Source organism: Myotis nattereri (genome assembly GCF_964212035.1).
Source record: "Myotis nattereri genome assembly, chromosome: 5".
Taxonomy (NCBI): domain Eukaryota; kingdom Metazoa; phylum Chordata; class Mammalia; order Chiroptera; family Vespertilionidae; genus Myotis; species Myotis nattereri.
The window spans coordinates 37,944,700-38,233,057 of NC_138080.1; the positions used below are offsets into that span (position 1 = coordinate 37,944,700).

General features: G+C 37.7%; 2 protein-coding genes across 3 annotated transcripts; one reads left to right on the forward strand and one right to left on the reverse strand.

The window, feature by feature from the left end:
- Positions 1–15,544: 15,544 nt before the first annotated feature.
- Positions 15,545–50,225, reverse strand: LOC308520226 (uncharacterized protein; the record flags this gene model as incomplete). The annotated part of the gene is made up of 3 exons (XM_081092751.1): positions 15,545–17,782; positions 40,505–42,692; positions 50,146–50,225. 3 exons carry the CDS (start codon positions 50,223–50,225, stop codon positions 15,545–15,547), a joined length of 4,506 nt encoding a protein of 1,501 aa, XP_080948877.1.
- A 36,242-nt stretch (positions 50,226–86,467) lies between these two features.
- Positions 86,468–219,081, forward strand: GLRA3 (glycine receptor alpha 3; the record flags this gene model as incomplete). 2 transcript variants are annotated; one of them, XM_081093221.1, is made up of 10 exons in its annotated part: positions 86,468–86,544; positions 113,396–113,523; positions 123,570–123,637; positions 145,618–145,841; positions 152,904–152,986; positions 178,401–178,538; positions 182,028–182,242; positions 198,912–199,055; positions 201,432–201,476; positions 218,809–219,081. In XM_081093221.1, 10 exons carry the CDS (start codon positions 86,474–86,476, stop codon positions 219,079–219,081), a joined length of 1,389 nt encoding a protein of 462 aa, XP_080949347.1. The 2 variants fall into 2 exon arrangements, with proteins under 2 accessions (XP_080949347.1, XP_080949346.1); XM_081093220.1 differs by lacking the exon at positions 201,432–201,476 and having other exon boundaries at positions 86,474–86,544.
- Positions 219,082–288,358: the final 69,277 nt, after the last annotated feature.

The following is a 288,358-nucleotide window of genomic DNA, read 5'->3' on the forward strand; positions in this document are numbered from 1 at the left end:
TTAAGTATCACATGATCTCACTCATATGTGGAACCTAATGAACCAAATAAATGGTGATCAAATATAGACCCAGAGTCATAGAAACATGAACAGACTGTTGAACCTCAGAGGGAAAGCAGGGGGAGGGTTGGTGGAAAGAGATCAACCAATGAACTTGTATACATATACGAATGACCCATGAACACAGACAGTGGGGTGTTGAGGGCCGGGAGGGAAGGCAGGAGCAGGCTGGAAGAGGTTAATGGGGGAAAAAAGGAGGACCTATGTTATACTTTCAGCAACAAAGTTTTTAAAAAATAAAATAAAAATAAAATGCAAAGGTGTTGGTAAAAGAAAATATATTAAGACTTATACACAAGTGTCTGGACACAAAGTCAAAAAAAATGTCTGTTTCATCAAGAATATCTTTGGCTGCTGCTGACCACTGAGCAGACTGAACAAATAAAGTATGTTTTCAAACACACACACACACACACACACACACACACACACACACACACACGTCAGCAAGAAAAGACAACTATAAAATTCAGGAAAAAGAGAGAGGATAATAAATCAAAGGATGTGGGAATAAATTTAATTAGTAAATTGACTAGCAAGGAGATAAAAATGCTAATCTGGGCAGTCTACATTTAGCAGGTAGGCTGGGATAAACCATAGAAACAAGTTTAGTTATTTAGTATCCTTGAGAGTTTAGCTGTGGGACAGAGAGGAGATTTTCTCTGGCATTTTCTGCCAGTGTCTTTACAGTAACCTTCCATTTTAGTAAATTCAGAGCTGCACTTTGTCCCTCCTTGGACTTTCTTGATTCCCCTCATTGGATTTTCCCATTTTCCCACAGCTTTGTGTTAGGTCTGATCAAATAATTGAATCAATACCCTCTCCCCTGGGAACTGACCTTAGGCCACTTCACAATTGACATTTCACTTGCTTAAGACCACATTCCACTTGCTAAAACTATTATCTTTCCCCTCTGGAGTTTCCTAGACTCTGGACCTGCAAAGAGAGTCTACGCCCAGAAAAAGCCCACCTACAGTCCTTTAAAAACCTCTGACTCCTCATCTTCGGGGGGCTGGTGCCATTTTGGGGCTCAGCCCATCTGGTCTCCAAATAACCTAATCAATTTATAATCTCTTACCACTTTGCCCTCGTGCATTTCTCCTTTGGCGACCCGAACATTTGGTGCCAAAACCCGAGGGGGTTCCACAAGGATGGGGAGCCATTGCTCCGGCTTTAGTCACTCTGAGTTTGCTACTCAGAAAGCAGGAGAGCAGTAGGCAGCGGCAGCTGGACCTGGGCTGACCTCCAAACCCTACTTGTTTGCTAGCCTCGAATAGGCTTCCCTCCCTTATGAACCCTCCTGAACCAGGGAAGGAGGACGCTGGATCGGGCATCTCTTCTCCATTCCTGATCCTCCATCCCACACTGGCCAATCTTCTCTAGATGAGTGACATTCCACAATTTCCCTTCTCTTGAGTTTTCTGACCTCTCTCTCTTACTGACTTCGTGAAAGTCTCTCATCTCAAAAGTCCTAGTGCGAGGCCAGAAAACTCCTCAGCCATCTGGATTTGGGTCCTTCTGGATTGGGGACGCCCAGTCCAGAGGGTCACCTCTCATTTCTCATGGTGATTTGTTTAGCAGCAAGGATGCCTGCCCTAAACAGTCACCTTTGGATTTGTGGTCTGTCACTCACTGTTCCTCTCTTATGGGCCATGCTATACTACCTCTGCACACTCAAGGGGGAGATCATGCCCAACCACCTCATTTTATTTTGTAACACTGTTGGGCTACAATATAAACTAGATAGTAAGTCTCAATGGTCTGAAAATGGCACTTTTAATTTTAACACATTGCACAATTTAGATAATTGCTGTCACTGCAATGGAAAATGGTCAGAGATTCTCTATATCCAGGCCGTTTTCACCCTTCAGTCCCAATCCTCTCTCTCAATCCTGCTCTACCCAACAGATCTTTCTCCTTCACACAAAACATCATATACATCATATACCTAACACTTTGGATTCTGAATCTATTTTTTGACCCACTAGACCACTGACCTCCAACTCTTATACATCCCCTCCCTCACCTGCAATAAATTCCCCAAACCCAGACCCTCCTAACCACCAGCTACCTTATCTCCCAGCCCCTGAGAGCCCAAATCCCAAGAATGCCAGCTCTAAAACAGCCTTTTGCCACCTACACTTGCTCTCAGGCCACCCAAAGACCACCCTCCTCAACAGCCTTTTATATTCCCTCACCAATTCTCCCCCTGAGGGAGGTAGCAGGAACTGAGGGTATTGTGGTCAATGATGACAAACTTAATGAAATCATGCAAGGCCCTGATGAAAAACCAGCTCTCTTTCTCTTCCTCCTCACGGAGGCCTTACAGAAATTTACCACCTTAGACTCCATCTCCCCAGAGGGAGTCTTCTTCTAAACACCCATTTTATATTCCTATCAGCCCCAGACATGTGCCACAAACTTCAAAGAGTGGACCCAGATCCACAAACCCCTCAAAAGACCTCATTAACCTGGCCTTTAAGGTCTGTAACAATAGAGAGGAGGATTCCCAAATCCAAAAACAAAGGCGCGATCAGGCCAAGGCTGAGGCCCAGAAGGAGGTCTTTCAATTTCTAGCCACCTCTCTCATGAACCACAAATGAAGTGCCGGTCCTCCAACTGAGGGTAAGTAAGGGGCTAAGCCTTCTCTGGGCCCATGCTTCAAATGCAACAAGGAAAGACACTGAACCAAGTCCTGCTCAAACCTGAGACTCCTACCCAAGGTGTGGGAGGGAAGGCCACTGGAAATCAGATTGCAGTCTGGCCCCTCCAAGTCAAACCTCAGCACTACCCTCTGGATCTGCTTTAAAGTTCCCAGACCTCTTGGGACTGACCACTGAAGACTGAAGCTTCCCAGACCCTGACAGTGCCCCACAGATTTACATCACCAGGACAGAACCTTGGGTAATGATTGCGGTGGCAGGTAAGCCAATCTCCTTTTTAATTGACACTGGGGCCACTCATTTTGCCCTCTTCAAATTTGCTAGGACCCTTGTCCTCTCCTCAGTCTTTATTATGGGGGGTTGATAGATTAGTCTCACAGCCATGGGCCACCTCACCTCTACACTGCATCTTACTAATATCCCCTTTTTGTTCTACCTCAGTGCCCAACTGGAGCTACTGTACATCCCCTCATAAAGCCCAGTCACCTATCTCAGTTTCACTCTCTCACCCCACAAGTCCAAGCCATTCTTTGGACTGTAAACACCTTGTCCCCTCCTCTAAACAAGAAATACTCTCCTTTCTCAGGCTCGCTGGGTACTCTCGCCTCTGAGTTCCCAACTTCAGTCTTCTTGCAAAACTCCTCTATGACATGACATGGCAAAGGGACCCCCTCACTGAACCTTCAGATCCCAAGGTCAGCATTCTCACCCCTTTAATGCTCTGAAAACTGCTCTCACCTCAGTGCCTTCTCAAACCCCCACCCATCTCCCTTTCCCAAAAACAACTTTGTTTACTGCAAAACTACGAAGCTTACTTAACAGTCAGGCTACCATCAGAAGCTGAACTCATTATCACCCAAACCTTAGCATGTTATCTCTAAGGAAAAATGTGGCAGTTTTATCATTGTATTTATTTATTTATTTATTTATTTATTTTAATTCTTTATTAGTTAAGGTATTACAAATGTATCCTTATTCCCCCCCCATTAACCCCCCCCCCCCACTCATGTACTCATCCCCCTGTTGTCCATGTCCATTGGTTTGGCTTATATGAATGCAGACAAGTCCTTTGGTTGATCTCTTCCCCTTACCCCCTCCCTCCCCTACTTTCCCTCTGGGGAGTGATAGTCTGATCGCTGTTTCTCTGTCTTTGGATCTGTCCCTGTTTATCAGTCTATGTTGTTCTCTATAATCCACAAATGAGTGAGATCATGTAGGATTTATCTTTCTCTAACTGGCTTATTTCACTTAGCATAATGCTCTCCAGCTCCATCCATGCTGTTGCAAAAGGCAAGAGTTCCTTCTTTTTTGCTGAAGCACAGTATTCCATTGTGTAGATAGATGTACCACAATTTTCTAATCCATTCATCTATTCATCTGATGGGCACTTAGGCTGTTTCCAGATCTTAGCTATGGTGAATTGTGCTGCTATGAACATAGGGGTGCATATATCCTTTCTGATTGGTGTTTCTGGTTTCTTGGGATATATTCCTAGAAGTGGGATCACTGGGTCAAATGGAAGTTCCATTTTTAGTTTTTTGAGGAAACTCCATGCTGTTCTCCACAGTGGCTGCACCAGTCTGCATTCCCACCAGCAGTGAAAAATGTGGCAGTTTTAAATCCAAGTAGCTAGAGGCTGAGAACAGGCTGCTGGCCTGCTCCCTCCTCCCTTGCCTTTTCTCCAGCCTTAAATGCCTATACATAAATTTCCAGAGTCTTTGGTAACCTAAGGGCCTTGCTGGGTTAAATAATAAACATCTAAATATTTTAAAATAGCATAAAATACTGAAACATTGATTGCTAGACATGTTTCAATTAGCCTGCTCTTAGTTTTTATTACAGAACTTCTCTTATGCTTTGTTGAATGTATATTTTCTTGAAAGTGAGAGTGTGTTTAAAGTTTGTTCATAAATGTTAATCTAAGAAACGCTGACCACTTTTTGGTAATCATTGGAAAATTAAAGTTTCTAAGAGTTAAGAATTCTAATTAAATTGGAAAGAAATTGTATGATTTTGATCATAGAAGGTATGAGGCATGGACATGCATTTTGAAGGAGAAAGAAAGTGAGTTAAAGTTATAAGAATATTTGTGAACATTGTAAGAAGGTTTGCGAAAAGTTGAAAGAAGGTTTGTGTATGTTATAGAAAGCTTGTAGGGAGAAATGTTAAAAGGAAGTTACATAAGTGACACAGGCCAGTAAGCCAGGACAAGCAGAATAGGGAAACTGAGATAGTAAAACGGCAGTTTTCAGCCATTTAGAAAATCCAGCAAGCAGTTTGCAGAGTAAATGAATGGAGGATAAACCTCATTTTGGTATAGTGGAGTACAGCCCTCCAAACTAACATTTCTTTCCTTCTACCAGACCATTTATGTTAATTCTTGTTCGTCTAGCTTTTGCCCCAGTAATATTAAAATTTATAAAACAATTTGTCTCCACCAGGTTACAAGCCATATTTGTGCTCAGGAAATAACACCCCTAGACCCCATCATAACCTCTTTTTGTGTCCAGGCCTCATGGTCCCTTTGATCTCCCCAGAACAAGGATGATGGGCCAGGTACAGGTATAGAAACTCACTGGGCCAGAAAGCCCTGGATGCCAGCCAGGGGCAAAACTGGGAAAACAAGAACCTCATGCCCAGGGTAACCTATCCTACCCTAGCAAATAACTAGTCAGGCAACTAAGGCCCCTGATATTATCCTCCCTAAAAATAACATCCAGGCCTCAGTTGTATTTCAGCTCCAGGCCCAGAAAAGCACAAAACCGGACAAGTGAGGCTGTGGCAGCTTCAGGACCAGCTTTTACCAACCAAGTCACTCAACAGGACCCTTTTCTTAGCCTTTGCCATCCAACCTCGTGGGGTAGTCATGCTGCTGCGGCCCCTCATCCAGCCCCCTACTATCAAAGTCCATTTCCCTGTGATCTCGATCTCACCTCTCACAGCAGGAAGTGCCTATGGAAGGTATGATCTTTGTCCCTATTCTATAAAACAAAAAGGCTGGAATGTTAGGTCTGATTGAATAACTGAATCAATACCCCCTCCCCTGGGAACTGACCTTTAGGTCACTTCACAATGGACATTCCACTTGCTTAGACCACATTCCACTTGCTAAGACTATTATCTCTGCCCTATGGAGTTTCTCAGAATCCAGATCTGCACAGAGAATTCTCCGACCAGAAAAAGCTCACCTAGAGTCCTTTATAAACCTCTGACTCCCTGTCTTTAGGGGCCGGTGCCATTTTGGGGCTCAGCTCATCTGGTCTCTAGATGACCTAATTAATTTATAATCCATTACCACTTTGGCCTCATGTATTCCTCCTTCGGTGACCGTAACACTTTGGATATACAACTAGATGCTACAAAACAAAATTCGATCAGGACGTTCTTCATTTCTTTCACCTAATTTAATGGTTCTGTAGGAACATTCATTTTATCCACATATTAGATGAGTTGGAGGGGAAAATATATGAGACTATCATAGGCATTATGAGAAAAATTTGGCCCTATCCAGTTTTCTATATGCTCTACTCTTAATTAGAAGAGTATACTAAAGATTAATTTAGATAACTTTATTTTGCTACATGGTTTTCTTTTCATAATTGATTGTTAATTCCATCTTGCTTACAAGTCTTTACCCAGATATAAAAGATGTACTAGTTATTGCTATGGATTTTGTCTTGTTGACCAATAAATACTTGAAAACTATTTATTTATTTAAGACTCAAACCTCAGAGGGAAGGCAGGGGAGTGTGGGGCAAAAGGGGGAGTTTCTAAAGTTTGTTGTTTCATTTATTTGGGACAATCACAGAAATTGTGATTTACATATTTTAGTTTATTAACTTTGGGTCAGAGTGAAACCTGGATGCACAAAGAGATAAAATCTGGTGTCTTAGATTCTTGCTAATAAATAACTACATTTGGCTATGAATAAAATGTGAGCAACTAAGAGGGTTACTTAAGTACTTAAAAAACCACCTGTCTGGCCGAAACCGGTTTGGCTCGGTGGATAGACCATCGGCCTGCGTACGGAGGGGTCCCAGGTTCGATTCCAGTCAAGGGCATGTACCTGGATTGCGGGCATATCCCCAGTGGGAGATGTGCAGGAGGCAGCTGGTCGATGTTTCTCTTTCATCGATGTTTCTAGCTCTCTATCTCTCCCTTCCTCTCAGTAGAAAATCAATAAAATATATTTTTTTAAAAACCAAAAAACCACCTGTCTGTATTTAAAAACAGGAAGTCTATTTGATGAGTTGAGAAGTGTATTGACAAAGGTTTACATAAGGAGATACAAATTGTTACTAATGGTTACAGTAAGAATCCATTATCTATATTCAATTGGTCCAATATGTAGGAAAAAGGTAATCTGGGAGAAGTTAAAAAATCATGTAATGGTTTGTATGGTTTCCTGAGAAAATAGTTGAACTCTGATTTTTATAATTAGCTTTTGTCTCTTTATTTTCTGATATTTGGGGGGTTTATCTGGGGATCCAGAAAATATTAGCCATTTCCAGGGAGTACTCAAAGCATGTAGATGTTTCCTCCTAATATTTTAGGAGGTTTGGGGCCAGGTAAATCTAACAGATGGAATAAAATAGCAAGCATTTTAAATACTAGAGAAAAGTAAATTAGGAAATTGAGAGTTAACAAAAAAGAGAAAAAGGAACCATAGTACACTGATGGTGGGAATGCAGACTGGTACATCCCCTGTAGAAAACATTATGGAATTCTCTAAAAAAAATTTTAAAAAATTGAACTGCCATTTTACTCAGGGATCCCACTTATAGGAATATATCTTAAGAATCCTGAAACATTCATCAGAATAAATATATGTAGCCTCATGTTCACAGCAGAGCTTTTTACACTAGCTAAAATCTGGAAAGAGCCCAAGTAAGTACCCATCAGTAGATGAGTGGTAAAAAAAATCTGTGGTACATTTACACCATGGAATACTATGCAGTTTAAGGGAGATGGATCTCTTACTCTTTGAGACTGCCTGGAGGGACCATGAGAGTATTATGCTAAGTGAAATAACGCAGAGAGAGAAAGTTGTAAGTTTTTTTTTCCTTTATTGATTAAAGTATTACAAATGTGTCCTTATCCTCCCATTGTCCTCCCATTCCCCCACTCATGCCTTCACCCCCCGGTGTCTGCATCCATTGATTATGCTTATATGCATGCATACATGTCCTTTGGTTGATCTCTCCCCCTTTTGCCCCACATTCCCCTGCCTTCCCTCTGAGGTTTGAGCATCTGATTGATGCTTCTCTGTACTTAGATCTATTTTTGTTCATCGGTTTATGTTGTTTATTATAATCCAAATGAATGAGAACACATGATATTTATCTTTCTCCGACTAACTTACCTCACTTAGCATAATGCTCTCCAGTTCCATCCATGCTGTGGCAAATGGTAGGAGTTCCTTCCTTTTTACCACAGCATAGTATTCCATTGTGTAGATGTGTCAAAGTTTTTTGATCCACTCATCTGCTGATGGGCACTTAGACTGATTCCAAATCTTAGCTATTGTAAGCTATTGTGCTGCTATGAACATAGGGGTGCATATATCCTTTCTAATTGGTGTTTCTGGTTTCTTGGGATATATTCCAAGAAGTGGGATCACTGGGTCAAATGGAAGTTCCAGTTTTAGTTTTTTGAGGAAACTCCATACTGTTCTCCACAGTGGCTGCACCTGTCTGCATTCCCACCAGCAGTGCATGAGGGTTCTTTTTTCTCCGCATCTTCTCCAGCATTTGTCATGTATTGATTTATTGATGATAGCCATTCTGACAGGAGTGAGATGGTACCTCATTGTCATTGTGATTGGCATCTCCTGGATGATTAGTGATTTTGAGCATGTTTTCATATGTCTCTTGGCCTTCCTTATGTCTTCTTTCAAAAAGTATCTATTGAGGTCCTTTGCCATTTTTTTTATTGGGTTGTTTGTCTTCCTTTTGTTAAATTGTATGAGTTTCCTGTAAATGTTAGAGATTAAACCCTTATCAGAGATAACATTGGCAAATATGTTCTCCCATGCAGTGGGCTTTCTTGTTGTTTTATTGATGGTTTCCTTTACTGTGCAGAAGCTTTTTATTTTGATGTAGTCCCATTTATTTAATTTCCCTTTAGTTTCCATTGCTCTAGGAGTGGTATTGATGAAGAAATTGCTTCGGCATATGTCTGAGATTTTGCTGCCTTTGGATTCCTCTAATATTTTTATGGTTTCCCATCTTACATTTAAGTCCCATATCCATTTTGAGTTTATTGTTGTGTATGGTGTAACTTGGTATCTAGTTTAATTTTTTTGCATGTGTCTGACCAAATTTCCCAGCACCACTTATTGAAGAGACTGTCTTGACTCCATTGTATGTTCTTGACTCGTTTGTCAAATATTAATTGAGCATAGTGGTTTGGGGTTTTCTATTCTATTCCATTGATCTATATGTCTGTTCTTGTGCCAGTATCAGGCAGTTTTGAGAACCGTGGCTTTGTAATACATTTTGATATCTGGTATTGAGATCACCCCTACTTTGTTCTTCTTTTTCAGGATCACTGCAGCTATTCGTTTTTGTTTTTGTTTTTTGTTTTTTGTTTTTTTTTTATTCCAGATGAATTTTTGGAGAGTTCTTTCTAGATCTGTAAAATATGCTGTTGGTATTTTAATTGGAAGTGCATTGAATCTATAGATTGCTTTGGGTAGTGTAGACATTTTAATGATGTCGATTCTACCAATCCAAGAACACGGTGTGTTCTTCCATCTGTTTATGCCTTCCTCTATCTCTTTTTTCAACGTCCTGTAGTTTTCTGCATACATGTCTTTTACCTCTTTAGTTAAGTTTATTCCTAGGTATCTTAATTTTTTTTGGTGTGATAGTAAATGGGATTGCTTTTTTAGTCTCGCTTCCTGTAAGTTCACTATTGGTGTATAGAAATGTCATAAATTTCTTGGCATTAATTTTATATCCTGCTATATTTCCAAATTCATTTATTAAGTCTAATTTTTTTTATGGAGTCTTCAGGACTTTCTATGTACAGTATCATGTCATCTGCACATAATGACAGTTTTACTTCTTCTTTCCCAATTTGTATGCCTTTTATTTCTTCTTCTTGTCTGATCACAATGGCTGATACCTCCAGTACTATATCGAACAGGAGTGAGAGTGGGCATCCCTGTCTTGTTCCTGCTTTAGGGGAAATGGTTTTAGTTTTTGCCCATTGAGTACAATGTTGGCTGTGGGTTTGGCATATATGGCTTTTATTATGTTCAGGTTTGATTCTTCTATTTCCACCTTGCTGAGAGTTTTTATCAAGAAAGGATATTGGATTTTGTCAAATGCTTTTTCTGCGTCAATTGATATGACTATGTGATTTTTATCTCTCAATTTGTTAATGTGATGTATCACGTTTATTGATTTGCGGATATCGTACCATCCTTGCATCCCTGTGATAAAACTTACTTGGTCATGGCATATGATCTTTCTAATGTACCGCTGGATCTGATTTGCTAAAATTTTGTTGAGGATTTTGGCATCTATTTTCAAGAGGGGTATTAGCCTGTAATTCTCTTTCATTGTTTTGTCTATCTGGTTTTGGTCTTAGGGTGATGCTGGCTTCATAGAATGAGCTTGGAAGTGTTCCTTCCTTTTGAATTTTTTGGAATAGTCTGAGGAGGATAGGTTTTAGTTCTTCCTTGAATGTTTTGGTAAAACTCCCCTGTGAAGCCGTCTGGCTCTGGGCTTTTGTTTTCTGGAAGCTTTTTGATGACTGCTTCAATTTCTTCCATAGTTATCAGCCTATTCAGGTTTTTAGATTCTTCCTGATTGAGTTTTGGAAGATTCTATTTTTCTAGGAATATGTCCATTTCCTCCAGGTTGTCTAGTTTGTTGGAGTATAGTTTTTCATAGTATTTTTTTTTACTGATTTTTTTACAGAGAGGAAGGGAGAAGGAGAGGGATAGAGAGTTCCAAACATAGATGAGAGAGAAACATCGATTCAGCTGCCACCTGCACACCCTCCACTGGGGATGTGCCCGCAACCAAGGTACATTCCCTTGACCGGAACTGAACCCAGGACCCTTCAGTCCACAGGCCAATGCTCTATCCTCTGAGCCAAACTGGTCAGGGCGTTCATAGTATTTTTTAACAATACTTTGTATTTCTATAGGGTCTGTTGTTATTTCACCTCTTTCATTTCTGATTTTGTTTATTTGGGTCTTCTCTCTCTCTGTTTCTATGTGAGCCTGGCTAGAGGTTCATCAATCTCTTTTATCCTTTCAAAGAACCAGCTCTTGGTTACACTGATCTTTTGTATCGTCTTTTTGGTTTCTATGTCATTTATTTCTGCTCTGACCTTTATTATTTCTTTCCTTCTGGATACTGTGGGCTTTTCTTATTGCTCTCTTTCTAATTTTTAAGTTGCAAGGTTAAATAATTTATTACAAGTTTTTCTTGTTTTTTTTGAGGTAGGCCTGTAGAGCTATAAACTTCCGTCTCAGTACTGCTTTCATTGAGTCGCATAGGTTTTGGATTGTTGTGTTTTCATTGTCATTAGTTTCCAGAATGTTTTTTACTTCTTCTTTGATCTCTTTGGTAACCCAATCATTGTTTAATAGCATACTATTTAGCTTCCAAGTGTTTGATTTTTTTCATTGTTTTTATTGTAGTTTATTTCTAGTTTTATGCCATTGTGATCTCAGAAGATGCTTGTTATGATTTCTATCCTCTTGAATTTGAAGAAACTTTGCCTGTGTCCTCATATGTGGTCTATCTTTGAAAATGTCCTGTGTGCACTGGAGAAGAATGTATATTCTTTAGCTTTGTGGTGAAATGTTCTGAAGATGTCAATTAAGTCCATCTGATCTATTGAGTCATTTAGGATTGCTGTTTCTTTGCTGAATTTTTTGTCTAGAGGATTTATCCAGTGATGTCAGTGGTGTGTTGAATTCCCCTACTATGATTGAATTATTGTCGATCTCTCACTTGATATCTTCCAGGAGTTTTTTTTTTTTTATGTATTTGGGTGCTCCTGTATTGGGTGCAAATATGTTTAGCAAAGTTATATCTTCTTGTTGAATTGCTCCCTTTAGTATTATGTAGTGGCCTTCCTTATTTCTTGTTATGGCCTTTACTTTGAGGTCTCCTTTACTTTGAGGTCTATTTTGTCAGATATAAATATTGCTACCCCAGCTTTTTTCTCATTTCCATTTGCCTGAAAATTTTTTTTCCATCCTTACACTCTCAGACTGTGTGAATCCTTTGTTCTGAGGTGGGTCTCTTGCAGACAGCAAATATATGGTTCATATTTTCTTATTCATTCAGCTACCTTATGTCTTGATTGAAGCATTTAATCCATTTACATTTAATGTTATTATTATTGACAAGTACTTGTTTGTCGTCATTTTTATTCTTAATGATTGTGTTTCTTCTTGCTACTCTGTTTCTTCTTTTTACAGCAGTCTCTTTAGCATTTCTTGCGCTGCTGGCTTGGTGGTAATAAACTCTCTTAGCCCTGTTTTGTATGTGGAGCTTCTGATTCCACCTTCAATTTTGAATGATAGCCTTCCTGGGTATAGTATTCTTGGGTTCAGTCCCTTGCTTTGCATCATTTTGTATATTTCATTCCATTTCCATCTGGTCTGGTGTGTTTCTGTTGAGAAATAAGTTGATATTGTAATAGGAGATCCCTTGTAGGTAACTTTCTGTCTTTCTCTGGCAGTCTTTAAGATTCTTACTTTGTCTTTGGTGTTTGCCAATTTAATTATGATGTGTCTTGGTGTCAGTCTTTTGGTGTTCATCTTGTTTGGGACTCTATGTGCTTCTTGGACTTGCATAGCTTTTTTCTTGCCAATATTAGGGAAGTTTTCTGTCATTATTTCATTCATACAGATTTTCTATTTCTTGCTTCTCTTCCTCTCCTTCTGGTATCCCTATTATGCAAATGATGTTTCTTTTTGTGTTGTCCCAAAGCTCCCTTAGGATCTTCTCTTGCTTTTTAAATTTTCTTTCCAGTTGTTGCTATGGTTATGTGTTTTTTCCTACCTTGTCTTCTAATTCACTGATGTGTTCCTCAGCCCCTTCTAGTCTTCCTTTTAAGCCTTCCATTGTGTTCTTTAGTGCAGCTATGTCATTCTTCATTTCCTCTTGGTTCCTTTTAATGTTGGTGACATTGTCATTCAGCTCCTTATAATTCTTATTGAGTTTTGTGTATTTGTCATTGAGTTGTGTGTATTTGTCATCCAGCCATTTCAGCATCCTTATAACCATTACTCTGAATTCTTTCTCTAATATGTTACTAGCCTCAATTTCATTTAACTCCCCTTCTGGTGATTCCTCTTTTTCTTTCCTTTGGGGATTGCTTTTTTGTCTTCCCATGTTTTGCTGTAATGTTTTAATTGTAGATCCATTTGCTTTGCTACCCAGGTTCTTTTGAGGATGGTGTTACTGGTGTCATATCTCAAGTCTCCTGGGCTTAATAATCTAGCGTAGCTCCCTACTTGAGCTATTTGGGTTCTCTTGATGTAGGTTTGCGAGCTGGAAAGGTGAAACTGTGGTGTCTAGAAGTCAGCAGCCATGGAGGGGGTGTCCCAATTTTGTTGTCTTGTGCCCTTGGTTGAAATCATGCATGCCCAGCAGGGATTCACAGTAGCACCCAGGAACCATTTGTTGGGTGGTGGGGATCAGGAGGCCTGCACTCTGAAAAGGCATGCCTGTGATGTCCAGAGTTCTGTAGTTTTGGGGTGGGCAGCCTCCAGTGGCAACTCACAGGGACACCCATAGTGCGTTTTCCAGCAGAGTGTACTGACACACTCTGAAGGGCCCTGACACTGAAGCCACGGGATTGCAGTGTCTGTGGGCAGGTATCCCAGAAGAGGGAATTCAGCATTTCTTCAGCCCAGCAGTGTTCTCCTGTTTATATAAGTTTGTGCCCAGCAGGGGCTCACAGCAGCACCCAAGAGCTGCTGAGGGCTTGGGAGGCCTGCATGCCAGAAAAGCGTGTGCCTGTAGTATTCAGAGTTCTGCAGCTGTGTGGTGGGAAGTCTCAGGTTTTTGCTGCTGCACCTGTGGTGGATAGGTGTGCGCTCCCAGTGACAGCTCACAGGGGCACCCGTGGTGCCTTTGCCAGCACGGCGGTGCACTGAAGCATTCTGAAGGGCCCTGGCACTGAAGCCGCATAATCAAGGCATCTGTGGGCAGGAGTTCAGGATGAGTTAATTCAGAATTTCTACTGCCGGGGGAGTACGTCCTTGTTTGTCCAAGATCACACCCAGCCAGGGCTCACAGCAGCTCCCCAGAGTGCCCTGTGAGTAGATGGGCTCAGGGTGCCTGCTTGTTGGAAATGTGCGACTGTGGCAGTGCCTTTTCCTGTGCAGAGCTCAGACTACTCTGAGGGGCCCAGGCGCTGAAGTTGCGCAGCTGGGTTGTCTGTGGGCAGTTATTCAAGAAGAGGGAATTCAGAATTTCTATTGTGGGCAGTGCGCCCATGTCTGTACAAAATCACACCCAGCGGGGGCTCACAGTAGCTCCCAAAAGCTGCCTATGGAGTGGTGTTCCCTGGAAGGCTGTGTGCTAGAAACACACAAATGTTGGAAACGTGGGTATGTGGCTTCTGGAGGTCTGTGGCTGGGGCGGGGGAAGTTGCACTTACTACTGTGGGAGTGGTACACCTTTGGAGGTGAAGGTCCCAGAGTCCACAGGTCTGCAGGTGGGGCAGCAGGAGTTTGGCTGAAGTGGCTGATGGGCCATGGGCAGTGTCCAAGGCCTGTCTGGGGGGTGGTGATGATGAGTTCCTAGAAGAGGCCTCTCCCCCTTCAAGATGGTGTGGGATCCACTCCCTGAGTCTCGCAGTCTGGGGAGTGGCCGCAGCGGTGGTAGTCTCTCCCTGTCCCAGAGAGCCTGGTCTGCCACCCCCTGCTACTCCTGCCAGATTTAACTGTCCCTCACTCACTTACACACACACCACATACATCCACACACTCTCCTTTTATCCCCTCACTCACTCACTTCCTATCCCTCACCTCTTTCCTGCCAGTCGCCATCTTTTTTCTACTCCCAAAAGTTGTAAGTTCTTATCAGAGGTGGCCAAATGTAGGCTGACAGTCATTTGTATGGAAAATAACACAATAATTAATAAATTAAACTCTGTTTTGCATACTCACAACTGTAAACCCACTTTTGCACAATGCTATAGTATATATAATAATAATGTGCAGACTGGAAGTTACTATCCTTGTAAAGACTAGAGCTGTTAATGAGGCATGACTGGCATGAATAGTAATCAGAAAATTTCCCAGGTTTCCAGTCTGCTTCCCAATTGCCAACTATTGAAGAAACTAAAAATGAGAGGACTGGCAAAGAAGAAATTTAATTTCTATGTTTGCATTCTCTGTGTGACAAAGCAGAGTACAAATGGGAAGGGTGGTTAGAACTGAGACAGCAAATTAAAAACACACATTAGTTGTACTTTTGCTCAGGAAATACAAAGACACTAGTTCCATGAAAGTTAAACACTATTTAAAATCATGAAAGATAGTGATATTCTAGGAATTAGGATATTTTGATAGTTGTTTAATGGCCAATATTTTAGGATCCCAAATAATAAAAATTCACAGGCATTATGTCAATGATCTGTGACACATTCTGTAACATTTCTCCTGTAACAGCCAGGAGACTAAAATTTAGTACATGGGAAATTGGACTTCTTTTAAGAAATTGTAAATTGTTGCTTTTCTTTCTAAAATGCAGTGGAACATTTTGCTGTTCTTCCTTAGATGAAATTGGAACATCTTGCTCTTCTTCCTTAGGTAAGGTCTTGACATTTTGCTCTTTTTACTCATGTGAAGGTTCCTCATTCTGCTCTTCACTCTTATCTGTCCTTCTGCGTGTCAGAAAACCCAAAATTAACAAGCATAATAAAAGAATAAAATGAATCAACCAAAGTGGTCCCAGGTTATTGGCCTTTTGACTCACTGTTCTACCAGGAGGTGGGCCACTATCTATACTACCTCCATGGCCTCTTTCCAGGCAGAAAGGAGGCTCCCACTGCGAGTTGCAATGGCAGTGCTGCCTGTTGTTGCAGACTCCTTTCAGATTGCAGCTCTTAGGTGAACAACTAGTTACCAGAAGTGAACTATGGACACACTTCCTTTGGATGCAGACATGTTCTGACCCACACTCTGTCCCATCTTTCACATCACCAATGTCAGGTTCTGTCATCCCGAAGTGGTAGTCGGTACCCCAGCAGGTGGCGCCATTGAAGTGAGTCCAGTGCACAGTAGAATGATCTCTCAGAAGGGGAAGTTTTGTCACGTTTTCACACTGAATCCTCCCGCACAAGGTATCTGAGATGTCACATTTTACATATGTAGCGTTCATCAAACCACAGTTCCCAAAACGGTCACCTCGGGTGTTCATTTCCGTGTAACAATTCCGATTTGCACTCTTGGACTCTTTGCCAAATATGTTCCTACACTGCTGCTCACGGTTATTGCATCTGTTTTCATAGCAGTAGCCACCGTCCTTGCATGGCATCCCATTCTGCAAGTACACATCCTCTGGACAATGGTGGGATGTCCCATTGCACCACTCTGGGAGATCACATTCATTTTCCTCTTGTCTACAAACTCTGCCTGTGGGCAGGATCTGACAGTCTTTGCAACAAAGCCCAAAAGCACAAGCAGCCCCAGGGCTGAGAGTGCAGTCTGACTCACAGCACGGATCTTCCATACACAAATGTAAAGCGCCACAGTCACACTCTTCTCCTTCTTCAACCACACTGTTCCCACACCGTGCAAGTGTGAAGATGTTCCCTGCATTTGATGAAATGTAGATGCAGTTTTGCCTTGCATTAGTTTTCATGAAGCTGGCATAGCTGCAGTTGCTGAATCTAATTCCATTTGATCTTACTGGATACATTATGCATTGTTTATGTCCACATGTACAAGTTTTGTCATCATGATTCATCCCAAAATTATGACCAATCTCATGGGCAACAGTGTGTGCAACAGCACTCAATTTATTGTCCATTAAACTTTCCACTCCACAATTATGAATAGAATTACATACTGTTCCAACAAAGGCTAGGCCAATAATAATACCAAAGCCATGCTTTACCAAAAGATGTGCAACATCATGGGGAATGCGCTTATTAAAGCTAGTTTGCTTCCAATTGCAAAATGTGCCCAGGACATAACCTATCGAACCTATTTTAATAGGGTTTTTTTCAGTCCAGACCTCAATTCCCATTAAAACCACATCAACATCTAGAGAATATAAAAAATATTCAACTTCATTGACAATAAAGCATACTTCATACTGCACAGCTGTGGTGTTGCTTTCGTGATGAAGATAGCGATTGTGGTCCACCACCACTGCCAGTTCAAGAAGCCGCCTGTGAGTCCACCAGCCTTCATACCCACTCTGCATCAAAGTGAAATTAGCACTCTCCTGAAATTTCAATTGTCGTGCTATTTCTTCATCTGTTACTCCACACTTCATGGGTGGCAATTGTGTCTCCTCACTGTCCACTTTATATATGAAATGTTCAAATGTGGTAGAAAGTCTCTTGGGCTCTATTTCGTAAACAATGTCATTTGTCTGTAATATTCCTTGCAAGCCCCCCAAACAGGTACTGAAGGTAACCAGGGATTCTGGGTCCCCCTCCACATAACCCTGGTAGTAGCAGTCATTCTTTACAAAAGGCTGGTCCTCAAGGAGAGCACCCTGGTCTGAGTAGGTAACCACTTGGAAGTGTCTGGACAGAAAATGCTTGTTGACCTTCATGTGGATTATCTGATTCTGGCCCCCAAAATGCATTCTGTAAGAGAGCCAGTCTTTAGTCTTCATGCCAAAGCCTGCTACCTTCAAGGGAATCACCACTTCTGGGGCACCATGGGGTCGGGAGTGCACAACCTGGGACCATCCATATGGGAACAGAACTACCGCCAGCCAGAGTGACAGGAGAATGTTCCTGACACACACCAGGGCCTCACTCACAGCCATTATGGAGCCACCATACACAGCCATTGGTGAACACACAGTAGGACAGGCAGGAAGCATCACTGTTCCCTCTGAGCTGGGCATTCAGCATTGACTTTGAGTCTGTTCTCTGGCAGGCTCGTACCAGCATAGTAGCACACTGGAAGAGAAAATAAAAAGCAGAGTAGAGACAGTGTTTGGGGTTATGAGCAGGCCAAGGTGGAGGAGGAAGAAAAAGACAAGTGTTAAAATGAAATTAGTGTTTGACTCAACACATGTCTCAGAATACTTCACGCATTTGTCCTTAAGAAATTTTAAGGCATCACGGTGCATGTGGCTGAGTTGGTTGACTCTTGTCCTTTGCACCAAGCTGTCACTGGTTTGATTCCTGGTCAGGAATCATACCCAGGTTGTGGGTTCGTTCCCAGTAGGGGGCATGAAAGAGGCAGCTAATCACTGTTTTTCTCTCATAGATGTTTCTATCTCTTTTTCCCTCTTCATTCCTATCTCTCTTAAAGTAAATAAAAATTTATTTTAATAAAAAGAAATTGTAAGGCAGTGTGAGATTGTGTGTGTACAAGAAAATGGTCATTGGTCATAGACTAACACCTTTTGAACCTGGTTGAATGACACTTAATGATTAATGATACTATTGTTTAACTGCATGAACATGTGTGAATATTTTCACAATAAATGTATAAAACAAAGGAAAGGTAAACTTATATCAAATGCTTGTGCTGTATTTTACATCTCCATGACTATTCTGTTACTACCAATTAGTACTTCTTAATCACTTCAAACTTTTTTACTAAACTCCCCAACCCTCCTCTGGTCTGATAACCACCAAAATGTTCTTTATACCTCTGAGTTAGTTTCTGTTCTGCTTGTTTCTCTATTTTGTGGGTGTGGGGTTTTTTTTTCTGAGGAGAGGTGGATGCAATTGTCGATAGATATGTATTTATTGACATTTTATTGTTCATATTTTTAATCCTCTTGTTCTTGTTGTTCTTGTTGTTCTTGTTGCTGTTGTTGTTGTTGTTGTTGTTGTTGTTCTTCTTCTTCTTCTTCTTCTTCTTCTTCTTCTTCTTCTTCTTCTTCTTCTTCTCCCTCTTCTTCTCCTCCTCCTCTTCCTCCTCCTCCTCCTCCTCCTCCTCCTCCTCCTCCTCCTCCTCCTCCTCCTCCTCTTCCTCCTCCTCCTCCTCTTCCTCCTCCTCCTTTTTCTTCTTCTTCTTCCTTCTTCCCCTTTAACATGTCATGTAATACTGCTTTGGTGGTGATGATGAACTCTTTTAACTCTTTCTTTTCCTGGAAGTTGTTTATATGTCCTTCAATTCTAAATGATATCATTGCTGGGCAGAGTAATCTTGATTGCAAGTCTTTGCTTTTCATCACTCTAAATATTTCTTGTCATTCCTTTTGGCATGAAGTTTCTGTTGAGAAATCAGCTGACAGTCTTATGGGAGCTCTCTTATAGGTAGGTAACTGCTTTTCTCTTGCTGTTTTAAGATCCATATGTCTTTAACCTTTTGAATTGTAATTATGATGTGTCTTGGTGTGAGATTCTTAGGGTTCATCTTAGTTGGAACTCTCTGCACTTCCTGGATTTGTATTCTATTTCCCTCACCCAGTTAGGGAAGTTTTATCTGCCACACATGCATGTGGGGCCAGCCTGTGCAGTGTCTCTGCCCCTCTTATCAATGTTTGTGGCTTCCTTATATTCTTAGTAGTAGGATTTCTGTTAAGCTATATTTCATGTGGATCAGAATGATTATTTTTCTTTTATACAGTTGTATTTCTGATGTGGTTGTAGAGAATGAGAGTAAAGTAAAACATTTATATAACTTTATAAGAATAAGCTCTGAGTTTTACACTCACATCTGTAAACCTATTTTTGCCCACCCCTGTATATTAGAGACAATTAGAAAAATAATAATATATGGAAGTAGTTTAAAATATTTTTCTTGTGCAATGTGACCAAATAATTTATTATTTAAGATTGAAAGGAAATACAATTCTACAAATAAGGAATTGAAGCCAAGAATTTACATCAAGATGGCAGCATCAGTAAATGCAGTACAGTAAACCTTTGATTTTGCAGACCTTGATTTAAAGGATTTTGAATTTAACAGACAAAATTTCTGGCCCATGTGTCATATGTGAAAATTAACATCTTGTTAATTTTAACTATTTTAAACCAAGATTTGCTTATAATTAAACCAATAGGTTAAAACTTCATTATTAATTCACTGTTATTTTTAACAAATTTTAGTGAATAGGCCATATGCTGGGAAAAAACACTGTAGTAATTTCATCAATAGAAATGAATATTACATATCGACAGCTATAGTCTATATATTTAAATTTGAGAGTCATTGCTTGTAAACAGTGTTTGGCTAATGATTAGCACATGATCACACCATATTACATGTAGTAATTGGTTCTATTGGCACTTGGAGTGACTTTCTGCAGTAGTTTTAACACTTGCCAGCCGATATTCCAATGTGAACTAAGCCATGCCTCAGCTGTATGCATTTGCTAACTCATGGTGACTGGTGAATGCATGCATTTATTAGACCCATTCAGTATAAATTTACAATTACAGTAATACATAAAGAAAAATTTATTGTGAAATTAAACTTTTCATACATACTTTATTTTAATTACACAAACATGTCTACATAAGTAAAAAGAGGTAAACTAACTAATTTGTCAATTTTTTTATAATTGTTGACACACAGGTTTAGTAGAAATAGGTAGGAAAAAAGAATTTTCTATGCAAAAGTGTGAACAAAGAAATGAAGACTTTATAAGTAACAGAAAAAATGATTCCAGAGAAAATATGTCAAGGTGTGATAAATGAAGATTTTTTAAAAATCATGCAGAAATGAGTACATCATCCAGGATATGAAAGGACCTCAATTAGGCATTTTTCATTTTTATATTACCTGCTATGGGAAGTGGATTTGATCAATGTGTTTTAGGTCCCTTGTAGCATATTTCACTTTCCTGTGTTTTATCCTATTTGTACAGGGGCTGCTGATGTTCTTTCTTTTTCCTCTTAGTATTTAATGATCTTATGTTGACTGTGGATATTCATGCTATAAATAAAAGTTGGCATGGATATGCAAATTATTGAATGCAATTTGACAAATTTCTAATGTGTATTTCTGCCCCAACCACTCTGCCTAAATTTGTGCTCAAGACCATTCATTTATTTAGGCCTCCATCATTCATTTAGGTTTCCCAAGTGTGTAGCACAGTGTCTTAACATTATGTGGTTTTATTAATATTTTGTTCACAGAAGTAACAAATCAGTACTGTCAAAAGGCATTGTGCTTGTACCAGATTTCTCATTTGCATAAAGATGTGCTAATATGTTTGTATTATTGAGGCAAATATTTTTGTATTTCTATTTTTCATACAAGCTTATGACATAAATACATCTACATGAAGACTGAAACTGAAAATTATCTTGCAGTTTCAAAATGTGGGGATTCAGATGTTTGTGCCTTATGAGAAAATAGTATCCCATCCCCCAAAGACTGCCTCCATCCCTTTGGGATTATTTCCTTTGCATTCTGAAGGTATTTTATTTTGTCTTTCATATAATCCCATCTGCAATTGATACCCTTCTAGTTTCATTTTATTCCATTTTACATGGTGCTAAATGTGGGGAGCACAGGAGACTTGGTTGGAAAGTCTGTAAGAAGGAATCTCTAAAGGGTCCAGGGCCTCTAGGAGGACCTCGCCAAAGGCAGCAGACCCTGCCTTGACTTTTCCAAACAAGTCTGAGCTCCCAGGTGTTTACCAGAATCTTTATGCTTAATATTTAAGTGTCCTTGCTTAAAAGACACTGCAGATACATGTGTCCTCCCAAGATTACTTACCCTACTGATTGTATCTAATAGATAAACTTTATCTCAAACTGCTGTTACAATAAAAGCCTGAAGCGGCAGGCTATCAAGGCTGTCTGGTTCCTTTAGCCAGGCAGTCTCTTAGCCCTCTTTTTCACAGCAATCCTGTGTCAGAGTAATCATTCATCTGTCACTCAGGGTCTGCTGGTCAGCCACAGCAGCTAAAAATTGTTATTCTTCCTAAGATTATAATAAAATATAAACACATTTAAGTAACATCCATCTAACCCATGGTACTTCTTCCTTCCAGTAATACCATTGTCTATTGTTGACTGAACATTATGATACATACTAATATATGTATAATACAATTGATAAATTCCTTTTTATATCCTCACAGTTTTGTCAAATTGGCCATTCTTTGCACCTTAATTACTACCTCCCTTCTCACTATTATTCATAGCCTAATCATACTTTTCCAAAATATGAATAACAATCTATTGGAGCACAATTTTGTTCCTTTCATCCAAGTAAAAGATATTAATAGGAAATAATAGGTCTCAGAGATCCTTCTCAAGATGTGAGTAATTGGTAAAGACTCTTGTCTGTGCATGTGTGTGTGTGTGTGCGCGCGCGTGTGTGTGTTCATGCACACACAAATCCTACTGCTTCTTTCTTTTACACAAAATTCTTGAGTGACTTACCAGCAGAAGAATTAATGATTCCCGGGGTCCTTTCTAGCTAAAGACATACTCATTGATGGTTTGTATTTTCCTGTGAGACCTCACATGACAAGGAGAAATATAAATGCCACCCCCTTTTAGTTTCTGGATTGATTAAATTCTAGATGTAGTTACCTAGCAGCAAAACTCTCTCAGTGCTACATACCATGGCAACTGGTTAGAGTTCCTCCTCATTGTGACTCTATCATCTCCATCAAACTTTACTTCTAACTACTCTTCAATGGGAATAAATGTAACTAATCTCCATCCTGTGTGCTTCCTACAGTATAAACACTTTAGCTTCAGTAATGTTGGTTAAACTGTTGCCTTGATCCCAGATTATTTCCTCAACAATGAACCATACTGTAGTTCAAGTATGTCCAGTTCCAGAAGAGGTTGAACCTGTAGAATATTTTACAAAGAATCCAGACATCGTTAATCATCAGTAATTTTCTCTCTAAGGTCAATGAAATAACACAGAGACATTTTATATCTGCACAGAAATATATTTCATTTCTTAAGAAAACCATTGCCAGTAGGAAAAGGAAAAGGAAATTTAGCAGAAGAGGGAGGTGAGTAAAAACTAGAGTGAAAATAAACTTAATAGGTAAATTGACTGGCTGACAGTGTAAAATATAGGCAGAATTATATTCAGCAAGTTGGCTGAGCTAAACCAAGGAAGCAAGGTTAGTAATTCATTATCCTTGAGAGTTTACCTGTGGGTCAGAGACAGGTAATGTCTGCCAGCTGCATACCTGCCAGTGTCTTTCTGTTTTCCCTCCAGTTTAGTAAGTCCATTCCAAATCTGCATTTTTTTCCCTCATGGAATTTTTCACTTTCTGGCTTTCATCACAACTAGTTTCTAAAGAATCTACTTAGAACTATGACTGTGTTATTCTCTCTATTGGTTTTTAGTACTGCTATAATAAAGCACCACAGAGACTTATTGCCTGACAATTCTAGAGGATAGAATTCCAAAATCAGCATCCACAACGCCTTACTCTCTCTAAGGATACCAGGGAAAGATTTATTCTAGACTTTTCTTCTGGCTTCCGATAGATCCTTGCCTTATGCAGCATGATTCAATTTTGACCTGATTCTCTTCCCCTGTCCAAATTTTCCACTTTAAATAGAACATCAGTCATATTGAATTCAGGCCCACCCAATTCCATGTCTGCAATGACCTTATTCCCAAATAAGAACATTTTCTGAGGTACTTGGTGTTTGACTTCAACATATGAATTTTAGGTGATGCAGTTCAAACCTGGCAATGTCTTCGGCTTAATTTAATGGCTGGATAGCAAATTTTAATTATCTTGTTATTGAATAGAGGAGGAGAGATACATTTAAGAAAATATTGACATTTAACGTAAAAAATTTCAGATCCTAGAATATTTTTAGGAACTATTCCTAAACTAAAAAATAATTTGTTTGGTCAACATTAGTGAACTAAGTAGCTTTCTTTTCCTCATAATAATTGATTACTTATTTCATCCTTTTTCATGTTTTACCTTGGCTTAAAAGGTGTTATCTATGATATTATATTTATGCATTGTAATTTCATTTCTAAGGTACTAGTGTAAATGGTATTTTTTTTTAAATTTCAAATTCCAGTTGTTGAAAGTGGCTGACTTTTGTACATTAATCTTATATTCTTCAAAGTTGGCATAACCACTGATTTGTTTCAGGAGTTATTGTTGATTCTTTCAGATTTTCTTCATAGAGCATCAAGTCATCTGTAAATAGAAACAGCCTTATTTCATAATTTCTAACATGTATAACTTTTTATTTACTTTTTATTATGTTAACAAGCTCTTGCAATATCTTACAATAATATGTTACTAAACAGTGGTAAGCCTCTCAGGCATGGCTCAGTGGGTGCGTGTTGACCTATGAACCAGTTCATAGTTCTATTCCCAGTCAGGGCACATGACTGGATTGCAGGGTGGGGCATAAAGGAAGCAGCCAATCAATAATTTTTTCTCATAATTGATGCTTCGAACTCTCTTCTCCTCTCCCTTTCTCTCTGAAACCAATAAAAATATATTTAAAAACAGTATGGAAAAAAGAGATAGATGAAGACATAAACAAATGGAAGAGTATATCATGTTCATAGATTGGTAGAATCAATATCATTAACATGTCCATACTACCCAAAGCAGTCTATAGATTCAGTGCAATCCCCATTAAAATACCATACTGGTATATTTCACAGACCTAGAACAAACTCTCCAAAAATTCATATGGAATAAAAAAAGACCCCGAATAGCTGCAGCAATCCTGAGAAAGAAGAACAAAGTTGGAAGGATCACAATACTAGATATAAAATTATATTACAAAGCCACTGTTCTTAAAACTGCCTGGTACTGGCACAAGAACAGACATATAGGCCAATGGAACAGAATAGAGAATGCAGAAATCGACCCAAGCCACATGGTTAATTGATATTAGACAAAGGAGGCAAGAGCATACAATGGAGTCAAGACAGTCTCTTCAATAAATGGTGTTGGGAAAATTGGACAGATACAAGCAAAAATATGAAACTAGACCACTAATTTGCACCTTACACAAAAATAAACTCAAAATGGATAAAGGGCTTAAACATAAGACAGGAAACCATCAAAATCTTAGAAGAATCCATAGGCAACAAAATATCAGACTTATGTTGTAACAATATGTTTACTGATACAGCTCCTAGGACGATGGAAACTAAGAAGAAAATAAACAAATGGGACTACATCAAAATAAAAAGCTTCTGCAGAGCAAAAGAAACCATCAACAGAACAAAAAGAAAGCCCACTGCATGGGAGAACATATTTGCCAATGTTATCTCTGATAAGGGTTCAATCTCAAAAATTTACAGGGAACACATGCAACTTAACAAAAAGAAGATAAATAATCCATTAAAAAAATGGGCAAAGGACCTAAATAGACACTTTTCAAAAGCAGACATACAGAAGGCCAAGAGACATATGATAACATGCTCAAAATCACTAATCATCTGAGAGATGCAAATCAAAATGACAATGAGGTACCATCTCACACCTGTCATAATGGTTATCATCAACAAATCAACAAATGACAAGTGCTGGAGAGGATGCAGAGAAAAAGAAACCCTTGTGCACTGCTGGTGGGAATGCAGACTGGTGCAGCCACTGTGGAGATCAGTATGGCGTTTCCTCAAAAAATTAAAACTGGAACTTCCATTTGACCCAGTGATCCCACTTCTAGGAATATATCCCAAGAAACTAGAAACACCAATGAGAAAGAATATATGAAACCCTATGTTAATAGCAGCTCAATTTACAATAGCTAAGATTTGTAAATAGCCTAAGTGCCCATCAGCAGATGAGTGGATTAAAAAACTGTAGTACATCTACACAATGGAATACTATGCTGTGGTAAAAAAGAAAGAACTTTTACCATTTGCAACAGCATGGATGGACCTGGAGAGTATTATGCTAAGCGAAATAAGCCAGTCGGGGAAAGATAAATATCACAGGATCTCACTCATTTGTGGAAACATAATGAACAACATAAACAGGTGAACAAGAATAGATCCAGAGACATAGAAGCATCAAACAGAACATCCAACCTCAGAGGGAAGGCAGGGGAAGAGGGGGTAAGAGATCAACAAAAGGACCTGTATGCATACATATAAGCATAACCCATGGACACAGAAAGTAGGGGGGTGAGGGCATGTGCTGGGAAACAGCAGTGGGCGGGGAGAGGTCAATGGGGGAAAAAGGAGACATATGTAATACTTTCAACAATATAGAATTTAAAATTTAAAACGTTTCTATCTGGCTTCCTTTATAGGAATAAAGACACTTTTGTCTGTAATGGCTAATTATTATTATGAGGGATATAAGCAGGGGCCCTCCTATTCACCATCTTTATGGACGTATAATAACTTTGAGATATTTGGAAGGATTTCAAAAGATAAGGAAAGTCATTCTAAGTGAAAAAATAATGTATCAAAAGTTAGCATTTTAGTAAACGTACTGCTCACGTGGTACTGAATTGAAGGGCTGTTCAAGTATATTATAGTCTTTCCAAATAGGAGAGTTGAATGGTATGTATGAAACTAGGCAGAGGATTATTGAGAGTATTATTGTGTCATATTAACAAGATTTTATTCTTTTGGCCATGGGCCCCATAGCCACAAGCTAGATAATGTTCACAGCATAGATAGTAGGGCGAAGATTTCTCCTCATGGAGGCAAGATGAATAAGTTATAGATCTCTTCCTGAAAGGAAAATAATATAAGACTTAGTGAAGTTTGCATTTCCCTCATTACAAATACTTTGAATATCCTTTTATAAGTTTACTGGCCATTGGATAGCCTCTTTTCAGTAATGACTGTGGAAGCTCCTTGCCAGTCTTCTATTGAGCTCTAGTCTTTTTCACATTGATTCCAAGATCTATCTATCTTATCATAAAGTTGTACTTCTATGTTATGTTTCCCTTCAACAGCTTTATCCATCAAACTTTGACACTTAGATATGAAGTCAAGCAGTGTGATGTAGAGAGATATCGATGGGTCTTTTACAAATTGATATCCTATCTACCCAGCACAAGTTATTGACAAGATCATTTGGCTTCTTGTGGAGGAGAGACTGTTCCGTGCGGTCTGTCGCACAAGCTGGGCCCAGGACAGAAAGGAGATTGCTTTTGGTAACACCACCCCTCCCCACCCCCTTAGAGACTGCCTGATAGTAATTGATGTGATTTTGACATAAATCAGCAACCTTCCCTCGCTTACTGCTATATGATGGTTTCTGGAACAGGTTGTTGTCCTGACTTGGTCAAATGTGTAATTTCCCATACCTGGTAGCATTAATGTACTAGTACCTGTGTACTACTTAGTCTGTGTACATATGACTATTGCCCTGCCCCACCATTTACCCTATATAATTCTTTGACACCTTCCAGGTGGCACAAGGATCCATTTCATCTTGCAGTTGCCCCAGACATGCCTGGTATGTAAATTTCCCTTAAAAAACTCTACTAATTATCAGATTGGAGTGGCTGGCCCTCTTTCTTCCATCTTTTCCTGACCTACGCTTATGGAGGTAAATTTTCAGTCTCAGACATTTTCCCTGGGTCCATGTGCACAAACATCTATTTTATCTGCCAGTATCACCTTATATTAATTTCTATAGTTTCATAATAGGTCTGGAAAACTAGTAGGGCAAACACCCTTGCTATGCATTTTTCTTCAAGATACCATGGTTGTTGTTTTTCCATACTCAGATTTTTTACAATAGTCTTAGCTTCTCACATTTACAAAATAATAAAATAACCTCTTATGGTTAACATATTATTGGAATTATATTTAATTTATACAATAATCTAGATATAATTGACATTTTAACAAAATATATTCTTTTATTCAATGAATATGATAATACTTTATCTAGTAGTGTCTTATTTAATTTCCTTTAGCAATATTTTTTACTGGTCAGTACAGTGATCTTGCACATATTTTATTCCTAGATATTTGATATGTGTTTTTTCCCCTAAGTAGAGGCATGATGAAACCCACTGAAGAGCTTTTATCAGAGGAATAACATGATCAAAATTGTAAATGAAGGCAATCATTCTGCTTTGCACAAGATAATGAGAGTGACATGTGGCTAGGTAGGCAAACCTGGAAAAGTTACACATTTACTCCATTCTTCATTACTTCTAAAAATCTGTCAAGTACCATGTCTTCTAGCTCCCACACAGCTTTTATATATTTATCAGTAACTCCCCATCTTACTGCCTCATCTCAAGTTCTGTCCAACATTCTCTTATGCTTGATTACTGCAATAGCCTCTTCATGACTCCATATCTCTCTCTTCAATCTATTCTATATATTGCAGCCATAGTGACTTTTTACAAAGATAAATCTGATTATGTTATACAAAATATGATTTTATTTCCTATTTCCCTCTGCTTACTATGCTCAAAAGGGTCTCTCGATGGCTCTTGCTCTAACCTCCCTCTCTCACTTTTCTAACTTTCCATTTAACCCCAAAGAATTTTTTGAAATTCCTATAACCCTTTGCTGTGGGCCTTTAAACATGTACACTCTTCATGGAACAATCTTTCCTGATCCCTGATCACTTCTGCCTGACTAATTCCTATTAATTCTTCTCATCTCCTTTACTTTTATTTTTTAACAGTTTGAATATAATGTACATGATTATGATTTTCTTTGCATTTATCCTCTCAAAGTTTGCTGAGCTTGTTAGGTTGTTGACTTAATGTTTTAAATATGTTGGACCACTGATTCTTAAATTTTTTGCCACATCTTCTCTCTTCTCTTTTTCTGAGCCTTCAAAACTATATATATCTTAGATTGCTTAATGTTCACAGGTCAGGTTTGAGAATTAGGGTAACCCAAAATTTGTAGAGTATTGAGATTTTTTTTTCTTATCAGTTAAAGTTCTTGTAAAAATTAATGAATATATATATATTATATTTTTGAAAGATTTAACTGAAAAAGTAATCTGAGATTGGCCAATTCTTTGGAATACTGATTCAATCTCTCTAATATTTATTTTAAATGCTGCCGTGATAATTTGCATTGTTTAATATATTTGTTTATCCAAACAGTCAAATTTATTGGTAACAAAACTATTCATATTTTTTATTATAAATGCTTTTTTGGTGATGTTCCCTTTCTATTTCTGCTCATGGTAACCTATGTTTTCTTTCATTTATTTTCTTCATGTGGCATGTTAGGGTTTTATGATATTTTAAACCTTTGTGTGTTGTTTTTTTTAATTCTCACCTGAAAATGTCCATTGATGTTTTAGACTGAAAAAGAGAAACATTGATGTGAGAGAAAAACATTGATCCCCTTATCCCCTACACGTGCCCTGACTGAGGACTGAGCCCACAACCCAGAATGTGCCAACAGGGAACCGAACCCTCAACCCTCCGGTGAATGGGACCATGCTCCAACCAACTGAGCCACTTAGCCAACGTTTATGATATTTTAAAAATTCATTCAATGAACCTTGGCCAGTATTGCTCAGTTGGTTGGGCCTCATCCTGTGCACTGAAAGGTTGCTGGTTTGATTCCTGGTCAAGGGCACAAGCCTGGGTTTGGGGCTCCATTCCTGGTCAAGGGCACAAGTAGGGGGCGTGCAGAAGGCAGCCAATCAGTATTTGGCTGCCTCCTGCTCTCACAGCGATATTTCTCTCACTTTCCATTACTCTCTTTCTAAAAATCAATGAACTATTTTTTTAATAAGTAAAAGTTCATTCAATAAACTAAATTTTCTCTTTGCTGACTTTCTCCATTGTGCATTTGTATTCATTTCATTGACTCCCTTTCCTTTTTTTATTATGACTCTCCGACTTAGATGTAATATGTTATTTTTCTAATTTTTTGACATGAAAAGTTAAATCAATGCATTTTCAGTCTTTCCTTTTTTAAAAACATAAGTATATATGACTATACATTTCCCTCAATACACTTTAGTTGAATTTTATGTAATTTATATGCATCGTCATTATTTGCATTTCAGTTCAAAAAACTTCCTAATTTCCATTTTGATTGCTCCTTGACATATAGAATATTTAGAAATGTATTATTTTATTTTCAAGTTTAATATTGTGATATTATGATTTACAATAAGATATATATTTTTGGTCTTCATAACAGTTTCTGGCACAGACCTTCTAAAACCCTTAGAATTTTCTGATGAGAACAGTAAGGGTGTCTTTTGTTAATTTGGTGACTGAAAAACAACCTAAGGATGAGGGCTGGCTGCCAGTGGCAGCAGTTCTCAACCTTCTGGCCCTTTAAATACAGTTCCTCATGTTGTGACCCAAACATAAAATTATTTTCGTTGCTACTTCATAGCTGTAATGTTGCTACTGTTATGAATCATAATGTAAATATCTGATATGCAGGATGGTCTTAGGCGACCCCCGTGAAAGGGTCGTTCGACCGCCAAAGGGGTCGCGACCCACAGGTTGAGAACCGCTGGATTAGAGGGTTGGAACTTTCAGTCTCACCCCACCTCCACCTCCATGGAGGAGAAAGGGGCTACAGATTAAGTTCAATCACCAAAGGGAAATGATTTAATGTCATGCCTAGATAATGAAGTCTTCATAATACTCCAAATGAATGTGTTTGCAGAGTTTCTGGGTTGGTGAACATGTGGAGAATCAGGGGAGACTGATATGCCTGTAGAGGGCATGGAAACGCCACAAACCTTGCCCTGTGCACATGCGGGCTCAATCCCCAGTAGGAGGCGTGCAGGAGGCAGCTGATCAATGGTTCTCTCTCATCAATGATGTTTGTATCTCTTTCTCCCTCTCTCTTCTTCTCCTGAAATCAACAAAAATATTTTTTTAAAAAAAAATTTCTTGGTCATATGGGGAAATCTCCTCCCCCCGCCCCCCCCCCCCACACACACACTGGAATTGGGTGTAGAATCTTAATTGATGATCAGAAGTGATATCAGAATCAGAATCATATCAGGCCATTGGTAGTTTTTTCTAGTTAACTTTAATGTCTTTGACTTCTAGCTTAATTATATAGGATTTTGAGAATATATTCTTCTTTACTAAAATTGACTAAATTTTTCTGGGACTTTCTTCTGGCCCACTGTAAGGTGGACTCTGGTAATAGTCCATAAGAAGATGAATCAAAGTGAATTTCATCACTTTTGGGTTTAATAGTCCCTCTCCTTATATACTATTAAATCAAGTTTCTTAGTTATACACTAAAAATATCATCCTGTAGGATTTATTACCTACTCTTTCTATTACTATTAAGATAAGTGGGATAAATTCTCCCTCTTAGTGATTGTGGAGTTGTCTATTTTTTATTTTCTCCTATATATTTGAAGTTACCTCAGTGAATACATACATATTTAGGATTGTCCTACCTGCCTTATATTTGCCTTTTATCATTACAAAATATTTCACATTATTTCTAGCAAATGTTTCCTGCCTTAAAGTTCATTATTAAAAAATTACTTCATTATTCTTTTATTAAAAGAATTATACCAAATTAATTTGATTAATATGTGCATGGAAAAATTCTTTTTCAAGTTTTTACACTCTCTATGCCTTTATTTTTAAATGATGTTTACAAAGGAAGACAAAAAAATGCAAAAACAAATAAAAAATTATGTCTCCAATAAATAGAATAATGCTGGGTTTTATACTTATTCTGAAATATGACAGTCTTTTACTGGATTAACGTAATCTGTTTTACATAGGTGTTCTATCTACCATTGTCCTTTTTCTTTTTCATTAACAAAATTTTATTGAGCCCTACAGAGAAGAAGCATGTTGACAATGAATGATAGGTTCTAAAAACAGAAAAATGACATATTTAAGTTTATTTAGTAAGTAATTTGCAAAGAAAAGCACATTATAAGTTCGTTCTCTAGGCCAGTTAATAAGACTTTATGTGATCTGATATCTCCATCCAGCTTTTACACATACCTATTTTATGAGTTGGGATGTGGAAAACTCTAGAAACTGGTCTCTAGGACTATACACAAAGGACCTTCTCAGACAAGGCTAACCTTAAAACATGCCCTGATAACTTGAGGCTAAATAATATCCTCTGTCACATACGGTTCCTCAAAGAAACGACATCCTCATTCCACAGGCCTCCTGCTGACAGAGGTGCTGAAGGAACAGAATATGCAATCCATTAGGCTCCTTTGCTGTATGAGCAGCATGTGTCCAGAGGAGCTGTGAAGCCTTCCACTCCTCTAGCAGAATCATATTTACTTTCTTTACCTAAATAATGTGGCTTGTTTGTCTTCTGTATGGGACTGTCTTGCACTCATTTCATTTATTGCTTTTTATGAGTTAGCATCATTTTCTGTGCATCCATATGGCACTCTGCTAAGAAAAGAATGGCTTCTTATTAAGTAGTTGTATTATATCATTGTATAGTTTTGGAGTCATTGGTTTTTTTTTTTCAAAATGTCTAGCTCTTTATCTACATGTTTTTTAATGCCCAACCATGCCCCCAAAAAGCTAAAAAGAAAATAATGATGAAAGTAAGCAGAAGTAATAATTAAAATAAAATTTTCAAAAAGCCACATAATCTATATTCCATTCCCAACATGTTGCTCCACATGGGTAGTTATAGCAAATGGCATCCACTGAAATAGGCTACTGGTATATATATTTTTTAAAACTATTTTTGAAGCAGTTTTTAAGTTTATAACAAAATTGAGAGTAAATTAAGATTTCTCATATATCCCTGCCCCCACACCTGCATATCCTTCCCCATTATTAACAATATTCACCAGAATGGTACATTTTTTACTAAGGATGAGCACATTATAATCACCCAAAATTTGTAGTTTACCTTAGGGTTCACTCTTTGTGTTGCAAATTCTCTGGGAATGGACAAACATATAATGAAATATATCCACCATCCTATATAATAAAAGCTTAATATGCTAAATGTCTGGTTGACCGGTCAGCCATTCAACCAATCAAAGCCTAATATTTTAATGATATGCTAAGGCCACTCAGCCACTTGCTATGAAATGTACTGACCAACAGGGGCAGACAGTCAACTGGTTGACTAGTTGCTATTATGTGCACTGACCACCAGGGGGCAGACGTTCCAACTAGTAGATTAGTTTTCTGCTGGGGCCTGGCTGATTGGGACTGAGCGAGATGGGCAGGACACATCCTGGAGCCTTCCTGTGTACCCTTCTGGGCTGGCCAACCTGCCGCATCTCTTCCCGGCCCCATTGTGCACCGGTATGGTCCCTCAGCCTGGCCTGTGCCCTTGCACAATCCAGGACCCCTTGGGGGATGCCGGAGAGCTGTTGCAGTGGCAGGAGCCTCTCCTGCCACCCAGCAGTGCTAAGCATGTCCAACTGCTGGCTTAGGCCTAGGTGGGGGGGAGGGCTGAGCAGTTCTAAGCTGGCAGTTGGACATCTTCCAAGGGCTCCCAGACTGTAAGAGGGTGCAGGCTGATTTGTCCATTCCCTGTGCACAAATTTTGTGCACCAGGCCTCTAGTTATAATATAATACAAAGTATTTTTACTGCTCCTCATTTTCATGTCTGCATTATGTTTGTTTTCCTCCTTCCTTGTCTATATTTGTAATAATAAAAAATAATTTATTATGCCTTTTCCCCTTCAAATTCTTATATTATATCAATCTTTTTATTTTAATGGCTATTCTAGAGATAGTAACATGCATCTTCGACATCATGTACAAAAATACAAGTGTAATATGCTAATTAGACTGGATGTCCTCTCAGACATCCTTCCAGATGACCTTCCAGACGAAGCTGGGGCTGTGAGGTAAACCCAGGTCCTGGGTACCAGAGGGAAGCTGATGGCAGCAGCCAGGAGAAGGAAGGCCTACTCTTGCATGAATTTCATGCATTGGGCCTCTAGTATAATATAATCCATGTCCTAATTTACCTCTTTCTAGTGCTGCTAGGAGCTTAGACATTTTAACTCTATTTGCATGCTTCCCAGCTTTTGTAATAAATGCTTGCATTTTGTTCTGCATCCTATATAATAAAAGAGTAATATGCAAATTGACCGAATGACAGAATGACCAGTTGCTATGATGCACACTGACCACCAGGGGGCAGATGCTCAATGCAGAAGCTGCCCTCTGGTGGTCAGTGCACTCCCACAGGGGGAGTGCTGCTCAGCCAGAAGCCAGGCTCACAGTTGTAGAGCACAGTGGCGGTGGCAGGAAACTCTCCTGCCTCTGCAGCAGCGCTAAGGATGTCCGACTGTGGGGAGCAGGCCTAAGCAGGCCTAAGACATCCCCTGAGAGCTCCTGGACTGCAAAAGGGTGCAAGTTGGACTGAGGGATCCCCCCAACTGTGAATTTCATGCATCGGGTCTCTAGCATACCTACTAGCATATCCTCAGCCGGCCTGCACCCTTTCCAATCTTGGACCCCTGCGAGATTGGGCCTAAACCAGCAGTCAGACATTCCTCTTGCAATTCAGGACCGCTGGCTCCTAACCACTTTGCCTGCCTGCCTGCTTGATCGCTGCTAACTGCTCCCCTACCAGCTTGATTTCCCCTAACTGTTCTGCCTGCCTGATTACCCCTAACCGCCTCTGCCTCAGCCTCTGCCACCACAGCTTTGTCCAGAAGGATGTCCAGAATGACGTCCAGGAGGTCATTTGGATGTCTGGTCTAATTACCATATTACACTTTTATTAGTATAGATTACTGACTATATTCCCTATGCTGTACTTTACTTACCCATGACTATTTTGTAAATAACAATCTCTACTTCTCTTCACCTTTTTTAAAATCCTCACCCAAGGATATGCTTTTATTGATTTGAAAGAGAGAGAGAGAGAGAGAGAGAGAGAGAGAGAGAGAGAGAGAGAGAGAGGAAAGAGAGATTCATCGATGTGATAGAGAAACATATTGCCTCCTGTACACACTTCAGCTGGACATAAAACCCACAACCTATGTGTGTGCCCTAACTGGGATCAAATCCACAACTTTTCTGGTGTAAAGGAGAATGCTCTAACCCAGCGGTTGCCAAGCTTTCAGACTTCACAGACCACCAGTGGTCCGTAAACTATTCTAACCAACTGAGCAACCCAGCCAGGACTCAGTGGTTAGCTGGGCTCGCTGCTTCTTAGTGCTGGCCCCACACCCCACTCACTGGTGGGTGGGGGTCGATCTGGGGCCAGGTAGGCCAGGGGAGGGGCTGTGAAAGGTTGAGGCACCACAGGTCACACCCCGTCCAGCCTCTGCAGAGGCTCCAGGACCGTGCCACCTCCTGTCCCCTTGCCTCTGTGGCTGCCTCTGCAGAAGAGGCAGTGACATTGGACCAGGCCTCTCCAGCGCCACCGCCTCTCCCACACCGCCATCTCTACTGTGCCACCTCTGTGGAAGGGGAGTCATTGGGACCACCATGGCTGGCCTGGTGGCACAGGCTCACTGGCCCAGCCCCCAACCCACTGGTCGTTCTGGAAGATTGTCCAGAATACATCCGATCTATCCAGTCTAATTAGCATATTACCCTTTTATTAGTATAGACTAGAGGCCCAGTGCATGAAATTTGTGCATGGGGGGGGGGCAGGGGAGAGACCCTCAGCCCGGCCTGCACCCTCTCCAATCTGGGACCCCTTGGGGGAAGTCCAAGTGCCTCTTGTAATCTGGGATCACTGGCTCCTAACTGCTCGCTTGCCTGCCTGCCTGATCACCCCTAACTACCTCTGCCTGCTTGCCTGATTGCCCATAACTCCTCCCCTATCAGCCAGATGACCCCTAACTGCTCCCCTGCTTGCCTGATTGCTCCCAACGGCCTCTGCCTTGTCCTGCACCCGCGACCCAGGATTCCCTCTCTCTGGCTGGCCACAGGCACCCAGGACCCAGGCTGGCTTTGCCCAGGCTGGCCCCAGCCACAGGGGTCCATGAGTGGGCAGCTTCACCTCGGACGCAGCCACAGGCACGCAGGACCATGGGGTGGGCGGCTTGTTCCTCTCCCGGGCCACAGGCTCAGACTCAGCCACTGGTTCCTAGGACCATGGGGTGGGCGGCTTGTCCCTCTCCTGGTCTGCAGCCTGGCTGGTTCCCATTCCTCTCTCCTCAGTGTTAAGTGTCTGAACTGTTACAGCATGATAGTGTGAGGATGTGATGACTATTTGCATATTAGCTCTTTATTATATAGGATAATATACTATTAGTATTATTTTAAAGAGTTAATTTTAATTATTTTACCCACATGTTTACTCCTTCTTGTATGCACACCCACCTGCACATGCATTTTTCTTTCTGATAAAGGTTTCTCCTGATTGAGAAAGAAACATTAGTATTTCTTAGAGTGCTGATCTCTTGGCAATGATCAAGTAAGTATGTTATGCCATTGTTTTCTGCATTCACTTATTTTATGGAGGCCAATCATTTACCTTATGTCATTCTTTTTAAGATATGAATATTTTATCTCAGACTGCTCTTAAGATTTCTCAGTGTCTTTGCCTCCCTCCCCCCCCCTAATTAAAGTACTTGAGGCCTGGTGCATGAAATTCATGCATGAGGAGGGGGTGTCCCTCCGCCTGACCTGCACCCTCTCTAATCTGGGACCCCCTGTGGGATCAAGCCTAACCTGCAGTCAGCAATCCGGGACTGCTGGTCCCTAACTGCCTCTGCCTGCCTGCCTGATTGCCCCCTAACCATTTCCCTGAAGGCCTGATCACCTCCAACTGCCCTCCCCTGCTGGCCTGATCACCCACAACTGCCCTCCTCTGCCAGCCTGTTTGCCTCCTAACTCCTTTCCCCTGCCGGCTTGATTGCCCCTAACTGCTTGCTCCCCTGCTGGCCTGATTGGCCCTAACCGCATCTGCCTCGGTCCCTGCCCACTGTAGCTTTGTCTGGAAGGAAGTCAGACATTCGGAAGATGTCCGGTCAACCCAGTCTAATTAGCATATTACCCTTTTTTTTAGTATAGATTACATATTCCAACAGTTTTACTATATATATATTATTAGGTGTGTGTGTGCGTGTTTATCCTGCTAGAAATTCTTTTCATTTTTTTTCTTTTTAATATATATTTTTATTGATTTCAGAAAGGAAGGGAGGGGCAGAGATAGATAGAAACATCAATGATGGGAGAGAATCATTAATTGGCTGCCTCCTGCACACCCCCTACTGGGGATCGATCTTGCAACCCAGGCATATGCCCTTGACTGGAATCAAATCTGCGACCCTTCAGTTCTCAGGCCAATGGTCTATCCACTGAGCCAAGCTGGCTAGGGATATAAATTCTTTTCTTGAAGTAGTGGGATAATATGTTTATATACTTTTGGAAAATATCAGCCATTATATAAACCGGTGACAGGGAGTGAACCCACAACTCAGAGTGGTGCCCTTGATTGGGAATCAAACCCTAGACCCTTCGGTGTGTGGACTGACACTCTAACCAATAATCAGAACTATTACTTCTTTTTAATTCTTTTTCTTCTCTGCTGGGACTCCAATGATTTTAGGTTTAGCGATATGCTCCATATGTAATATCCTATGTTTAACGTTTTTCTAATGTGTGTCAGTAATTAATATTTGTCACTAACTTTTCTTCACACAATGCAGCCTATAATTCAAATTGTTTATTTATTTCCTGAATTTAGATATTTTATTTTTAAGCTCTAGATTATGTATTTGATAACTACATAAATGTTAATTTTCTGGTAAAAAGACTCTACCTTCTTTCACATAGTTCGTTCATTTTTCTTTCAGTTTTTCTGAGAGTAATCATAGGGATTTTTTGTTCATTATCTTCTTTTACCCTCTTGGATGATCTTTTAGATGGCTTCTACCTCCTCTTTTACTATCTTTGTTGTTGGTTTCTTATTTTGGCCAAAAAATTTCTGGGTAGAATTACTTTTGACTTAAGGAATTTCCATATTTCCTCTAAAAGATATACTTAGTGACAACTTCAGTACAATTAGGAATTGATTTTGGTCATAAAATAGCGTAATTTTAGTAACACACATATACCTAAATATACTTTCTATTAAGAGCCCATGTACCTCTATTTTCTCAGCTTTGAGAAATAATGGTGACTACATATGGATACTCAAATCTTGAAAAACTCAATTCTCTAGCATCTATTCCAAGCTCCTTCAAAATCAGGCAAATGTTTTAAATGGAAAACAATACATATCTTTAAGGCAAGTCCCTTTCCACTGGGTACAACAGATTCTAGATATTTCTGTCTTTAAAACTTTTCACCTTTCTTACCAGCTTCGCACAGAGGACCTAAACTCAACAAATGTGTAGGGAAAACTAACTTTGAATTTGATGCCCTTATGTGTCTAACATCAATCTAGTACTCTTCTATAAACTAAAATGTTTTCTGATTTCTTTTTCTTTAACAGAGACACACTGTATGGGACACGCTTGATCCTTAATTTACTAGTATATTCAGCATTAACACATCCTAGGGAACAGTCATTTTTGTTCCAAGAAGAAAAAGTACTAATAATTCAGCTTGTTTCCCCTTCTCTGTAATTTTTAAGTCTTCAAATCTTCATGTCTTCCACAACTCTCTGATACTTTTAAAGTATACATTTTAAAAATTTGACATTGTATAGTTGTTTTCAGAAAAGTCACTTATCTACCAAGGCCTACCTAGAATTGGAAGTGTTTTCTTTTTTATCTAATTTTAAAACCAAAGAGACTCAGAAATTGGGAGATAACTATTGTCATCTTGTCTTTTATTATTTTGTTGGAAACTTGCTGTAAATTCAAGTAACTTTCCTAAGATGGTAAAGTGGTAAGGAAAAACTCAAACAAAAACTTTTGATGCTTTCTCATTCTTGCTTTTTTTTTTTTATTATTCTAAGATCAGTATTGTAACAATCACAATTCAGACAGAAAAGAGAAAACACTTTAGTGATAGAAAACACATTTTTTTTAAATATATTTTATTGATTTTTTACAGAGAGGAAGGGAGAGAGATAGAGAGTTAGAAACATCGATGAGAGAGAAACATCGATCAGCTGCCTCCTGCACATCTCCCACTGGGGATATGCCTGCAACCCAGGTACATGCCCTTGACCAGAATCGAACCTGGGACCCTTCAGTCCGCAGGCCGACGCTCTATCCACTGAGCCAAACCGGTTTTGGCTAGAAAACACATTTTAGAGGGAATTAAATATAAGGAATTGGGAAAACAGGTATTGAAGAACAAAACAAGTTAAGGAAGACAATGTGCTATTAGCTGGTTAGTAACCATGAAATACTAAGTGTAAGAGAGTAATTTCATTCATGGAATTGAGGAACAAAGGAAAAAAGTTAGGGTTATATGAATCTACTAGAGGCCTGGTGCACAGATTCATGTACCGGTGTGGTCCCTTGGCCTGGCCTGTGCCCTCTTGCAATCCGGGACCTGTCAGGGGATGTCAGAGAGCTGGTTGTGGCCTGATCCCCACAGACCAGGCCGAAGGAACCCACCAGTGCATGAATCTGTGCACCCGGCCTCAAGTTTGCATATAAGATCTTTGGTTAATCTCTTCCCGCCCTTCCCCCTACCCCCTTCCCTCTGAGATTCATCAGTCTGTTCCATGTTTCCATGCCTGTGGTTTCTGTTCCTGCATTGAGCATCTGCCTCCTGGTGGTCAGTGCATGTCATAGCTACGGGCTGGTTGGCCACTCGGCCAGTTGCTTAGGCTTTTATATATATAGACTAGAGACCTGATGCACAAAATTCATGCAAGGATAGGCCCTTGCAGCCTCGGCTGCCTCACAGCCCCAGCTGCCTCGTAGACCCTCCCCCCACCCGCACCTACCTTGGCCTGGCGCTGCCCACTCCACCACCACACACCCCTGCTCCCTGGTTCTGCAGAGGCCCCTGATCAATCACCCTGAAGAGGGTGGCCTGGGCCTCCCTCTTTGAGGTGATCATGGAGCCCCGATTGATAGCTCCACTGGCCCAGTGGCCTGGGCCTCCCTCTGCAGGGTGATCATGGGATGATGGTACCCCCCCCCCCCAATCGCATCGCACCCATCTTGACTGGCCTGGCACCAGTGCATGTTATAGCGTGGTCATCCAGATGGTCAGTCACTCTGCTGTTTGGCCATTTGGTCGATTTGCATATTACACTTTTATTATTATAGATAGGACTATAGGGCTGGCCTATAGATCTGAGACTCAAAACTCTGACAGTAGGTATTGCTAAGCTGATGCAGAAGATTTGGGATATTGCTAGAGAGCTCAAAGAGGACTCAGAACTCTGAAAGTAACATTAAACAGCTATGCTGATATCTCTCAGGCTGACAATGGGGTTGGTATGAAGTGAATTTTTTTAAAAAAGGATATTGAACCTAAGTATAACTACAAGTGTAAAATCTGTTATTCGGGTAACATTAACATACAGGAAGCAAACAGATCTCCCAGATTTCCAAACGCCCATTCATTCTCCCTATTGCAGGGGACAAAATGGGAAGGGGCTTTGGAGCTGAGAAGCAGTAACTGAAAAACTGGTACACCATCCATGTGCCATGCCATTTCCAGAAAATATCAAGAAACAAATTGTAGGTTAAAAAAATCTTCTAATTGTTTAAAATAAAAAAGAGTCATTAGAAACATTCTAGGAATTACCATTTTTAATGAATACCTGTTTGGATACATTTTTGGGTACTGATTGCTTTTGTTTCCCATGTTGACTCTGAGAAAATAACATTTAGGTTGACTATGGTTATGGACCTGGTCTTGAGGGTGTCCGTTATGGAGGTGGACTATTTGGCTTTGCTTGTGGCTTCATTTGAGGTTGAGGCTGAGCAATTTGCTCTTTTTTCTTAGCTGTTCTCTTCATACAAAGACAAAAAAGACAACATAATAAAACTAACAACCAAAAAAGTGAAAACATTAAGACATAAATCTTCTGTATCTTCTTTCTCCTAGGGGGTGGACCACTGTCAATACTACCTCCATGGCCTTGTGTTAGGCAGTTGGGAGGGTCCCATAGATAGTTGCAATGGCAGTGATGTTTATTGTTGCAGATTCCCCTTCGATTACAGAATGTAGGTGAACAATTACTGTCCAAGTAAGATATATGGACACACTTCCTATGGATGCAGAGGTGCTCTTCACCACACTCTGTGCCATCTTCCACTGCGCCTATATCAGGTGTGGTCATCCCAATGTGGGAGTCAGTACCCCAGCAGTTGACACCATCGTAATAAGTCCAATGCACAGTAGAATGATCTGCTAGAAGGGGAATTTCAGTTATGTTCTCACACTGAATCCTCCCACACAAGACATCCGACACATTACATTTTATATATGAAAAGTTTTGGGTGCCACAGTGACCAAACCGGTCACCTAGAGTGTTTATTTTTTTGTAGCAACTGTAACTTGCATTCTTTGCCTTTTGGCCAAAAATCTGCTTACACTGTAAATTGCGATCATTACATCTCTTTTCGTAGCAGTAAGCACTTTCATTACAGGGGATTCCATCCTCCACATATACATCATCTGGGCACATATGGGATGTTCCATTGCACCATTCTGGAAGATCACATTCATTGATCTCCTTCCTACACACATCCCCTGATGGTAAAAACTGGCAGTCCTTGCAACAAAGCCCATAAGCACAATTAGACCCCGAACTGAGAGTGCAGTTTGACAGACAGCAGGCATCTTTTGAGCATTGCTGCAAAGGTCCACAGTCACACTCTTCTTCATCTTCAACAACACCATTCCCACAGCGTTTTTGGTTAAATATGTCACTTGTGTATATGGTGTAGAGCAAGCATTTTGTCTGACGTAAGGAATAATCCCATAAAAAAGCATAACTACAATTGCTAAATTTAGTTATTGGTGGGTTATCATTATGCATTATACATTTATATTTTCCACAAGTACACAAAATACGATCATGAAACATACCCAAATTATGACCAATATGATGAGCCATTGCAATTCCCATAAGGCCCACAGGCTTTCTTGTAAAAGTAATAATTGCACAACTATGGCTTGTTCTACAGAGTCCTGCAACATAGCCTAAACCACTCATTCCTCTTAATGTCTTATGTATTAGAAGATGTGCAGTATCATGTGGCAGGCGGGAAAAAAGGTTTGCAGCTTTCCAACGACAAAATATTCTCAGAGATCTCTTTACATCATCTACTTCAATGGGATTTTCTTTAGTCCACACCTCCATGCCAAACAATAAAACCTTAAGACCTATTTCCTCATAAATAGAATCTGCTATATTCACCATAACATATAGGTCTTCCTGCACTATTGAGACATTTTTGTTACTTTGAAGATAGAGAGTATTGTCAACTACCACTACTATTTCAATAAAGTAACTGTGGGGCCACCAGCCCTCATATGAACTTTGCTTCAGAGTAGAATTACCAATCTCTTGAAACTCAAATTGCTGTACAATTTCCTCTTGCATAAAGCCAGATTTCATGGTTTGGTATTCAGTGTCCTCTCTGTCCATTTTATATATCAGATGTTCAAATTTGGAAGAAAAAATCATGGGCTTAATTTCATAAGCAATGTCATTAATCTGTAATAAGCCTCGAAAGCCACCAAAACAGGTACTCAGGGCAACCAGGGATTCTGGGTCCCCCTCCACATAACCATGATAATAGCAGTCATTCTGAACAAAAGGCTGGTCCTCAAGGAGAGCACCTTGATCGCTGTAGGTGAACACTGGAAAGTGTCTGGACAGCAAATGCTTCTTGACCTTCATGTAGATAATGTGTCTTTCACCCCCAAAATGCATACCATAACAGAGCCAGCCTGGAAACTTCATGCTAAGGCCAGTGCTTGTTATTCTCAAGGGAATCACCACTTCTGGAGGACTATGATGTTGAGGGTGCTCAGCCCAAGTGTGCCCAGAAAAGGACAGAAACACCCCAAGCCAGTGTAGAAGGAGCATGATTCTCACGTACAACAGGGTTTCAATTGCAGTAATTATGAAGCTACCATTATGGAAACAGAGACCAAGGCGGGCAGGGCTGAGTCATGGATGGTCTCCATCCTTATTCTCAGCTGGTCAATGTGCAGGGCTAATTAGGAAGGATTAGTCTTCTGGCAAAGTTGAATCATTAGAAGAACATCAGGACTATAAGTAAAACAAAAAGCAACATGTGAATGGGTGGTTATAACACGGCTTGGTGAAGAAAAAGGAAAAGGCATGCAATAAAAGAGATTAATGTTTTGATCAAGGAATGACTCAAGAAACTGCCTAGAATTTGCTCTTAAATATTGATAGGGCAGAAGGGTATTGAAAGTGTATAGAAGAATAAAAACTGGCCAGAGATTTATAGTTATTAAACCTGAATTATGGGTAAATAAGGATTCATTATATAATTCTCCAAGGATATGCATATGTGAATGTTTTTGCAATAGTTAGAACAAGAGTCTTATGGGTAAGGTAATCATATATCTCATATTGCTGAAATTGTCCCAATTTACACATGTTAAATTGGCATAAATAATAGCACCTCTTTTTCATCCTCAAGTGATAAATTATTTGATATCATTATCTAAGATATATAGATATAGTATAGATATATATAATAGACATATATAAAATATTTTGATAACATTTCCTAAGATACATGTAATATGTGCATATATATATGTATATATATATGTATACATATATATATGTATATATATGTATATATATATATATCTTATTTTAAAATCTCTTTTATGGTACTTATACCTCCTAGAGAAAAATGTTTACTTTTCTTTTTCTACATTACTTTCTCACTAGACTTGTCAGACTGGAAGTACACAAGCACATTATTTGCATCCTTCACAAATGTTAGTATCTCTTATAATGAGTAGCTTAATTATTTATATAATAAATAATGGTAAATATATCTATACATAGTAAATAATGAATTTTTATTGTTCCATGGAGTATTACTCTAAAAGTGGTTATATTTGTTACATTTTTAATGTAGAAGATTATTCAACACCTGTGGCTAATTTAGTTTCTGAAACAAGGTGATATCGATTCAGTTTTTTCTGCATATACGCTCTAAATACAACTAATTACCCTGGAAATACATGAATAATTAAATGGAAATAAAAACTCTGAAAATAAATAGAACAAAGATAGACTGGCGGCTTACCAAGAAACAAAGAGACAGAACCCAAATAAACAAAATCAGAAATTAAAGAGGTGAAGTAACAACTGATCCACAGAATTAAAAAAGGATTATAAAAAAAAATACTATGAACAACTCTATTCCAATAAACTGGACAACCTAGACAAAATGGATACATTACTAGAAAAATACAATCTTCCAAAACTCAATCAGGAAGAATCAGAAAACATGAATAAGTCTCTAACTACCGATGAAATTGAAGCAGTAGTCAGAAAAATTCCAGCAAACAAAAGCCCTGGTCTGGATTTCTTCATAGCGGAGTTTTACCAAATATTCAAAGAAATAACACTGATCATACACAGACTTTTCCAAAAGATTCAAGAGGAAGAAACACTTCCAAGCTCTTTCTATGAAACCAGCATTACCCTAATCCCAAAATCAGATAAAGACACTACAAAGAAAGAGAATTAGAGGCCAACATCCCTGATGAACATAGATGCTAAAATCCTCAACAAAATATTAGCATATCACATCTAGCAATACATTAAAAAGATCATACACCATGACCAAATGGGATTTATTCTGGAGATACAAGGCAGATACAATATCCACAAATCAATAAATGTAATACATCACATAAACAAATTGTAAGACAAAAATCACATGATTATATCAATTGATTCAGAAAAAGCATTTGACAAAATCCAACACCCCTTCCTGATAAAAACTCTCAGCAAAGTGGGAATAGAGGGATCATACCTCAACATAATAAAAGCCTTATATGACAAACCCGCAGCCAATATCATACTCAATAAACAAATACTAAAACCATTTCCCCTAAGAATAAGAAAAAGACGGGGATGTCCATTTTCACCACTCTTGTTTGTCATAGTATTGGAAGTGCTAGCCATAGCAATCAGACAAGAAGAAGAAATATAAGGTATCCAAATTGGAAAATAAAAAGTAAAACTGTCATTATTCACAAATGACATGATATTGTACATAGGAAACTCTAAAGACTCCATCAAAAAACTACTAGATTTAATAATGAATTCAGAAAAGTAGCAGGATACAAAATTAACACCCAGAAATCAATGGCATTTTTATACACCAATAATGAACTTACAGAAAAAGAAACTAAAAAACCAAACCCATTTCCCATTGCAACTAAAAAATGAATATATCTAGGAATGAACTTAACTAAGGAGGTAAAAGACCTGTACTCTGAAAACTGCAGGGCATTGAAAAAAGAGGTAGAAGAGGACAAAATAAGTAGAATAATATACCATGTTCACAGATTGGTAGAATCAACATCATTAAAATATCCATACTACCCAAAGCAATCTACAGATTCAATGCAATTCTTATTAAATACCAAAGTCATATTTCACAGAACAAACTCTCCAAAAATTTATATGGAACACAAAAAGACTCCAAATAGCTTCAGTAATCCTGAGAAAGAAGAACAAAGTTGGAAGGATCACAATACCAGATATCAAATTATATTACAATGCCAGTGTTCTCAAAACTGCCTGGTAATGGCACAAGAACAGACATATAGACCAATGAAACAGAACAGAGAACCCAGAAATAAACCCAAGCCATTATGCTCAATTAATATTTGACAAAGGGGGCATGAACATACAATGGAGTAAGACAGTCTCTTCAATAAAAGGTATTGGGAAAATTGGACAGATACATGCAAAAGAAAGAAAGAAAGAAAGAAAGAAAGAAAGAAAGAAAGAAAGAAAGAAAGAAAGAAAGAAAGAAAGAAAGAAAGAAAGGAAGGAAGAAAGAAAGAAAGAAAGAAAGAAAGAAAGAAAGAAAGAAAGAAAGAAAGAAAGAAAGAAATTAGACCACCAACTTACACCATACACAAAAATAGACTCAAAATGGATAAAAGACTTAAGTGTAAGATGGAAAACCATAAAAATCTTAGAAGAATCCATAAGCAGCAAAATATCAGACATATCTTTTAGCAATATGTTTATCAATACAGCTCCTAGAACAATGAAAACTAAGGAGAAAAGAAACAAATGGAACTATATCAATTTTTCACTATATCATTTGAGGCCACAAGCAGCCACTCTAAGTTGGAAGCTATTATTTCCATGTAATAAATGGCTTTTTCTGATTGTGGAACCAAAAGCTGGCATTGTATAATATTCCGTAATATTCTCTTTGAACTTCTTCAGAGACTGATGATACTGGTGTCTATCACTATTGAGAGGATTGGGATCTTGGTGAAGGCAACCTGCTTGGAACAAAGATCACCCGTAACTTTTCCTTTTTGCTTTGATATCTTTGAATGGGCTTCTATAGTGAAAACAGCCAACTTCTTAGAAACCATTAGAGTTATTCAAAGCCTGTAATTTGAGGACGATTTTAAAGTAGGAGTCCTACTTAGGTAAGTAACTAGATTTTCTCTAAAGCTTTCAGAAGTGAAAAATATTCCACTATTGTTGCATATGTAATCCCTCTTTTTATTTAGACAGGAAACTATTAGAATCAGATCCAATTCTATAACCTGGGTAGATGTTTGCCTCTGGAAAGGAGTCATATTATAATGGTGAGTTGAGATCCATTGTAATGTATTCTGTATGATTTTTTTCTGGTTTCGTTTTTAAAATATGACCTATAAGTAGACAAGATTAAATCTAGATTTCTAGGCATGTTTTAATAAACTTATTAGGGGTGTTTTAATGAATCTATTCGATTTTTAAAATGACAGGGAGCCAAGAACTTCTCTTCTAAGGAAGAAGAGAAGTAGGATTTAAAGTATCACAACAATGAACAGAAATGCAGGAGGGAGAAAGAAAGAAGACTTCATAGGAAGTAAGCCTGATTACTGGGAAATATTGCATGTTTTCAGTGGACAGCAAAAATTGACAACATAAACAACCATTGAGTTTAAGATAGACCCTAAAAGACAACATGTTAGTAGAAGCCTCCAAGAAGGTGGCAACTGCTGCTACCAGCTTTCGAACTGTGTACGGATCATTAGAAAAACAATTGAATTACATTGACCTGTGAGGAATCCGTTCAGTTGAGTCTGAACACCAAGGGCTTGTACAAATCTCTTATGTATGAATGGATCAGGAGCTTTATAAGGTAGGGCCATAGTGAGGGGTTGCTAAGGAGCTGATTTTTAAAACACAAAATTCCTGTTCATGTTTAAATTCTCAGGTAAGAGATTCGGTTAACAAAGACCCAGTTAAGGTATATAGTTTTGGGCCAGTTTTGGGCCAGTTTCTGAAAATCAGTGTGATAAGCAAAATGCTAAAATCACCCCCTAGACCGGCTGGCATGACTCAGTGGTTGAGCATTGACCTATGAACCAAAAGGTCATGGTTCAAATTTCGGTCAGGCTTGATCTCCAGTGTGGAGTGGCAGGAGGCAACCGATCAATGATTCTCTCTCATCATTGATGTTATTATCTCTCTCTCCTCCCTGAAACCAATAAAAATATAAAAATAATAAATAAATAAATAAATAAATAAATAAATAAATAAATAAATAAAATTACCCCCTAAATTGCCTTGAATAATGTTCATACCTTTGTATAATCCCCTCCCCTTGTATGTAGGGTCTATAAACATGGTAAATGTCACTTGTGTGATCAGATTTTTGTTACACTACAAAGGTAAAAATATTTTACAGATGTAATTGAGGTCTTTAATTAGTTGACTTTAAAGGATTCAAAAGGGACATTATTCTGGGTGAGACTGGCCCAATAAGGTGCAAGCCATAAAAGCAAGAGACTCTTCTGCTGACTTCACCGAGAAACAGCTATAATGAAGGCTGACAGCTGAGAAAGGCTCACTGCTGTAACCACAAGGAACTAAATTCTATCAATAACATAATGAACTTGGAAGAGGACCTCGGGCTCTGGAAAAGACCTTCAGTGTGGCTAATACCTTGATATCAGTTTGTAAGACCCTGAGCAGAGGGTTTATCTGAGCTGCGCCTGAAATCCTGACCCAGGAGTGTTGTGACATAATAAATGGATGTTGTTTTAAGCACCTAAATTTGTGCTGATCTGTTGTGTAGCAAATGGAAAGAAATACATTTGGGGACCCATTTTCTGCTACAGCCAATGAGGCCCAGAAATCATCTGTGTGATCTCTTAGTTACTAACCTGGGAAAATTCTGAATTGTTATAATTTTTCAGGAGTGTGAAATTTACCTCCATGGGATAAAGTATGCCTTAAGTAATCACTTTACTTGACAAAATTTTTACTTCTATTCGGAAAGTATTGGAGATAGAACAATAAGTAGATAGATGGAATCAGTTATAGAGCTCAGATGAAATTTACAGTAGAACAAAAGGTGGTCAAGAAGATAAAAATAAAACATAGGGAAATGTAAGGGTCTGGAAAGTTCTAATTAAGGACTTCATTGATTTTCCCAGGAGGAAGCAAAGAAATGACTCTTTGAATATAAAAGATGCAGAAAGAACAGAAAACAAATTTATAGCTTTAAAACATTTAGCTTCATGGTATACCAAAGTTAAAAGAATATTTGGATTTGGTACCACAGGGAAGTAGGGAATAATTATTAGATTTCTACTTCTGAGATTCTGAAAAAATTTCTATCACTGCCTTTGGATATTTTTTCTTTTTTTAACTTGCACAATAAAAATATTACACAGAATAGTACATTTCTCTATTATTTTTTCATCTTATTGATTTTAGTACTTGTTTTGGTTTTGGTTTTAGTGGGTATGATGCAAATCTGGGTAGATATTTGGAGAATTCAGTATTAAACTGATAGGTTAAGGCCCTGACTGGGTAGCTCAGTTAGTTAGAGCTTCGTCCTGACATGCCAAGGTTGTGGACACAATTCCCAGTCAGAGCACATACAAGAGTCAACCAATGAATGCATATATAAGTAAAACAACAAATTGATGTTTCTCTTTCTCTTTTCCCCTTTCTCTCTCTAAAACCAATAAATAAAAATTTCAAACTGATAGGTTCAGCCCAAATAATATTCCAAAATCAGCATAATTTATGTCCAGAAGTATGATTACTTCTTAGACCTCCAACTTCTATTAAGAGTACAGGTAAATCAATGTTTAAATTATCTATGACCTGATTATGATCAAGGCATCCTCAGGACAGTTCAGGAATAGGCCATCAGGAGAGCATATTTTAAAGGAAATCCCCTGCACCACCCCATTTAGTTGATGGATGTGATGTCACAAAGAGGAAAGAATTTTTCTCAGTTAAAAGTCTGAGGGTGACAGTGGGCTGGGACATGCAAAGCATGTGAAGGTCATTGAAGGCTCAGGACAGTTGTTGGCTCCCAGGGAGAGGTTAGATAGGAGTGTCAGGATATGTGACAGTTGTCACAGGGTCTGTTAATAAAAAAAAAAATACGAGACTTTCATTTAATATTTAGAGAAATTGGCCCTTTATTGATTTTTACAGAAAATCATAAGGGAAATTTGTCACTTGGTTTCCCTCAAACCCCCAGTGAAACTTCATTAGCTCCCTACTTTATTGTTTTCCCTTCTGTTTCTCAGCTAAAACAGTGCAACTATTTTTCCAATACTCTTCTGTTCCATGTATAAAATTGAGGAATTAAGGAAGAGTCTGTAAGAAAGATTTTGCAAGGACAGCCTCCTTTTTTGGCTAAAAAGGGTTTAATGTAGCTTTACTATCACAGTCAAGTTTATCTTTACTCTTTTTCTGTATGAAATTTCATATTTGATCCTTCACTTCTTGCTACTCAGCAGAAGGGATCTCCCTCATATCTCTCTCAGCTACATGTCACTTTTATTTTTACTCGAATCAGGTGAGTCTGGTGGTTGGCAGCTAGAGAGGAGGGACCATTCTCTGGCGCTCTGGTGAAGCTGGGGTCCTAAGCAGGTGCTGTAAACACGGGTCTCGGATGTGAGACCTCCAATAACGTCCCTGCTCTTCCTCCACCTGTGATGCTGGGCTTCACAGGCGCCTGCTCTTTCCAAGGCCTGGGTTTTTGTTTTTGTTCTTTTCTCACAACTACAGTGGGTTCCCATCTGTGGCCTGAGACACCAGGTTTTAAGGACTTTGCCTATTAAGGGTTTGTTATTATGGGGCAAACAGAGAAGGTGAGACAGAGGATATTATTAGGCCATGGAGGATGTTTCACTCCCAGACAGCACCAGGAGAGAAGCTTTCTTAGGATTTCTCTCCAATCTTTCCCAGAGGAAAAGGGTGCAGACTTACATTTGCACTCATCTCTGTGTGGCTTCCAGCTTCCAGCTTCCATGCTCACCCACACTCAGACTTTAGCAAGTAATTGAAATCTTCCAGTTGATTCTTCCTACCAGTTTATATGTGACTCGGCATCTTCTGTCTCAGGGAGCAAATTCTTGGACTTCTGTCTACCTGAGTGTGCTTTTGACATTCTTGGTTTTATATTAATTTTTATCCATTGCAACATTCATTGGATTAATGGGTTAATTGGATTAATCATTAATTTGCATGGAATTTTTTTCTTGATGGAAGGGAGGGGGAAACACTCTCTAGTTCTCTACATCTCTGAGATGAGATTGTTAGAGGCAGCTCTCACGGACACCAGAGAGGTGTTACCGGACAAGACAGCTCCCTGAGCCACTGGGAGAGGGCTGTCCACAACCTCAATCCTTGTCTTCTTATTTATATGAGATACCTTGACTGCATTGTGAAAAGCCAATTTATTAAAGCAATTAAAGCATGCGTCTTTATGGAAAAAAGCAAAAGCAAAGCAAGCAAACCTCTATACTGGCTTATGACACACAGACCAGCTCTCAGCTAATCCAAAGAGCAAGTTGGGTGGGGGTCTAAGGCATTATATACCCTCCTGTCTATAGGTTTCAAAATTCCTGAGACTATTTTGGTACAGATTAATTCTCAAGCCCCCCCCCCCTTTTTTTTTTACTTTGTTGTGTGGCCTTCTCAGAATTCATGAGAAGCACTTGGCAACTTTCTCTCACCAAGCCTTTCAACTGCTGGCTTCTCTGCTTAGGGAGTAAAACAGCCCTTTCCAACCCCCCCCCCCCCCACCCCTTTCCCCTTCCCACTTCCCTTTCTGCATTCTCTCATTAGGGAAATTTTTTAACCATTTGCTCTGTGTCTTTAACTGGGGAAAATAATAGTTTGTTAGTTACAAGATGGCTGCAAATTGCCCACACTGTTTGGCCTTGTTTTAACTTTTCTCTCCCAGTTCCTCCTGCCCTGGAATCCTGTAACAAGATCAGAACCTAGCAGCTTGCCGAAACCGGTTTGGCTCAGTGGATAGAGCGTCGGCCTGCGGACTGAGAGGTCCCAGGTTCGATTCCGGTCAAGGGCATGTACCTGGGTTGCGGGCATATCCCCAGTGGGAGATGTGCAGGAGGCAGCTGATCGATGATTCTCTCTCATCGATGTTTCTAACTCTCTATCTCTCTCCCTTCCTCTCTGTAAAAAATCAATAAAATATATTTAAAAAAAAAAAAAAAAAAAAAGAACCTAGCAGCTGGTTTTTATGCAGTTCTCCTACCATTTTGGCTGAAGTAAATCTAAAGTATTTTTGAATACTATGTCTTAAACAGAGCCATTTTCTCTGGAAAGTCAGTTGACCACTACCTGTGTAAAATAGTTGGGAGATTATAATAAATCATAGAATAAATTAGAAAATAATACTGAATTCTAAGCTTATGTGTCAATTTTTGCATGATATTATAATTAATTTTTGTGAATAAGAATGCTTATAAATCAAAATAATAACACATCTTATTAATTATATGAGTCGTAACACTAATTTAAAAAACTGAATTTGTTTACATAAAATCAGCAATAGTGTTTTTATAGTTTAACTTCACATTCCATATTTGGTGGTAGGTAATTTGTAAAAAATGATTCTATTTATGAGGGTGTTAAACCATACAATAAAACTTTAAAATTTATAACAGCATACAACTCAGAGTTTGACTAAAGTGCCAACCTCAATAACATATGGTCATATTAGAGGGGGAATCATTTCAGGTTGAAATTATTGGCAACACACTGAGAAATATTCCTACTAATTCCAGCACTGAATTACATTTTTATATACATCTGTATACATATAAATATCTGTAGATCTATATGTCAATCTCTATATATCTATCTGGTTAATTTTTATGAGTTATTCTCAGGTTAAACACATAGTAATCCAAGTAGGTTTAATTTCCCTTTTCTTAAATAATTCAAAGGAAAAAACTATTTCACTTTACTTCTCAAATTTGTCTAGCCCACAAGCTTATCTAAAAAGTCAAAGGCAAACAGAAGAGGTGTGTGTGTGTGTGTGTGTGTGTGTGTGTGAGAGAGAGAGAGAGAGAGAGAGAGAGAGAGAGAGAGAGAGAGAAAGAGATCTTACTTAAATTATCAAGCCATGTCCAGTGTTGGTTTGTGAAGTTGGGGAATGTTTAAGTGGACAGATATCATTTTAATTAGTCCTGTTGTGATACTAAAATATTTATAAAAAGGCCCTCCCTTGTTATAATATGTGGCCCAGAGTAACACTGAATATAATGAGCAGTATAGTTTATTTAAATGTATTGTCCAACTTACTTAAAACATATCCTCATTTAAATTTCAGAAGAAACATACTGTGTTTAATTTTTTCTTGTTAAAAATTCATAAACGTCTGTCCTACAGGAAGAATGAGTAAGAAGCATTTCATAGAAATACATTTTTTGATGTCACATGCAATTAAGGCATCAGCAATCAGTCATCATTATTCTGACAAATTTTAAGAAAGCCTATTTTCTCCTTTTTTTTAGCTGAAAGTCATCCCAAACATCTAAACACTTAAAACATTCTAGTCCCTAAAAATGCATAAATGTCCAAGGTCATCACAAGCAATTATTGTGAGGAATACGTCACCTATTCATTAGCAGCTCCAACAATTAATTCCTATGACCCAATTTAACGTTTGATTTTTCTATCTCTGTCTGGACTGATGCTTACCAGCTGATATCTAAGTTTAGTATTTAGCAAGGTTATTTTACACAGGTCAGCCCAGATTCTGCTTTATGGAGAACTAAGATTGTTATAGCAACAATTAATATTAAGATTTTTTTTACTTTAAAACATCTTTGAATATCAGAAAATGAGGACTTCAACTGAAGGAGGGAAAAAAATACAATTAAAACTCACAGGAGGTATTTCATGTAGGGTCTGGCCTGGCCTAAATGAACCTGGGAGCAGAAAAGTTGGTTACTATCAGGAAACTGCCAAGTCTTGAGCATATTTATTATTAGAAATTAATCAAAACATGGTCTGTTCTTACAGACTCCTCTTGGGCAATCAAAGCGTGCTCTCTTTCCTGGGTTATTCTTCCTTTTCAGCTTCAAGTGTCAGTTTTGTAAGAACAACTTTCTGCATATTGACCATCTACTGTAACAACTCTCACTTCTCTCTTACATTGCCAACTCTACATGGATAGCTGAAATAATAAATCTCATAGTCCCTGGGTAACAGAGAACATGAACTTCATCCCAGAGAATTAAGTGGAAGATAGGACAAGGGTCTCAAGGTCTGGGCAGTTCAAAATGCTATTTTCTTCCTATGAAAAAATGTAGCAGTGTTTTGTAGATGCAGCTGTAAACAGGATGATCTGACAGGAACTCCACGGGATAAATGTGGCCAACTGCAGAGAAGAGATCAACATGTAACTGACCAGAATATACAAGCAATGGCTAAGCCTCCCTTCCAGGAGCCAGAGTTGTGGGAAGCTGATATAGGGTTAAGCCTCAGACTGACCTGTGGGCAAAGTCACAAACAATTCCCAGCTTAGAGGGCACAGTCCTCTTAGCATAATTAGGCTTGACCTTATAACACTCCCTAGATCTTATCTGGGAAGCTAAGGGGCTGAGGAAGTGCAGGAAGTATAACCATGGTGTAAACAAGTGAAACTCACAAGAACAGTGTAACTTTGGTAACCACTACCTTGTTTATCTCTCACTATAAAAAGCTTGGTGAGGCCTGAGCACAGTGGAAGTCCTTCCTCTTGAGTTGGACTTGCTCGCCTGGTCCCCCAATATTCCCAAATTATCTTGTGTCTTTTCTTTTTCATTTGTTGTGCAGTTCCTCTTCCAGACCCAAACCCTGCACCACGCAGGAAATGGAGGGAAACACGACAGAGCTTTGGATATCAACCCAGTCTCCTTTACTTGCTGCAAGTAAGTAAAACTTCCATGCCACATCTTGTTCTTTTGTAATAGTTGTTAATCCTTTCCCAAGAATATTTTTTACCATTGATTTTTTTAGAGAGAGTGGAAGGGTGTCAGGGTAGGAAGGAGAGAGAGAGAGAGAGAGAGAGAGAGAGAGAGAGAGAGAGAGAGATCCATGTGAGAGAGATATATCAATTGGTTGCCTCGCACACATGCTCCAACTGGGCCCGGGGATCAAATCTACAACCCAGATACATGCCTTGACTGAGAATCAACCCCATGAACCTTTAGCTCTCTGTCCGACACTCTAACCATTGAACAACACCAGCCAGGGCCACATCACATCCTAGATAATAAAACCCTAATATGCAAAATGACTGAATGGCAAAATGACCGGCACAATGACCAGTTGCTATGATGTGCACTGACCACCAGGGGGCAGACACTCAATGCAGGAGCTGCTCCCTGGTGGTCAGTGCACTTCCACATGAGGAGTGCCACTCAGCCAGAAGCCAGGCTCACAGCTGGTGAGCATAGCGGTGGTGGTGGGAGCCTCTCCCACCTCCGCTGCAGGAGGGCAGTAAGGAGCAAGGGGTAGTCTGTGAGAGCCCCAGACTGCAAGAGGGATGTCTGACTGCTGGCTTAGGCCCAATTCCCATGAGTATCAGGCTTAAGCTGGCAGGCGGACATCCCCCAAGAGAGTACAGGCCGGGCTGAGGGACCCACCCCCCGCCCTGTGCATGAATTTTGTGCACTGGGCTTCTAGTCCTTAATAGAGCACCCCAAGCAGTTAATCCCTTAAATTAGGTAGCAGGATTATGGAGTTATGCCCCAATATGACTTGATAGTATTAACCTGGCCTATTGTTTGTGATCAAATCAGCATGTTGGCAATTATTATACATATATATGTATATATATTTCCAATTCTTAATCAAATTAGTATGCACTAGAGGTCCAGTGCACAAATTTGCACACATTGAAAGAAAATTAATTAGAAGAAATACTAGAGGCTGGGGAGGGACTGTAGGAGGACTCCAGGGCATGTCTGGCCCTTCTCACCCAGTCCCAATTGGCTGAACCACAGCAGCAAGCTAACCTACCAGTTGGAGTGTCTGCCCCCTGGTGGTCAGTGTGTGTCATAGTGACTGGCTGAGCAGTTGACCATTTGGTCAACAACCCAGTGGTTGGACACTTAGCAAATTAGGCTTATATATATAAGTATATATATATATTTGCAGTTCTTAAACTATAAATTTGAACACATTGAAAAACAAAAATATCTTAGTTCTTACCTTAGAGGGGCTCAATAAATATTTCATGAACATAACCAAACTTTTGCTATCATGAAAGTTATAGCAGTCATTACTATAGAAAAGAGTTTTTCATTTATACCTGTAAGAGATTAATTATAAAAGGTTTTTATGATGTTCAATATTATAACTTTACAATATGAAAGAGTAGCATCTTTTGACACTTTTTTCTTACCTTTAATCCTTAACTATAGCTATTCAATAGTTTTTGAAGTATTGCAGAATAATAACATGTCATTTAGAATAATTTTAATGTTTAAAAAATATGTTTAAAATTTTAATTTAAAAAATATTTTTCTCCACTTGTATTTTATGAGAAAATAATAGCTCAAATATCAAAGTGCAAAATAGCTATTATTAGAAAAATATAATGCCCTTAATCTGTACTTTTGTGATATTTTTAATGAATACATAAAAAAGAAATACACCGTATACAGTAATCAATGATTTTTAGTTACAAGATAACCAATATTGTTAACATGATGCAGTATCTTATTTAATTGCTATCAAATGAATTTGTAGCTTTTTCGCCTAACATCTTGTACCACAAAGTATTTCATTCATAAACCATGTGTTTCACCGAGAAGACTAACAGCACTAGGACTTAGAAAGATTTCTTTTTTAAACAGAAATCTTTGAAAAATAATGATTTCAGTCAATTAGTTGACTCTAGCAAAGTCCCTCCTTTTGAATAAATGTTCCAGTTAGTATACTTCCAACCAAAATATTTAATATTGAACAGTGTTTAGTGTTCAATGACATTAAGCCTGTGCTGACTGTTTATTTCTTAATTCATTTTTTTATAAACTTTCACAGGAACAAGGGAAATGGTTGAGTGTGGGTGTTTCAATCAGGTTTTATCTAAGTAAATGCCTTGATATCCAAGTCATGTAACTGAACGAAAGCACTGAAAGATTACCAACTAAAATATTTTCTAATCTAACCAAAATAAAAAAAAAGCAATTTTGGAAGTGCAAAATATTGTTTCAGTTATGATATTCAATATTGTTTTGTAGATTTACATTATGTAGTAATAGCAGATGCAGTGTGTTTTTTGAAATTAATTAATGTATTTGATTTAAAATTATAAACTATAAATAATAAATATCAGATTAAAATAGGAAATTGCACTGTATAAAGAGAACACAGATCAAGTAACTACATAAAAAACAAGAAGTTTTTTTTTTTGTTTTTAAAACTGGCTGAACATCGAACCAGTAGGTCATGGTCTGATTCCCGGTCAGGGCACATGACTGGATTTCAGGCTAAATCCCTAGTGTGGCGTCCGGCAGGAGGCAGGCAATCACTGATTCTTTCTGGTCATTGATGTTTCTATCTCTCTCTCCTCCTCTCCCTTCCTCTCTCTGAAATCAATAAAAACATAAAAAGAATTTACATGTTAGCCCTCGCCAGTTTGACTCAGTGGCTAGAGTGTCAAGTTCGATTCCAGTCAGAGGCACATACCTCAGTTGCAGGCTCGTCCCCAGCCTGGCCCTGCCGGGGCATGTGCGGGAGACAACCAATCGATGTGTGCCTCTCACATTGATGTTTATTTCTGTCTTTCCCTCTCCTTTCTGCTCTCTCTAAATATCAATGGAAAAATATCCTCCAGTGAGGATTAACAACACACACAAAAAAATGTACATGTCTAACTCCACGAGAATGTTCAAATCAATTATGGCTCATCAGTTAGATAAAATATATTAAAAAAAATAAAAAGATATTATCAGAATAACCCCATAAAATTCACAAAGGATAGCAAACCAGCCAACCAATTAGTTATAGTTTTAAAAAGTTAAATGTTTCTGAGTTTTTAAATTCCAATGAATAGACAAAACTGTTAAGGAACAAAAATTTAAAAATCATCAGATGTTACGCTTGAAGGGAGGTGTTATAATGTAGTCTGTGTTCTTATAGGAAAAAAGTCATCAGAAATTGACAGAATTAAATACACTATAGTTATGTAGGCTCCAAATACTCAGTGAATGCTCACTAAATGGCATATGATAATCACCACAGATGATGATGCATGTTTATAGGATACATTTAAATGCTAATTTAAATACATTTACATTTGGAACTAGAACTCTCCTGTTTTTCAGAATAAAATAATTGCCTTAGCAGTTGCTCATTAGTGGAGCGTTAATGAAAATAATAGGGTTAGGCTATGATTAAATCTTAGTTTTGCACTGAGTATAGCTTAGTGTTGACACCAAACAATTGTTACATGTAATAAAAACACTTTTCAGAAATAATGTTAACTCCCAATGCCTATAAATTTGCAAAGCTCTTAATGCTTGTCTCTATAGTTTGTCAAAAATGATGTAACCAGCCCTAACCGGTTTGGCTCAGTGGATAGAGCATCGGCCTGCAGACTGAAGGATCCCAGGTTCGATTCCGGTCAAGGGCATGTACCTTAGTTGCGGGCACATACCCAGTAGGGAGTGTGCAGGAGGCAGCTGATCGATGTTTCTCTCTCATCGATGCTTCTAACTCTCTATCCCTCTCCCTTCCTCTCTATAGAAAAATCAATAAAATATATTTTAAAAAAATAATAATGTAACCAGAAAGGGACTGGGCCTGGAGTGGGTCTGTCTTGGGCCGGCTGGTAGTGTGTGGGTTCTTGACTTCCTGCAGGAAAGATTTCATAATACAAATCCAGGCGATTTTGAGAGTATGTTTATTAAAGCTGGGGGCAGTTTTAAAGGAGAAATCCAGCATAGAAGAAGCAACAGGAGAGAGGCTGGGCGGGGCTACTTTGGATCTCTAGAAACTTATGGGAAAGAAGTGAGTCAAGGCGGGCTGGGGAGCCAACTCACTGGAGAGCCAGAGAAAAGTGGGCCTCGGAGACAGGAGCAGGAGGTTAGCCTAGGACCAGCTGCTGCTACCCATGGCAAGTCTTGTGGGGATCCTTAGAGTGTAGGAGACCAAAAAAAAAAAAAAAAAAAAAACTATTTGAAAAGAAGATTCAAGCTTTATCTGCTGTCAAAGGCAGGGATTTTAGGGGAGGTCTCAGGGGAGGATCTCAGTAGAATATTCATCACCTTTTTCCAGGTGTATCCTTTCAGGGTCCTGGTCTCCACCAATGGGTCAGGACCAGGGCAGGGGGTTATTAGTCATTGCAGCTGGTCCTGGCCGCCCACCTAGTTTAGGCCCAGAGCTGAAATACGGCTGAGCTTAGAGGTTATCTCTAGGGAGGAAAGGTCAGGTGGGTCTAAACAACAAGACCAGTGATACGCCAGGCAAGGAAAGGCCATCCTCAGGGCAAAGCCTGGTGCCAATTTCACCCGTTCCTAGGCACCGGAGGCTCTCTGCTCTGGTGACCTTCTGTATCTGGCTGTAAATTGCTTGGCCAGTTTGTTCAGCTATCTGTCTGTTTCCCCATTTGACTTGCCAAGGAATTTTTGTAGCATCTTATTATCCTGCCTCAGATATACACAAAAAATATTGATCGTATTAGTGTTGTGAAAAATAATATAAATAGAGACACTTTAAAATGGTGTCGAAGCTGCCATCCCAGAGGAACTGCCTTGCAGGCCTTCTTCTCAAACCTTTGGAATGTGAAAACAGGGCAGTGATGGCGAACCTTTTGAGCTCAGCATGTCAGCATTTTGAAAAACCCTAACTTAACTCTGGTGCCGTGTCACATATAGAAATTTTGTGATATTTGCAACCATAGTAAAACAAAGATGTATATTTTTTATATTTATTTTATATATTTAAATGCCATTTAACAAAGAAAAATCAACCAAAAAAATGAGTTCGCGTGTTACCTCTGACACGCATGTCATAGGTTCGCCATCACTGAAATAGGGCAAAGTTACCTTTAGATTGGGCCTAAGCAGCATTGTATCCCAAACAACTGTTCACAAGGACAATAAGAAAGCAAATATTATGACTACTGGGCTGGAAGCTAAGAGTATTCTTTAGAATTAGCCTCACTATGTTAGCTCATCTGCACCTAAGAAATTCCTTCCTTCTATTGATGTTATTGTTCCCGTTCCCTTTTTTTATACATACCCTTTGCCTTCATCTCCTAATTGGAACACTATTGGGTTTCTGTCCAAATCACTGCTTCCTGAATAGCTATTCTTTTTGGATCTCAAATAAATGCTTGTTGCCTCTCTCTTTGGCTTTTATTTTTAGCTTAACAGAATGTTTGGTATAAAGATCAAACAATTATGTACGCATCCTTATATTTTATTTTTGTGCTTTTTCCCCCTGAGGCTTTATATCACGTAGATACAGTGACTATACATTGGTCAGCTAATGTGACTGAGGTCGCTGTCTCCACTATCCATATAGGTGACACTTTTGAGAGAGAATAAAATCATGGTAAATCTGATCAGTACCACCAGGTTTGGTGTAATTGTGTCCTATCTGTGTAGTACCTATCTTAATAAAAACTTACTGTTGTCTATATATAACTACAACACAGTTCACAAATTTATTTGGCTAATTCCATGCTGATTTATTTCAAATTCTATGATCTGTTAAAATTTTTTCGTATCGTTCCCTTTCAGGTAAGTTGGTATTGAAACCAAGGGTCCTCATAATTTTGGTTTGATTTAAACTATAGTTTTAAAACAGCCATTTTTTTTCTGCAGTGTCTCTCTTTCAGCACACTTCACTGAACTGACCTTACTCTCTCACCTTGAAGATCCTTGACTCCAGAGGAAGTAGAAGACAATAGCCCAGTTCTGACTAATGGCCACAAGGTCTAAGCCCTTGACAGATAAAAGATAACATCTTAGTTTAACCTATGTTTCAACTCCTGATCCCAAAGAATGGATGAATCCCTTGGCTTCCATTCTTTGAAACCAGTTCTGGATGCTGGAGCTGACCTCAGAGTTGTCCAAAAGACCTGAAGAAAAGATTTATTACCCTTATCTTGCCTCAGACCAATCAGCTCCTAACATGACCCAGATCCCCTAATCCAGTGTCTTGTGTTTTTACCCTATATACTCTGTAGCCTGCACACCACTGGTAGGACATGAGCTCACCTGCCTCCATATTTGACCAACTCTAATAAGCTAATTCCTTTCTTACTGCAAACTCCTGCTTGCGTATTTTTTTGTTCAGAGCATGCAGGCTGAACACACTTAATTATTGGGCTTCAGAAACAATATGGTAGCTTTGCCATACTATGGAGTATGTTAAATGTAAAAGGAGCAATTCTATTTATTTTTATTTAATACATCCTTATATGGATCTTAATATGTACCAGGCATTGTTTTACATGTACTGAAAGCATTATCTCATTTATCCTTATAAGAACCCTATGAGGTAGATCCTACAATCCACATGTTATAGAGGAGGAATCAGAGGTTAAGTAATTTTCCCAAGATCAGACACTAATAGTTGCTTAAACTGGGATTAAAAGCAGAGAGAGTGGCTCTCAGTTTGCTATGCTGCCCCCAGAGCATGATGTGGGAGCCACATCCAGCGTGCAAACCCCACTCCCACCATCCCTAATGTATTATCTTGTATAGGTTTTAGTCACCTCGTAAAATACAAAGAGCAGAGGCAGGGACCTGGAATAAACAATGAGGGACATTTTTCTTCTTGAAAGTTCTTTTTTGGTAACACTTTTATCCCCTTCTTGTTGCAGCTACTCCCAATTTTTCCTCTTTTCTCAGAGAAGTTAACAAAGCTGTTAGTTTCCTTCTGAACTTTGTAAACCCATCTTGTACCTTTATAAGTTATATATTTTCTATTGTGCATATCTTCTCTCTCAATCACTTCCAGTTCAATTCTACACTGGCTGTCATGGCATATATAAAATCTCACCCATAGGAATTCTTTTTCAAGATACATGCTCTCAGTTTGCTGTGCCTATATCTATATTTGTCTAGTTGTATTCTGAAGAGAAAGGGACACCAATTCATTCTAATTATTCTTTTTAAAAAATATATATTTTTATTGATTTCAGAGAGAAAGGGAGAGGGAGAGAGAGAGCTAGAAACATCAATGATGAGAGAGAATCATTGATCGGTTGCCTCCTGCATGCCCCACACTAGGGATCAAGTCGACAACCCAGGCATGTGCCCTGACCAGGAATCGAACCATGACCTATCGGTTCATAGGTCGACACTCAACCACTGAGCCATGACAGCCGGGCTCTTCTACTTACTATTCTCGATGAGGTAAGAAAACCTGAATATAATAAATGTGTAGGGTGATGAATTAAAAGTTATGAGGATATAGAGGTTCAGGATGAGTTATCCCAAGATGTGTTTCAGTGGCATGTGGATTATTTGAGCTAAGGGCAATCAAGACACTGTCAGCTCAAGAGCAACTTCTGCCTCATCCCCCTTAACTATCTAGAACAGCGGTTCTCAACCTTCTGGTCCTTTAAATACAGTTCCTCATGTTGTGACCCAACCATAAAATTATTTTCGTTTTTTTGTTGCTATTTCATAACTGTAATGTTGCTACTGTTATGAATCATAATGTAAATATCTGATATTCAGGATGGTCTTAGGCGACCCCAGTGAAAGGGTCGTTCAACTGCCAAAGGGGTCTCGACCCACAGGTTGAGAACTGCTGATCTAGAAGAATTCAAATTAGAAACCTGGCCCATGATAAGAATTGTCACCAGAAATAACTTTTTCACCTACCTATATGGCAGAGCCAAAGTAATTATTGAACATGTGATCTCCCTCTGAAGCCCCAGGTGCCTTACCCTGTGATTAGCTCAGAATGTCATCTTTTTCTGTCTCTGAACCTCTCATGTATGTGGTAGGTTACATGGTATAGGAGAGTTAAGGTTGCAGATGGAATGAATATTGCTAATCAGCTGACTTTAAAATAGGGAGGTTATCTTGAATTATCCAGGTAGGCCCAATGTAGTTGCAAGGGCCCCCAAAAGTGGAAGAGTGAAGAGAAAGGGAAATAGAGATGCTGTATGAGAAGGACTTGCCCCAACATTGCTGGCTGTAAATATGGAAGGAGGGTGCCATGTGCCAAGGAAATTGGGCAGAATCTAGAAACTGAAAAAGCAAGGTAAACCAATCTCCTCTAGAACCTCCAGAAAGAGATGCCCCTACTTGACATCTTAATGTTAGCCCAGTAAGACCTCTTTTCTTCCAAACTGTTGTTTGTGTTGTGTTAAGCCACAAAATTTGTGGTAACTAGACACAGCAGCAATAGACAATTAATACGGTCACTATTAATCTACTGAATGCATTTAATTTCATTCCCCATCAGGAAAGAAACTCAAAAGCATTCACTGAGATGGATAGTAAGTAGTGCACCATCTTGCCCTAGGCTTATGTTAACGCTAACATTCGGCCATAATATAGTCTAAAGAGGCCTTGATTATCTGGAAATTCTATGAAACATCTCTTTGATTTTTTTTTGTTGTTGTTGTTGTTGAGAAGTTAGTAAGCAAGAGGTAGTAAATACTCTGTATACCTTATTCAGCTGACGGCTTGCATGAAACTTAATGATATGGTGCATGCCAGGATATTGGAACTTTCTGCCATCAAGAAGGAGGCACAGTGCTTGTAGACATTTTGGGATTTTTGGAAGAACATGTCCCCTAATGTTCTTCCAAATATTTCTCTGATCCCTTTATCAGGTGACTTAGAAGGCTGCCAATTTCAAGTGGCATCCAGAACAGAAGGCTCAGCATCAGGTGCAGGCGGTAGTACCTACAGCTCTGCCACTTGGGTCATATAATCTAGCAGAACCAATGATGCTTTAGAGCAGGAGTCAGCAAACTGTTTCTGCAAATGGCCAGATAGTGTATATTTTAGGCTTTGAGGGCCATAGGGTCTCCATGGCAACTACCAAGCTCTGCTGATGTAGTGCAACTATTCCATCCTGCCCTTATAGCAGAACTACTTAACTCCATGGCTGTCGTGCAAACACAGTCATAGACAATATATAAGTAAGTGAGTATGGCCAAGTTCCAACAAAATTTTAATTATAAACAGAGGCCGTGAGTCAGATTTGGCCCTCGTATAGTTTGCTAACTCTGCTATAGAAAAGAACGTTGTGTAAAGTCCTGGGAATACTCCAATAAGAGAGTCAGACCTCTAGGGTTTTGGAATACGACCTTCCCGTCTTCAGCAGAGAACTGTATACCACTGCAGTATACCTTCTGGATTTAGGGCCTTCGTGGAGACGGAATGTCTGATTGGGAAACATAAAATGACTATGAAGATTGAAATTGTCCATCAAGTATTGATTACTGTTAGACCCATCATGTCATAACTTCCTGCTATATTAGCAACAAACCACCATAAGTTGTGAACTGTAGCAGAATGTGCCATCTCAAAAAATTCCTCTTTGGCACAAAAATTATTTTGAGCTGATCAATTTTTGAGAATCTGCAGACACAAGAAAAACTCCAAAAGCAGAAGTTATCCCGCCTTTTTTTGTTGGTAAGGAAAAGTCATATTTATAAGGGAAATCTCCATTGGCAAGAGTGTGTGTGTTGCTCTCTCTCTGTACCTGGAAGAGAAGGATGACTCTAAATCACCTGAAACCCTTTATTAGTGGAGAAAGCACCAATTTAACTGCATAACAAACCTTACCCTTATTTACCTTGCTTTTCCTGGTAACCTCTCATAATTGCCCCTTTCACACACCTTTCTTTTGAGGCAGGAGAAATGAGCAGGCTAATCTTTCAGGGCAGCAATTTTCAACCAATGTATTGCAAGAATTTTTAACACATGAAGTACCTGACTGTTTAGTTAAGGGCATTGACTGCTTTTCCCTTAGAATGTTAAATACAAAAATGACAACAGCCAACATAACAATAGCCATCTGATGTGAATGAATCAAAATTATATGTTTGGTTGGTTTTTTTTGTCAAATTAGCACAAAATATATTTTTTTGTGCTGCAGAATTTTAGTAATTAGCTTATGTGTGCCATGAAATGAACAAGGTTGAAAATCTCTGATTTAGGTCATGCATTCTTAACTGAAGCAATAGCACCTCCAAGTGGGCAAAATTGGTTCTGGGTGAATATGTATAAAGTGCAGCAGATATGCATATAGTACATAAACAGATACAGATTATCTCTGTGGTGTTACAAGTTAATTGGAGGGGAGTGATTAAGAAAAAAAGTCTCAAAAAAGCTTTTTAGGAGCCAAAAATGAATATAATTTTAAGAATCACCAACTTAAGGTTTTACTAGTCCTGTAAGAAATTTCCAATTTCAATGGCTTAACATAATAAAACTAGAGCCTGGTGCACAAAATTCGCGCACTGGGGTGGGGGCGGGGGGGAGTTGTCCCTCAGCACAGCCTGCCCGCTCTCCAATCTGGGACCCCTCAGGGAATGTCCAACTGCCGGTTTAGCCCGATCCCTCTCATAATCCGGGACTGTTGGCTCCCACCTGCTTGCCTGCCTGCCTGCCTATTTGCCCCTAACCGCTTCTGCCTGCCAGCCTGACCACCTCCTAACTACTCCCCTGCCAGCCTTATCAATGCCTAATTGCCCCCAACTGCCCTCTCCTGTAGGCCAGTCACCCCCAGCTGCTATCCCCTGCTGGCCTGGTCGCCTGTAACTGCCCTCCCCTGCAGGCCCAGTCACCCCAATTGCCCTCCTCTGCAAGCCTGGTCCCTCCAAACTTCCCTCCCCTGCTGGCCTGGTTGCCCCTAAGTGCCCTCCCCTGCTGGTCTGATTGCCCACAACTGCCCTCCCCTGCCAGCCATGTTGTGGCTACATGGGGGTGGCCATCTTGTGCAAGGGCATGACAGTCAATTTGCATATTACCTCTTTATTATATAGGATTATTTTCTCATTAACTGCACATATGTGGATCTTGCTTTCTTCCACTTGATGATTCAGACTCTCACACTGCTTCTAAACTTTGGCTCAGACAGTCCCCAAGGCCTCAGAGACCACTGCTCTGGGTTCAAAATCCAGAAACTTGCTGTCATCCTGTACATTGTCAACATCCAGTGTACTAACTAGATGATGATTATATGCCCTTAACTCATCATCCGTCCATTGTATGGGACATTGTGTGGAGCAGGGACAAGATATCAATAATAAGATACACCTGAACATTCAGAGAAGTAAAGAATGGGAAAGTAAACACAAAGTGTGATCCTGTGAGAGGGTTCCATGAGGACCTGCTTTGACAGCAGTGGGAATTACGTGCCTTGACCCTAATTCTGCTCTCTGAAACTAATGCCCCAGAATACAGTTCTCTATGAACCTTGACTGTGCTCCATATAGTTTTCCCTACTTCGTTTTCCTGTACAGGTGAGGTGGATGTTAGTTCCGTACATTCCGTGATGGCTTTGGCAGCCTGCTTTCCACTTTGGCATGCTGACAACTAATGGAAAGGAAATATACAAGGGAGTGTATACCAGGAGGAAGGAATTATGAAGAGCCATCTTATAGTCTGTCCCTCATAATCTGTTCACTGGCCCCGAATGATTCAGGTTGTTCCTACATGCAACATATATTCACTGCCGCCCAAGGTTCTCAAGGGTTTCATTCATTGATTAAGCCCAAAGTCCAAAATTTCATCATCCACATCAGGTCCAGTGCAGATGAGACTCCTGGTTGTAACCTGTTAAGTGCAGTTCCTGGGCACAATTATTTACCTGTGTACCTACAAAACTAAAGAGAAAGCCATCAACATACAGAACAACAGTATAAAATAGTGAAACTAACATAGGATAATAGCTAGAGACCAGGTAAAAGAGAAAAAAATAATTTTTCCTCTACCTTTCTTATTTCTTTGCCATTTCCCCATATAACAGTGATGGCGAACCTTTTGAGCTAAGCGTGTCAGCATTTTGAAAAACCCTAACTTAACTCTGGTGCCGTGTCACATATAGAAATTTTTTGATATTTGCAACCATAGTAAAACAAAGATTTATATTTTTTTATATTTATTTTATATATTTAAATGCCATTTAACAAAGAAAAATCAACCAAAAAAAATGAGTTGCCGAAAACAGTTTGGCTCAGTGGATAGAGCATCGGCCTGCGGACTGAAGGGTCCCAGGTTCGATTCCGGTCAAGGGCATGTACCTGGGTTGTGGGCACATCCCTGGTGGGGGATGTGCAGGATGCGGCTGATCGATGTTTCTCTCTCATCGATGTTTCTGACTATCTCTCTCCCTTCCTCTCTGTGGAAAATCAATAAAATATATTTTTTAAAAAATGAGTTCACGTGTCACCTCTGACCCGCGTGTCATAGGTTCACCATCACTGCCCTATAAAAGAGACAAATTAACAAGAGAAAAAAAAATATATTTTTAACATGTATACCTCATATATACATGGGAAATACCCAAGAAAACCAAGTAACTGTCTGAAATGGCCCACGCTACACCCTTAAATGTCATCTTCATCTAAAGACAAAATAAATATGCTGAGGAGAGGGGAAGCAGTTCAAGGGAAGGTGAGTGGAGGAAATACTTGTTAAACAAAGGTTGCCTTGCCATTCAGCTAAGTCGCTCAGGGGAAGAGGTTCTCTCTGATAATAGATCTCTTCCTGGTATAGGCTCCCTTTCTAAAGTAAATTCCTTTATAAATTTAGATGTCCTTTATAAAAGGGTAACTTCTACTGTTTTTAGATCTTCTGTATCTATAGTTTTTTGTTTTGTTTTGGTTTTTTTTTTCAAAATAATCAGTTCAATGGTCTTTATGCCAAGGAGGCATGTTTTGGGGTGGCATATTCTGCCACCCTTCAACAATCCCAGTCAAAAAAGGAGGGGCAATGGAAGGTACAAAGTGGTCACTGGTGTAGTAGATCTGAAATACAGTTGGGCAAATGTTTATCATTTCTTGATTAGTTTTCAAGATCTGAAAACAACTCTCTATGTCATTGAGCTCCACCCACTGGGTTCTTACTTTTTAAAGGAAGATAGCACACTTCTGAAGCTGCATACTTTTATTAATCTGATTTCTACCAGTAGAATTTTGGAGATCTGACAACTTTCTTTCATTTTTGTACTCTCTTGTCCCTTTCATTACAATGAACAGTGGGTTTTCTTTTTGTTTTTGTTTTTAAATAAACATCCCCAAAACTTTGTAGGTCTCCCTTGGATTTCCATTGGGTTAACTTCACTTGACAAAATCCAACTTCACAAATATTTTTCAGAAATAATCCTTTCTCTGTTTTAGCTTCATGCTGAGCTGGATAAGAGTCAATGCCACCAAAACCACTGGAGGCTCTATGGTTTGATTAAGAGGATCCATGAGGCACACACTTAAATTCTTCAAAGGATCCTTTGTGTGAATGAATACTCTGTTTTTTCCTGAAGTTTTAGCAAAGTTGCATCTTTGGCTTTTTCTCTATGCCAAGATTTCTGAAGTGATGTGTGAATTTTAGCACCTTTTGCCATCTTAATATGGTGAGAATTTCCAAATTTATCAAGTCCTGGTTCCCTTTTGTTTACCACTTTACCCTAACTTTTTCTCTCTTGTATTTTACTGTAAGCAGAAGAAACCAGATGGTACCTTTGACACTTTGTTTCAAAATCTCCTTATCTAAACAAACAAGTTCATCACTTACAATTTCTGCTTTTCACTAACTGGAGGCAATATTTGCTAAGCTTTTTTCTACCATATCCATAAAGAGATGGGATAGCCTTGGAAGCCACCCTATGTCTGTCTGCTACAACCCAAATCCCTTTCCAGTAGTTATACCTGCATCTCTCCCTCCCCTCCCCCAACCCTTATTATCTACTCACACCCAAATCTTTTGTCTGAAAAATCCAGGTAAAAGAGGTACAAGAAAATTTTTATAAAATTTACAGAAACCACCCAGCAAGTGTGGTTCAGTGGTTGAGCGTCGACCCATGAATCAGTAGGTTTGATTCCTGGTCAAGGCACATGCCTGAGGTTGGGGGTTGCAGGCTCGGTCCCCAGTAGGTGGTGTGCAGGAGGCAGTTGATCAATGATTTTCTCTCATTATTAATGTTTCTAGCTCTCCCTCCCTCTCCCTTTCTCTCTCTGAAATCAATAAAAAAAAAATTACAGAAACCCACAACAATACCCAAAAGGGCACACATGGGCCACCATAAGAGGATTGGGCAAACAAATAGTAATAATTTCATTATGACCTATGTATGGAGGAAGAAACTCTCCTCTACCCTCAAAGTCCCTTCAGCTGGTCTAGTAATCAAACAGACATGACAGGTTAGCAAGAGAAAATAACCAAATTTAGTTATACACATATGTATAGGAACCCCACACACATGAGAGTGTCAGAGACCTCAGACACATGAGAGGTTCAAAGACAGAAAGGGAAAATAGGTATATGTGTATGACATTCTGAGCTAGGGATGAAGTAAGGCACCTTGCTTCAGAAAGAGTTCTCAGGGAGAGCCCATGTACAGTAATTATTAGTTTGCCCAGCCATATAGGCAAGTAAAAAGTCATTCTTAGTTATAACTCTTATCATGGGTCAGGCTCCTAATTTCAGTTCTTCTAGTTAAGGGGGAGCAAAAACTCTCTTGAGCCTGCAGAGTCTTGGTTGCCTTTAGCTCAAAATAACTTGCAGACCACTGAGGCACAGCTCAGGATGGCTCCTTCTGAACCCCTACATCTATGATCATGTTAATCCAATAGGAAAACTTACGTAGCTAAATCAGAATTAAGTTTGAATTCCTTGGGTCCTCTTTCACTGGACTGTCACCAAGAAGGTATATCAACCAGTCCAGACTGGTTTTATCATTGAGGGAAATAAAGAAGCAGAATGCTCAGGAATGGTCAGGGCAGAATCCTGTATTTCCAAAATAGATCTATATAACTCCCACACTTTCATCCTGATCATTACCCAGGAAGCTCCCGAGTGGAAATGATGCCTTTCTGGAAATAGCTGCATTCATTGGCTACTGTGCCTGTCTAATGTACATGGACCAGGAGGAAGAAAAAGATATAGAGTCAGAAAATTTTGAGTCATTTTTGAAGAGATTATTCCAATCTTCAGTAATACCAGATGTTTGTGGCTAGTAGGGAGTATGAAGGGTCCAACAAATACCTTGTCCATAAGCCCATTGTTGACTCTAGTTGGTATTATTAGAAATGGGCCCTCACTACTAACATTTACACAGGTGAACACGGAAGTCTGAACAGCAGCTGCAGTTTATTTTATTAATCTGAATTGTCAGGAGGCAATAATCTAGCAAAGACCAAGAGAAGTGTTTATTGGGATCGAGTAATAGTAATTCAGGGCATACAGATTTGGGTGGCAATCCAAATAGTCTTCCACTAATATGTAAAAGTCAGGTTTTTTAACAGGCAAAAAGAAAGCTTTGGATATGTCATTCACAAATAATTTTAGTTGGCACTGGGCAGCAAAAAGCTACCCTTGGCTAAACATGATTGACTGCTAAGGCTATCTCTAAGTAAAAGTCCATTACTGTAACAATTTGCAGGCATTCTTATGGTATTCTTTGAATATTTATGGTTTGGTCCCGCTCAAAAGTTCATGTTGTGTCATATGAGCATATGCATATGAACCATTCAAATGGCCTCCTAGCTCCACTTTATTTTTCTGTTTTTGATGATGGACTCAAAGTAATCCTCAGAGCTCCTTAAAACCAGTCAAATGTGTCTATAATCAGCTCTCCCAGGCTAGCAAAACTCCCACCTAAAATTAAAATTTATTAGCAGCGTAGTTCTTATAGTGTGATTAATTAGCTATAGGCTATCATAAACATTAAATATGATTTTAAAGCAGAAATATAAGTAAACCTAAATTAAACTATAAAATATATTCAGATGTAAGGCAATGTACCATATCCAAAGCAACAAGAAATCAGGTTATCGTCTTCCCCCCATCACTCAGAAATGGGTAAGATTTAATTAACATTCCATACTTAGATTCAGTGTGATGTAAAAATATGGTCTTTGCAGTCAGACAGGCATGAGGCTGAGTCAGATCTGCTCTGTGCTTTTTGACCATAAACAAGTTACATAATCTCTCTGTTAAACAACACAAAATTCAACTGAATTTTAAAGAGCTTATTGACTTTATTCAATGATTCATGAATTGGGAAATATCCAATCTAGCTGATAAAAAGGAGTCCCAAAGAACTATACAATTAAAGAATTATAGTCAGAAGGAAGTGGAAACAAGGAAGTTATACTTGGCAAAAGAACTGTTTGGTTATTGCAAGGTTACTTTCCCTTTATGAGATGGCCAGGGTCTATTAGAAAGATTACTTAACTAATGCTGATTAGGTGATTCCAGATTGACTGGTTTAAGTTTCCATGAAAGCCCACACCACACAGTAATTAATGTTCAGTTTGGTGACTTGGAGTTTAGCACAGATGACTCCATTTCGGTCCTGTTGTCTTGTTTTTAACATCTCTAAATTTCAGTTTCCTCTTCTATATCATGGAGGCAATATTGGTGACTCTCTCATGGGTTCTTAACAGAATTACATGAAATAAGGTATGTGAAATTTTAACTCTGTGCCAGAAGCATGATACATGAATGATTAATGTTTCTCTTATTTTTATAGCTTATCTAGTACATGTTAAGATTATGATGCTTTCTATCATGATATAAGTACCCTCATTTTATATTAGCTAGGTGCATATGTATTTCAAATAAACCCTAAAAAGTATAGTTTTCTTATTTTTTTAAAAAATCTTAGAGAGAGAAAAATTGAAGTCAGTCACACAGGACACCAGTGGATAAAACAAGTAGGAATCAAAGGCAGTTCTAATATAGGTTTCCTAAATGGAGATTCATGCAAAAAATACTAGAAGACCATGGGGACACACTATGCATTAATCAGCTTAATCTGTTAGAGAAAAATAGTATAGATTAAGTTGCTTAGGAATTTATTTCTCAAAATTCTGAAGACTGGGAAGTTCAAAATTAAGGTGATGGCAAATTCAGTACCTGGTGACGATTCTCTTCCTGACTTGTAGAGGCCTCTTTCTTGTTGTTTCCTTACATGGTGGAAGGAGAGAGCTCTGGTTTGTCTTCCTCTTCTTATAAGGGCACTAATTCCATAAATGGTGTCCCATCCTCAAGACTTCATCTAATTACCAATTACCTCCCAAGGCCCCCACCTCCAAGTCATCACAGCAGAGGTTAGGGCTTCAACATATGACTTTTGGTGGTGGTATGGGGGTGGGGTTGATACAAACATTCAATCTAAACACATGCTCTTGTGGCTTACATTTTCCCTTTAACAAATTGTTGTGAACATTTTTCCTTGTCAATAATTGTTCTCTAAAAACATGAAAGAAGGAAAAACACATAGCTTAGGTTGACATTTTGGAAGTACCTAGTCAGATTTGTTGTAGGGGTGCATGGGTTAGGGCTGGATTTCAAGTGGTTTGAGGCAATGCAACCGGATTGAAATTTGTGATCAAAGTTGTTTTAACAAGAGACAGCACTGGGAGCCAAAATCAAGAGGCTCAACAAAAAGTCTATCAAGCAGGCAGGGGAAGGACCCCTACTGCATAGTTTAGGTACAGCACCTAAAGTCCAGTGCTTATGTGAACATATTTTGGGGCTAAAATGATCACAGACACAGGTCCTGGGAGTGGTAGACTTTCATCAGCAAGGGCCCGTCAAGGGAAAGGAGGCCCTAGCTCTTGCCATGCAGTATCCATCTAGTTGGAGGACTTGCTATGTTGAAATTGAGTCAAGAACTCTCAGGTAGATAGTACTTTTACTATGGAAATAGGATCTCCCCAAACTTCCAAATCCAGAAGCAAGGCATACAGGTCATACTTTCCAATTTGTGTTTCATATTTCTTTTCAAGTCCATCACTTCCAGATGATTGAGGAGGAAAAAAAATATAACACTTCTTTCAGATTGTTAAAAGAACACAGTTGTTACTGTCAATGCTCAGATATCGCAATCCTCAGGTTAAAACAGCTCTGAAATAGTATATAATCACTTCTTTGAATTTATATCAAATTTATATTTTCTTGTCCTAAAAGATGTGCCTATACACATGAATAGCAATTCACCTATTTGTTTTGATAGTTATACTGTCTTGTTCTCATATCCTATATAATAAAAGGCTAATATGCAAATTGACCAAACAGTGGACCAATTGGCCACTGTGATGTGCACTGTGATGTAACTGAGGGGTGCTCCCCCTGTGGGAGTGCACTGACCACCAGGGGGCAGACGCTCAACACAGGAGCTGCCCCCTGGTGGTCAGTGCACTCCCACAGGGGGAGCATTGCTCAGTTAGAAGTTGGGCTCACAGCTGGTGAGCGTAACAACAGTGGTGGGAGCCACTCCTGTCTCTGCAGCAGCGCTAAGGATGTCTAACTGATGGCTTAGGCCCACAACAGTCAGACATCCCCCAAGGGCTCCCGCACTGTGAGAGGGCAAAGGCTGGGCTGAGGGACACCGCCCGCCTGCCCCCCTGAGTTATTGAATGTCATACACCAGGCCTCTAGCTCATAATATTATGCTATTATATATGTTGTAAAAGTTCTAAGCATTTATATGTTCATATCCATTACTAAAGATTTTGAGGAAAAGTTAAAGAAGTTTAAAGATTCATATTTTCATGTGGGTATAGTTGAAAAGAAAGTAAATAAATATTGAAGTATCTGCTATATATAATTTATGTCCTCTTTATAGATTTATAAATACTATACTTATTTTATAGATATAGAAAAACCTATCCTTATAGTTTTATAAGAATATGAAATACATAATATTATAAATTGGAGAGAACCCAATCATGATAATAGTATGCATTTGTTTTACCCAGAACAGGAATGGGGAAAAAAAGACTGAAAAATATGAAAAACTTCATCATTGTCTTTAACTCTCAAATTTCATTCTTAATATCAGAAATGCCTTTGAGCTATTTCTAAATTGAAGTAGCTCTTGGGTAAATGTCAAGTTTTAACAATAAAATTTGATTTAAATATTATTAATCTATAAACATAAAGTATAATTTTACTTGAAAAAATTTAAAGATTTTGTCAGCCTTTAAATGTTCTAAAAAAGTATGCAATTTTAATACAAATTAGGGGCATCTATAAGACTTAGAATAAAAGTTATGGTTCAATTTCATGGGATCCTAGGCCATAAAGATAATATACATGAACTTCAAGTGCTGTTGAAATAATTAATTATGGAGAGAAATGGTAGATCAAACTAACTATGTTAAAGTCATTGTGAGATGGAATATCTTTTATATGCTATAGATCAGAGTAAGACACAAGAACAGTCCTCACATAATTACTTACACAAGTATTTACACAAATAAGAAAAAGACTCAAGAGCAATGACTAAGATGGACCTACTAAGCATTTAATTCTGAAAGTCTGTGACCAAGCTGAGGCTCTTTTCTCACAGGTATGGTAAACTGGTGTAAAAAGAATCTAAGTAAACACCAGAAGTCCATTGTGTAGGGAGGAGACAACAAAAGCAATACAGAAATTAATAGCCAAGGCTGAGTTTGAATTGCTACAAATTTCACTCTAGGCTGCAGCAAAGTTAAGACACTCAAGTAAAGTGTTTATTTGTGCTTTTCATTGGGGAAACAATTATGTAACATGATTGGAATATGGGGACATTTGGAAAAATGAGAGAATAATGTTTTCCATGAAATTTTTTTCTACATTAAGCACTGGAGAACTTGGCTTTAAACTCAAGGTGATTAGAAAAATAATTTAAGTATTTGAAAATCTATATTATCTTTTCTAAATTGAATGACTAAAAAGAGAGAACTACTTGCTTTTGATTTTCCTACTCTCTTGTGTATAGAAAAATACTCAGATATAGGTGGTGATTTTTTCTGATTGGAATTCCCTCTCAAAGGTGCAAAGAAGTAAAATTAATTATATGAGGAAGGAAACCTTTGTTTCATAGGCCTCATTAGTGTGGCAATGAAAGGAGAATAGAAACAAGTGAACAAAGTAAAAATTCTCAGGCAATGCATGATTTTATTTATTCTTCAGGAAATCCAGCCTCTCTGAATTTCTTCTTAGGTAATTTTGCGAGGTTCCTGGAAGTGTCATACCCAATGCTCCAAGAAGCTAGTTGTCTCCATGACTACGGCATGTATTTTAACACTTTCTCTTTCTTCTTTTGCTCACTGAATATGCAATTTGCTATCCCCCAAATATCAACTGTGTTGCCAATACCAACTGGAAGCACAGCTGCATCTCCTGCTGTCACAGATTCAAACATCTGAGCCAGGGGCTGAACTTGGTGCTAACATTTGCCCCAATTATTGCTGACTGGTAATGTTGGGGACCCCACCAACTATGCCAGGAATGCTGCCATGTTTGCCACCCTTGCCTCCATCAATCAGCACAAATGTTGTTTCTGATTTGTGTTGTCAAATTTTCAATATCCTACATTATAGAAAAACACCTCCTTCTCTCTCGCTCGCTCTCTCTCTCCCTCCCTCCTCTCTTTCTCCCTCCCTTCTCTCCCTCCTCCTCCTCTCATTTCTGTATTTTTCACTCTGTCTTTCTTGCATCTTAGGACACAGGGAAGTGCAAGTGGAAAGCCAAAGGGGGCTATTTACAGTATCTCTTGGACCTTACCTGAGGGGAGGAGAGACAGAAAATTGATAAATAAATAATCATTATTCCTGAAGGAAATGAAGTGGGTGATGTTACAGAAAGCAATAGGTGTGGTGGCTGCTTTACATAGGATGGGTCAGGGAAGCCTTCTCTGGGTAGTTTTTATCCTGAGACATAAGAGACAAGAGGGGTTAGAGAGTCAAATATTCCACTTAGAGGCAAGAAGCAAATTAACATTTTTTAAGCAAGAGAGGGCTAAGTATTAATTAAGTATATTGAGGAACTGAGATAAAGTTAATCATTAATTTATATGACTTGACTCTCCTTTAAAATAAGGCTTTTTTTCTTAGTACTTACTTATATATATGTACATAGACCCTGCTGTCTTCTTGAAATGCTTTAACTATCCTAAATATTTTTATAGCATAAAAAAGTATGGTTTAGGTCAAGCAACATCCTCTTTACAGACCAAATTTTGCAGTAATTATAAAGGCCAAGAAATTTTCAAAGCTATGAAAATCCCCCAACTCTAAGATCAGATTAGGCTTTTAAAATCTCTAACACAGAACTATAAGAAACTTCAGGGTTTTGCTCCAGCAGGTAAGAAGCTTAGAAGTTGCCACTCCATCCTATCAAGAAGTAAAAAGCTGAGCTACAGAAAAATCAACTCTTCTTAGATTCTTTAAGAGAGAAGTGAGGTCAAAGGGCAAATTGATGCCCCCAAATTGAAGAGACTGACAGGCAAATATAGAGAATCAGAACCTACTCGAGTAGAAACCCACCAGCCAAAATATCATGGGAACCAGTGTCAGGGAAGGGGGCCCTGAACTGTAAATGATGAATTGTGGGAGGCTCTGTGTGGACAAGTCTGAGAGATAAAAACTCCAGGGGACCCTGAGTCATAGGAGGGGATACACTCTCCTGTGAGTTTTACCTCCTGGAGCTCTACCAGTTCTTATGGTGAATGTTAGAGAAAATCCCCTGGTGCTTCGAGCAGGGGGAGGAGAAAAAGAGACATTTTGAAATACATCAGAACATTCTATTCTTCTTAACAAGGTCTCCCTCGGGAGAAACCATTTACTCAGAGCCTAAGCGTCTGGGGTCTTAGCAACATTTAACTGACCTGGGGAAAGAAAAATACCCAACTCCAGCCCATTCTGGCCATCCTGTACCACCTAGGGGGTGAATAAATAATAATAATCATAATCATCATCATCATCCAAGAGGCACTTGTGAAGTTCACAGACAAAAGACTCAGTTTCATTAAAAGACTGAGACCTAATCATAGCACTAGAAATGCTTCCCCACCTCCCCCGCCACACTCACCACCACATTACCAAAGGCCTATTTATAGCAGTTTCACTATTACAACTGAATGCACTATTATAATTGGAGACTTCAATACCCTTACTTCTATTAGAAATAGATTGATTCAGCAGGGAGAAAATTAGTAAGCAGAAAATTGAATTCAACAATACCAGAAATCAACTGGATATAATGGACATCCGTAGTCTACTTTATTCAACATTAAGCAATGCACATGGAGGAATCCCTGACATAGACCATTCTGGGCCATAAAACATACTTTAACAAATTTAAAATAATAGAAATCATACAATATCTGCTCTCAGTGGAATTGAACTAGAGATCAATGATAGAAAGATAGCTGGAAAATCCCCAATACATGGAAATTAAAGAACATACTTCTAAGTAGCACATGGATCAAAGAAGAAATCTCAAGAGAAATTAAACATATTTTAAACTAAATTTAAAAAACACAATTTAAAAAACAGGGATGTAGCAAAAGCAGTGTTTATAGGAAAAATTATGGCATTGAATTAACATATTTAAAAAAATAGAAAGATCTAAAACCAATACTTTGCCCAGCTTGTGTGGCTCAGTGGTTGAGTGTTGATCTAGGAACCAATAGGTCACGGTTCAATTCCTGGTCAGGGTACATGACTGGGTTGCGGAGTCAAACTCCAGTAGGGGGCATGAAGGAGGAAGTGGATAGATAATGTTTCTATCTCCCTATCGCTCTCCCCAAAAGTCAATAAAAGCATATTTAAAAAATAAGTAAAATCAAATCAATACTCTAAGCTTCCTGCTTAAAACTAGAAAAGTAAGAGCAAATTAAATCAAAGTAAACAAAACAAAAGCAATCAATAATAAAAATTAGAGTATAAATCAAGGCAATTGAAATGTTGGGTGAATGGATAAATAAACTATGGTACATCCAGACAATGGAATAGTATTGAGTGGTAAAGAGATATGAGCTATCAAGCCATAGAGACACATGGAATAACCGTAAATGTATTTTACTAAGTCAAAGAAGCCAATCTGAAAGTCTATGCATTATAGGATTCTAACCATATGGTATTCCAGAGAAAGCAAAACTGTAGCTAGTAAGAAGTCAGTGGTCACCAAGGATGTGGAGGCAGGAAAGGAGATGGATAGGTAGACCACAGAAGATTTTTAGGGCAGTGAAACTATTCTGTATGATTCTGTAATGGTAGATTCATGTCTTTATACAGTTGTCCAAACTCAAAATGTAGACAGAAAGTGAACCCCAATGTAAACTATGGACATTGAGTGATAATGATGTTGAAATGTAGCTCATCAATTGCAATAATGTACCAGTTTGGAAATGTTAGTAGTAGGGGGGGCCTGTGCATATATAAGGGCAGGGGGTGTATAAAGACTTTCCATACCTTCTGCTCAATTTTGCTATGAACCTAAAGCTGCTCTAAAAAGTCTAATCTACTAAATTTCTTAAAAGTTATCACTTATGGGGGGGTAAGAGATCAACCGAAGGACTTGTATGCATGCATATAAGCATAACCAATGGACATAAGACACTGGGGGGGGGGGGGTAGGGGAGAACAGGGGATTGTCAAGGTGGGGGGAGGGAAGGAGACATATGTAATACTCTTTGTAATACTTTAAGCAATAAAAAAAAGTTATCACTTATGTTTGCTAGACATCAAACTAATTTAAGAAGCAGGGTCAATGCACCACAGCAAATCTAAAAAACATCATGCTTACAAAAAAATTAGTCTCAAAAGCTCACATATCGTATAATTGCATTTATATAAAATGTCAAGAATAGGCCAATCCATGGAGATGGAATATAGATTAGTGGTTCCCAAGGACTGGAGAAAGGGGAAAATGGAAAGTAAATGGTTATGGATTGTGTGTGTATGTTTAAAATCTTCTAAAATCAGATACTGGTAATGGTTGCTCATTTATATCAATATACTTTAAAAACCACTAAAATATACATTTTTACAGGGTAAATTTTTATGGCACAAATGAAAATTATCCTATATAATAATAGCCTAATATGCTAAGTGTCCAGTCGTCCAGTCGGCCGTTCAACCAATCACAGTGTAATATACCAATGATATGCTAAGGCCACTCAACTGCTCGCTATGATGTGCATTGACCACCAGGGAGCAGACACTCCAACCAGTAGGTTAGCTTGCTGCTGGGGTCCGGCCAATCAGGACTGAGCAAAACAGGCTGAACATGCCCTGGAGCCCTCCTATGGTCCCTCCCTGGCTGGCCAACCTCCTGTATTCCTCCCTGGCCCCGATCATGCACCGTGGGGTCCCTTGGCCTGGCCTGGGTCCTCTCACAATCCGGGACCCTTTGAGGAATATTGGAGAGCCAGTTTCAGCCCAATCCTGCAGGCCAGGCCAAGGAACCCCACTGGTGCATGAATGTGTGAACCGGGCCTCTAGTATATCAATAAAGCTATTGTATTAAAAATAAATAAAATGTAAGTATCTTTAAACATTAAAATGTTTATAAGTGGGTAAAATCAAATAGTAATAAAGTTAGAAGATTTTCCATTAATAATAATGAAATTGTCAAGAGAAATTCTGAAAAAGCCAGGCATTTTTGGAGGAATTGAAGAGCTAAAGAAAAATCTATGAAACGGATTATAATTTTTATTTTATAGATAAGCAACTAAAGCTAAGTTAGAAAAGCACTTTGCCAAAGGTAACAAGGAAATTCGGTGCCAATGTGGGGACCTAAATCCAGGCTAGTTATATCCAATGCTAAAAATATTTTTTTTAGTCTTGAAGTTGTATTTTTTAAATTCTAGTATCTCAGCAAATAAATATATCTTTCTTATTAAATCATATTTCTAGAACACAAAAAATGAAAGGTGTTAAAATTAATCCTTTAAAAATATTTATACTTCCTACACTTTTTCTTCAGGGCATTAGTAAGGGAAAATGAATATTAAGTATTTCATATAATTAGACTTTCAAAAACATCCAGAAAATTACCAATGAAAATGCTTTGCAAACAAAAAGAATACTAACCATAATAACCACAGATTTCAAAACTGCTACTGTGAAACACTTGTTTGCATTTTTCATTTGTTTTGGGTATCTAATTTAGGAACATCTGTTGCAATAGCGTCTGTTTACTATGAAAAATAATCTTGGTTTGAAAATAGGCTGAATTGGTATGTAGACCATTCGTCAATTCTATCACTGTTGAATGAAGACAAATTCATCACCCTGGGTAAAAATTAACCACAAAAAATATTATCACTCAAATTCCATGTCTTCTGCTTTCCAGGATTTTTTACCCTCCTCCTTCTACAAAGTTATCTGCGATAATTTCCACACAGTCAAATTCTACAAATGAACTATGAACTAATTTCAAAGCTTTGTTAAATACCCCCTACTCTGTGAACATTTTCAAATCTTCTCATGCTTTCCATTTTGAAGTAATGCATTTGAATTCCCATTGCATTTCTCTTCATTTCTTTCAATATTTTTAGTCTATGTAATACTATGAATATTCGTATACATCTTACATAATATATTGATTGTAGTTCATCTAGGACAAGATTTGTTTCCTATTCACATGTGTATCCCAAGAAGTGCATAAGATGGTGCATAATTATAAACTCTATATTTGCTGATGAATAAACTGTTTGAAAAAAAAATGTGGAGGTACTTTTATAATTTGTGACAGGTTGATATAAAGCACTCAGAGAAAGACTGAAATAGTCAATTAAGTGCTTCAAATATTTCATTATTGGGGAAATTATGGGAAATAATCAGCATAATTTGGAGAAAAAAATGAGAGTCTAAGAGTTAAAATAGTAAAAATCATAATATAGTGGATGATATGAATCTTATTTATAAATAAGTCATTCTCCAGGGCACACAGGGTTACTTTTAGATGGGGAAGGAATATGTTTGTCTTGAAAAGAACATTATAATCTAGAAATCTTAAGTAATTTTATGAAGAAAGAATGGGTTACAAGAGATTCATAAGGATGGAATCTAGGAAAGGGAGAACTAAAGAGCAGAGACTATTTATGCATTCATTCATTCATTCAACAAATATTTCGTGATTACTATGCTCCATCACTGTGGTAGGCATACAAATGCACATTGCCATTGCCTAATGGGAGTATTCAAACAAAGGCAAACATCAAATTATAACTTAATCCATGAAAGGAATAAATACTGATTTAAAGGTAAATGGGAGAATTTTGTTAGAGAGAGAGGGAGAAGAAAAAAAGAAAGGGAGGAAAAGAGAGGTATTTGCAATGCAGGAAGGAATTTAGACATAGGAAGCCCAAGAGGAAGGTCAGAGAAACAATTAAATAAGAAACAGCTGCCAAAACCGGTTTGGCTCAGTGGATGGAGTGTCGGCCTGCGGACTGAAGGGCCCCAAGTTCGATTCCGGTCAGGGGCATGTACCTGGGTTGCGGGCACATCCCCAGTGGGAGATGTGCAGGAGGCGGCTGATCGATGTTTCTCTCTCATTGATGTTTCTAACTCTCTATCTCTCTCCCTTCCTCTCTGTAAAAAATCAATAAGATATATTTAAAAAAAACACACACACACACAAAAAAAAACAGCTCATGTGACTGGAACGTAGGGGGAAAAGAGGGACTCGTCAGCAATGAGGTAGGAGGTTGTCAATGGAAAATCAGAGTCTTCTCCACTCTGAAGAGGAATGTGAATTTTAATCTGTTGCAATGGAAAGGCACTGAAGGGTTTCTGGAATAGAAGTGGCACCCTCTGTTTTACATAGTGGCTGTACCCAGTTTACATTTCCACCAGCAGTGAATGAGGGCTCCTTTTGCTCACAACCTCTCCAACACATGTTATTACTTTTCATGTTGCTAATAGCCATTCTAGCAGGTGTGAGGTGGGATATCAGTGTAGTTTTTTAAAAATATATTTTATTGATTTTTTTACAGAGAGGAATAGAGTGTTAGAAACATCGATGAGAGAGAAACATCAATCAGCTGCCTCTTGTACACCCCCTAGTGGGGATGTGCCCACAACCAAGGTACATGCCCTTGACTGGAATCAAACCTGGGACCCTCCAGTCTGCAGGCTGACGCTCTATCCACTGAGCCAAACCAGTTATGGCTATATCAGTGTAGTTTTTTTTTAAAATAATTTATTGATTTTTTACAGAGAGGAAGGGAGAGAGATAGAGAGTTAGAAACATCGATGAGAGAGAAACACCGATCAGCTGCCTCTTGCACATCTCCTACTGGGGATGTGCCCGCAACCCAGGTACATGCCCTTGCCCGGAATCGAACCTGGGACCTTTCAGTCTGCAGGCCGACGCTCTATCCACTGAGCCAAACCGGTTTTGGCATCAGTGTAGTTTTGATTTGTATTTCCCTAATATCTAGTGAAGTTGAGCATCTTTTCCTTCGATAGATGATTGGATAAAGAAGATGTACATATATACAGTGGAATACTACTCAGTCACCAGAAAAGATCAAATACTGCTGTTTGTGACATCATGAATGCTAAGGGAAATAAGTTAGACAGAAAAAGTTAAAGACCATATGATTTCACTCATATGTAGGATATAAAAATAAAAGCAATAAATGAATAAATAAGATAAACAAGCAAACAAACAAAACATCATAGACACAGACAACAGTATGGTACCAGAGGGAAGGTAGTGGAGGGTAGTAAAGGATAAAGGGGTCAAATGTATGGTGACAAAATCATTTGATTTTGGGTGGTTGGCACACAATACAGATGATGTACCATAAAAATTTACACTTGAAACCTATCTTGTTAACTAATGTCACTCTAACAAATTTAATTTAAAAAGGAGTGGCATCATCTGATTTATTAAAATAAACAAAAAAACCTTGATATTCACAATGGAGGATTAATCAAAAGGGATAAGAAAGCAAGCAGGACAAAACAGGAGGCTGTGGCTGAGATCCATGTGAGAAATTTTGTATCCTGAACAAGGAAATGGGGATAAACTATTGGATATTTCTACCACTATTCCTAAAAAACAGGGTCACCTGATCAGCTTAATGTCATGATCATTATAATCTGCTCAGTAAGTAAAGTCCTAGACAAAATATAAATTCATTAGGCTCATGTACCTAATGATAATATCTCTCACTGACATAGGATTAATTCTTCTCTACCTGATTTATGTTGAACAAGTGAGTTTCTGATTAATTCCTAAATTAAAACTTTTACTCTTCCAGAGTGTTAATTCAAAGATATTAATATTCTTAATTACTGCAAAGTTGCATTACTGTCTGTAAGTTTTCAAATTGGCATTTTGATTTATACATAAGCTTTTGATAAGATGGCTAGAATGACCCAATGCTACTGAATCTAATCAACTCTCAGTAAACTATTACTAACCCCACATTGCACTGACCTCAAACAAGTAAATAAATCCTCTATAAATAGCAAGTAATTTTAGCAATATATACAAAATATTGTATGTTTAAGATCATTGGTAGTAACAATTGAGCATATGAAAATAACTTTATCATTACATTGAAACTGATTTACTTTTCTGTAGTTTAGGTAATATGCATATTTTTAAAATTGACTTTAGAGAGAGAGAGGAAGGGAGGGAGGGGAGAGAGAGACATTTGTTGTTCCACTTATTAATGCTGATTATAGTATGTGTCCTGACTGGGGATCAACTCACAACACCTTGGCATATTGGGACAACCAGGGAATATGTATATATTTTTGAGACAATAGTAGAAATATACTATTAGAGATAGCTCCATGGTAGTGGACATAATACTACACAATAATTCGGAAGCACCGAAGTCAAGTTTGATATCTTCAACTTGCTGAATACAAGGGGTTGTAATGATCACTTAACTGTTTTGTGTTACAATTACTTCTTCTGTAAAAGAAGAGCATTAAATATGATAAAAATTAATATCTAAGTCAGCCCTGAAGTCCCACAACTTGTAAAATGTGAAATATAATCCATTAGTGCAAGAAAGAAATAATAAAGGACACAAAGAGAAGAGCAGAGATTTGGTCATATCAGAATCTAGCTTAATTTGACATGAATGAACTAGTCAGTTAGTCATCATCCATAGAATAATCTTTCCCCCAGAACACATTCATTCACCTACTGGTACAATCAGGACTATTATTCTCAAAAGAGTAAAATTTACAAGAATAGATACCACAAATATGCATATGCATGAAATTTCATTTCTACCTTACATGGTTGGTTCTATGCTAAATAATGGCCATTATCCTCATTGTAGTGAAATCAAATAAACAAGGAGGATGATAGCTTGTCACAAGCAATTTGAAGAAAATAATCATGGTGCTCTGAAAAATGAATAACATGGGGATTCCAGTTACCTTTTTATATTTATATCTAAGAAACTGATTGACTAGATATATCTTAACTTGATAAAGTATAATATTCCTATGCTTTCATTTTTTTTAAAATATATTTTATTGATTTTCTACAGAGAGAAAGGGAGAAAGATAGAGAGTTAGAAACATCGATGAGAGAGAAACATCAATCAGCTGCCTCCTGCACATCTCCTACTGGGGATGTGCCCGCAACCCAGGCACACGCCCCTGACCGGAATCGAACCTGGGACCTTTCAGTCCGCAGTCCAATGCTCCATCCACTGAGCCAAACCGGTTTCGGCCCTATGCTTTCATTTTACTGAGAAATAACTAAAATCATCCTGCCTGCTAAGTTATATAAATTACTAGTAACTATCCAGATAAATGTAAACATAGACTTTTAAATATCATATCATCCATACATTTGTTTACTTAAATAAACATTCATTGATTGGTTGTCTTCTTTGGGCCAGAGGATGAATCTCAGAGGTCATTTAATTTAATTCTCTCAATAAATACCTATTTTAAAGATATACTAAGTAAAAATATTTTTAAAAGTAGATCTGCCGGGGTTCTTGTCCCAGCATCAAGAAGGTTTCAGGAATCTGAAGAAGGGGCTGTGAGTAGGTGACATAGGAATCCAGAGACTAATAAAGAGTCCGGAGATGAAATATAATTTTGAAAGGCATTGGGGGTCAGAGGAGCTTAACTAAAGGAGCTAAGATCCAAGATCTTAAGTCTAAGGTTTTAGGTTATCTCAGTCCCCAGGACCCCATGCTTTTTATTAACACAGCTTGTCCTGAGGCAAGACAGAGATATACACTTCAAAGGGTCAGGGTTTGGTACAGAGTCCATTGTCAGATGGGGGAATTAGCCTACGGCTGTTCAGATGTTTGGCCAGTAGGAGGCAAGAACATGTAGATTAAGATGCCCTTTAACTGTCTGGCAGCCACAATCAGTTTCCTATTCAGGTTTGGGAAAATGCCTTTAGCCATTCTCAACAGGTGTGACTCAACCCTGTTGAGTCCCCAAGTCTCATCAACCTTTTGATGAAACTCTTGAAATTATGACATGCTGGAATTGGTCTCCGGCAAGAACACTTTTCCAAAAATGCCCAGTTACTTAGTGGTGAAACAAGGCAAGAAATCTAAGCCTTCTTGAAATAGAGTAAGTTTCACTTTTTTTATTATTATTATTATCTGTGTTTTTTAAAACAATGCTATTCAAAGAATGGCCAACTAAAAAGCACTTGTATTTCATGAGTTTTCAAAAGACTCACTGAAAAACTGAGTTACCTAAAATTGTATGAACTTTCTCAAGATGCAAATATTCATGGGCAGAATCAATGATATTACTTGTGGGCTTCTGGAAGTTTGTGATTTAAATAAGAAAACGAAGATGTGAAAAGATGTCTGCTAAAGAGTAAAGAGAAGAGATTTTTTTTTCATTGTCCTCATTGAAGAGGGTTGGAAGGTAATAACTTCTACTCTTCCAGTTAAATAGATTTACAAGGTACTTGATATGTTAATTGCTGTTGGAATCTAATTAAAAGGAAAATGGATAAAGAGTAAAAAGGCATGTAGCTTATTTATTGAGAAAGTTATGAGATTAAAATAGGGCTTTCAGAATATATTTGCAGGGGTTTGGGGCAAAAGTTAAGATTGAAGAGGTGAGTGAACATTTTGATCCTTGTTGATAGTAATAAAAGCCACTGTAAAGATCTAACAATAGATTTTAATTTTTTAATATTCCATTATTTTGACACACACACACACACACACACACAATTTTCCTTTTCAGTCTTCCAATCCACATCCCCATGTAAATGGTCAAGATGGCGGGGAGGGGGGGGGGCGGCGGTGGGAGAGGGGGAGGAGAGCAGATAGAGAGATGGATGACAGAAGAGGTACAGCAAATGAATTAGCTGTCCTTCTTACTTGAACTTACTGTTAAGTTAATGAAAATATGTAAGAAGAAATGGTGGGTAGCTTGTGCCTCTAAGTAGCCATCTCTTTAGATTTCCCGCCTTCATCTTTTTAGAACCCTTATTATGAGTGAAGGTGAAGGAAACTCAACTCACTCTAGTCAATAATGCTTCCTGGCCAGAAGCTGGATTATGAGAGGATTCTAGAAGCAGTGTGTTCTCCTGTCTGCTGCTGCCCATGCACCGCATTCTCTGCTCTTCCTTAGCCCTTTCCATGCGCTTACAGCTTACTCTTACATCTCCGTGTAAGGTCAAAGACATGGGGGCACAGTTACTGAATTGTACTTTTCTCGGAAGTGAACAATGGGTGGCCCCTCCAAAGCGACTCTGCTAACTAACCCACAAAAGCCCCTGATTCTCCCAGGCTTAGCCCTGAAGCTTCCTTCCCCCAACACACTCCAGTCGCCCTCTAGGCTCTGCATCAGTTACTCGCTTCCTTTTTTTTTTTTTTTTTTTTAAAGGGTGAAGTGCTAAGCACCGCCTACCATCCTGAGTGGCCTGTCACTCTGTCCCGCTGTGCGGTTGTGATTTGCGGGCAAGACAGTGTCGTCTGGCCCCGCCCCGCTTCCCTTTGCCGCGCTAGCGGTTTTGGGTCTTCCCCAAAGGTGGAGAGTGGGATTTGGGCCGGCGGCGCTTGGAGCAGGTGAAGAAGCGTTTTCATTCCGGCTGTGGCTGCTGTTCTTTCTTCAAACGTGGGTCTGAGTCAGGAAAGGACAAGCGTTCTTTCTTTTGCCGCTAGAGCTCCAGTGAACTGTTGCCCAGAACCTAGGCACTTCATACATTTCATCTCACCCATTATTCCGCGTTCACTGTGTAAATCACCTGCACATTTGTAACCCCCTGAATGCCCCGCTGCTCAGTGCTCAGAGAAGGGTAGAAAGCGAATTTCAAAGGTTTGAAAGGCAGACAGGGCCTCCGCCGACCGCGGGGAGCTGTCTATGGTGCTGAAGCTTTCCAAGCGTTTGTCTCCGCCACTACACGGAGTTAGATTGCTTATTTTCATTCCAGGCTTTCTCGTTCCCCCATGCCTTGGATAAGACTAATTTCAGGATCGTGAATATCTCTCCGTATCATGGCCCACGTGAGACACTTTCGGACATTAGTTTCGGGATTTTATTTCTGGGAAGCAGCACTGTTACTCAGGTGAGTCTATTTGTATTTAACGGTTGGAGAACTTATTTAAAAAGCCTGTGTACTAGAATGCAACCACCTGTTATTGATGAGACCAAGAATGCAATTAGAAATTGACTTGTTGAGAGCACCCCTTAAATCGTATTATTTTATGTCTAAAGTGCCTAGCATTCTATCTACTGAGACCTCTGAAAACATGTAACTTTGCTCTATTTTATGAAAATAATGCATTTCAGTAACTGTCGTCTTATATTAGAGGCAACTGAGATTACCCTGGAAAAGTTATTTCCAAAGCCAAGCTTTTCCTTCTCAAATTGCTATTAGAGAGTCTTTTTCTAAGTAAATTATAAGTTGTGGGTTACTCTCTTTTGGGGAGTTAAAAACATTTACTAGTTAGAAATGGAACATGACTAACTTTTTAAAAGGAAAACAATTAGAACATAAACGTTTATTAATCAGAAAAAAATCTGAACATTGTTGATATATCCAGAGATTAAGGTAAATGAATAAAAAATAAATGAAGAAGTGCTATTTCTAATGAGCTTAGTTCAGGTAATATATAAATAAATCATTAGATATGTTACATGTCAAGAGTAATCTTTTTGGAGAAAGTACTATAATAAAAAAAAAAACCATAGAACAATAATATTGCTCTATGACATATCATTTTCTTATGTCCAGTCTATTTGTAGGCTTCATTTTTTCTTTTTAATTAATTTAAAGAGGAAATGAGACTAGGCAAAAGATCAGATAATTTAACCACTATTCTTAAATGAAAAATGTATAAGCAATGTATTGCTCATATAGATTTTTGAACCATCAATATAAATTTCATTTTATTATAACTTCCATCTTATGGCTCACAAGCTTTATAAGAGATTGAAATAAAATAATTAGAATAAGTTTTGTGTATGCTGATTTCTATTGCAGTAGTAAATATCCTTTTCTGAGTTTCCACATCAAAATTTCACCTTTGGACACCTTAGAAAAACATAATGTATTTCATAAAAGCTACCTTACAGAAAGTTATATTATTTTGTAAGCCTATAATAATAGGGGCCAGTTGTGGAGGTTATTATATTATGAAATTATTGACTTTTTCTTAAGGGGTTGAACCACTGCAAACCAGAATATTTTCAGTGAAAATATTTTAATAAGACTTAGTAAATTTTAAACTTTCTAATTGTCACAAATTTTGTATGTAGTGATCAAAGCAAAGAGTATAGAGCTTTTTTACATTTATGGACATTTCATGGAAAGGAATTAATGTTATAAGAGAAATCATAATAGCTTAGTTAATAGATATTCAGATTTAGGAAGCTTAATGCAGTAACTAAAATATTTTGGTCAGTGTGGTCAGATTTGTATAATGGCAATTCACCATATTTGTTATAATACATTCTTAGTTATGTAGTCTTCATCACTAGAATCTCTGATTTTTGTCATTTTATTGAAATATTCAAAAATTGTATTTCAAACTCATAATCATGACTATAAGAACTTATCTTCATTAATATTAAATACTTTTAGTTAAAAATGTTTTTATGAATACTCCAAAAATGTAATTTCTTGAAAAAGACATAACCAATATAGAAGTTTAATTGATATGTGTATTCTTCATCAAGTTTTTTTCCTCCTTTTATAAATTGAATAAGTTTCCCCTCTATATTAGACTAGTCTTGAATGAGAGTAGCACTTTTTTATTCATTTACCTTCATCATTCTATGAAGAACTTTAATAATACAAAATGTTAAGTATTTTTTATTTTCAGTGATGGCCCTTGAATGAACATTTTCTAAAATAAAGAAAGTGAAGCTCCCTCTACTGAAAATATTTTATAAAATAAATGTGTTTATGGAAACTATTCTTTGTTTACTAAGTCTATTTGTGATATACTGAGCAAAAAAAACAACATGTAAACTTAAAAAAGTAACAAAAGTATTTAGTATTAATTCACAAAGATATCTTTTAAATTTAAAAATATTCTTTCCAAGGTGATTTGGAGGCAAAAATATCTAGAAACCATCAATATTTATAATTATACTAGGGGCCCAGTGCATGAATTCTTGCACATTGAAAGGAACTATGGGCCATGCCCCTACCTGGCCCCTCCCACCGTCCTCGCCCGCCCCTCCCCCTCGCTGTCTGCAGGCAGCCCTGCTCCCAGTGTCACCGCTCCCATGCACTGATGGCACTGGCCCCGCTCAAACCCGCTGACAGCACAGAGCGATTCGGGTTGGCACCAGCAGCAAGTGTGAGCAGAGGCTGCTACCCCAATCGCCCCTCAGGAGCAGGAGGAGGTGGAGAAGCCCTCAGGGGTGAACAGGGCCTATAGCCACCATTCACACCCACTGATGGCACTGATTGATCGGGACTGGTGCCGGGCATGGGCAGTGGGTGCAAGCTTCGGCTCTGGTGTTGGCTGAGGGTACGAGCAGGGCAGGCGCTGCCAGTGGGTGTGAGAGGCAGATGGGATTGCGGCGTGCGGGAGCAAAGAATTTTCAGTAACTATCAGAGGCTCGCCCCCATGAAAGCAACCAGTGCCCACCTTGGTCTGGTGCCCCCACTAACCTGCTCCACCATCCCACTTCAGCTAATGCCCACCATGTTCCATACACACTGCCTGGTGGTCAGCACACATCATAGTGACCGGTTGTTCAGTTGTTCTAACATTTGGTGTATTGGCATATTAGCCTTTTATTATATAGGATAATTTATGATTACAAACCTTTTTTCATAGGTTGTAAAAGATTTTTAATTTTTTAATTGAGATACAACATACATGCAGAAAAGTATACAAATGACAAGTTCTGTATGAAGGGTCACAAAAGTAACACACTCATGTAAAGAGACTATGATCAAGATGTAGCATTGCCAGTGTAACAAAAGTCCCCACCCTGCTCTCTGCCACCACAGTATTCTTTCCCAGGAACTGTTTTGCCAAAAGATAATCACTACCTTGACTTTTTCAACAATGAATATGTTTTCCCTCCTTTGGAACTTTATATAAATACTTATTTGTGTCTGCTTTATTTTTATGAGCATTGTGTTTATGTGATTTTCCATATAGCAATAGCTTGTTTATTCTCATTTCTATATGGTATTCCACTATATGAAGACATCACAATTTACTTGTTGTTTTATTATGGAATACTTAAGTATTTTTTAGGTTTTGGCTAATGCTGCAATGAACATCCTTGAAGATATCTTTTTGTGAATACATTCATTTTGGGGACTGTATGGGTTGGGCCTAAGTCTTTCTCTAGAGCAGAAATTGTTGGATCAGGGGTAGCTTAGTATATATACTGCTTGGTTTTAGCTTGAGTTGATACTGCAAGTTTTCCAAAGTAGTTGCACCTCTTTATACCCTGCCAGCAATGTTTGAGAGTTTTTGTTGCCATTACTACTACAAAATGTGATCAGTGCAATATTATTTTAAAAATTTTAGCATTTTCTTAGATTATTATTGTGAGCCCATAAATGATATTTTAGTTATTTTTATCTTGGCATAATTTCTACTTTTTAGTAAATAAGTTTTATTAAGGCAAAAGCATCAGAACAAAAATATTTTCTACTATAATACAACTAGAAGTATTTATTACCAGAACAAGTCTGGTATTAGAAATATAATTTTAAAGGGGAATTATTAAAAAGGATAGTTCTTGTAATAAAAATAAGTGAGAAGCCTGGTTGGTGTGGCTCAGTAGTTGAGTGTTGACCAATGAATCAGGAGGTCATGGTTCAATTTCCAGTCAGGGCACATGCCCAAGTTTCGGACTCGATCCCCAGTAGGGGTATGCAGGAGACAGCCAATTGATGATTCTCTCTCATCATTAATGTTTCTATCTCTCTCTCCCTCTCCCTTCCTCTCTCTGAAATGAATTGAAACATATTTTTAAAAATAAGTGAGAAAATTATGTAAACAGACATAAGAAATTTGAATGCCTTATTAGTGAAATTTTTAAAAGTTTCACACTTTGCTCAGGTATTGCTTAATTTTGGCACAATTCTTTGGCTTTTGGGTTCTAGTTTCCATATTAATAAAATAAAGAACAAGACACCAGTGTTCAGCTTTCTTTTAAATGTAGATAAGTGAGATTATGAAGAGCTTGAGGAACAAATTTCAAAAATAGGGAACTGCCAAAAATTTTTATTTAAATTAACTATTTTCACCACATACAATTTTGTTTTTCATTTTTACTATCTGATACCAACATAGACCTGCCAGATAAATAAATTATGGTACATTGTATCAAAAGCTGAATGTGTGAATGTCAAATTTTATGATAATCACAAATAAGATGTTTTCTTGGTTTACTTCAAAATTTAAGAAAAACATTTTTGGCACAGAATTTCTTGTTTTTGCATGTGGTATGTTTTAGAGGATGAAGAAACCCCTTTTAGTGCTGGCTCTATTTTCTTATGTAAGATATTAAATAAAAATATACTTCAAGGAATAAACATTACAGTATCAGGATTCTATATAGGTTTTTAATATTATGCTATACATAATATATACTTTTTCTCTTTGTGTCTCTGGTGAGACATTTTCCCAAATATAGAAGGATGGTGGCCCAGTTTTCTAGTCAATGCCTCAAGCAGTTTGCCCTGCAGATTCAGAAAACAGCTTATAAAATATTTCCTCTTGTATATACTTTTTCTTTCCCTTGAACACACAACTATATACTGAGGCAACTCAATGAACAAATATGTGCATCATAGGTAATATTAAGCAATGGGTACAATTTGCCTAGGAATGATTGAGAAACTATCTTTCCTGACATGAAACTAGTAGGGAAGAAAATACAAAGGGCCAAGTAACAAAAGAAAAACACAGTAATGTTTAGGGAGTATAGATTGGGAAGCTACCCAGAAGGCTTGGTACTTGTGCTGGATCTTCTACGATGCTTGCTCCACAAGCAGAAATAAGATATAAAGAAAATATTATATGCAAAGGAATGATATAGGCTTATAGTATGCTTAGGGAATGGTGATGGTCAAATTCAATTGAGGGAATTCCAATTTATAGTTTAAAATCATATTTTAATGGCAACAACTGTTGAGCTGGATACAATAATAAACCTGCAGAAATATGGAAAAGTTACCACTTGCTTTCACAATGTAATATGTGTAAAACTTAGAAGCATATAATTTAACAGGATATTTATTATTATGGGAAAGATCTTGTATATTAGCTCAAAATATTTCTATAAAATCTTTCAGAGGTACAATTTACCTCAAAATTGCAATTAACCATAAGCTAGCTAATAATAATTAGTAATAGTAAGAACTATTTAAACAAACAATAATGACAAAACTTTAAGAAGAAAGAATAACCTTCTTGTTTTATAATTTGGGGACCATGTTTGAAGCTTTTGTCACAATATGATCTTTTATCATATCTATTTTCCCCCTTTCCTTTAACTCTATTACATAGATCTTATTTTATAACAATTTTGAAAAAACAATTAAAACAAAATAGTTGTGGACTACCCAAAGATGGCCTTCATGACCTTTTAGAAGAATTATTGGATCAACTAATTTTTATGTTTTTTTCTTAACTTTTTATCATAGTTTATAGTCAATATTATTTTGTATTAGTTTCAGGTGTACAGCACAGTGGTCAGGAAACATATACTTCACAAAGTGCTCTTCACCATATTTCCAGTGCCCATACATAGTATTATATTGTTGACTATATTCCTTATGCTATAATCTATACCTCAGTGACAATTCTGGAACTACCAATTTGTACTTCTTAATCCTTTCACCTTTTTCATCCAGCCTCCCAATCATCTCCCCATGGCAACTGTTAGCTTGTTCTCTGTACCTATGAGTCTGTTTTTATTTCGTTTGTTTGTTTTGGTCTTTAGATTCCACATATAAGTGAAATCATATGGTATTTGTCTTTCTCTGTTTGACTTATTTCACTTGGCATAAAAGCTTCTAGGTCTTTTGTGGCCAAGTAGTATTCCATTGTGTACTGTATATGTATTTATCTACTCATCTATTGATGATCACTTAAGTTGATTAGTTGATTATATGCAGCCATCTATATATATAAAAAGCCAGTGACCAGAACACCGGAACGACTGAAATGACTGGTGGCTATGATGCTCACTGTGGCCAATGAGCTCCATCAGGGGTGGGGCCAGCTGGCCAACCGCCTGCGGCTCCTCCCCCCGGCTGGCCCCACCCCAAATCACCCCCCTCTCACTCCAATCGAGGGTGTGGCCTGCCAGCCAACCTCCCATGTCCACTCTGCCCCACCAGCCCAGGACGGGCCAGCTAGACCCCACACATGCACGAATTCATGCACTGTGCCTCTAGTTGTATATAATGCTGCAATGAACATGGAGGTGCAAATATTCTTTCAAATTAGTGTTTTGAGTTTCTTCAGATATATACCCAGAAGTGGACTCGCTGGGTCATAAGGCAGTTCCATTTTTAATTTTTTTAGGAAACTCCATACTCTTTTCCATAGTGGCTGTACCAATCTTCTTTCCCGCCAGCAGTGCACAGGGTTCCCTTTTTCCACATCCTCGCTGACACTTGCAGTTTGATTTATTGATGATAGCCATTCTGACAGTTTGATGTGATATCTCATTGTGGTTTTAATTTGTTTTTCTCTGGTGATTAGTAACATTGAGCATCTTTTAATATGTCTTTTGGCCATCTGTATATCCTCTTTGGAGAAGTGTTTATTCAGGTCCATTGTCCAATTTTTAATTGGATTGTTAAATTGTTGATGTTGAGTTGTATGAATTTACATATTTTGGAGATCATCCCCTTATCAGATACATGATTGGTGCATGTCTTCTTCCATTCAGTAGGTTGTCTTATTGTTTTGTTGATGTATTTTTGCTATACAAAAATTTTTTAGTTTCATGTATAAAATATGATCTTTTTCAACACCATCAGAGAATTTGGGTTGTTTTGAAGTAAAAAGGATGCTGAACTTAGTCTGGAGTGATTTGAGTTTGAGAAGCTAGCAGCAGATCTTGACATCTTGCTATCGGCTAGGAATGCAGAAATAATGTTCGATCTGTAGATTTAACAGTCACAGTGTTATGAAGGTGATCATGTTTGTGCAAAGAAAGAAGAACAGAGGAAATGTTTATATGTAATGGAAGTAGAACATTTAGAGCAGGGCACAGAGAAGAAGTACTGAGAGCCCTGAGCTGAGCTGTGGAGTTGGGATTGATAAAAAAAAAAAGTCACAGATTTATCAGTTTCATCCTTTTAATCTCAAGGACCCACTCTTTTCCAATATCATATATCTTTCTAACACTTTTCTATAAACCCCTCCAATGCTCTGATTTCAATGAATCTCATAAATTAGTCCACAATCATAAATAATATATTTTATTCACTTTCATGTTCCTAGGAGATTTCTAGGGAATTATTTTGGAGGACATACATCTTTTCCTTTTCCTTACTTCATGAAGCATATATAGTGGTTCCCCCTTGATTTTCCCACCAAAACTATCTCTTATCTTTGTCCATGTGATGATCTTTTTACTTAGATTAACCATACTTATTGAAAATAAATTCATATGTAAGTAAATGTCTATGTGGAAATGTAGGTTGTTTGTCTTTCTCTATAGGAAAATGGTATAGTTGTAGCTTTGCTTTGCTTGGGAGAATGGATTAAGAGGAGAGACAAGTGAGTGATCTTCAGAGAACTGGTTCTAGAGCAAAGGCACTGCTTAGCCACAGACAGAGTGTGTGAATAGTTGTTCAGCTACACAAAATGAAGCCATTCTACCAATTGCATGACAACCACACATATTTAAAGAAAACAGAGTTTGAAATCCTTATATGTCAGAAGAGAAAACAGTGGTAAAAGAAGAAGAAGAAGAAGAAGAAGAAGAAGAAGAAGAAGAAGAAGAAGAAGAAGAAGAAGAAGAAGAAGGAGAAGAAGAAGAAGAAGGAGGAGGAGGGGAAGCTCAGTCATGGTGAATTCCTGAATTGCTTTTAGAATTTCCATACTTGAAGTACTTTTAAGAGGAGGTATTAGTAGTACCTCTCAGACAACTTAATGCACAGTAGTAAAATCAGTGGTACAAATAGAAATAGCATAAAATCTAAACATTTTTAACACTCTCTGGAAATAATTTATTGAATGGAAAAACTTTCAGTGCAAATGATGAAGAATTTTCTATGAGTGCATACAAACATTTGCCGTAAACAATTGGGAATTTTTGCTAGCCCTGGGATATTTCTGATACCATTATACAACCATTACCAACATAGGATGATTGGGATGGCATTAGAAGTAACTGGTCCTTCCAACATCCTACCTATATATGAAAATCTCTCAAAAATAACTCTAACATGCAGTCATCCTATAAACTTTAAAAATGTTCCAACAACACTTGCCTGTTTGGCTCAGTGGATAGAGCATCAGCCTACAGACTGAAGGGCCAGGGGCTCGACTCTGGTCAAAGGCACACACCTAGGTTGTAGGCTCCATCCCTGACCCTGATCAAGCACGTGCAGGAGGCAACCAATAGATGTCACATCAATGTTTCTCTCTCTCTCTCTCCTCTCTTCTACTCTCTCTAAAAGAAGAAAAAAATGTTCCAACAATAAGGACTTCTTTACCTCAAGTAGAAAATATTTAGCAAACAATTTTCATGAAATCAAAACTAAAACATTATTCTATTTTCTCCTGTCCAAAGTGAAATTCATATATATATCCCCAAATATTTGTATTTGTATATTTTATTATTATTATTTTTTAATGTTTTAATCTCCACTTAAAATTATCATTCTGCTTGTGGAAAGTGGGTTTATTTGAGCATGATTTGAGCTGATAACCTTTTCCATGTAGTTGCTCCCTGTATGAAGCTTGAATGGTCCAGTTTCAGAATGCCTGTAGCATTCTACCTGAATTTCTCTATAAAAATGACTACATTCCAGGCAGTGTGTAAATAACTATTAAATGTATATATCAAATATTTATATACACATATAAAACTATATCTTTAAATCAACACATAATTTTAATTACCTACTTTTTATAAGATCACTTCACTGGAAAGAAGGCATAATCAAATGACCATCCTAATAATAATTAAATAAATAATGCACATTCTTAAAGCATAATACAGTATATGAATTTCTATTATTGCACCTATCACAGTTCTGGGATCATAATGACTGACACATGTTCAATTCTCTAGCTAAACTGAGAACTACTGAATATCACTGAATATTTATTTTTTTCTTTTATTTTCTTTATTTTCATATATTTATGTTTTAGGCAAAAGAGACTCAATGAAGGGTGGCTGAATAATTTTCCTTTTTTGCTGGCAATTTTTAAAAATGTAGTCATGAATAACTACCCACAATAATAACAATTATAAATATTGAGAAAAGAAACATTTTTAGTAATGGAAAGAAGTATATATTCTTTGTAATGAAGAAGGGAATTTAAACAGACCTTAATTAGTTGAGGGTATTGGAGTGGGCAGAAGAGAGGGAAGAGCATTTCAGGCAGGAAAAACATTGTTAGTAGAGGAACAGGCCAGTTTCCATGTGAAATGGGGGCTACAGAAGATTTCACAGCGACATTTCTACCATGGGACCTCACGTTTTTGTCTTTTTTTCTAATAAATCATGATTTATGTTGTTTTGGGTCTAACTTCCTAGGAAATATGTATATGACTATTGTAGGGTGTTAGAAAAAAAATCAGCCAATGTTTATGAAAATAATAGGTTCCTCTATTTAGAAACAAAATGATTCATTGTCGTTAGTTGATATGAAGGGAAGAAAATATTCAAATGAGCTCCTTTATATTCACTTGTTCTGCTAATGTCAATATACATATTTTTGTTCATTTCTATAATTTAAATATGTCTTTTTCTGTGTATTGAAAATTTGAGGACTGGAACTTAAGTATTGATGTATTAAATAAAACAAAAACCCAAGAAAAGAAGACATGACTTTTCATAGTTTTATAAAGAAACTATTACATTTCTGACAAGGGAAAGAAGAATGGCATATGTACAGGCAATCCACAGGTTACATGGGACTCGACATACATCGTTTCGTGGTTGCATCGCCATCTCTAATTTATTTATAAAACAAAAGTTCCATCATTTCAACATATGTACATATGTGCTTTATGCTTTTTATTATTTATTTACCACAAGTAAAGGTCAGGAATTGTTATCTCTTTTTTTAAAATTATTTTTACCATTTCGTTTCATTACTGCTGTGTATGTGCTCCATGTGAGTGACGTAGGTGCTTATGTAGGTGGGTTCTGACTTGTGGCGAAAATCACGTTACATTGTGCAGTAGGAATGGATCTCCGATGTAACCTGAGGACCTACTGTAATCAACTGTTGACTTTCCCAAACTTATGAACAATATATTTCTATAAATTATTTTTTTATTAAATAATAAAACACCCTAAAATGCATTGATGACATTTTTCACCAGTTCTTAAATCTTCCCTTTTTAAGAACAGATTTACCTCTAGTCTATTAAAACATGAAGGAACTCAACTTTGTATAGCCTATCCCACTGCCTATCAAGAATGAATGAACTGCCTATATCTTTAACTTTCCTCTTGTCTTATTTATTGGAAAGAATAGAGTTAACAGAGGGTAAAACTATGAGAAATCTTTCTACTTTAGGTTGTTTCTTTGTAATGATCTTAAAAAAGATTATGAAGTTCTCCTCCCCCTCCCCTTCCTACAAATCTACACTAGTAAAGGAGAAACATGCAAATTAACTATCACTCCACCACTCCACTACACCCACCAGCCAATCAGAGTGACTATGCAAATTAACTCAGCAAAGATGGTGGTTAATTTGCATACACAGGGGCTGAGCAAATACTGAAGACGACTTAAGATGGCAGAGGCCCCAGAGCTGGAGCGAGCAGGAGGCTTGGATTGTTCCCGGTGACAGAGGAAGCCAAGCTTTCCACCGGCCCTAGATTCCGCTCAAAGAGTGGCTGGGGGCCTGGGTCACTGGGGGCAACTCAGGCTTCCAGCCCACTCTGGACTCCACTCAAGGAGGGGCTGGAGGGGAAAGTCATAAATCATTTTGCCAATATAAAAATGGAAATTTAAACTGGCACCAATTTGCCTGGTGGGTCAAAGAGCCACCAAGTCTGCTCTAGCTGTCCCAGGCCCCATCTCACTGCTGGCTGAGCTAAGAATAACACAGCACACCTATAATCACTGTGGTCCGCAGATGACAAAAGTCCTTCCCCTACTTCGAGGGTATTGCTACTAAAAATGTGGCCCCTGAACCAGGAAATAACCATCACCTGGGAGGTTATGATAAATGTTCAATAAATTCAATAAAAATTTTAAAAAAAGAAAAATAGACTCCAAATTCCACCACAGACTTCCTGAACCCGAATCTTCATTTTATCAAACTCTAAACATATTCAGGTTTGAAAAAGCACTGTTTTAAGAACATCAACCGCTAAGGGATGGGAAGAATAAGAGGTACTGGAAAAAAATAGAGAGGAGGTATGGTAAGAGAAAAAGGGGAACACAGAGTATGTCACAGAACCTAAAAGTAAAGTTTAGAAATGAAAGTATGATCGGTAATGTCAAATGCCATAAAAACAAAAAGAATTATGGAAGATTATCAGAAGTCTTCTCCAGTGCATTTTTGCTATAGAGATACATGTTCAAATATGTTAGCATAACATTGAATGGTGAGGTAAAATAAAAGAGAAAATATAGGTTCCTTTTTTACAAGAGGCTACTAGTACTAGAAGGGGGAGTAATGATGGACAGAGTTGAAATAGGCAGTTCTTGTTTGTTGAGTTTTGTTTTTAAAAGGGGAGAGGGTTTAAGCTTGTTTACAGCCTGGAGGGAAGAAGTCAGTGAATTAGGAAATGCTTAGGAAGAGACCAGAGAGGTACAGAAGAGAAAGGGCAAAATTACTGATAAGATTTAAAGAGCAGTAGTTGAACAGTAGCTTTTTGAACAAGAAGAGTGTGCTCAGTGTTTCTCCGGGAAGGAGGTTAGAGTAGATGCAGTATATAGCAAGCTCTAGACATGGGAGCAGTGATTTCAGAATTGCAATTGAAAGCTCAATTTTCTCTTTGAAGAAGAAAGCAAGGTCATCATTTGGGATAAAGATAACAATGAAGCAGACAGGTTTAGTCTGATTCAACAGTTACCAAGCACAGAACAGCCTTTGGAGGGGCTGTGCTTCTAGTCCCTTAGGTAATTCAGTCCAGGCCCCACTGCAGCAGATGCCCCCATCACTCTGCCTGGGAGGAGAATGAAGCCTAAAGATCTGATTTTTTTAAAAAAAAAAAATACATATTTTTATTGATTTCAGAGAGGAAAGGAGAGAGAGAGAGATAGAAACATCAATGATGAAAGAGAATCATTGATTGGCTGCCTCCTGCATGCCCCCTACTGGGGATTGAGCCTGAAACCTGGGCATGTGCCCTTGAATGGAATTGAACTCGAGACCCTACAGTCCTCAGGCCGATGCTCTATCCACTGAGCCAAACCAGTTAGGGCCCTGGTCAGCAAACTGTGGCTCGAGAGCCACATGTGGCTCTTTGACCCCTTGAGTGTGGCTCTTCCACAAAATACCACGTGCAGGTGCGCACGTACAGTGCGATCGAAACTTCGTGGCCCATGCACAGAAGTCGGTTTTCGGCCTGGGCGAGTCTATTTTGAAGAAGTACTGTTGATATTTGGCTCTGTTGACTAATGAGTTTGCCGATCACTGATAGGGCTAGAGACTTGATCTTTATTCAGACTGCACTAATTTAGGTAGCAAAGCCAGAGGTAGAACCCACATCACCTAATTTGGACCAACTGCTTCTTTTTCCAAACACTGCAATTAGGCTATTGTAAAGGAGAAAATAAAATGATCATAAAAGCTGAAATGTGATCTATTCTCTTAGAATCACAGTAAGAATGTTTTATTAATACTTTTACCAAAGAGTATAAAAATAGGACCCACTTTCAAAACGTTACTCTTTGTTCTCAACTACGAGACCAATTGGCAGCGTTGGCACACATCTTGTACTCTGGCCTTGAACCCTTTTCTTTACATCTTGAAAATGGCTTTTCCTACAAAGCATTGTTTCTAGGGATTTTGTTATGCACAATTAAAGGAAAACATATCCTCTTACTGCCATAGGAAATAACTTCTATAATCCAGGGATTTTAGAATCCTTTTGTTTACTGGGAAACTGTAAACATTTTCCCCCAAGTAGTTTAGGCATATACAAAAAAGGGAGGTGGAAGAGGACTGAGGGGAGAAGGAATCGGAGGTGGGGCAGAGGGAGAAGAGGGGAGAAGAGTCAGAGTGAGTAACCTCAGTTGAAAAGTAGCTTTAAGCATAATGTTAATAACAGGGAATACATTTTGCTGACCTCTTCTGTCTCTTAATTTTTTTAAAAAAATATGTAGTCCAATAAAAACCTTGATGTAGAGTCTAATTATCACTAGGGGGAAACTGAGTAACACCATACTCATTGCTATATTTTCTTACCACTTCCAATTATAAACTCTTTTTTTTCTTTATTGTTTGATTCCTGCCTTTGTTCTGCTCCATTTCTCCCTCCTTTAAGGAATGTAATGATGAGTCAAATGTGGAGCTTCCTGTGCCACGGAAGAAAAAGGTTTAAACTGTCTTGAATAAATGTAAACCAGAAACATAAATATTTACATAAACACTTGTAGTCACACCAATGGGAATATCTACCATAATCTGAATGAGTCAGTGCTCTGCAGGTTTAATATTATTTAGGGAAAAAAAGCTTACCAGGTCTCCATTTTAATATTCTGTGTCCATCTCTTTTCAGGTTGAGACTCCAGAGATTGGTGCTTTAAAATATCATGCTTTTATATCCTGAGTCTTATTGATCTGGAGATTTATACAGATGCATTTCATTAGCAGGCATTGATGCCAGCACAATTCAGTGAAAATAGGAAGTAGAGAGTTCAGAATAAAGTAGTACCACTTCTGCTGTAGTGTTTTTTGTTTGTTTGTTTGTTTGTTTGTAAATACCTATAACAGTTAAAACCACAAGTGAAAGGATGATTTCTGTATCTTTGAGTGGTGGATTAAGGTGCTTTCCCCCTTAATTTTACTGTATTTTTATTATTTCTTTTGTACAATGTACATATATTGGATTAAAAGAAGTGTTTTTAAAACAAGCTTTGTGCATACTTTAAGGATATATGAGGTGATTTTGCTTTAAATATGATGCAGGAGTTGAGCTCTGAGAGACTGAATGTCCTGAATAGAAGTTATTTAAGGGAAGAATAAGCAGTGAGCAAGTCTGGCCCCTAAAATCACACATTTGAAATGTGACTTTCAACCTCTCTTGCTAAAGTGGTTTCAACCACTAGTTGAATCCATAACCTGGCACAGGTCAATCAGATTTTTTTTTTCTTCTCTGATGCTTAGTCTTTCTTGATTCTTGTCTATTTTTTCTACACTTGGGTTTTATGAGATACTACTATAACTCCCCTGGGCCCGTCTACATAAATTAGCTTGAGTGAATTTCTCTTTTTTTCACTTAAAGATACACCTGATCAAGAGTGATGGTATCAAAAGCAAAATCCCAGCACTGGCTTTAGAGCTTGGCATGTTTCAAAACATATGTATAGATTGTCATTTGGTTTACTAAATCTACCTGTGACAAATGGGTGCCACTTTAAATCTCAATTTTTATATTGGCAAAATGATTTATGACTTTCCCAAGGTGAAACAACTAGTTCGTGACAAAATGTAAGCCTCCTGGCTGTCCATCTGAAGCCTCAACCACTGTACCATGATCACTTCCACTTAATTATCTTGTGCACTCAACACACAATTGGAACCATTAAGTCTATTGTAAGCAATTTTCAATGTATCTGAAATACTTCATTAGTTTTCTTTAAAAGAAATGTCATTAAGAAGCTACAAATCAGTGAGTTAATTAGCTCTGTTATAGCCCTTTAGTTCTTTTAGTTGAAATAAGTTATTGCCAAAACTATGAACTATTACCCATGAGAATAGGCAGTCTGCATAGAAGTTTGTGCTGCATCCAGCACGGGCGAGTTCAGTGAGCCTGAGGAGGGGCGGTGAAGGATTAACGAAGACAGACCAGAGAATACAGCTGGGGCTTGGTGGAACGCTGCTTCTCTGATGGAGAGACAGTGCCCTGGCCTGCAAGCCGAGTCTTTATTTTACAGTCAGAGCACACAAAACAAAACAAGGATAGTGGTCAACATGTTTACAATGTTCTTGTGAGTTTCACCTTATTTTGGCAGCACTTGCTGCACCTCCCACAGCCCATTAGCTACCTAGGAAGGAACTAGGGAGGGCTATAAGTTAAGCTTAATTATGCTAGGAGAGCTCTGCCCTCCAAGCTGGGACTTGTTTGTGGCCCTGCCACAGATCAATCTGAGGCATGACCCTAGAGCCACTCCCTGCAGAAGTTAATAAAAGTTTTTATAGAAGTTATAACAATTACCATGAATTTTGAGCATAGCATTTTGAAAGTATTTAGTAAAAATTAGTGATTTTATGTTAAAAAATATTTTGTAGATAAAAAAAGTATTGTATAAAAATTAAGGTTAAGAAACCTCAGGGGTACACTAGATAATCCTTTGTTATCTATTTTTATTATTGAACTAGAGGCCCGGTGCACAAAACTTGTGTACGGGTAGGGTCCCTAGGCCTGGCTGGCAATCAGGGCTGATCAGGTTCCCCGCCTTCTTCTTCCCTCGTTCCCTCAGTGCCCTGCCGCTGCTGCTGGTCTCCTGCCATGTCCCACGCCACCCCCTTGTGGTCAGCACACTCATAGTGAACTCCCGGTCTAACTCTCAAGGGGACAATTTGCATATTAGCCTTTTATTATATAGGATGGAGACCTCCTTTTCCCACCCATCCCCCGTCTATAACCTTATATTAACCCTTCATTTACAAACACACAAACAATATGTAATTTATCGCTGACACCTAGCAAGCACTGAACGTAGACACCTCTTAGAAGCACTAATTTATGTAAGCACTGAATGTAAACATCACTGCAGTATCAGTTAAAAAGACACCTACGACAGTCCATTTTACAAGTCTCCAGTTCCACCATTAAATGGTATTTTCTGATGTCTATGACTTTGATGATTTAAGTCACACTCTCAGATTTTTATATCTTGGCTTTTTTTCTATTTCTAAATACTTGTTCTATGATCTGTCCTGATAAGTTATTAGCATCCTTCCATCTTAGATAGACGGAAAGAAGGAGAGAAAGACAGGATTCTCTCTAGTGTTAAACATACACTCTAAGCATGATTATTGATATACTTAGAGGGTCATATTCTGATGTTTGACCTCTTCATCATTACATTTAGTTAATTCATTTCAAAAATACTTATTCAATAGTTACTCTGGATGCTCTAGATTACTTCTGGGGCCATTAAAACAGTTATGGTTTTTTGCCTAAATAGTAGTAGTTCCTACAAAGAAGGATATAGATAGACATTGATTAATTCTATTGAAAATGACAGTTGCATTGTAACAAGTACTACAAATGAGATACACAAACTTGAGAAATATTTTATAAACTCAGAGAGAATAGCTATGGCTTCCTGAAGAAATTATGCTCAAACCTAGATCACAAAGGTAAGTAGAAGTTAATTAGATGAATAGAGGACCAATGAGCATTCCAGGCAAAGGCAATGGCTATGTTACTGGACAGCCCCAAGCCGGAGGAGGCCTGTCCCCTCCTAGACCCTTGTTAATCTCACAAGAAAGATTTCAGATGAGTGACAGACAGCCGTGTTGAAGCAAAGCAAGCAAATTTATTAAGAATTCACTTGGTATGTCTCAGTGGTTGAGCGACAATCTATGAACAGGAGGTCATGGTTTGATTCCCAGTCAGGGCACATGACTGGGTTGTGGGCCTGATCTCCAGTGGGGTGTGTGCAGAAGGCAGCTGATCAATGATTCTCTCTCATCATTGATGATTTTATCTCTCTCTCTCCCTCTTCCTTCCTCTCTGAAATCAATAAAAGTATATTTTATAAAAAGGAATACACTTGGCATAAAGCAGAAGCTGGCAACTCAGCTAGTTTTAGCATGCCAGCGAGTGGGGGTTCAAGGGGTTTTATACCCTTCTCCCTGTAGGTTTCAAAGCTTTCTTGCCAGATATCTTGGATAGCAGACTAGGTTTCAAAGTCCCCTTCTACATTGTTGTGGCTTATCTCAGAATGTTTGTACATACATTTGGTCATCTTGTTTGGCAAGTCCTAAGGTGGCTGGCTTCTTTGTTTAGTGGGTGAGATAAAGTACCCCTCTTTCCCTCTTCCCCCTTTCCTGCCCTGACATCCCTCAGGTGATATTTGCCCTTGGGTTTAGCTGGCACAAATGGCATTCATTGGGCCTTTGTTCTCATTTTTCTCACGCCAGGGAATTTAAGCTGTGAATTCTCTGGTTAGGGAGGAGAGGCATAAACCATTAGTTTTCAAGTATCCTTGGTGGGGGGAAATAAGGTTTTGGAATTCACAGGCCGGCTGCAAGCTGCCCAAACTGTTTGGCCTTGTTTAATTTTCTTGTCTCAGTTTCTTCATTCCAGGAATTTTCACCAGGAATTTTCTTAGCTTCTTGCTATCCTGCCACAGCTAGTGGTAGGTTGTACCAGAGAAGCTGAAGAGGACATGATAAGATGTGGTTTGGATTATGGATAGAAATTGGAAGGTAGGGCCAACCAGATGGATATATGTGAAATGGAGGGAAGAGTCCAAGGTTATCAAAGATTGCAATCTTGAGAAATGGAAAGATTGAGTTGCCATTATTCAAGTTAGAAAAGAATGGTGAAGGAATAGGTTTGCGTGGTAATAGCAGGACTTTGATTTATGTTTGCTTTTATTGGAGCACTGGGTTGCTAGCAATCTGTGATTATTTTATTCTAGTTTCAAAAATTGAGATGATTCCAAGCTATGCTTAGCTTTCTCCTAATGCTTCTACATTTCTGATTCATTCTTACTCAGAAATTGTAATTATTTGTGACCTCAAATCAACTTAGAGGTATCCACTCTTTGGTGAGTTCTCGATTACAATTTTTATCTCCTTAAATCCATAATGCTTTCAAATTTGTGCAAAGATTGTTAATCATTCAGCTATTATGAAGCTTATTATCACCTCTAAGGAAAATGCAAATCTAAATACTCGGCTTACTTCTGTGATTTTTTTCCCTTTGGTTTTTAGCCACGTGATTTTTCACTATTTTTAGCTCTCTGATGCACAGATTTTTTTCTTCCAATCTTGTCTAGTTGTTTTCAGTGGAAAGTTTAATTCCATTTAAAATACAGGTTTATTATACATTTAGTATCTGAATGGCCTGGCAAAAAAACCCTCTATTCCTTAGCTTCATCTGTAATGCATATGTAACTATATCTAACTAGCAAGATTATTATGACTATTAAATTATATCATGTATACAGATCCTGTTCCTGAAAAGCAATTTTCATTTTTATTGTTGGTTATCAGGTTTTGTGCAGGTCTCAGTCTATTCATAGTAAAGCTCTCAGCTAGAAATGCCTGGAGGGCACTCACCTAGGCCCCAGGGGGCTTCCCACAGAAGGCTTCCCTTCCTGAAAACAATGTTACAACTGGACCAACACTTTTGGTTCTTATGGTTATTGCAAGATGCCCTTCAACAATAATCATCAGGAAACTTTGAAAAAGTATGGTTTTAGTACTTACAAGATGGGGAAATTACATCTGGCATCACATAGAGGTCACAGATAGAGAGAGGGAGATAAAGAGAGAGAGAGTGTCTGGGGTTCTGCTTTTATCAAGGTTGAGGATGAGGGCCTAGGGTTTGGCGGGTTCACTATTTCTTGGTGAATTTAAAATGTAAGAGGAGGATTTTAAAGCGCGGGGAAGAGAAAACAAACAAGTAGCCCAAATGGTCAGTTATGAGATCAAGTAAGGCCTTAAAACAAAGGAATCTCTTCTCTCGCTGTGTGGCTGGCAATGTGTTTATCCCAGGCAATGTTTGAAGTGGCTTCTTTGAAATGGATGCCTCAGAAATCAAAGCTTAAGTCAGGCACTTGCATTACAAAAAGGAAAAATAAAAACCAAAACAACCCAACCATGTCAGGGTTTACACTACACCCCATCAAACTAAGGTAGAAATGAGATCACTTTATAAAATGATAATCATATTTCACAGGCAAGAATTGTGTTGCTCACAGTGGCAAAAATAAAATCCTAGTACCCCGAGGATTTTTATTTCTTAGTTACTTCTCTGAGTCTCTGGAGATATTCTAGAATAGCCCTTTTATAATCCTCTACTTTGGCCTCCTTTTAAAATAATTACTATTACACAGCCAAATGGAAGCCTGCTTCACCACACATGCCTTCAGGGCCAACAATGGTTCCTTTTCCAAGGTAGTATGTTTTCCTGCGAAATGCTCACTTCACCTATCTCCAGATATCCCAGTTTCTTTCTCTTTAGTTCCCCTAAAGAGGCTGAAGGAATAAAAATAAAATAAAATAAAAAGTGGGAAGAATGCTCACCTATTCCATTCTGTGTGTTATTTTTCAAACCAGGACTAGAAATATCAATTGTATTTGTATTCCTACAAAAATTTTCAAATAATAATAACTGTGATTTTTTTTCTCCTACAAGGAATTGTAACCCTATATGGTAAAACTGTCCTTTCTCCATCATAGCCTGGACCTTCTCTGCCTCAGGAGTCAGGACACTGACTTATTCCCTACAGCGCACCCTTCCCTCTGTGCAAATTACCTTATAAAAGTAGGTGCATGGAGATTTGTGGCCCCAGGTGCCAAGACTTTTCTCACATTATGTTTCCCAGCTACATAATTTTCTCTCAATTTTAAGGTTCATTTAGCAGAGGTAAATAGATACTGACAATGATATTAAACTAGAGGGCCCAATGCATGAATTGGTGCACCAGTGGGGTCCCTTGGCCTGGCCTGTGGGGATTGGGCCAAAACCAGCTCTCCTACATCCCCTGAGGGGCCCCAGATTGTGAGAGGGTGAAGGCCAGGCCGAGGGACCCCACTGGTGCACAATTGGGGCTGGGGAAGTACGTGGGTGGTTGGCCAGCCAGGGAGGGACTGCAGGAGGGCTCCAGGGTATGTGTCTGGCCCACCTCACTCAGTCCCGATTGACCAGACCCCAGCAGCAAGCTAACCTAGTCATCGGAGAGTCTTCCCCCTGGTGGTCAGTGCACCTCATAGCAACTGGTAGACCAGCCAAATGTCTGCCCCCTAGTGATCAGTGCACAACATAGTGAGCGGTTGAGCGGCTTTAGCATATCATTAGCATATTATACTTTAACTAGTGGCCCGGTGCACGAAATTCGTGCACGGGGGAGGGTGTGTTCCTCAGCCTGGCCTGCACCCTCTCCAATTTGGGACCCCTCGAAAAATGTCCTGCCAGTTTACAGGGATTGGGCCTAAACCAGTAGTCGGACATCCCTCTCGTAATCTGGGACTGCTCTGCCCACACTGCGGCCACTGCCTGCCCAAGATCCATGGCTGTGGGGAGAGGGCCCGCGCCCACGCCCCGCAGAGAATCAGCTGGGTGGAAGTGCTGTACGCTGGCAGTGGGCCAAGGACCAGTCCCTGGACCCCGCCAAGTGGGCCCAGCTGCAGAGGAGCCTGGATAAGAAGCTGGGCGAGCTGAGCAGCCGGAGGAGGAGCAAAAGGAGGGAGAAGGAGATGTGAGCGGCCCTCACACCCTCCGGCCTTGTCTTTGCAAATGCGGGTGGGAGCAAGCGGCTGTCCATGGTGCTTTCTGTGCCTTATAGCTGCTCCGGTGACGTGACCAGGGCTGCATGCGCAAGCCAGGGGCCTCTGGGAGGGGGTGGGTCCTCGGGCCCAGCGTGCCATGCCTTGCACTGGGGTGGGGGCGGGCTGCAGTGGCTGTTCTCTGGACCTTCTGGGGAGAGCCGCCCCAGGTCTCAGTTTTGCTGGCACCAGGGCCCCCTGGGGCTCTCCGAGGTCCCTCGCCAACTGCCTTAAGAGAACCTTTAAGAGAGGTTCCGGGAGTCCGGGTTGCGGCCTGGCCTGTGCCCCGCCCTCCTGCCCTCGGATCGCCATGGCGATGGAGGGGCGCAGGCCCTCCCGCTCTTCAGTTGCCATGGTGGGGGTCCGGGGTTGATGCCTGGCCTGCACCCCGCCCTTCGATTGCCATGGTGGGGGTCCGGGGTTGCTGCCTGGCCTGCGCCCTGCCCTCCCGCCCTCAGATCGCCATGGTGGGTGTCCGGGGTTGCTGCCTGGACTGCGCCCTGCCCTCCTGCCCTCGGATCGCCATGGCGATGGAGGGGCGCAGGCCCTCCCGCTCTTCAGTTGCCATGGTGGGGGTCCGCGGTTGCTGCCTGGCCTGCACTCCGGCCCTCCCACCCTCCGATCACCATGGCAATCGAGGGACAGAGGCCCTCCCGCCCATCAGTTGCCATGGTGGGGGTCCGAGGTTGATGCCTGGCCTGCACTCCGGCCCTCCCATCGCCATGGCCGAGGTCCGGGGTTACCTGGCCTGCGCCCTGCCCTCCCGTCCTTCAATTGCCATGGTGGAGGTCCGTGGTTGCTGCCTGGCCTGCAACACGGCCCTCCCGCCCTCCGATCGCCATGGTGGGGGGTCCGCGGCTGCTGCCTGGCCTGCGCTCTGGCCCTCCTTACCTCCGATGGCCATGGTGGGGGTCCAGAGTTCCTGCCTGGCCTGCAACAGGGCCCTCCCGCCCTTCGATCGCCATGGCGATCGAGGAACGCAGGCCCTCCAGCCCTTCAATTGCCATGGCGGGGGTCCGTGGTTGCTGCCTGGCCTGCAACAGGGCCCTCCCGCCCTCCGATCACCATGGTGGGAGTCCTGGGTTGCTGCCTGGCCTGCGCCCAGCCCTCCTGCCCTCCGATTGCATGGCGATCAGAGCCGCAGGCCAGCCGGCAAAGGCAACCCCAGCTTTCCCATGGCGATCACCCGCTGGGGGGTGGGGAAAGGCAGCCGTTGCCCACCCCCCAACTCTTGCCTGCGGCCTGGGTTGCCGATCACCATTCTTCAGTCCTTCCCGTTTTGCCTCTCATCATTGCGAGTATGCAAATTAACCGCCATCTTTTTTGACGGTTAACTGCCAATCTTAGTTGGCAGTTAATTTGCATATCTCACTGATTAGCCAATGAAAAAGGTATGGTTCCTACGCCAATTACCATTTTTCTCTTTTATTAGTATAGGATTGGTTGAATGGCCAACCGGATGACTGGACACTCAGCATATTAGACTTTTATTATAAAGGATTTACCATAAAGCATCTATATTTAGTGGTTATTTCAGTCCTCCAAAAGTGGATTTATTTTACCTCTTTGTCTCATTGATGAGGGAGGGAGGGAAGAGAAATGAGAAGGGACTTACCTGTTTTGATGAATTGTGATGTTTGATTTCAATGCTTTAGAAAATTGGTTTTTGCCAGCCTCTCAGCAACTGAAGTCTCTGAACTTCCAAGTAGCATGTCTTTATAAAAAGAATATATAAAATACTTAAATGAAAAAAAATGTTCATTGATGAGAATGTGTTTAAGCCCACATAGTTTCAAAAAAAAAAAAGTTAATAGTAAATTCATACTTGGTACAGCATATAAAAGAAGAGCCAAGTGTGGGAGGCAGGCAAATTATCACAGATTTTGCGATTTTCATAAATAAAAGACTTTTTAAACATTCAAATCTGCTTTTTTCAAAAGTAACTTGCTATAAATATGATGAGTTTTGTTAAAACTAGAAGGTTTAGATAAAAAAATGGACTTGATGGCAAAGTTTCTTATCCAAAATCCATTCTAAATTATCTTACTTTTTTTTTCCCCACAGCTTCCTCCTACTCTGAATTTTAACAACTTAACACACAATACAGTGTACAGATGATGTGTTGTGGAATCATGCACCTAAAACCTATCTAGCATTGTTAACCAGTATCACCCCAATAAATTCAATAAAAAGTAAAAAAAAGAACACAACAAGAAACCATAAAATGAAGTGTTTGAATATGTATGCACAGATGATATGGACTACTTAAACATTACAAAATAGATTCCAGATTGGTCATATATGTATGAATTACTGTGCGTTCTCTTACATCACTGTGGTTCTCTGAAGACTGTCTAGCAGTGATCACTTGGTGCAAATCTCAGACAATACGGTAATAGGAAGAAAGCTCTAGGAGAAATATACCAGAGCAAGGGTTGTAGGTGAGGGAAAGTTTTTCCATATGTACATCCTCCTCCACCCCTTTCAGCAAAAGAAGGGACAGACTATGTAGAAATGCTTTGTAACCAATTAATGAGTCAGTGTTGTTTTGCTGACAATAAGTCATTTTGTGTCAAAATTGTGAATCTTCAGAAATAAACTCAATTGTCCAGAAGCAGTTGGATGGCTCTGTGTGATTGAAGGGAACATAACTAGTAAAGACTATTGGAATAGTTTTCTGCTTAGAATTTCTCATTTTTGATAGGCATCATTCTGCAGAGCTTGGTGGTGAATCCATCTTACAAAACGTGAAGATTTTGCTCGCAGCGATAGAAAGAAGGGAGCTGGCCAATCATTATCTTCACTGTAATCTCACTTCCCAGCTCCAGCTCATGGATGCTTCCCAAGGATTCCCTGTAGAATCCAGATGAATCTAGACAGTCATCTACCCAACTGTGAACACTTTAAAGGTTCAGATTGTGTTCTTAGCACAGTGTTTTGCATGGAATAAATTATATGAGAACTCAAAATGCAATGTTTTCTAAAACTTTATTTGTATAAACCTTGTTTTTATTGTTGACACTATTACAGATTTCCCTAGTTCCCCCTGCCTTTGCCCACCTCCACCCATCCCCCACCTCCCTTCCCTCTGGCCCTCACCACACTATTGTCTGTGTCTATGGGTTATTCATATCTGTTCTTTGGCTAATCTCTTCACCTTAATTTATTGTTTCAACGTTTAACAGATATTTAAATGCATGTTGGTGCATATAAGCATAACCAATGGACTTAAGACACTGGGGGGTAGGGGAGACCAGGGGATTGTTAAGGGCAGGGGGGAAAAAAATAAATGCATGTTGGTGTGATAAAGGATACTTTTATATAATGAAAGCACTATGATTTTGTTTTTAGTGAATGTCATTCAGTTCACAAAAGGCTTATAAAAGTTTCTATATTGTATTTTAAAACTAAATTTACCTCTCTTCATTCCATCACAGTCCAATGTGTATTTCATGTATTCCTCCAACTCAATGATCAAATTATACTTGTAATTTTATTAATTTTAAGTACCATGTCAAAAAGAACCATCATTTCTTTTTTAATATAAATGTGTAATAATTTTTATTTTAGTATTAAAATAAAAAGTAATACTATATTTTACTGTAAAATATATAACATTTATTATAGAAAGTACATAATTTTAATAGATTTTGTGGTATGAGGTGAAATAGCTTGCTCTTCTAAGATTATTTCCTGGTGATGTTTATCTTTTATCCTTGACTATGGTAGTGATAAGAAGGGTTGTGTTTTCTTTCCATAAGCTTATTTTAATTACTAATTGTGTAAACAATGAAAATTTTTATTTTTAGTGGGAAACTATTTCATAAGCATTAAGAGGCTTTATGATAACCTTTAAAAAGTTATTTAATGTTTATTTAACCTTTAAGAAGATTAAATTCATATCATATATATTATCCCTTCTTTTTCAAACTATTACAGACATGATTTCAGACTCTTTGGGAGCAATAATAACAGTTGTTAAATGAATAAATGAATGAGCTTCTGCTTATAAGAGTCTAGTCTCCTATAAAATTAATTTTTATATATTCCCATTGCTGGTGAATCAGTGTCATGATCTTTGCATAATATATTTGGAAACACATTTTTGGCACTAAAAGCCTATTTCACATGGAATTTTAAAAGTACCGATGTTAACCTCATAAATATGGAGACTGATGGTTGCCAGAGGTGAGAGGAGTTGAGGGGCTGGGTAGAAAAGGTGAAGGGATTAGTTAGTACAACTCAGCAGCTACAAAATAATCATTGGGATGTAAAGCACAGCATAGGGAAGATAGTCAATAATACTGTAGTAACTATGCATGGTGTCAGGTGAGTACTAGACTTATCGGGGGATCACTTCATAAATTACATAAATATCTCACCACTACGTGCTATACACCTGAAACTAATATAATGTTGAATGTCAACTGTAATTGAATTATTAAAAACTTTTAAATAGAACCAATTTCAAATCAAATTTCACGAGGGCATGATTATTGTAGTAGCTCAGTTATTGTTTTTGACTATCTCAAAAGAAATGAAGACTAAAAAGATTAATAATACATTATTAACCTTAAAAGGATAAAGAATTCTTGAATCTTACTGAAACAATAATAATCTTGTTTTTGTTATATAATTATTCAAATAATTTGAGATGTTAGAGCAAACCAATAGTGCTTGGGTAATAGGGTTCATTAAGGGGAAACCCAAAGGTAAACTTGTATCCTTTGTTTTAAAAGCAAATATTTACATTATTTATGAAAAATGATATTTAAGTCCTACAAAATAGCATTATGGGAGATAGCTGATACCATGGGAGTAAATACAATTATCCAGAGAGAGAGAAGAGAGGCAGCTCCAGGGTGCCACTGAAGGTTGTGGGTCTTTAAAGCACCAATATAATAAAACAAATATAAAAAGAAGTCTGGGAAGACACTGTTTGAGTGGTGATGTCAGCAAAAACAATGGACTTCTCTAAATTGTGTCCTCCATAACAGCAGTAAGAAAACAATCCAAAAATGTGACAACCAACTTTTTTAGAGCTCTGGCAATTAATCAGAGACTTGCAATAATCCATGAAATAGTTTAATCAAGAAAAACATCTGAATCTTGGTCAGAACAGTGGGAGTTGTTTTATTGTAACTTGCCTTATGCTTGTCCCCCCTTCTCAGGCTTCAAGGGAGCACCAATAGCCAACAATCGCTATAAAAAACAGCCTGGTAGCTACGAGAGGGGGCAGAATGGAGTTTGAACTCCTTTAAAGCCTCATTCTTGAAGGGTTATTATTTGACTTGTGTGGGGTTTTCTGGAAGACCTGACTTTGCACGACTCCTTTTATATGACCTAACTTAGAGAGTACCCATTGTGAAAAGCTTTTTCCTGGGAATGTTTGTCAAAAACATTTAAAGAGGCAGCTTTTTTTGACTTCACAGTTACTGGAGGGTATTAGTGGAGGCAAACAACAGACTAACTAAAAAGCTTAAAAGGAAAAGCCACGGAATAATATGTCCTTAGAGGTTTGGAAAAGTTCCACATATTCCTGGGCAACTAGAGGGTCACACACATGTGAGCATGCCCAGTGTCATAGGCTAAATTTCCAAAGTTCATATGTTGAAGTCCTAACCCCAAATACCTCAGAATGTGACCTTTTTTTGGAGATAATTAAGATAAAATGAGATCATATGGGTGATTTTTTCTTCTTCAATAAAAGCCATAAGAATTTTATTGCAGATGAATTTTTGTATTTTCTTATGGCTTAATCATTAAGGATACTTTTAGCTAAAAACTGCAATTAGAAATGAAACTTGGGTACATGCAAAGTTTGAAAGCCTAATAATTTGTCTCTGTTTCCAGACTCAACAGAAAATAATATCACCTCTGACCTTGGGCTAAAAACTTATGAAACCTTATAATACTAACGGTAAACCTAAAAGACCTTCTTGTCATTATGATCACATTCATTGTATAGTATGTAAAGCTTCCCTTTTGGTTTTCAGAAATATTTTTGTTTATCATATTAATTTTATATTTGTAGGTAACAATTGTTAGGAAGGTGTTTTTTTTTGGTAAAATCTATGGTGTATTTTTTTTCTTATTTTTAGTTTGGTTGCAACAAAGGAAACAAATAGTGCAAGATCTAGAAGTGCTCCAATGTCACCTTCTGACTTTCTGGATAAATTAATGGGGAGGACATCAGGGTATGATGCAAGAATCAGACCCAATTTTAAAGGTAATTGTTCTGCTTTCTACTGTATATTAAATGTGTTTTATTTTTTTAAATAAAAAATATATTATTTCTTGATTTCAGAGAAGACGGGAGAGGGAGAGATAGAAACGTCAATGATGAGAGAGAATCATTGATCGGCACGCCCCCTACTGGGGATCCAGCCCGCAACCCTGGCATATACCCTGACCAGAATTGAACCAGTGACCTCTTAGTTCCTGGAAAGGATGCTCAACCACTGAGCCACTCCTAGCTGGGCATGAAATGTATTTTAAGTGTGATTAAACAAGATACCTTTAAAAATTGATTCCACCAAAAATTCTGAAAATATAAAATATTCTCACTAACTACAATGGAATATTCTCACTAACTGGAATGAAAGCTTCTTGGAGCTGACAATAATGCTCCCATATTTTAAATCTTCCACAGCAGGATTTTCTATATTGTGGAGAATCATATCGTTGTTGAATTTACGTACTGGGGAAGGGTCTGGATAAGTAAAGCCACTGATAACATTTAAAAAATTATTCTACCTACCAAATGTTTTACCTAAATTTATAGGAAAGAATTTTAAGGGGTACCATATTCAAATAAAAATGAAAAATTTCAACATTATGAGGATATTTTACAAAAGCAGTATCCTCCTATGCAAATTTATCTTTAATAATATTACTGCTTATGCTGGCATTGTGTCATTCTCCAAAATAATTCTCTCTCTTTAAAAACAAAAAGAAATCTGATTTCTTCTATCGTCTGTCTCAAACATACTCCCACTCATACCCTTCATCCTTATTTGTTTCCTCTAGATTTAAGGAGAATTGTTTAGATTTGTCCTCTAATCACTCTTGGACATGACATAGTGTCCTGGGTATTCTTTGGGAATGTTTAGGAGCATTTTAATTCTGTAATTGTATTATGGTCTCTTCACAGTCCTCTTTATCCTAAACCATTTCCTTGAATGTGAAGTTATAGGGGTAGGTGGTGTCACAGGTTGCTAGGCAGATACTATTTTGTATGCTTAGTTGTTTGTTTTATTTATGAAAATAGCGAAAACCATGTACCTGACCTTGGCAAACATTAAATTGTCTAAAGATATTAGTGATGAAAAGCAGCAGCTTCTTGCCTCAACAATCCTTATGCACAGTTCTACTTCTTTGAAGTAAACACTCCAAAAGTAAAATTGGTTACTTTCTGGTGAAATATGTCTGATTGCTTTCTGGGACTTTTACAAACAAGGCATTATGAGATGCCTTTGCACTAACTAGACTGCTAATTTAATGCCTCCATTCTTACATTCCACCTTTTCTGTTTCCCCTTTCTGCACAATCATCTCTTTTCTTCTTGCAGGGACAATTATGTTAATTCATCTTAGCTCTCTTTAAGCCCAGAGCATTGAAGAAAAACACTGCATAGTTCAGGAAGGATTGAGTTGATGTGCCTGGGTGCTAAGACAGGTTTAGTCTCTCTCTCTCTCTCTCTCTCTCTCTCTCTCTCTCTCTCTCTCTCTCTCTCTCTCTCTGTAGGGAGATGGTTTTTTGTTGCTTCTCTCTCTGGAAAGGCAAATCTGACAGAGACATCATTGCCCTGGCCAGCGCGCTGCTTTTAGTGAGTGCTGAGTGCTGATGAGGCTTTGGTCTGAGCTCCTCCAGATGCCAAAACAGAGAAGGCTTTAGTTTTGAGTATTGTCATGGAGCCTGTTTTTCCCAATCAAAAAAGTTATTTCCCCTCCTTTTTTTTTTAACTTCTTACAAACAGGAGATGACTAAGTTCTGAGGATCTGATGCACAGCACTGTAACTACAGTTAATAACACTGCATTATATACTTGCAAGTTGCTAAAAGAGGAGATTAAATGTTCTCACTACAAAAAAAAAAAGTAATTTTGTGCTGTGATGGAGCTGTTAGCTAATGCTGTGGTGTAATCATACTGTGATACGGAAGGGAATCAAATCAACACATTGTGTACCTTAAACGTGCACAATATTATAAGTCAATTATCTATATATATAAAAGCCAAAGTGACTGTTAGGACCAAATCACCAGAACGACCGGTCGACCGGTTGCTATGATGTGCACTGACCACCAGAGGGCAGATGCTCAATGTAGGAGCTGCCCCCTGGTGATCAGTGCGCTCCCACAGTCAACCTCCCGTGGTCCCTCCCCCTGGCCGACTGCAATTGGCCCCAACTGGGACTGGGCGAGATGGCCCCAATTGGCCCCGATCACCAGCCAGGCCGAGGGACCCCACCTGTGCACGAATTCATGCACCAGGCCTCTCGTATCTCAATAGAGTTAGAAAAAGAAGACAAAAAGTCAGCACTAGTTAACAGAACCATACTATTTCCAATCACCTTAATAAACTATGTTTGCAAAACTAAAACCAAAAAGTTATTTCCATTCCTTCAAAAATGCTATAGGGCTAAACCCCAGGACTACCACTGCCCTACAGGAATATGGATGGGAGTCAGGGAGCTTTCTGAGACAGGTGCCTGTGGTTTCTCCCTACAGGCCCTTGCAGCTCCTCACTTCCTTTCCTATAGATGACCTTAAGCTTTGTGCCTCCCTGGGTCATTCTTTTTTATTATTAAATTTTTTGGTGTGATAGTGGTAAATAAAATTACATAGGTCTCAAGTATACAATTCTATGATACATTATCTGTATATTGCATTGTGTGCCCACCACCTGAAGTCAGTCTTCTTCTGTCACCATATACTTGTCCCCTTTACCCTTTACTACTCCCCTTCCCCTTCCCTCTGGTAACCACTATAGTACTGTCTATGTCTATGAGTCTCTGTTTGTTGACTTGTCTTGTTTGTTTATTTGTTACTTTCAGTCATATCCCACATATAAGTGAAATCATGCTTTTTCTGTCTGCCTATTTCCACCTAAAAAAAATCTGAAAACATTTATTCACAAAGATATGTGCACTTCTACGTTCACTGCGGCATTATTTATAGTAAACATGATATGGAAGCAACCTAGGTGCCTGTCAATATATCAGATAAAGGAGATGTGGCACATGCATACAATGGAATACTACACAGCCATAAGAAAGGATGGAATACTGCCACTTGTGACAACATGAATGGATGTTGAGAATATCATGCTAAGTGAAATAAGTCAGACAAAAAACAAACAAACTCAAGATCCTTGGGTCATTCTTAGCCCATTAGCTCCCTTCTCCATGTAGTCCTAACCTACATTTATTTTAGGCTTTGCTCTGTTTTCTTCTTCCTTTTATATTTTGTCATTAAACTGAAGATGAATTTCCACCCATTCTCTTTGGTATTAGATGTTTGTTTCATTTTTATTTGGTAATAAAAATTTTATGTCTTCAGAGAGAAAGAAAACTGTTTAATCCTCCTTTTGAAATAGAAGCGTCCAGGAGTCCTTTGGCATTAGAAGCCTATAAAAGTACATCCATAGATGATAAAATATTATTTCACAGACTACTTTACCAGCTTTTTCTGAATTTTATTTCTTTCCTTTGATCCTCTTGTTTGGGCCCTCAGTTGATCTTTGACAACCCTTGAGTCTAATTTGGATCCAGGCAGAAAGTACTCAGTGGGCAATTACCTGATTATGTCTTCCTCCCAAACACTGACTGCATTTTTTTCATTCTATCTCCAGTGACCTTTATCTAGAAATAACATTGTTTGCCTTCCAATGTCTTTGTGGTTTATGTCTTTTCATCTGTAATAGTTCTCTATATTAATCCCTTTCTCCCACATCACAAATTCTGTTTTTAAACAGTCATTTCTGCTAAAACGCATTCTATCCACAGAATGGCATGTGTACCAGTACTCATTTCCTGCCTGTATTTTTTTTTCAGTGAAAGTGTTTACATTTTAACTATTTATATCTACCCAGACACTGTTATTCTTGAATATAATTCACAATTAACTTTTAAAGGCATGTCTTCGACTTGCATTTTTACATGATATATGGTCCTTTTACCAAGGACCATAATAAGCCTTTCTAAATTTGTAGATGTGCACCTGGAATATTCATAGATTTAGATTCTGCTTTCTATATTTTTAGGTTTTCTTTTCTTTTATTTTTATGTATACTTTCTGTAGTAGTTATGTGTGTGTGTGTTTTTCACTTCTAAACACTCTCAAACTAACAGAAGATTTGCAAATATTACACTTAGCTATTTTCCCCCAAAACTCCTTGAAAGTAAGTTGTTGACCTGGTGCCCCAATACTTGAGTGTATCATATAAACGAGAACATTCTTCTAAATAACCACCATCTACCCATCAAAACAAGCAAATTAACGTGGATGTATTGTTACCACCTAATTTGTGGACCCCACTCATATTTTATCAATTCTTTGAATAATGGCTTCATTGCAAATGAAACAATTTGGAAATAAAATTGATCTAGAATAAATCTTGTATTTTATTCATCATTTATCACATTGTCTCCTTTAATCTGAACCTGAAGATTATTCTTTCTATAACTGTCATGATGTAGGCACTTAAAAAATATTATCCCTCTACTGAACAGAATGTACCTCAGTTTGCATTAGTCTAATGTTTTCTCATGAATTGGTTTAGGTACTACATCTTGACAGACATATCACAGAAGTGATGCTATGCTCTTATCAGACGGTGGATCATCTTAATTTTTACTATGACTGGTGGTATTTACTTTAATTGGTTAGGTTGATGCTTGTCAGGATATATCTTTATACATATACATATATCCATAAATACACATATATTCATACAAACACACATATATGCATATTCATATATATTAATTTACATCTTAATATTTACTTCTTTATTTTTTAAATATATTTTTATTAATTTCAGAGAGGAAGGGAGAGGGAGCGAAAGATAGAAACATCAATGATGAGAGAGAATCATTGACCAGCTGCCTCCTGCATGCCCCCTACTGGGGATTGAGACCACAACCCAGGCATGTGTCCTTGACAGGAATCAAACCTGGGACCCTTCAGTCTGCAGGCCGATGCTCTATCCACCAAACCAAACCGGCTGGGGTAATTCTTTATCTACTGAAAACTATGAGTTCACATTGATATTTCCAATCCCATGGGTTTATTCTAGTTTCTGAGTTTCCATATTTTAACTTCCTCATCTGATAGTAAGAAACCTGTCTCCCATTATCCTTCATATAATCCGGATATTGATCAATATGTAATGAATCTCCCTTGTCAGCTGCCATTTCCTCTCCTGCACAGTGCCCTGGGGTCCTGTTCAGTCTCACTCTCCACGCCTGGATGTCCCCATGTGGACACTGTCCTTACCCTTCTCTGGTTCTAATTACCCACACCAGGCTGCATCACTATGGCAACATTCTTCTCACTCACTCTGGCTCCGTCATCCCATGCTATGTAATCCTTCTCCAAGGATGTCCTTCTCATCCTGTGTAGGTTATCACACTCCTGCAGCCAGCCCCAGCATGGGAGCCTTATTTACCCTGCTCAACTGAATGGCTTTAGGACTAAAAAGGGGATAAGGGAAGGGCAAAATGACCTGAATCCTATTTTTCTCACATAATTTTAAAACCTTTTTTAAGTATCTAACAAGTAGTTTATAATCTGGATTTAAAGTAATCAAATATGTGTTTGTTAATTAAAAAATAAAATATCTCTCTTTGTGACATCACTACATAAAATATATATGTATTCAATATAAAAAAAACTCACTAAACATAATTTTTGATAATTCATCTTTTAATTGCATTCTTTGTCTTTAAAAAGGCTGAGGCTTTAATACAGCATTACGTCAAGAATTACTTAGAGTCATTTTAATAACCATTTGGGCTCTTATTTGTCCCTTTGTTTCCTCTTGGTCTGCCCAGTGAACAATTTCTCCAATGTGCATGGCAATAATATAATTGTCTAGGCTTTGCATTGGCCTTTGCCATTTTGCCTTTATCCACCTCTGAACTTAAAAGCCATGTTCTACTTCTTTAAGAAACATCTAGAAGAAAACATACTGCTAAAAACATCTGCATCTAGTGTCATTTGCTTTTCAGGCCAAAGATGGCTAATGTAATGAACAATTTAATAGCACAATTTGCCATATGGATGGTATAGCAGTTATTTGCTCTGTTGCTAAACATAGCAGTGTGTTAGATGAATATTACAGCTTTCACACTGGCATGGAAAAGAAGCAGATTGGTCAAGGACTGCTGAAACAGGTGCTCTCTGTAGTGGCAATAGAAGATTTACAATCTTCTCAGAGCTTCATTCTCTACATAATTTTTGAGTTATACATATCCATAGCTAGGGTAGAAAGACTACTTCAAGATTCCTGCCCTGAACTGACATAGATCAGAGCTTCCAGTGTAGAATACAGTGCTTTATAAACATGATAGTACTATATCCATTTCATTCCCTATAATACCTTTCCACTGTCACTGTTCTTGATCAGAGCCATTCCATTTCCAATCTGTATTATTACAATAAATCCCTAACTATTGTCTCTGTTTCTAAGCTTTTGCTATCCATTCAACCATTCACCATGTTGTCTTGGTTCACCACACTCCCATGATCAAGAATCTGTAATGACTCCCTCATGTGCATTAAGTCAGCATCAAATACCTTGGTGTCACACTGAAAAGGTTCCATGACCTGGGGCAAAGCTATTTTAAGAACAATGGTTTTTATTTCCAAATTGTTTCATACTCAAGTATGTTTTAAAATAAAATGATTTCTATACAAGTGAAACATCTATATATCAATACAGATGTATATATCTTTCAAGTGAGTCTCTGCTCTATTTTTAAAATTTGGAATTAAGGTTTGGTGCCTGAATCCACTCACCTTTCTTTCTGCTGAAGAAGAGACTATTGTATAGAATAAAACCCTAATATGCAAATCGGCCAAATGGAAGAACAACTGGTCACTATGATGTGCATTGACCACCAGGGGGCAGATGCTCAATGAAGGAGTAGCTCCCTGGTGGTCAGTGCACTCCCACAGGGGGAGCGTCGCTCAGCCAGAAGCTGGGCTTGCCAGTGGGCTCATGACTGGTGAGTGCAGCAGCAGTGGATAGAGTCTCTCCCACCTCCACACGGGGAGTGGGCCTAAGCCAGCAGGCAGACATCCCCTTAGGGGTCCTGGACTGGAAGAGGGTGCAGGCTGGGATGAGCCCCTCCCTCCCCCCAGTGCAAGAATGGGGACCAAATAGCATTTATGTATGCTCTAATAACCAGGTGATGAACACATCTGGTAACTGATGGATTAAACAATAAAGCTCAGGCCTGATATCACTGTGATTTGCTTTACTACCACATGAAATTTAGATTTGGAAACAAAGCCGACTTTCTGCTTTTAAAAAGAGCATTTTGCATCTGATTGAAGGCATGTTGGAGGAGCAAGGGTTGGAATCCTTCATATGTTAATCATTAAGTTCCCAAATAATAGTGAAAGCCTCGATTAGTCACTTCTTTGATCATTACTCGTCTGTGGATACATGTTATTTTCCTTATTGTATTTATTGGCTTTACTATTCAAGCCTTGGGTCAATGTGAGATACCAGCTTCACATTTTAAGGAGGATACAAGTATATCAGAGGAATCCTCTTAACATAGGACTTAATACCACTGCTTTCACTCTCAGTGCCAAATGGGTAATGTGATATCTATGAATCAGATAGCACAGTATATGGAAGCAAGTGGTAGTCAATAATTTAATGATTTATATTCATTTCTACCCTGCTAGAAGATAATTTCTCCGTGTCCTCTTCAATTTGGTGTGCACAGGTTTTATGTATTTAGTAAAAGGATGAATAAATGGGTCTGACAAAATAAAATTCTTGGCTTTATGATGAATATTAAATCAGGCACTTACAGGGGCCTTCTAGAATGGTGGAGTGAGTATCTTTGTAAATTCACTTCTCCAAAAAAAGCAACAAGCCCTAGTCCATATGGCTCAGTGGATAGAGCGTCTGCCCTCAGACTGAAGGGTCCCAGGTTCAGTTCTGGTCAAGGGCAGGTACCTTGGTTGCAGATTCAATCTACTCATGGTCCCAATCAGGGCATGTGCAGGAGGCAACCAATAGTTTCTTATTGATGTTTCTCTCTTTTTGTCTTTCCCCCTCCCTTCCACTCTCTCTAAAAATCAATGGAAAACTATCCTCAGGTGAGAATAAACAATAACAACAAAAAAGCAACCAAAACAGTGGCAAGACTGTCATAATTAACCTTTAGAACTCTCAAAGTTAACTAAAAGCCTGAAACACTATGAAGATGCTAATGAAAGAAAAGCTGATGAGTTTCTCCTAAGGACAAAGGGCATTTAAATATGGCCCCGCTCCCCAGGTTCCCAGTAGCCTTGAATACCAGCCACATCTCCACCACAGAAGCTATAAAACCCAGCAGCCTGGCAGCTCTTAGAGGGCAGACCAGATCTGGAGCTCCACAGGAAGGCCATACCCAGAACTATGTTAGTGTTGGACCTTCTGGCTCTTATTCAAGAGTCCCATTCAGAGGGCTTGTCGTTGTTATTTTATTTTACCGGGGAACTCCCTCAGTGGGAAAATTCTATCATCAGGGCATTTGTGGCAAACGATCACAGGAAATCACAAGTTGGGCAAACAAGAGCTTGAACAAAAATTTTAGGAGATTTGGGAAATGAAATGCCCATAGGCAGCTTTGAAAAGTTCTGATATGTTCTTGTGGCTCTAGAGGCTACTCACATGTGTAGGGCTGGATGTGTTCCCAGAAAAGTTCTAGGAGGACCCCAGGCTCTCACCTTTGGCTGACCTGAGACCCTGTGCAAGCAGGAAGTGAAGGGTAAAGCATGAACATCAGAGACATGCCTCCAAACAAACACAAAGTCCCTTGGCAAAGGGTGGGAGACTTATTCATTGAGGAAATCTCGGATGACTCATTTGTTGACCAGGAAACTCACGGAGCAGTAAACTCATTGGCTGCACATTCTAGGGGAATACAGACTTTACAGTATTAGTCCAGGTAAGTCATTAAACAAGAAACAGCAATAAGAAACACCAGCCCTGGCTGGTGTGGCTCAGTTATTTCGGTGTCCTCCATTCATGGAAAGGTTGCAGGTTCAATTCTGGTTAGGGCACAGCCCTCGGTAGGGGGCGTTCAGTAGGCAACAGATTAATGTTTTGATGTCTTGCTCTCACATTGATATTTCTCTCTCTAAAACTCAATTTTAAAAATATTTTATAAAAAAGTAAAAGAGCCCTGGCTGGCTTGGTTCAGTGGATAGAGCGTCAGCCTGCAGACTGAAGGGTCCCAGGTTCGATTCCAGCTGAGGGAACATGCCTGGGTTGCGGGCTCAATCCCCAGTGGGGGGTGTGCAGGAGGCAGTGGATCAATGATTCTCTCATCATTGATGTTTCTATCTCTCTTTCATTCTCCCTTCCTCTCTGAAATCAATAAAGAAATATATATACCCCCTCAACCCCCGCCTTCCCTCATAGGCTGGACAGTCTGTTCGATGCTTCTAAGACTCTGGTTCTATTTTTGTTCATCAATTTATGTTGTTCATTATAATCCACAAATGAGTGAGATCATGTGATATTTAGCATGCATATGAGCATAACCAGTGGACAGAGACAGGGGAGGTGGGGAGGGCATGTGCTGGGGGGTGAGGGTGGTCCGGAAGAGGTGACTGGGGGGGGGGGAAGGAGACTTATCTAATACTTTAAACAATAAAGAATTTGAATAAAAACTGTGTGACATGCAAAGAAACAGGAAAATATGGTCCATACATGTGGGAAAACATCAGTAGAAACTCCGCTTTAGAGGCTCAGATGTTGGACTTACTAAATATGCAGAGCCTTTAGAGATGTCTGCATCATGGAGACAGACCAAAAGAGGTTAACAACGGACCAGCATCAGTGTTCAAGGGAGACCAGGAACTGTGATTTGTGATCCAGATTATTTCACAGAATGATTGCCTTCAATCTGAAGCATCTGTGTGTATACATATATTAAAAATATTCTTTTATTAAAAAAAACTATTAATGAGAAGCATGAAATTATTTGAAAATATTTTGGATAAGTACCTAAATAGTCCTTATGTTGTAATCTCTGTTTTCAGGTCCTCCAGTTAATGTCACATGCAACATATTCATAAACAGCTTTGGCTCTATTGCTGAGACAACCATGGTAGGCATGTTTCCTTTGTAATAACTTTCATACCAAAGTAATTGATAGTCACATTAATGGCAATTTTTCTGCTAATGTTATTTAATTTAAAGCCAAAATTAACATAATGAGATTTTAAAGGATAAAATTAATGGTGTAATTAAATTGTAATCAACTGCAAGTAAAAATGTTTCATTTAGAGATGGTATATTGTATAATAAGTGTAAGTGAAAAGGAGATTGGTTTTTCACACTTCAGGAATTAAGTACCAAATCTCAAATAAAAATAAAATTCTATCATGTGACTTATTTATTTCTTTATAATGCTTTTTAGTAACCAGATATAAGCATAGCAATAAACAATTCATGTTTAATTATTTTATATACTTATAAATGTATTCATAATTTTGTTTTAAGTATTCTATTTGATTATTTTTTTCAAATAAGTATAGTATTGTCTCCAACATCATAAATACTTTGCAAACAATAGTGTATGCTTTAACGAAACTTGCTGAATAAAGACTTCATTACCATGTAATTGAGAGCATTTTACATAATTATTAAAGTAAAAAATATATTATTATAGGACAGATTTATTCTGTTTTGAATTTCATAACTTTCTCTAGAGATCATGTAGCTCTTCTTTGTCTTGTAGCCTTTACTGTGCACTTTAGCTAAAATAAAATGCAGACATAGGCACATGAATCACTGCATATCTATAAAAGTGTCTAGCAGGCAACTTTTTAAAATTGAAAGTATGTATGGTGGTTCTTAAATTACCTAGAATTATACTCCATCTCTAAATTTAACAAGTATAATTTGCATTAATTTTCAAAGTTGATTTTAGCTAAAATAGGATATGAAATACTTCAAGATTTATTAGCTTCCAAAACCATTAAGTAGAGAATTATGCTCATACTCACGTTCTATATCTCAGAATGATTTGATAGCGAATTTCTAAGGAAAAGTAATCTAATATACAAATGATTTTGTGGGGGAGTGGAGTGTGTGTGCGTGTGTGTGCGTGTGTGTGCGTGTGTGTAGAGGATCTCTCTCAACAGGGAGAGACTGTTCAGGCACCATCTAGACAAATGGTCTTTTCATCATGTATGTAATATATAGCCATTTAGCAGCATCTCTGTGGTTTTATTTAAACATTAAAAGCATCAGCGGAAAAAAAAAACTGACTTCACATATTTGGGAATTATATAGAATTATTTTAACTATAGTATATAATTAACATTAATGTGAGTGTCTGTGTTTGTGCAAACACAGAGAACATGCACGTATTTGCTTGTATAAGCACCATGTATTTCTGGTGCAATTCTGACCCTAAAGTGGCTGTAGTTCTGTTTCAGACCCCTGGAATTTGGTTGAATATCTGGCCAATTTATATCCTGCAATTGTACATAACCACTCCAAATCATCCTTATATATAAAAAGCCAGGGACCATCATGACCGAAACAACTGGACGGACTACTGAACAGCCGGCTGCGTGGGGCAACCAGGCCGCGAGGGGGGTGGGGGGCAGTGAGGGATGACCAAATGACCGAACAGCAGGCTGCATGAGGTGATCAGGCCAGCTGGGGGGCCAGTGAGGGGCAACCAGGCTGGGGGGGGAGTTGGGGGCAATCAGGCAGGCAGGGGGGCAGATAGGGGCAATCAGGCAGGCAGGCAGATGAGCAGTTAGGAGCCAGCAGTCCAGGATTGTGAGAAGGATTTCTGAGGGGTCCTGGATTGGAGAGGGTGCAGGCTGGGCTGAGGGGACCGAATTTTATGTACCAGGTCTCTAGTAGTAAAGATAAAGGAATCTCTGCTGGCTTTTTTTTTTCTATATAGACTCTCCAAATTGTATTTCTAGCCCTGGCAACTTTCTCATTTTAATTGCTACTATATACACTGTACAATCCTGAAAACCTGGAAAACATGTTTATGCTTCCTCTTTTGCAAGATCATTTCCACAAAATACTTTTGATGGCAATAGTCAGAAAGGTTTACAGCCTTACTTATCCTTGTGGTGTGGAGGAAGGGAGTTAGAAACAAGAGGAGACATAGCCAGATTTCCTTATTAAATCTGAAAGATTCTCAGATTCCTGAGGGCCTCTGCTTTTTATGACATATACATGAGTCTACCACCAAATGGTTATAAGCTAAGTGATTGTAACAGACAATCTATAGATGACTACACCAGCTAAATTTCTTACCTTTAATCATTTTGGACAGATTTCCTTTATAGAATAGTACCATACATAAAGCTTGATACTGTTCTATACATTCTCACAGTGACCCTCACACAGTTTTATTTCTTCCCTTCTTTAGTGTAGAAATTCCTTCCAGCCTTACATATTCCATCATAATGGATTTTCTTTGAAATAATTTTTAGACTCTATTATTCTCCTTTTCAGAGTCCCAAGCAGCATCAGTGAACATTAATCAAATACTCCGGAGGTTAATTATTATAAAATAAACTAAGAATTATAAAATTGAGATGTCCACATTGGTATCTTTCTTTTTAGTCTTCCAAACCCCAGATTCAATCATTGTAAAATATTTTAATGGCATCAGATAGATTAGCTACAATATGGTGTCCCTCTTTATAGGAATAGAGAAAATTTGAACTTGTTATTTTATTTCTATCTTAAGAATCATAAAATATTTTGCTACCACTTGATCAAATTAATGTAATTTAATCTTAGTTCCCACCATCACAGCTCTACAAACTAAACTTTATGCCATTGTTTTATTTGCATAATATTGCTTAATTTTTATAAGCATATCAATATATTTTTAAACATTCTCATTTCTTAGGCAAATGTAGTTTACTTTTTATAATACAATAAACTAATTCATTTAAGATAGCATATTAAAATTAAGAGGAAAGAATTTTAAATTACCTATAATCTTTAATGAATAACTTTATATCTGAGAACTTATATCTCAAATAGAACTAAATAATTCTCCCAATTTACATATATCTGCCTAACAAAGTTCTTAACTGTTTTTAATGTTTTTATTGACCAAATATATTAAGCTCCCTCTGATGATCTAGTCTCCATTATATTTCTCCCCATTTTAAAATCCAGCTTTAGTCCCATTTGAGGTAATTATTTGATTCTTGAGAAAGTTTCTCTAGTAGATATTTTTTATTCTAGCCATTTTCTAAAAACTAAGTAATTTTAAAAATTAAGAAATTCAAATTTGAACATATTTTGTATCTTTTTGCACCAAAATTTTCAAATGTTTATGTGCATTTTTAATAGTATAAACTCAAATTTTTTAACTGTTAAACTCATCCTTTCCCAATATTTCTCTAACTTATTATAGTGCCAAATATTCTCACTTTGAGTACAGTTTTATTATTCTCAACATATTGTCATCAAATTTTTTCTATAGCCGAAACCGGTTTGGCTCAGTGGATAGAGCGTCGGCCTGCGGACTGAAAGGTCCCAGGTTCGATTCCGGTCAAGGGCATGTACCTTGGTTGCGGGCACATCCCCAGTAGGAGATGTGCAGGAGGCAGCTGATCGATGTTTCTAACTCTCTATCTCTTTCCCTTCCTCTCTGTAAAAAAATCAATAAAATATATATGAAAAAAATTTTCTATAAGTATTATGGGAACTCTAGACTTCCCTGTTTCCCTCACATTTGAGTTGTGTGTCATTGTATATAATGAGCTTCTCTAAGGCCTTACTCAGCCTCCATTATTCCAAGTTTACATTCTTCTTAAGCAGAAAATGGTTTAACAGCTATTGGAAACCATAGTTCTTAAAAAATTTAAATAAAGCTGGTTTACCATCATTGGGGTCATTTTCTTTCCTGTTGATGACAGAGGCGTGTCTATTTTGTCTTTTAAACCTGCGGAGACCAAAAGAACTCAGGAGTGTTTGTATTGCTTCTATGAAGGGAAGCTTAAGATCTCCACATTAAGTGACACTTACTAGTAAGTGAAAAACACTCCTGCAAACCTGTGATGAATTGTGGATAAGGCTTATATGCCAGGATGAAAACATTTGTAAGTTGCATTTAAAAAACAACAACAAAACACCTCATATATGTGTATGTAGTACTTTGGGTGTGTATATATAGCAGTATTGAAAAATGGATAAATTGGCTGAATCTTCTATCTTCAGAAAACAGATGGCTCTCCATCTTGTTACCAATAAAATTAGAGATTGCTCTGCTATGTGCTTTAAGTCAATATTTTCTCATTGAACCATTACTTTTCACCAGTTCCCTTAGAATAATGTACTTTTCTAAAATAAAAAAAAAAAACAATAAAAAAACAGGTGAGCTATTTTGGTATGAGTGTTTTAGGTGCCTGTATATAGCAATGTGTGGTGGGGTTGGGTGAGAGTATCTTGAGGGTCTGTTTGAGCTCATAGAATTGCTCAAACTCTACAGTGTTTCAATTTTCCACACAAATGATAGGTGCATATATGATGATGACAAGCTTTTTTTATAATGCTACTTTATTTGGTAGTGTTAGGATAACATTTAATTCCTTGTACTGATTTATCAAATAGACTCCATTGACATTCTATAATTTTAATCCAATTTACCTTCAAGTTCTATCTTAAAAAATACTTTGTTTAAATACATGGGCATTTTATTTAATTTTTTTGTAATTATAGGCTCCATAGAGCAGCAATCCACTCTGATATGTTCATCACTAAACATTAACAACAAGGAGAATTCTCAGAACAAAGTTGCTCTTAAGTATATATTGTGAAATACTCAAACACACACATGCATATCCTGGCTAACAAAGAATATTTTTTCCAAAAAGAGAACTTTGCTATTGTGTCCTTGACACAAGTGGATAAACTCTATTTTTCCTGCTTTGTCATATGGTCTGTTTTTGCAGTTCTGAGTCCTCGTCACTAACTTAAATTGGTGCTACAGTCTCTAAAATATGAGCTAAGTATCTAATTGTACGATCTTATGAGTATTGCTAATATTGCCCAGATGGATTTGGCTTTTTAATTCAAATCTTCACATGTAATTTTATAATCTTTCCTCAAAAAGTGTTTGCTCTTTTAGCTATATTGATAGAGAGATAAATTCATTAAAAGCACTAAAATTTTGTATGGATAGTTCTCTAAGATAAGAAATTAGAACTCCTATTATATAGTGCTTATGATCTTTGAAGAATAATGTTTAAAAATAAAATATTATGATGCAATTATTTCAGGTATCAACTAGATTTTACAGTAATGGCTTTTTTTTTTCATGATAATTGAAAGGAAATGTGTGTAATTTAAAGGGAAGTCCATCTTTTCTGTCCTTTTGTAACCTTTCCCCAAAATAAGTTGGTCCATTGTATCTATTACCATTGAGTTTAAGTTCTTGTAAAAGTGCATTCATTTTATGAGTGCCATAATAGTGTTCAGGGACTATTCCTGTGTAATTTATATTTCTAGATTTAAACATGTTAATGTAGCAAATGATGAGATAGATGCTATTCCACTTCCTTTTAGAATAGCCTGAAAGCATCCTGCTATCCTTTTAATAGTAAGATTATGTCTGTTAAGATCTTTGCCCCACTGTCTTATTCTTCTTACTTTGAGTAATAGGTAAAGCCTAGCCAAATATAACGATGACATTGGTCTGGAAGATTTTTTAATTTCAAGCATGAGTAACTGGCGACTGGCTGTCTGAATGTGTTCTGAACTATCCTTATAAGCATGAATCAGAAACAGGGCATATTTATGGGAAAGGTTGCAGAAAGACAGGTATGCATGAAGGTTACACATCCTGGTGACCCCATCAAAAAGGTGAATAAATCTCAGCCTGGTGCCGTCGTCCCCGGGGCCATCTTTTTAATCTCTGGCTCTCAAAAAGAAACTCTGCAGATCCTGTTCACACAGGTGCAATTTCTTATCAAGCATATCACAAAGAATAAAATTGTTTACTTGTGCTGCGGTGTCATGGTGTCATTAAAACAAACAAGATGTGTAAAAGCATATTTCCAGTTCTATGGGGGGAAAGTGCCGAAGAGAAATGGATGCTGATGACAACAGGAAGAAAAGTGTCTGGGGAGGAGGGAGTTGTCAGGCACATATTTCTGTATCTTCTCTTCTTTATTGGACCATGTGTCTATGTAGAGTTTTCTTTCATTCTAGCTAAGTCAATTGAAAGGTTAATTGTATTTTGTTTAGGTATTTGAAACATTTGAGTTGGAAAACAATGAGGAAGATTATAGGGCTGATTATAGTGTCAAACACATGTCACTTAGTGTAACCCTCCTCTTTCTACCTTCTGTAAAGCTAGTGTATAATGCCAAGTGATTGTTATCTGCACGTGGTCCTCTCAAGAGGAAGACAGGATATAGCATTCACTGTTGCCAGATCAATTAAGCATGTTTGTTGGCCACCTACCATGACACAGATGTGATCTGATGATTGTGAATGGTTCCTAGCAATGGTGCTCATCTTCATGGAATATATCATCCTACACCTTTTCCTCTGAGAATTTGCTTTTCTGAAAGAATGCACTCCAAAATGTAATTTCAAGCTCTACCGAGAAAATGGGCAGCGAGATGGGGAATTGTGTTTTGTAAGATGATTGGCATTAGTCATAATTTGTTCCTTACTCATGGATTTAACACGTCAATTAGTGTTAAGTACGAGGCAATCAATTAAAATTGCAAATAGCTCTTCAGCTGTGATGCTGAATCTCTGACTGATAAATGAGTGAACATTAACACCAGTTAGAGGACGCGTTTCTGTGGCTGCGATAAAACTAGCAGCCTATCTACAAAACAAGCCACCCTAACCATGCTTCAGATGCGCTCAAACAAGCCAGATTGACAGGGATCTGGGCTGTGCCACAAGTGCCCTGTCAAATAGAACAGTTGCAGGCAAAAGAGTTAAGCAGTCCTGCTGCTTAGGCATTCAGTTAGAAAATGGAAAATTCCTATTTGACATATATATATATATATTTTTTAGAGGCCCAGTGCACAAAATTTGTGCACGGGGGTGGGGGCAGTCCTTCAGCCCAGCCCGCACCGTCTCCAACCCAGGACCCCTGTGGGATTGGGCCTAAACTGGCAGTCGGTCATCCCTCTCGCAACCCGGGACCACTGGCTCCTAAATGCTCACCTGCCTGCCTGCCTGCCTGATGCCCCTAACTGTTCCCCTGCCTGCCTGATCACCCCTAACCACCTCTGCCTGCCTGCCTGGTCACCCCTAACTGCCCTCCCCTGCTGGCCTAATTGCCCCTAACTGCCTCTGCCTGTGCCCTTGCCACTGTGGCTTTGTCCAGAAGGAGGTCCAGAAGGATGTCCAGAAGATGCCTGGTCTAATTAGCATATTACCCTTTTATTAGTATATCCTATCTAATAAAAGAGAAACATGGTAATTAGCCGTATGTCCACTACCCTTCCCATTGGCTAATCAGGGCCATATGCAAATTAACTGCCAGCCAAGATGGCGGCTGGAAGCCAGGCAGCTTGAAGCGAACATGAGGCTTGCTTGCTTCAGTGATGGAGGACTCCAACGTTCCCTGCCTGCCTCTGCCGGCCTCTGAGCTTGCAGTTTGAAACATTGTTATAAATATAGAACCTAAACAAACCCCAGAAACCTGCTTTCAGCCAGCTGGGATCTCAGAGCTGGAGTTGAAACAGTGTTTCAATTATAGAACCCAAACAAACCAGATACCTGCTTTCAGCAGCGGAGGCCTCAGAGCTGGAGCCAAGCTTCTGAGCTAAAGCTGGCCCAGAATAAAAAAGAAAAAAAACAAAAAAAGGAGCGGTTGGGAGCTTCCGTCACCCACCAGCCTGAAAACAGCCCTCAGCCCTTCACCCAGACTGGCCAGGCACCCCAGTGGGGACCCCCACTCAGAAGGGTGTGTGACCAGCTGCAAACAGCCATCAGCCCCTCACCCAGGCTGGCCAGGCACCCAAGAGGGACCCCCACCCTGGTCCAGGACACCCTTCAGGGCAAACCAGCTGGCTGCCACCCGTGCACCAGGCCTCTATCCTATATAGTAAAAGGGTAATATGCCTTCCAGCACCGGGATCAGCGGAGCTGCGAGGCCTCCCGGCACTGATATCAGTGTGACAGGGGGCAGCGCCCAAACCCCCTGATCGCCCTGCGGCTCTGGGTGTGACAGGGGGTGGGGCCACAACCTCCCTATCGGCCCTGCTCTGTTCGTGACAGGGGAAGGCACCCCAATCCCCTGATCAGCCCTGCTCTGTGCCTGATGGGGGGAGATCCCTAACCCCCTGATCGCCCTGCGGCTCTGTGTGTGACAGGGTGCAGCACCCCAACCCCCTGATTGGCCCTGCTCTGTGGGTGATAGAGGGCGGCGCCCCAACCGCCCCCTACGGGTCCTGCTCTGTGTGTGACGTGGTAGAGCCATTACCTCCCCATCAGCCCTGCCCTGAGTGTGACAGGGTGCGGCACCCCAACCCCCTGATGGGCCCTGCTCTGTGTGTGACAGGGGGCAGTGCCCCAACCCCCTGATTGGCCCTGCTCTGTGCGTGACAGGGGGTGGCGCCGCAACCTCCCCATTGACCCTGCCTTGAGTGTGACAGGGGGCAGTGCCCCAACCCCCCAATCAACCCTGCTCTGAGCGTGACTGAGGGTGGCATCGCAACCTCTCGATCCGCCCTGCTCTGTGCATGGCAGGGGGCGGCACCCCAACTCCCCAATTGGCCCTGCTCTGAGCCCGACCAAGGGCTGCACCTAGGGATTGGGCCTGCCCTCCGCCACCTGGGAGCAGGCCTAAGCCAGCAGGTTGTTATCTCCTGAGGGGTCCCAGACTGTGAGAGGACAGAGGCCGGGCTGAGGGACCCCCCCTCCTCCCCGAGTGCACAAATTTTTGTGCACCGGGCCTCTAATATATATATATATATATATATATATATATATATATATATATATATATATATATACTAGTATACATATATATGTGTGTGTGTGTGTGTGTGTGTGTGTGTGTGTGTGTGTATGTGTGTGTTTAGTACTTCAAGTTTAGTACTTTTTGTTTTAAAAATATAAGAAAGATGGTTTTTCTCTTGATCTCATCAAGGAGGCTTGAGAACAAACTATTTGCTTTATGGGAGAGTATGAGGAAACCGACTTATTAGCACGTATGTATTACTATAATCTACACCGTCTTCTTAAAACTCTCCTTAGGACTTTCTTGGACTATTGCCAGCACTCCAGAGACTAGCTAAAGCCCAAGGCAAATAATCCTGCCACAAAGGTCTCTTTAGGTTTAATTAACAAAAATCAGCTTATAACATATATCAACATTAAGCAGATAAACTGCACATATTCACAGATAAGTCCTGGGCAACCTTTATCTGTGAAACCCATTCCATTTATGTACAGGTGATAATGAGGACTTATTTTTCTTCTCAGGGTAGGGAAGACATTTGGGAGTTCTTGCTTCTTCCAGCCCTTACTGGAATTCTTCTCTCCACAGACTTTCAGAATTAGTGAAGAATTCCTCTCTACTTTCCCCTAACAGAATTCTCATCTCCTCTCTCCACTGGAGTTGCCCTCATCCCCCTAATGGTATTAGGCAGGGATGTGGTTCACTTACAGACTTCCAGGAATCCAGGGGCCTGGCATGAGACTCTCCCCCAGAAGTAATAAGAGAACAGCCAGACCCCTCTCTAAGCTGATAAGATTTAACCCATTTCTTTGGTGGGAGCCATTTTGTTTGCTTTAGGTTGTTCTTTTACTGTTTTTTTTTTGTTTTGTTTTTTGTTTTTTCTAGAGTCATTTCTTATCCTCATTAGGGCTTCCTGGGGTTTCTGCTCACACAGTCTTTTGACAATCATTTACCATTTTAATATACCTTGTATAATACATTTGTTAAACACTTATCCCAGAAGCAGCTACTAAAAAGGCTAAACATTTTTCTTTCTTAATTTAATTTATTGGGGTGAAACTGGTTAACCAAATTATATAGTTTTCAGGTATACAGTTCTATAACACAGCACCTATATATTGTATTGTGTGTTCACTACCCAATGTCAAGTCTCCTTTCATCACCATTAATCCCCTCTACACCATCTTCTACCTCCCTCTCCTCTTTTCCCTTTGGTAATCACCATACTCTTGCTTTTGTCTATAAGTTTCTTTTTTATTTTTTTTTCTTAATCCTCATTTTTTTCACCCAGCCCCAGAGGCTGAAAATTTTTATTCTAAATATATTTCACACTTTATCATACTTTAACTTGCTCTAAAGATAATTGCTATTCCTCACCCATGCACTATAAAATTAAATATGATTAATCAAAACTTGACAGCAGAAGTGAATATGCTCTGCATTCCTTTTTTGCTTTAGTTTTCTCTAAGGCAGTGTTTCTCAACCATTTTTTTTTCATTATGCCTCTCTAAGGAGTCTTTTTTGACATTTTTTTCCCTAATTGCCCTCTCCATGAAGTTTTAATACTTCCTCTATAGTGTATATCTGTTTATATACTCTATGTAGATCTTTGAATTATACATATAAGGAGTAAGATATTTTTCACCCACCAAGAACCAATTATTGCTCTCTTGGGAAAAATATTGTTCTGTCTGAGAATGTGTTCTCCAAAGTACATATTTATAGGGGTGCTCCTGAGTACACTTGCCCAAGGCCAATATTTCTATCCTCATTGCTTGGTAGCATATGGAACAACAGGAGAAAATAGGTCAGAAGCACTGGGTATTCTTAGGGAAAAGAGATATATTTTATGCCCTCTAGCTATTTGCAAAACTATTCATACATGTGGACTGGAGACTAGATTATATTCTCTCTTTATTAACATATGAATATCTTCCTTTTTATAAGATGTTATTTTCCAAACTTTATGTGTGCCCCCTCCCCCCCCCCACACACACCTATACTAACTGCAAGTACATTCAGATGTGTTTCAAATTTATTTTCCATGTTTGACACAAGGGCCAGATTTGCTTCCTTTTCTGCTTCTGTGATAATATTAATGTTTTCATTTTACTCATATAACCAGCATTGCATCCTATCTTCCACTATTTGATAAAACCATTCTCAAAATGATTTCCCATGGAGTTCATCCTCAAGCCTGGCCCAGTGGCAACACATTTTTATGAAATACACATAATACATAAGATATTACTATCATGGCTTAGCCAGAGGAATGTCCTGTAAAGGTGTAGTTTACTAAAAAATCAGTCAATAGATGATAGATAGATAGATAGATGATAGATAGATAGATAGATAGATAGATAGATAGATAGATAGATAAGCTTCTCTTTTTCCTTGTTAAGGTTGTATAAGAGTAATTTTTTTACCAAGAAGAAACTGTGTCTCAGGTAGATTCCTGAGAGGGAAAGTTCTTCACAAGACATTTTTAAGAACTTCCTGAAAACTTCACCAAGAACTTGAAGGTCAACCCGTCTATTAGTCAAGCTTCCAGGAGAGAGATGCCAGGGCCAGACACCTGGCCTCTGCTTGTTCCCATTCCCACCCCCATAAACCAGGATATTGCTTGGTGGTACTATTTTCAAAAACATGCTGCAGGTTACAGATGCTTGGAGTTTTACAAATCCTCCCAAGTCTTATCATTCCAATACTAGAAATTTCACTCTCTCCCATTTGGACCCTAACATTCACATATGTCACCCTGCAAGTGAGTGAATATAATGCACTTTTTAGATTAGTAGTCCAGAGGGCCATCCTTTGACTCTAATTTTCAACCATACAATCCTTACCCCTAAAGCTACAGAAGCTACTCTTTGAGAAAAATCATGACAAATCCCTGGCTCTCCAGCCATACCTTAACCTACCAATTTAAATTTCTGAGCTGGATATTTTTTTCTTTTAACTCCCAGTATAGACAAAAGCAGGCAGCTCACTTCTCATTTCTTGAATCCTTTATGCCTATGTCATTATATTTTGCTATGGACTTTTAGCACTTGGTCTGCAAAATGATATACTTCACTTTAGATGATCATAGGTAAAAATTTTCGTAAATATCACCACTGGTTTCTATGCACTACTAGTGTTCTCTCCTTCAAGGATTGAAATATACATGACCTTCAAAGACAAGCAGGCCAAACAGTCCATGGTTCTCATTCTTGCAGCTTACCACTGGTGACAAATGGTGGTCCAGCTGGTGTTCAGTGGCTGAAACAAACTACTTCACTGCCCTGGCATGTGTGGCTCAGTTTGTTGGAATGCCATCCCTTGCACCAGAAGGTCATGGTTCAATTCCTGGTCAGGGCACATACCTGGATTTTGGGTTCGATCCCTCCTACGGTCAATGTTCCTCCTTCTCCTCCTCCTCCTGCGGGGGGCAGCCAATCAATGATTCCCTCTCATTATTAAGGTTTCTATCTCTTTCTCCCTCTCCCTTCCTTGCTGATGGTGTTTCTACCAATTGAATTCTCTTACCATTTCTGTGGGCTTCCTATGTGTGTTACCATTTTGTGAGCTTCTCTACCTTGGACTGGAAGTTAAGATTCTGTGTGAAAACACTCTTGAAATGCATAGAAACCTTTTGCTCTGGTTGAGAAAGTTTATGAAGTAACTTTTCGATCTTCTGAACTATATACAGGGGTTTCACAGCCATACCCTTGAGATGTTTACCCTGAGTCCATTAAAATAGTGAGATTTTGCTTGGAGTCTCCTTAGCCAAATACAATAGTCCATTAGTTGCATTTTCTATTTCCCACATTATTGAGATGACAGTGTTGCCAAACTTTCTGCCACCACAAAACAAAGGTGTTGGGGGTTTTTTTGTGGTTTTTTTTTCCATCCTCTAATGATAATTTCCTCCTCATCCTTTCAGCTATCCCCAAAGTCTCCAAAACCTTCAAGCTTCTGCCTGCTGCCTGGTCCCAAAGCCCATTGCGCCTGGGTTATTTTCTTACTGCAGCCCCATTTCCAGTTACCAAATCTACTTTGGTTGTTGCTGCATAACAAACTACCCCCAAACTGAGTATCTTATAAAAACAAACATTTTTGTATAGCTCCTAATTTTGTAGGTCAGGGGTTTGGGCAGGTCTCCTGGGCCTTTTGTACATGGTTACAACAGAAGTCACTCAGTGGAATTCAGCTGGGGCGAGCATAGTCCCTGAGAGAAAATAATCTGCCAACTTCAAAGAGACCTTGACTTTGAGATGATATCATTTGTTGTAAGCAGCATATTGTGTATCATGCAGTGAGAGCTTAAGGCCTGGATGGAAATTAGGGAGATCTCACTTTTTGTTCCTGGCCTTATAAAATGGGATTGGTAAAGACAATTTATTCCACATGTTCTCATCAGTTAAAATAATTTTTCCATCATGAAAATAACCCAGTATAAGTTGAAAGATAATTTTATAGAGGAAGTAATATATCAACAGGTTCAGAAATGGACCAGGACAAAACTATAATGTAGAAGTAAAATAATCACATTTAAGTGTTTCTGAAAGTTTTATCATCTACATTGTGCTAAAACCACCATAGGATTTGCATTTTATAAAGTATACATGTACTCAAATTTATAAATTCAAATAGAAAAGCACACCCACAGGTTGCCAACTATTTTATGAAAAGTTAAAACTTAAGGAATTGGGACAACTTATCGTTTGCCTGTCATGATACCCTATACCCAAATACATTTAAATGTGTCAGCATAATCCCAGATATCTGTAAATATAGAAATATTAAAATGTGTGGTGTTGTCTATCAAGAAGTAAAACACCTAATGATTGATAACATTTTCTTTTTAATTCTGATTTTGGTGGGTTGCATATGTACTATTTAGGTAATATACTTAAGAACAAGTTGTAGATTTTTAAAGTGGTTATTTCATTTGATGCAGAAGAAGCAAAATTTTATCTATTACTCTCAAGCATTATCCTAAATTAGGCTGCAATAATTGTTTCTAAAAGAAGTTAATTCCTCTACAGCTTTAAAATGCAGTTAATAGTCCCCACACAGCTTCTTGGCAAATCTCCAAATCAACAAATAGCTAATTAAAAATTATCTGGATTGCTCAGAAGGAAAACTCATTCTAAATACAATTTAATTTCATCTTGAACATATAATAATTAACTCACTAAAACTTTTCAAATGGGAGGTTTTTTTTTTCTTTAATATTCATCCTGTATTAGTAAATAATATCCAATATGAGCCCTCATGAATCAAAAGCTTGCCAAAAGACTATAAAGTATTTTCAGAAAAGCCACTGGAAATTTAAATGTCAATTAAAATGTGAAAGTGTGATATGGTAACAAGTCTCAGTGTTAAGAATAATTTGAAAATACTTACTGAAATAATTTATTTGTGTGAACATTTTATTCTACTGAAGACAAATGTAAGAACAAATACAATAAAAATCCTTTGCTAATAACATCTATTCCTTTGCTTTTATTTATTAAACCATGTCTTCCCCCCAAATCCAAGCTGCTAAGTGTCATTAAAATGTGATTTAATAGTTCATTAAAGTTGTGAAGGGGAGTATGAAGATTACCACAAAATAACAGATGTAGGTATATAATTTAAAAATATGTAGGTATACAACTAAAAATCTCAGTATATTTAAACTGGAAACACTTAAGGTAAGGAAACTTAGTTTGTATAATTTATTTATTTTAGTAATATTTGATGTTATATAGGCTCAGAATAAATCTACCTTTATTAGTCAGTTCTGTAATATTAGTCCCAAATCTATAATAATAAAAGTGTAATATACTAATTAGACCGGACAGCTAAACAACCTTTCGGACGTCATTTCAGATGTCCTTCCAGAGGAAGCCACCATGACGGGGGGTGAGACAGAGGCAATTAGGGGCGATCAAGCAATCAGGTGAGCAGTTAGGGGTGATCAGGCAGGCAAGCAGAGTGGTCAGGGGAGATGAGGCAGGCAGGCAAGTGGTTAGGAGCCAGTCATCCGGATTGCTAGAGGGATGTCTGAAGGATCCCATATTGTGAGAGGGTGCAGGCTGGGCTGAGGGAGGCACCCCCCTCCTGTGCATGAATTTCATGCACTGGGCCTCTAGTTACATATAAAAGTAAAATCAGACCTGCTACTGATTGCTGGGAAGCACCTAGAAGATGCTCTGACAGTGTTAGATTTTGCTATCATGAAAAATACTTGTAATGTAAGATGAAACTATTAGGTCTAAATATATTCCTGAAAACTTACAAACAAGGCACATTTTAAATCAGCATTTTTCCAATTCCAAATTATATTTAAGGCATGTAGCTTCATGCCCAAAAGTTAGTAATTATTCAATTAATAATAGTTATTAACTTCATCTTTTATGTTGTGAATTGTGATTTTACATATTATTATATATATGATATTTATTTCCAAAAACATTTGTCTTTGAAATTATATCAACTTACATTTATAATTCTCCCAATGAGAACTTTCAATTTTTTGGTATATTAAACAGATGATCTTTATGTCCTTAAAAGCACTTTAAAAATAGATGTAAAATAAACCTTGGAAATATAACGCTAAGTACAAGGGCCAGACACAAAAAGCCACATATCAAATGATTTTATTGTTATAAAATATTCAGAGTAGGCAAATATATAGAGATAGAAAGCAGATTAGAGGTTTCTAGGGGCTGGAGGGATGGGGGATGGGGAGTGACAGCTTAGGCACAAGGTTTCCTTTTGAGGTGATGAAATAATGTGGAAAATAAATAGTAGTGATTGTTACACAATATTGTGAATATACTAAATGTCACTAATGGTAAAAATTATATGTAGATATTTGACAAAATTTAAAGTAAAGAATAAAAGGCACTTATGATAAGATGCATAACACAGTTTACCAGTTTACACCAGACATTCAAGAAACACACTAATTGGAAGATCTTCAAAAATTATTTTATGATACTAGAGGCCAAGTGCACAAAATTCATGCAGGGGTGGGGTCCCTCAGCCTGGCCTGCACCCTCTCGCAATCTGGGACCACTCAGGGAATGCCCAACTGCCGGTTTAGGCTCCATCTAGCCTAAACTGGCAGTCAGATATCCTTCTCTCAATCCAGGACCATTGGCTCCTAACCGCTCACCTGCCTGCCTGCCTGATCACCCCTAGCCACTCTGCCTGCCTGCTTGATCACCCCCAACCACTCACCTGCCTGCCTGATCATCCCTAACTGCTCACCTGCATGTCTGATTGCCCCTAACCTCTTGCCTGCCTGCCTGATCACCCCTAACCATTCTGTCTGCCTGCCTGATTGCCCCTAACCACTGGCCTACCAGCCTGATCGCCCTTAACTGCTCACCTGCCTGCCTGATTATCCCTAACTGCTTGCCTGTCTGCCTGATTGCCCCTAACCACCTCTGCCTCAGCCCCTGCTGCTGCAGCTTCATCCAGAAGATCGTCCAGAATGTCGTTTGTCTGTCGGGTCTAATTAGCATATTATGTTTTTATTATTATAGATTCCCTTTCCTTGAAAGTGTGTCTCAGCTATCTTCAGAAAATTTTTCTTTCTAATAGTGGGTTCTTAGAATTTCCTATTTGATTTGAAGAGCTTTTGTAGCATTGATTGAAAATAAGATGTTACAAAGACTAAATAATAGTTCATTTTCCAAAATCTCTTTTTATGATCCAAATCATACATTTCAGTAATGGAACAACAATTGTTTAATGGAAGCCCCCCAAATAAATAATAATAACTGCTTTATAAGAGGATCATTGCCCACATATCATTAAATGCAAATTAATAAGTGCTATGTGTAAAAAAATGATTATGTTCATTTTAACAGGCCAATCCAAACAAGTGAGCACATTTTATGTTGGATATAAATGTTGATATAAATTTGGGGTCATGAATGAAAGTACTAGTAGCAGAATTTCCAAGTCTATGTTGCCTAAACCAGAGGAAGTATATAAGCTTTCTTTTCCTACTTGTTAAAATACAAAATGAAGTGGATAGAAAAGTTTAGGAACTAATTTGGGCAGAAATATGAGTCAGGTAATCGTGTCAGCCCTCTCTCCCACCCCCCCACCCCCCCGCCCCTTAGCTATAGGTTTGTTGGCACAACTTGCTATGAAGGAGAGAGAGAGCATTCTTCCTGGCTGTCTAGCCCGGTTTGTGAGAATGCTGAGAACTGCGCATGGAATTTGCCAAGGGGAATTGAGTAGGGATGCACGAAGTGAGCGCTGGGAGGCAGAAGGGTACCTCTAGATAAGTGCGGTCTTGGGGAGCACTGCCATGAGCACATTAAGGCTGAGAATAACTTGTTACCTTACACTCATAGAGCTGCATAAATTACTATTTTTTTCAATAAAAGGAAGCAGTTACTGGCTCTGTGTAGGTCTTTAGCTCTAAATCCAGGCATGCCCAAACTGGATAAATGATATTACTTGGACTAAATCTCTACTGATTTATGGAATAATAATCCAATGAACAAGTTTACCCCTCCAGAAATTAGGCACTGCACAGTGTTCTGAATGGAATAGAGCTGATCCTTCAAGAACATGGTCTTGGACTGAGTGGGTGCACTTACACACCGGCTTTTCAATAGAGTTGGCCCTTCGTATAGTGGATTCAACCAACTCAGGATCAAGACCAGTATTTACACATTCCCAGCTACTGTTTCCGATCATGGATTCCCAACCACACATGGAAAATACTGTTTTTGATCTTCGGTTGGTTGAATCTGCAGATGCAAAAATCTGTGGATGCAAAACATGCTCATGCGAAGGGCTGTCTCTAGTTCGGTTTGGGGGGAGTAAAAAGTTATACCCGAATTTTTAACCACTGGGGTTGGCACTCCACCACCTTGTATTGTTCAAGAGTCAACTGTATATCTTTTTATTGTTTTGCCAGTGGTTTAATTTTCAATCTTGCCATTGCTTTTTTGTCATCCCCCTCAATTCATATGCTAAAATCCTAGTCCCCCCAAAAGGCATGGTATTAGTAGGTGGGACCTTTGGGAGCTGCTTGAGTCTTGAGGATTGGAGCACTCATGAATGGGATTAGTGCTCTCATAAAGAGATCCCATAGAGCGCCTATCACCTTCTGCCAGGGGACAATACAATTAGAAGTCTGCAACCCAGAGGGGGACCCTCACATACTTATTGGCACCCTAATCTCAGACTTCCAGCTTCCAGAACAGCGAGTAATAAATGTTGATTGTTTATAAGGCTCCTGGTCTATGGTATTTTGTTATAGCAGCCTGAAAGGACTAGAATCAATCTTATATTTAAACAGAGTTTACTGGATGAGACATATAGAATGTTATTTCACTGATTCAGCACACGTTTGTTCTGACCAATCCTAATAAATTAGATGAATTTTAATAATGATTATCTCCTTTAAAAACTATTATTATAAAAACACTCCCAAGTTCTAAAAAACAAGGATGCATTTTGTTTATAATTAATATGCTACAATTATTTTGCGAGTCTACTTTACTTTTTGTGAATTCTTAACTTTGTATTTCCATAATTGGTACATAACTAGGTTTCCTTTAAAAAAATCTTCATAATTTTAAAACGGTGCTGCCCTTTTCTAGAGAATATATAAACATATGGATAATGAAGCAGTCAAGGAGAGATTTGAAATAACCTTTCTGAGCTTCTAAATAGTTCTTATAAGATGGCTTTTCCCCCTGTTGGTTTAGTAACAGAACTGAAAGGCACTTTCCCAATGGGCCATTATTTCAGTCAGTGGCCCCAGCCGACCACCCTGCCTGTGGTGGGGATCATAGAGCAGATGGCATATTATGGAGATGACATTAGGAGCAATTATTCCACTGCTGAGTATTAGTATTCTGCACTTTGTGATGCATGGTAAGCCTATGTTGTGTAGTACTTCAGAATTAGAAAATCTTACAAAAGTAAACCAACAAAGTAATTGTCAAGGAGTTTGCTTTTTGTCCTTATTTCTTTGAGAAAAGAAAGCTATTTTTCTGATCATTTTGAAATTAGCCAGTATCTCTGATTAGGACTCCTAAAAAAAGGAAGAATTTTGAGTTAATTTTTCTATTTGGCTAGGAATCCAGGGATGTTGCCTTAAATGTTCTACCTTCTAGACCAGTGGTTCTCAACCTTCCTAATGCCGCGACCCTTTAATACAGTTCCTCATGTTGTGGTGACCCCCAACCATAAAATTATTTTCATTGTTACTTCATAACTGTAATTTTGCTACTGTTATGAATCGTAATGTAAATATCTGATATGCAGGATGTATTTTCATTGTTACAAATTGAACATAATTAAAGCATAGTGATTAATCACAAAACAATATGTAATTATATATGCGTTTTCCGATGGTTTAGGCGACCCCTGTGAAAGGGTTGTTCGACCTCCAAAGGGGTCGCGACCCACATGTTGGCGACCCACAGGTTGAGAACCGCTGCTCTAGACTGACAAAAATAATGTATTATTCTAAGGATTTCATTAAAAAATGAGGATGCGCATGTATTAAAATCCATTCAAAAATATAAATGCATCAGTTGGCTATTGCTGCTCTAGCAAATTGCCACAGATTCGAATTTAGTGGCTTAAAACAACACAAATGTATATCTCATGATTCTGAAGGCCATTAATATCTCTGTCCTAAAATATTATGATTCCATATAAGTGTCATGAATTCAAAATATGTCTAGATTTTAGAAATGAGAACTATAAATATTGATTTCACTCTCAGTATGTATTATCTCATATTTATTACTGCCTTTTTTTACTCACATATAACTGTTCTACATAAGTCCATTTAAGATGTTTTTGCATATGCTGCACACACATCCATTAGTTTCTACTTTGCAAAGCTGTTTCCTTCTCCAGTCCATGGTCTTCTATTATAAGCAAGTTATTTCAAATTGCATTGCGAGGACTTCTTTTAAGGTGGTATTATTTTACTATATCATTATATGTATGCTTTGCACATTTTCACAATCAGGATTCAAAAGCAATTACTATAATTGGTAGCTGGGTATAAATAGGATATGTTGGCTATAAAGAATCAGCCTTAAAAATTATTTTTTGAAATGCTGAATTTGGTTGTGTAAGAGAGAAGTTTCTCAGCATAATGTTCATTTGCAAGCAGGGCAAAACCCAACTATGAGGAGTGTTAAAACGTAAGTTTCTAGTTTTTCAGGAGATGGTTATTTTTGAGTTTTGCTTTGGTCGCTGGCCCTAAATCAAATGCTTAAATGTGTTCAGAAACAAAGGTATTTCTGGCTATTGAAAGAAAGAGCACAGTGGATGCAGGTGAACACTTGGCTTTGGTTACAGCTGACAGTTGATTTTGTTCTTGAAGGAAACTCGGTGGCTTTTTTAGCTCACTCTTAGAGCAAAGAGCGTTCCTGGAAGATCCGAGATCGGGTTTATAAAGTTTATCACTAAATCAATAACATAGGGATAAAGAGATTGAGCCACGTTTTATTACACATGCTGAGCTTAAAATTCGTTTTATTTTTGCCTCACAGTCTGAATGACTACAGAGTGTTCTCAGTTAATAAATTAGTTACAGCATAAAAATACTTCAAGGTGAGCCATCTACCGGGTCCAGTCCAAAAGAAAATTCTTTATTTTTTTCCCTGGCAGGTATCACTTGTCTTGCTTTAGCCTTCTCCTATAGGTAAGGCAGAGAGAAACTGACTTGAGTCTAATTACCACCTCTTGGTGGTGGTTAGGGCTGAGGCACAGACAGCAGAATGGTGAGGGACCCAAGAAGTGGCCACCGTGGAGGTGTGCTTCATGGTACTCTGAACTCTAGGCCAGGAGAGGATGACTGCCCTTGTCTGGTAGGAGTTCACTCATACATTCCCATTTACAGGTTCTACACACCCTTACAGTTGGTAAGATTTCCACACTATCGTAAGCTTTATGGTAAAGAAGCTGATGTGAACTCTGCTCCCTTGGTACTTTTGAAGATACATGGGGCACCTAGAAGGCAGAAAATATATGATTTGGTGTGTAACATCAGCTAGAGTCAGAAGATAGAGGACTCGGTGCACAAAAAATGACTAAGGGAACATATAGATTTGTTACATTCGCTACACACTCTAAATTAGATCTACCTGCAAGGTAAGCCATCTACCGGGTCTAATATTATGGAAGCATCCTTTGTGATTGCTTAGCTACTATATTCTGACAAGTAATAATTTGGGATTCAAGGAATAAAAAAATAGATAAAAACTAGTGTTCAGTTTCTCTGAATATCTTCAGCCTATTTTTTCATGCAAATGAAGCTTTCTAAAAATGTTCACATTACTCATGCTTGTAATCAAATTTACATGTTTATTTGCTCATTTCAAAAATCTAAGGTGAAAGTTATATTTGTAATGTGTACACAGTATGTGGATATAAGCATTACCTATGACCCCCAGCTATCAGTCCTGTCATTTTATACATTAGTCCAGAATTTGTGAACAAGAATTTGGCTGAAATCAGTGACTCTTTCTCTTTTAAATGTAACTATGAAAGGTCTAATTTGGATATCTCATGAGCTAAATCTTCTTAAAGAATTGCTGGCAATAATGTGCCTTTATTATTCTTTTATTACTCTAAAGTCCTCTGTTATTTTTCCCAAGTCACCTATTTTATAGAATTTGCATACTATATTAAACATGAGAGTATGTGTCTTCATTATCAAAAAGTATATATGGTCATTTTTATAATACAGAGAGCTTTCAAGAAAATTTCACTAGAGGCATTTCAGATGCTCTTAGATACCCACTAAAATAAATGGTTCTAGAAAATAAATGCAAAGCTGAAAATACTTTACTCCAGGTGTCAGGTAGCAAGCAGCCCAATATTTTATTCTGACAGACCAGGAGAGTGAATTTTGAATAGAACCACAAGACATATGTATGAGAAAAGTGTGTGGCCATTTCTTTGGAGGTGTATAGATCACTGAAAACTCAGAGAAAGCCTCAGAAATAAAATGACTCTTGTCGATAGTGAGTGATGATCGTGTGGGGTGGAAGGCTCACAAGGATGTCAGTGGCTTTTGTTATAATTCAGAGAAGCCCCCCAAAATAGCACATAAGATTCTAAACTCTTTAAAGCAGACGTCCCCCCCCCCCACACACACACACACTTTCCTTCTTTCATTGCAGGATTACAGAGTGAATATCTTTCTTCGTCAGAAATGGAACGATCCTCGCCTTGCATATAGTGAATATCCTGATGACTCTTTAGACCTAGATCCTTCCATGTTGGACTCCATTTGGAAACCTGACCTGTTCTTTGCCAATGAAAAGGGTGCCAACTTTCACGAAGTTACTACAGACAACAAACTGTTAAGAATTTTCAAGAATGGAAATGTTCTTTATTCAATAAGGTGAGTTACAGACTTAAATTCCTGATTTTGTTGGAAAAGTGTTGGGTTTTCTTTATTTGCTTTTAGTGAGTGTTTTGAAATTTTTGATTAACTGCTTTCATTGTTCCACCTAAAGTACTTTAATGTACTATTTCCACATATGTCTAATCAACAATAGCAGACCCAAGTTTTAGATCCAGAAACTGTATGAATAATTCTTGGAAATCCGCTTTTTTAACAAATAGCCCAGGTACTTAATCAGCCAGGTGGGTGAGTGATTTAAGGGCAAATGAAATGGTAGCCAAATCATACATTGTGATTACTAGTATGTTTTTATGTATCATACTCTTGTAATATTTACAGGTGAAGAAATATAGAGATTTGTTTCTCTGAGATCCATTTTCCATAAATTATTTTTCAACGATATGTTTTTTTTTTTTTAGATTTCCTGAGCTTCTCTGACTATCCTTTAGAAAAGACTTTATTTACATTTTAGTTATTTGGAAGTTAATTCTTAGAAGATCGTGTAGCCTTTTACAACTAATACCAAAAATATAACAATAATTAATACCGAAACACAAACATCATGCTAATGTATTGTGTTTTTCATATTTTCCTATTTCATGTGAATAAATTTCCTTTCAATACATACATTACTTTCTAAGGGTGAAAAGGCGACATCACTCTACTCTTACCTGACACTTGTCACATTGCTGAAAACTGACTAATATGTGTTAATATAATCCTGAATAATTCATTGCTACATAAGATATAAAGGAAGATTTCAGACTTCATCAGTAATTTATCCCTATGCTCCCAAATGAATAAATGACTTAATGGTGAATCCCAGGTAAAAGCAAGAGAATTTTAAACCTTTTTGGAAAATTACTGTAAAAAGTATAAGAATCAAAAGATAGTGGGAAGATGGAACTGCAGCTTAGGCCTGCTCCCCGCTGGCAAGTGGACATCCCCCGAGGGCTCCTGGACTGCCAGAGGGATGTCTGACTGCAAGCTTAGGCCCAATCCCCCAGGGAGCGAGAAGGCATAGGCTGGGCTGAGGGACCCCCCGAGTACACACATTTTTGGGCACCGGGCCTCTAATGTAAGCATAACTGTGCATGTAAAATTACACATCTATGTAAGACTATGCAAGACTTCAGAAGGATGCCCAACAACTGGTAGAAAATAACCAACTATTGAAATAAGTGATTGAATTTGGGTAGGAATAAAGGTGGCTGCAAGAATATATCACCAGATGAAATGGAATAATCATTTTGCAATTATGATGTCTAGAATATTTCCATTGATAGGATTGAAATACAGTGTCCTATATGATTTTGAATAATTAATTTTTATTATATGTGAGTTTATATTATTTGAATTCTTCAGAAAGAGTTATATGTTATGAGTTAGATATACATATTTTTTGATGAGAGATTGAAACTCCAGGTCATAATCCTTGATTCTTCTTTGTTTTGGATTCATGATGGATATCAGGGAATCCATGACAGGCTGCAAATAAGCAAGTTAAATTTTCCTGTTAACTTGAAAATTTGTGAAAGGTATGATTTATTTTTAATTATAAGGTACTGTTTCATTGCAGACAGATTTTGGCTGCAAGAATATATCACCAGATAGCATAGAATAATAATAGTCAGAGAAGCTCAGGGAATCTAAAAAATTATGTCAGGAAATCTAAAAAGTTATAACGTCTAGAATCTTTTCATCAATAGAATTGAAATATAATGTGTGTGTGTGTGTGTGCTATATGATTATGGATATTTACTTTTTTATCATCTTATTGCAATTGAAAAACAATGCTATCCATTATAAATTGCTCACATTTCTTTTAATATTTTGAGGAAAATTATGGAATAATTCAGAATTGCATTTTTGTCTTTTCGGTATGAATTCAGATGAAACAGGATGATGTCTCTCAGCTCCCAGTTTTTGTTTGCTATATCCTGGCTCACATGATCAAAGACTAAATTTGTTTTTCTATGAGTTGTTTTTGGAAATCTCACAGTACTTTGAAATCTTCAACTGGCAAACAGTTTCTTTGTTAACAAAAGTTGTGCTAGGAAAAAAGTCTCATTCAATTTACAAATGGAGCATCTGTGATGCTTCACGAGAGATCTGGCTTTCCTAGTTGTTTTAAGAAAGAAGCAGAATGTCCTGGCAAACCTGACCTATTTAACTTACCCATTTATCTGTACTTTCTCCTTCAACCCACTAAAATAAAGAAGTAAACTAAATAAGGAATAAAGTGGCCCTGACACACAGGAGGGTGAAAGGAAGGGAAAAGAAGACTGTGGCAAATGAATGATGACCACATGCTTTAGGAAGCTTGAAAGTGAATGCACTCGGGAAAACTGACTTAACAGGCAAAGATAGCTGAATGTACGCCAAAGTGAGGAACTCAGAAGGAAGACATATTACCCTCAAACTTTTAGAAATTTGTGGCAGCGAGGACTTCAGAAAGTAGGGACTAGACAAGAGATCAAAGAAAAAGAATCAACTTAAGCTTTGTGGGAACATCAGGGAGCTTTCTATTCCTAATTTTCCTCATCTACTATATCCTTTAGATGAGGGGCTGCCTTTTTGCCTTCTGACCTGAGCAGAAAGCCTCAGAGAGCCTGTGCCAAGAACCTCACAAGTAGGGACTACAGGCACAGCTGGGTCTGTCATAAGCATCTTACCAAGAAAATAAGGATTACAAGGGATACACTAAACGGTGATACCCCTGTTCTCCCTTAAAATGCTGAAAACCAGACCGAGGCTTTTACTGAGCAGTAGTCAGAAGAATATGCCTCTGGAGAAATTAACTTGCCCAACAGAAAAAAATACAGATATCGACATTTAGGGAACCTCCAATGCAAAATCTGGGTAGTCATATAATCATTTTACAGATAAGACTATTTATTACCCAATGAACCATCCACTAGTAATTGAACTCCAAATAGTTTTTAGTGCTTTGTTCTTATATATAAACAGACATTTGAGGACATCTTATAATATTAACAAGAATAAAAAAGAAGCAGATGTCAGAAGAAACATGCAAAGAAAATAAAGATAAAAGAGGAAAATTAAAGAAACAAAAAGAGATGAATGATTTAAGGGGAAGTGCAGGGAGCAGAAGAGACCATAAAAAAAATCTCTGGAGAGATGAGACAACTGGATACATGAAATAAGATACTTCTAGGAAAGGAAAATGAGTCACTCAGAGCATAAGAACAAATAGTAGCCCTAACTGGTTGGCTCAGTGGACAGAGCATCGGCCTGCTGACTGAAGGGTCCCAGGTTCAATTCCGGTCAAGGGCATGTACCTGGGTTGCAGGCACATCCCCAGTGGGAGGTGTGTAGGGAGCAGCTGATCGATGTTTCTCTCTCATCGATGTTTCTAACTTTCTATCCCTCTCCCTTCCTCTCTGTAAAAAATCAATAAAATATATTTTTTAAAAAAGAACAAATACTAAACCAGAGTGTGTGTGTGGGGGGGGATAGTAGAATACTTGGAATGATGAAGTGAAGGAGTCTCCCAAGAAGTAGAAGCAAGATACCAAGAAATAGGAAACAAATTATTTGAAAAGCAGAACATCAATTCAAGTCCAATATATGACTAGCGGATGCTGACTGAGGACACGAAAGTCCTGGGTCGGAGACAAAGGAATGTATTACTCACTGCCAACAAGCAACACAAGCATCCCCATATTTGCTTTACTTGTCCCTTGTCCTCAAGTCTCATTGGAACCGTGCAACAGGCCCAGATTAATTTAACACACATCATGGGTCTGTGTCACAGCTCTGAAACACGGAGTTTGGGGAATGCACGGCTTTTATAGCAAAATACAAACCAGCCTTCTCTTTCTCCTGGGGAACAACATGATCACATCCCTCAAAATTAGCAGCTGCATTGATAACCCTAAGAAATGACAAAGGTAAAAGAATAATCAAAGCCTTGTGGTCTTGGTACACCTAACAAGATGTCTCCCAACCCAGATCAAACCTCTACAATTTACTAGCTGTGATTTAGGGCAAGTCTCTTTACTTGAGAAAAATAAATTTTTGTTTATAATTTAAAAAGCAGCTTTATTGAATTGTAATAAACTACAAATATTTAAAGTATGCAATTCGATAAGTTTCAACATGTGTATTATACTTTCATGAAATCATCAGCACAATCAAGATAGTGGAGGTATGTATCACTCTCAAAAGTTCATGACCCTTACAATTCTTGCCCCTCAAACTCTGCCCTACTCCCCCATCTCAGAGCCACTACAGATCTGCTTTTTGTCACTATAGATTAGTTTGTGTGCCTGAAATAATATATGTAAAGCACCCAGCATACTACCTGGCATATAATAGGCATTGAGTTGTTAATTTTATATTTCTAAAAAGAAAACAAAAAACTAAACTGAACAAAAAAAAAAAAATAAACGACAAAAAAAGGCTTAAATTCTGATATTTTCCAGAATCCTCAAATTAGCCCTATGAGGACTCTTGCCATTGTCCTTATAACACTAAATTTAGAAATATTAGAAACTCATAAAAATACTGCTTATTTTCATAAAGAGCATAAAATGGAGTGACAAAGCATTTTTTTAATACGTCAATTAATGGTTGAGATAGACAGCATACGCTAGGGCAGTGCTTGCTCAAAAAAATGGGTAATATGTCAATTTTAATGAGGTCAATTGTCACATTTTATAATCATCCTTTTTAACATTTCTACTTCTTCACTAAGCCAAGACTTCGCCACATCCTGTTTATGTGTCTTGTCCCAGAAAGAGAACTAAGAGTCCTCTCTCAACACAAAGAAGATTCTCATTTCCAAAACAGTAGAATGTGATTAATTACCTTTTGATTTCGTTTTCTTTTGATGTGATCAGGACAAATCACAATTTACTTGTAATGTTTTGATGAAGAAATTCAATATCGCACCCACAACATCGACACATATTTTTTCATTCATATGCTGTTAAAGAAGCAATTGTGTCCTGTCATAAACAAAACGAGTGTCAATAAGTAAATGTTTTTCAGGATGTGATTTATGACGAGTTCTAGTGTGTTTTTTTTCCCCCACATAATTCTTTTCAAGCACTTTTTTTAAAAAAAGAATTATGTAATGTCTCTCATTTTATGCCAGAAAAATAGCCAGGATATGAATTTGACATCACATGCATGGTGAGAGCCTGGAAAAGGTTCCCAGAATGCTATTTACTTCCGTACAAAAGGTCACAGAGTTCATTCTGCAAGCCAAAATTTAGAGCTGGCTGGCCAGTGGGCCTTGGATGTCTGGAAAATTAATGTGCATACACTCAACACGTACTTGTGCACACACCTCTAATAAACCCTTTCTCAAGACAGAGAACATCATGTCCAACTGATTTTACAACTGCCTTTTTAAGAGAGAATTTTGCAAATCTACAAAAATCATGCTTACAGACTCACTCAACCTAGCTGAGCCAGGAGAAAATTGCTTTTGAATTGTGAACTCTATGAATTATGTTCATGTGTTATGGACTCTGACTTGAGTGAACTGTCAAATGACCCTCCCGGGAATCTTAAACATTTAGCAGTTTCACATGTCCGTTCATTTATGTCTCTCAAACTATGTTCATTGGATCTCACCAAGAGTCTTCACTGTAGAACACACACCATTACAACTTTAATGCATGGTCTGTATCGTAATGCTATTTTGGAGAATGTGGTTCCATTTACTAGAGCTGGTAATTACTTTTGTAAAAGCTTGTATTTTTATATAAGCTTTATGATTTAATCCAGTCATTTTGTGCCCATCCTGTATAATTTGGTGGAGGGGGAGATAGGGAAGGCTGAGAGTGGTAGAATGTACTAGTAACCCTTAATTACTAATATTTATTGAGTGTTTGCTGCGTGTAAGCACTTATCAAAGTTCTTTACATGTATTACTAACATATTTATCACATCTCTCCAGAGCAGATACTGTCATTTCTTCATGTTAGAGAGGTGAAAACTGAACCATTATGGGGTGAAGTAATCTGACTATGGTCATAAAGTTTAAGTAAACATCTCCGCCTAGGGTGCTCATCAATGTAACAAATTCACTGGGAATACTTGCAATGATAGGAGCTGGCCAGAGAGATCTCAGAAAAAACTTGCTTTAAATAAACTTGGGTTTGATTAGATCTGGGCATATTTTTCTCAGGTCCAGGAACTACAAAGTCTTGGTAATCCCTGAAGATATCTTGGTAATAAACTTTTCCAATAAAAAAATAAATAAATTCAAAAGTGATGAATGGTTTGGGATGCCTACATCCAAATACTTTCTGGAAGAGGGAAAGTGCTGGTGTACACCATCCAAGTCACTCGGCGTGAAGCCAAATCAGAAGTTTGTTTGGTGAGCATGGAAAGATGTCACACCTATTCTAGAGGGCTGTTACTTGACCCTGATAAGACCTGGTGACATGCCCTAGTCCCACAATGGGAAACCCCACTCTATCACCTAGAATTGTCAGTTCTAGGTAGGACTTGACAATTCTAGGGAGTAGATTCAGAGTTTATTCCCCTGCTGAATACTGCTGGATGTTCGTGACAACTTCTTTCATGCAGTTACAAAGATGACAGGGAGTTGTCACAAAGGATTGCATCTCTGCGCTCCAACTTACCACGTTTAGAACTCCAATTCCCAGGATATACTTGCCTCCTCAAATATGCTCCATGTGATTTGGGGGAAGTGTATTCTTTGGCATTTGGTGTTCATTTTATCGATCTCACTCTCAGATTTCTTTTTTGAAGGTCTCTTCTGGAAATAAAGACTTCTTTTAGATGTCTATAGCCATCTCTAAAGGGAAAAAAAGGATAGATAAATATATGTGATTGGATGTTTAAATATACAGCTCTTCTCCCTTCCCCCAAAATCAGATTTATATATAAAGGTACAGCTGTTTCAGGATAAATAACAGCCAACTTGGAACAAATTTTATTTGAATAAACATTAGTCACTACCGAGAGCAACTTTGCTTTCCAATTGTACCCTGAACAATATAACATTCATAGGATGTCATAATTTTTTTAAAGAATAATTGCTTTGAATTTCTTCAGATTGACATTAACACTTTCCTGTCCAATGGATCTCAAGAATTTTCCGATGGATGTGCAAACGTGCATAATGCAACTGGAGAGTTGTAAGTACAAACAACTTACTTTTTCTGAATACTTTAAAAAATATAGTAGATATAAAAGGTTTTTAATGTATTCTATAGATAATTTATTTTGTAATTGTTGTTGTCAGATATTTACTAAATAAGCTTGGTATTTCTCACCAGGTATTGAGAGTCATGATGTCTATCAACATGTGCACTAATTGCTATGATAAAGAAAGAAATTGGGGACTAGGGATAATAGTTTTTAAGCTTGAAAAGCAGTTTTATGTCTCTTTACACATTATCAAAGGTAAAAGGATAATAATCATTAAAACCGAATGATCACTTGTTATTGATTACCTGGTATAGACCAAATAGTTTGCATATGTTATTTCTCATACAATGAAGATATTGTTATTGCCATGTTTCCAGATGTGAAATGGCCCTTCTGAGCAATTGAGTTTTGTGCTCCAGTTCATGAAAGTTGTCACAACAGACCATCTGGGTCCAAAGTCTATGCTACTCTGAACTATTATGCTGCTCCTCAGCTAATATTTATTCAGAGTATACTCTGCAGGGTTTGTTATATATGTCATCTTAGGGGGAAAGAAATTTTTCACACTTTATCAGAGATTCAGCCAAGGTAACAGACATTTTTTAAAAAAATTTCTTTTTTCAAAGTGGATCCAAATACATCACTGATTAATGTCAACACATAAAAACTTCAGGTCCTTCTGTTTCTCTGAACTTATCTATATATAGTCAACCTTAAATTAATTGGTATGCAGGTTTAATTTTAATGCCATACAAAAAATATTATTCAATATTTTTTCTTAAGGCACTATGTTATATCTTTTTTTAAAGTTTCGTTTTGATGTATTCCTTGAGGAAAATTTAAAGGTGAATCTTCGGGTTTGCAGGCCTGAGGCAAGGTTTGTAGTGTGGGGGAGCTGTCACTAGATGGCGTGCCTACTTCATGGGGGAATGAGGTCACCCTCTAAGTTGGGTTCTCTCTTTTTTTTTTAAATATATACATTTATTGTTGACAATATTACAGATGTCTCCCTCTTTCTCCCCCTTTACTCCTTTCCACCCAGCCCCTACCCACCCACCCTGCCAAGTCTTCACTACCCTATTGTCCATGTCCATGGGCTATGCATATAAGTATATAAATTCTTTGGTTTATCTCTCCTTGCCCCCCACCCCCCCACCCCACTCCCACATCGAGGTATGTTAGTTCCATGCCTCCATGCTTTGGGTCTTATTTTGTTGGTCAATTCATTTTGTTCATTAGATTACACAAATAAGTGAGATCATCTAATACTTATCTTTCTCAGAGAGGCTTATTTCACTTAGCATAATAGTCTCCAGGTCCACCCATGCTGTTGGGTTCTCTTAACGTAAGGAAGTGAAAATAGCTATTTCTCTGATAATAATGCCTTTCTTGTTAAATTTTAATGCATTAATTTTATAAGCAGTTCTTAAATATTAAGTGTACTCATGGATAAAGCACTAAATTAGATTAAAATAAAATAACCAAGTTTTAGTTGGGGGAGCTATTAGCAATAAAAATGGTGAAGAACAACAAAAGATTCCCAGCAATGTGAATATTTTTTATCTATATTATAAAGGCATTTTGAGGATAGGCTGATTCTGTATCCTGGTTGCAAAATTAGGTGTATGGGAAGATATTGAGATAAAAATCACATGCAAAATAGTCTAAGGCAAACCGGTTCCCTAATTACTAAACCAGAGATGCTGGATGTTATCCAATAGGCAGTGAGGAGCAGGCCAAGATTCAGGAGCAAGACCATGATTTGGTCAATATTATGCTCTTAAATATTCGTTCAGCCAAATGAACCAAGGTTACTTAAGAAGACTTCATATGGCAGTTTTATTTTTAATATTTTTAGGAAACTCCATACTGTTTTCCATAGTGGCTGCACCAATTCTCATTCCCACGAACAGTGCATAAGCATTCTTTCCTCTACATCCTTACCAATACTTGTTGTTTTTGATTTATTGATAATAGCCATTCTGACAGGTCTGAAGTGATACTTTATTGTGGTTTTAATTTGCATTTCTCTGATGATTAATGATGTTGAGGAGCAATTCCACTTCTGGGTATATATTCTAAGAAACCCAAACCACTAATTTGAAAGAATGTATGAATTCCTATACTCATTGCAGTTATTTATAACAGCTAAGATATGGAAGCAGTTTCTAATGCCCATCAGTAGATGAGTGGATAAAAAAGTGGAGGTACATGTATACAATGGAATACTACTTGGCCATAAAAAAAGAATAAAATCTTACCATTTGCAACAATGTGGATGGACCTAGAGGGTATTTTGCTAAGTGAAATAACCAGTCAGAGATAGACAGATACCATATGTTTTCACTTATATGTGGAATCTAAACACCAAAACAAACAAACAAACAAAATAGAAACAGACTGATAGATACAGAGAACAAACTGACAGTTGCCAGAGGGGAGAGGAATTGGGAAGTTGGGTGAAAAAGATGAAGGTATTAATATGTACAAATTGGTAGTTACAAAATAATCATGGGGATGTAAAGTACAGCATAGAAAATATAGTCAATGATCCTACCTAATAGAAGAGAAACATGGTAATTAGCCGTACCTCCTCTACCCTTCCCATTGGCTAATCAGGGCGATATGCAAATTAACTGCCAGCCAAGATGGCGGCTGGCAGCCAGGCAGCTTGAAGCGATCATGAGGCTTGCTTGCTTCAATGACAGAGGACTCCAACGCCTGCCGCTGCCAGCCTCTGAGCTTGCAGTTTGAAACATTGTTACAAATATAGAAGCTAAACAAAACCCCAGAAACCCTGCTTTCAGCCAGTCGGGATCTCAGAGCTGGAGTTGAAACAGTGTTTCAATTATAGAACCGAAACAAACCAGATACCTGCTTTCAGCAGCAGAGGCCTCAGAGCTAAAGCTGGCCCAGAATAAAAAAAAAAAAAAAAAAAAAAAAAAGGAGCGGTTGAGAGCTTCAGTCACCCACCAGCCTGAAAACAGCCCTCAGCCCCTCATCCAGGCTGGCCAGGCACCCCAGTGGGGACCCCCACCCTAATCCAGGACACCCTTCAGGGCAAACCAGCCGGCCCCCACCCGTGCACCAGGCCTCTATCCTATATAGGAAAAGGGTAATATGCCTCCCAGCATCGGGATCAGCGGAGCCACGAGGCCTCCTGGCACTGGGATCAGCATGACAGGGGACAGCACCCAAACCCCCTGATCGCCCTGCAGCTCTGTGTGTGACAAGGGGCGGGGCCACAACCTCCCTATCCACCCTGCTCTGTGCCTGATAGGGGGGAGCTCCCCAACCCCCTGATCGCCCTGTGGCTCTGTGTGTGACAAGGTGCAGTGCCCCAACCCCCTGATCGGCCCTGCTCTGTGTGTGACAGGGTGCGGAACCCAACCTCCTGATCGGCCCTGCTCTGTGTGTGACAGGGTGTGGCGTCCCAATCCCCCCCACCCCCACGGGCCCTGCTCTGTGTGTGACGGGGTAGAGCCATAACCTCCCCATCAGCCCTGCCCTGAGTGTGACAGTGGCAGCGCCCCAACCCCCTCATCGGCCCTGCTCTGTGTGTGACGGGGTAGAGCCATAACCTCCTCATCGGCCCTGCCCTGAGTGTGACAGGGTGCGGCACCCCAACCCCCTGATCCGCCCTGCTCTGTGTGTGACAGGGAGCGGTGCCCCAACTCCCCTATCGGCCCTACTCTGTGAGTGACAGGGGGGGAGCTCCCCAACCCCCTGATCAACCCTGCTCTGTGCGTGACAGGGTACGGAGCCCCAACCCACCTGATGGGCCCTGCTCTGTGAGTGACAGGGGGCAGTGCCCCAACCCCCTGATTGGCCCTGCTCTGTGCGTGACAGGGGGTGGCGCTGTAACCTCCCCATCGACCCTGCCTTGAGTGTGACAGGGGGTGATGCCCCAACTCCCCAATCAGCCCTGCTCTGAGCCCGACCAGGGGCTGCACCTAGGGTTTGGGCCTGCCCTCTGCCACCCAGGAGCAGGCCTAAGCCAGCAGGTCGTTATCTCCCGAGCTGTCCCAGACTGCAAGAGGGTACAGGCTGGGCTGAGGGAGCCCCTCTCCCCCCCAAGTGCACATATTTTTGTGCACCGAGCCTCTAGTATTATAATAACTATGAATGATTCCAGATGGGTACTGGAAATATCAGGAGGAATATTTTGAAAAGTATATGATTTTCTAACCATTATGTTGTATACCTGAAACTACTATAAAATAATATTAAATGTAAACTGTAACTAAAAATGTTTTAAAAAGTAAAAAGTTTCATAATACTCCAACCAAAAATAATTAAATTAGTGTCAAAGTAGAATGATGTAGAAGGTAGAAACATTAGAGGTTGATACTATAGGGGAGGCAAAATTTTATCTTTCCCTCTTAAACGTTTTTGTCTGGGCCTAAAAATTAAACAGATAAGACAGATTAACAGGAGAAAAGGTTACAGATTTATTTAATATATGTTTTATGTAACATGGGATCCCTCATCAATAAATAAAGACTCAAAGAAGTGGCAAAACCTAATGCTTTCATACTAGGTTGAACAAAGAGAGGCAATTGTGGAAAAATAACTAAAGTGTGTGGGGAGGCTAATGGCAGATAAGAGTTATTTTAACAAGGTCTGTATGTACACAGTTCTATTGACTTTGATTCCTGTTGAGGAATGTTTCTTTTTTCTTGGTCCAAAGAGCACATCTTTTATATGCGAGTTTTTAGTTCTTGTTTTCAGGAAGAAAGGGGGAGATTAGAATGCCTTCCTTGCACCTGCTATTTCTCAAGTGCCTTTATCTCAAATACTCCTTATGTTAGGGTGGCATATTTTGGGGTGGAATATTTTGCCAGCCTTCATTTGCTCCCATACAAAGTTGATGTAAAGGTTCTGGGCTCCGATGAGTCAGAGCTAAAGCTCTTAGATAAGTAGAATCATATTAAAACTATTGACAAAGAGAGAAAACGTAGGATGAAGAAGTAAATGCTGAAGGGAATATTGATAAATCTAAATCTTAATATATTTGAGGTTTGGGAAACTTAAGTATAAAGCCAAAGGGAGGAGTTAGAACTGGGGATACATTACTCAAAGCCATATGGAAAGTCACTCAAATAAGAAGATGAAATTTCTGAAGGATAAAATATAGAGAGACACATCAAGAACAGATCCATAAGAAATGTCTATATTTAGAGGGTGTTGGAAGGAATTCCAGCTAAAGGGTCATCATAGATGGCAAATTCAAATCAATAGCATTTCATCTCAGAAGAGAGGAGTATGTGGAGATCTGTTTAACAGTATCAAATGCCGTGAAATGTTTTTTAAAAGGTGATTGAAAAGAGGACAACATAGGGAATATAGTCAATAATGTTGTATACTAGACTTATTGGAGTATCACTTCATAAGTAAATAAATGTCTAACTACTATGTCGTCCACCTGAAATTGACATAATATTGCATGTCAAGTGTAATTGAAAAATTAAATTTTAAAAAAGCCATCGTTATTGATCACAGAGACCAATGTGATTCAAATGATGAGGGCCAAATCTGGATTTCAAAAATTAAAAAAGTGCATGAGAAAGTGAGAGCAGTGAGTAAAATGTGTTATTTGTGAAAGTTACTTATAAAGAAAAATGAGAAAGAAACAGCACCTGAGAGATAGCTGGGTCTCTGGACATTTTTTTTTTTTTTTTTTTTTTTGAGTAAGGAAAGGGCTAATTTGCAGGACACAGTGTTGACATAACATGACCTTTCATTGTTTCTCCTTTCCCAGGACACTTCCAAATTAATCAAAGGCTCAATTAGGCAAAACAGAGCCTCTTGCCCCCTCCCCTTGCTTCTTAATTCCTTTATCAGGAATGAGTAGATTGCCTCAAGCGTCCCTTTCATATTTCAGTCAGTAAGCACTTCCTGCTCTTTTATTAGACATTAATTTGGCTCAAAATAGAGATAGTGTTTATTAACCTTCTTTAGTAGACATTAAAATCCTGTCAAAGTGGAAGATCCTGAGGTCAGATTTTCAAGGTGTTTTTCTTAAACTCATAGCAAATTCCCACATCTTTTTTAAAAAAAATAATGGCTTAAAATCACAAATTAAAAGATTTAAAAGAGTTTAATCTACTGGAAGAAGAGCTGTAAGGAACATAACATTGACAATTGAGTGAATTCTGATTGCAACAGGGGAAAAATAACTGGTTTGAGAGGCATGGGAAACAAGGAAAAAAGAAACATAATTTAAAGGCAAAGGTTTTAGTAGCTTGTGATGATATTCAGTAATTCAATAAATATTCAGTAAGTGTATGCCAATGGCCAGGACTGTTTTAAGTGACCTGGGGGATGTTCATTCATTTAAGCATCAATTGAAAAGTATCTATCAAGTACCTAATATATTTCACATAATATGTTGGGTACTTCAACAATAAATAAAGCCCCAAAGTCCCTGTTTTGAAGGACTTCAAGAACTAGTTGAGGAGTTATTTATTCAATATAATAATTCCATTAAAGATGATAAGCAAATGTTAATGCTGTACTGTTAGCACAAAGGAGAAAATGACAAAGAAGAACAATACTAAGAGTGAATAAACGTAGCAATTTACTTAGAAAATTATTTTGTCTAAACTAGCAATAACGCTACACCCCTAAAAGTGTACATTAATGACTTGGATTTAAAACCCTGGATGATACTAATTCCTACTGTAGGAAAAAGAAAGTTATGGAGAAGAGGCATGCGGAGAGAATCAGAGGAAGAGTTCTATAACAGAAATTGATGAGTAAACAACAACAACAAAAGTGTGAGCTAAGGGTAACATCAAAGAATAAAAGTAGAATAAATAACTTTCAATGTAATGTGAGAAAGAAGAAAATAAATAAAAACATAATATACATAAAGCAAGGGAAGAGAGCAAAAGTAGCTCTCAATATTATAATTAAAATAGATGCAAAGGTTAAATCTATGCATCAAAATAGATTCTCAAGCTAAATATTCACAAATATTAAAATTCTACAATATGTTGTCAACTAAACACTTTTTAAAAATACCATACAAAGAAACTTGGGGGATATACAAAAAATGCACATTAGAGAAATACGTTTTTAAAAAATTCAAGGTAATAATTTCTTTGTTAGAAAAATAAATTATAGGAAAAAATCATAAGAGAAACACTTGGGTTACATGCTGATAAAGAAATAATACATAAATAAGGTATAATGATTATGAAAATGTCTTCTGTATTCTTCCAAATATATAAAGCAGTCAGAACTATGGTTTAAAAATAGATGTCAGTAACTTGAATACGACTTAAAAATAGATAAGTCAATAACTTCAAAGTATAGGTACAAATATTTGAACAGAATAATTCATTAATTTGCAGAGAGAAAACTCATAGTTTCATTTGTTTTTAGCAAATAAGAGCATTTACAAAGATTATGTAGTAAGCCATAAAAGATGCTTCAATAAATTCCTAAGAATCAACACATGATAAAATGTGATCTGACTGAAATGCAATGTAATCAATAACAATATAAAATTACTATAAATTTTTAGATATTAACATGAATTATTATACATTACTATATAGTAATGTGCCTGGAAACTATTAACACCATGTACAAATGACTGTTTAAAGAAGAAGTAAAAAAAAAAAAAAAAGAAAGAATAAAGACTTGGTGCTAAATGACAAAGCACTAAGAATTAAAAATTTTGAGATACAACCTAAACAGTTTTTTGCCCTAAGAAAACACTGAGCTAAGCATTCCATTCAAGGAGACCAAAAAGGAAAAGAACATTCAAAGAATCACAGAAAAACACAAAACTGGTACTTTGAAAAATCTGAGAAAGTAGGCACACCTTGTGAGAAACTCTTTAAGAAGAAAAAAGAATTAGGTTACATATAAAAAAATACAAAATGAAAAAATGTTAGAAATGTAATAAATATGTTAGATTAAAAACAATAGAAGAAAAATTTGAGCAACTTTCTCTTCTAGTCATATGCACTGATCTACAATGAAGGAAAATCATCAGGCCAAAGCTTATTTAATTAAGAGCATGAGAAGATATCTATCGAAATAGCTAAATTCATCATAAAGTAATAAAATATTCAAAGAGCTGAGCAATAATAGGGGAAAAAGAAACATTTGGAAGACTTTTTCAATGATTTGCATAAGAATTAAGCATAAAGTTCAGGCTCCCTTCCCTGGCTCAGTTGGTTAGAGGATCATCCCTCTACACCAGTGGTTCTCAAACTAGGTCTCGACCCCTTTGGGGGTCGAACGACGCTTTCACAGGGGTCGCCTAAGACCATTGGAAAACACATATATAATTACATATTGCTTTTGTAATTAATCACTATGCTTTAATTATGTTCAATTTGTAACAATGAAAATACATCCTGCATATCAGATATTTACATTACAATTCATAACAGTAGCAAAATTACAGTTATGAAGTAGCAACAAAAATAATTTTATGGTTGGGGGTCACCACAACATGAGGAACTGTATTAAAGGGTCGCAGCATTAGGAAGGTTGAGAACCACTGCTATACACCAAGTTAGTGGGTTCTTGAGGGCACATATAAGAGTTGACCAATGAATGCATAAATATGTGGAATGACAAATTGATGTCTCTCTCTCTCTCTCTCTCTCTCTCTCTCTCTCTCTTTCTCTCTCTCTCTCTCTCTCTCTCTCTCTCTCTCTCTCTCTCAAATCAATTAAAATTTAAAACAGAGATGAGTCTGCCAAGATTTCTCTCAATCATGGGGTTTTAAATGTTGCTTCATTTACGTGAATTAGAAGAGAGCAGGTGATTCATGGAAAAAGGAGTGCAGAAGCTGACATCTGCTTAAAAATGCCATGTTTCTTGTGAAAATACATATTTCATTAGAAATTTATTTTTGACTATGAGTGTCTTGGAATAGAGCTTGAGTTAAGAATGGTTGCGTAACTATAGAGAAATAAAGTTAGAAATATTGCTTGGAGACATGAAGATAAATGAAATTTCTGAAGATAGTGTGTAAAATAAAGACAAAAAAAAAGCATCACTGAGTTTAAGCAAAACTGGGGAACAGAAAGAAAGAGTAAAACATAGAAAGACAGTAAAATACTCTTTATGATATGACTAATCAAGTTTCCTCATGGAATGCAGAGTCATAGAGCATTTGCACTGAACATAAAAAAAAAATAGGAAACTTTTTTTCAATATTTAAGTATAAATAAAAATTTAGTAACTTCAATTCAAATGGTGTTTAGCATAATGACTTGTTTTGCTGCCACTAAAAATAAAAATGAAATAATCACACTAAAACTGAAGCTTAGATTAAACTAGAAAGCTAACTCTCATCACCGAGAATTCCACTGACGCCAAAAGAAGGAAAGTGGCTCCATTTGTTTGTCCCAGTTTCAGACATTTCCTTTATCAAATCTAAAGGCCTGATCCACAGTGTGCTTTATCCTCAAATTTCAGCAAAGTTTTACCTGACCACTTTTATGAAAGTTAGAGGTTCAATGTACCATTTCTTCCTCTGGTCTAGAACATTCTTCATTCCACCTCACAAAAGAATTCTGGAATAAATACAGTGAATGCTTGCTTTTGGTTGTACAGAAATTGTCTTAGTTTCATTTATTTTTCTTTCCTTCAAATATTTTTTTTTTACTCTCAAGTGCAGCCAGAAAATACACAGGCCAATTACCATGACAACTTGAAGCCTCAAAATTCATATCACCTAATAAAATATCAATAAAAATATTAACTCATATGCTACAGAGGGAATTCTGCAATGAAGTCATGCTTTTCACAAAGTGCTTTATTTAATTTTAAAAAACACTATGTAATTTTCATGTGCAATTGTTACTGGTAAGATGTAAAATTGAGTGACGTGTCTAGAGAAGGTAAATTAAATATTAAAGTGGTCAGTAACCTTCCTCCTCTGGAGTAGATTATTATTAGTTTACTCAAGTTCAGCATCCACAGCATGATATTTTTAAATTGGATGAATGAAATAAAATGGAAGGTTATCTTTTCAAAAGACAAATGTTCATTAACATCACAGTTTTATTTATAAATGCATCTTGTTTGGTTGCTTCATAAATAGCTAATCTACAAGGGAAGGAAACAGCTATATTATGATTTAGACTATACAGTGCAAGTCAATGTGTAGGAATAGAGGTAGGAAAAAAACCCTAAAGATTTATTTTCAGCCTTTTATTTGTGTCAGCCTAGATGAGCAAGTTTTCCTCCAGATGATAAAAAGAAATAGAGGATATTTTTAATCATGGAAGAATATTGCATAATAATTTTTAGAGTCATAATAAAACTTTGTTGTTTGCTAAAAGACAAATATGACATAGGATATACATAAATTATCACTATATTCATAAAGGATCTAATTATGTATTTCATATCTAAAGAGGAATGTAGGTAACAAAAAAGGAAAACATCACCCGTGTGAGAAAGTTAAAGAACATTTAATTATTCAGCTTGGAAAAGCAAATATAAGAAAACAATTTGGTGTAGAAAGGACTTTTTCAACAAAGAACAGCCTAAATTCCAAAAATTATAGAAAAATACTTTTAAGGGTTAATTTGAAGATAACGTTCTGACAAAAATTTTAAAAACCTTTCAAAATATGCTCTGATGGGGCTTTGGATAAAAAACCCCATCTTGGATAAAGAGAGATGGGAGGTTTTTGCTTTTTAATTTTTCAGATTCATTTCAAAACTACACGTGATTCAACTGACTGGTTACTCTGGAATTTATGCTAATATTAGTTAAGGCAAATGATAGATTTGAGCAATGATTATTTCCTAACCATCTGTACTGTTATTCAAGCTCTTTCATAATTTATACAGCGTAGATATTATTCAAAATACTATTGTGCCTTTTGCTTGAATAGTCAGAGATACAGACAGTTCTTGTTTTCTGAGTATGTATTACTTAAGCCTCTGCAGATACAATGTTGATTAAAAAGTAAGTTTTTCCAAAACAAAAATATTCATTAATGCACTAGTTTCTTATAAAATCAGTCCTCACTTAAACATTAACTATTTCATTCTACTTAACACCATGGCCATTGTCTCCCAATCTGTCCCCTTCTTGGTAGGTTGAATTTTTGCCCATTATGAAATAGTCTAACCATATGACAATATACTAAAAACACAATATAGTTACAAGTCTTATAAAAAGTTGATGTCACCATAGTTTTATATCTATCACACAGTGTCCCTGGTTTAATCATAAGTACAACTTAATGAAATAGGTCTTATTTCAGCAAATTAAGGTATAGAAAGGTTAAGTGCCTTTCTCAAAGTCACACAATTAAGAAGTGGACTGAGCGAACTCCTATGAATTAATAGCTCACAAAATTAGAACAAGCATCAGTCATTTTGAAATCTATCTGATGATTTCCAAATATTTATAAAATGTGACTCTGGTATTCTTAAGTAAGCTCTGCAAGTTAAATATACCCAGTTAAATATGCAAATTTCATTTGTTTGTTTTTTTCATATGAAAAGATCTCCTGTTCTCTCCTCTGCTTATTCCCGCCTGGCTGGATGTCTTTCCACACATTGGCCTAAACCAAGACATGCAGTGTGGGTCATCCCCTCATGGTGCCAGTGCCAGTCATTCTGTGACTGGCAGCCTAAGATTACTCGTACATTAGAGGCAGCTACAAAACACTCTTGACTGAGACCCCATTTGCAGTTGGCTAAGTACTACAACTAAATTCTATGTGGCCCATTCTGTGTTTACCCAAGTGATTTGCTTAACTGAATGCAAAGTATTTTGCCTTTGCCCCAGTTAAATATCATCTTGCAAGATTCAGTCCATAATTATAGCTTGATGATCCATATCTTTCCTAGTTAATTATCCAGAGAATTGGACAGCATACCTTTATGTACTCCTGAAAGGACAGGCCTGAGAAATGTCTGCAATATGCACTAGAGCAGTGGTTCTCAACTTTGGCTGCACATTAGAATCACTGAAGGATTTTAAAAAGATTCCCAGGTGATTCTAATGTGCAGCCAAGGTTGAGAACCACTGCACTAGAGGTTTTTCTCTTGATTGATTACTCCTGTAAAAAATTAGCAACTGCTCTTTAAATCAGTTACAGATCACTTAAACATATTATCATTAATGGTATTTTGCAATCCTTGTTTGTAAGGGTAACATTAGAATTCCTCAAATGTCTTGCTGACTATATGGTTTACCTTAATATTCCAGCATAATTGGTAATAAGAGTATGTCCTTTTTTTTCTGTGATCCTTCCATTTATTCTTTGCTGCTCAGAGCTGTCACCATTTTCTTTCTTCCTTAATCAATTCCCCAAATAACCCCAGTTTCCCCAACTCTCATATTTGCATCCTGCTTCACAGGACCTTTCCACGGAATGCTCTTCCAAAATTGGGTAGCACCTTCCCCAGAGATAGCCCCAGTGTCCAATCTCAGTAATTCCTTAAACTATATGCTCCATTGCTGCTCTCTGTGTAAGAAAACTAATTCAGGAAAATGCATCATAAGTCTATATTCTTCATTAAGAAACTATGTAGATTCACTAATTTTTCAGAGACTCAGTTTTCTCTTTTGTAAGATAAGTGAGCTACATTTTAGATGACAGCAAAAGTTGCCTTAGCTTTAGGATTCAAGAAATTCTTTAAATATACAAGACCACAAATCTGACATGCAAAATTAAAAACAGAGCATCTAGAAACCATGGTGTGTTCACAAAAAGGGTCAGGAGGAAAACAAAATCAAGCAAGTAAACAAAAATAATGTGATGAATTGCCTGTAATGAAGGTCAAGATGAAAATAAAGAACTAGAAAACAAGAAAATTAAAATAAGATAAAAAAGAGAATTGTATTCTCTTCTGCATTTTAATGAGTGTATTGCAGTGAAAGACATTTTATAATATTTCACCTTGAAGATAAATTTATAATTTAATTCTCTGGTATTTATGTAGTCATGTTTAAATTTCTGCTATTTGATAATAATACTCTTCAAATCTTCTGGAAATGAGAATTTGAAGTGGGTCTTTTGCTAATATTATTCAGGACTTTCTTCCCAAGGATTAGCGAAGTTGTGGTCCTTGTAAATAATTAGCTATCCTGAAATATCAGGCATCAAAATACCCTGAGGCCAGTCAAAAGATTATTATAGTGCCTTTCTATTCGCTACTCAAAACATTACACAACTTTTAGATATTGCCAAACTGATGTTGGCTTGTAGAGTCTGTTTGTTATAGTTTAGGTCTATGAAATAAATTATTTCATAAATGTGAGCAGATCTGAACCTTCAGCCTTCTGGTAGCCAGACAATGTTTTTCCATAAGCTGGAGTTTATTCCAAAGAGGCACTCAGACAAGCCCTCTGATATCCTCTCCTAGGGCAGAAGTCCATCCAATCCTCATTAAATGATCAGGTCATCTTTTGATTTTAGTTGAGATTTCTCATAAGAACTTTAAAACACTGGATGTTCAATGTGTGGTCATTTTGTGAAGTTTTGAGAAATGTGAATAAATTTTTCAGTGTAATTGTCATTTGAAAAAAAGCAGTTAAGTCACAAATTATATGTCCACCATTGTCTGAGAGAAAGAGGGAAAAAGATTACATCTGCAGTCTATAATAAAGTGTTTTAGGTCTTCAAAGAGATATGTATCCAAAGTACTAGCAGAATAATGAGTATAGGTTAGTTACACCAGAGAGTTTTAGAGAAAGGGCAATTACTAGAAAGATAATTTAGCAGGCCTATAATGTAAAGGAAACCACAGATAACAACCTGGTTATGGTAAATTTATTCAAATTAAGTGTGTAAATTATGAATAAAATGTTTTCATTAAATACATTTTGACATAGCAGTTGTTCCTTGTCAGGTCAATAAAATTTACTTGAGTGATATTTCTCCTGGCAATAATCAGCAGGCATGTGCCAAGTCTGAGCATTTTCTTCCTTTTGTTTTTAAAATTCCAGCTGCTAGTTAAGAACATAAGAATTTACAAGCTGGGTCAAAACCAGAAATCTTAGTCTCTCTCTCTCTCTCTCTCTCTCTCTCTTTCAATTGAATAAATCAGGTCAAATATGATTCTAGTTCACTTTTAAAACTAAATGTGAATCTACAATATTAAAAAATCTGAAAAATAATTTTAAACTTAATTTTGCAGCCCACATTTTTCCCTTTGAGTGTTTATTTTATACTATACAACTCAGGATATAAAGTATTTAGCAATAACCTCTTTTTCACTTTTGTAGTCTTTTAAGATATTTTTAAAATGACTACAGATCATTTGATTTTTAAAAAGGATAATACAATACATTTGAATGATGTCTTAAAAAATCAACATGTTTGTACTGGAAAATTCAAACACTAGAAACTGAAAAACAAACAAAAATAAACAAACAACTGAAACTCAACTCAAAATCCTCTTCACTGTTATCCACTTTCAAATTTGCTTCCTGACCCCTTTTTTATATTCCTTCTGTGGTATAAATATAAAAGACATTTCAAACATAAAAAAGTATAGATAATTAAAAAATATTTTGTACAAAACATATTAACATGGCCATCTTGCTTCAGATTTAAAGGTGTTATTTTTTCTAATCTGATGACTGTAAAATTGTATTCCATTGTGTCTTTTACTCTTTTACTCCCTGACGTTGACCTTTCTTTGTTCTGCGTACTTAGTGACCATTACTGTTTCTTCAGTCTGTTTTCTGTTTAAACTTTCTCTGATTTTATATGAGATTGTCTTTTCATTTTTATTTATATGTGTTATTTGTATGTCCTCAAAATTTTAACTTTATGATACCTTTCATTCTTTCATACTACAGAGGGTTGCAAATATATAAATATATATCATAAAATCTTTTTCTTAATCAATTATACCTCCCATATTCCCGAAATACTAAAATATATATTTAACACAGGAATTTTATAGCACAGGTCGTGCTTACATTTTAAACACAAGTAGACTGAATTTTTGTGTAAATCTTTTTCTAAGAAGGTAGATATTTTCCCCATTATCATTTATTAAAAATGTTTCCATATGATTTGAAATGTCATTTTTACCTTAAATTTCCATATATGCATCTGATTCTGGACTCTGTTCTGTACCTAATGGGTACAGAGGCTCCAAACCTGAAGCTATTTAAACACCATAGCTTTATTTATATAACTTGTCCTTTTTTAGGCAGGTCTGCTTCTTGACTTTTTCTTTTTTATTGACTTTATTGGGGTGACATTGGTTAATAAAATTATATAGGTCTTAGATGTACAATTCTATAATACACCATCTGTATATTGTATTATGTGTTCACCATCTCAAGCAAGTTCCTTCTATCACCATTTATTCCTCCCTTTCTTGCTTCTTGACTTTTTATTTTTCAAAATTGCCATTGCTGTGCATGCACTTTTATACTTCAGATTAATTTCCAGTTGAAAAATTACATTAGGATTTTTTACTTTATTTTTGTTAAACCTTACTTGAGGATGTTTTTCCATTGATTTTTAGAGAGAGTCGAAGGGAGGGGGAGAAACAGAGAGAGAGGAAAATCAATGTGAGAGAGACATATCGATTGGTTACCTCCCCCACGCACTCTGACCAGGGCTGGGGTTTGAGCCCGCAACCAAGGTATGTGTCCTTGACCAGAATCAAACCCAGTACCCTTCAGTCAGAGGGCTGGTGCTCTAACCACTGAGAGAACTGGCTAGGGCAGGATTTTTATTTAAATTGAATTAATATTGTAGCTTAATTATGGGAGAATAACATTTTTCACAATAATGAGTCCTTTTACCCAAGACCATAGCATGTTTGTATCTTTATTGCAATCATTTCTTTCAATAATGATTATTTAATGTTTATATTTTTAAATTTTCATACTGGCAATTGATCTTACTGTGTAGACTATACATTTTTTAATTGAGAAAATAATCTATATAGCTAAAATATTTGATAATTCCAAAGTTTGGTTTAACTTTTTTGTTGAAATAGGTAACCTATTTCAGCCCATATATTTTTATAGATACTGTCTTTTTCTTGAATAAGAGTACTGTTTAGCAACAAATATGTTTATGGGACACTACTCAATCAAAGTAGTTGCTTCTACTTAGGAATATTTTAAAATTCTTTGCTAATTTAGATGCTAGAAAATGTGTCATCTTAATTTTGTTTCATTTCAATATGTTACCTAATTAAAAACAAGCAATACATCAATATAATCTTCCATTAAGCTAATGTATTTCATAGCACAATTCTTAAATTTAAAATATAAATGTATTATTTAAGACCTTATTGTTTCTCCCTTTCTATTGTAGGCATTAATCTCAATGTGTTCCTGTTTAGAAACTTCATTTTAATAAATCCTATTTGCTAAAAAACTTTAGAATCTAAAAATTTAGTGCTCCATTTATAAAATAATTTTGATTAAATATTTCCAACCTATTTTGAACAATGCAACCAAAATTTAGAGAACCCGTTTACCAAAAGTTCAATAGCATTACAGAATATAATCAGAATATTCATAAATATATCTGGAACTCATCATTGTTATAAAATGAAGAGTTCCAGCATATTTACAAATAGATCTTTAAATAGTCAAACTTTTTAAAAAATTAACTAATGACAAGCAGTAAATAGAGAAAACATGTTGTGTCATGATGAGATATAATTTTAATTTAACATCAGCTTTGTTACACACAAAAATTATAGTTTAGTTACTCTGCATTTACATTAAAAAGTTGTAAATTTTAACAGCTACAGCTTCTCTTCAATTGACAGAATGTAACAGAGTTTATGAATATAAAATAAATCAAATGTGTCACAACTAATTCCAAAAATATTGCAGCTCCATAGTTTCTTTTTTTAATTTACAAGGAACGTAGTTTGTAACACAGTGATGAGTTCCAACAAACATTTTACTCAGCTCCATCACAAATAAATGACATTTATTTTCAGTGTTGAACTTCTTAAATTAATTTAAGAGCGACTTTACAATAGGATTTACAAGGGCATCGGGTATTTTATCTTCAACAAATGCAATTCCAAAAGCGTACTTGGATCAAAGATTTGAATTTAAAAATTAAACTCATTTAAAATTAATTTAGCCAACTTTCTCTCTGAAGCAGGGAATGAGACTAATCTTACTTCATTGCATGCAAATTTTCTGTTATGCACTTTTCCAAGAAAACTTTATATCAAAAAAGTCTAATTAGCATATTATGCTTTTATTATTATAGATATGTAAATGCTCCCCCTGCAAATGCACATATCCAATCATCTTTGGGCAGTATTCTTTAAAGGACTGTAAATTCTGAAATAAATGTTGATGTATTTTCAGCTCATTTGTGTCTTTTGGCTTTTACGTGGATAATGCTATTCATGGAGCCCCTTTTCATGAATGTTAAATGTTCAAGTTGCACATTCACCATCAACTTTCTTGTGAAATGTAAACTCGGTCCTTAATTTTTAAATAAATATATGAACCTTCATTTCTTTTAGCCCATTGCTGCCTGAAGGGTTTTTTACAAAAATAAATACATGTTTGTTGATCTCAAAGCATTCGGATTACTATATATACGGTCCATGGCAGCACTACTCAGCCTTCACTTACAACTAACGTAATTTTCCACAGCACTGTCACTCACGGATACGTCACAGATGTCTCAGTTCTGTACACCAAGTGGCCAGCAGGGGGAACAAAGTTGAAAACTTCTGCCACTACTCAGATCAGGGGTTAGCTGCCCGGAAAATCATGTTAGTTTCTTTGTTATTTAAAGGGTCTGGTAACGACATATGGACCATTGTTGATATTGGCTGTTTTATAGATTTAGCCTAACATTTAAACATTATTGTTTTCTTTGTCTCTTTACTTCTTAGATTTAGCCTAACATTTAAACATTAAAATAGTCTCAGACTCTTTTATACCATGGGAGAATCTAGAAGTAAAATTGAAGATATATCAAACCAATAATGATGTATTTTAAAACAGTGATTAACAATAATACTTAATCTATAAAACACCAAAAAAATTAGAACAAGTGCTAAGTCAGAGAGACCACGAGGAAAGAATCTAGGGATTTCTTGGCAAGCAAAGGTGTCTGGTTAGCCTTCTTATAACCAAGTGGCTTCTGGACAAGAAAAAAAGGAAGAAAAAGAGAAATCCTGAAAGACTGAACATTTTCCCTTAAGACCTAGCTCCCAGAAAGAAATTGTCATTTCCAATTGGTCAGTTTAAGTTGCTGTCCCTGAAGTGCACCCTAATCCAGGGGTGGGCAAACTTTTTGACTGGAGGGCCACAATGGGTTCTTAAACTGGACCGGAGGGCCAGAACAAAAGCATGGATGGAGTGTTTGTGTGAACTAATATAAATTCAAAGTAAACATCATTACATAAAAGGGTACAGTCTTTTTCTTTTTTAGTTTTATTCATTTCAAATGGGCCGGATCCGGCCGCAGGCCGTAGTTTGCCCACGGCTGCGGCCTAATCAGATGGAATGGAGGTGTCATATTTAGATGCATTTTCAAGGAGTTGAAAACAAATGCTCTTTTATTTTTCACATCTGAATATGGTAAATATCTATTTTAACCCTGCTACACCTGGATAATCATTACTCATTTCGACAGTCTTCCCTTTAACTTCATCTGATTCTACCCCTCAGGTTAGGTTAGGATCCTTTCCTGAGCTCTCATCAACCTCTCTGCTTATTTCTGTAGGACTCCACAATCTGTCAGTTTATCTGTTTTACTGTCAGCTACCACTATACTATGAGCGTCTTGATTGGAGCTAAGTCATTTTGTGGTTCTAGCACCTTAACGTATGTATGTACTTATATGGAGTGGCACTCAGTAATTATTTGTTAAATTAATGGACCGGTAAAATTGAATCCAGGGCCACATTTCAATAATATTATTTTTTCTTATTTGTAATATTTGAATGTCTTGATTGCTGAGATTTGGTTTGTTAAATAGACATTATTTTTTTAGAATAGTTTTAGTTTCCCAGCAAAACTGACCATAAAGTGCAGATTTTCCAACCACATCCCTGCCCCTCACTCAGGCACAGCCTTTCTCAATATCGATACCCCACACCAGAGTGGTACGTTTATTACGATCCATAAACACATCTTGGTGGTGTAAATTCTCTAAGTTGTGGCAAATTTATAATAGCATATATCCATTTATAGTATCAGGCAAACTAGTTTCACTGCCCTAAATGTTCTTTGTCTTCTGCCTATTCTTTCTTTCCTCCCCCTACCCAAACCCCTGATAACCACTGATTTTTTTTTTTTTTTTTACTGTCCCCATAGCTTTGCCTTTTGCACAATGTCATGTAGTTGTAGTAGGATGTAGCCTTTGTAGATTGGCTTCTTTCACTTGGTAATATGCATGCCTGTTTACTCCATGTCTTTACATGGCTTGCTAGTTCATTTCTTTTCAGCACTGAATAATATTCCATTGTCTAAATGTACCACTGAAGAACATCTTGGTTGTTTGCAAGGTTGGGCAATTATGCATAAAGCTGTTATAAATTTGTGTGGACATGTTTTCAAATCATTTGGGTGAATATTAAGGAATGATTACTGGATTAACGGTAAGCATATGTTTACTGTTGTAAGAAACTGTTACTCCATCATTTTTGTATTCACACCAGCAATGGAAGAGTTCTTTTGCTTCGCATTCTTATCAGTCTTTGGTGGTGGTGCTGTTCTGGACTTTATACATACCAATAGGTGTGTAGTAGTATCAAGCTCCTTCTATAAGCCACATACCATTTTAAGTACTGGGAAACATGCCAGTGACCAAAACAGAATAAAGTTTAAATCCTACGATGCTATGAAGACAGTAAACAAAATTAAAGCTTGATCAACATATACCATTTTAGGCAAAGATAAGTTTTAGGGGAAAAATAAAGAGGAAGGGGTGACCGTAGACTGATTGGAAGACAAGTATTTTATATGATTGTCAGAGAAGGCTACTCTAGTGACATGAGCTATATAAGCAAAGACTGTGGTATAAGTTATTTGTCTGTGGCTTAGACTGGAAACTTCAAAAATTTCTTTAACTTTATATTCTCATTTAAATACACATTTAATTACTTTCTAATTTTGGCAAATAATTAAAATTTTTTTGAAAAGGTTTGTTTGCATTCTTGAGAAGACAAAGAAAAAAATTCTCATTTTTTGGCAATGGTCCACTAGGAATATAAATAAGAGGTAATATTTCAGTAAATTAGAATCCTCATTTCAGCACAAATTGGTGAAGGAATTTTCTTTCAGATTATTTTGCTCTGATTTACATACCTTTTTTTAAAAAAATAATTCATCTTATTGTGTTAAAAACGTGTAGCATGAGATCTACATTCTTAACTATTTTTTGTGTACAGTATGGTATGTTGACTGTAAGTATGAGGTTGTAACAGCAGGTCGCTAAAGCTTATTCATCTTGTTTAACTAAAACTTTATGCTTGTTGACTCATTTATTTCTCCCCAGCCCCTAACAACCACCATTCCACTCTCTGATTATATGAATTTGACTACTTTAGACCTCATATAAGTGAAATCACACAATATTCATCTTTTTATGACTGACTTATTTGAGTTAGTATTATATCCTCAAAGTTCATACCTATTATTGCAAAATTAAAAGTAGAACCACCATTTGATCCAGTAACCCCACTTCTGGACATTTATCCAAAATAATTGAAATAAGGATCACCAAAAAGGAGTAACCAACATACATATTACCAAGTGAAAGAAGCCAATCTACAAAGGCTACTTCCTACTACGACTACATGTGCAAAAGGCATATTAGCCCTCTATGCTTATTGCAGCACCACTCGAAATAGCCAAGGTACAGAGACAACCTCTGAGCCCATTGACAGGTTAATGGATAAAGAAAATGTATATGCATACAAAAGAATTCTATTCAGCCTTTAAAAGAAGGTAATTCTGTAATATGCAAAAAAAAAAAAAACCCCACACAAAACAATCCATTGTAACATGCACATATCTTTATTTTCTGATGATGGTAGTTCTTTAAAGGTTAGTTGCATGTGAAATTGGAAACCAAATCAATGAACTCTCTATATTCTTGTAAATTAAAATCCACTTCTCTAGTTTGCACTTTGAATGGATCTTTTACCTATGCATGATTCTTTTTATTGATTTCAGAGAGGAAGGGAGAGGGAGAGAGAGAGAAACATCAATGATGAGAGACAATCATTGATCGGCTGCCTCCTGCATGCCCCCCACTGGTGATCGAGCCTGCAACCTAGGCATGTGCTCTGACTGGGAATCAAACTGTGATTTCCTGGCTCATAGATTGATGCTCAACCACTGAGCCACACTGGCCTGGCCCTATGCATGATTTTTAACATCATGCTTTGGTTATTTAGAAAATGGTAGCTTAATGAGTTATTCATATTTTCCAAACATTGACACACATATTGAAAGGTCACATTTGTTAATGTCACCTTGAAACTCATCAAAAAAACCCTTAAGTATTGGGATAATAATTTTTTCAAAATTCTACTTATGACTTGAAAGCGCAAATCTATCATTGACAACAAATCAATCGTTGACCTAGGTGTGATAGATGCACTCACTTTCTTCATTTTTAAGAAAATGGTCTGCCATAGACCTAATCACAATATCCACAGTTTGCCAGACATGGTGTGTTTTATTGTTTTGTTTTTTTTTCAAGTGAAAATGGTGTTTCAAGAAAAACCCGCTGGTTTACCCTGCAAATCAATCATGCCGGCGCTTTTCCTTAAAAGAATTATTATAGTATAGTGTGCAGCTGACTTGCTTGATACGCATTTCCCATTTTGACACACAGAATTGTAAAAGTTATTTATATAAGGGCCAAAATTTGATAAAATTATCTATTAAGGATCAAGAACATTCTTAAATAAAAGTGCATTGTTCTTGCTGTGATATATGGAGCTAAAGAGCACAATAACCGCCAGCAGTTTGGGGCCACTGCCTTTAATTATGCTAACGCACGAGAACTTTTACCCACCATTGTTTTTTCACCATCTGGGCAAATGTCAACACAGTGAAAAACGTAAATTATGTCTTAGGATTAGAAAGCACTTCAGACCTTGTGAATTCCATGAAAGGATCCTGCTGGAATAATGTTTCTAAAGCACAATTCTTGTCACATCACTTCCCTGCTCAAAAGACTCAATTGTTTATCATTGCCCACAGGGAATTTTTAAAGACTGAACTTTTCCACCTAGGATTTAAACTTTACACTATCTGACATTAATTTATCTCTTTGTTCCATATGCTCCTTTATGCAAACTGGCTCTAGCCAGTGGTTCTCAACCTTCCTAATGCAGCGACCCTTTAATACAGTTCCTCATGTTGTAGTGACCCCCAACCATAAAATTTTTTTCGTTGCTACTTCATAACTGTAATTTTTCTACTGTAAACAATATGTAATTATATATGTGTTTTCCAATGGTCTTAGGCGACCCCTGTGAATGGGTCGTTGAACCCCCAAAGGGATCGCGATCCACAGGTTGAGAACCACTGCTCTAGACCAATGAAGTTATTGCTAGATCCGTTATAAGTCCTGGGAGTTCGCAGTTTCTTTCAGTGGATGATGCTATTTCCTTTGCCCTCTCACATTCTTGATATACGGGTCCTGCCTTTTCTCAAGATGCAACTCAAGTGGATATGATAGATCCCCCTTCTGAAGGCACACACCACCGGTACCTCTCCCATGTCACTTATTTCCTACCTGGCAACACCACCTCGCACTCCCTGATGCCCAGCCGGATGCCTTACATGCAGTCAGTGCACAATAAATACCTGTTGAAGAAACAAGTGTTGGTTGCATCGAGCTATTCGTTTACAAGTTTCACTGCAGCTGCCACATGAGATTTCTGGCTGAGGTTAGGGTTAATGTTCCCTGAATAAGGTTCTTTTTGCTGTGAAGCTTATTACAGTACAAGGGAATTCAACTCACAACATTGATCTCCTTAGCCAGTCTGTTCTCCTTAACATTCTCAGACTTGTATAAACGTCTGCCAACCGAAAGTGTAAGGATGCTAAAACACTTTGAACTATGTAGAAGAGTATTGATTTTTTTAAAGCTTTGTTTGAAGGTTTATTGAAGCGAAGGTCTCATTTAGTTATTTTCCTTGGATATCTAGTAAGTTGCTTAGAATAATGAATTATCCCTTACACATGCCATCATGCTATTTTTCCTCTGATTTCCAACTTAAATATATTATGGGCCATAATGAAGAAGCATAGTTTGATTATGACATGCCCATACCTAAGTCATTTCATGTGGATGATTATTTAATACAAGAGCAAGTTAAATGTGCTGCCTATGAATGGCATTGGAGATTAATGCAAGCTTGTTTTTGAAGCAATTTCAGAGGGCGAGTTTCTTCTCACAGAAGCCCCTAAGAAAAATTTAGAATGCAAAAACAAAATGAGGTTTCAGTTCAGTTCTCCATTTATCTGTCTAAATTGGGATAAAACTGCCCATATTGTGTCATTAGAGATTTCAGGTATGGAAGGATAAGGTACATGCCTTATCTAGAAACAAATAAGAATTGGTGCCTATTTTGCTATCTTTCGAACCTTGAGAAATGTGCATCTATTTTCTCTCTATGTAAAATGGTATTTATAATGAATACATCAAAGGACTTATGAGTAAAAGTAAAAGCCTTCTATGATTAGCAATTAAATCATTACTTGAAGGGTTCAATGAAATGTATTCCAGTATGAGTGAGTCTAGCATAAGTCCTTGCTGTGCTACGTCCAGTGGTCGAGAGCATAGTCTTCCATATCTGTCTGGAACCAGAATTCAGATGTACCCCTGAAGTCTGGATGACTTTACAAACTCTACCAAGTAGTGCATAAGGATCCATTACACTGATGGTAGTGCTGCTATTAAGTTTGACAGCAAAATCCAGACAGTCTAAGGCAGTGGTTCTCAACCATGGCTGCACATTAGAATCACCTGGGAATCTTTTTAAAATCCTGATTTCTGGGCCTCATCCTCCGGAAATTCTGTTTCTTTGTTATGGGGTGGGGCCACAACCTTAGTAACAAAGAAACAGAATTTCTGGAGGACGTGGCCCAGAAATCAGGATTTTAAAAAGATTCCCAGGTGATTCTAATGTGCAGCCAAGGTTGAGAACCACTGCTCTAATCACCGATGTCCTCGTGACTACCATCTCTATTGCCAGGCAGGTGGCTGCTGCCAGGTATTCCCAAGAGTCCGTGGGTGCGGTTGGGTCTCTGAGTTAAGTCACTCCAACCACAACTAGACCTATTCGGTTCTTTTGGGGAGATTATTTTCCAGACATTGGGAGAAGGGGGAAGGGTGATCAGTTCCCTTGCTTACCCATTGTTTTGTTTAGCCTAATGTGCACCAAGCCAGCTGACTCTAATCAGGCTCACAGGCTCTCCCTTACAATATAAGTTACAGGAAAATTTGTTGGGGACAGTTACCCTTGCTTCTTGGACCTAGAACTTCTGCTTCATTTACCTGAATACTTGACTTAGTTCAGAGGCCAGACCTGATGCCTCTTTCTTTGTGCCTCTGTGGTGGTTGTGCATTGTAACAAGGCTCCCCTTTGGGTTCCATTGACTTCGGGCTTTCTCTGCAGCAGCTTCCTAATGTATATTTGAACAAGTTCTCACTCAGAAGGAAGGAAAATATAAAATTCTGCTCTTTCTTAAGTACTTCTCCAATAGAAATGTGAAATTTAATTTGCTAGAAGGTGCCTACTTATTATAAAATACATGAGTTCATTCTCTCCTGAACTCACAGTAAATGCAAGAGTTTCTTCCTCCACAAACTATTCTATGTGGATTTTCTTTGTACTCTGATTTTTTTCCTGAATAGCAGACATTTCTATTTAAAATATTATTTTGTTCATTTTGGGACTTGGAACCTAGATGCAGATACCATCAACTAAAATAGTTAATTATTAAATTAAGGAAGGTGTCAGCTCTGGTCCTTCTCTACACCCCGCCCCCCCCCCCCAATGTTACAGTTGAGGTCATTCCCTAAACAGTGACCATTTCAGTTTTTGTTGAAAGAGTCCTGAATAATTTGAGAGAAGGTGAGCAGAAATCCAATGGAGTAGAACAAAAATGAATTGTTGAATTAATTAATTAATACAGTAGCTGCCAATACCAAGGGAGGAATGTATATGTATGTTATACTTATTAGTAGCTTACTACACTTTATTACATTATTTGATAAATATTCCATATAAATAGATTTTAGTAGACTTTTGTGAGATGGAATAGTTCAATTGATAGAGTTAAGGTGACAGCACTTGGCCTTCCCATCCTATGTAAACTGTACAAGTAGTATAAGTAGTGTGTGTGCTTTTTCATCTCCTTGAATGCCCTTTAATGCTATATTTATTTATTTATTTATTATGCTTTGCCTAGTTGGATACACAATGAATGATCTCATTTTTGAATGGCAAGATGAGGCACCTGTACAAGTGGCAGAAGGACTCACTCTGCCCCAATTTCTGTTGAAAGAAGAGAAAGATTTACGATACTGCACTAAACATTACAACACAGGTATGCTTCATTACAACTTGTGGTTTTACGGTAGTCAGATATTTCTTAATTGTAGTGCTAGGTTAATTATTTTCACTATTTATAGCTCAATGTTTTCCATAGTAATGGAGCAGAAAATTGAAAGTTACAGGTGCTTTGACTTATTACCTATTGTTATATAACCAGTCTGTATGGGACCAAAGAAATATTTGGTGTTTAATTACATGTACATATTTTTTTGTGAAAAGCTCATAATTACATAGTAATGTTTCCAAAAAAGTTCCTTTAATTTCTATGTGAATAATAAAATTTACTTTTAACGCTTCTTGGGACATAAACATTGTGTTTGTTAACAAAATGAAAGAAATTGCTTTCTTTAATTTTTAAGACATCAGTTGTCTAAAGTTTTGGGTACAATTTCATGCATTTAAGGTATTGTTACTTAAGCACCTACTATTCACACTGACACAGTTATCTTTTGCCTTTGAGGATAGAAGCCAAATATAGTTATTCACATAATGGATTGAAAGATTCAATACATTCAGCTGACACGGGGCATTCCATAATATCTACACTAACTGTCTAACCTATTCCTACACATTCTTTTAAACTGTCCTCCACAGAGGAATCCCTCCTATGTGGTTAATTCATGGCCTCCCACCTGCATCAGCTGCTGTTTTTATCACTTTATTACAGTAACTGATTCTTCTTGGGCTCAGCATTTCCCAGAACTGTGATCTGACCTTTTACTATACAAGGCCTCTAATCTTTTTTACCTCTTAATCAATTCACAGTCAGGTGAAAAAATCGCTGCCATTTTCTCACCCCCTACCACAGTTCTTCAGGAGTGAGGCTCATATTAATTTAGTAGAGAGTTCAAGTTTAACATCTCTACACAACAATGAGCAGTCAGGTCAACACCAGTGTCCCTGCTCCACCCTCTAGGGGCAGTTTTAATGACAAAAGAACTTTCAGAGAAATGCTAAAAAGTATCTAGAGTTGGTTTTGGGTGATGGATTCCTTTCTTCAGGCCGCTGTAACAAGGTGGCACAAACTTGGTGGTGTCTCTTGCCCCAAACCAGCCGTGGGCAAACTACGGCCCGCGGCCGGATCCGGCCCATTTGAAATGAATAAAACTAAAAAAGAAAAAGACCGTACCCTTTTATGTAATGATGTTTACTTTGAATTTATATTAGTTCACACAAACACTCCATCCATGCTTTTGTTCTGGCCCTCCGGTCCAGTTTAAGAACCCATTGTGGCCCTCGAGTCAAAAAGTTTGCCCACCCCTGCCCCAAACCCTCTTCTGCTTCTTCTTGCCTTGCTCTGTAAATGGTTACAGTGGCTCACTTTCTCATATCCGCCACACTCATTCCTTCTATAGGTCCTTTGTACTTGTCTTTCTTCTATGCACAAGCCTCTTTCTCCAAATTATCCCAGGCCTAATACTGTCACATACCTCAGGGCTGGCCTTCAAATGACCCTTCATCACCAGCACAGGTTAAACACCCAAATCCACTCCCTTCCTCCTCCTGCTTTCACTGTCTGAAATTATACCTTCAATTGACATGTTTACTATACATTATGTTTCTCTCATTACCATAAATTAATAAAGCTAAGGATTGTATCTCTTCATTTCTGTATGTCTCTGATCTGCTAAAGTACACAGATGCTCAATAAATATTTATTGAGTAAAACAATAGAGTGGATTTTAACATGGAAAATTTGTCTGTACATGTGAGAATACTAAAAGCCTGTCCACCCCAGGAGGAAGGGGGAGAGGAACCGTTTTACTCTAAACAGGAAAATTTTCCTTTCAATCTGTATCAACAAAAATGCTTCGCCTCCAATTTTATTGAGGGACAATTGACTAAAATTGTAAGATTATCAGTGTACAATGTGATGATTTGATATAAGTATACACTGTGAAATGATTCCCCCCATTGAGTTCATTAACATGTTCATCACCTCCCATATTTACTTGATGTGTGCATGCAAAAACATTTAAGTTCTAGACTCCTAGCGAATTTCAATTATACAGTACAATGTTACCAGCTATAGTCACCATGTTAAACATAGCCTCACAATGAGGGCTTCTTTTTCTTGAGAATCATATGAACTGTAAAGAATGTATTCAAAGTACCCAAATGGTTAGCAATTGTTACTGATTACACCATGAGATTACTTGAGTTATTTAACAGTTATATCACAAAAATGCCTTATTATTCTTGCTCTATTTCATTTCATTTTAAAGAAAAACTTAAAAATTATATTTTAAGAGTTTTAAACATCTAAAGTATTTTCATATACTCTAAGAATGGTTCAACATTCTGTATGTATTTGATAAAGGATCATGTGTAGCTGGCATATATGTTTCTGACTACTAGACACTTAAGTGTGGAATCCAACTTTCCCAGAATTTATGAAACTCTGTAAAGACTTTTAAGCTCTGGAATCTCATCCATCCCTTCTTCTTGCAGCCCAGACCATGCAATACTGTAGCATGTGGCTCAGGTCACAATAATAGAAATTTTGTACTGAACCCTACACTAGCAATATATATATACTAGCAATTTTCCCAGCTGTGCTCTCTTATTCTTTCTCTTATAATAAGATTACAGAATGTCCCTTAAAGAAAGACCAGTGTGCTCACTCCCTGACCTTATCTTTCTTAAAATAGTTTGAATAAGGGAAAAATAAAACCAAGAGTTAGATGATTAAGATAAACAATTATTTTAAGGAGAGGTAACATGGCAATAGAGTAGGGAATAGAACCAGGGGATAAGCAGAAATGTCAACAAAATGTTTACTTAAACCACAATTTATGCCTCTATTAATTATTCTAATAGAGACACAAAGATGTGAATATATAAGACAAATGTACCTTAGGTGTCTTTTTATTAGGTGTGTTCTTAAGTTATGTTTGAAGTTATCAATGGGAAATAATATGTTTTCCTATTTGTTAGCATTAATAGTTTTTAAATTATCAATATATAAAATAAATTACAGATATTGCATTTAAGGAACTATTCAACTTCAATTGTATTTATCCTTTAGCACTGACTTTAAAGTCAATGTAAAGGCTTCTGGAACAAATGGTACCTGACTCTAAATAAATACTTGAAAGCACCAGAAACAGTCAATGAGCAAGAAAAAACAACACAGTCACTGAGTAATTTGTCTCATCAATCTCAGAGGTATTTGTTAGAATCAAGTGAAATAATAGACCTTTGAGTAGTTTGACAAGTATGCAGTGTTAATCAAGTGTGAAGTAATAAGAATACTATGCTATTTCCTCAAACAGTACATTTTCTTGTTGCTTCTAGATGCTAGCAGAAAAATAAGAAAAAATACTTTTCAGAAATGGATTTGCATATATGATTTAGGATCTCTTTTTGTGGTAACGGAAAATTTTAGGACAAAATTATGGGGGGGAAAAACCTGTGAGATTTGATGCCAAAACAAAGATGTACTTTTACCAATTCCTGCCTTTATTTTGCAATCAATCAGGAAAGTTTACATGTATAGAAGTGCGATTCCATCTTGAACGACAAATGGGATACTATCTGATCCAGATGTACATTCCCAGCCTCCTGATTGTTATCCTGTCGTGGGTTTCATTCTGGATCAATATGGATGCTGCTCCGGCCAGGGTGGCTTTGGGAATAACTACTGTGCTGACTATGACCACACAGAGTTCAGGATCCCGAGCTTCCTTACCAAAGGTAAGTGCACACAAAGGACATACAAATATATTAATTAGCACAAATATGTACAGATGCATAGTTATATACATATACATCATTGTTAGTTTTTGTCAGATCTTTTTCATAAGTACTTATTATTCATTGCTGATTTTTTAAATATATTTTATTGATTTTTTACAGAGAGGAAGGGAGAGGCATAGAGAGTTAGAAACATCGATGAGGGAGAAACATCAATCAGCTGCCTCCTGCACACCACCTGTTGGGGATGTGCCCACAACCAAGGTACATGCCCTAGACTGGAATCGAACCCGGGACCCTTGAGTCCCCAGGCCGACGCTCTATCTGCTGAGCCAAACCGGTTAGGGCTCATTGCTGATTTTTAAGTAATGACCAAGGCAGAAACATTTGTAAAACACAAAAATTGATAAAGAAAAATAATTTGCACATATGCATAATCAATGAACACAGACAATAGTGTGAAAAAGGCCTGGGGAGGGTGGGAACCAGGTGGATGGGGGCAATATAGGGGTTATCTATAATACTCTCAACAATAAAGATAAATGAAAAAAAGAAAGAAAAAAATTTTGCAAACCAATGGTATCATACATTCATAGTTATGACCCCCAATTATTTAAAAATCAATAATACTCTGATACACTATAGAATTTTATATGTATAGATTTTTTTACATTTAGAAGCCTATCAAATGTATAAATAAAGTAAATCTATACAGTAACTTTATTCTTTATTTATTTTTAAAAATATTTTTACTTATTTCAAAGAGGAAGGGAGAGGGAGAGGGAGAGAGAGAAACATCAATGATGAGAGAGAATCATTGATCAGCTGCCTCCTACATGCCCCACACTGGGATCGAGCCCGCAACCCAGGCATGTGCCCCAACCAGGAATCAAACCGTGACCTCCTGGTTCATAAGTTGATGCTAAACTACTGAGTCATACCAGCCAGGCCATACAGTAATTTTAAATGATCGCACAATACTCCATTGTATGGATGTACTATAATAATATACTTACTATTAGGACTTACACAATAATGAACATTCATATAATGAATGTTAAAATATGCATATATATACTGGTACACGCATATGTGTGTATATGTACACGTGGACACATATATACATGCACACATATAATTTTATATCTATTTGTATCATTTTCTTAGTGTAAATTTTTAGAACTGGAATTTCTGCTCAAATAGTTGTAAGCATTGAAATGTATTGCTAAATTTCCCATCAGCAAAATGTATAGCAATTACACTTTCACAAGTATTGTGTGGGAGTGCCAATATTGCTGCACTCTGAGTTAAATATATTATTTTGGGGTATGTTTTTTCCCCTCTGCCTTTTAAGCAGCTACAGGTCAATAAAAAAGAAAGCTTATCTAATACCACAATTTTAGTCCATGCTGAGCTGCCAGAATTAAAATAAACTGTTTTCTTTATGAGGTTTGTAAAAGACCCCATTTTTTTTCCCAGAAGATATGTTGAAATAAAACAGTCTCTTTTTTCATCTAATTAGCAACATAACAATATAAAATTATTTTCTTCTTCTCAATGACTTCTAAGAAAGACATTTCTCCTCTCTAAATTAAGTAATTCTATCTACTTGCAACAGGCTTCTCTATTTCCTTTGCAAGGACAGAGATATAATAAAATAATATTCACTTGCCCGACTCTTGTGGCTCAGTGGTTGAGCATCAGCCTATGAACCAGTAGGTCACAGTTCGATTCCCAGTCAGGACACATGCCCTGGTTGCAGGCTTGATTCCCAGTGTGGGGTGTGCAGGAGGCAGCCTAACAGTGATTCTCTCTCATCATTGATGTTTCCCTCTCTCCCTCTCCCTTCCTCTTTGAAATCAATAAAAATATATTTTTTAAAAATGGTATTCACTTTTCTTGTGCATTTGATGCAATCTAATTACAATGCTAAGTACATTGTAAATGTACAGTCATGGTCCCTAAACCCTTCCTATGAATTGCATTCTATGTTTCAATGTATTAGATTAAAATGTTTCAATGAATAAAAGCTGATGACAGAATATTTTATTACTAAAAATGTTATTTAATATACGGAGAACTTGATATTTAGCGATGCTCCCTCTGCTTTGTTAAGATCTAATGGTTGCCTTTCAAAATAAGGTTTATTTTTTTAAACACTGAATTATATTTTCAAAATTATGCATATCAACTAGTGTTTTAAAAAATACTGTCTTAGTGAAAATTGTAAATCTGCATATAAGATTAAACTAATTCATCTCAAGGCTTATTTATACAGTGGTGGGCAAAAGCAGGTTTACAGTTGCATTGTGCCATTCTTTTGCGTTATTGAAGCTATTATAATCATAACCTGCATGTCTTTTTCCATAAGAGTAACTGTAAACCTACTTTTGCCAACTCTGGTATATGTCTAAATGTCTCAAGGGCTCTCTGAGTAATTTGTAAAGGAAATTGCCAGTTTACTCATTGATTTTCCTTAGGAGCTAAACAGAAATCAAAGTTCATTTGTTCTGTAAGTTGGCAACCAGAAAGAAGAGCACAAAATGCTTTATATTAGGAAATTTCAGTTTCTAAGAGGCACAATATAAAGATATTTGGATACAGAGATTAAGGCAGGATTGGGACATCATAGAGGTTTGAGTGGAGGAAGAAGAGATTTTTTAAAAAAACAATAAATTTGCCGAAACCGGTTTGGCTCAGTGGATAGAGCGTCGGCCTGTGGACTAAAAGGTCCCAGGTTCGATTCCGGCCAAGGGCATGTACCTGGGTTGCGGGCACATCCCCGGTGGGGGATGTGCAGGAGGCAGCTGATGGATGTTTCTCTCTCATCGATGTTTCTGACTCTCTATCTCTCTCCCTTCCTCTCTGTAAAAAATCAATAAAATATATTTTTAAAAAAATAAAAAATAAAAATAAAAAATAAATAAAAAAACAATAAATTATAAAAAAAATTAATGAAGACACAAGTTTTGTTTTTAAAGGGAAAGAAGGATTGGGATGACTTTAAGCTTTTTCTCAAAAATGAAGAAAGATTTTTTAAGGCATTTATTTCAGTGTGATCTCAGGGAAAGAATGCACTTTTCCCTCTGAGTTTAATTATATACATAAATGTGTAGAAAACTTCTACATCTCTCAAATTATAGGGACAATGACCACTGGAAATGTGATAACATTTCATTCTGAGCCACAAAAAAGAATTTATTGGTAAGGTGATATCTTAAGAGAAGGTGACCATATCATTTTAGGCTTTGCGATAGTTGAGGAATGGAAGGATGAGCATATTCAGTTATATACATTAGACTTCAGGGAAGGCAGATGGTGAATAGCCAGAGGAAACAAGAATTAACCTATTGGGATGAAATAATTTAAAAGAGTAGAACATTTTTTAAAAATTCTGATTGTGTGATGGGGTAGGGAGGGACTAGAAAGGCAAGATGCCAGAGTCTCCCATTTGCACTTAAAAAAAGATGTCTGAAACCTTGGACTTTAAGATCTGCTACTCTCAACCTCACAAAAGAAGTCTCAGATGCCGGAAAGACTTACCACTAAAACAACCACCATTGTCCTACTGAGGAAATCTAGGAAGCAGGAAAACAAATTAAATTCAGGAAAACAATAGGATTATCAGGCGTTGGAGGAAGAAACAGTAAATCATTAATTTATGGTAACTACTTAGTGTTTTGTCCTGGCTCGATGCCAATAATCTCCTGTAGAATAAGAATGACTCGGAGTAGAAAGTGTCAGAGAACATACTTTAGCCCGCACCTTGAGAACTACACACCTGAGAGAGCCCTCTCTGACACTGGCCTCTACAGTGTCATGATAAATGAAGCGTGTAATAGCCCAAAGCAGGAAGACCCCTGCGATTCACTTCTTGGAACTAAACACTGCTTGGCATGCCGGTCGTGCCTTCATCAGTGGCCCAGTGAGGGCCACAATGCACTCTCTTGGGAACAACTTTTTAAAGTTGTATATTTTGATGAACACTTCCTACCACTGGACGAGAGTGAACGAGAAAACAGAGGTGATGTGGGCCGTGGTAAAGATTAGGTTTATTTGGGGTGGTTTGGGAAGGGTTTTAATAATCGGTGCGATCTCTCTGACTTCCCTGTGGAGACAGATAGAAGGGGTGGAAGTGGAAGCAGAGCAAACTATTGTCGTCCAGAGCAGATGGCGGTCTGGCTAGATTGGTAGCGGCAGAGATAGATCGTAGCAGATGGATTTAGAACTAGGTAGATATTTTTTGTGAAGGTGTATTGGGAGTGAAATAGACATGCTTTACTTATGAGCTGGACATTGAGGATTGATGAAAAGGCAGGAGTGAAGCATAGCATTTGGGTGAATAACTGGGCAAGTAGCTGTGAGAGATACTGATGGGGAAGTTTGGTGAAGGTAACTGATCTCTGGTTGAACATTTTAATTTTGAGATCCTTATAAGATCACCACACGGAATTGTCAAAAAAAGTCAAAACTTCTAAATTTCTGACCAAGGACATGTAGGCCTCAGACTTCAGGGAGTCAACTGTAGCTGGATAGAGATAATTTTCCTAAGTATAAATGAAAGCCCAGAAAGAGGAGGAAAAGATGTATTTGTGGCTGGCCCTCCTCCTCCTGTTGGAAATGGACTTGAACATATAAAGTGTTCTCTCTCCTTCCTTCCCCCATGGCCATATCTACCACATATGCAGAACAAGTATTCAGTTTAGTTAAAGGTAAGAGCCACTCACCCCAAACTTTTCTTCCATACTCTTTGAGATCTCAACATTGTGTGGTATTTTAAAGAAATGTAAAAATCTTTCCTGGAAGGGTTAAGTTTAATCAGGGTAAAAAGGGGGATGGTAATAATTATTTAATTACTTTTTAGTGGAAATTTGATTTATACTAATACCTTGTTAAGATCTTGGGACCGGGGGAATTATATTATTTTTTAAAGATGGGATGGCTAGAAATAAAAGAGAAGGGGCAAAATATTATTTTAATTTAGAAACTATGGGTTCTAGAAAGAACCCACAGCAGGGAACTCTAGGAAAACATGGGTATTCTGCAATATTACATACACTTTACCCCTTCTTTTCTGCTTCCAAAGATCAGTTATTTCCTATTAGAGACCTACTCCCATTCCTTTTTCATTCTGTTTCATAGGGACCAGCTAAGGTCTAGCTCTGGTTCGTGTTTCCTGTTTTGTATCATTCACAGAAATACATGAGTGTCACCATGTACACACTAGTTTAGTCTTTTAGAAAGGAGCTTCAAAGCCATTATCATATCAGAGACCCTTGAAGTTAGGATGTTAAACAGAAAGATATGTGCACGCACACACGTGCACATACATATACTCGCACCCACGCAGACATAAACTTGGCAGGGATGGGGAATCTCTAGATTCCAAGTTCATCCAAACCCTAGCTCTTAACACAATGTATCATGAAATTCATGGGGCTTTAGGCCCTGTTTCAATGCACTTATACTGCAATTATTTTGCGTTACAAACAATCTCCAGATCTCAATGTTTTGTCAGCTTTTTTCTTGCTCGGAGGCCTATGGTTTGCTTGTCCCTCTCCTGGGCTTGTCTGAGACTGGCTGACTTAGGATAGGCTGAGATCTAGGCTGCAAAGTGGGTGCAGATCCGTTCCCTGGGTCTTCCCAGTTTAGGGCCTCGGGTACTGATAGCATGCTTTTCCCATGGAGGAGTGCAGGAAAGCAAGAAGGTGGGGGACTGTATTCCCCCCACAGGGAACCCTAGGAGAGAAAGGGAGGGAAAAAAAGGGTTGTCAACAAATAGTCTTATCTACCTCAGAGACTACTATTGCTAAAACTTTCTATCTCCTTTCTTTGACCAGAATCTGTCATATCAACAAATACTAAAGAAAACAAGAGGGGAAGAAGGGGTGGAGAAAGGGAAGTGGGGAGATTCTGTGTGATTTCTCCATTCTGCCCCCACCACTATGGCCATGTCATTTGGCAGAGAGCTCCCGATCATTACAAAATAAGAAACAAAGAAACACGTGAAGTTTCAAAGGTGGCTAATCAATTCAATTAAATATTTCACGGAAGCCAATAGCTGATGAAAATTACAAATTCTGCCCCAAAAGCTGTTTACCTTAAATGATTTCCTCTCACCTTCCCCCCATTCACTTTGTCTGTGAAACCCATGAGGAGTAGTTTTTTGAAAGGACAAACTATCTTGTATATATTTTGATCCTCAGAGCTTTTATTTATAACTTCAAACAGGAGTTATGGGTCTATTGAGTAAATGCCATGCAGATACTTAAAGACAACGTGACCTTTTAAACATTTACTTAGTACTGAGCCTTTAAATATTGACTTAATTTGAAAAGCAAGAGTATGTCATTTTTTCATCACTCTAAAAGAATGTGAGAACTTAAATTACTCTTTATTAATGCAGAGCACTATTTTTCTCCTGAGAATCACCAAATTAATGAAAAATAATTTAAATATTGCATATATCTATCTTACAGCCCAATAAAACTATCGGTTCTTAGAAAACATATTAAGTTTTTATTTTTCATAAAGATACCAACTACACAAGTGATTACAGCTGTTAGAAAATATAAATTGAATGGTTATTTTTTATTTGAATAGCATGATTGTGTGGGTACACAGAGCTCTATAGGTAACATTACATTAAAAAAAAAAGAAAAAATGAAGGATTTCTATTCACTATTGTGTTCTTATCTAATTAGTTCTTAAAATATATGTTATTATTCCTCTTAAAAATACCCTGCAGTTTTAAAGGAGAGGAAGTTATAAATGTCAGCAATGATGTAAATGGTAGGGAGGGCCTGCAGAGTAGCCAGGCTTTCCAATTAACATCGCAATTAGTAACTATTGCTCCTAGTAATATTTTGGTCCTCACCATTTAAATACAAGATTCTAGTATCTAGTCAAATATACTTTAATAAAGTTTAGTACAAATGTGATGCAAGTGGGTTCATTTAAAGTTTATTAATGTGACAGTATTTAACAAGGAAATATACTTTATAAAACAATTTTTGATGTGGGCAATACATTTAATTCTTAAAAATTTTTCATTGAACATAATAATTTGGTTCCATTTTACATTCATTAGGGGAAAAAGAGAAAAAGAAAAAGGCACAGAAAATGAGAGAATTATTCATACCTTTTTGTTAAAATCATGAGACATAATGCATATGAATATCACCCAATCTTATAAGTGCTTTTGAAACAGATGATTCCTAAACATAGGTGAATCCTATAATGAAAGGAATGCATATTGATAGATATCTCTTGTTCTACATTTGACTTTAAAGCCTACATTTACTGGGCTTACTAGATCTCATTAAGCTGAAAATTAGCAGTTATCAAGCGTGTTCTCTGTAGTTGGCATTGACAAAGAACCATTACATAAATTCTTAAATCTGAAGGCATAATTAGAAAAAAGTATATAATCAATCACAAAGTTTAAAATATTTTTGAAATGACATAATGCATTGGCTTTGGCATCAAAGTAAATTTAAAAACAAAAATACGTATATGCAATCTTGAGATAATTTTGCTTAAATAATGTCTTATACTCCCTTTACTGCATTCACATATATCCTAGAACCATATCACAAACACTCTTGACAGATAATAATGGTTACAAAACTCCCCCTTTCCAGTAGAATAAAGAATTTGGTCCAAAAATCAGTGTGGAAAAGCACATAATAGGCTTTATGCCTTTTTCATTTCTGTTTGAAGTTATAAATAAAGGCCTTAAACCTCAGAAAATAAGGGAATAGGAAGTACATTATTACAATAAAGGTGATGTAATAGAAACACAAAACAGCCAATAGCAAAATGTAGAGGAGAGTGAAGTCAACAATATAATTCAAGCCTAACCGAGCAGGTAAAAAAAAAATCAATATATTAAGAAATTCCAGTAACTAACAGCATGTACCTAAGAATCATTTCCAACAACAACGAGGTCTTACAGTTTCATCTAAGTGTAAACATGAGCCATGTCCTATAAAACAGATGATTGTAAAACTCCCATAGTTGCAGCAGAAATCACAGATAACCAGGTCACCTTTCAAAATCTCTTAGTCCTTTATTTCAGATTTTTTTTTTAAATTTTTTAGAGAGGGAGAAGAAGGGAAAGAGAGAGAGAAATGTGATCGAGCCCATAAGCTGAGCGTGTGCTCTGAGCGGGAATCAAACCTGCAACTTTTTTGTGCATGAGAACCACTCTGGCCAGGGCTCCCTTGGCCTTTTTGGTTGCACTTGTCTTATCTGGTGGCTGGAGGAATTAGACAAATTTATCACTTTGGAAATAATGCAGTTCTGCTATTATGATTCCCTGTTACATTTTAATTCTTCTTTAAAAAATATATATTTTTATTGATTTCAGAGAAGAAGGGACAGGGAGAGAAATAGAAACATCAATGATGAGAGAGAATCATTGATCGGCTGCCTCCTGCACACCCCACACTGGGGACTGAGCCCACAACCCAGGCATGTGACATCCTGGTTCATAAGGCAACACTCAACCACTGAGCCACACCAGCCAGGCACATTTTATTTCTTAAAATAAAAACCTTTATGTGGAAAATAAATATGATGTTCGAAGCATCCAGTATGAATGTGACATCAGGACTGGGCTGTTGCGTTGCCTCCAGGGTGGTACATGTCAAAAGCTCACAGCATCCTGTGCTGTGTGATTCACTGCTTATTGCTCCAAGGAAATGTCCTCCTGACAGTTCCTTTAGCTTAAATATCAGCTTTACTCCACTTCAACACCTGTTTCAAAACATTATTTAATTCTTTGCCATTGTTTTTATTATTTCTCTCTCTAGCTTTAGGTCTTAAATGAAGATCAACATGATTTTGAGATTAATATTATTTTTCCTATAAACTTTACGAAGTCCAAAAATCTTCTACAGGTTTTATATGAGGGAGAAAGGTGGGATTAACTGTATTATAATTTGGCTTTTACAAAGCCAAAGATAAATGAATAGCCAATGTGATCTGAAACAAAATACCCAGAACAAAAGCCATAACATAAGCAGGAAAATGTTCAGCCTGTCTCAGAGAAAAGCATTGAGCTGTATACTTGAGTCACTTGACCATTCCACAGCCAGAATTACTCATTACAATGTATGAGACAATTCTAAGGAACTGGGGGAATTCGCCAGGATTGATTGTGAGTAAGAGAACACATCACCGTATTCAAAGGGCTATTTTAGCTAATCAAGAGAAATGCACTGTGATTTTTATACCATTTTATTAAATAAAAAGCAAATTGAACTGAGAAAAGAATTGACAAAATAATCACTCTCAAGTGATTCCTGGAAAATTCACCTGATAATAAACCTAGCTGACAGATTGGTTTACATGAGATGTTTTGTTTTGTAAACCCTGGTTTTGTTTTTATACTTTCAACTATAGCTGACATTCAATATAACATGAATTTCAGGTGTAGAGCATAGTGGCTAGACATTTACATAACGTTCAAAGTGATCCCCAGAATAAGTCTGGTATCCACTGGGCACCATACGTAGTTATGTCCGGGTTCTGGTTTAATCAATTCCTTATTCTTAAATTTAGGTTGTGGCTGCTTGTAAATACATTTTAAATTTCTATTTCTGGTTGATTATTAGTAGTCTGGGTTATAATTTATAATTTAGTAAGTATAATTTACTATCACTTTATAGTCTGGGATGTAGTAAAGGACATTATTGGTCCCAGGAAGCAAAACTTTTGACCACCTTTGAGTGGAGTAGGGGAAAGGCAGGCATCTTGGCAGGCCTCTCAACTACAGAATATGGTGCTGTACTTCTAACACAGCTCATCCAACATACTTGTAAGAGAATATAATCTAAAACTGCTGCTGCTCAATAATCTTATCACAGACTAGTGTAAAAGTCAATTTAGTGATGAAAGATTGCCTACAATAAGTGCAATCTAAGTATCTCTCTGAATCAGAGAGCACAACATCAAATGACTTTAGAGATTCTCTACCTGGACTCTGTTATTTTTTCTTAGTCTTTTTTTTTTCTTTATTTTATTGTTGACACCATTACAGTTGTTCCCATTTCTCCTTACCCACCTTTGCCCGCCTCCACCCAACACTTCCCTCTGGCCATCTGGACTCTGTTTTTCGTACTTCCTTCCAATTGATTTTACTGGACTTGACACTATGGTGGGAGCAAATTTTCAGCTGAAGATCAAAGAGGTTTCTTTTTCTGTCCCACTGAAATAATGATCAGCTTCTTTCTGTAAAGCAATGGGTTTTGCTCTCTCATAAAGCTGCTTTATTATTCTATTCAAGATATCATGAGCAGTGAGCAGATTATAATCCACACTTTTCCTCAAGTCTGTGCTTGTAGGATCCGGGGTTTTGTTTCAGAAGTACCAGTGCCTGCCCCATCCACTCCCTCAGCCGCTGAGGCTGGCTTTCTCTGGGTAGGGTTCCACATCTTTGGTTTGTTGTTGGGGTTGACTGTGAGTAGCTCTGATTACTGAGCTTTGAACAGTGACCTGGAGTACTTATGACCAAATGTGAGGCCCATCAGTGCCCTGATTTTCCTCAACTCCACAGGTCACAGTGAGGAAGACAATGACAATAGTCCAGAGTCACCATTAGACTCAAAGTGAACATGGAATGTCTTCTCTTTTTTCAAGCCAGTGATATTTTGGGAGTTTTTTATTGTATCCTATCCTATCTTGAATCCTCCTATGCACACTTCCTTGCAACACTGGAAGAGTAGATATAGAGAAATCCATGCTCAGGCAAGCTCCCAGAGCATGACTGCTTCCCAGGGCCAAGATGATTTGGTTCCAATCTTTATAGTCAGGATGATTGATGATGATAATTATTGATGATGATATATATATCATCAATATAGAAGAAGCAGGCTTCCTCTATTTTTTAATGATAAATAACTTTGCAAGGTAGAATGAATGCATTTTGGTGGTGGTGGGGAAATAGTATGATATAAGAATTCTACAGAACATATAATACTTATATTCCTTTCCATGCATTATAAGATATTTTTTAGAATAAAAAAGACAAGGCCTTGTAGTAATCTAGCTCTGCACACTCAAATAATTTATCAAGCTGATCTCTTCCTGAATTATCATATGACAAGCAGGCAATGATCTCCTTGCTCACAAAAACACTTCATTATAATTAATGTAAGAATGGTGTTGAGGAGACTTGCATTGTATTCAGAGGATAAAAATGTTTCCCTGATCTAACGTTGCTTCCCCAGAGCAACTAGTTTGTTTTTATGTGATAAATACAATGCTAAGAAGTTGATTATTGATTTTAGGATCAAACCCAAAAAGTATAGAGGACTTTACAATATATATTTTGTGTACTGACTTGACTTTTAACTATCAGATAAAAGTTAAAGAGGCTGGAATGTTGATATAGAGAGAGTTATTTTTCCTTATTGTGGTCACAGTTGTAAATTTGTAATGGCGCTTAAATAGAAGCAGCCTAATAACTAGACATAGAATAGTAGTTAAATTTATGGGCTCTGGAGCTAGGTTAGTTGTATTTAAGTCTTAGCTGCGCAATTTGGTAACTGTCTTAGTCCAGGCTGCTATAACAGAATAGCACAGAATGAGTGGCTTAGAGACAACAGGAATTCATTTCTCACAGTTCTGGAATTTTAGAAGTCCAAGATCAAGGTACTGGCAGATTTGGTGTCTGGTAAGGGCCCTTTCCTGGTTAATAGATGTGGAATCTTCTGGTTGTGTTCTTTGATGGTGGGATGGATGCGGGAGCTCTCTGGGGCCCTTTTTATAGAGCACTAATCTGTCCTTTCAATATTCAGATTCAGTCTCTAATGGTAGCTACATGACAAGTTATTTTACTTAAGCAAGTTATTTTACTGTGCCCCAGTCTCCACATCTCTAAAATGGGAATAGTTTCCTCAGTGGTTATGAGGACTAAAAGTCTTAGTTTTGGACAACTACTAAAAACACTTAGTAGTTCTATGGACATTACTAAGAATATTCCCTGGCATGTTAGCTATTAAAACTAGTTCTCTAATCATAAATGGCCAGTGATTATAAATCACTCCACATGGTTCAGTCAAATCAACATTACTGGAGAGCCTGTACTATAATGAGCACCATGGTAGCTCCTATAAATATAAGGATGAATAAGACCTGACCCTTGTTTTTAGCTCATGGGAAATGATAGCCTTAAAGGAGCAAGGAGAATGATACATAAATTAATAGTGGCAGCACAGTGGGTTAAAGTGAGTAATTTACAAAGTATCTTGTCTGTCTTGATCACCTCTGTAACTACAACACTAAGAACAGAATTTAGGTGCATTAATGGTGTTCAGTAAATGTTGAATGAAAAAAAAAGTGAATGAATGCATGTAGTAAGAAAGGTAAGTTGGGAGCCAATCATGAAGGAATTTGTACACTATGAAACAGATTTTGGACATGTATTTAATGGGTAATACTGAGGAGAGATTGTTGCTTAAAATAGAATTAAGGTTCCAACAGCACAGTGGATGATGGGACTGTTGGCAAGGTGGTCCAGAAGGATGAAGAGAATTGGAATGAAACTGCCCAGAGGACAGACAGCAGGCAGTAGGGGATGGAAAGGTGATAATCTGAATCACATGGGGAGTGTGTTATAGGCCATGAGTATGTTATGCATTGTTGGAGTAAAAACTGCTACCTTTACATAAAGTTACCGAGCCTAGAGTTCCAAACTACCCAGATCCAGAGTTTGCTGTACTTGGAGGAGCAAGGAGAGTGGAGGAGGAGAAAAGAGGTAAAATAGGTGAGTGAGGTAAGAGGGGAGAATGAGGAAAGTAAGCTTTGAAGCCTCAACAATTGGGAGCTCTTCACAATGAGCAGAACCCTGGCAGACACGAAGGAAGTTTGCATATGTCTGCTGTCATTGAAAGCATTCATTGGATTCATCTGGAAAGTAAACTTCTGATTTAATCTCTTTGTTTCATGTTATTATACATTCAGGTTGGTAAAGAATGCACAAGTGCTTTATGACTCATATTCTTCTAGGAATGGCGTAGCTTGAGAGAGGACCTTTGGAAGCAGAATTACATCTTCCAGGAATGCATATATTTGAAGGCAACTGGGAATTTCTGGCATAACTGAAGAACTTATGAGATTTAAATTTATGCTTTACAAACAGATGGACACTTAGCATAGCACTGGAATAAAATGAGGGCATACTTCCCTTTGCTCGGTAGAGGTCATTCTGACCAGCAGAAGTCACACTTAAGATACAGGAGGTGATGCAGAGAGCTCCTTTGTTGGCATATTTCATATGTAAGTTGACACCATTAGAGATGTGAAGAAATGACCTGATTTTGAGAGAAAAATATTAAAATTTAAGGTATTTCTCCAGAAAGTGAATCTTTATATGAATCATCATTTATGATTCATTCCTCCCTTGCATTTTAATATTTTACACCTTCATTTGTCTGTCTATTCACTCAGCAAATATGTATACACATGCTAAACACTCTTGTTAAAGTGAACAAAATAGAGGTGCCATCTGCCCTTAAAGAATTCACAGGTTAAGCAGAAAAAGAACAAGAAATAAGCAATTACAATGCAACATATTCAGGTAAGCATAGGTGCCAGGGGATTTTTGAACAGATTTGGGCAAAGCCTAGCCTGAGACCTGAAAAGCCATCTGAGAAAGGTGGCAGAAAGGTGTTTTCTTGCTGGATTTGCTTCTCCCTCTACCATAAGTTTTCCCCAAATATTGAGGCACTTCCTGTTTTAAAGCACAACCTATATTTGATCAAGATTTCCACAGACTGATATTGGACAAAAAATAACTTTACCAAATATTAAAGATGATGAGAAAGGAAAAAAATACAGAAGATACAAGCAGCATTAAAATAGTCAAATGTTCAAAGTGTAAAATTTTGTTCCCTATGGTAGCTACACACTGGTCCAAAGAAGTAAGTAGTGCATTTTTGCCTATATCTAGCCTCACTTCCTGCTTTCCTGGGACTCTATCTCCTTGGGGAAGGGACATTTATTTCTGCAAGTGGGAAAACAAACTTCTAGGTAACTGTCCATTTCCTAGGAAAACCTAAAAAAATGGTTATCATAAATATATTTCATTATTATTCCTAATTCTTGGCAAAGGAGATACTTTCCCCCATGTCTAAGTGGCATGCCTAAAGTATGCAATATAATGAGTGATCTCATGCTTATTCCACAAAAGGTAATGATTTTACTGAAACTGCTTGCATAGAACATGTTAGCTGTGTGATGCATACACATATACTACAAGAAATGACACTAAAACTCAAAAGAATGTTCATCCTTGAGCAATTGCCATATGCAGTAAATCACTGTTCAGTTAATCTGAGAGCAAGATTAAAGCAATTTCTGCCCTGCTGGTGTAGCTCAGTGGTTGAGCATTGACCTATGAACCAGGAGGTCATGGTTAGATTCCTGGTCAGGGCACATGCCTGGGTTTCAGGCTGGATCCCCACTAGGGGGCAGGCAAGAGCAGCCTATCAATAATTCTCTCTTATTGTTGAGGTTTCTATCTCTTTCCCCTCCCTTCCTCTCTCTCTATATATTTAAATCCTGAACTAAAAGAAAAATGTTTTTCTGCTAAAAGGGGCATTATTGAAACAACTGGTGAAATGGGAGTGGGTTTTAAAATTAGGTGGTGGTGTTTTATTAATATTAATTTCCTGATTTTGTTGGATGTATTAGAGTCATGTATGAGAGTGTTCTTTTTCCTTTAGAAAATACATATAAGTTTTTGGAGGTAATGGAGCATCATGACTGAATATTCAACTCAAATAATTTAGAGAGAAAGGCACAGATATAGACAACATCTATCAACACTAATAAAAAAGAAAAATGGTAATTGGCGTACGGCGATACCGTTTTCATTAGCTAATCAGGGCTATATGCAAATTAACTGCCAACTAAGATTGGCAATTAACTGCCAACAAGATGGTGGCTAATTTGCATATGTAGGCACAATGCAGGGAGGCGAAAGGGAAAGCAGGAAGAAGCCCCCTGCCACTGACAGTGATCAGAAACCCAGGGGGGAGCTAAGAGCTGGGGGGCAGGGCAAAGGCGGCCTTTGCCCTGCTCCCCAGCCATGATCGGAGAATCAGGCGCCTTTGCCGCCCTGGCCAGTGATAGCAGGAAGTAGGGGTGGAGCCAGCAATGGGAGCTGGGCACGGTCGAAGCTGGCAGTCCCAGGAGCTAGGGGTCCCTTGCCTGGACCTAAAGCAAAGCCCATGATCGCGGCGCCCCCCGCTGCCACTGCAGGTCCCCGCTGCCCGGGCCGGACGCCTAGGCCAGAGGCGTTAGGCCTGGGCAGGGGCGGAGTCTGCAACCGCGGGGAGCTGGGGGTCCCCTGCCCAGGCCTGACACCTCTGCCGGAGGCCTCAGGCCTGGTCAAGGGGCCTATCCGGTGATTGGTGATTGGAGGGTGATGAAGGTCAACTCCTCTGGCTGAGGCATCAGGCCTGGGTGGGGGGGCGGAGCCGGGGATTGGGGGGATATGATGGTCCCCTTGCCCAGGCCTGAAGCCTGGGTCAGAGGCATCAGGCTTGGAAGGGGGGTGGAGCAAGCGATCATAGGGAGATGGGGGTCCCCTGCCCAGGCATGATTCCTGGGCCAGAGGCCTCAGGCCTGGGCGGGGGCCAGAGCCAGTGATCGGGGGGAGATGGGGGTCCCCTGTCCAAGCCTGACACCTCTGGTGGAGGCGTCAGGCCTGGGCAAGGGGCCGATCAGGCGATCGGAGGGTGATGGGGGTCAACGCCTGAGGGCTCCCAGTATGTGAGAGGGGGCAGGCTGGGCTGAGGGACACTCTCCCCCACACACACACACACACACACACACCCAGTGCACGAATTTCGTGCACCGGGCCCCTAGTCTCTATTATAATAGAGATAGAGATATATAGACAAATGTAACCAAATGTTTACTACAGAAGTGGGAGTTCTTTTTACTGTTCTTGCAGTATCTGTAAGGTTAAAATCATTTCAAAATACAACACTTTTTATTTTATTTTTTCTATTTTTTTTTAAATATATTTTATTGATTTTTTACAGAGAGGAAGAGAGAGAGATAGAGAGTTAGAAACATCGATGAGAGAGAAACATCGATCAGCTGCCTCCTGCACATCTCCCACTGGGGATATGCCCGCAACCCAGGTACATGCCCTTGACCGGAATCGAACCTGGGACCTTTCAGTCCACAGGCCGACGCTCTATCCACTGAGCCAAACCGGTTTCGGCCAAAATACAACACTTTTTAATGAAGAAACTATGGACCTAAAAAGCTAAACAGCATTATACTACCATGATGGTATGGTATATATTAATAGGACTTCATACTTTCCAAGCATTATGCTATACTAACCTAAAAATAAAATTACATTTCATCTTATTTTTTCCCCATCATATGTATGGTCTAATACCACATTTGAAAAGAAATTAACAAAAATATGTGTTTTGACGTATGACTAATATATAAAACTTGCAAAGTTAATTACTGAAAAAATTCTTAAGTTAAAAAAAAAAGTGTTGGTGTCATTTCCCTTTTCCCCCCAAAGTGGTATACACATGCTATGCTTTATAGCAGACAATTGGTTTTATTCCCAATGGAAGTAACAATACCAGTCAATTTGTGCGCTCTCTCTTTCTCTCTCTTTCTTGGCTAGGTATCATATGTCAAAGCTATTGACATTTGGATGGCAGTGTGCCTCCTTTTTGTGTTTGCAGCACTTCTGGAATATGCAGCTGTAAATTTTGTATCAAGACAACACAAAGAACTTCTGAGATTTCGACGAAAGAGAAAGAATAAGGTAAGCAATTAAATTCATTGGGTTCATCAGGATACCAACTTTCATTAAAAAGTGAATTTGTTATATAAATATATTTTTAAAATATGTTTTTATTTAAGAGAGGAAGGGAGAGGTAGAGAGAGAGATAGGAACATCAATGATGAGAGAGAATCATTGTTAGGCTGCCTCCTGCACAACCCCTACTGGGGATCGAGCCTGCAACCCAATCATGTGCTCTTGACTGGAATCGAGCCCTGGACCCTTCAGTCCATAGGCCGATGCTCTATCCACTGAGCCAAACCAGCTAGGGCTGTTATATTTAATAGGATGTGAAGAGAGGAAGTGGAGACCGAGGACTAAATGTTATGATGTTCCTTTGGTTTTGTCCAACTGAAATTTAAATTGTCAAAAATAGCTTCAGGAAGAAAATGGTGACATCTAGGTATACTGTTGACATGAGAGCTTTCTCAGCTTCTTTCTAGTGTATTTCCTGAAAAGACACCATTTTTTGCTTTCATTAACCAAAACATGTCATTTCTTATTTGCAATGTTAGTATGTTTCTGGTGATTTTACTTCACATAAGTCATCAAATATAGCTACTAAAGTTGTTTTTTTTCCCAAATGAATTCTTTTGTTTCCATCATATATTACCTATTTATTAATACTTTGGTGTTCATGTAGAACTAAGAGGGTTTTTTTGATGCATACTTTCATGTTTTAAAGACATTTCTTCTGAATCCCCATGGGAAACACAACATAGTGTTATTTTTGTCCATCAACCTAATAAATTAAAGCTAGAAGAAATGTTATTTAGAACATCATTGGGAGATCACAGGAAGTTGTAGAAGTAATCTCCTAATTGGATTTGGATGTACAGAAAGGGGTGGCTCCTCTCTATTAAGACTTACAATGCCATCTCTTTTTAACCAACCCCTTTCCTCTTCTGTGTGGAAGAGTTTCTATTGGCCAGCATATTCACTTCTTTTAATGCGCATGTGCCAGCTAATATTTTGAAAAGAGAGTGGAGTCATAAGCAATAGAGAAATTTCATAGTTCATATAGTGCACATTTTTAAGGATTTAATTTTTTAAAGGATTCCTTCTGGTTTCTAAATTATTGACAATGATTTATAGATTCATAAAACCTTTTAAAGCACTAAGCCATGATCTCTCAGTGCTGAGCCTACTCAGTATTAGTCATCTTCTAAAGCAATAACTAATTGACTCCCCAGAATCATCACTGCTCCAATAAATATCCAATTCAGTGCAGCATGGAAGAAACATCAGCATTGGGATACACTGGTAATTCACTGGACAAAAACAACAACAACAACAACAACAATAACAACAACAACAACAAAAAATGCTAGATTTTGCATTTGATCAATTTTTTATGAAAAGGAAAGCATATAATTTGTACATGAAAACATATTTTGATGGGAGATTAATTTTTTTCATCTCCTTACCCTGTCCTCACCCCTGTCAGCTAGTTTTCTTAGACTTTTCTAGTCCTTCCTCATTCACCTTTTCTTTCTTTTCTTCCCCTTAGTCTGCCTCCCTTACTGTCTATTTGCATCCCCTTTCTCTCTCTTGAGACCTGGTACTGGCCGAAACACTGTAATAGGACAAAACAATTCTGTATCACAGGGCTGAAGCTCTTGTCTTTCCCTTTAATGTTTGATGAAGACAATTTTTCCTTCTAATGTCATTAATCATAAGTAAGGAAATATTGATTTTCCTCTCTCATTTTGGTTTGCTTTTTCACATTTACTTTTTATTTCCCTTCCTTTCTCCTCTTTTCTACAATTTAAAATTTATCAATCATGTATACTGCAAACTCTAGAAATGAGAAGTATTACACATGTGGGGCTAAGAGCTCAGACATTGTCTACTACCACCTCATCTCCAACAGTCACAGGAGCCAGTGGATAACATAAAAGACTAAAAGTTTACTTGCTCAATTCTGGTTCCTCCTTTTAAAAAATTATCCTTACTGAAGCAGTTCATTATTCAGTTTTACCACCTGTAAGACTATTGGGATACAGATATTTGACATTCCTTCTTTTGCGCAACGAAAGACAGCAAGATTAATTTTCTAATAATTGGCACTCTAGGAAAATGCAAAAATAATATCTTATTGTCTAATCACTATTTGAAATACACCATGTGCAAATATTGTAATTAAGGTTTGGTGCAGGAAAAAAAATAATAAAATCCAGGTCTTTTTGTTTTGTTTTGTTTTTTAGCTCTGAAATTTCATACTTTGGGAAGTGGACATATTGCATATGTAAAAATCTATTAATTGATACATGGTTGTTAACATGGTATATGTAATTGAACCCAATTGTGAGATTATATTAATCATGTATGCCTGATTCTCTGGTTTCTCAATCCCAGACAGAAGCTTTTGCATTGGAGAAGTTTTACCGTTTCTCAGACACGGTAAATTCACTTTCTTAACTCTGAGTGGAGGAATGTGGTCGTCAGTAAGAAAGCAGAGAGCATATTCTGCACCCAGGCAGTGTTTGGTGGGGAAACATCCCTTTGCATACGTAAAGCCAAAATACCACCATTGCCATTCAGCTAAGAATACTCTCTTTTTCTAATAATTCCATTTGTCTTCCCTCACTCAGTAAAAGGATATTTAAATGTTCTTCTTCATCTTATTTAACCAAGTTATTTGGTCAGTCAAAAAAACTTTAATATATATTAAACAGAAATATTATACATGCCTTATTATAGTCCCCATAAAAAATGCTTTGACAAAGTAAGTTTCAAAGTAAATGGGAAATTTATTTATACAAAAAGTTTGAAAAGCAGCTCCTCTTATCAGAAAATAGAAATCTAGCCCTGACTGGTTTGGCTCAGTGGATGGAGCGTCGGCCTGCGGACTGAAGGGTCCCAGGTTCGATTCCAGTCAAGGGCATGTACCTTGGTTGCGGGCACATCCCCGGTGGGAGGTGTGCAGGGGACAGCTGATCAATGTTTCTTTCTCATCGATGTTTCTAATTTTCTGTCCCTCTACCTTCCTCTCTGTAAAAAAAAAAAATCAATAAAATATATTAAAAAAAAGAAAATAGAAATCTAAAAATTAGACAAAAATAAAAAGCTTTGTCTTTTAGAACACATTCTGAATGTTAAGATATGTTAAGATAGTATAGTAAATGAATAATTTTGGTTTTGATAGTGGCATCCATTGATATGTTTGATAAGAAAGAGATCACAAGGATACATGTACATATTCAGTGATTGAATTTAAACCTATCAAAGCCAAGAATTTAGTCTAGGCAATCCTATACAAATAGTTCAGTCTACTAACTAAAATTTCTGAGAAAAAAAATGTATTTAAAAAAACCTCTGCAGATGATGCTACCACATGCCTTAATTAAGAATAGACATAGTGTTAGATGAATGGACAATAGACATAATGTTAGATGAATATTAAAGTAATCTGAATTTTATAGCAGATATCTAGACCCAGTATTATTTTAAAGCACTTAAGTTTTCTTATATTACAATATATAATCTCTCAAGTATTTTTCTTTCCTACTAGAATTGCATATTTGTTGTCAGTTACCTTTACTTTATTATTTTAACTGTAAATTTGAAACAGTATTATTTGCATTAAATTTGAATAATCGCATATAATAACCTCTTTGGGAGAGGTATATATTTAAATTTCCAGTCACTAAACAGTTAATGCTTATAGGAGCTTTAGTATAAAACATAAATATTGCTTTATAAAAAATGCAAGCAAAGAACTGTGATGAAAAAGCAGGTTTACCTCAGAAACAGTCAATACTGAATTATTTTTAAAAACAAAATGATTTTCAACCAAATTCATTGAAAATTAAATGCATTCCATTTATTTTTATAATAATTGTCGTGAAAATTTTGTGTTAATCATTTTAATTTTTAAAAGATAATTTTCTGAGCCTAATAATTCTCTGGGTTGACCAAATTCATCACCAAAAAAACAAACAAACAAACAAAAACTATTTGGAAACAGTCCTATCAATCTAAATCTTTGAATCAACATAATCAAAATTAGTCTAAAAGTTAATTCTGTGTCCTTTCTTTCATGAGTACTACTGGTTTACCTCAAAAAAAAATTTTTTTTAAACTCTAATTTGTCAGAACAGGCAAAATACAATAGCCTCGTTATAGAAAGTCTGTCACAGGAGGAGACCTTATACTGATGTAAATATTATTCCTAGAAAAGTTTTTTTAAAATATATTTTATTGATTTTTTACAGAGAGGAATGGAGAGGGATAAAGTTAGAAAATCAATGAGAGAGAAACATCCATCAGCTGCCTCCTGCACACCCTCTACTGGGGATACGCCTGCAACCAAGGTACATGCCCTTGGCCGGAATTGAACCTGGAACCCTTCAGTCCGCAGGCCAACACTCTATCCACTGAGCCAAACCAGCTAGGGCTCCTAGAAAAGTTTTAACTTGGTTCAGCAATGACTTAGGCATTATAGACAATTTTTAATACCTTGCTTTTTCCTCTCTGAAGGTTCAAGTGAACCTTTTGTCTATTGTGAAAGAATAAAGTTTGCTCTTGTGTGCAAATTTCCCCACCCCACACTGTCATAGCCTGCTGTGTGCACACTACCCACTGCACCTGGCCATACTGCTTCTCTCCAGTAATATGTATGCATGGGTGTATGCATGGCATGGAAGTATTTTGGTTAGAAGTTGCTTTTCCCTTGTATGATATCATTGCATTAGGACTGGAGGGGTATTAAGACATGCCAAAATATTTCTGAACATATTTGATTTGTTGAGAGATGTGGATGATTTGGGATTGCTTTAGTGCATTTCATGTAGCTTCTTCTGCATTGCAATATAATGTAGTGATGCAATGGTTTGCTGAGAGAAAATGCATTCACACAGTATTCTAGCACCTCTTCCTATTTATCATGGTATTCACTTTTATTTATATACACAGTTGAGATAAACATGGACCATTAGTTTTAGGTTTTGAAAATAATTACCCAGTTTATATTTTGTTAGACATGATAGTTATCTTTTAATAATAAAGATATAATTGACTGTATTTCAACTATATGTACAAAAAATCATTATTTTATTTACTTATGTATTTATGTGTTATCTTACTTTAAAAATAACTCAAGGTAACTTCTAAGAATAATGCATAATTGATTTTTTGACCTTGCACATTCTGTCAGCTCCATAATCTTAGGACAAATACAAATATACATGTACTCTATTTTGGTTGAATGGATGATGCTCCAAAGTTGAAAACAATTTGGCACCCGTGTACACTAAATTATTTAATAGTTTTCATTATAGGTCAGTTTATGCTATATTCCAGAGTATAAGATATCCTTTCAATAGGTAAATGTTTCCTACAAATTTCTTTGTTACATATCTGAAGATAAATAGTTTTCAAATAATTTTAAACAAATTCTATTTCAATGATTCTGATATAGGAGGGTTAGAAATTTCATCCTCTCTAGTAAAACAAAAATTGTAAGAATTAAATTATTTTCTGAAAACAAATATTTAGAGATTAGGTTCAACAGAGCTATTTTCAGAGCTATTCTGCCTCTGAAATACTTATTTAGGAAAACAATCTATAATAATAAAAGTGTGCTGGGAGCCGGTCCATGCTTGCTGTTTCAAGGGACCTGGCATATATGGCATACTGTTCTTAATATGTTTGCTCACCTTCTTGGCACTATGTGTTTTAACCAAGGTCTCTGAGAAAGGTTGTTTCCCCAGGTAGGGATTTTCCCCTGATGTTAGGGAGGGAATAAAACCTCTTAACTAAGTGCCAGGTGGGTAATTAATCACTTTAACTACGAACAATCATGCTTAAGCTACATAACCTTTACTCCCTGGAATGGAGATAAGAAACGCCCTAACCTTTGAAATAGAGATTGATAGGATTGGAATCAACTGGTATAAATACAGATGTAAGAAGACAGAACGAAGAGAGACAGAACCTACACTCAGAACCTAGACACAGAACCTACACAGAACTTAGAATACAGAACTTAGAACACAGAACTTAGAAGACAGAACCTACACAGAACCTAGAGACAGAAGAACTTCGCTGGAGAGAACATGGCAAAAGATCCTGGACTGAACCTGACTACAGAAATTGGCAACAGAACCTGACTATAGAACATGGCAAGAGTACCTGACTAGAACCTGGTGACTGAACCTGGCTGGAGAACCTGGTGACTGAACCTGGCTGGAGAACCTAGCGAGGGAACATGGCTACAGAACCTGGCAAAAGAACCTAGACAGAACCTGGCTACAGAACCTGGCCGGAGAACCTAGTGAGAAAACCGAACCAGAACTTCGCTGGAGATCCTGGCTAGAGATCCTGGCTAGGCTGCTGATCAACTGAACGCTGTCTCCATGTCATTCCTTCTTCGCTGACTCCGTCCACACCTTTGGGGACCCCTGGACCTGCTGGGGTTGGACCCCAGCAAAAGTGTAATATGCTAATTAGACCAGATAGCCGAACGACCTTCTGGACGTCATTCCGGATGAAGCCGCCATGGTGGGGGCCGAGGCAGAGATGATTAGGGGTGATCAGCAGGCAGATGAGTGGTTAGGGGTGATCAGGCAGGCAGGCAGAGGGGTTAGGGGTGATCAGGCAGGCAGGGGAGCAGTTGGAAGCCAGCAGTCCTGGATTGTGAGAGGAATACCCGACTGCCAGTTTAGGCCCAATCCCTCTAAACCGTCAGTCGGACATCCTCCAAGGGTCCTGGATTGCGAGAGGATGCAGGCCGGGCTGAGCCACCCCCACCCCCCGCCCCTGCACAAATTTCATGCACTGAACCTCTAGTATTCAATAAAGTAACATATTCTTCATTTAATTTAATTTCACATGCATTGTAGGGACTTCCATCTCAGAGTTAACTAAAATAGGTTTATAGTACTGCTTTTTACACATGCTATCTACTACATTATATTACTTCACTCCATGATTATGAGTTGGCACTGACAGTGGTTCTCAACCTTCCTAATGCTATGACCCTTTAATACAGTTCCTCATGTTGTGGTGTCCCCCAACCATAAAATTATTTTCATTGCTACTTCATAACTGTAATTTTGCTACTGTTATGAATCCTAATGTAAATATCTGATATGCAGGATGTATTTTCATTGTTCTCAACCCACAGGTTGAGAACCGCTGATAGAAATAGATATACAGATAATTTAAAATTATTTAATTGATTTCTTATCAGTCTAAAATATAGAAGATTGAATTAAATTTTCATAATATTTCATGTAAAACATTCATTTTGAGCTGACATTTTACCATTCAGCAATCTCCAAACCATATCTGAATCTAAATTCAATATGCCAAGCATAATTCATAACTAATTCAAATACCATCTATAATAAATGCAAGGTTTTCATAGGAGCGAGGTTTTAAAGAATTTTATACTGATAATTGACTTGCAACAATAAAGTATTTTAACCTCATCTATAATTGCATTTTTAACACTTCTATTTTTAAATAATATATAAATATATACAGATGTATTAAACTGAATATTTTACTTTAGGCTAATACTTTAGAAAAGCAATATTTTAATTATTCATGTTTTTTTATCTTACCTTAGAATTGTCTCAGTGATTGTGATTTTTCCCAACAAAAATAAACCATTACTTTATTAGTAATTTTTTTCAAAATCCACACACTTTGAAATCATGTAACTGAAAATTAATAGCATTTCATATTTTCTCCATCTGTCACTTTCCTATTCGGCAATTAAAAGTTATAGAAAATTATTTTAATAAAATGACCTTTGGGATAATTTAGTTAAAATCATCATTGTATAAAAACACCCCAAAAGAACAAGAAAGAAAAAAAACCCCCAAAGGTATCTACTAGGGAAGAAACATTAGGACAAAAATAACATATTTAATGCTGCTGAATCTCATAGCAATTCACATAATCATTACTAACCCTTTTTGATACTTAATGTTTATTTACCACTCACTGACAATCTTCATGCCTTCACCACTCCTTCACCATATAAGATTTTTTTTTTTGTCATTTTTGAGAGCTAAGAATAAGATAGAAAATTCTTACCTCTTATGTATATTATAGTTGATGATAAAGGTCAATGAAGCAATTCAACTGAATGGCTATATCTACGCTTGGATTTTCAATCTATCTCCTGTTATGTGAATCAGTCTTTAATATAATCTATATGTATATAAGAAGCCAGCAACCAGAATGCCGTAACAACCAGAACGACTGGTCACTAGGACGCCCACTGTGGCCAGTGAACTGACCTGATCGGGGGTGGGGCTACCGGACAACCTCCCATGGCCCCTCCCCCCAGATGGCCCCACCCCTGATCAGCCTCTCCCACCCTAATCGAGGCTAGGCTGGCCTGGGGGAGGGCCAGGTGGCCGGCCAAACCCCCCGACAGCCCTTCCTCCAGGCCAGCCCTCCCCTGATCTGCCCATAGTCCCTCCCCCCAGCCGGCCACACCCCTGATTGCCCCCCCACCCCAATAGGGGGCGGGGCCAGCCAGCCAATCTCCCACCATCTCCTCCTCCCAACAGGCCAGGCCCCGATTGGCTCTAACCTGCCTCTATTGAGGCCAGACCAGCTGGACCCCACCCATGCACAAATTCATACACTGGGCCTCTAGTTCTCTAAATAAAACGAAAAGCACTTTGAATGTTTCACAATATGGTATTGATGCTTAATAACTGAAACATTTGTCTCATTTACAAATTTAGTAAAAACAGGCCCTCCTGTAGAAAGAATTGTACGCTTAAGTAAATGAGTTTTTACCTTCTTCATTGCCTACCCTTCTAACTTGATTGAAGCATATTAAGAGGATTTACTTGTGGGAAAATTAACTATTAAAATTTACCTTTTTAATTAGCCATGTTCTTGAGCTCATTTTGAGTTTATTCTATTTAATTTCTATTAATAACTATATTTCGAGTTGTAAAGTGCCTTAATTTTATGAACATTAAATATTGGCTGACACATAGTGTCAAAAGTTTTAGATGTCTCTCTAAACACCTTGATTTTGGGCCTTCAGTTCATTAGAAATTTAAGCTGAAATTATCTCCAGAAAACAGAATTACATCAAAGAAATATTTGGAGTGATACTTGAAATAAGAATATTTTAAAATCATTCATGTTTTTTTTATCTTACCTTAGAATTTTCTAAGTGATGGTGATTTTAGAAAATTCATTGAAACCAAAGAAATTAGTCACAAAATAATTTAATGCACTTTTTAATATAATAATCTGAGCTATTAGAAAAGCTTCAACTGTGCTTAAAATTAATGCTTCCTTGGCCCTCGGTGCTTTGTGGGGTCTGGGAGGCCTGCAGTGGGAGAACCAGATGCAGTGGGCTGAGGCCTAGGAGGTGAACGGGAAGGAGAGTACATTTTGCTCAGGACAAGTAACTGTCCTTGAGGATGGGCATCTTCTGCAGGCCGTTAGCGTTAGAAAAAAAATAATGCTTTAAGTGAAGCCTTTCAAAAAGAACCCAATAGGTCAGTCATTTTTTTAAAGCCACATGACCTTTTTGAGGTCTAGAGGTCCTTACTCTCTCTCAGCATCTGACTACGTGAAGTCTGGACTAACAGAGCGAGATCCTATTTCTGAAGCTATAAGATGACTCCACGTGCCTCACCTAACGGGCACACCAGAAACATTTGTGCTGTTTCATGGAACATATTGACAAGGCTAAAGACTTCTTGATTGCGGAAATTAGATTTGCAAAGAATTCTAAGAGTCATATAGCAAACCCTACATATTGTGACAATAGCAGAGTAAGGCATAGAGGGGCAAAGTGCTATTTTCAAATGTGTGCTGTTGGCTAATTATTTTTGTTGTTAATCCTCATCTGACGATATTTCTCCATTGCTTTTTTTGGAGAGAGTGGAAGGGAGGGAGAGAGGGAGGGAGAGAGAGAGAGAGAGGGAGAGAGGGAGAGAAAGAGAAGCATCAATGTGTAAGAGACACATTGGTTGGCTGCCTTTGGCACACAGCCTGACTGGGCTGGGATCGAGCCTGCAGTCCAAGTACATGCCCTTGACTAGGATTGAACCCATGACCCTTAGGTGCACAGGCCGATGCTCTGAGCAACACTGGCCAAGGCTGCCGTTGACTAATTTTTAAGTGAAACACAAGTGTAAGGCCACTGCAGAGGAAGCAACTGGGTAGTTCTATTTTACATAGCACTTCAGTGCTAGTTTAGTTTCTGTGGATTTAAAATATCTAATAGTAAAATGATTCAAGTCGGTAATCATATTTTTATTTTATATTGTGTAATTATGCAATTTCCATAATACTACAATTATAATGAACACAATATTAATAATATCATAGCAGTAATTTGAATAACTTATTGGGTGTTTTATATATTTACTCCCACCCTAAAAAAAAAACAAAAACAATCCTGCTAGATAGTGCTATAATCCTTGTGTGTTTTTTTGGAACTAAAAACCAAAAATCTGAGAACTAAGTAAGACTACCCAGACTCCTGGCAATAAATGATGAAGCCATGGAATCACTTAACTATAATAAAACATTTTCATTTTGAATACCAATCTTGACTCAGAATTTAAATTTGGACTATCTAGTGTATTTATGACTACATAAAATATTTGAAAATTATTTGCTATAGTACACACATGTTTTTATTATGCAGACAGTGTTCCTCAATCTCCTATTTTCTATTACCATTGCCAGGAAATAAATATTTGAACAAGACATTTTAATGAGGAAAGTGTTTTCATTGAAACTAAAGGTTTCTGTTTCTTCAACTCCAAAATTAGTAGGAAAGCCATTGGTGATGAATTTGTAAGTGAAATCATATTCTAGGTGCTTTTGAAAACAATAGCGTAATAAATCACATTATACTAGTATAACATACTTATTCAAAGTCTCTTTTCTAACATATGCCTATGTCTCGTAGTACAGTTTAAAATGGATAAAGATACAGGTTGTATATTCTTACATATAGTCTTACCTAGAAACAGCCTTACTTAAAAACAGGAATTTCTTAAAAATAAAATAATAGTTTAATACTAATGCAAAAGCCATTACAAGGGTATATTTCCATAAACCACCACTTAAAATGTAAATTATAGAGTGTTAGAGGAGTTTACAAAAATTTTTTTTACATCCTTACGAATTCAAGCTGATTAGGATAGTTGCATTGTGCCTCCAGGAAACTTTTGTTTCTACAACTTGACTGGGCATTATAATCACCTACAAACCCTGTTGGAAGTGCAGATAAGTGGGACAGCTTAAGTGCTAATGAGAAGGAATCTCTGCATGGAGACCTAGAAAATTAGTCTCAACAATCCCTCCCAGTGAGTGATTCCAAGACAGGTGTTATATAGACCACCGTGCAAGAAACATTGGCCTTGCCAAGACATCATCACTGCATGCACATAGAATAATGGCAGTTTTACAAATTGTTGCCTTTTTTATGATGAACCAGTGCTATATAAAGATGGTTAAGTTTAAATTGTTCCAATGTGTCATTTTTCTATCAAAACCGATGTCCAAATGTGATGTAGCTTTGTTCAGTACAGCGCCATAGCTCTGATTACAGGCTTAAAGACAAAGTCATACTTACAAGACTGAAATAAGCTTTAACTTTGTATGTCATGGGCTTAACTTTTTAGAAGGATAAAAAGCAAGAGAGACAGCAGATAAAGTAGCTTCATTTAACTGGGGGCCTTGCAGCTAAGCTACTCAGCACACAGGATTTTTTCTTCCCTCACCTGCACAAGGCATGAGTGGCTTCTAGTTTACAGAAATAGATGCAGTGTCATATGCAGCAATGGTCCCTACAGCTAAAAAATGCAAATACGATCCTGGACCCAGAGTCATTATATCAGGTAACACTCCACCCCGCACACTTTCCCCACCAGAAACCAGACAGATTTCTAAAGGCATTCCCACTTAAACTCACTCATATTCACTCTCATACACACTCATCTAGTGAACTAGCCAGCCATGTCATTGTCATCCTGTGTTTAGTAATGCATGTTTTAATTGCTCATTCCAATTCCTGTGTAAAGCATTGCTCTGTCAGCAGGTGAGATATGTATGATATGCCCTTCCTATGTTGTGTTCTTGGGCCATTTTATACACTGGTCATGTTTAAATGTGTTTTTTTGTCCAATGAGATCTATTGTAGGGGCCCAAACTGATATAAAATGCCTTGTTCCAAGCCATTAATAGTATTGTCAGCTGTGGCTTTTGTTACAGTGTAAACAAATCCCAAGAGGACTAGCTGTCTATTTCTGCCAAAACCCATTAAATCTTCCGGGAGCCATGGGCAAAGACCCTAAGTATTCCATCTGCCGGCTGTGCGTGAGTGCTTGTCATTGGGAGCTTTCACCCAAAGCAATTTTCATGCAATTTTTTCTTTGTTGATATTCAAGACAAGCTCTCACCACGTGGATGCTTTCATTGTGCAACAGAGGAATATGTCACAGTTCTGTCCATTGCTGCATGGCCTGGACACCACCATGGCTACGTCCATGGCCAGTCCAAGACATCTGTATTGGCACTCTTATCTTCTTCGGAGCTAGCAACTTGGTAGGCATTAAATGACCTAATTTCATTCCACCCTGGAATTTCTATTAGGCATTATAGCTCACACCCTGGGCATCTTTGGGTATCCAGATATTGCTCTGAGAGCAAGAACCAATTCTTCCTGTACCGCCACATATACTGTTCCCAAGTCAGCCCATTGTGTGGACTTTACTTCCTCTCTTCAACAACAGTTATTCATTCCACTGCAGGTCTGGGTTGAGTCCTGACCTTTCATATTGGACTTTCCATTGGTGAACCAGGTGTCCTGTTTTGCCTCAGTGGAAAGAGAATCATGATGTTTAGACCACTTTGGTAGCTCAACCAGAGACTCCATCACTGGATCATTGTCAGATAGGTACCTTTTCATGAACATGCTTTTCCCAAGGTACTCCCCTTAACTTGTCTCTGAATATACCATTTTCATTCTATCAGGGATTTTAAGTTAGAATGCCATTTTTTGTTGTTGCCGTGAATTTTTTAAAATTTTTTCTTTATTGTTGAAAGTATTACAGATGTCCCTTTTGTTTTTCCCCATTGAACTCCTCCATCCTGCACCCACCCCCTGCCCCAGGCCTTCACCTCATTATTGTCTGTGTCCATGGATTATGCATATATGCATATAAATTCTCTCCCCACCCACCCACCTCCACCTTCCCTCTGAGATTCATCAGTCTGTTTAATGCTTTTTTGACATCACCTCTAACATGGTAGAAACTTAGGCTTACATATAGTCTGATGTTCTTCAGATTCCTTCAGTTTGGGGGGTCTGATTCTTCTAGAACAAAAGAGAATGCCAGTAGCCATCATTCCAATACATTACTATACCTGCTCACAGAACCAGAGAATTTTCTAGTCTAGAATCCTAGCAGCTACCTTAGGGAACCTCTATTGAACTTTCTCCAGAAACTCCAGTCCACATGTATTTCAGTAGCAGATACCTCAGCAGTGGATAAATTTTAAGGCCTCTGAGGGTCAGCTTGGGTTATGGCCTGCCTCAAATGTCTTGTTCCCCTTTCAAATTCGGTCTGTCTTCCAATCACTTTATACAGCGTGGCCAACAGAAATCCAAAACCTATCTGCCAGATTTCAGGTAGCGTTACAAGCTGTTTTTCTCAAGTGGGATCCAGAAGAAACAGCAGTTTGCCCTTCACTGTTTGTGACTTGTCTCTAGTAGTTTGTCAAGGTTAAGGTTAGCCACCTTTACCTAATCATGTGTGCCACTGCAGTCTCCAAAGCTTCCCTTGACTTTCTCCTCGGAGAGGGAAACTATCATTTCTCATTAACCAACTCACTTTTGACAGTGATCTGAATCAAACTGTTTCCAACCAGATTGTGGCGATATGCTGGAGAATTCGGGTTTCCTTAAGGGGTGACAGTTAGGTTACAGTTTGGGTCTATCCCACAAGAAGACACACTGTGTTTGACTTTTTTTAGATTGAAATTAAGAGGAACATTTTAGTCAAGTCTATCAAAGCCTACCAGCCTTCTTTGTCCTTCTGAAACTCTTGAGTCGTTTCAGAAGGCTGTAGGGGGTACATCTCTAAGGAACCCAAGTAGTCAGCCTTCAGGACCCATTTAGTTTTACATAGGGTAGATGCGAATGCTCTAGAGAAGATTAATGCTGCCACCACCATTCCCTTACTGAAAACTGAGAGCTTTCTTTATTTGCCTGGAATCTTGTTTAATAGCTACTACAGAGGAAGGTTCAGGCAATTCTAAGGGCTCTCATTTTAATATATCCAATTACATCCGGGCTAAGGAACAATTGCTCAAGATTAGGCTTAAGCCAGATTTGGCAAGATCATTCCTTCACATGTCACATCCTTTCTGATTATACATTTAGCCAAAGACAATGCCACCTACTGGATATATCTTAGTCCCTTATTTTCCTATTTGCAGCTTTTACTATGAACATGATACCTGCTACCACAGCATCACTATGACTCCTTCTCATCCCCACCAGCTTCTCTTTTGCTCTTCATATAACCTTCTCATTCCCCAGCAGCATTACTGTACATTGTGCACTGGCACCCAAATCTATGTTCACCACTCCCAGACATTCAACTTTAACTGTAGTGTAGCCTTGAAACCCCATTCAGAATTAGGCAAGGAGATCCTGGCCTTCAAGTCAATGTTCTTTGTTTCAGCTGACCTAACGGATGGAGTAAACTCAGCAACTCATATAAGTGCCTTTTGTTTCCATTCCCCACTGGCATCATTGGATTTAACTTCTGAGATGAAAGCAGCAGATTTAACAGGGGTCCTTAAAGGAAGCAGCTGCCGGAACTGGAACAGATTTCCTTCCTCCCAGCGGGCAATAACGTGCTAGGAAATCTGTCTTAGGAATTCTGTCAATTTTCTTCTGTGTCTTAAAAGCCACCCAAAGAGAGCTAATAGATTCACCTCTGGCCATGACCTTTCTTCTGAATCGCCCAGGTATTTTTTTTCTTCCATCAGTAAAACCTAGTGTGGCAGCTGCAAAAGCAAATGTACCCATGAATTATATATGCCCTGCTGCCTTCCCAAAAAGAGAGCCACCTGGGGAACTGATGCCCAAGGAATTCTCCTAATCAGTGTCTACCCGAGAGGAGGCCAAAGGATAAGGTTTGGGTAGGCTCATTTTTAAAATTATAGAATTGCTACTCCCCTAAAGGGCTATTCTATTTCACAGCAGTGAGAGAACCAGGCAACAGCCTTCCTCTATAGATTCCCACCACTTGAGGCTCCACTCACTCAAAAAAGGGTCTTTGATTATACACCTGCCAATAATTCCTGAATGGCAACACTGCAGCAAATTAGGAACTAGCATTCACACCAAACATTACTTTTCATGCTGGAACATGCAAAAAAAATTATCAGCCTCCAGGTCAATCAACCTCATGATCCTGAAAAACATTGAGACCCAGCTCCTTTATATTGGAACTGGAGGCCCGGTGCATGGATTCATGCACGGCAGGGGGGGGGTCCCTCAGCCTGGCCTGCGCCCATTCGCAATCCGGGACCCCTCAGGGGGTGTCCGACTGCAGATTTAGGCCCAACCCCCGGACCTAAACCAGCAGTCGGACATCCCTCGAGGGATGTAGCACTGCGCCAAGCAGCAGGCGGCCAGGAAGGAGCCTGAGCCGGGGCCTGGTGCCACACTGCTCACGCTCATCCCTGCCCACTGTGCCTGCCGCTGCCACTAAGTAGTGCTGCTGCAGAGTGGGAGAGGCTCCCGCTGCTGCAGCTGCGCTCACCAGCCGTGAGCCCAGCTTCTGGCTGAGCAGCACTCCCCCTGTGAGAGCACACTGACACCAGGGGGCAGCTCATGCATTGAGCGTCTGCCCTCTGGTGGTCAATGCGCATCATAGTGACTGGTCAACTGGTTGTTCCAGTCATTCTGGTCGTTTGGTCGTAATGGTTGATTAGGCTTTTATATAGAGAGATTGCTTTCTTCAATATGGTAGCTACCAGACCCTTGTGGCACTATTGAGCACTAGAAATATGGAGTCTGAGTTAAGGCACGGTAAAATATCCACTGGCATCAAGGACTCAGTAAGAAATAAAGAATGTAAACTATCTCTTTAATTTTTACTTAGTAAATATTTAAAGAATATTTAAGACATACTGAGTTAAAGCACATGTCTTACTAAAAGTAATTGTGCCTGTTTCTTTTAACTTATTAAACTGTAGCAAGTATAAATTTAAATTTTAAAATTACACACATGGCTTCTATTTGTGCTTTACATTATATTGGACAGGGCTGCATGATAGTTACTATTTTCCAATGCCACTTGTCTGGGGTTACAGAGACGTGACATCAAGGTTAAGTGCAATGTCCTTTTAAGTCCCAGCACCTCTGGTTTCATCTTGAGTGCAGGCCATGAAGCTGCTAGCTTTCCTTGCTTTTGTTTCTCTTCCCCCACCCCTGAGTAGTTTCAGTTTCAAAGATATTCAATTAATAGGAGACACGGAATTAATTGTATCTCGAGCCACTCTCCTTTCTGTTCTTTCACCCTCGTTCCTTTCAGTTTTATTTTACTGATCACCCATCTACCAACTCAACAAGGTCTGAGACTGTGTCACTCATATTCTGATAGTAAGACTTATCCTCAGTTATTTTCCACAGAGCTTCTGCTACCTCAAACCCAAGGTGGATCAGTACCACATTCTCATCAGCATTCCCTCCCAACCTTTGGAGCCTGCAATGATCTGAGAGCCAGGCCAGCTTCTGTCCCCACTGCTGAAATTTGGGGGTCAAATGGCCAAGAAGGCCCTTTATTCAGTCCTACAGGGGCATGTGGGGCAAGCCTCCCGTCGGACACAGCATCTTCCTCAAAGTGGGAGGCTTGGCAGGTACTCAAGAGCACGGCTCTTTTGCCCCTCACCCACACGACATGTAGATACAACTGCCACAGACAACAGTCAAGGCATGTGGCTGTGGTCACCTTGACACAGAGAAGCCACAGCCTTTATTTCTCACCAAGCCTATATACCGTCTGGTCACGTAGGTCCCTGCACGGCCTCCCGAGAGCAGGTGCCTCCTTCACTGCGGATGAAGCAAACCACATTCCCCATTTAGCTGAACTCTATTGTTCTCAAGGAAGTGATGCTGGAAGAACCAGAAGTCCCTCTCAGCAGTCCTGAGACAGCCCCCAGCTGGCATTAACCCTTTACTCATTGTCAGTTATGTGAAAAGATATGGTTGAGAAAAATACAGTTGTTCACTAAATATGGTCAATCTTAAATGACTATTTCTGTTGTGAGGTATGGGGGTCTCCAAAGGTTTGAAAATATGGTTAGAACAGGTGGTTTAAAAGGTAGTAATTGAAGCAGGTGGTTAAAATGTACAAACTTCCAGTTATAAGATAAAAAAACATTAGGCATGTAATGTACAACATGATGACCATAGCTAACACTGGTGTATGATATATAAGAAAGTGGTTAAGAAAGTAGATCCTAAGAGTTTTCCTCACAAGCAGAATATTTTTTCTTATTTTATCTATAAGAGATAACGGATGTTAAGTAAACCTATTGTAGTCATTTCACAATATATGTAAGTCAAACCATCAGGTTGTACACCTTAAACTTATACAGTGATATACATCAATTATCCTATCTAATAAAGAGGGAATATGCAAATTGACCATCATGTTGTCACAAAGATGGTGGTGCCCATAGCCACAAGATGGCAGCACCCAGTCCTCTCAGCCCCGCTGGAGTCCCACAGTCCTTTCAGCCCAGACGGGGGAGGGGGAGGACGGCAGGCACACGGTGCAGCCGTACCCGCCCTCAGCCCCCCCGCTGCCAATGGCTGCCCCAAGGTGCAGGCAAGCCTTGGATATTGGCTGCCCAGCCACCCAGGGCTGGTCCAAGGCATAGGCAAGCCTCGGATTTTGGCTGCTCAGCCACCTAGGACCAGTCTGAGGCACAGGTAAGCCTCGGATGTTGGCCACCCAGACACCCAGAGCCACCCGAGGCTCAGGTAACCAGGGCTGGCTGAGGCTTGCATTGCCGGCAGTGGCAGCAGGAGAGGTGTGATGGGGCATCGCCTTCCCCTGATCGCCAGGTTGCCTCCTGCCCCTAAGGACTCGCAGACTGTGAGAGGGGGCAGGCCTGACTGAAAGAACCCCCCTCCAGTGCATGAATTTTCATGCACCAGGCCTCTAGTTTCTCAATAAAACTAGAAAAAAGGGTAGTCAATAGATACTACCTTACTAAGCACAGACACTAAAATCCTAAAATCTTAGCATTTTTGTAATAAAAAATTCAAAGCAAACAATAATATAGCCTTAAAATCTCCATGGAAACAAAAAAAAATTGCCAGCACAAATGAACATTCTTATGAAGACTACTAAAAATCAAGTTCCATTTTTTGCAGGATTACAGCAATAATTACATGGGATTTGGATCATCAGCTTTTATGTCATACTGGTTTCCTCAAAATTCAATTACTGATACACCTTCAGTTGAGATATTTTCCAATAATTATATGTTTTTGCTTTCAGATGGAATTGCCTTCATAATTCACCAGAAACCTATTTTATAATTATTACATCAACTTTGATCATCTTCTCATTTTTAGAATCCATTTTAATTTTTATTTGTTACTTTTATATTTTGTAATATACTATTCATTGACCTTCTACTTTCAAAACTCAAAATATTTTTCAAGAGTTTGAATACTTGGTTACTTTTATCTCTTGTATTACCATAAAGATTACTTCTATAAGAGGCAAGCTATAATAAATTTGTAAAATGTCATCTTTTAAACTTTCAATTTTAGTTCAAGAAATTCAATTAATTGGCAGCCATCTACTGTTACAATCTAAATAAATTTTTCAAATTAAATTACTCATTAATGAACTTTATTATAAATCAGTAAGTGCCATGTTTTCCTATATAAACACTATTGATTTATTATAGTTTTAGTAATAATTTTTTCCTTAAATTTATATTTTTCTTTCATGTATATGCATAGGGAATTCTCTTCAATTTATAACATATAAGAGAAAAGTAACAATAATTTTTAGAACATAATAATTCATAATTTTTCTTAACATGAAATAAACTTTTGCCAAATTTCATTCATAATTTCAACTAAATCAATGCACTTGAAAAGCAATTGTATGTAAGCCAGAATATGGGACTATCTAATAGTCTCCCAAATGGGTTAGTATAAAACGTACAAGTAGCATTGAGGATAACAAAAATTAACCAGAGTTATTGAGCTAAACTGTATTTTGAAACAAACTAACATAAAAGTGTAGGAAATAAACATTAAAATATTTGCCTCCATGAAAAATAAAAATTCAGTCAATGATACTGGTACATATCTGACATCATATTTACCCATTTAGACACATAATGTAAAAAATATTTAGTCTGCGACATAATATCCAATAGATTTTTTCTTGCTCAATTTATTTAGATATTCTAGCAATATATACACAATACCAGAATTGTTACTTTTCCATTCAAACATATAATTTGAGAGTTTTATATTTCTTATGGACACATCTCTGTGATGCACATTCAATCAATAAAACTTGAGTGGGGAATAAAACAACTCATTCTTGTAGGCTTGTCTTTTCATTATAATAATGTTAGCATTTATCATGATAAAGCTTAAGTTGTGATTCCAAGTTGCTGTTAATTATGCTCTGTTTCATGACTAAAGTGTTCTCCTGTGTTTTTCTGATGGCAGGATGATGAGATAAGGGAAAGTCGGTTTAGCTTCACTGCCTATGGCATGGGGCCGTGCCTGCAAGCAAAAGAGAGTGTGACCCCCAAGGGCCCAAACCGTCCTGTCCAGGTAATGCCAGAAAGCCCTGATGAAATGAGGAAGATCTTCATCGACCGGGCCAAGAAGATTGACACCATCTCCCGAGCCTGCTTCCCATTAGCCTTTTTGATTTTTAATATTTTCTACTGGGTTATCTATAAAATTCTTAGGCATGAGGATATACATCAGCAATGAGATTAAGTCTCCAGGGTCATGCAAGTGCAGTCAATTCGAATGGAAGTGTCTTCGCCATAAGGGTGTGTGTGTGTGTGTGTGTGTGTGTGTGTGTGTGTGTGTGTGTGTGTTGTGTACAAATGATGACCATTGTATTAAAATACATAGAGGAAGGGATTATTATGATTTGCTATGCAAAGTCATTGAGGCAAGTTAAGATTCTTTTAATGGATACCAAATATATATTTATGTATTATAGACATTCTAATTCATATTGATTTATCTGCTCTTTCATAGTAAATCACATAAGTGGAAGTATCACTGCCAATGTGTTTGTACGTTATATAATGTCACATAATAGCACATGTGAAAACTACTTTGGATTTCTTGATTTTTAATTTCATAATAATCTTACAAAGTAAAATTTTCACAGTGAACTTTATACAAAGAGAAAAGGGAAATGTTGAAGATAAGTTAGTAGGTTGAAGCTTTAAAGTATTTTCTTATACTGTAGTTACAGATAGAAAAAATAATAAGGTAATTCAATGGAAAACTTGTTAAATAGTAATAGAAAATTGTACATACAAATACTATCAGACCAACTTATGTAATAACAAAAAATTCAAATTAGAAGATTAAAAGAAAGAAATTTTATTATTTAGATAATAGCTTTACTTGTTTAGAATATTAAATTTTGCTCTTTGGAAATTCAAAACGTATGGCTTAAGAGATCACATTCTATAAATATCTACTTTTCTTAACTTTATATGTCTATGAATGAAAATACTGAAAACAGCATTGCTGTGTTTAAATAAGAGTTTTAGCTGTGTATCTACGTGTTTTTAATTATTGACAAACACTGAAAAATTCAAGCCAGCACCCTTGTTTTGTTAGATTTTTAATAGCTGCTTACTTGTCTGTATGTAATTATGTTTAATGTTTTTATATAATTGAACACAGTTCAGTAAGCTTTTTACATTTTAACTTAGAATGAGACTTTAAAATACAATGGTATTATAGTATTTACATTTTGATAAAAATGAATTTAATGAACACAAAATTGGATTTATGAGAGATTTTTAATAATAAAAGTTTTCCCATCAAAGTTATATGATTTCAAACTCCTAGCTCCAAATCTAAGGAGGGAAGATTTTAATCCTAAATTATAAAAATAATTTATTTCTGTAAAGTGAGGATTGACAGTTTTTATAATTGTGAATCAATGATTTTAATATATAAGCCATTCACTAGATGTGAATAATTTTGAATAAAATTTTTACCTAAAATTTATCAGCAACCCCATGGAATTATTTCAACTGCAATGGGGCATTAACTCATTTTGTGCAGTGTAATTAAGTGCAACTACGTAACAGAGTTCTTGGTTAAAATGGACCAGACTCTGTTTCTTTTCCCATTTTGCTCTATTTGTATTATTTTCCCAATACTGTATTTTTAAAGAGCCCTGAAATGCTTCTTAGATATGCATGATTATTGGTCAGATTCACTAAATGGAAACTCAGTGTGCCAAATTACTAACAGAGGAAGGTTTAAACATTAAGAAAACGATGAACTCAGAATTCCGAGGGAAAAACAGGCCAGTTTTGAACCAGGGGGCAATCTTTTCTGACCTTTAACCATCTCAAACTAAAAGTAAAAACTGCCATTTAATGCTAAAAATTTCTCAATGTTTTTAAACTCTGGTCTATCCACTTCTAAGTTTTAAAAATAACTTTTAAAAACTAATGTATGTTCAACAATTTTTACAACTAAAAGGCCAAATTCCTCTTGTTTATAAAAACATGTCTAGATCTTTTCAAACTAGAAAAGTACCTTATAATTAGCATCCTGAGGTAGTCTGTGCCTGGACAATTCCTGTGTCAAACCCTAATATTTCAAATTAGGCCAATGAGAAAACTATTAGTATTGAGAAAATAAAACGTGTGCATATATACTAATTACCCACACATAAGTTGCAATTCTTATATGGATATTCTGAAATATTTTTATCTTTTCTTAAATATATTTTTATTTATTTCAGAGGGGAAGGAAGAGGGAGAGAGAGATAGAAACATCAATAATGAGAGCGAATCATTGACTGATGGCCTCCTGAATGCCCCTCAATGGGGATTGAGCCCACAACGCAGGCATGTGCCCTGACTGGAAATCCAACCTTGACCTCCTGGTTCATAGGTCAATGCTCAACCACTGAGCCACGCTGATCAGGCTGAAGTATTTTTAAATAGCCACATTAGAAAATTTGTAATTTTTGTATAGTACATGAAGTTTATTTCACTTTTTAAAATAATTATATATCTCAACCATTGAAATATATGGTTCCATAGTCTATGAATTTTTAGGAAACCTTAGACCTTAGTATATATATATGACATTGTTCTCTGTCTCTCCCAAACATTAGAATTGGAGTTCAACTATAGTAAGGACTTAGAACTTCTTTTTATTACTTAAAATAGGTTCCAGAAAGAAACTGTGGAAGCAAGAAAGCCAGAATCTTTTCACCTTTTTCTTTCTTTTTAAATATATATTTTTATTTATTTCAGAGAAGATGGGAGAGGGAGAGAGAGATAGAAACATCACTGATGAGAGAGAATCATTGATTGGCTGCTTCCTACACACCCCCGACTGGGGATCGCCTGCAACCCAGGCATGTGCCCTGACTGGGAATCGAACCTGGGACCCTGAGTCCACAGGCCGATGCTCTATCCACTGAGCCAAACCAGATAGGGCAGCCAGAGTCTTTAAAACTTCTTCAACCTTTCTGGATGTTTCTCCATAATAATAACTCACCTGGAGAGTCCATCCACCTCCTAGCTACTGGATTTAAGAAATCATTATGACTGTTCTATTATCAATTTTTAGTCCTGTTCTGTGAATATATTCTAATAATCTTTATCTGAATTTTAAATTATAATTTTTGAATTATAAATTTTGTTTTAAAATCTAGATAGCCCTAAAATATGAATACATATATTGGGTTTATGAATTTCTAAGATCTTATAGAAGATAATGGAAATTTTAGAAAAATAAAGTGAAAAAATAAGCCAATATGTTTCACAGAAGAAAGCAGGTGGTTAACTACTCTACCACTCTGTGCAATGTAAGTAGTTATGATTTTAAGAGAAAAATAAGGCTTTCATGCCATCATCTTCTTAAAAATATACTTTTCTGTTCTTAACACAATAGACCTCAACCTGCTAGTTACTTTGGAGAACTGAGTATTATATTGATAGCTCACTTTTCCTTTCATCTATAAAATACACAGCACACATTACATGAAGTAGATTCAAGGGAATATGGGATTGGCCCATATTAAAAATGAAAAATACTCTCAATATTGCAAGTAAGAAACTGGCAACAGTTAAATTTGCAGGAGTGTCCCCTAACAACTGAGTGCAAGCACTCTAAGAAGGAAACAGAAGGAAAACATGCTGGAGTCCTAGATCAATCAACCATTAACCACCTTGAAGGTCACATCTCCTACTCCAAAATAGATTCTACATATGTTGCAACATAGATAACAAAGCCAAAGCTTTCAAAATTTATCAGCATATATCACCTGTATTTCTCGTCTAATTGATGGTGAACTAGTAAAAAAAAAAAAAAAAAAAAGCAACCATTCCAAGAATACAACATAAACTTACACACAGCCTGTCAGTATTTATTAATGCTGACAAGGCAAAGACTACAGAATAATGGACTTGATTAAAACACATTAAGAGAATAAGTATGGTTTCCGCTCACAAGACATTTTCATTTTAACAGTGTGTTTAAGGCAAATATAGTCAATGGAAATATAACTGACTCAGAGAATTTTTGCATCTTTATCATTGCAAGTTTGCCTTTTGAATTGTACCCACCTATTAAGCACAGTTCAGATAGCCACATCTCGCTTGTTAATTTGGGTATTCCGTTTTTGAAGGAGATTATTTCATTGCCTGTGTTTGACCTCCGGACTGAGTTACATGCTATTAGAGAGGTATTGAAACTTTTAGCTCCATTAGCTCTGACAGACTATAAACTTAACTTGCATTGTCAGTTGCTGTCTTCATGTGCATTTCAGAGAAGAATTTCGTTGCAAAATTGGCACAATTCTTTTTGAGTGACAAATTTCGATGTCTCTTAAAAATGTACCCAAAATTGTCTGTTCTGCTCAAGAAATATTAAAGGAGTTTCTAGTGCAGTTTTTCAAACTATTTTGACAAGATCACTTTCTGTAACTTAACCCCGTCTGAATAACGAGCAATGGAAAGGTCCAGCCATAAAGATTAGAATTCCAGAGACATCTGAAATTTGGAAAATAATGTCAGCCAAGTTTGTTCTCCACAATTCCTTCATAAGTCCGTATTGCCTCCTCTCTCTGGGACCACAGTGCCATTCATAAACACTGCAGGAATTATCATGTCTATTTCAACAATCACCGTGTAATAGAACCTTTAACTAAACACGTCATTCTCTCCAGTTTCCATGTCATATATGAGGCCTTGAAATTTATCAGCTCATCCTTTGACATTGTAAAGAGATGCTAAAAATGATAAGAAGAATTACAGCTTGTAGCTATAAGACAATTTGGTGCCGTTTAATACAATATTTTAGAAAATAAAGTGTTCGTAGATAAACACACAGACTCCTTCTCAGTTGAGTGCAAATGGAATACCCATTATGCCAGCTGCACTTTTATTCTTCCTTGGCAGATACGTTGATTTTTACGTTCTTGTCCATGTACTACAAAGAGTGGTAAAATAAAGAGATCCCATTTTATTCTCACTGTTTCATAAACTCTCCAGGAATAAATAATCAGCATGCACTAAGAATTGTAGTAACTTAACAAACTTTAAAATTAAATGTGTCTCCCAGCCCCCATTCCTCTCTAAAAGCTGATACCAACAAGTAAACTTCCATAGGAGGCAGCTGCTGTTGTAAATAGTGGAAAAGTGGAGGTATGCACATTCCTCATGACAAAGATGCCTGCAGCCCATGCATAAAATATAACTTTCTAGGATTTGAAAATAACTGGGGCAGGAAATTATTCTGGAGAAGCTTCTCCCAGGAATCATGACAAAAGAAAGAGAAATGCTGAGCTGATAGCTGGGATTGCCTCACTTTTTCCCTCTGCACTTTCCAGCTTAATCTGCCTTCATCTCTTTCTTTTTTCTTCATTTACACACACACACACACACACACACACACACACACACACACGTTATTAATGGAACAAATTCCTTCAAAGTGAAAATGCAAAATGATTCAATTTTCTGGACAAAGGTCCATAATTCTGTGATATGTTTTGCAATATAAATGGGAAATGTGAGCAGTGTAATCATTTGATTTGACCATATCTTAATTACAAAGCCATATTTTGCCTCAACAACATGGATCAAATTTTTTTCCAATTATTAACAAAAGAATTCTAAAAATCTACTTGGACTGTCTTTGAAGAATGACTCTTTATCAAACGGTTTTTCTACAAGACAGCTACTAATAACTAGTAATATTGGATGATTTTATAGTGTCATAGGCAGTTTTCTCAGTATTTTCTATGGTTATACATAAGCAAAATAAGAGGAGAATTTTAAAGGTGGTGGAATATGGTTTTTAAAATAGTGGTTCTGGATCCTAGTGTACATCAGAATCACTAATGCATTTTTAAAAATATATACACGCTGTGTTCAATGTAGGAGGTTATGATTCAATCATTGATTAAGCAAATGTTTGTAGAGAATCTTCTACCCGCCTGGCACTGTTCTAAATGTTGAACTTAGTATGTTTGGAATAAGACATGACTTTCTGGATTATTGACAAAGTTCCTCAAGAGAGAACAATTGATGTGAACATATGTAAATTTATTTTCTGATAAGGCTTGATTTAACTCTAAACGTTTTATAATTTTTTCTTCTTCAAATTCATTTTAACTGTCTTTCTTTCATATCATTACAATTGAAGATAAATCTTTGAGGTGTTTCCATTCAATGTCTCTTTACCATTACATTCCTGGTAATTTTTACCAGGAATGTAATGGTAAATTCTCATAAATCTTTTAGAAAAACAGGTAGTTTGTTACTCTGAGAGCAGCCTGTTCCATTGTGACACCGCTCTAAGTGATTTTTTTTAAAAGTTTCTCTTCATCAAGAAATAACTTTTACTTTATAAATTCCAAATAACTCCACTCCCCTAAGACAGCACATCATATAATAATTCATATCTGCTGCCTATAATCGATACCCGTTTCAATCCCTTATCTCTAGCTTTGTTCTTCTTTAAGCTATTCATAAATGCACATCAAGAGTTAAACAATGATGAGATGTCTTCAGGTTGATAAAATAATGAAATACAAAATCATTTATAAGGTCAACATAAATTGATAAAAATTTCTATGCACATTATTTGCAGTACATAACTTTAAATATCTTCTTATAAAATAGCAATACTTTTAAATTGAGTATTTAAAAATATATTTCAGCCCTAGCTGGTTTGGCTCAGTGCATAGAGCATAGGCCCAAGGACTGAAGGGTCTCAGGTTTGATTCTGGTTGATTGCAGGCTCTATCCCCAGCCCTGGGGTGGGACGCGTGTGGGAGGCAACCAATCAATGTGTCTCTCTCACATAGATGTTTCTCTCTGTCTTCCCCCTCCTTTCCAATTCCTCTAAAAAAAATCAATGGAAAAATATCCTCAGGTGAGGATTAACAACAACAGAAAATGCATTTCACAATATGAAGATATATAAAACCTTACAAGGTAATATTAATTTAAAAACTATAAGCCAAACATAATTTATATTTATAGATTAAAATTAATAAAAATATAATGATTTAACTTGTTTTATTTTAATCGTTGATTTCTTTCCAGGGTAGTTTTGGCAAAGGTGCCTTCAGGCAACCCCAGTTACATACACATTATCCAGTCTAGCTTGTTACTGTAAATGCAGAGGTGAGGAACTGTGGGTTAAAGGCCAGGAAAGGGTTTGGATGTAAGACTGTGTTTGAACATGCTTGAATAACTTTGTACTCCTCCACTTTCAGCTCTATGGATTATGCAATAGCTGTTCCTTAAGTTTGTATTTTAATGTATGATAGATGATGATGCTGTTGGGGAGAAAATAGCGTGAAGTAGCCTGCCATTCTATGAACATTATATAACATTTTGTGGAAAACAAAATGAAAAGAAAATGTGCCATATATTTTTAATGTACTACCATCTTCATATCATATACAGTGATTTATTATTCATGAGCCAAGATGTTTAAAGGACCTCCAAAAAAAGCATTGCTATTTTATGGTGTTATTTTTCTGTAGATTTAAAATATGTCTTCCTGTGTCTGTTGTCTGTATGTCTTCCTGTCCAGATGATGGCATTATTTTTAGGAAATTATGCGGAAAGTATATTTAAAAATTATGCATGATTTTAACAACTTGTTTCTCCTTATATTATCTTTAGTCCAATTCTGCAACTAACAAGTTCTTTAATCAGTTACTAACTCACATACAGTATATGGCATTTATCATGTAACTGCAGATAATTTGATCAAAAACAATAAACACGCTTTTCAATAATATGGATATCACTCTTGTCTCATTTTTTATAAAGAGTAGATTTTATCAAAGGATCATATTGTTTTCTTGGGAAAAGTCATAGTACATTTTGTTCTGATGGAAACTATTATATCTAGATTATAAACCAGTAATATATGTTTCAGAGAAGCCTTAACATATACATTGTTATAGGAAAAGTACAATAAGGGTGCATTTCTACTGGGATATAATGAGAGGAGATGTGTTACTATCTAGAAAAATGACTTGGCATTATTGTTTTTATATTTTTTGTTTATTTTAAAGCCTTTTCCTTAAAACCTGTTTATTGAATAAACCACTTTTACTTAACTGGCCCATAGAGACCATTTCAAAATGGAATGTTGGGTTGCTTTTTTTAAAATCTGGAATTTCAGCTTGTTTTTTTCCTCTTCACAGTTAGGTGATAGTATAATAGTAAAGATTAGGAAAAAATTCAAGCAAATGTTTCAGTATGGTATATAATAACTTGTCTCTCATTTTTGGAATATCTGTAATTTATATCTTTTTATATTTATTGGCTGCATAAGGTTCAGGAAAATTGATAAGCTGAGAATTCCTTGTTAAGCTGGCATTATGATTTTCCTTGGCAAGCTGCCCCTTTGCTAATTGAGTTGCACTTGAATGATTCATATCATAACATTAGCAGAAACTTTTCGACTGAAATGCTGGCATAGAATCAGGCTAGTTCATCTGTAAGTATAAGAGCTAGAGGTATTTATAGGTGATACGTTCTTAAATGAAATGTATGCAAATAAGTGTAATGTGATTATTGCTTATTGGTAAGCTATGATTAATTTTTACTACCACGGTTTAAAATATTTATTATTCTCATTATAGTCATCATTTTCAATACCACTAAATTCATTGGTTATTATAATGTGTTCTATCACAATTTACTCGGTGACAGCTGCTTTCTTTTTAAAAATATATATATTTTTTATTGATTTCAGAGAGGAAGTGAGAGGGAGAGAGAGAAGCATCAATAATGAGAGAGAATAATTGATTATCTGTTTCCTGCACACCCCTTACTAGGGATGCAGCCCACAACCCGGGCATGAGCCCTGACTAGGAATCAAACCATGAGCTCCTGGTTTTTGGGTTGACGCTCAACCACTGAGCCACACCAACTCGGCGACAGCTGTTTTCTTCTTGATAATTTGATTTTCTATATATTCCTTACTTGTAATTTTGCACATTTACATTGTTAAATACATGGAAATATTAAACTGGAAAGAGGCATAGTTACTGAACTGTAGTATACTACAGTTATTCAGATATTTTTGTTTTTCTGTTTCCTTTATTTGACCTGTGTGTGCTGTCTTATCAAATTATCTCAATAGACACTCTTTACCCAACAGTGTAGTGTACTGCTCTAAAAAATTCACCCAGTTAACAAGGGTAACCGGAAGCTGGGCTGGGAAAGAAGGCTCACTCATAGCCTATTCTGTGACATGAGGAATGATTGTCTGAAAATTTGTTCTCAAAACAATTAATACTAGATAGAAATCAAATGACAACATTTACTTGTATAGCTTAATGGCTCTTGGTTTTCCAAACAGGTCTCTGTTTTTAAGCTATCCATAAAAAAATTATTCTTTCAATATTTTGAATTGATGTCAGATTTTGTTTCCTTTGGGAGGAGGGGTAACTAAACTCTTGTAAATGATCAGTTACAGAAATAATTATCTTTATAGATTTATAGGGTCTTTTTTTAAATAAGTACTTCCACCTAAAAAAGTAATTTTGTACAGATTGACCATGCTTGAAATACTTATTCTATGAAAGGTAATTTTTATGAATGTAACCTTGTATTTCCTAAGTGACTAAACAATAAAAGAATAAAAATATAAATAGGAAACAAGGTGAATTTATTCACATTTCCAAATTATTTTCCAAAGTGGAACATCCAAAGGCATGGATTATTTCTTGAATTGCCAGTGATATAAGATTGATAATGGATAACTGAATCCCTTGAAAGAAATATAGTTCTACTCTGTTACATTGCATTTAATAAATGCCAGAATGGATACTAGAAGTCTACCTGGTAATAATATTGTTATCTCTAGGTGCTTTCTTTGTTCTCTTCATTATCATCAACAGATCTTTTTGAGTACCTACTCATTAGGCCATGAGATCTCAAGGAGAGCAAATAGGAAGGCTCTACCTTCAAGAGCAAAGCCAGGAAGGAAATAACATCTGTAGGAGAACCGTAAGTCATGGATTTATGCACACTTTATGTTAGTATTATTTTTAAGCAATCAATAATCTCTAAGCAATACTCAATCTTTTCTAAAATTATATGTTTTAAATTGGTGTGTTGCACACAGTAAATTAAAATATTTTTCAATTCAGGTTATTGATTTTTTTCCTCTTTTGAATTAAAAAATAATGAAAAAATGCAGATAACACATTCTTATCATTTACTTTGAATCTAGAAAATCTCCAGTTCTTTGTATGAGTAATTGTTTTCTAGACAATTCTGGGGACTTGTTTGAAACTAAGGGTGTACAGCACCTGGCATGTCATTGTCTGTGATTTATTTTCTTATATGATGGAAATCTTTCAGTGTGTTCTGAGTTAGTAGTTGTAACACTTACTGAGGATAGCAAAAGGTTGGGCAATCTCAGAAAATAACTCAGGGGACAGAATAATGATAATAAAATAGACAATAAAATATTATCTTTTATATTCTGTCATTAAAATTCTGAGTCATAAAAATCAAACTTTTTGGAACCCTTCTGCACTGCTGGTGGGAATGCAGACTGGTGCAGCCACTGTGGAGAACAGTATGGAGCTACCTCAAAAAACTAAAAATGGAACTCCCATTTGACCCTGTGATCCCACTACTAGGAATATATCCCAAGAAACCAGAAACGCCAATCAGAAAGGATATATGCACCCCTATGTTCATAGCAGCACAATTCACCATAGCTAAGATTTGGAAACAGCCTAAATGCCCATCAGCAGATGAATGGGTTAGAAAACTGTGGTACATATACACAATGGAATAATATGCTGCGGTAAAAAAAAAAAGAAGGAACTCTTGCCTTTTGTAACAGCATGGATGGAACTGGAGAGCATTATGCTAAGTGAAATAAGCCAGTCAGAGAAAGATAAATACCACATGATCTCACTCATTTGTGGATTATAGAGAACAACATAGACTGATGAAAAGAGACAGACCCAAAGACTGAGAAACAGCAATCAGGCTATCAATCCCCAGAAGGAAAGTAGGGGAGGGCGGGGGTAAGGGGAAGAGATCAACCGAAGGACTTGTATACATGTATATAAGCCAAACCAATGGACATGGACAACGGGGGGATGGGAGCATGAGTTTGTGTGTGGGGGGGAGGTTGGGGGGTTAATGGGGGGGGGGATGTGGACACATTTGTAATACCTTAACTAATAATAATAAAAAAAAATCAAACTTTTTGATCAGTTGGAATTTAAACATGTTAATTATGGAATGTGAGTTTGTCATATGCTGTTGTATAAGAATACAATATATAACACATATTAAAAAGTACCTATGTTTAGCAGAAATAACACCTATGTAGCTGTTAATAAAAATACACAATATAAAATAGTATCACATTAATATTATTTTTAAAAGTTTCCTTTTAGAAACTAAATTATGTTGTCCAATAAGTAAATAAGTTATATGAACATATTTTGCCGATATTTATTTTATAATATAAAATAACAACTTTTTTCATTTATCCTAATATTTTTATTAGTTAATTTCTCATAGATAATAGGAAAATGATATTTCTAACCTGACAATTACTCATACCAAGAACTGGAGTTTTCCTTAAATTATCTGTAAGTTAAACATCTAGATCACGTTCATAACACATATAAGACTACTATATTTTAAAAAATTACACATTCTTTTACAGTATAAATGTAAGTCACTCTGATGCTAAACCACAAGATGGCTCCCTCTTATTGGTTTGGGAAGTATAAATGTCATCTAGAATGATGAGGCTATTTTCACTAATGATTGAGAGCAATACTGTGGCATAAGAGTATATAAAAGTGAAAAAAAAAAACATGCAAGTCAACATAATCCCACCCTTTAAGAGCTTTATTAAATAGGGTTTTCAGGGAAAACCCACTCAAAACTTTTATTTTACAAGTAATGGAGCCTGAAGATACAAGGCCATCTTGCTCAGTACTACTTACTGATCCTAGGAACTACTAAAGCCAGAGCTCCACATTCAGTTGGTCTTTGTTCTTGATCTTTAAGTGGAGGTAATATGGTCCAGGTTTACTAAGATCAGAAGTTACAATATAAAAATTAACATCTTCCTATTTTACAATAAAGTTTGAGAAAACTATATCCTGAAAGAAATGCAAAGTTTAAAAGAGTGCAAAGTATGAAATAGAAATAGAAAAGACATTTCAGTGTTATAGAAGAAAATCTGCTATGGGTATCCATTTTGTTGTCTGGTTCCATTAAAATGTCATTAAGGGTTCTTGGTTGAAATCCATTCTCTCTTGGGCTAATTTAAAAAGTATAAATACAGGGTCGGCATTGCTGAGCATATATGTTAATTTTGAAATCAAGAAAATATTGCATGGGTCCCCTCATCATTTATATCCTAACTTTAAGTTCAGGTTCCACTTCCCTGTGTTTTATTTTATGTCAACTTTACCACAATTGACTGGAATCCGAAAGGTTGAAAATGCTAGATGTACAGACAACTTTACATGAAAGAAGAGACAAAGAGAGTTCTTGCTTAATCTCTCCATCATCCCAGCATATGGAAAACCTTCATCTTAAAACAGACATAACAATTTAATTTCCTTGACTGACTTTAATGGCTACAAATACTGCAGAAGATATAGCCCAACATGTCAAATATTTAAAATAGATAATTTATGGGCAATTAAAGTATGTTGTCAAGATGACTAAGTTTTAGTCCAAATATCCATCATGTTGTTTGCCTATTTCAATGTATGACTTAAAATCTATATATTAGTCCAGCCAGTGTGGTCAGTGGTTGAACATCAACCCATGAACCTGGAGGTCATGGTTCGATTCCTGGTCAGGGCATATGTGGGCTCTATCCCCAGTAAGGAGGCAGCCGGTTAATGATTCTTTCTCATCATTGATGTTTCTAGCCCTCTCTCCTGATCCCTTCCTCTCTCTGAAATCAGTAAAAACATAAAACACTAATAATAAAATTTATATTTTGAAAAATAAAATAAAATCCATAAAGCCAAAGAAGCAATAATGGTTTAATTGTTATTTAAACCACAAAGCAAAACTGTTAATTTAGATGTTTTCTTTTACTATTTCTTTCTGTCTTTTAATATATGGCTAAATTTTATTCTTATTGTGAATTTCTATTTAATAATAAAAATAGAACTATCTTAATTACACATTTAAAACTTTCATTTCATGCAAAAATCTTTAGTTTTGAAAAGTATTTGTATAGAATTACTTTATTCATCTCCATTCTATGTCATTCCAAAGAAAAAGAAAACATTATAAATCAACTATTACACATGGTCAAATGATAATTTAGAAAAATTATCAATAATTAATTTACCCCTTCAGCTTTGGAATTAGTGAAAACTAATGGAATTGGCATCAGCCTTAAAAGACATTGATAAATCTGCTAAAATTACAGAGAAACACTAATCAGAGAAAGTGAACATGTGCTCTTGATTATTCACCTATGTCTTTCTTTAAGTGTGTTTATTCTTCAATAAATTAATGATGATTTTATTGCTTCATGTTCAGTATATTTATTAATAATAAAATTCCCTTAAGATACTGTTGCAGTTTATGAATTCTGCTTAGCAGGTACTATCAAAACCTGAAAAACAAGCACATATATCAAACCATCATCATGGTTGAAATAAATTGCAAGAATTTTCAATTAACAAAATAATTTATATATGACTCTGAGGAGTTAGAAACTATTACAATAATGTCAGGTTAAGTTCAATTGAAATGTTCCAAGAAAAATATGTTGTCTTCCTGTGCCTCTTCTAAAAAGCAAGCAAGAGATTTACTAACATCTGCAAAATGTTTCCTTGGTAACAGTTTCATACCTCAGGGAATACATTCATAAAGCACCTACAGCATTTCAAACATTTTAATCCTTTTGCAGTAGTGCATTTCAATGTGATATGTTCAACTTTTATTTTTTAGTAAACGTTGCTTAAATGGGACTACTGGGTAAATGTTAAAAACACTTGTGCAATAGTTGGGGATCTTGATGAATTATATAAAAATTCAATATGTTGAAACAAAAATGAGAAGACAGATCATATTCAAAATAAATTTGTAAGTAATTTTGTGTTTGGTGTCTATCACTGTTGTAAATTGAAGAGGTAGAGTGAAGTCAACTGGATGTTGTATATCGATCTCAAGTACCCACAGATTTTCAACCATTTTGCTCAAATCCACATAATAAAACAACATAAAGAAACAACACAAAGAAATTTGTACTTAGCCCTAGCTGGTTTGGCTCAGGGGATAGAGCATCAGCCTGCAGACTGAAGGGTCCTGGGTTTGATTCCATTCAAGGACACATGCCCAGGTTGCAGACTCCATCCCCAGTGCGGGGCGTGCAGGAGGCAGCTGATCAATGATTCTTTCTTATCATTGATGTTTCTATCTTTCTCTCCCTCTCCCTTCCTCTCTGAAATCAATAAAAATATATTTAAAACAAATGTGTACTTAAACGCAAAGAGATTTACCATGTAACAAAGGTAAGAATAATATGGAAACATTCTCAGTTATATTATACTAGAGGCCTGATGCACGAAATTCATGCAAGGGGCTCGGCCCCCCCGCCACCACGGTGGCTGCCTCTGCCTCAGCCCCCACCACTGTGGCTTTGTCTGGAAGGTCGTCCAGTCTAATTAGCATATTATACTTTTATTATTATATATAACAAACGATGTAAGTCATATTTCAGAAGAATTACCATAGTACCCGGAGGCTAGTTATGTTATGTCAGTTTGCTCCTGTGACTCAGAGCTTATGGCATATAAAAGTTATGTTAATATGTACATCCCTCTGAGAATTACTGTGATTCACCATGATGTTACTGTATACAGTAATATGTGATTCTATAATGATTAATTGAAGGTATCAAGAAAGACTACTATTACCTCCTGATATAAGTTGTCACCAAAGTGACTAGCAGCATTATCACTTCATCATCCCATTACATTTAAAGCCCCTTAGTTGTCCATACTGATGATGATATATATTAAATACTGACTAGAAACCCTGTTCTTGAGAAATGTAAAATTAATTAGGAGATGAAAGATGAGTACTAGTCATTACACAGAACACAAAGGGAATTCTACAAGTGCCTTAAAAGGCAGCATAGGAAAATGGTGGAAAACATGAACATAGGAGTCAGACTACCTGAATTAAAAACTTGATTGCACCATCTACTAGTAGTAGATGGTACTACTGACACCATCTAATTCAGGGAATTTTTTTTATTAAAGTTTTCTTTTTACCTTCATTTCCTGTTCTGTAAAATTTAGATACTTTGGCCCTGGTTTGGTAGCTCAGTTCATTAGAGCGCTGTCCAGATATGCCAAAGTTGTGGGTTTGATCCTTGGTCAGGACACATACCAGAATCAACCAATGAATGCATGAATAAGTGCAACAACAAATATCTCTCTCTCTCCCCCCTCTCTCTCTCTCTCTCTCTCTCTCTCTCTCTCTCTCTCTCTCTCTCTCCCTAAAATCAATAGATACTTTTAGAATTGTCATAAAAATTTACTGAATTGATATTTGTAAAAAAGAAAATAACTTTAAAATAATGCCCATAAAATAGAAACAGCATTTTTATTAGACTCTCAGACTGCAAGGAACAAAGGCACACTTGTATTCATTCGGTGATAAGGGTCTATTATAAAGGAACTAGAGGCCCAATGCACGTGCAAGGGGCTGGACCCTCGCAGCCCTGGCCACCTTGTAGCCCCATGGCCCCGCCCCTCACCCACTGGTCATTCCAAAAGGTCTTTCTGCCGTCCAATCTAATTAGCATATTAGCTCTTTATTATATAGGATAGAGAACATTACAAAAATTATCTTTGCCACTGGAATATAAATTTAACAAGGGTAAGAGCTCTTCTATTCATTAACAAATCCTCCACTTAGAGTATGCACTTGACACAGAGGCACTTGATAAGTATTTGTGGAATGAGTAGTGAGTGAAGCACTGAAAAGCCAATATTACTGAACATTGGGAAGCCATTCAAAATATGCACTGTAACTCTTACCTGGTCACACCCTCACAGCTGGCATGCTTCCTACTCTCGGTGGCTCACTATTTCAAGGCTATGGACCTCAAACATACTCTTTCTTTACTTCTTCAACTGCTGAGTGTTCCCTAGCTTTTTCTCAATGCATGAAGGCTTCTCTGGATTTGTCATTTCTCTGCAGTCTTTAGCTTCTGCTCCCATTACCAACTACTAACCTCCTCAGTAGCCCCCCAAACAACCCCCACCCCAAAGCAAGAATTTAATTGGTTCAGCTAGTCATATTCTAATATAGTCTGCTTCTATTGGGCAAAGTGTTACATCTAGGTTACCTCATAATTTATTAACCACTTCATAAATTGGCCTAGTTTGGTTTAGGTAACTATTCCTGGTTTTCATTAGCTGTGGCCAAGATAAGAATGTGCTCTAGTATAGAGATAGTATAGGTCATGTAACCTGTGTGGAAGAAAACTTAAAAAAGGCTATAAGAATAGCATTAATTTAAACTTCCTAGAAAGAGACTATATAAATAGCAAAAAGCTTACTTGTCTTATCTAAGACAATTTTTTAAAAAACATTATGCTTTCATTTGGGAAAGAGGGAGAATAAAGTATACTAAATAATAATGTCATTAATGAGATGCAATCACTTATATATAAAGGAGTCTTATATAATAAAACCCTAATATACAAATCAATTGAACAGTGTAATGACCAATGGAATGGCCAGTCGCTATGATGTGCACTGACCACCAGGGGGCAGACGCTCAATGCAGGAGAGCACCGCTCAGCCAGAAGCTGGGCTCATGGCTGGTGAGTGCAGCAGCGGTGGTGGGAGCCTCTCCTGCCTCCTTGGCAGTGCTAAGAAGCAGCAAGCCGCGGTAAGGAGCAGTGAGCAGGCAGGCGGTAAGGAGCAGGGTCCCGGACTGCGAGAGGGATGTCCGCCTGGCAGCTTAGGCCCGATCTCCGGGGATATTGGTCCTAAGCTGGCAGGCGGACATCCCCTGAGGAGTCCCAGACTGCAAGAGGGTGTGGGCCGGGCTGAGCCTCCCCCATCCCCACCAGTGCACAAATTTTGTGCACTGGGCCTCTAATAGTTTATAAATAGTTCAACCACCAAGAATAGTTGTAAGAGGGATGAAACATCCATTTAGGAGGACTTATCCCATTATTCACCAGTCTGTCACCAAAATAAAATAGGATCAGGTAAAAATGTATGGAAGTAACATCAGCTGTCATGGATTCCAAGCTGTTTCCATACTGCAGGTTTTAGTCACCCCACACTCATTCCAAAGGGTTAGTTCTAAAAAGAAAAACACAGTTTAATCATGTCCCATCATTCCTGAAAATTTCCCAGTGGGACTCTATGACTAAGTCCTTAGAAAGCCTTTTATGATCTGGAAATCTACTACTCCAGCACTGTCTCTTACCTGGGGCCTATTAATATTTTTTGCTCCAAATATATTAATTTACTTATACATTTCTAAGCCTTAGCATAGTTCAGGGGTACCTCTGTACATGACATTCTTTCTGACTAATATATGTGATTAACACCATGTACCATTTTTACAATATTTAGTTCCCCTTGGAAAACATTATCAAATAGATTATGGAAACATACTAAATATAATAAACTCAGGCTTTTCTTATGGTCTCTTTTTCCTTCCAAAATATTCTTTGTATACATCTATCATAATAGCTATTCCCTTTGCTATCATTGTTTTCTTCTTGGTTGTCTCCCAATATTTACTGAGAGTTTTTTGAAATTATTTTTTTAAATTTCTGTACGTATGTGATTAACACATATTGATTAATAATACTCAATAATCTTCTAATATATATGTTTCTGTCTCTCTCTCCCTCTCCCTTCCTCTCTGAATCAATAAAATATATTTAAAAAATAATAAATATGTGCAGTTTACTGTATATCAATGATACCTCAATAAAGATGTTGAAAAAAACTTTATATATATAAACACAATTTTCAATATGTTTTAAACAATATGCTTTGTTCTTTGTTTTGACTAAGCATTTAAAAATATTAAGCAGGGTATAAATGAGTATATGGCTTTTGTTTACCATTCTAGCAAAATGCACACCAAATTTAAAGAGAATATAATGCAGAATAAATTATAAAACCAATCTCCTAGTGATGGTACTTCTACAACACACAACCTCTATTGGTCAATAATTATTTTACTTTCATGACGTTTTCATTGTCAGCAGGACATGCCCAGTTGCGTGCAAACCTCCGGAAGCTCATGACTTTAATCATGCTGACAAATTATTGTGAAATTAGTTGTGATTCTCTTTGAAATGTAAAGTAGGAACATTTTGTATCAAGTTGAGAAAGCCTTAAGCAAACTCTGATATACACCTTACAGAAACTATGACACACTTGTTTTTAATATTAAAAATGAAATATGATGTTTATTACCATAACATTCCATGTTACCTTTTTGCTTTTGAGATAGAACAAGTGTGTGTGTGTGTGTGTGTGTGTTTTTTCATAAAAATTATAATACATTGAATGAACATTAGGCCATTTTAATTTTAACGTATAAACATGAGAAAAAAATCTCTTTATCATAATTCCAATGATTAGTAAGAGAGACCAAAAGACTGCAACTGGAGACAATTGAGAGAGCAAATAAGAATTCAAATACTAAAGTCCATCAGGATTGATACAGACTCAGCAGCACCATTTAGTCAGTAACTCTATGACTGACCACTCCATGCCTTACTTCCCTCAGCTACGAAATAGGGTTGTAAAGTATAAAAGAGATCATGTACAAACTGAACTTAGTCTAGTGTCCAAATGATAGTGTTGTTTTTGTTTGTTTGTTTTAGCAGATAGATTATAGAGACAAATTAAATATGTATACTAGATAGAGAAATGATTTTATTTAAAAGTTTTATTAACGAATTTGTTCATTCTTTTTTAAAAACATTTCTGGGAGCCTGTTCTATGCTCTCTCCTATGTCAGGTATTACTGAAAGTTTGATGACAAGACAGTTTCTGTTCCCAGGTAGTTTATGATTAACGTAGAACATAAGTCACAAACAATGAGATTGCATTGTAACTGTGACTCCTTAAGCACACAGACCATATATTTTCATTTACCACACTACCTGGCACAGAGTCCACACTCCAAAAATATTTGTTGAAAGAAAGAAGGGGAAAGAAGAGAAGGAGAAGAGAATGAGAACTATTAAGAAGATACTTTTAAAAACTCATCAAAAGTAAAGGCTTGCCCTAACTGGTTTGGCTCAGTGGACAGAGTGTCGGCTTGCAGACTGAAGGGTCCCAGGTTCGATTTCAGTCAAGGGCATGTACCTTGGTTGCGGGTACATCTCTGTAGGGCATGTGCAGGAGGCAGCTGATCGATGTTTCTCTCTCATCGATGTTTCTAGCTTTCTATCCCTCTCCCCTCCTCTCTGTAAAAAATCAATAAAATATATATTTAAAAAAAATTGAAGTATTGCAGCAGGGTAGGAACCGGGTAGAGAGGAGTGATGCGGGGGGGAGGGGGAGAAGGGGACATCTATAATACTCTTAACAATAAAAATTAAAAAAAAAAATGAATGAACATTTCAAATTGCCTGGGAAGGAGAGATGATATTTAAAAGTGAGTTTTAAAAGATGAGGTGAAGAGTGAAAGAAAACTATCCCAGGCCAAAGGAATAAGTGCAATGCTGTAAAATCATAAAGTGACACACATAAAAAATTGAGGAGATGCTGCTGAAATGGAGTATAGGTTCATGGGGTGAAAAGAAGTGTGATGGATAGTGAGCAGTCAAGTTTGAAAGATGGAATTGGTGCCAAATTATGAAGATCTTCCTAGTCAAACTTGGACTTCATAGGGATAAGAGGGTTTACTCTTAGGTAATGGGAAGATATATATAGTGGGGCAAAAGTAGGTTTACATTGTTCACATGGAAAATAATGCAATAATTTATAAATAATACAAGAATAAACTATTCCGTGTACTCACAACTATAAACCCACTTTTGCTCTACCCTGTATGTGTATAAATATATTTATATAAAAGATCACCATATATATATATGATTTAGGGGAGTAGTATAACTTGCTTTGTTTTAAGAAAGATAATCAGAGCTTATTTGTGATGGGTAAGTGAATTAGGAAGAGTGGTGACAGAGAAACCACTTAAGAGGTCAGTGCACAATTAAAACAATCAGCTAGGCTGGATTTGGATAAAACTATATAAGAGTCAAAGATTTGTGGAGGCAGTTACTCCCTTCAGCACCGTCTCCCTTCTTTTCCCTCAGGAACTCTGCTTGCTACTTCTTGACTTCTTTGGGCTGCCCACTGAGGGTTTGAAAAATACACCAATCCCTGCCCCCGGATCCAGGAAGTGAGTCATCATCAGGCAAACCTTAAAGGCAGAAACCAACATCTATGGTGAACAGGAAATCAACATCTGGATAAATATGAGAACAAAAGACAATGAGAAAACAACTAAACTGAAAAAATAGACAACTGTGTAAACGAATAAGAGACCAGGCAAAAACACAAAATGAAGTTGGTCCTGGAAAGATATGTCAAACATTCAGACATGAAGTAGTAAAGCAAATGAGTAGATAGAAAGAAATAAAGGACAAAGTGAATAAATAAAAAGAAAATGAGGAAATCCACAAAATTTGGAAAAATAAACAGGTGCATAACACTAGTATTAAGATCTCAATAATTGAGATGCCTCTCTGGGCACTTCCGTCTGATTTACTCTGTTTATTGCTGGGATAAGTGTCTGTCTCATCCATTGTTCTTGTAATGAACACACCTCATATCAACACTCCCTACACACACACACACACACACACACACACACACACACACACACACCACTATGGCTTACACATAAAAGGAAGTTATAAAACAATAAAACCTGTTCCAAGAAATAGACTGAGACACCTTACCTTGCTTCTCTCTCTGTCTCCTTTGTCCTACAGTTCTTGGCTTTGAACCCACGCTTTCAACAATACTTGCTTCTCTCTGGTTCTTTGGTCCCAGTTATCTTTCACCTTTCCAGGCTTTGACATCCTGTAAAAGTGAGTCCCCACATTTGTATAACTCAAAAGTGATCACCCTGACAAGTCCAGTATTGCATGTCAACTGTAATTTTTTAAAAAGAGAGAATGTCCCAAGTCTTCCACGGGCTGAGCTCCCACTTCCATTCTGCTTCTGCTGCTCATATCTTTACTTGGAAAGTTCTAGAAGGGCTAATCTAAGTCATGATTCTGGGAACAAGAATATGAGAGCACCTGGCTCAGGTGAAGGAGGGACCTGCTGAAAGGAAAGTTAACATCAAGCAGACCTGGAGAACTCAGACTACCTCTGTTGCTCCAAATAAGTGTTTATGAATGTTTTACTTGGTGTACTTTAGATGACTTTACATGTAAGCCAATGAAAAGAATGACTTTAGCGTGGTTACTGGAAAGCAGTATAATGCTCAGTGTTCTTCCTTCTACCATTTTACCAAAGAGGTGAATATCAGTGAGTTCATGAGGCTCGGGTACCTGCCATGGGCCCTAACATTTTATGAGAAAATAGCCCCAACAATTTTTTTTCTCTTTTCTCTTAAGTCACTATGGCCTCTGCAATATGATTTTTATAAATCAGAAGGAAACTGATAACCTAAAGATAGTGGGAGATACTAGTTACTTGTCAAAAGTAATTTTACATAAAGAACAGCTTGTAAGAGAATACAGCCACCTCTTTTGTGGTTGACATGAATTCTGCTTTAAAAGTGTTCTATACAAAAAGGTAAGATATGATGACAATAATAATGACCATTTTTTAATTCTTACCATTGAAAAGTATTGTACTAGTGTTTAACAACATTATCTCATATAATCTTCATGATACCCTATGAGCTACATATTAAGACTCGAGTGTTATAGACAAGAAAATGAAAGCTGTTAGAGAAGTTAACTAAAATGCTTAAAATAACACAGCAAGAACATATATGAAAATATATTGATAATCAATATGTATAAAAGTCAAGGTGCAGTAGTAAAAAGAGAAAATTTAAATTTGTGAGTTTAGATCAGCCCAAAGATTTAATTCATTAAGTTTATATGGAGGTTCATAGATCTGCTTAGCTATGAGTAGGATCTAACTGTCAAGACAGTTTCTCAAAAAAGTGCCTTAAAAAGAAATAAAGACCATAATATTGAATATCACCTTCTCCTGATAAATATTAGAATCTTACCTTTACAATTATTGATTCTAGTTAAGTTTATTCTTTCAAATCAAATATTTATTGAATCCTCCCATGTGACACACACCATCCTATATCCTGGAGATGCAACAGTACACAGGGAAGCCAGTGTCCTCCCTGTCATGGAGCTTGCATTCTAGTTCAGGAAACATAGAGAAATGAAATAATCCCAACTCAGGGTCAGTGACATAAAGGTTACAATGGGCTTAGACAATAAAAGGATGGGGGTGCCAGGAAAGATATTTCTGAGCCTGTGTAGAGGTCTTCAAATGTTTTGGTCCATCCAGCCGGCATCTCAATGATTTGGGAGCTATTTATTTTCCATGCTAAGAAATTCTGGACAGACTGTTATCCACGGAGCCTATTCTACTCACCGAGATAAGACTGTGGTTACTTTTCCCTATAAGAATGACTGACGTGAGGATGAGGCCATAACCCAAGTGTGGACAATCAGAATCTGACACTTTAACAAGGAAGAAGTTCCCCTGTTTGTGGAGTTGCTAAGCTTGTAAGAAGTGGGCTGTAATCACATTTACAACTTAAAAGGAATTTTTCTGAGAAACAAGAGAGAGAAATAGAGCCCTCAATATCAAACCCAGTTGTGACTAAAGCCACAGTCACCTCTGTACATTTCAATGTGGGGCCAATAGATTGCCTCAACATTGCTTAAGTCAATTAGTTTGTCATTGGTTTCTGTACAATTATTCATGAGAGAGTCAGGAATTATTCATGGGTGAGATTTAAGCTTTGGCATGAATAATGTGGAGGAAAGAGTGATGAAGAATATGGACAAAACAGCATCCTTGGCAGAGAAAATGGTATCTAAAAACTTCCTAAGGTAAAAAATAATTTTGTATGTTCTAGAAATTAATAACTGTTATCACTCATTAAGAGAAGGCAACTCAACAGACCCACCATGATTGACAAAAGTCAACATAATCCTGGAGTTCCCCGCCTATAAAATAACAAAGTAAAGGGAAAAAATGGGTAACAGGGTAAGAAAGGAAGGGATAGGACTGTCATTTGTAAATATTTTGCCTTCATCAAAAATTTAAATGTATAACCTATTAGGACAAATAAGAGAGTTCTACAGGAATTCTGGGGGAAAGAAAAATATGAAGTGGAGTATTTTTACACACTAGCAATAACCTAATAGAAAATGTAATAATATAAAAAAAAATCTACTTGTGATAGCATCAATAAATATAGTGTTTCTAAGGACAAAATTAATAAAAAGGATGTAAAACTGCTGTACAGAAAAATTATAAAATCTCACACATGGACTTAAAATAAAGTTTAGACATTTGGGGAAAGGCATTGCTAATGAATGGGAAGACTTAACATTATATAAATTTCAATTTCCCCTCAAATTTATCTATAAGTCAAATGAAATTCCAATCTATATATCCAGGGAATTTTCCCTGAAGCTACTGCAAGGGTGGCAAACTTACTCTCCCCACTTAGGGTCCCTGACTGGGCCTGACAATAAATTGACATATAAGAGATTGACCAGGAAAAGGCATACCCATATGTACATGTACATGAGAGCCCCCAGAGGAAAATAAATACCCAAAGGGATGCTTCCATAGCAGATTGAACTAAGTGTGGCAATTGTAAAAAAAAAAAAAAAAAAGTAACTAAAACACAAAGGGAGGCAAAAGGAAGATGAGTTATTATAACTAGATCTGTTTGAGAGTAGAGGGGCTTTTGTGTCTCATTCCCCATGTCAAATTCCGAGTAGGGTAATGTGTATTGTGTAGGGTCACCCAACACCAGCACAGGGCTTCTACAGCAGAGTAGAACAGCAGCCATGACATGAAGAAACCAAGAAGGCAAAAGCAGCATCTCTGTGGCCCTTCACTTCCATACATGTAATCTCTTCCATACAGGGGATCTAGGCCACCTATGGGGAAAGCAGAAAGGTGGAACGCTGAGAGGTGTCACAGTAGAGAGCAGTGAGATGACCTTGCAAGCGTCGGTGAGGTCTAGGTGCCTCACAAAGGAATGTGGATAATAACATAAACATGATGGAAGCCACTCAACTATTTTTCAACAAAATGACAAGGTTACATTGTGATGTAGCTTTCCAATTTCTCCAATTTCAGTTGGCAGCTTCATCATCCGCATCCTATGCTCTAGTCATTCTTGTTTTTGAATTTGCCATACTCTTCATGCCACCGTGTTATGTATATGTTTTTCCATTTCCTGAAAATTCCCTTCATTTCCCAACTGGACAGGCATTCTTATTCCTTAAACTCAGTTCAGATCCCAACTCCTATCAGATGTCTGCCAGGACACACCCTCTCCTAGTCACTGCATCCTTTACCAGGGGACTAACTACAGTTTCTCATTTCTGTTCCCCAAATCCCTGCAATTATACTTAATTTCTCTTTTAGCACTTACAATGATGCATTGTAATTGCATGTTTTGTCTGTTGGCCTTAGACTGATCTCCCTGAAGACAGAAGTTCCCTTTTATTTCTTGTTAACCAACAGAAATCCCCAATTTGGGGTGTTGGTGAAGAAGAAAACCTTATACAGTGCAAAACAGTTCAGTAATGATACAGCATGGCTGTGAGGTGGGCCTGGGGGCAGATGGCTTTAGAGCCCCTCTGTAGCTAGACGGCTCTGCTCTGCTCCTCCATGGCCTGCTCCCAGCCAGGCTGCTTTGCCCTGTGCTGGTCTTTTCTGCCCTAGTGAGACATCCTCACTGTTTCAGCTCCAGACAGGGAAACGCAGTCTTCAGTGAAAAGGGAAAGTGAGCTCCCAGAGCCAGAAGGAGCTAGTTGACTTATATAAACAGAAGACCTGCCCCTGGTCCCTGATTGGTCCATCCTCACAAATGAGGACTCCAAATCATTGGTTTGATTGGTTCAAAGGGCATTTTTCTGATTGGTCAGAATAGAGCCATTCTGGTCAATAAAGAAACTGGTGAGGGTATGTCTGTGCAGCTCCAATTGGATAAAAAGTCTCAGGCCTATTGGTTGAAATAGGATTCCAGGATCTCCTGTATAAGGACTGGCTCCTATAGCAGAAACACAGCAAAGGCAGACAGCGCCCGGCAGGCTTCTCCCTGACGTACAGTTGGTATGAAGGGCCTCTATGTAGAAATGGCTGCCAGGCTCTAGTTTCTGTTGTTCTTTTGAACCTAGTTAGCGACCAGGGCCCTTTTTAGTGGGTACCTTCTTTCTTAGGGTCCACACTCTATGGAATCAGCATCTTACACAATGCCTGGCACACAGTTACCACTCAATAAAGGTTTCTTGAAGAAAGAATAAATGAAGGCGCAAAAGTGGGTAAGCAGGCCCACCTGATTCTAACCACCTGCAAAATCAGAGCAGACTTTTACCTGGGAGGTGGCAAATAGGCCTCAGAATTCTATAATTTATTTCAGGGCCTGATAAAACCATAGGCCAGCTCACAAAGAAATATATATAGATCTCTAGACATACCCATAAACACATATATATACACATAGGACAAGTATATATAATTTTGAGAAGTCAGGTAACAGGATATACTTTTTTAAGACAATGTCATTTTTTTTTCTAAGAGTTTAAACAGGTATTTGGTATGAAAAGTCATCAAATGTAATCTTACATTAACTTCCTCATAAATAATTGAAAGTTCTGCCATGTTAAAAGATGTATACACTGTTATGATTAAAAACACCTAACCATCATTCTTTCTTAGAGATTTTTATTACACATGTTTTAAAAATACAATTCAAGTATTAAAATAATTCTCTGATTTGGATTTATTAAAAGGTAATAGAGAAAATTGGGATATTAACACTAACGTATAATAAGATTCTTCAAAGCACAGTTTTATATGTGTTACAACCTGGTTAGAAGAGGGAAGAGATGCCCTAGCTGGTTTGGCTCAGTGGATAGAGTGTTGGCCTGCAAACTGAGGGGTTCAATTCCAGTCAAGGGGGCATGCCCAGGTTGCGGGCTTGATCCCCAGTGGGAGGAGTGCAGGAGGCAGCCAGTCAATGGTTCTCTCTCATCATTGATGTTTCAAACTCTCTCTTCCTCTTCCCTCATCTCTGAAATCAATAGAAGTATATGTTTTTAAAAAAGGAAAAGATAATTTTTCTTCTCTTATTAAAAATTAGAGAATGGTTCCATTTTGTGCTAAATAAATTTAAAACAAATTTAATATATTTTGTAATTTCTGCAAATATTTAGAAATACAATAAGATAAATGAGACTTGTGAACTTGGGGTTTTAGATTCCAGATGAACACTGAGAAATACATATTTTGGGGAAAACATTCATACTCATCTTCATGTTCCTTACTCCAAGTACAGGCTGAAATACTGATTCTAAGGTAAAAGAAAAGACAAGTTTTCTGTTAGCTTTCACTATAAACTTCTAAGAGGAAATGACAAACCATTTCAAAAAGGACATTATGCAGAAAATGAAAATAATGCATAAAATAAGTAATAGAGTTCTTAAAGAGCTCATAATTTCAAGAAAAATAACAAATTATAAACATGCAATATAAAATATGTATATGCACAAATTCATATAATATGAACATGCTTAAATAGCAACGTACATATATTAACTTAGTATCTAGAAAAAAGGAGAATAACTTACTATGACAAAATTAATCTGGCAGATGCTCTTATTTAACTATCTTTTAGACTTGACTAATAAAAGCCGTAATAATCCCACATCTATGAGACAGTAAAACCAGTACCACTGAATACCTGTATGATAGCCCCAAAGATCTGAAAACTACATAATAAAGACAGCAAATAGATACAAAGGAATTTATAATAGCACAATCCAACTCTCTTATAGTATCTTTCAGATAAAACTCAGCAAGTTTCAAATTTATTGGCATTTCAAGGCATGCATTCCAGAGAATCTTTTGTATATAGTACAAAGTGATTGCATTAGGAGTAACTTGTTACAAAAAAAAACTTTATTCTATGACTTTTAAGAAGCAGATGTGGCAACACTTGAAGCCATACACCTTCAGAACAATACATACATGGCAGGGCATGGCTTTGCATCAAAAAGAGAGTACAGATGTTAGCCAAGTGACATATAAAAAAATCTCAGAGTATATGAAAAAGTATGCATTTCAAAAATGAGAAAAATAATTATGGGCTCTGGTGATTAGAAAAGACTTTAAGGGTCTGATAGAAACTTGAGTCTTGAAGAATGGAGAGTTAAGGAAACTAACATTTAGTAAGCCTCCATAATACATTGGGCACTGTCCCAGGAATTATATAGGTCTTCCCATTTTAGCCTTATAGAAATCCTATAAAGTAGTATTTTCATGCACATTTTACACATAAGTAAGGAGGTAATTGTCCTGAGGAAGCCAAAGAAACATCATTTGGACCTTAGTCTGTGATGCTCATGCCATTCCTTCCCATGGGTGAGACTCAACCAGGTGAAGAAACAGGTTGGCTCACAGAAAATACCCTATGTCAAAGGGAGTGAGTCACTGAAAGGTAATGCGTGTGTAAGGCTTAGTAAGTGCACCAGTGAAATTTGAGATTAAATAAAAGCAGGGTCTCCCAAAAATGTGTCCTTCATGTTATTGCCCGAGTTAAATTCTGAAGCATGCATCCATTCATTCATTCACCAAATATTTATTAAGTACTGGCTCTGTACCAGGCACATGCTAGCCATTTGGAGACATTATTTTAAAAGTTGGACTAAAATTCTGCTCTTCTGGATAAACTTTTATTCACCATGGTAAATAAGCTGCATAGTCTTTTAGGAGGTGATAGGGTTTAAGAAAAAAAAATTTAAAGGGCAGATCTATCATATTATTCTAGTCACTCTAGATATTTAATAATTTTCTGGAAACAAAAGAATAACTCTGGGGTATGTTTTCATAGTAAGGCTTTCTATTACTAACCTTAAGTAATAATTCTCTTTACCCCTCCTCCAAAAGCACCCTGAAAAAAAAAAATCAGACCAGGAAACTTTAAATCTTGCCAAAATATCATACAAAAAATTTGCTCATATTGCTTTTTCCACCTGAAAGAGTATTCACCTAAGATTTATTGAAATTCTAGCCATCTTTTAAAGCCCCATACAAATATAGCCCTTTCTTTTAGATACAAAAAATTTATAATAGCACAATACAACATTTTAAGGTTAAAAATTAATCTCTCTTCATCTTCTGCCTCCTCACACAGATAGTAAGTTTTCTGTAAGTGAATTGGTAAAGACATGATAAGACTAGAGGTCAAATTTTGAAGGTTCATAAAGGCCCCAATTAGGTGTCTAAGTGCTTGCCTCCCACACAGTAACTTGATATGACTAAAATATATTTCTTTGTGGTTTATGAAACTTTGTTTAGATGAAGTAAGAAACCTTATAAAGTCAAATATGTCCCATTAAAAAAAAATCTAAAAGTATGTAATGGAGAAATAAATAAAATATATATCTAAAGGAGCAGAAGTAAATTACATCATTCCTCAGAGTCTGAGAAAGAAACAATAAGCTAAAAATTCCAAAATCAATAGAATTCTGACAAACTCTTCAAGCTATTGAACTCCACACAATGTCTTCCCCTCAAGACGTGATTTAACTCTGATCATGTTTATCAGTGCTCTCCTTTCCCTCCCTTTCATCTCTAATTACTTTCAATGTTCTGGTAAGTGTAAGAAAGCACAGTCTGAGATGGATAGACTAGAAACTGAGTAGAACAAATTCCCATAGAAACCAAGAGGAGGGAAAGAATATGGTTCTTCATACTCTGTCAAATTTGTCCCTCTGTGTATCCCCGGAGTCCCACAAGCCTGCTGCTCCCGCACTGCCAAACTCAGAAACTTGGACCAGAACTTGTTTCCATGTTTGAGAAACCACACGAATGAAAAAAGCTCATTAAAATAATTGTGTTTTATAATTTGGATTTCAGTAGCAGCTCCTTTTATTCTTAAAATAGGTTTATAGCCAACATCATAGAACATAGATCAAGAAAAGTAGAATAGGAGAGAAAACATTTCAAGGACAGAGATAAAGGATAATATTTTAAGTAATCATATTAGAGGACCTAGATAATTTCTAACCATGTTAACATTGATCAGTTATGCTTTTTTTTTTTTAACATATGTCACTAAGTGCCAATCTCTATTGTATTTCTCTTTCAATTTTTAGTTCTTGTATTTACCATGTGTACTTGGTAACTATGAGAAATAGGATAAGTGGAAGAAATCTTCAGGAAGAAACTAGATTCCTGGGGTGGGGGGTCAAAAGCCCAGAAAATGCCAATATTCAAAGTATTTGAATATATTTTTAAACGTGTGGGGTGGGAAAGAAACGAAGCAAGGAGGGACAAAAGGGAAGAAGCTAGAAAGGAAGCAGAAGAGGGATGGAGAGCGGGAGGGAGAGAAAAGGCAAGGAGAGGGGGAGAAAACAAGACTGAGAAAACAATCTTCTTGGAAGTGAAAATGATTGAAGCTTTTTGGCTTTCTTTTCAGTATCAACCATATTATTTCACTTTATTTCACTTTAGAGGTTAATAAGAAAATACAGTAAATAATAAAGCATTAAGAAACAAAAGCATCAGGAGAAGGACTCTGAAACCAAGCAGAAGCTCTATTAACAATAAAATTTTAAAACTTATTCTTTAAGTAAGAGGCAAACAAATGTGCAGCTGAATTTTTTGGTCTCAAACCAAAGCTGCATGTCCTAATCCGTGACAGGTTCCAAGAGCTCCTCATTAAGTTCCATTATTCCAGGCCTTTAACTTTATACGCAAAGGGACAATTACAACTGGTTTGGGTTTTCTGAAGATTTAAGGAGATTATTCCCTAACAATATTTTTTGTTTGTTTCTGAAACTAAAATGGTACTATTGTGTCCAAATGTAAAAAGAATATATGTATATATATATATGAATTAACGACTTAAGGATTTATTCTTAAATAATTGGGGATACTAAAACCTTCCTGTGGATCAAATTGTTGAAAGACAAAAGATAGACTGAAAGAGTTTGACATAAAAAGTAGACACTGAACCAGTATCTGCCACCTTAATATATGCCTCCTTGGCAAATAGATGATTTTGAGCAAAATGCCAAGGAGCCCCTGCAAACCCTGGAAATGCTTTAGAAGGAAATTTGCATTTGTAAAGATGTCTCCCTCTCCTGGACCAGGAAGAAGAGGACTCTTACACAACTCTTACCAGCAGAGAAGGCTCTGACTTGAATCTGCATAACAGAACTTGCTAAACAACCTTTGTTTCCCATACTTCTCCTGGTCACCTTCCCATAATTTGTGTCCCTCGCCCAGAAGCCCATTCCCAAAGCCCCTTTCCCTTTGATGCCTAAGCTGATATATAAACCAAATTCTAATCACCCATTTGCTTTACTTATCACTGGGAGCTCCCATGTGTACACATGTGATGCACATGTTGATAAAACGCCTGTTTTTCTCTTGATAATCTGTCTTTTGCCAAAATGTATAGGGCCTCAGCCATAGAACCTAAGATGGGTAGAAGAAAAAGATGTTTTTCCTTCCCTACAAAGGTAAAATTAGATGTTCCACAATCATACAGAAGAATGTTCAATTCTTTTTAAAAATGTATCTTTATTGTTGAAAGTAAATATACGTATGTCTTCCTTTTTCTCCATTGACCCTCCATCCCACTCCCATCCTCCCCAGGCCTTTACCACAATTATGTTTAATGCTAAGGTAGAAAAGAGCTTACTATGAATTTTATTTTATTTAAAATTTTTTTATTAGTCCTCATTCGAGAATATTTTTTCTCATTGATTTTTAGAGAGAGTGGGAGGGAGAGGTAGAGACAAAGAGAAACATCAATGTGAGAGAGACACATATGCACCTGACCAGGGCTGGAGAACCTGCAACCAAGGTACATGCCCTTGACTGGAATCAAACCTGGGACCCTTTAGTCCACAGTCCGACGGTCTATCCACTGAGCAAAACTGGCTAGGGCCTTACTGTGGATTTTAAATGTAATCTGATCCTTAAGATTACATCCTCTCTAGCAGGAATTTGAAATTTCAGAGATAAAAATATCTAGTTCCTGATTTGAAAAAATGCTATGTCACTGTGAGCCTGCTGGACTATATCTTAAACTCTGATACAGTGCATATTAAATGTTAGTGAAGCTTAACTACAGATAAAAGTCACAGCAGACGCAAAAATTGGTAATAACACACTAAAAAAAAAGGAGTTATAGCTTGACCAGTGTAGCTCAGTGGTTGAGCATCAACCTATGAACCAGGAGGTCATGGTTTGATTCCTGGTCAGGGCGCATGCCCAGGTTGTGGCTTGATCCCCAGTGTAGGGTATGCAGGTGGCAGCTGATCAATGATTCGCTCTCATCATTGATGTTTCTAACTCTCTCTCTCCCTCTCCCTTTGCCTCTGAAATCAATAAAAATATATATATATTTTTAAAAAGTCAAAAAGAAGTTATTTCCACCTTAGCAGTAAATCAGACAAAAAGATAAATAAAAAACAAAGTTCAAGTCATAAAAGAGTTATAATTTAATACTTTTGAATATTTAACTTGTATTTCTGGAGGATATTTTTGTTTTTATTATATTTTCCTGCCAATTTCCTTTTGTGCAGCTGTCTTTCCTTTGTTTATATAAATTTCTTGTACCTCCCAGGAAAATTCTTTACAACATTAAAAAATAGTATACAATGTATTCATTCTAACTTGTGCAAAACAGGCAGGTTTCCTTGGTGTAATTTATTAAATTTGGAGTAAACAACTTCATCCTAGAACCTAGTTAAATTATTTTTTAAATCATTTTGGCTGTATTTGTTAAGCAATAGCACATAAGACTCACTTTTCTTGTCTCTAAGTTTGAGTTGGAGATTTTCCTGTACGTGTTTGCGGTCAGACAATTTGTGAGAATAGTTCAGCAAAAACATTTTTCTTTTCCAAACCATCAATAGTATATACCTTGGAAGTATAGTATAGTAGAAAGAGCATAGATTTGGGAATAACACAGACTTAGGTTTAAATTTCATAATACAAAGCCTTTTGGAGTTTCATTTCCTTCATTTTGAAATTGGAAATATATTGCCTATCTTGAAGTTTGTAGTAATGAACATAAAGTTCTTAACACATAGCAAGTAAATAATCAATAGATATGTTATTATAGTAAATCCCAACACTTAACAAGTTCTTTTCTGCTTATCTCCACAACAAAGGAAAACACATTCAAACATATATACCTACATAATACTATATAAATATTCTCTTGGGTCATGTTGCAAATATTGCAAAATGTAGGCACTTATGCTGGCAAAGAAAATCTAAGTTTATTACATTTAGAAATAGTGTTTATTGCATTTTAATAATAATCTAATAATATACAATAAATCTAAGTTTATTACATTTAGAAATATTGGGTCTTAGAAATTAAACAGTCATCCTAAATATCCTGTAACTACATAACATACCATGAGCACCGAAACAATTGGTTTTAAAAACAGGAAATATGTACAGACCTTAAAACCAAGGACAAAACAGCTGGTTAAATAATGTGAGATGGTGGTTCAGATGTTCACTCAATGGGAGAGAACATATTTTTACATCCAATATTTCAGCATTGTGCAAATCTGTCACGGGAAGGTAACTAGATTAATGTTTGGACAACAGGACAGATTTAAAACTATGGTAATCATGGACATTTAGTATTTGCAAAGGACCGTAAATAGAAAGCAAAAAAATGCAGATTAACTCTCAATGGCTCTTATAGCTTACCCTAATAGCAATAAAGCAAATTGCTACCCACAAGATTCGGAAGTGTTGTCAAAGACAAAGCTGGAGGCTAGTTAAAGGCAGAAAGACAGGTTTTGCTTTGTGATTACTACTGCAGTAGGAAGAGTTCAGTGTCAGCTGAGCTTTATTTCGATGTGCAGAGGTGTGCAGAGGGAGGGGAAGTAAGCCGAGAGGGAGAGGAAGGGAGCAGGTGCCCTCGCAGTGTGCATGGGGTGGGATGGAGGTGCAGGATGAAAAATCACAATAAGCTGAGTAAGAGGTGAGGTCAATGCCACTAGGCCATCTGTGCCTGCAAACTAACAACTTATTGAAGCCAAGCTCCTCCCTTCAGAGACTAAGAGACAGGGCCCCTATCCTTCCTGATGATTGCATTTCAAAGGAATGGCTTTCAAGTCCTTGAAAAAGACTGTCCTTGGTTATAGGAGATACATATATATCTCCAAGGGACAGAGGAAGAATTTACAATAGTAAGTTTGTTTGTTTTGGTTAATAAGTGCTCTAAGACTGGGAGGGCTGGGGCCTAGCCTCAGGTGTGAGCTGGGACAAGTGATGAATTGTTTTGGCAGCCTTGTGCTTTTCCACACAGGAGCTCAAGGGGCCTGGGTCATCCCAGAGACACCGCCTTAGGCTGCTAGAAGCCATGTTGGAGTTTGGTCAGGGAGAGAATCTTTGTCAACTATGACAAGGTAGCTCCGTCTATTTGAGGACAGCCGGTTTCAGGACATACGTTCACCCACGGCAAAGTGGTGCACTGCTCATTTTAGCAAGCTGGCCAACAAATCCAGGCCATTATTCACAGAAAGGAATAGGCAAGAAAAAAAGGGGCATAAGCACAACAAAACAAAAACCATCCAGCCGTCCTTGTGGGAAAGAAAATGTAAAACAGAAACGACTCTATCAGTTACATGTTTATGGAATCAACTTTGTGCGTAAAATTATTCTGTGGTTCCGTGGGCCGTGCAGAGGTAAATAGATCATTAGTCCTGCATTCAAAAGTCTAACATCCAAGAATGTTTACAAATAGCTTTAATATGAAGTGGCATATGATAAGCAACGATGTGACCACAGGCATGTGGCCCACAACTGGATAAGCTCAGCCTGACCCCATCTAACAGCTGGAATGTAAGTTACACCTCAGAGGTGTTCCAACCAGAGGTGAGGAAGCCGGGCAGGCTTTCATGAATTCTTCTGGCCAGCAGGCATTGTTTAACAGCAGCCAGCACACCCAGGAGTACATTTCAAGGCACTTCTCTTCTCTGCATCTGCTGGTAAATCAGCTCCACTAGCCTCAGGGCAGTTCTCTAAAAAGGAGTCCTGGATACTGAAAACACATCTCAGGCCCCTCCCACTTCTCAGAGAAAACATAAACAGATATGCTGGAAGTCAGGGCGGAGCAGCAACTTGCCCAATAAATCCAGGATATTTATTACAAAGATTGGCCTAGAAAAGCGGTGACCAAGATGATCAATGCTCATCAATTAGCAACTTTTATTTTTAACAGTAGTTCCAGCACTCACCCTACAAAAAAAAAAAAAGAATGTATTCTGTATAAGTATGTGTATGAATACATAGCTACCTATAAATCTACTTTTTTAATGATTGGGAAGTATTTGACTCATTGTCCCACTGATGAACATTTCTATCATTGTTTTACTTTTGGTAGCAAACTATGTTCAATAGTCATATTCCTTGATCACTTTCTATTAGTTTTCATTCCATCATCACTGTGTTATGAATCAGCTGCAGTTCAATATCTCAACCATAATTTTAACAGGCCTTTGTGTATTTACTAACAGACATGGTATACTTGTCATTTCCTATTGTTGACTCTGAGAGGGAATATACCTGCCAAAAGGACTCCTTCTGGTTAATCAGGTTCATACTCAGAGTCCAGCAACCATTGTTTGCAGAGGCCTCCCATGCACACTGCGTGCATATCAGGGGAAAGCAGCAGACTGAGCTGTGGAGGCTCCTGCACGGCACCCCTGCCCATCCCACCCCACCCTTGTGAAGGAAACGGTATTTTGAGCACTGGGCTGAGAACTGCCCCATCCAATCAGAGCTGCACAGCTATATTCTCATTTACATCTTTACCAACCAATCAGAGCATCAGAGCAGCTCCATAATGACCAATGAGAACACACGACTCCAATCAATCAGGGCAGTGCTATTTGAACAATCAAACTGCAAATTTGGATCTCTCATTTGCATACAAATGGACAGATCGATTATTAAAAAAGCAAACAAAGATGATATGACTCCCCACTCATTTTAACCACAGTACTAAATTGTAGATTCATAAAGCAGCTAATGAATGATGGTAGCATAGAAAAAATTGTTTTAAAAGGCCCCTAAGAAACTTAAGACAAGATTCAAATAGGAACTGCCAATCATTTCACACTGTGCTCTTATTATTTTTGTTAATCCTCACTGAGGATATTTTTCCATTGCATCTTAGAGACAGTGGAAGGGAGGGTGGGGAGAAGGAGAGAGAAACATCCATGTGAGAGAGACATCAATTGGTTGCTGCCCCAACATGCCCGAGCTGATGCTCTAACCATTTAGCACACTGGCCAGGACACACTGTGCTTTCTTTTGTTAGCATGCCCCTGCTCCCTCAATTGTGCAAATGTCCCTATTGTCAGAAAGTTCTTACTTCTTTGGTTTTTATCTGTCACTTATTCCTTCAATTAATTTTTATCAAGAATCTAGTAGATGCCAAGGAAACATACTGATCAAACAAATATTACCTTCCTTCAAGTTGCTCAGTGTAATGAGGGAAAGAGAGAAGGAAATAAAATATTAAAGTATGCTATGTTAAATTCTATGAAAGCAGTTAGCTCATAGGGACAGAGCAAGAAGGAAAGAATTTGAAAAATCTTTTCAGGGGATGTAAACTGGCACAGCATAGAGCTTTTTCAAAAAATTAAAAAGAGAACTACCATATCATTAGCATCACACTTAATGCATGTATCTGGGGGAAAAATGAATCACTGTTCAACTAGATATCTGTACCCCCATGTTCACTGCTGCTTTTTTCACAGTAGCCAATACATGGAAACAGCCTAAATGCTTGTTGATGGGTGAATAGATAAAGAAAATGTGGTATATATGTACATTGGAGTATTATAGAACCATTAAATGAGGGAGAAAAAAAGAAGGAAATCCCACCTTTTATGACAACACGGATAAACCATAAGGGCATTATGCTAAGTGAAATAAGTCAAACAGAAAAACATCAATACTGTATGATCTCACTTGTATGCTGAATCTTAAAATGCCAAACTCATAGGAACAGAGTACACTGGTGGTTTCCAGGGGCTGGAGTTCAGGAAATTTAGGAGATGTTGGTCAAAAAATACGAACTTCCAGTGTAAGATGAAGAAGTTCTGGGGATCTAATGTCCAGCATGGTGACTAGAGTTAACAATTTGGTATTGCACACTTGGAAGTTCCTAAAAGAGTAAATCTGAAAAGTTCTCACCACACAAAATAATACCAAAACATAGTAACCATGTCAGGTGATGGATGTGTGGTCTAATCTTATTATGATGACCATTTTGCAATACATACATGCATCAAATAATCACGTTTAGATCTTAAACTTAAACAGCATTATATGTCACTTATATTCAATAAAGCTGGGGGTTGGAACTGGAGAAAGAAAAACCTTCCAAAACTTGAGAATTATAAGGAACTATCCAGCAAAGGAAGGAAAAGGCATTGTTATAGGCAGAAGAAAAAGCAAAGACCCAGGAAACGAGGGGCAACAGAGAATCACAAGTAGCTGGACATGGTACAAGGCAAAAAATGTTGTTACAGGGCTTGTCAAAGACATTATCAAACTTTTACTTTAAAAAGATCACATTTTGCCAATTAGAAATACAACAAATATGAACAATGTTCAGCTATCCAATGTAAACACAACTTTCAAAGTCTAAGGAAATTGATTCAGACTCTACTGCTATCTATTGGTCTTTTGTCTTGACTTTGCAAGGGATTTTTTGTGTGGATGGTCGCTGCATTTCTGCAAGAAATTAATTCTAGAGACCACAGTGGATTTTTCCAAGGACTTGCTATCTCATAAAATATCTATAAGCCTAGGAATGTTGAAAACTGAGAAAAGTGTTGGGCAAAACTATGTGCCTTAACTTGAGTATTGGCCTCGAGAGCTATTCCCATTTTTTTCTGTCATAATGTACTCAAATGATGTCCTCATTTTTAAGTTCTGTACCTTGGGCACTTATCTCTTACTCTTTAAGTCAGTGGTTTTCAACCTTCTCTGCCTTTAAATACAGTTCCTCATGTTGTGACCCAACCATAAAATTATTTTCGTTGCTACTTCATAACTGTAATGTTGCTACTGTTATGAATAATCCTATCTAATAATAGACAAACATGGTAATTAACCGTACCTCCAACATGCTTCCCATTGGCTAATCAGGGTGATATGCGAATTAACTGCCAACCAAGATGGTGGCCGGCAGCCAGGCAGCTGAAGCGAACAGGAGGCTTGCTTGCTCCAGTGATGGAGGAAGCCAAGGTTCCCCGCCTGCAGTTGCCGGCCTCTGAGCTGCACTCTAAGAAACAATATTGCAATTATAGAAGCTAAACAAACCCAGATACCTGCTTTCAGCAGCCAAGGTGTCAGAGCTGGAGCCGAGTCTCAGAGCTAAAGCCGGCTCTCAGTTCCAGTGACAACCATAGAAGGTAAATAAATCCCAGAATAAAAAAAAAAAGAAAAAAAGGAGAGGTTGGGAGCTTCAGTCACCCGCCAGCCTGAAAACAGCCCTCAGCCTCTCACCCAGACTGGCCAGGCACCCCAGTGGGGAGCCCCACTCTGAAGGGGGTGTGACCAGCTGCAAACAGCCATCATCCCCTCATCCAGGCTGGCCAGGCACCCAAGCAGGACCCCCACCCTGATCCAGGACACCGTTCAGGGCAAACCAGCCATCCCCCACTTATGCACCAGGCCTCTATCCTATATAGTAAAATGGTAATATGCAAACTGACCCTAACAGCAGAAGGACTGGGAATGACTGGTCACTATGACACACACTGACCACCAGGGAGCAGATGCTCAATGCAGGAGCTGCCCTCTGGTAGTCAGGGCACTCTCACATGGGAGGAGCTCTGCTCAGCCACAAGCCAGGCTGATGGCTACCAGTACAGCGGTGGTGGTGGGAGCCTCTCCTGCCTCCTCAGCAGCACTAAGGATGTCCGACTGCAGTTTAGGCCTGCTCCCTGCTGGCAAGTGGACATCCCCTGAGGGCTGCCGGGCTGCCAGGGGGATGTCTGATTGCCATCTTAGGCCCCGTCCCCCAGGGAGCGGGCCTAAGCCAGCAGGTGGTCATCCCCTGAGGGGTCCCAGTCTGCGAGAGGGCACAGGCCAGGCTGAGGGACCACCCCTCTTTCTCCCCCCCGCCCCCCCGAGTGCACAAATTTTTGTGCACCAGGCCTCTAGTAATGTAAATAATCTGATATGCAGGATGGTCTTAGGCGACCCCTGTGAAAGGGTCGTTCAACTGCCAAAGGGGTCCTGAGCTACAGGTTGAGAACTGCTGCTTTAAGTGCTCACAGTCAAATCCACTGAGCAAAGCCATCTGACAAGGAGCTGTTGCTATCCTTCCGTCAATACAGATCTTGCATTGCATAATACAGCTTTTCAGGCAGTGACCTTTTCCTTACGAGCCACACCCATGCTGTATAATGACTCAGGAGAGGAATAGTTCAAACTTGTCTGACATGACAACCAAATAACTCAACACAAGTAGGAAAGGTAGCAGAAAATGCAGCAGAATTGGATATTTTTAAGCTGTTGAAGGCTGCTTCATCTATTTAATCTACTCCATGTATTTGGTGAGTTCCACTGGTTGACAGAACAGATTAGGAAAGGCTGGTACTGTGGTTTCTTCCGGATGATTGATAGCTGTGGCAGCAAGCAGTCCTTATCACATCGCCTTGGCACATGCTCTCTGGAAGTGACGACTAGCGGTGAGGCACTACTAGAAATGTTTGCCACCAGGTACCTGGATGAGAGCATAAGAAACAGAGAAGACTGCCGATAACCCTGACTTGCCTAAAATGTTAGAGCCATTTATTCAGGTCACTGAGACCAGAGGGCCGGGGGATCGCTGCTTTGAAAACTGACTCCAGAATACATGAGCAGGAAATTCACACACACAAAGATGAAAATTATAGATAAACACATAGATAAATGTACATCCTCCTGGGCAACAAAAAGGTTGTAAATTTGAAACAATGATATGGACTATTTTAGCCCATCCTAAATAGGGCAGATGTTTTAGGTTACTTTTGTTCACTAATGTATCCCAGACTCTAAATAAATATTTGGTGAATGATTGCAAAATTGCAATACTCAAATATTAACCATCATGTGGTGAAACCAGAATATTCACACACTGCTTGAAGCATAGTAAACTAAGCAATTCTTTTCAAAGATGTATCAAAAGAAATTAAAATTATCGTCACTATGATTTAGTAAACCTTCTCCTGGAAATTTATTTTATGGAAGTCAGAGAGCTTCATGTAGAAACCTGTTAATATTAGCAGTATCCATTAAAGAAAATCTCATTAAAAATTTACACACCTCACTCTATGATAATGTTCAAATCCAATTATGGCTCATCAGTTAGATAAAATATTACATATGAAAAAAATAATTATGAACTGATGAAAAATAATTATATAATAAGGAACTATGCATTTTTAAAATTATACTAGAGGCCTGATGCACATAAAAATGATTATATAATAAGGAAATATGCATTTTTACAGTTATACTAGAGGCCTGGTGCATGAAATGTGTGCACTGGGGGGGTGTCCCTCAGCCCAGCCTGCACTCTCTCCAATCTGGGATCCCTCTCACAATCCAGGACTGCTGGCTCCCAACCGCTCACTTGCCTGCCTGCCTGATTGCCCCTAACTGCTCCCCTGCCAGCCTGATCAATGCCAAACTGCTCCCCTGCCAGCCCGGTCACCCTCAACTGCCCTCCCCTGCTGGCCATCTTGTGGTGGCCATCTTATGACCACATGGGGGTGGCCATCTTGTGGGAGGGTGTGATGGTCAATTTGCATATCACCTCTTTATTATATAAGATGTAATATTTTTGCATATGGATAAATTATGAAAATGAATGTGAAAATAAAAATTTTATGTAGGACACTATAGTTTATTGATACATTTTTAAAATAAAATAATCTTTAATTGTTTTACATTATTTTTTAAAGAGATGAATGAGAAATTGATATTCTTCTGCTTGTTTTTTCAATTACCATTGACATACAGTATTATATTCGTTTCAGGTATAAATCATAATGATTAGACATGTATATAACTTACAAGAAGATCACCCAGATAAGCTATCCTTCTGATTTTAATTTTTATGTATCATGTTTAAAATTGTCAGTCTCCATCTCTCATGCAATTGGTGAGGGGATGGGGGGAGGGGATGTATTTCTTCCAGAAGGAATCTTGATTATGACATAGCTATGATGTAACCATGCATCTACATGAGATGTACATGCCAGGATACTACAAATGGAGAAAAGACTGGAAAAATAGACAGAAAAATTTTATCCTCTTTACCTGCCACATTGGAGTTGCAAAGAGTGCCTGAGTTCTAACTAGATTATCTCCGAGTCCCTCTTTTAAGCCACATCACAGGCACTGAAAAAAAATATGCTCTCACCTGACTAAATGAAAATGATATAAGTAACCCTGTTGTCAATAAGACAGAGTATGCACATCTCACTGTCTCTTCCACTGATTTGCTACCAAGGGGTCAACTTAGGTGACTGGGGAAGTTATCCCAGAATCCCAAAAGAGAGTGTGACCATTCCGTATTGCTTCTGATGGACTCAATAAAGCTCATTAAGATATGGACCTCACACTTGTGACCTAATGAAGTCTATTTTGACAGTTTTTGCACAGCTGGTTTTTCAGGTGATGGCATCTTGAGCAAAGTATTTTCATAATGTTAAGGGTATTTTTCCTGAGTAAATGATGTACTCAAGAGATGAGTTAAGGAAAACCAGAACCCAGAATATTTCCACAATCGTGAGCAATAAAATTTTTTGGCTAAGGTCAGAGATGAGAATCATAGTTCTGTATTATTTGGAGAATAATACAGGTATTTTATCACAAGCTTATATTTACAAATGTCTGTCTCTTTCAGGGCTTAAATTATATAGATGGCAAATGTTATTGAATACAATAGATGATTGAGTAATCCATCTGGAAGCTATTTCTAATCAATATTAATATGATGGCTAAGTATAACATATGGTCAGTAATGAAAGGTCTTGATGTCTTTTAAAAATTAGTGCTTTTGATTTTAGAGACACTAAAATGAGGGCAAGTGTCTTAAATAATACATTTTTTTCTTATGAAATATCTGAATATATAATTCCACTTAAGATAAGTGAGGAAATGCTTTAACATGGCAGACTTACGTAGCAGGGAGGCAATCTGGATGTTGGTGCTTAACATTTTGCAACAAAGAAAAAAGATTGAAAATGCCACATGTCTGCTGTCTCAAACTGTCCATGCTTTATCAAATGAGAGCATTTTAGTTCCCTGGCGAGTCCTTTCTCTCTTGTTAACCCATGTGAACACTAAGCTTTAATTGGGAACTCATTCTTAAATCTCTAGGGACTTTCGAGCACTAATTTTGACATTTGCAGAGTGGAAAATTCTAACAACGAAATGACTATCAGCTAATGAACTGTGACTCACCCAGACTTACAACATAACTTTGTGGTTCTAGTCATGTGCTGAAAATAAAAACTGGAAGCTGATCTAGCGAGTGGTGGCCACAGCCCCTGACCCAGGCTTATTCTTGTTCATTATGAGGAATGCCCTTGGATGGGTCCCCCCGACTGGGAAGGAATGCCACTGGGTGTCAGGCTTCCTTTAAGTAACTTATAATGAAAAGATTCCTTAAAAAGGAAAGGTATTATCACTACTATATCATTCTTATTCATTAATAATATGTGAATGTGACAAATCCCCCCAAAAATGAAATAGTAAAGAAGATTTTATCACTGTACTGCTAATCTTCCTTTGAATCCAGCTTTCGGTTAGGAGTGTGTGTGTTCCTTCTTCTCACTTCAATAGATTAAGCTTTGAGTCCGGCCAGTGTGCTCAGTGGTTGAGCGCCAACCTGTGAACCAGGAGGTCATAGTTCGAGTCCCAGTCAGGGCACATGCCCAGGTTGTGGGCTCCATTCCCAGTAGGGGACATGCAGGAGGCAGCCGGTCCATGATTCTCTCTCATCATTGATGTTTCTATCACTCTCTTCCTCTCCCTTCCTCTCTGAAATCAACAGAATGCTTTGAAAAGGCCTGATTACATTGGAGAGTTTCATATATGCTTTCCTCCCCCTCTAACACACTGGTATCTGTTACTGCAAAGCACATCAGGATGGTGGCCTATGTTGCCAACATCTTTGTGGAGAATATTATCCTTCCAGAGGTGTGACAGCCCAGAGCTTACAAAGCACCCAGATCCACATGGGCCAAAGTGCCCATTACATTGTCTTCCTTGAACCAGATCTATGCTGTGGAAACCTGTGGTAGAATTATTAAAAGCACAAGCTCTGGATTCAGACAGCCCACTTGTTAGCTGTATAGGAGTTGGCAAATTGCATAACCCCCTGACCCTCTGCTGTCTCATCTATAAATTGCAAACAATGCTGATTAAATGATACCTTACTATCAAAGTGTTCACTGCAACGCCTGGCACTTAGCAAGTACTGATAAATTGTTACAATTCCACTGAGAAACCAAGGGAAATGCACCATTAAGGCCTTCTTCTTTTTTGGCATCTTAAGGAGTTGCTCTTCCTGTTTTCTCCACTGTCTGATCATACACTCAGAGGGAGGAGGTCCAAATTGTCTCTCTGCAGCTCTATTTCCAGGCTCGTTTGCATAGCTGATGACATTCAGTTTGCATTTTGCAGAGTAAGACAATCATCTACTGGTATTTACCTTTTTATTCTTTGACATCTTCATGGGCTCAGAATGCTCCAGTCCCTGTGGCATCTGTGCACTCTCCACCTCTACCTCCAATTACAGCATCAGCTGACATCAGTAACAATAAGGCTCGTGATTGGAGGAAGCCTGTTTGACAAGGTATGGGCAGCTACCTCCTCGGCTGACTTCCGTGTATAAGAGGCCCCTCCATTTTCAGTCTAATGATTTTAGGAAAAAATAGTGTCTTCTACATGGAAAAAATACGGTAGCTGATGCTGATTGACTTGGAATAAATGTGTTACTCTTAGATTAAATGAGTGTCTATAGTATTATTATCTAATGTCGAATGAGAGAGTGACTTGGTTATATCTAGGAAGATACAAGAAATTTAAAAGAAATCGATACATGTGCCTAAAAAACACATTCTTGCCATAATTTTACCCCATCATTGAAAAGGGGAAAAAAGCATAGAACCCTGCCTCAGTGAATGGCTCCCCTGGCTTTTGACTTGCCATCAATGGAGGATAGGTGTCCAAACTGCTGTCCAGTCCCCCCATGTGAGCACCGTGAGGCCAGAGCATGGACAGGGAGGTATCCTGTGGCACGATGGCAATCTCCTGTCTGCAACTGCAGAGAAGATGGGGGAAAAGTGAACGCAATTCAATGTGTAGGTTATAACAGTATAGGGGCTCTCCTGTCTGAATACAGTTAAAATGTGCAGGAGAACACTGAGTTGACTTAAAATGTCCTTTCTGTGTCATTAGTTGAGTAAAAAGCTCTCTCTTAGGTTTTCCAGGGTGGGACAAAAGTTGATTTACAGTTATGAATAAATGAGACAGAGTTTATTCTTGTATCTTTAATTATTAATTATTGTATCATTTTCCATATGAACAACTGTAAACCTACTTTTGCAACATCCTGTATTTCAGTCAAACTTCCACTTAGGTAATAAAATTATATTATTTAGCATTTTATTTAATAACACTAATTTAATCAATACAAAAATTGTAATATATCTCACACAGATACTGATATATATATATATATATATATACATATATATATATATGTATATATATAGTATATATAGTTATTGGAGTACTGCCAATTAGCATACCAAACACCCTATGAGAGCCCAGTATTATCTGATGCTGATGTTAAAGATTAAACTCTGGAATGCCCCATTCAAAATCAGTTTTCCATGGCTGCTGTTTCATTTGCGGTGATAATGTAATTTGGTTTTGGAATACATGGCAAGCACCATGGTACAAGAGGTCAAACTAAGTTTCCATTTTTGTTTTGGAAAGAGTCAAGTGGAGGATCAGGAAGAATATCTTAATAACGTCCTATTTTTGTGGACACATTTGAGTTTATTTTCAAAAATCCATGGAAACCCTTCTTGGAAAAATCTAGTCAAGAAGTTCAATTTATCTTAAGAATATATTTAGTAACTAGAAGACTTTAAAAAAAAAATCTGTGTGAATCATATGTATATTATAAATAAGACCAAATTGAAAGTAAATGAATTTGTATGTTTGTATTTAACTTAGAATTGAAGCTGACCAATAAAATCCATTAAAATAACATTTTGGCAGTTTGATTCAAATTGAGCTAGGGATAAACTGGCAAAAACAGATTTCGTCAATCCCAGGTCACTACAAAGTACGCAAATGTCTGTTTTAAATAGTCCCTACTGAATCAAAATTAATTTTTCTTAGACTTCACAAAATACACTTCTTTTCCATACTCTGAATACAGTTGGAGATGCTAAAATGCAACCAATAATCTTGTCTTCCTTATATTTCTTTTAACACCATTCTGGTCACGAAATCTAAGAGTCTCTGAGGAAAACCTCCATAGAATTTGTTTCTCTTACCTCTAGCTCTCTCTACCTTTACTGGAATTTCTTGGTTTCTGTTTGTTTACATTTCCCTTTCCCAATCACACTGAGCTCATATAATGAACGCACTGATATCCTACCCCTGAAATCCACTGACTTCAGAGTCCCCACTGCCATGTTTTTATTATCCACATCAGTAAATTACCACATTCCTCCAGAGGTCTCCAACCAGGCAGAGATGAAACGATCCAGACACAGAGAGCGAAGTCAGGCAGTAGAGCCACCCTGAAGTGCCCCTGCTCTTTTCCCAGAGTTTCCCCAAGGTCCAGTGAAAGAAAGCACCAACTGCCCTAGCTGGTTTGGCTCAGTAGATAGGACATTCGACTGTGGGCTGATGGGTCCTGGGTTCAATTCCAGTCAAGGGCACATATCTCAGTTGCAGGCTCAATACCCGGCCCTGTCAGGGCACATAAGGGATGTGTCTCTCTCACATCAGTGTCTCTCTCTCTCTCTCTCTCTCTCTCTCTCTCTCTCTCTCTCTCTTTCTCTCTCTCCCTTCCTCCCTCCCTTACATTATCTCTAAAAATCAATGGAAAAATATCCTCAGGTGAGGATTAGATAAATAAATAAATAAATACATAAATAAATAAAATAAAGAAAGCGCCAACTCCGCTAATGAAAATACATTAGCAACTCTGGCTAATTTATGTTGACTAATTTCATTACTGATTCATGAGTTCCGCACTATAGGCTTCATTCATTTAATCTTTGCTATCTTTGGTAACAATTAAAAAACATAAACCCAAAAAGTGTGTGAACAAAGATAGTCATAGATGTATTGTTTCCAACAGGAAAAAGTGAAAAATACTATTTTCTAACAAAAAAATTTGAATTACAGTATATAATTATTGTCAAATATATACTACATATACTATATGTATAATATACACAGTTATGTTATATGTTATGTCATTAAAATATTTACATAAAATGTTTATTCAATAATTTTTAAAATAGTACAATGAAAAAAATTGTTTTCACTAAGATTACAATTATGAAAAAAATATATACATCAAAGCAACCTGAAAGGAATAAACAAAAGGGTTTCTTCCTGGGATTGCAGGTAATTTTCCCTCTCACTTGTAAGCATCATTTTGTTTTACTTTACTAGAAATAAACAAAGAAATGTAGGAAAACACAACTCACTATTATGTAGATCAGATTTAAACAAAATAGTTAAAAATTTCATTTGAGAGAAATAATCACAAAAGTTTTCAATAAGTAGAATGCATTTTGCTTACTTGCTTTAGATAAGCAACTGGTGGTCAAGCCTGACCTTTATATTCTTGTATTTATTTACCCATCACTGCTCCATGTAACCCTGCCCTCCTACATCAGGCTGCCATGACGATTTCAAAAGCCTGGCCAGTTTCTTTTCCACTTGTTCTTCAATAAGTTCTTACAGCATCTTGGTCACTGAGGTGGTTCATATGAGAGAATGAGACTGGGTCTGGGAAAATTCAACTGGGTCTGGGTCCTGGAAAACTTTATGAGAAGGCCAATGGTACCTATCATTTTTATAGGTGAATGAAATATCATTGTTTTAAATTAATAACTTTCTGATGTAAGAATCACTTGGGGTTCTGACATCCCAGACCATAGAATTCCTGTGCTCAATGAGCATGGGGAACATTCCTCTCCTTTGGTTTTCTCCCTAAAAATGTTTTCATTCACATGCCATCAAATTTTAATAATTTCTTTCAAATGGAATGGAAACTGTTCTGTCCCATAATAACAGTCTGTCTAAGCTGCTGTAACACAATACCATAGACTGAGTGGCTTAAGCCATAGAAATGTATTCTCTCACAGTTCTGGAAGCTAAGTCCAACATCAGCGAGTCAGCATGGCCGTTTTCTGATGAGAGCTCTCTTCTTGGCTTACAGACAGCTGCCTTATCACTGTCTTCATACCACTGGGAAGGAAAATTCTCTGGTGTTTTTTCTTTAAAAGCACTAGTCTCATCATGAGGATCTCACCCTCATCACCTCATCTAATTACTTCCCAAAGACCCCATCCTTTAATACCATCGCATTGGGGGTTAGGGATTCAACAGATCAAGATGGAGAGGACACAATTCAGTCCACAGCACCATCAACAACCCTGATTTTGCCCGGCCGTTGTGGCTCAGTGGTTGAGAATTGACCTATGAACCAGGAGGTCATGGTTGGATTCCTGGTTGGGGCACACGGCCCGGTCAGGTTGCGGGCTTGATCCTCAGTGTGGGGTGTGCAGGAGGCAGCAGATCAATGATTCTCTCTCACCACTGATGTTTCTATCTCTGTCTCCCTCTCCTTTCCTCTCTGAAGTCAATAAAATATATTTAAAACCACATAAGAAAAAAAACACGACCCTGATTTTTACACTTGCCATTTTCATTTTCTCAACTTTAAAAATGTGTTATCCTATAGTATTTTACATGTTTTAAACCATAAAATCCAAATCTAACTCAAAGGTTTCTGCACATTCGTAAATATCAACTACCTGGCTCTTTTTCATGTAGACATTTGGCCCTTTATTTTCAAGAGAACATGTTCATATTTTCAGCTACTGCTTTTTTCTAGGTGCATCCGTCAGGGTCTAGTCTGGAGAAAGAAATCTCACTAGTTATTTAAAGGAAAAATAATTTTAACATACATAATTTTTAGATGTGAAGTTGTTAACTAGTTAACAGAAGAGTAAAAACAGAATTGGAAGGTACAATGGTGGTAGCAGAAACAAGATAGAAAATAAAGAAGGTAGGTTGGCATTATTAAAATTTAGCCTAGAGTAGGTATTCCATGAAGGTAAAACTTCTCAAAAACAGGAGCTTGCTGCCTGAGTAATGGCACTGCCTGTGAGCTTGGAGAAGAGATTCCTGGGCTGGCACCCCAACTTCTGCAGCCTGGCCTCCTGATGGCTGATACTGAAATCGATGACATGAGATGTGATGAGCTGGTTCTTTCTGCAAGTTTTGGAAAAGCTGCAAAGTGGATTCAGCTGCTGCTTTGAGGAAGAACTTGAGCCACTGGGGTAAAGGCTGCCAGTAGGTTGACGCTCACAGGAAAGAAAGGCTGATGGGAGGTACAGGGTTGATTCCACATGGAAGTGATTTAATAGGGCTCAGCATACGGCCAGAATGGCATTTAGAAGGTAGTTTAGTTCTCTCCTGCACATAAAATAAATAAAAAGGCAAGGCCACAGAGTTCTGGAATATAAGCCAAATTGACATGGTTTTGGCCCAGATTTCCAGACACAGTTACCCACCATAATGGTCAATACACGTTTTTATACTACTAGAAAAGATTCTCAGTAACTATTTCATTTCAAGTAAGGAAGCTTCAGATTGAATATTCCAAATGGCTCAGACTTTTATGTGTTGTAAATGGAAGCCACTTAAAAAGCATGATTATCAGAGAGAGGAATAAAAACACCACCAATAATAAAATACCATCTTCATGTGTGAAATTATTGAAATTTAAAGAGCAATAGGACACCTGTATGTTCCCTTTGGAGAAGTGTTTATTCAGGTCCTTTGTCCATTTTTTTAATCGAGTTGCTTGTTTTCTTGGTGTTGAAAACATATAAGTTCTTTGTAAATTTTGGAAATTAGCCCCTTACCAGATGTATTATTGGCAAATATATTCCTCCATTCAGCAGGTTGTCTGTTCATTTTTAAAAATATTTTTTTATTGATTTCAGAGAGGAAGGGAGAGGGAGAGAGAGATAGAAACATCAATGATGAGAGAGCATCATTGATCAGCTGCCTCCTGCATGCCCCACACTGAGGACTGAGCCTGCAATCTGGGCATGTGCCCTGGCCAGGAATCGAACCACGACCTCCTGAGTCCTGAGTCATAGGTGGACGTTCAACCACTGAGCCACACCAGCCAGGCTGGTGTTTTTTTTTTGCTGTGCAAAACCTTTTTAGTTTGATGTGTTCCCACTTGTTTATTTTTTCCTTTGTTTCTATTGATCAAGGAGATATTTCAGATAAAAATATTGCTATAGGAAATGCCTGAGATTTTACTGACTGTATTTTCTAAGGATTTTTATGGTTTCCCGACTTACATTTAAGTCTTTCATCCATTTTGAGCTGATTCTTGTGTGATTTAAGGAGGCAATCCAGTTTCTTTCTTTCCTTCTTTCTTTTTTTTTTGGGGGGGGGGCATGTATCTGTCCAATTTTCTCAACAATACTTATTGAGTAGACTATCTACACCCCATTATATGTTTTCATCTCCTTTATCAAATATGAATTGGCCATAAAGGGGTGGGTTTATTTCTAAGCTCTCTGTTCTGGCCATTGACCTAGATGCCTGATTTTATGTCAGTACCATGCTGTTTTGATTACTATGATCTTACAGTAGGATAATTTGATATTAGGTAGCATGATGCTCAATGTCACTAATCAGAAGAAAGAAAATTAAAACCAAATTTAGATATCACCTCATACCTGTCAGAATGGCTATTATCAATAAATCAACAAACAAGTGCTGGCAAGGGTGTGGCAAAAATGGAACCCTCGTGCACTGTTGGTGGGAATCCAGATTGGTGCAGCCACTCTGGAAACAGTATGGTGATGAGTGTATGATGCAACAAGCAGATGATGTGTTATAGAGTTGTACACTTGAAACACATGGTTTTATTGACAATCTTACCTCAATAGATTAAATATTTTTTTTTAATCAATAGGCAATCTAGTAGAATTTGATACTATTTGTACTCACCATTGCTGGTGGAAACTAGAACATAAATTAAAAAAGCTCAAAATGTTCAAACCCTTTGATTTTGATTTAGCCAGTATAGGTATATATTCTTAGCAGATAATAAAAACTATATGCAATGATTTATGTATAAGAAAATTTCTTGATGAGCTTACTATAGTAAAACTTGGGAATTACATAAATGTTTACTAATAAAGATGTGATAAAATATATGATGTTACAACTATATGATAGATTTTTTTTTAGCCATTAAAATATATTTTCTATTTCATTATTCTTTAATATTAATGTATAGTATTAAATTAAAAAGTAGGATTAATTGCATATATGCAATATGACCACATTAATAGAAACAAAACACATATTGTAAAAGTAGAAACTGGAAAAATATACATCAAACAAATTTTTAAGTATCTTTGATTTTTCGAATTCTTGATGATTTCAATCTCTTCATGTATTTTATATTTTTCAATTTTCTACAATCTGCATTTACTATTTTTATAATCAAATCTACTGTAAGTGTTATTTAAATAACTTTTGAAGTGACATTTTTATACTGAGTGTTTTGATTGATAATTACAGCTTGTATAGAAGGCTTGTCTTATTGTTGTTTATTCCATTACAAAGGAAAATGATGAGATATCCACATCAATATGGTAACATTAATAAAAAGGGAGGATCTTCAAACATTAAAAAAATAAAGAGAAAACAGCATAGCTCAGTCAATTGATATACCATTACATACTTTTATAAAAATAATTTGTCTTTATTGATTAAGGTATTACATATGTGTCCTTATCCCCTCGTCGCCTACTCATGCCCTCACCCCCTGTTGTCTATGTCCATTGGTTAAGCCTATATGCATGCATACAAGTCCTTACCCCCTTACTCCCCCTTACCCTCACCCTCCCCTACCTTCCTTCTGAAGTTTGACAGTCTGGCCGATGCTTCTCTGTCTTTGAAACTTCAGATATATTATGATGTTTTACTTCTCAGAAATTTAAGACTTTTCTGCCATGCATGGCATCAATTTTGCTATGTATGTACAGTATATTTTTGTTCTCTTACTCTCAACTGAGCCGCCACAAAGATAATAAAGGATTTCAAGGATCCATACCATCTAAGGAATGGTAGGATGTTTAAAAAAAGTTTCATGATCCTTAAAAGTCATTATTAGCTCAACTGTATAAAAAAGAAGCTTGAAAAGTGAGATACAGCAGAGCATGGATTTCTTCAGAGAAACAGTTTTCAGTATGAGAACACATAGATGCTGTCTTCCCACCCCTAGCCCTAAACCCCCATGCCAAGTGAGAAGGGTGAATTGGGGATGACCTGGTGACCTTGGGAAACTGAGGAATGCAGGGTCTGGTGCCTGATGCATGTTTGAGGAGACTAGAGGCAAGTTCACTAGAGCAACCTGTGGCAAAGAATAAAGAGGCAATGCTTTGAACATGCTCTTTCAGAGCTATGGGTTATGTTTTTCATAGGCCGGATGAGGGCTGAATGGAAAGGTATGAACTTGTGTCACCCTGAAAAGGAGGTATCCCAAAGCATTGGCTAGAATTAAGTGACCCAATAAATAGAGGGTGGCTGCCAGAAGCCAGGACTGAGGCCAGTGCTAAAAGGGGCCAGCTGAGATAAATATTGCCCACCTCAGGAAACTGCTCATGGGATTCCCCAATAGGGGAATTTCAGAGAATCCACAAGATGGCTTATGAGAGAAATAACCAGCATTTGGATTCTGCCACAACAGAGGGCTCCATTATAACTGCTCCACTTACATAAGAATTTTTGTGTCCTTAACACTCCTCCACAATCCAATCCTCATTCTCTCACGCAGCCCTTGGAGAGTCAGAGATCGGTGGATGGGGGGAAGAAGTAAAAGAAAAGGGTAGGGAAATAGTGCTAAAACCAACAGTATCCCTCTTCCTACGGCAGGATTTTTTGCAGCAGGACTGAGCTGGGGAAAGAGATTTAAATCTGATGAAAGATTGATGATAATACATTGGGCTGGGTTGCACTTTCTACTAGCTGAAAAATGCAACATTCATTCCTGCGAGTTGTGGAAAAGCTGGAATCTTCATCCAAGGATAGAATAGAAAACAATTTGACGGATTAGTCAAAAGAAGCATTTAGGAAGAAGGAACCCTGTTTTATGTTTGTGCCTATTTTAATTCTGCTGATCTTATAAACTGGTTACATAAGCACTGTTACCAACAACAAAACATTTCAAATAACAGAAATTACAAAAAGAGGGGAAAGAAGCTTATCCTATAAAATATCAGACAAAGTTTGTTCCAGAAATATTTGTTGGTCAAAAACAACCAAAAATGTCATCAAGGGAGACAATACATTTTGAGAAAATGTTGTTCTCTGCTTTCAGAAATATCTGTTTACAATGTCACAATTTTTATTGAACTTATAGCTATATAAATATGATGGATGATGAGGCTCAGCCATAAAAATGTTAGGTCACTGAAACAAATACATCCTGTTTACACAAAATGAACCAGACACATTTGACTCAAATAGCCCAGGGAAATGTTACATTGGATGACTCCATAGAAATGCCAGTGTTTCTTATTTTCACCTGTAGTTTGAAGGGTACATAGATTATTTAAGTGCAGTGAAAATTATTATGCCAGGGGCACAAACTCTGCCTATAAAAGCACTAGAAGTTTTCTTCCAATTCTGTAGGAAGACGGAGGTGATCATGTAACCCCTGAAAGTTGAGAAGGAGGGAGGCTGTGACACCAAGAACTCTCACACTGGAAAATGTCAGCAAACCAGGACTCTTGAGAGCAGCAAGGTGAGGCAGTACATGTCTCTGAAGGGTTGCCAGTGTCATTTTGTTATTCAAACCAGGGGCCTCTGATCCACTCATAGAAGAAGAATGGCTCTGTATTTGCCTTTGAGACATGAAATGGATAAGGCACACACTGAAATGGTGGAAATAACAGTAGTGGTGTTACAGGTAGTATCCTATATAATAAAAGTGTAATATGCAAATCAACCGAACAGCAGAATGACCAGTCAGTATGATGCACACTGACCACCAGGGGGCAGACACTTAATGCAGGAGCTTCCCCCTGGTGGTCAGTGCACTCCCACAGGGGGAGTGCTGCTCAATCAGAAGCCGGGGTCATAGCTGGCGAGTGCAGCGGTGGTGGCAGGAACCTCTCCCGCCTCTGCTGGCAGTAAGGAGCGAGGGGTCCCAGACTGTGAGAGCCCTGGACTATAAGAGGGATGTCTGCCTGCCAGCTTAGGCCCGATCCCCAGGGGATCGGGCCTAAGCTGGCAGGCAGATATCCCCCAAGGGCTCCAGGACTGCAAGAGGGTGCAGGCCAGGCTGAAGGACCCCTCCCTCTGCCCAGTGAATGAATTTCATGCACCGGGCCTCTAGTTAGTAATAAACATTATTGAGCAATGTGCTAAAGACCTTATAAACATCATCTTAATGCTCACCACAGTTCTAAAAAATAGGTACATTATCTTCCACTACATTTATCTCCATTTGGCACATTAAGAAACTGAGCCTTAGGCAATGTAACTAATTAAATTTTCCAACAGCACATAACTAGTAAGTGATGGATCATGGATTTAGGCTGATTTTTTTCTTGTCTTAAAATTCATACTCTTTATACATTGTACTAATCATTATTGTATCCATTTATTTGACTTATTCAACAAATAAGTGTTTCAATAACTTTTTCAATACTTCTGTCATCTGCAAAAGAAGAATGTTTGGGGAATATGAGACTATAGTTCAGGGAGCTTGTTCCATACTGTATTAGAAAGATTCACAAGAAGAATTGAAAGGAATATTTACCCTTAGAGACTACCCTCTTCATGGTTTAGTTGCTTATCTCCCCTCTCACCCACCTGATACCCACTTCCCCTAATCTGCCAGGTGATCTATCTTTCTACAACATCTATCATTTTATTCAGTTGAGTTTGCTTGTTTCATGCATGGGATTCAATAAAGATATTCCAAGGTTATCACTTGAAACTATTTCTGTAGAAAATGAATGTGTAAGCTGTTATGTACATGATGATGTTGTTATGATCACATAATTGACACATTTTTGAGCCTTTGATCAACTAACTTAATAATGACCTGCTAAGCCTGAGTGGAAGGACAGGAATGGATAAGGATGAAGAGCAGGAACTAGCATTTTTAGAAAGTCTATTGTACTCAAAGCAAAGTGATATAGTGCCTTGTATTTCATATAATCGAACAATAACTCTGTGCTCTAAACATCAATATATTCTTTAAAATCAGAGTTCATGGAGGTTCTGGGAGTAACTTACTTAAGGCCACATAGCTAGTAAGGGGGGAACCTAGTCTGTCAGACTCAAAAGCATTCCTTCCACTTCATGATAAGGCAGATCCAAAAGATTTGTACTCAAATTTATAGATGACCGGGAAAGAGCCATGGAGAGGATACAAAGCTAAGGGATGTCTCTAGGTTAAAAAATAATAAAGCCTGTGGGAGTTTTAGGAAGAGACAACAGGAAACTAGGAACCTGTCTTCAACTAAAAAATCATCAGGGCCACATAACATGAACAATGACATATTACATTGTTTCTTATCATTATCACTAGAAACCCGGTGCACTGGGGTGGTGGGTGGGAGTGTCCCTCAGACCTCCTGCGCCCCCCAGTCTGACACCCTTAGTGCTGCCACAGAGGCAGGAGAAGCTCCCGCCACTGCTTCTGTGCTCACCATCCATGAGCCTGGCTCAGGGCTTCTGATTGAGCAGCCCTCCCCCTGTGGGAGCACACTGTCTTTCCACCTTTCTGTTGATTTGCATATTAACCCTTCATTATATAGGACTAGAGGCCCGGTGCACGAAATCCATAAAAGGGTAAGCCTTCAAGGTCCCAGCTACCTCACAGCTCCACCCCGCTACCCGCCCCCGCCTAGGCCTTGCACTGCCCACGTCTGCTGCCACACACCCCCGGTTCCCTGGAGCCTCCCGATAGATCACCTTGCAGAGGGTGGCCTGGACAGAGGTGATCATGGGGCAATGGTGGGCCCCCTGACCAATCACATCACACTCACCTTGGCTGGCCTGGCACCAGTGCATGTCATAGTGTGGTTGTCCTGAAGGCCATCCAGATGGTTGTTCTGCTGTTCAGTCTTTTGGTTGATTTGCATATTATGCTTTTATTATTATAGGTTATATTATTATTATTGTTGTTGTTTGTAATCATGATAAATGTTGAGTCTCAGTGGTAACTTCTTGCTTTTTTGTTCTGAGATAAAGGAATGCCATAGTTATATAACTAGGTAGCAACATCCCTCTTTATACTATTGTGCCTTTAGTTTTATCCATATCCTAGAAAAACAAAATCCCAGGGCACAGGATGGTGGAAGGTTATGGGTCTTGATTCAGATTCTCCCCAAGTGTTAGCAAGCATGAAGCTGAGGCATATGTAAAAAGTTAATTCTGTTTGTCTTTGAACTTTATACAAATGGAATCAGCTAAAATGTACTAGTCTGTATCTGCATTTTTTCATTCAACATTTTATTTTTGAAGTTTATCAATGTGCTATGGATAGCAGACCACTAACATGAAGAGCTATATAACATCTAAATCCCTAATAGAGTAACAGGTAGTTTCTCTCTCTCTCTCTCTCTCTCTCTCTCTCTCTCTCTCTCTATATATATATATATATATATATATATATATATATATATATATATATATATATATATAAAAGCTTAATATGCTAATTAGACCAGATGTCCTTCTGGGTGTCCTTCCATCCTTCCAGGCGAAACCAGGGCTGTGAGGGAATCCTGGGGTCCCTGGTGCCTGTCAGCAGCCAGAGGGAAGCCAGTGCTGGCAGCCAGGAGAAGGAAGGCCTACTCTTGCATGAATTTCATGCATCAGGCCTCTAATATATATATACACTTATACACACACATACATACACACACACACACACACACACACACATATATATGTATATGTATATATGCTTTTAAAAAAGAAATTGCTTTTTAAAAAGCTGAAAGATTTGATGGTATGTTTCTGTGAGAAATAAAGTTTGATGAGAAGAATATTGAAGCAAGAGTCTATTTATTATTTAGTATTTCCCTAATTTTTTTATTTGTACATATCACTTTGACTAAAACAGATTAAGTTAACATTTAGCAATTCTTAAAATTTGTACAGCATTTTTTTTGCAAAAAAACCTAAGCAAACCTAAATATAATCTTAACTTTTGCCTTTTCCTTAAAGCCCATTGCACTGCTTTGTATCTGTTTTATATCTTATTCACCTTGCTTAAATAAAAAATTTTTTCCTAGAACGTAAATATTTTGGGAGAGTATTCCCTATGCTCCTATATTATTGAAAAAATATAATAATACCTGTTTTTAAGATTTCCTCAAAATGTATGTTAGAATATATTAGGAGTGAAAGAAGATTTGTAAAGATTAACCTAATCTCAATTGCTCTAATCTCTCCCTGATTGTCTTGTTTTAAATGCTTGGTGATTGGTAAATCAAAATTAATAGATTGATCTTAGGAGGAATAAATTGACAAGGAATAGTACCTGAAAATTTCAGGGAGGTGGGGACATTATTTACTATGAAATAGTTAAATCTTTTTAACTTAAATGCCTAAAATGGAAAAATAGATGGCTTATTGTGATCAAAGCATGAAACAATCAACAGCACAAAAAAGTGTATGCCCTCTGCCTTGAATAATTTGGCACAACACCTTTCCCAACATTTCCTCAGTTATTTTTTAAAAAAATTGTTAATTGTTCTTCAAAGTATATTTTTTTAAAAATTATTGAAAAAGAAGTTTTGATCTTGTAAAAGCATAAAGGCAATATAAATCAAATTATTGCTATTCAATGCCAAGTAGTACTCAGTGGTCTAAGGAGTTATTTTCACTTATCATTGGCTCACACTCATATTGGCTGACTTGGCTTGGTTTCTAGAATTCTTTGGATCTATGTGGAGGCGCCACAAATCTATTTCCATTAATTGAGCCATACCCTGAACTCTTTGTAGTAAAAGGTCATCTGTGGTCAGTTTGGTTAGCTGCAATTCTTTGTGGCTAAGGCGAGTAAAAGCTCCACCAAGAAGAGAGAACAGTAAGATACGATCAAATTTATAACAGATCTCCAGGAGTATTGCAATCCCTGGTTTCATCTAGAGACCGAAGAATCCACATGTAGAAGTTAGAATACATAGCTACGCACCACCTTCACAGTGTTTCTTGCCTGACATATGTCAACATTTGACCTGGCCTCCCTTTGACCTGACATGCCCACTGCCTTCTCCGTTTTAGAAGTGCCAAGTATGTGGAGGTCTGAATAAAAGCTGGCATCTCTTATTACAGAAGAATTCGACCCTCTCTACCTCACTTTGAACTATTTTTTGCTGTGAGTGCTTCTCTTCTTTCCCGTGACCAAATCTTGTGCCCTTTTGCACTCCGCACATCGATTACTTACTTCCAATGCAAAGTGTCTGGGAACTTACATTTGCTCCAAACATTGCCCATAGATGGTTAAAAGTATGTTTTGGACATATTCATATAAGTATGTCACGACCTTAAATGTATTAGCATATTGTTATGATTCATAAAATGTTGACTCACTTAAAACGGCTTTGGATTCATAGTAGAAAATTGTCGTGATTTGTTTATGTTTTAAGCAATTGACTCTAAAGTGTTTTTGCATACTTCAAGAGATTCTGAAACATGTATTCCTCTTATGTTTAGACTGGGTCACTGTAATCATAATACATCTGTTTAAATACAATGTAATGTTTAGAAACATATAATCAAGAGAAAAAGGCTGATTTATTATTGACAGTGGTTGTTTTAGTCTCAGGTAGAACAATATTTGATTCTGTATTTTAGTTTGTCCCATTTAGTTATAAGTTACAACAAATATCATACTGCTCTGATTATGAACCCCACTAAACTAAGCAAAATACCATGAAGGGAAAAAAAAGCCCATAACTGCTTATTTCCTTTACTCACATACCTATATTTTTCAATCTCTTCACAACTGTTTATAATATAAGCAGAAGAATTCTTTAGACCCAAATCATTCCAGGAGGCTGAAACTTCACTCACCCAGGAGGCTGCTGCCGATGAAGGGATTCTGGGTCATCTGGCACAGCCTAGCAGAAGGTAAGACTTCTTACCATGTCAGCGCTCACACCACCACATCTCTGTCTGCAGGAGCCAGTGGTGAGAATCTTTTTCTCTCTTCTGAATGTCCTTATTTTACTTGTCCTGGCTTACTAGCTTGTCTCAATAGCATGGCAATTTTTTTAAGAGGACACAGAAATGAGGAAATAGTAAGAAGCCCACCCTCTCATACTCACTTAGATAGTGGTAAAGGAGAAAATACGTTAAACAGACAGCAAATGTGGCCCTGCCTAGAGTGAAAAGCCTAAGAAGGAAAAACAACTGAATTAGTTATGTACAGAGAGTTAATTACAAGAGATAAGGTAATAAAGAATCATGGAAAGTTAATTATGAGACATATTGTGAAAAAGGCACTTTTTAATTTTTATTGTTTAAAGTATTACATATCATATTATATATGTCTCTTTTTTCCCCCATTGACCCCCCCCCCACCCCCACCCCCACCACATGCCCTCACCACCACCACCCTAGTGTCTATGTCTATTGGTTATGCCTATATGCATGCATATAAGTCCTTTGGTTGATTTCTTACACCCCCTCCTGGCTTCCCACTGAAGTTTGACAATCTGTTTGATGCTTCTCTGTCTCTGTATCTATTTTTGTTCATCAGTTTATATTGTTCATTACATTCCACAAATGAGTGAGATCATGTGATATTTATCTTTCTCTGATTGACTTATTTCACTTAGCATAATGGTCTCCAGTTCCATCCATACTGTTGCAAATGGTAAGAATTCCTTCTTTTTTACAGCAGCGTAGTATTCCATTGTGTAGATGTACCATAGTTTTCTAATCCACTCCTCTGCTGATGGGCACTTAGGCTGTTTCCAAATCTTAGCTATTTTAAATTGTGCTGCTATGAACATAGGGGTGCATATGTCCTTTCTGATTGGTGTTTCTGATTTCTTGGGATGTATTCCTAGAAGTGGGATTACTGGGTCAAATGGAAGTTTGATTTTTAATTTTTTAAGGAAACACCATACTGTTTTCCACAGGGGCTGCACCAGTCTGCATTCCCACCAGCAGTGCATGAGGGTTCCTTTTCTCCACATCCTCTCCAACACTTGACATTTGTTGATTTGTTGATGATAGCCATTCTGACAGGTGTGAGAAGGTATTTCATTGTTGTTTTGATTTGCATCTCTTGGATGATTAGTGACTTTGAGCATGTTTTCATATGTCTCTTGGCTTTCTGAATGTTCTCTTTCAAAAAGTCTATTTAGGTCCTCACCCCATTTTTTGATTGGATTGTTTATCTTCCTTTTGTTAAATTGTATGAGTTCCCTATAAATTTTGAAGATTAAATCCTTATCGGAGAATACATTGTCAAATATGTTCTCCCATGCATTGGGCTTTCTTGTTGTTTTGTTGATGGTTTCTTTTGCTGTACAGAGCTTTTAATTTTGATGTAGTCCCATTTGTTTATTTTCTCTTTTGTTTCCATTGCCTTAGGAGCTGTATGGGTAAAGATATTGCTAAGACATATGTCTGCCATTTTGCTGCCTATGGAGTCTTCTAAGATTTTTATGGTTTCCTGTCTTATGTTTAAGTCCTTTATCCATTTTGACTTTATTTTTGTGTATGGTATAAGTTGGTGGTCTAATTTCATTTTTTTGCATGTATCTGTCCAATTTCCCCAAGACCATTTATTGAAGAGACTGTCTTGACTCCATTGTATGTTCTTGCCTCCTTTGTCAAATATTAATTGAGCATAATGGCTTGGGTTGGTTTCTGGGTTCTCTGTTCTTATCCATTGATCTACATGTCTGTTCTTATGCCAGTACCAGGCAGTTTTGAGAACCGTGGCTTGGTAATATAGCTTGATATCTAGTATTGTGATCCTTCCAACTTTGTTCTTCTTTCTCAAGATTGCTGCAGCTATTCGGGGTCTTTTTTTATTCCAGATGAATTTTTGGAGAGTTTGTTCTAGGTCTTTGAAATATGCCATTGGCATTTTAATGGGGATTGCATTGAGTCTATGGATTGCTTTGTATAGTATGGACATTTTAATGATGTTGAGTCTACCAATCCATGAATATGGTATATTTTTTCCATCTGTTTATGACTTCCTCTATCTCTTTTTTCAGCTTCCTGTAATTTCCTGAGTACAGGTCCTTTGCCTCCTGGGTTAAATTTATTCTGAGGTATCTTAATTTTTTTTGTTGCAATGGTAAATGGGATTTTTCTTTTTTAAGTTTCTCTTTCTGTGAATTCATTATTGGTGTATGAAAAAAAAAGCTTGAGTTTTATGCAAAATACCCTCTATTCCCACTTTGCTGAGAGTTTTTATCAGGAAGGGGTATTGAATTTTGTCAAATGCCTTTTCTGCATCAATTGATATGATTATGTGATTTTTGTCTCAATTTGTTTATGTAATGTATCATGTTCATTGATTTGAGAATATTGTACCATCCTTGCATTCCTGGAATAAATCCCACTTAGTCATGGTGTATAATCTTTCTAATGTAGTGCTGGATCTGATTCGCTAGAATTTTTTTTGAGGATTTTAGCATCTATGTTCATCAGGGATATTGACCTGTAATTCTCTTTCTTTCTAGTGTCTTTATCTGGTTTTGGGATTAGCGTAATGTTGGCTTCATAAAGAGAACTTGGAAGTGTGACTTCCTCTTGATTTCTTTTTTTTTTTTTTTGATGGCAGTGTTGATATGGGCAAGCATTAGTGATAAGAAATGCATAAAGGGGGCGACTCATTTATGTTACTGAGTAAAGGAGTTTATAAGTGTCAATGTAAGAAATTCAAACCTAAAGAAAATTTTATAAAAATTTATTTGAGCCAAATAGAGGATATGTATGGAAACAAAATCTCAACAGGCTGATATAAATGCTCCCAATAAATGGAAGTTGACAGATTGTTGTATGCATTTGGAAATAAGGAAGTGTGGGAGTCCAAAATGACTCACTTTAAGACATGTCTCTATGCTATGCAGATTGTTTTGAGCTAAAGGCTAACTTTAGCTCCAGGCTCAAGAAAAAGGTCTGCCCCTCCCTTGACTACCTGGAAGAACTCAAATTAGGGCCTTGTGCGTAATTGGAAATTATCAGAGATAACATCTTTTGACCTATCTTTAGGGCATAACAAATTTCTATTTACTGAACATCTCTTCTTTTAAAAAAATATATATATATATATGTGTGTGTATATATATATATATATATATAATTTGTATTGATTTCAGAGAGAAAGGGAGAGGGAGAGATAGATACATCAATGATGAGAATCACTAATTGGCTGCCTCCTGCATTCCCTCCACTGGTGATCCAGCCCTTAACCGGGGCATATGCCTTGATCAAGAATGGAATCGTGACCTCCTGGTTCATAGGTCAATGCTCAACCACTGAGCCAAACAGCTGGGCAACATCTGCTCTTCTTATCATTTTGCAATAATCCTTTGAAGCCTTCAAGAGTTCAGAATGTCCTATATACCTAATCCCCTTTGTATCTCTGAACCTCTTGTGCATTTAGGGTCTGACTCTCTCACATATGCGGGCCACCTATACATACGTACATATTAAATTTGGTTATTTCCCCTTGTTAATCTGCCAGAGTAATTTTGAGGGTAGAGAAAAGTTTGTTCCTCCCTAAATTGGCATTGTGAGCATGACAAACTCACTGGCTGAAACTCCATACTTACCCAAGAGGCTGCTGCAGGTGAAGAGGTTCTGGGTCATCTGACACAGGCTGGCAGAAGGTAAGGCTTCTTACCATGTCAGCACACACACATGCACACATCTCTCAGCAGGAACCAGTGGATGTGAAAGTGGTGAGAATCTTTTTCTCTCTTCTAAATTTAGATAGGCAGGAGAAAATATTTGTGAAACTAGTTTCTTGGGCTAGTGACTCTTGGCTACTTGGTGTTAGTCCTCACGGGCTTTATTTTTCTCTGTCTCTGATTTCTTTCCTTTCATCTTGTTATATGTCCTGAGAGCTTGGCCGTATGATGAGTGAGAATATTTCATCTCTGGCCTCTACCATCCAGAGGTTGCACTTGCCAAGGTGCACCTTGCTCTCTATCCGGCTATGACTAGCTCTCAAGGGAGTTTTTTGTGCGTCTTATAGTCCTCCCAGAGATCATCTATTATCTCTGACAACTGGATGATGCATATGCATCTGGCAGGCAGCCATAGAGGCTGTGGATCCAGCTTAGGGAATCTTAAAGTTTTTTCTATTCTAAGGGAGAAAGCATGTGATTCCCTGTGTTTGGGGATAGCTGTTTAGATAGGGCTCCCCATCTTTCTTAGGTTAACTCTGGGAATAAATATTATCCTTGTGAGGGTTGCATCTCTGCATTCTCCTTTGGGGGTGCCTCTGGGATCTTTCCAGCTTCCTGCATATTTAAAAATTTTTGCATTTCTTCATCCATCATAGAATATTTAAGCTGGACTTCATTCAACTACCACTTAGTATGGTTTGCCAATATGTTCTTATTGTTGTATGTATGGTTTTGGGGGGATGAGGTGAATCTTTCCTCGCCACAAGACTGATGCCCTCAAAGTGGCAAATAAACTGTTAGAAAGTGTTTTTCCCACTTGGGGTGTACCTTTTCCATAAATGTTGCACATTCTCTAGTGATTGGGGGCCCACTCTACTAAGCAAACCACATGAACCTTGACAGACAGCCTTGCACACTTGGTGGAATTATCACTGACCCTATCACCCTCAATTACCAGGCAAGGCAGAGAGAACTAATGGAAAAACTGGATTCAAGCAGAGCAAGTTGAATTACACGGGACTAAAGAAACTGATGAGAAGGGTTACAATTTTATGACCTTTTATTTAAAATATTGCTGAATTTTTGAAATGTTGTTTTCCAGATATAAGGATTTTGTTTCTTCTGCTTAAACTATGTGGTAAGTTATACTTTTGTAAGCAGTATCGAAACATTTATTTTTCTCTCTCTAATGGATTCTTCTAAATTTTGGAAACTCTCACTGAGTATGTCTTTTTCAGGGCAATGTAAGTTTTTATAAATTCAATAAGAATCTCTTCTCTTTATAACAGGACATACTGATTTGACTAAAATGTCATATTTAGGAAAGACATGAATAGACTCAGATATGACCAGAAAGTTTTAAGGGATTAAGATTGATTTTGGAAGCCAAAAAAACCCCTTGGAAAAACAGCCTAATACTTTGCTTTCATAGTTCACAGCAGTCTTTCCAGGTGGGAAACAGTTTGCTTCCTGGGAGATGCAAAGAAAGAATCTCTGGATAAATTGGGGCCTCAAGAAGAGAGTAAGTAACCCTAAATATATAGGTATTGCAGGTGAATTATGTGACTTAGTTTCTTAGCCTCAAGGGGCCTTTTTACTTTTCATTTTTTTAAATATATTTTTATTGATTTCAGAGAGAAAGAGAGAGGGAGAGAGAGGTAGAAACATCAATGATGAGAGAGAATCATTGATAGGCTGCCTCCTGCACCTGCAACCTGGGTATGTGCCCTTGACTGGAATCAAACCCGGGACCCTTCAATCCACAGGCTGATGCTCCACCCACTGAGCCAAACCAGCCAGAACTCAAGGGGCCGTTTTAAATTCAAGACTGAAGATTGAAGATTTCTTATGAAAAATTCCAGTAAAGCAGATTTAAAGGAGCCTATTTGGTTAATTGTAATTCTAGCTGGGGTCATACAAATAATCAGGTCAAGTTTATTGGAAACAGACTATTTTGCAAATAAATTAGTCTTACTTTGGTTATCTTTGGTAAAGATGGGGGTAATTTTAGAGAGAAAAAATATTCCAATAGAAACCATAATAGATCTTTGTGGATACTATATTCTAGTGCTACTCATTGCCTTTTGAAATTTTTTTAATTTTCTACTTATAAACTGGACTAGATCCTGAATTTTTCTAGTTTTCTTAAATATTCGGCTGAACCCTCCAAACTAACATTTTTATTTTCTCATCCTTTGATTGGACTTAAGAACTAAAACTGCCCTTTCCAAGGCCACAAAGGCTGGAAGGCTAAAGTTGGACAGCTTGATATAGGACTTCAGAGAAATCACCACAACGGATCATCTCTGGTCAATCTTCATACTTGCTACAGAAATATCACTGGAGACATTCAAACTTCAGACCAGGAGAATCTATCAGACTGTAACTGACTGCCTTCACTCCATCTAAGAATAATTTGAGATAGACATCTAGAAATCTTGACTGCCTGCCTTCAGAGCTCAGAAACTAAGGTTAGAGTCTGCTTCCAGTGATTAACCTTTGTTTTCCTTGCTTCTGTTGAGATGCCTCTTGTTAAACACCACGGCTTGCACCATAGGCTTAACTTTAGAAATCAAAATGCATCACTGCCTCCTGAAATGAAACACGGTTATATATATACTAGAGTCCTGGTGCATGAAAATCGTGCACTCAGGGGGGGGAGGGGGGGTCTCTCAGCCCAACCTGCACCCTCTCGTAGTCTGGGAGCCCTCAGAGGATGTTCAACTGATGGCCTAGGTCCGCCCTGCAGGCCTAAACTGTCAGTTGGACACCCTTAGTGCTGCCATGAAAGCAAGAAAGGCTCCTGCCACTGCCAATGCACTCACCAGCAGTGAGCACGGCTTCTGGCTGAGCGGTGCTCCTCCTGTGAGAGCGCACTGATCACCAGGGAGCAGCTCCTGCATTGAGCATCTGCCCCCTGGTGGCCAGTGTGTGTCATAGTACTGGTCATTCCACCATTTGGTCGATTTGCATATTAGCCTTTTATTATATAGGATATATATATATATATATATATATATATATATATATATACACACATATATATACATATATATGTGTGTGTGTGTGTATATATATATATATATATATATATTGATTTTAGACAGATGAAGGGAGAAGGATAGAGAAATAGAAACATCAATGAGAGAGAAACATGGATCAGCTGCCTCCTGCATGCCCCCACTAGGGATCCAGCCCAAACCCAGGCGTGTGCCCTGACAAGGAATCAAACTGTGACCTCCTGGTTCTTGGGCCAATGCTCAACCACTGAGACTGAAATGCAGCTTTTTAACTGAACTGAACTCTTTTCAAGACTGAGACTGGTTTAATCAGATATAGAACAACCTAACCAACCCAATTTCTGCGATATGAAACTTTCAGAGAAGTTTCAGAGGCTGGAAATGTAGGGATTCAGACCAACTCAGCCCAAGATGTGCCTCTGTGCCATGGAGATTGTTTTGAACTAAAGGCAACTTTAGCTCAGACTCAAGAGAAACTTCCACCACACCCTTGACTACCTGGAAGAACTTGAATTAGGGCCTTGCCCATGATGGGAGGTTATTATAATCTCTTTTGATTGATCTATAGGGTAGGACAAAATTCTATTTATTAAAATATCTGCTCTTCTTATCATCCTGCAATGACCCTTGAAAGCCCCCAAGGGACCTCATCTCATCCCTAGCTCAGGATGTCTTATGTACCTGATCCCCCTTCTATCTCTGAACATCTCCTGCATGTGGGGTCTCTGACTTTCTCATGTATGTGGGGTTCCCATACATATGTATGTATTAAATTTGATTATTTTCTCTTGCTAATCTATTTTATGTCTATATGGTTTTTTTTTAAATGTCATGTCTGTTTGACATGACATGTCAGCCAACAGAACCTTGCATATAGAAAAAGTTTGTTCCTCTCCCATATTGAGGACATAAGAAGGATTAAATGAAGGCAGGAGAAATTACAGGATAGTTAAGACTATGTGCTCTCTTGAATATGGTCATAGGTGTGTTAACCTGCATGCACAGAAAGAATGGGCAGGGATTGCTTAAGGAAAAAATGAGCCTTTTACTGTGCCTACCCACCATGACCAGTCCAGTTAGGAATTCACAATCAGATCACCTGTGAGATTAGGTTCTGCAGAACTCATTTTCATCCATTTAACTGAGCATAACAAAAACAATAACAAGAAAAGAAAAATGATGAAATCCTTTTGTTGAGTTAAATAGTGAATATGGTGAAAAGAACTGAAATTATATTTTAAAAAACACATATGGATACCATTAGACTCAGGTATACAGAACTGGGTTAAACTTGCTCACCAGAGCCTGATGTCAATAAAACTAAAATGCATTTTGTAATGCTACAAAAAAAGAGATAAATGTAACAAAACAAAAATAAATAATATTTATACAGTATACATGATATTCCACAAATATGGAGATCCCCCCTCCCCAGGAGTTTATACAGGTTAAAATATACACATCTTTTCCAATGTTACGTAAAATAAATAAGCAAATAAAATATTAAGTAAGTTAAGACTGTCACTAATATGAGAGAAAAAGTTCAAGAATGTCTTTGCCACCAATCCAAATGCCATTTTACTAACAAGTTCTGGAAGTAGCTATCTATCCATTTTTATTTTTATTTTTATTTTTTTATTTTTAACCGGCTTTTATTTTACTATTATTTTTAATTTTTTTCAAATACATTTTTATTGATTTCAGAGAGGAAGGGAGAGGGAAGAGAGAAATAGAAACAGCAATGATGAGAGTCATTGATTGGCTGTTATCTATCCATTTTTAAAGTCAAGTATTTTTCAAAGAAAATATTTGGGATTTTCTTCCCCCTCTTATTCCTTTTCCCACTTTCTTTTCTTTCTTCCTTTTCATCTTAACACATAATAATACAGAATGAAATCATGTTTATCATCTATAAAAATAAATAAATACAATAAAAAGTAAAAATGTTTAAACAAGTCATCCAACTATCAGAGTAATCTTTAAAACATGTTGGTTAACCTCTGCTTAAAATCCTTTAGTAGCCCCGGTTACTCACAGGAAAAAGACCAATTATCTTCCAGGAGCACATAAGACCAGGGTTTAACTACATATTTCCCTCCATCATCTTTGTATGCATCAATGATTTCAAACCAGAATGTCAAACCAAATATGTCAAACCAGAACTACTTGCAAGTTTTTAAATGTTTAATCCTAACTCACACCCCAGTACTTTTGTACTTCTTTTCTCTCTGACCTCACTTGTTCACCTAGTGATCCCCTGTTTACTTCAAGTCAGAAGAAAGCTTACCTTCTCTTCAAAAATGTCTCTGATGCTTCAAAAACACTTTTTTGTGTGTGTTAATCCTCACCCAAGGACATTCTTCCATTGGTTTTCAGAGAGAGTGGAAGGGAGGGGGAGAGAGAGAGAGAGAGAGAAGCATCGATTGGTTGCTTCCCACATGCATCCTAACAAGGGCTGGGGATTGAACCCTGCAGAACAATTTAATAGCCTTTGCTTTGTAGACTCATAGTCCTATTATAATGATTACTTGACACATGTGTAATATATGTGCAGGCTAAAGAAATTAAAGAGTTCTAAATAAATGACAAGATATTCATTAACCCAAATAAACTTTATCATTGTTGGAGCATTGTCTTCCAATGTTTTGTTTATAAAGCAGAGTTGTATTATTTTAATTGCTAGAGAAGAATCAAGTCTATTTCAAAAAGGGTAGTGATATTCTTGAAGATGTATAAATACAACCTCTTTATCAGTTATTTGCATCCCTTTGTAAGCACTAGATTCATAGAACACTGTTATCTGATTTCAGCAGTTTTCCCACCCAGTCTTTATTCTTGATATATAAATAATTTATTAAAAAAAATCCATAGGGAAATAAAGAAGTTGAGGTAATTTTAGGTCATTTAATCTTTCCACTTCATTTTCTCTAAAATAAATAGTTCTGTGGAGAACCATTTAGACATGGTTCTAGAATATTTAGACAATTGTTTCTAGAATAATTACCATTAATTTTATATTCAGTAGTTTTTCTTGATTTCACACATTTGCTACACATGTCTCTAGGGGATTTGACTTAAATTCCAATTGAATTTTGAAGTTAATAAATAAATGAATGATAACAAAACTAAGAATAGCTAAATCTAGCTAGCTGAAGTTTAAAACTAAATTTTAAAACAAATAAACCTCTAGTAAGTACATTTGAATTTATTCCCAAAGCAATTGTAAAGCTAAAGTGGAAGTCTATTTGTTTACACATATATATTCAGAAAATAATCTCTTCACCACTGACAAAAAATATGTACTCAATTTCCTAGTGGTGATCGGTAGCAAGCTCCTAGCTGATTAAATTCCCTGATAAGGTAAGAGCAAGGTTGAAAGACAAATTCCATGATTTAGAGTCAATAGCAGCCCTTCATATTTAAGTATCAGAGCTGAATTGATGCCAAAACAACCAGTTGAAAGGTGAAACATTTAATCAAACAGTAACAAAATATACATAGTTTCTCAATTTGGATGACATTTTAAGTTCCTTTAAAATCTACGAGTCTGATTCTTATTAAAGAAACATAGGACATAAGAGTAAAAGCATTACAAACAGGTAACATTATTTCCCACTGTGCCCTGGCCGGTCTGGCTCAGTTGGTTGTGCATCATCCAATGCACTGAAAGGTTGCCTGTTTGATTCCCAGTCAGAACACATGCCTGGGTTATGGGCTCAATCCTGGTAGGGAACGTGCAGGACGCAGCCCATCTATGTTGTACTCTCACATCAATGCTTCTTTCTCTCTCTCTCTCTAAAAATCAATTAAAAATATTTTAAGAGTAATTTATTTTAAATAAATAAATAAATAATAGCCCTGACCAGTGTGGCTCAATTGGTTGGAGCATCATTCCATGCACCAAAAGATAGTGGGTTCTATTCCTGGTCAGGGCTTAATCAATGTTTCTCTCTCTCTTTTCTTTCCTCTCTCTAAAATCAATAAAAAGCATGTCTTCAGTTGAGAAAAAAAATATTGTTTCCCATGGTGAGATTTCACTATAGTTATACTTATTTAACCATGCACTTCCAATAACTCTCCTAATTCTCTACCTTGCATTTTAATTAAATTAGAATGAAAGCATTCTTCAAAAATCCTTGTGAGTATAATTGAATTAAATTTAGAAAAAAAAGTCCTATGAAATACTCTCTTGTCTTTGATCAACATATTGTTAGATTCCATTCAATTAATTTTTTTAATTATACATTTAGCTCTTCCTTGGAGCAAACAAGACTTGGCCAATAGTAAAAAATGTAACCACCTACTGTGGACGAAAAAGGGATTCTTTGGGAAGTGACCTATCAGGGTGATCGGATCAAAAGTTTCTAACTGGGCACATTATAATGGGTAGTCACATTCCATCACATAACACTTTTAGTTTATCTTTGCCTTAAGTAAGTACGCTCTGTCCATTGTTTTTGTTTATCTAGGTTAACACATCTTTGAAATAAGCAAACTCACACTAACGAGAATACATAATCTTAACTACACTCAAATCCAATCCCCACCTTGTATTCTCCCACCTCCAGGTAATCTTCCTTACATTTGTTCCCTCCATAATTTCAAATGCATAAAAGAGCCCTGGCCAGTGTTTTCAGTGATTAGAGGATTGGCCCGAGCACTGAAGGGTCTAGGGCAGGGGTGGGCAAACTTTTTGTAAGTGCGTGCCAAAACCAGCAAAATTTCTGACTCAAAATTCTTCTGCATGCCAACCCTAATTTTTTGAGAACATGTTACACCTACTTGATATCTCTTAAGGTGTACGTATGCGAAGAACCTTGAAGAAATAATAAAATTCATTCGAGCGACAAAAACACAGTATATGATGATGAAAAATGCATTTATTTTTTAATGTGTACATGTACACTGATAGTCTGACAGAAAACTTTATGACTCCGTTTGATATTATCAGTGGG